General features: G+C 41.6%; 1 protein-coding gene and 1 pseudogene across 2 annotated transcripts; one reads left to right on the top strand and one right to left on the bottom strand.

Annotated features, from left to right (window-relative positions):
• Positions 1-65,716: 65,716 nt before the first annotated feature.
• On the bottom strand, positions 65,717-265,004 carry SHROOM3 (shroom family member 3). 2 transcript variants are annotated; one of them, XM_012446997.3, is made up of 10 exons: positions 264,799-265,004; positions 142,354-142,485; positions 122,024-122,155; positions 111,127-114,310; positions 104,720-104,793; positions 98,546-99,424; positions 96,858-97,346; positions 94,140-94,290; positions 73,705-73,977; positions 65,717-66,705 (listed from the first exon to the last, which is right to left on the bottom strand). In XM_012446997.3, the coding sequence occupies exons 3-10, from the start codon at positions 122,080-122,082 to the stop codon at positions 66,337-66,339; spliced, it is 5,478 nt and encodes a 1,825-aa protein (XP_012302420.2). In that variant the 5' UTR covers positions 122,083-122,155; positions 142,354-142,485; positions 264,799-265,004; the 3' UTR covers positions 65,717-66,336. The 2 variants fall into 2 exon arrangements, with proteins under 2 accessions (XP_012302420.2, XP_012302419.2); XM_012446996.2 differs by lacking the exons at positions 142,354-142,485; positions 264,799-265,004 and adding an exon at positions 135,928-136,045.
• Positions 208,663-212,210, top strand: LOC135269489 (small ribosomal subunit protein eS26-like; annotated as a pseudogene).
• Positions 265,005-288,358: the final 23,354 nt, after the last annotated feature.

Below are 288,358 nucleotides of genomic sequence, written 5' to 3'. Positions count from 1 at the left end.
AAAAAAAAAAACCAAGCTGATTCCCAGCCGACTTAACTGCCTGCAAGATGCCTGTAAGAATCAAAGATCAAGTACAAGGCCAGGCACAGTGGCTTACACTTGTAATCTCAGCACTTTGGGAGGCCAAGGAAGGCAGATCATTTGAGGTCAGGAGTTCAAGACCAGCCTGGCCAAGATGCTGAAGCCCCGTCTCTACTAAAATACAAAAATTAGCTGTCTGTGGTGGTGGGTGCCTGTAATCCCAGCTACTTGGGAGGATGAGGCAGGAAATTGCTTGAACCTGGGAGGCGGAGGTTGCAGTAAGCCAAAGATGGCGCCATTGCACTCCAGCCTGGGTGACAGAGACTCTGTCTCAAAAAAAAACATAAATAAATAGAGACATTTTTAAAGAAAAACAACAAAAAAGTCCAAGCATGGTGGCTGATGCCTGTAATCCCAGCACTTTAGGAGGCTGAGGTGGGTGGATCACTTGAGGTCAGGAGTTAAAGACCAGCCGGGGCAACATGGTGAAACCTTGTATCTACTAAAAATACAAAAATTAGCTGGGTGTGGTTGTTCATGCCTATAATCTTAGCTACTTGGGAGACTGAGGCAGGATAATCACCTGAACCCTAAAGGTGGAGGTAGCAGTGAGCCAAGAAGATCGTGCCACCGCACTTCAGCCTAGGCAACAGAGTGAGACTCCTACATCTCAAAAAAAAAAAAAAAAAAAATTCACAATGTCAAAATCCAATAAAAACATTACTAGACATGAAAGAAAACATGGAAATGTGATCCTTAACTAGAAGAAAACCCATCAATAGAAATGGACCCAGAAATGACATAAACAATGAAATTAGCAGCCAAGAACTTTAAGAGAATTACATTGTGAATATGTTCAGGAATTAACATATTGTGAGCATATAAGCATTAAAAAATAATACGGAGTTGAGTTCGATAACATATGTATAAGTAAAAGGTATGACAAGGCAGAGTGGGGAAATGAAAGCAGATTGTTATAAAGGTCTAACATGATATATGCAGCAGTACAATTTTTTTTGAAAGTAGACTTCGATAAGATAAAGATGCCTGTTGTAAACCCTAAACCAATCACCACAAAAATAAAATAAAGATGTATAAACTGGCCGGGCACAGTGGCTCATGCCTGTAATCACAGCAGTTTCGGAGGCTGAGGTGGGCAGATTTGCTTGAGTCCAGGAGTTTGAGAACAGCCTGGGCAACATGGCAAAACCTTATTTCTAGAAAAAATACAAAAACTAGCCAGGCATGGTGGTACATGCCTGTAGTTCCGACTACTCAGAAGGCTGAGGTGGGAGGATTGCTTCTGCAGCCTGAGAGGCAGAGATTGTAGTGAGCCTAGATCGTCACTGCACCCTAGCCTGGGTGACAGAGCAAGACCATTTAAAAAAAAAAAAAAAAAGTACAAACCAATAGGGGAGATTAAATAAAATACTTTTTAAAAAATCCAAAAGAAAATAGAAAACAAAAAAGTGAACAAAGAAGAGATGAGACAAAAAGCAAAATGGTTGCTATAGATTCAACAATTGAATTAAATATAAATGGATTAAATGCATCAATTAAAAGCAGAGATTGTCAGATGGAAAAAAAAAAGAAAAAACCCAAGACCCATACATGTCTTCTAAGAGAAACACACTCTAAATACAAAATCAGAGGCTGGGTGCAGTGGCTCATACCTGTAATCTTAGCACTTTGGGAAGACCAGGAGGAAGGGAACGCTTAAGCCCAGGAGTCTGAGACCACCCTGGGCAACATAGTGAGACCCTGCCTCTGCAAAAACAAACCCAAAACACTAGCCAGGCGTGGTGGCATGTGCCTGTAGTCCTACTGTGAGGCTGAGGTGGGAAGATCACTTGAACCCAGGAAGTTGAGGCTGAAGTGAGCTGTGATTGCACCACTGGAAAGAGAAAGAAACAAAGAAAGAGAGAGAGAGAAAGAGAAAAGAAAAGAAGAAAATAAATGTAAAGACAGAGTTTTGAAATAAATGAAACAAAATATACCACACAAATATTAATCAAGAGAAAGCTGGACGGGCATAGTGGCTCATGACTGTAATCTAAGCACTTTGGGAGGCTGAAGTGGGCGGATCACTTGAGGTTAAGAGTTAGAGACCAGCCTGGTCAATATGGTGAAACCTTGTCTCTATTAAAAATACAAAAATTAGCTGGGCATGGTGGTGTGTGCCTTTAGTTCCAGCTACTCGAGAACCTGAGGCATGAGAATTGCTTCAACCGGGAGGCGAAGGTTTCAGTGAGCCGAGATCACACCACTGCACTTCCAGTCTGGGTGACAGAGTGAGACTCCATCTCAAAAAAAAAAAAAAAAAAAAAAAGAGAGAGAAAGCTATATAGCTATACGAAAGTGAAATTTAGAACATAACTGTCATCAAAGATAGAGGGACATTTAAAATGAGAAAAAGGTCACTTCATAAAGATATACATGTGTGTATACACACACAATGAATATGTAGCTCTTCTAAACATGTGTGCATTTAATAACATATTCAAAATACATGAAAAACTGACAGAACTGAAATAGACAAATCTAAAATTATAGTTAGAGATTTTAATAATTTATAAAATAAGTAGATAACCAGTAAGGATATAGATTTGAAAAAAACACTATCTACCAACATAACCGAGTTGGCATAAAGCACTTCAACTAACAGTGGCAGAATACATATTCTTTCCAAGTACACATGGAATATTCATCAAGGGAGACTGTAGGGTAGGTTATGAAATAAGTCTAAATAAATTTAAAAGGAGTATATCTTCTGATGATAATGTAATAAAATTAAATGAGAAAAATGTATCTATAAAATCTCCAAAATATTTGGAAATTAAACAAGGCCCTTCTAGGCCAGGTGCAGTGGCTTGTGCCTGTAATTCCAGCACTTTGGGAGGCCAAAGTGGGCAGATCACCTGAGGTCAGGAGTTTGAGACCAGCCTGGCCAATGTGGCAAAACCTCGTCTCTACTAAAAATACAAAAAAATACAAAAAAAAAAAAAAAAAGCCAGGTGTGGTGGTGTGCACCTGTGATTCCAGTACTTAGGAGACTAAGGCAAGAGAACTGCTTGAACCCAGGAGGCGGAGGTTGTAGTAAGCCAAGATCGTACAAATGCATTCCAGCCTGGGCAACAGAGCAGGACTCTATCTCCAAAAAAAAAAAAAAATTAGAAATTAGAAGAGAAGGTAGAATATATTCCACTTGAACGATAATTAGATACAAAATATCAGAATTTGCAGGATTCAATTAAACACTGTTTAAAGGGAAATTTATAGCTTTAAATACTTATATAAACAAAGTTAGCTCCAAAATCAACATCTAAGCATTCCACCTCAAGAAGCTGAAAGAAAAGATTAAAAGAAGCTCAAAACAAGTAGAAGGTAGGAAATAAGAGCAGAAATCAATGAAATAAAAATGAGCAAAAATAGAAAACCCAATTAAAACAAAAGTTGGTTTTGTTTTTGAAGGTTCAATATAATCGATGTATCTTTAGCTGAGCTGAACAAAAAAGGGGCGGGGAAAGAGCACACGCATTACCAGTACTAGAAATGAAAGCGGTACTAGCAGTACAGACTATGAACATTTATGACAATACTTTTGACAGTTTAGATGAAATCAGGAACTTCTTTAAAGACAGAGATAAAATCAAGATATAGCAAGAAATGGAGTGGAATGTCTCAGATCCCAGGCTCCAGAGTCAGGCTGCTAGGGTTGGAATATGTGCTCTTTCACCCATTAGCTGTGTGAGATCGAGCAAATTCCTTAACTTTTCTGTGCCTCAGTTTCTTCTGTAATATAAGGATATTAGGGTTTTTGTGAAGATTAAATTAGTTATTTTGTAAAGATCTGTGCCTGGCACTAAATAAGTGTTAGCTTTTATCATTTCTGAATTCTTATATGATTTTTCCGGGTTGAGACAATTGATTCTGATGACTCAGATAAAAGAAAGTTGATGCTACTTGAGAGGCTGAGGCCAGAGGACCACTTGAGCCCAAGGAGTTCGAGGGTGCAGTGAGCTATGATTGCACCACTGCACTCCAGTCGGGGTGATGGAGTGAGACCAGAAAGAGAGTTGGAGATTTTGGGACAATGCTAGAGCTTTTCTTGGTCAATAAGACAGTCTTTTAGTGGATATAACTAGAAAGTTCATATGTACAGTTCAAAAGTCTATTGGTGGTTTGTTTAAATTCAACAGAGAAAAATCAGTCAACTTCAAAAAGAGAAAAGCCCTGATTACACACACTCTCCTTTACCATAACCTCCTAGCCCTGACATTATTCACTTCCCCACATGATCCTGAAAGAGAGTTAAAAGGTTGACCTCATGGTATGTTGACTTATGTGTTCAGTGGTCAAAGGGCAGCCAAAAGTGACTGTTGGAAGAAGGAGGCTCCTGGGTCAGTTGGCAGATGCAGGGAAATGCAGTTTATCTTCTATGGTGTCCAGTTGATGAGAAAGAGTTTCTCATCCTAGGTTCTGAAACACCCGAAGTTTCTTGACCAACCAGTTTCCTTCCTCCCATGGGCCCCCTGAGTCAGAGCCATGCCGTGCACTCTCTCCAGTCACCGCTGTGCAGGGGCCCCACCAGCCTGCTGCCATCCATCACGCTGAAAGCCCTGGTGCGAGGATTGGGCTCTCAGCCAGCCAAGACTGGCAGCCAATGATACCACCCACTGGTCAAAGCTGGCTTCTCCCGAGGGCTCCTGCCTGCTGCCTGGAAAGCCAACATTGTCTCCTCACAGTGCCCTGCTCCGAACGTCTCCTGTCCTCAGTTGTTTCGTTGGGACTCAGTCCCCACCAAGCATCAACCAGGTGGCAATGCCTCAGGCATAGAGGTGAGCCAAGAAATCATCTACCACAAAAGAACATGAACGCAAGCTGACTTTGGGCATCTGTTTCCTATATGATGCCCTTCAGAAAGCATGGTATTGTTTTCCAAATCACTTCCCAGGAATCCAGGGAACAACGTTTTTCAAAACCAAATAGCTATCAGTGTCTGAGGTAGGACTGGGTCAACAGTCCTTTTCTCTGTACCTTGGGCTCCCTAGGGATCCTCAAATAGTCAATATGTAAACGCCCCACTGGCAGGTGTCCTGGCAGAATCTATGAGTCCCACTTTTCATGAGAGACCTGGAGCTCTCCGAAAAGGGAAGAGAAGTAGGCATGCATTTTAAATCCCTTGGAAAATTTGGGAAAGGCTTGAGTAACTCCTTAAGAGAGAGCATAGTTATTAATTTTAGAATCTAGACCTGCTGTTCTGGTGAACATTCTGGAATCAAAGATTCCACAACCACATAGGCCAGAGCCTGGGCTTGGGGTTACACAGAACTGAGTTCAAATCCCTGCCCTGGAATTTATAAGCCATGTGACATTGGGCAAGTAATATAATTGCTTGTAATTACTTGAAAATAATAGTAATAGGTTGTTGTGTGGATTCAGTGGCCAAGCTACTTGCAAAGCATCTGGGTGGTGCGTGACATTGAGCAGATGCCTAACATGGCTAGTTATTATCAACATCATTATTAGGCTCATGTAATCATCAACCCATGCTCATGAAATACACCCTGCTTGGCACCTTGATTTTTTTTTTATAGTATATAGACAGATGGGGCAAGACCAGGTGTGGTGACTCAAGCCTGTAATCCTAGCACTTTGGGAGGCCGAAGAGGATAGATCACCCGAAGCCAGGGGTTCGAGACTAGCCTGGCCAAGATGGTGAAACCCCATCTCTACTAAAAATTCAAAAATTATCCAGGCATGGTGGTGTATACCTGTAATCCCAGCTACTTGGGAGGCCGAGGCAGGAGGATCACTTGAACCTTGGCAGCAGAGGTTACAGTGAGCCAAGACTGCACTCCAGCCTGGGCAACAGAGCAAGACTGCGTCCCCCACCCAAAATAAGAAGTACGAGGCCAGATGTGGTGGCTTACACTTGTAATCCCAACATTTTGGAAGGCCAAGACAGGAGGACTGTTGAGCCCAGGGGTTTGAGAGTTTAAGGCTGCTGTGATTGTACCACTGTACTCCAACCTAAGCAACAGAGTGAGATTTTGTCTCTAAAAATAAATAAATTAAAAATTTTTTAAAAATATGTATTTTCTGCCTTTGCAGAATTTATATCCCAGGAAATTTAATGTGGTCTAACCCAAAGAGTAATACTAACTGGTTCATAGTAATGAGAAACAGATGAAGAAGGAAAAATTTTGAAGGAAGTGAATAGTAGGGCCTTCGGTAACACTATGATGATCTCTCTACTATTTTTCAATTTCATTCAAATTATTTATACATTTATGTACTTACAACCTAATTTATTTACCAATAGTTGCTAAGGGCCCTTCCATGTAGTCCCTTCAACTTCAACGTCGAGATGGTATTAGACAATCAGAAATCCTCATAAATTAATGGCTTATCATGGAATTAACTCGTGAGCAAGCTAAAGATTCAGGCTCAGGCCTCACTGGATTTTTATACCCTGTTTATGTAAGGACAAGGAATACTTTTATGGTATTTTTCTAGCCACTCTATGTATGTTGAATACCACCAGCGAAAGCCCATTTCTAATATCAGTGGTGCTCATTAAAACACAACTAGTTTGCCAATAAAACCCCATCTCTGACATTGAGTCTATTTATTTGAAATTGCTGTTGAAATATGAGAATGTGCAGACCAGCTCCAGAGGAGGACACTTTCTGTTATAACACAAGCTGCTTGCCCTTTCACTGGGCATTCTTGATTAGTTCCAGGGTTTTTGCTTAACTTAAGAAACACACAGGTAATAACACATTGCAAATGCTAAAATACTTTAAAACAAATTATAGATACTATAACCTGTGTGTACAGCATGAACTCAACATCATCTGGGATCTGACCATCAGCTTTCTGGGCCAGACATCTGATTTTGTCCTCACACCACAAGGGAAAAGCTCAAATTAGCCAAGCTCATGGAATCTGAAAGTGTATGAATCCAGAAAGTCAAGTTGTTTGTTTATAATGATAACTCAAACTTCTGTGAAGCTTTGATATTGATGGAATAACCATATTTTCTCCCTGGACACCAATTTAAGGGGAAGTTATCATCTTAAAGCTCCTTGTTGAACTCTGAGATATGAATAAGAAAAAGCTGTGGTTGGCTGATCTGCAACAGATATAGACCTGCCAGAGGTATTTGAGTCCATAAGCGAGGACACTTTCTCTCCTTATCTGAGCTTAAACAGACATTGCCAATTTCTGACTTTCATGCTGCAGGAGGCTGTTCACACAAAAGGTCATTATTCAGGCCACTATATAATTCATTACATTTCTGTTTATTAAATCACTATGATATTCTAGTCCTAACACTCTAGAAATACTACTTTTCCTTTATTGAAGTTTGGCAGAGAGTCAAATTCTTCTGTTACACATTGATAGGAAGATGGCTTATCACATTCCTTTTGAGTATGTAGATTATACTGATTGAAATTTCTGGGAGGGGGTTATTAGTGTCCGATGACAATGTTCTTTTAATCACAAGAAACAGAAAACCCAACTCAGAATTTGTAAAGTTTCTGTCACAGCTGGACCCAAGGCTTCAAACAATACCATTGACCCAATCCTTTGATCTGCTCTATTCCACATTGGCTTTATTTTCAAGTTGGCTCCTGCCAGGTAGGTGGCTCTTCCCCTACAGCTCCAGGCACATTCCTCCCAGTTTCGAAACTAGTGGAAAGTCTCTTTTTCTCAATAGTTCAATAAAAACTTCTAAGGTTAAATCTCTTTGGCCTGGCTTGGGTTACGTGCCCATCCCTAAGCTAAAAATGGAGTCCAGGGAGTTGAAATACATGGTTTGTCTAGACCTTAGTTACATGGGCAGGTCTGAGATCTGGTTTTGTACATGGATTGAAAGCTAATGTAAAATAATGATGCTGTTACCAGAAGAAGGTGGTAGAATCCAGATAGGTAAAACCAGTGGAAATCTCCTGGAGAGACAACCTTATTTTTCTTATCTCCAAGTTCTGGGTAGGGGGATTGGGGAAGGGAGAGTACTTTTCTGTTGTGTCATGTACGTCCAAAACCAGGTAGTATGGATGATGTAAAGTATGGCCTATACCATCCAGGAACTCAGTCTAGCAGTGAGAATAAATATGTACACATATGACCACAACAAATGGAAAAACAAAGTAAGTATCATATGAAGAGAATAGGTGAAATTGGGACTTACCTAAGTTCAGTGGAAAGAGGAATATGTTGTTGTTCAAAAAGGAAGACTTCATGGAAGAGGTGGCACTTGAGGCTTAAAGGACAGGTAGGGTTTTGACAGGCACAGACAGAAGAGTTGACACAACACGGGGAGGGAACTGCATGAGCAAACCCACTGCAACTGGAAAGAGGATAGTGGGCAAGTCTTTTGGTGTCTCCCAGAATTGCTTCAGACTGTGTGTGGAGGGTGGTGTAAAGGTGATGTGATTCAGGTTGAATAGCAGGTAGTGGTAGATTTAGGCAACTTACCCAGGAGGAGGGCCTTCTGCAGATGATAAAAGTAGGTGAGTTCTAGGAGCTGTGATGGTGTCTCATACATAGCTTCTGTTTCAACATTTCTGTTTGTTTATTTGTTTTTGAGACAGAGTCTCACTCTATCACCCAGGCTGCAGTGCTGTGGCATGATCTCAGCTCACTGCAACCTCCGCCTCCTAGATTTAAGGGCTTCTCGTGCCTCAGGCTCCTGAGTAGTTGGGACTACAGGCGCATGCAAATATGCCCAGCTAAGTTTTTTGTATTTTTGTAGAGACAGAGTTTCGCCATGTTGGGCAAGCTGGTCTCAAACTCCTGACTTCAGGTGATCCACCCGCCTTGGCCTCCCAAAGTGCTGGAATTACAGGAATGAGCTACCATGCTGGGCCCTGTTTCAACTTTCCTAACTTAAAGCGTGATCCAGGATGCTTTTCAGTATGCAATTTCCTGCACTGATCCCAGACCTTACAGAATCAGCATCTCTGAGCAAGGAAGTCCTTATGCTTTTCATCTAGGGCTGAGCCCAAATGATTTCCCAGACATTCCCCAAGCCCACATTCAGCTCTGTCTTCCATTTTGACAGGAAATGCCTATTTTCAGTCACACTACTTAGAAAAAAAAAGCCCATAGCCCTTCCAGACTAAGACTCCTCTTCCCTATCCTACCCTACTGGACCCAGTGCCCAGGTGCCACAGCCCTTGGGCTGAGAAAAGCAGAGTTGAGCGTGGATCTAGAAAGAGGCACGCTTCAGTCCTCCTTTAACCCTAAGGAAGAAAACAAGAGTCTTATCAGATCTACAGGACTGGCCAAGCAGCTCTTCCTGTAACTACTTTTTATGGGTAGACCCAGAGAAGAAGTTTTCAGATTGTGTGGAAAAAGCCAGACTGTATGACGTCCCTCAGCATTTAATCTCCAAAGGCTGTGAGTATTAACAGGCACAAACTGCAATTCAGTGGCCTCTAGCCCTTTGTGGGAGTGGGTGGGCTTACACTCCAGGTAAATAAACACTTCAATTCAATGTAGCACACATTGTTAATAGCTCACTTTATTTATTTATTTATCCGGGGGCCTGCCACTGTGCTCTGTACTGAGTTGCCTGCACGGTATTATTCTAAATGAAAGGACATGTCCTCTGAAGCAAACTTTCACAGTTCACAGTACTTTGTACATCTCGCATCTTGGGAACTGTGTCGGCATTTTGGAAAGGATAACAGTGGACTACGATGTTTATATCATTTAAGTTGAGAGATCGTCTCACTTAAAACTTCTAAAGCTCTGCTGGAAACTGAAGAGATGAGTAAAGAACAGACAGACCCAGATGACAGCCTGGCCTTTTTCCTCTGTTTATTATGGGGGGGTCTCCTCTGTCATAGAGTCTGCAGTCCTCCCACTGCTCCACACATCCGCTGCCCACTTGGGAGCTGAGATGAATTAGCGGAGCTGCCTGGAATCCTCTTCCTAAGAACAGGAGACGAGCACACAGGGGCTGCCCTTGCCCCATGCCCAGCAGGCAAGCCCAGGGCCCCCAGCTCAACTCCCTCCCTGAAGGACTCAGGAGAGTTGTCCAGGGAGCCTGCCTTTCTAATCCCCGGCCCTACCTCCTTTGTACCCTGCTGTCCTCCTTGGCCTCAGGCTTAGTTCAGGGCGGGCAAATTCAGGCTTTAGCTCCCAATCCACAGCATTCTGAGCCCAAGAACTCCTTCGGGAATGAGGCCAGCCTCGCTCAGGCTGGCGAGGCAGTTGTTTTCCCTCCCTTGCTCTGCACCCCTCCCCATCCCCATTTCATTTGCTCTCACTTTACAGTTCCTGTGGAGTAGAAGGTGCAACTCCGATTCCTCCTATGTGACTCCTAGCATAGTGATGACTTCTTTCTCTCCGCTTCCTGGCTCTGCTGACGTGACCTTTGGAATTTCTTGGCTCACTATCAGAAACTCTAGTTTTTCCCAGCGTCTGTTTAAACACCCTGCTTCCGGTGGCAATGCCCTTTGCCTTTCTAACCTTTTTGTCATCTGGCTCTAAGTTCCAAAGGGGATTTTACTGCCTGCTAGGTCAGTAACAGTGCCCTGTGGCTAGAAGGCTTCATAGTACATTTCCTTTGTGTATGGAGTTGCCAAAGTTTTAAAGACTGGTACTTGGGGAAAATGTTAGGGTGTTTCTTGACCTGTTGAAAGCTGCCCTGTAGCCTAGGATCTGTGCGCTCCTCGGTGTGGGCGAGCCTGCCTCTCCAGCCTTCCCTTCCACCGCAGCTCCTTTCCTTCAGCTTCTGCTTAGACATCATCCAGCACTTTGCTTAAGCTGCTACACCTCTGCCAGTTCCCCTTTCCCTGTCCGCTTTCCTGTGCCTGTATGGCACATATTCTGTGTCCATGCCCATTCCAAAAAGCTTTCCAGATCCCTTCCTACCTGACTTAATCCCTCCCAGACCCTGCACTCCCATGATGCTATTCTTATATATTTTTTGATTTTGATTTATTTTTATGGGTACCTAGTAGGTGTATTCTCTTATTTTCTTGATTCTAAGGGGCATAGTTCTTTGATTACAGCTATACTGTAGTCCCCTTTTATCTGCAGGGGATATGTTTCCAAGACCCCAGTGGATGCCTGAAACCACAGATGGCACTAAACCTCATATGCATTATGTTTTTATCCTATGCATACCTATGTACATACCTATGATAGTTTCATTTATAAACTAGTAAGAGATTAATAACAAAATAGAATAATTATAACAATGTACTATAATAATAGTTATGTGAATATGGTCTCTCTCAAAATATGTTACTGTACTGTGCTCACCTATTTTCAGACCACATTGACCATGGGGTAACCGAAACCTTGGAAAGTGAAATCTTGGAAAGTGAACCATGGATAAGGGAGGACTATTGTATTGAGACATTATTCACATATCATAAAATTCACCTATTTAATGTGCACAATGTACTGGTTTTTAGAAGTCAGAGAGTTGGGCAACCATTCCCACAAACAGTTCCAGAATATGTTCATCACCCTAAAAAGAAATCTGGTACCTTTTAGCTGTCACCCGCTAGTTCCTGCATCTTCCCTAGCCCTGACAACCAGCCGCTCATCTACTTTCTGTCTCTATAGATTTGCCTATTCGGGATACTTCATACAAACAGAATCAGACTACATGTGACCTGTTTATCTGGCTTCTTTCATTCAGCATAATGTTTTCAAGATTCAACCATATTGTAGCATGTATTAGCAGTACTTCATTCAAGAAGCCTATTTTTAAAACATTTTAACATCTCAACAATAAAGATGCATCTTCTAGTCCATAGTGAGCATAGTATAATTAGCAGCAACTTTTATTTCTTAGTAATGCTTAGAATAATGATGTGTCTTCCAGTCAATGGCATCTAATTCAATGAAATGCTACATTTATGTCCCCGGGGTATTACCCCTTATCACAGTCAGCTTTGTGGCCATTTGTTTATGTGTCAGTCTTGTCTCCTAAACAGTAGGCTCCAGATAAACAGAGCTATGTCTTAATTATCTTTGTGTCCTTTAAAAGACCTAGTACAGGCCAGGCGCAGGTGGCTGACAACTGTAATTCCAGCACTTTGGCAGGCTGAGAGGGTGGATCACTTGAGGTGAGGAGTTCGAGAGCAGCCTGACCAATATGGTGAAAACTTATCTCTACTAAAAATACAAAAATTAGCTGGGTGTGGTGGTTGGCGCCTGTAATCCCAGTTACTCAGGAGGTAGAGACAGGAGAATTGCTTGAACCCAGGAGGCAGAGTTTGCAGTGAGCTGAGATAATACCACTGCACTCCAGGCTAGGCAACAGAGCAAGACTCCATCTCAAAAAAAAAAAAAAAAAAAAAAACCTAGTACAGTATTGCTCTTTTGAAATGCTCAGTAAATATGAAGCAGCAGCTACATTTGGGGAATGTTACATTTGGGGATATATTCTTCAATAACACGGCAGAGCAGAAGGATGAAAAATCTTCATGCTTCATTGCACACTGGATGACTGTGCAGTATGTTTATGACTGTGAAGTTTTTGGTGACTGATAAGGTTAATTACCTAAACATTTGGGCACCTACGGTGTGCCAGGTCCTATGTTCTAAGCAGAGAGTGTTATAAAGATGGTCAAAATATACTTCCTCTTCCAAGGAACTCATGTTTTGGAAAGACGTTTATGTAAATATTATAGAACAAGGAGAATGGGTAAGTGTGGCATGGGGCTAACGATGCTGTGAGAGAGAGAGGTGGAAGAAGGTTTTCAGAGGATAGCACATGAACTAAACACATAGGTGCCAAGAACACAGCTTTACACTCTGACAGACCTGGATTCTGCCTATTCTTGGGAAACTTTCCGTGTCTTGTTTCTTGATCTGTAAAATGGACATAATAAGAGTGTGTATCTCGATCAAATATCATGAGAGAGATGACAAGATGGCCGGTTAGGAGGAGCTTGGGATTACAGGTCCGAGTGAAAGCGCAGAGGGTGAGTGGATGCCGCATTTCCAGATGGATTTTTACTGCCCACAGACCAGGAGATTCACAGGCGCAGGAGCCCCATGGGTCACCAGTGCGGCTGTTTTGGCCAGCGCGGCTGTTTGGCATGCGCCCTGGTGCAGCGGTTCCCAGTGCAGAGTGAGCGAGACTGTGTCCCCTCTTAGCCAGCAAGGGGAGCTAAAACGGGGAACCAGGCCAGGAGATTCCCAGGCAAAAAAGCGCCACGAATCTCAGAGCCATGGTTTCAGCAGGCGCAGTGGCTCCCAGAGCAGAGCAAACGAGATGGAGTCCCCTCTTAGCCAGCAAGGGGAGCTGAAACAGGGAGCCAGGCCAGGAGATTCCCAGGCAAAAAAGTGCCATGAATCTCAGAGCCGTGGTTTCAGCAGGTGCAGCAGCTCCCAGTGCAGAGTAAACAAAACAGTGTCCCCTCTTAGCCAGCAAGGGGAGCTGAAGCAGGGAGCCAGGCCAGGAGATTCCCGGGCAAAAAAGTGCCACGAATCTCAGAGCCGCGATTTCAGCCACGCAGTGGGTCGCCGCACAGGAAATCACACAGATCCCGGTGCCTATTCAACAGGCGACCAGGTCACCTGGTAGAGAGCCGACCGTTCAACTGAAAAACAAAAGGCTCTGAGGCAGGGAGCCAGGTGACCCGGCCCGGCTGGTCCCACCCCCACAAAAACAAAAACTAAAAAACAGCAATTGGAAACGCTCTGGGTTGAGACTTTTACGGCAAGCACAACTGAACCCGGGACGGTCCAGCTCTGTGGAGGAGGGGCGTCCGCCATTACGGAGGCACCCTGCAGTTCCCGAGGAAACCTGCCATCGCCAAGGCAACGCGCCATTACAGAGAGAGTCCGTCACTACAGAGGCAGGCCAACATAGCGGAAGCAGTTCTAATTACACCCATATAAACAGGACTGCAGGGAAGTTCACACGGCAGCTGGGCGGAGCCCATAGCAGCTCAGCGAAGCCTCTGCAGGCTGAGTGTGACTAGGCTACCACATAAAGCCCTAACTCCCTGGGACAGAACACCTGGTGGAAAAAAAGGGGGGGGGTTATGAGTTCTGCTGCTGCAGACTTAAACTTACCAAAATCAGAAAGTCAGCAACTACAAAGTCGCCAGGTGGATAAATCCACAAAGATGGGAAGAAACCAGTGCAAAAAGGATGAAAACACCCAAAACCAGAACACCTGTCCTCCTACAAGGGATCACAACTCCTCACCAGCAAGGGAACAAGACTGGAAGGAGAATGAGTGTGATGAAATGACAGAATCAGCTTTCAGAAAGTGGATAATAAGAAACTTCCGTGAGCTAAAAGAACATGTTCTAACCCAATGCAAAGAAACTAAGAACCTTGAAAAAAGACTTGACGAAATGCTAATGAGAATGGACAACTTAGAGAGGAATATGAGTGAATTGATGGAGCTGAAAAACACAACACGAGAACTTCGCGAAGCATGCACAAGTTTCAACAGCCGAATTGACCAAGCAGAAGAAAGGATATCGGAGGTTGAAGATCAACTCAATGAAATAAAACGAGAAGGCAAGATTAGAGAAAACAGGGTAAAAAGGAATGAACAAAGTCAACAAGAAATATGGGACTATGTGAAAAGACCTAATCTATGTTTGATAGGTGTACCCGAATGTGACGAAGAGAATGCATCCAAGCTGGAAAATACTCTTCAGGATATTATCCAGGAAAACTTCTCCAACCTAGCAAGGCAGGCCAATATTCAAGTCCAGAAAATACAGAGAACACCACAAAGATATTCCTCTAGAAGAGCAACCCCAAGGCATATAATCGTCAGATTCACCAGGGTTGAAATGAAGGAGAAAATACTAAGGGCAGCCAGAGAGAAAGGTCAGGTTACCCACAAAGGGAAGCCCATCAGACTCACAGCAGATCTCTCAGCAGAAACCCTACAAGCCAGAAGAGAGTGGGGGCCGATATTCAACATCCTTAAAGAAAAGAACTTTCAACCCAGAATTTCATATCCAGCCAAACTAAGCTTCATAAGTGAAGGAAAAATAAAATCCTTTGTGAACAAGCAAGTACTCAGAGATTTCATCACCACCAGACTGGCTCTACAAGAGCTCCTGAAAGAGGCACTACACATAGAAAAGAAAACCAGTACCAGCCACTCCAAAAACACACAAAATGGTAAAGAGCATCAACACGATGAAGAGTCTGCATCAACCAATGGGCAAAACAGCCAGCTAGCATCAAAATGACAAGATCAAATTCACACATAACAATATTAACCCTAAACGTAAACAGACTAAATGCCCCAATCAAAAGACACAGACTGGCAAATTGGATAACAAGCCAAAATCCATCAGTGTGCTGTATCCAGGAAACCCACCTCACATGCAAGGATACACAAAGGCTCAAAATAAAGGGATGGAGGAAGGTTTACCAAGCAAATGGAGAGCAAAAAAAAGCAGGAGTTGCAATTCTCATATCTGATAAAATAGACTTTAAACCAACAAAGATCAAAAGAGACAAAGAAGGACATTACATAATGGTAAAAGGATCAATGCAACAAGAAGAGCTAACGATCCTAAATATATATGCACCTAATACAGGAGCACCCAGGTACATAAGGCAAGTTCTTAAAGACTTACAAAGAGACTTAGACTCCCACACAATAATAGTGGGAGACTTCAACACCCCATTGTCAATATTAGACAGATCAATGAGACAGAAAATTAACAAGGATATCCAGGACTTGAACTCAGACCTGGAACAAGCAAACCTAATAAACATTTACAGAACTCTCCACCCCAAATCCACAGAATATACATTCTTCTCAGCACCACATCACACCTACTCTAAAATTGACCACATAATTGGAAGTAAATCACTCCTCAGCAAATGCAAAAGAACGGAAACCATAACAAACAGTCTCTCAGACCACAGTGCAATCAAGTTAGAACTCAGAATTCAGAAACCAACCCAGAACCACAGAGCTTCATGGAAAATGAACAACTTTCTCCTGAATGTTGACTGGATAAACAATGAAATGAAGGCAGAAATAAAGATGTTCTTCGAAACCAACGAGAATGAAGACACCACATACCAGAATCTCTGGGACACATTTAAATCAGTCTCTAGAGGAAAATATATAGCAATAAGTGCCCACATGAGAAGAAAGGAGAGATCTAAAATTGACACCCTTTCATCAAAATTGAAAGAACTAGAGGAGCAAGAGCAAAAAAACTCAAAACCTAGCAGAAGACAAGAAATAACTAAGATCAAAGCAGAATTGAAGGAGATAGAGATACGAAAAACCCTACAAAAAATCAATAAATCCAGGAGCTGGTTTTTTGAAAAGATCAACAAAATAGACAGACCACTAGCCAGATTAATAAAAAAGGAAAGAGAGAATAACCAAATAGATGCAATAAAAAATGACAAAGGGGATATCACCACAGATTCCACAGAAATTCAAACCATCATCAGAGATTATTACAAACAACTCTATGCACATAAACTAGAAAACCTGGAAGAAATGGATAAATTCCTGGACAGTTGCCTCCTCCCAAGCCTAAACCAGGAAGAAGTCAAAACCCAGAATAGACCAATAACAAGGTCTGAAGTCGAGGCAGCAATTAAGAGCCTACCACCCAACGGAAGCCCAGGTCCAGATGGGTTCACAGCCGAATTCCACCAGACATACAAAGAGGAACTGGTACCATTCCTTCTGAAACTATTCCAAATAATTGAAAAAGAGGGAATCCTTCCCAAATCATTTTATGAGACCAACATCATCCTGATACCAAAACACGGCAGAGACTCAACAAGAAAAGAAAACTACAGGCCAATATCCATGATGAACATAGATGCAAAAATCTTCAATAAAATACTGGCAAGCCGATTACAACAGCACATCAAAAAGCTTATCCACCATGATCAAATAGGATTCATCCTGGGGAGGCAAGGCTGGTTCAATATACGCAAGTCTATAAATGTAATTCACCACATAAACAGAACCAAAAACAAAAACCACATGATTATCTCAATTGATGCAGAAAAGGCCTTTGACAAAATTCAACAGTCCTTTATGCTAAAAACTCTCAATAAACTAGGTATCAACGGAATGTATCTCAAAATAATAAAAGCTATTTACGACAAACCAACAGCCAATATCATACTGATGGGCAAAAACTGGAAGCATTCCCTTTGAAATCTGGCACTAGACAAGAATGCCCTCTCTCACCACTCCTATTCAATATAGTACTGGAAGTTCTAGCCAGAGCAATCAGGCAAGAAAAAGAAATAAAGGGTATTCAATTAGGAAAGGAGGAAGTCAAATTGTCTCTATTTGCAGACGACATGATTGTATATCTAGAAGACCCCATCATCTCAGCCCAAAATCTCCTGAAACTGATAAGCAACTTCAGCAAAGTCTCAGGATACAAAATCAATGTGCAAAAATCACAAACATTCCTATACACCAATAACAGACTTAAAGAGAGCCAAATCAAGAACTAACTGCCATTCACAATTGCTACAAAGAGAATAAAATACCTAGGAATACAACTAACAAGGAACATAAAGGACCTCTTCAAGGAGAACTACAAACCACTGCTCAACGAAATAAGAGAGGACACAAACAGATGGAGAAACATTCCATGTTCATGGTTAGGAAGAATCAATATCATGAAAATGGCCATACTGCCCAAAGAAAATTACAGATTCAACACTATCCCCATCAAGCTACCAATGACCTTCTTCACAGAACTGGAAAAAAACACATTAAACTTCATATGGAACCAAAAGAGAGCCCGCATAGCCAAGTCAATTCTAAGCAAAAAGAACAAAGCAGGAGGCATCACACTACCAGACATCAAACTATACTACAAGGCTACAGTAATCAAAACAGCATGGTACTGGTACCAAAACAGAGATATAGACCAATGGAACAGAACAGAGGCATAGGAGGAAACACAACGTATCTACAACCATCCGATCTTTGACAAACCTGACAAAAACAGGCAATGGGGAAAGGATTCCCTGTTTAATAAGTGGTGTTGGGAAAACTGGCTAGACATATGCAGAAAGCAGAAACTGGACCCCTCCCTGACACCTTACACTAAAATTAACTCCAGATGGATTAAAGACTTAAACATAAGACCTAACACCATAAAAACCCTAGAAGGAAACCTAGGCAAAACCATTCAGGACATAGGCGTAGGCAAGGACTTTATGACCAAAACACCAAAAGCATTGGCAACAAAAGCCAAAATAGACAAATGGGACCTAATCAAACTCCACAGCTTCTGCACGGCAAAAGAAACAGTCAATAGAGTGAATCGGCAACCAACAGAATGGGAAAAAATTTTTGCAGCCTACCCATCTGACAAAGGGCTGATATCCAGAATTTACAATGAACTAAAACAGATTTACAAGAAAAAAACAAACAAGCCCATTCAAAAATGGGTGAAGGATATGAACAGATACTTTACAAAAGAAGACATACATGAGGCCAACAAACATATGAAAAAATGCTGATCATCACTGGTCATTAGAGAAATGCAAATCAAAACTACATTGAGATACCATCTCACGCCAGTTAGAATGGCGATCATTAAAAAATCTGGAGACAACAGATGGTGGAGAGGATGTGGAGAAATAGGAACACTTTTACACTGTTGGTGGGAGTGTAAATTAGTTCAACCACTGTGGAAGACAGTGTGGCGATTCCTCAAGGACCTAGAAATAGAAATTCCATTTGACCCAGCAATCCCATTACTGGGCATATATCCAAAGGATTATAAATCGTTCTACTATAAGGATACATGCACACAAATATTCATTGCAGCACAGTTTACAATAGCAAAGACCTGGAACCAACCCAAATGCCCATGGATGATAGACTGGACAGGAAAGATGTGGCACATATACACCATGGAATATTATGCAGTCATCAAAAACGAGGAGTTCGCGTCCTTTGTAGGGACATGGATGAACCTGGAAGCCATCATTCTCAGCAAACTGACACAAGAACACAAAATCAAACATCACATATTCTCACTCATAGACGGGTGTTGAACTATGGGAACACATGGACACAGGGAGGGGAGCACTATACACTGGGGTCTGTTGGGGGGGAGTGGGGGGGATTGCGGGGGGGTGGGGAGTTGGGGAGAGATAGCATGGGGAGAAATGCCAAATATAGGTGAAGGGGAGGAAGGCAGCAAATCACACTGCCATGTATGCACCTATGCAACAATCTTGCATGTTATTCACATGTACCCCAAAACCTTAAAAAAAAAAGTGTGTGGGCCGGGCGCGGTGGCTCAAGCCTGTAATCCCAGCACTTTTGGAGGCCGAGGTGGGTGGATCACGAGGTCAAGAGATCGAGACCATCCTGGTCAACATGGTGAAACCCCATCTCTACTAAAAACACAAAAAATTAGCTGGGCATGGTGGCGCATGCCTGTAATCCCAGCTACTCAGGAGGCTGAGGCAGGAGAATTGCCTGAACCCAGGAGGCGGAGGTTGCAGTGAGCCGAGATCGCGCCATTGCACTCCAGCCTGGGTAACAAGAGCGAAACTCCGTCTCAAAAAAAAAAAAAAAAAGAAAAAGTGTGTGTCTCTTACAGCTGTTATAAGAATTAAATAAGACTATGAGTGCCAACTACCTGGCATATCAGTGTGTGCTGAAATAAATGTTAGTTTTTTGTGAATTTCAGATCATTTAAAAAATTATTTAGTCAGCCCTCTCCAGCACACACCTAATTTTATGCAGTAAGACCTTAGCCCTAAGTGGCTTATGTTTCAGCTAGGGCAGGGGAAAGCAGGATTCCTGCAGCAGAGATGTTTGAGGGATAAAACGTTGAAATGGTTGAGAATGTTCAGCAAGTGACATGAGCCATTAGAGGTGAGTCTGCAGAGATGTGTTCCTCAGGTTCAACCCACTGACTCTCCTTTTTGCCTCCCCATGGGCAGCTACTTTATTTTAATGGTGCCTTCATATTTATATATATCATATGCCCAGTGTTTGAACAGCCTTTAACAAGAAAAGTCCCAGTCCAGACATGATTATAAGCTCTAGTTCCTTCCTGGATATTATTTTTCTGTTCTCAGCAAATCTATGTATTTCCTGAACTGCCAGGGGCTGAGGTTTCAGCCTTTTTATTCCCTGGTTATCTAGCATGATGGACAGGCTTCTACTTAACAACTAGAACTTTTTAAAACAGGTGCTAATTAGAACTTTGTCCATCATGCTACATAACATTTAACGTGCCTGTGTGTGTGTGTGTTTCAAACATTTTACTTCAAAATACTGTCTTGTTGATTGAAAGGATAAATCACTGCTTTTTGGTTTTTGTTTGCTGGTTTTCTTTGAGACAGGATCTTGCTATGTCGCCCAGGCTGGAGTGCAGCGGTGTGATCTTGGCACACTGCAACCCATGCCTGTGCAGCTCAAGTGATCCTTCCACCTCAGCCTCCTGAGAAGCTGGAACTATAGTCATGTGCCACCACACTTGGCCAATTTAAAATTTTTTTTATAGATATGAGGTCTCACTATATTGCCCAAGCTGGTCCTGAACTCCTGGGCTCAAGTAATCCTCCTGCCTTGGGCTCCCAAACTGCTGGGATAACAGTCATGAGCCACTGCTGCTGGCCTGAATCACTATATTTTGAATGAATAAATGAACAAACAAACGGTTATCGGGTTGGTTATAACAATTAACTACTGAAACAAATTATATTTATTTTCCAAGGAAAAAAATCAGGTATAGATTAAAGCTAAAAAATTGTACTCATGTATTAACATTTTTTCAGTTTTAGGAATAATATCTTATTCATATCACCATTTAACCAACAGAGCTACAATGATTGGGTTTACATAGTTTTACATAGTTTGCTTTCTAAGTAGACAGACTTAGAAGCATTCCGTGGCTACCAGCCTTTTTCTAATAGAAGATGCTGAAAGATATGCAAAGCTTAGAAGCCCTACTGAGAACTGAGGCTGGACTCTTCTCTCCCTCTGGGTAGTAGAGCAAGGGATGGTGCTCTGTTTCAGGTCACTGGTCTCTACCCTGGGTCACAGCATGGGCAGACCCAAGTGTGCACGTATCAAAAGTGGGGTTGTATTAAATGGGGGCGTGAGTGTTAATTCAGTTAACAGAAAAGGCAAGATAATTTTTTTTTTTTGAGATGAAGTTTTGCTCTTGTCACCCAGGCTGGAGTACAATGGCATGATCTTGGCTCACTGCAATCTCTGCCTCCTGGTTGCAGGAATCACTGGTCCTGGGTTCAAGTGATTCTCCTGCCTTAGCCTCCCAAGTAGCTGGGATTACAGGCACCTGACACCATGCCCAGCTAATTTTTGTATTTTTAGTAGAGACAGGGTTTTACCATGTTGGCCAGGCTGGTCTTGAACTCCTGACCTCAGGTGATCCACCTGCCTCAGCCTCCCAAAGTGCTGGGATTACAGGTGTGAGCCACTGTGCCTGGCCTAAATCTAAATTAATAGTGGCTTAAGCAAGATGAAGTTCATTTCTCTCCCACATAAAGAACCCCAGATGTAGACGGCTTAGGGCAGGAAAAGCTCCACAGCATCAGCTCCTCTCAGCTCTCTGCTCCAACATCCCTAGGTTGTGGTCCTCCAGTTTCCAGGATGGCAGCTGGATCCCCAGCCACACATCTGGAGGAGACAAAGAAATGACAAAGAAGGAGGCCAAAATCTCACATCGTTTGCTTTTAAGATTTCTCAGAAGGTGCCACACAGCACTTTAATACCTCATTGACCAGAATATAGTCATGGAGACACCAGGCTCCAAAGGGGAATGTGGGAAAGGTGGTCTTTATCCTAGGTAGTCATATGCCCTGATAAAGACCAGTTTCATTACCGAGGAAAAAAGGGAAGAATGAAGATAGGGGTAGCAACTGTCTGTCTCTGCCGTGAAGGCGCACGGTCTCAATACCTGCCTCTGAGGTTACAGTACACATGGACGTGGGACATCCATGTCCTCGGGAAAGTTCTCTTATATAACCGGCCCATGGACAATGTCCCAGGATGAGCAGCTCTCCTTTCCCTCCTTAGGAATGGTTAACAAGGCTTTGCCCCTTCACCTTGAAAGTCCCCAAACCCACACATTAGGGTCTCCTTTGGATGCAACTGGGATATTATGTCCCTCTACCCCTTGCCCATTTTCCTTTGAAGCTAAATTTGAAACTAGGCTTAACCCCTTGGTAAATGTATGATCTTGGGCAAGTAATTAAACATTTCTGTCCTCATATTCCGTACCTCTGAAATGTGAATCATCTGTAATGATCCTCAAGTCTGACACCAAGTTGGTGCTTAAAAAATGTCAGCTTACTTTCCCAACTAAAAGGACTGTGTGAGAGTGTGGACAGCCCAGTGTCCAACACACTAGTACTTTCTTGAGATATTTCTAACTAATTCATACTCTAAATCTAATCTTTATCCAATTCTAATTTTGTTAATAGAGTTAGCATTTACTGAGTGCATACTATGTGTCACGCACTATTCTAAGTGTTTCACGTGTATTAACTCATTTAAACTTAAATGCTATGAGCTAGGTACTATTTTACAGAGAGAGGTTAAGTAACATGCTGGAAGTCTCACACCCAGGAAAAGAAGAGAACTAAGACACGAATCCTGTAGTCTGGCTCCAGAGCCTGTGAGTTTAACCACGAGTGATAAATCCTCCCTGTGGAGCCCTCTATCTGCCCTATCCTCTGTTTAAGATCTTCATCAGAGCTTTATACATTTAGCAGGATCTAAGCCTTTTGAGGGCCCCAAGTCCCTCCTATCTTTCCTATCCTTTATCTTCTTAACTTTCATTCTCTTACAGAATTCCTTTTACTGGGATAAATGATGAGTTATTCAACAAGTATTTGTGTTAAGACAGTCTTTGGGGGTAGAGAGGAGAATGAGCATTACCAGTGACTGGGAAGGGTTTGTGGGTGGGAGGGGAGAATGAAAAGAGGTTGGTTAATAGACACAAACAGGGCCAGGTGCAGTGGCTCATGCCTGTAATCCCAGCACTTTGGGAGGCTGAGGTGAGAGGATGGCTTGAGGTGAGAGGATGGCTTGAGTCCAGGAGTTTGAGACCAGCTTGTGCAACATAGTGAAACCCCTGTCTCTACCACCATCACTACCACCAACAACAAATTAGCTCTATGTGGTGGTTGTGCACTTAGAGTCTCAGCTACTTGGGAGGTTGAGGTGAGAGGATCACTTGTGCCCAGGAGTTTGAGGCTGCAGTGAGCTATGATTGTTCCAGCCTGGGCAACAGAGTGAGATTCTGCCTCAAGAAGAAGAAAAAGAAGAAAGAGGAAGGAGGAGGAGGGGGAGGAGGGGGAGGAGGGGAAATGCGTGTGGACATATACTACCACATAGATGAACCTTGAAGACTTATGCTATGTGAAATAACCCAGACTCAAAAGGACAAATACTTTATAATTCCACCTATGTGAGGTACCTAGAGAGTGGTCAAGATCATACAGATAGAAGGTAGAATGGTGGTAGCCAGTGGCTGCGGAGTGAGGAGACTGGGGAGTTATTATTTAATGGGTATGAACTTGCAGTTTAGGGAGATGAAAAAGTTCTGGAGATGGATAGTGGTGATGGTGGCACAACACTGTGAATGTACTTAATGCCACTGAACTATACACTTAAAAATAATTAAAATGGTAAATCTTATGTCATGTATATCTTATCACAATTTAAAGACACAATTACAATGCAGTGAGGTAGGTGCTAAGAGGCTGCAGAGTCAAGGCCCATAACCAGGGCAACCTGCCTGCTCACCTCTTGGGTCACTGATATGACCTTTGCTTGACTCCTCAGCTCCTTTTCCTCGGCTGGGCTCACAGCATTATGGAGGCCTGGGCTGGGGCCAAGTCTAGGCAATCTAGTAGCTGGGAGTTGAGGCCTTTATGGCTAATACATAGCAATTCAGATCAGCAAAGATGGAGTCGTGAACTAGATGGGAGCAGAAAGAGATGGAGAGAAGTGGAGGAATTTGAAAAAGGTTTTGAATACCGACTTGATAGAACTTAGTGACCTCTGGGAAAAGTAGCATGAGAAAAAGAGCACCCAAGGAGGACACCCAGGCTTCTGGTTTAGGGGATGGGTTGGCAGGGAGTGCTACCTCTGAGACGTGGAATAGAGGAGGATAAACATATTTGTCAGGGGGCGATGACTTCCATTTTTTATTTTCAGACATGCTGAGTATAAGGTGCTTGCAGTATATCCAAGCAAGCAAGCAGCTACCCTAAAGAAAATATCACTTTTAATTTTCTTCAAAAAAGACTCAGAAGGATCCACTGGGAGAACAGATTGAGATTTAAAGAAAAAAAAAAAGCGTTGCTCAGAAACCTTCCAAAGAGAATATAGGACCAGATGTGCAGCTTGCATAATCCTGGCATCTTCCTAAGTCTCATTTCTGATTTATGTTTATTTTCAGCAAGTAACCCACACTCAGTTTGCTTCTTTTGTTCTTATTAGCAAAGTCACTGATTGGGATCCAGAACTAGTTATGTGGTCTTCCTGGTTGGAATCCAAGCCATTATTTTCTGTGCTTGAAAGGAAGGAATAAAACTCTTTAGCTTTGGGGGATTATAAAACACAACCCCCTAATTTTATGTTATTAGGAATGGTCTCTGTTTCTAAGCTTGACTTGCCTTCAAAAGGACTGTCATTGGGGAGATATTTCTATCATTTTATTTGCTTTGTTTTTAGATTATATTTACCTCTCATTTGAAATCTACTAAACCCTACAGCTACAATCTTCAGACATTATTTTTGGAGGCACTGAATTGGCCTTACTCTTTCCAGCCTGTTCAGTTCTTCTCACAGCCCTCTGAGGCTTGAAGCTACATCCAGATAAACCATCAAGCTCAAACCTAAGGCTTTCTCCCATCTGCCTACAGTTTGGGAGGGTCTCTCTTCACAGATTAGGCAAGTTTTCCTTCCTCTTTCCCCAGTGGGGAGAACACTGCAGAGTTGAGATGCCTGGGGTTTTGGTACTGCCCCTTTGCTTATCAGCTTATGTGGCAACAAACAACCAGAAACACTCTTGTGCACGTTCACATTCATTTTCTTATTATAATGACCCTTAAATTCTTCATCTGTAAAATGGTGATAAATATCTACTCACCTTTTATACTTCACACCTAATATCAGAGCCCCTGGATAGCTATCATGTCTGATTTTCAACAACATATTTAAGTTCCTGACTCTAGGCTCTGGCTTCCAGATGGCATTTCTGGACCCACCTGCTAACTGAAGAGCCCTTGGGCCTTGAGTGAACCTTGGCAGTAGCCAGAAAGTAGTCACTGCAGGTGTTGGGTGAGACTGTGTTGTGCTGGCTTCAAGTCTGACCCAGCAGAGGCCCAGGGGTGGTGGCTAGTGTCATCCCTCCTCCAGCTCCAGGCAGCTGAGCATGGAGAAAAAGACTATTTTTGGAGGAAAGGGAAGAGAATAACAGTTCCTGTCTGGTACTCTAGAGAATTCTCTTGGATCCTACCAAAGACTACCAAGGCAGTGACTCTACGAGTCTGCGAGAGTCATAGTGTTACTGGGCTTGGATTGCCCTCAACCAAAGGTTGGCTGTCCACTGCAGATACTGCTACAGTGAACAAAGATGAAGATCACAACACCAAAGTATTCCCTTCGATTACTTTTTTAAAATTTTATTTTATTTTTTGAGACAAGGTCTCACCCTGTTGCCTAGGCTGGAAGGCAGTGGCACAAACATAGCTTACTGCAGCCTCAGACTCTGGGCTCAAGTGATCTTCCCACTTCAGCCTTCCAAGTAGCTGGAAACACAGCCATGTGCTACCATGCCTGGCTAATTAAAAAAAAAAATTTTTTTTGTACAGACAGGCTTTTGCCATGTTGCCCAGTTTGGTATCAAACTCCTGAACTCAAGTAATCTTCCCTCCTCAACCTTCCAAAGTGCTAGAATTACAGGCCTGAGCTACCATGCCTGGCCCCTTTGAATATTTGAAAAGCCTTTACAAGAAGGATGGATACAAACAAGCCCAGACTGTGAAGACTATAGTAAATACCTAACTCTTCAATGCCCAAACATCAACAAACATCCACAAGCATCAAGATTACCCAGGAAAACATGACCTCCCCAAATGAACTAAATAAGGCACCAGTGACCAATCTGGGAGAAACAGAAATATGTGAATTTTGAGACAGAAAATTCAAAATAGCTGTTCTGAGGAAGCTCAATGAAATTCAAGATAATACAAAGAAGAGTTCAGAATCCTATTAGATAAGTTTACAAAGAGGTTGAAATCATTTTAAAAAATTAAGTGGAAACAATGGAGCTGAAAAATTCAATTGACATACTAAAGAATGCATCAGCCTCTCAACAGTAGAATTGATCAAGTAGAAGAAAAAAATAGCTTGAAGATAAGCTATTTGAAAATGTAGTCAGAGAAGACAAAAAAGAATTTTAAAAAGGAAACATACCTTCAAGATCTAGAAAACAGCCTCAGAAGGACAAATCTAAGAGTCATTAGCCTTAAAGAGGAGGTAGAGACAGAGATTGGGGCAGAAAGTTTATTCAAAGGGATAACAACAGAGAACTGTTCATATGGAGAGAAAGATACCAATATACAAATAAGTACAAGAAGGTTATAGAACACCAAACATATTTAACCAAAATAAGACTACAACCAGACGTTCAATAATCAAATTTCCAAAGGTCAAGACAAAGTAAGGATCCTAAAAGTAGGAAGAGAAAAGAAACAAATAACATAAAAGAAGCTCTGACACATCTGGCAGTAGACTCTTCACTGGAAACCTTACAGGCTAGGAGAGAGAGTGACATGACATATTTAAAACACTGAAGGAAAAAACTTTCACCCTAGAATAATATATCCAGTGAAAAGATCCTTTAAATGTAGAGGAGAAATATAATTTTCCAGACAAACAAAAGCCAAGGGATTTCATCAATATCAGACTTGTCCTACAAGAAATGATAAATGGAGATCTTCAATCTAAAAGAAAAGGACATTAATGAGCAATATGAAATCATCTGAAGCTACAAAACTCACTGGTAATTGTAAGAATATAGAAAAGCAGAATATTATAACACTATAACTGTGGTATATAAAGTTCTCATACCTCATATGGAAAGACTTAAAGATGAACCTATAAAAAATAACTACAACAACTTTTCAAGACATACAAAGTATAGTAAGATATAAATAGAAACAAAATGTTTAAAAGCTGGAGGATGAAGTTAGAGTGTAGTGTTTTTATTGGTTTTCTCTTTGCTTGTCAGTTTTTGCAATCAGTGTTATCAGTTTAAAATAATGGGTTATAAGATGTTACTGGCAAGACTTATGGTAACCTGGAATCAAAAAATTCACAATAGATATACAAAAAATAAAAAGCAAAAAATTAAAACATACCACCAAAGAAAATCACCTTCACAAAAAGGAAAAGAAGGAAGGAAGATCACAAAACAACCAGAAAACAAATTTTAAAATAACAGTAGGTCCTTACTTAGCAATAATAATATTGAATATAAATGGACTAAATTCTCCAATCAAAAGGCACAGAGTGACCAAATTGGTAAAAACAAAAAGCAAGAAAACAGAAAACCAAGACTCAGCCGTCTCTTGCTTATAAGAAACACACTTGACCTATAAAGTCACATGTAGACTTAAAATCAAAGGATGGAAAAAGATACTTCATGCCAATGGAAACTAAAAAGGAGCAAGGGTAGCTATACATATATAAAACAAAATAGATTTCAAGACAAAAACTATAAAAAGAGACAAGGTCATTATATAATGATAAAGTGGTCAATTCAGCAAGATGATATAACAATTGTAAATCTATATGCACCAACACTGGAGTACCCAGATATATAAGGCAAATATTATTGGAGCTAAAATGAAAGATAGGCCTCAATATAATTATAGCTGAAGACTGCACCATCCCATTTTCAGCACTAGACAGATTATCCAGACAGAAAATGAACAAAGAAACATTGGACTTAATCTGCACTACAGGTCAAATAGACCTAATAGATGTTTACAGAATATTTCATTGAACAGCTGTGGAATACACATTTTTCTCCTCAGCACAGGGATCATTCTCAAGGATAGACCATATGTTAGGCCACAAAACAAGTCTTAAAAAATTTTTTTTAAACCTGAAATAATATTAAGCATCTTCTCTGACCACAATGGAATAAAACTAAAAATTAATAACGAGGAATTTTGGAAACAGTACAAACACATGGAAATTAAACAATATGCTCCTGAATGACCAGTGGGTCAATGAAGAGAATAAGAAGGAAATTGGAAAATTTCTTGAAACAAATGATAATGGAAATACAACATACCAAAACCTTTGGGATATGGGAAAGTAGTACTAAGAACTTTATAGCTATAAGTGCTTAAATTAAAAAAAAATGAAAAACTTCAAATAAATAACATAATGATACATTTTAATGTACTAGAAAAGCAAGACCAAACTAAACCCAGTTAGAAGAAATGAAAGGATAAAGATCACAGCAGAAATAAATGAAATTGAAACAAATAATACAAAAGATTAATGAAACAAATAGTTATTTTTTTGAAAAGATAAACAAAATTGACAAACCTTTAGCCAGACTACAAGAAAAAAAAGAGAACAGTCTGGGAAACATTGTGAGACCCTATCTGTACAAAAAGTAGAAAAAAACTAGCTGGGGTGTGATGGCATTTGTCTGTAGTCCTAGCTACTCAGGAGGCCAATGTGTGAGGATCACTTGAGCCTGAAAGATGGAGTCTGCAGTGAGCTGTGATCATGTCACTGCATTACAGCCTGGGAGACAGAGTGAGACCCTGTCTCAAAAAAGAAACAAAACAAAACAAAAAACAGAGAGATGATCCAAATAAATGAAATCAGAGATTTTAAAAGGAGAGATTACAACTAGTACTGCAGAAATTCAAAAGCTCATTAGAGGCTACTATGAGCAACTATATGCCAACAAATTGAAAAACACAGAAGAAATGAAAAAATTCCTAGATATTTACAACCTACCAAGATTGAACCATGAAGAAATCCAAAACCTGAACAGACCAATAAGAAGATCAAAGCTGTAGTAAAAAGTTTCCTAGCAAAGACCAGGACCCAGTGGCTTCACTGCTGAATTTTACCAAACATTTAGAGAAGAACTTATATCAACCCTACTGAAACTATTCCAAAAAATAGAAGAGGAGTACTTTCAAACTCATTCTATGAGGCCAGTAGTATCCTGATACCAAAACTAGACAAAGATGCATCAAAAAAAGAAAACTACAGGCCAATATCCCTGATGAACATTGATGTAAAAATCCTCAACAAAATACTAGCAAACTGAATTCAACAACACATTAAAAATATCTTCATCGTGACCAATGGGGATTTATCCTAGGGATGCAAGGATGGTTCAACATATGAAAATCAATCAATGTAATACATCATATCAACAGAATGAAGAATAAAAATCATATGATCATTTCAATTGATGCTGAAAAAGCATTTAATAAAATTCAATATCCCTTCATGAAAAAAAACCCTAAAAAAACTGGATCTAGAAGGAACATACCTCAATCCAATAGAAGCCATATATGACAGACCCACAGCTAGTATCACACTGAATAGGAAAAAAACTAAAAGACTTTCCTCTAAAATCTGGAACAAGACAAGGATGCCCACTTTCTTTTTTTCTTTTTTTTTAATTTTTATTTTACTTTAAGTTCCGGGATACACATGCAGAATGTGCAGGTTATATAGGTATACATGTGTCATGGTGGTTTGCTGCACCTATCAACCCATTATCTAGGTTTTAAGCCCTGCATGCATTAGCTATTTGTTCTGGTCCTCTCCCTCCCTACACCCCTCTCTGGACTGGCCCCAATGTGTGGCGTTCCCCTCCCTGTGTCCACGTGTCCTCATTGTTCAACTCCCACTTACGAGTGAGAATATGTGGTGTCTGGTTTTCTATTCCTGTGTTAGTCTGCAAAGGATATGATCTCATTCCTTTTTATGGCTGCATAGTATTCCATGGTGTACATGTACCACATTTTCTTTATCTAGTCTATCATTGCTGGAAAGATGTCCACTTTCACCACTATTATTCAGCATAGTACTGGAAGTCCTAGCTAGAGCAATCACACAAGAGAAAGAAATAAACAGCATCCAAATTGGAAAGGAAGAAGTCAAATTATCTTTGTTTGAAGATGATATTGTATTTGGAAAACCCTAAAGACTCTACCAAAAAACTATTAGACCTGATCATCAAATTCAGTCTAGTTTCAGGATACAAAATACAGAAGTCAGTAGCATTTTTCTGTGCCAATAGCGAACAATTTGAAAAAGAAATCAAGAAAGTAATCTATCTCATTTATAATAGCTACAAATAAAATACCTAGAAATAAACTTAACCAAAGAAGTGAAAGATCTCTACAATGAAAACTACAAAAGATTAATGAAAAAAAATTGAAGAGGACACAGAAAAATTGAAAGATATTCTATATTAATGGATTGGAAGAATCAATATTGTTAAAATGTTCATATCACCCAAAGCAATCTATAGATTCAATGCAATCCTTATCAAAATACCAATGACATTCTTCACAGAAATAGAAAAAATAATCTTAAATTTTATATGGAACCACAGAAGACCCAAAAGAGCCAAAACCATCCTGAGCAAAAAGAATGAAAGTGGAGGAATCGCATTACCTGATTTCAAGTTATATTACAGAGCTATTGTAACCAAAACAGCATGGTATTGGTGTAAAAACAGACACATATACCACTGGAACAGAACAGAGAACCCAGAAATAAATCCATACATCTACAGTGAACTCAATTTTGACAATGATACACTGGGAAGAAAACAGTCTCTTCGATAAGTGGTGCTGAGGAAAGTGGATATTCATATGCAGAAGAATGAAACTAGACCCTTATATCTCACCATATACGAAAATCAAATCAAAATGGAATAAAGACTTAAATCTAATAACTGAATCTACAAAACTACTAAAAGAAAACATTGGGAAAACTCTGCAGGAAATTCGTCTGAGTGAAGATTTCTTGAGTAATAAAAAGCACAGGCTACCAAGGCAAAAATGAACAAATGGGATTATATCAAGTTAAAAATCTTATGCACAGCAAAGGAAATAGTAAACAAAGTGAAGAGACAATCCACCCAATGGGAGAAAATATTTGCAAACTATTCCTCTGACAAGAAGCTCAAACAGCTGTATAGGAAAAAAATCTAATAATCTGATTTTTTAAGTGGACAAAAGATATAAATAGATATTTCTCAAAAGAGACATACAAATGGCAAACAGATATCTAAAAAGTTGCTTAACATCAACAGTCATTAGAGAAATGCAAATCGAAAGTACAATGAGATATCATCTCACCCCAGTTAGAATGGCTTATATCCAAAAGACAAGCAATAACAGATGCTGGCGAGGATGTGGAGAAAAGGGAACCCTCATACACTGTTGGTGGGAATGTAAATTAGTATAACTGCTGTGGAGAACAAATCAAGGGTTCCTCAAAAAACTAAAACAGAGCTACCCTATGATCTAGCAATCCCACCGCTAGGTATATATTCAAAATAAAGGAAATCAGGATATCAAAGGGACTCCCATGTTTACCACCAGCACCATTCACAGTGGCCAAGATGTGGAAGCCACCTAAGTGTCCATCAATGGGCAAATGGATAAAGAAATGTGGTACATATATACGATAGAGTACTATTCGGCCATTGAAAGAACAAGATTCATTCATTTGTAGCAACATGGATGGTCATTATATTAAGTGAAGTAAACCAGGCACAGGAAAGACAAACTTTGTGTGTTCTTGTTTGTAGGAGCTAAAAATTAAAACAAGTGACCTCAAGGAGATAGAGAGTAGAAGGATAGTTACCAGAGGCTGGGATGGGTGGTCAGATGAAAGAGGGAAAGAGGGGATGGTTAATGGGTACACAAATATAGTTCAAATGCATGAATAAAATCTAGTATTTGAGAGCACAGTAGGGTAATTACAGTCAACAATAATTTATTGCATATTTTTAACTATAAGAGTATAATTGGAATGTTTATAGCACAAAGAAATGATATATGCTTGAGGTGATGGTTACCCCACTTACCCTGATATGGTTATTACCCATTGTATGCCTGAATCAAAACATCTCATGTATCCCATAAATATATATGCCAATGTACTCATTAAAAAAATACCTAAAAGACGTAAATAGGGTGCCTCATGCTGTAATCCCATCACTTTGGAGAATTACTTGAGGCCAGGAGGAGTTCGAGAATAGCCTGGGCAACATAGTGAGACCCAGTCAGTAAAAAAAAAAAAAAAAAAAAAAAAAAACACATGCAGCATCCAACTGAAAGCTTGTGTTTCCAAAGCTCCTCACAGCTAATTTCCTGGTTTTGTTTCTTTGAAAGAATCTGCCAGCTATTCCAATGGTCCCTTTACATGAATAATATTCATTATAAAGAGCTACCATTTATCAAGCACTTACTCGAGTAGATAATTACTGCATTAAGAGTCTTGTTTACACTTTGGGAGGCCAAGGTGGGTGGATCACTTGAGGCCAGGAGTTTGAGGCCAGTTTGGCCAACATGGTGAAACCCCATCTCTATTAAAAATACAAAAATTAGCCAAGTGTAGTGGTGCACGCTTGTAGTTCCAGCTACTCAGGAGGCTGAGGCAGGAGAATCACTTGAACCGGAAGTAGAGGTTGCAGTGAGCCAAGATCACGCCACTGCACTCCAGCCTGGGCAACAGAGGAAGGCTGTCTCGAAAAAGAAAAGAGAAGAGAAGGGAAGGGGAGGGGAGGGGAAGGGAGGGGAGAGGAAGGGAGTCTCACTTAGTTTTTAACTTTGACAAGCAGATACAAATATGCCCATTTTACAGATAAGGAAACAGAGCCTCAGAGAGGTTAAAGCAGATAACTTTAATTCACACGGTCAATAAGCAGCACTTATAGGATTATAAACGAGGTTGTTGCCCAGGCTGGTCTCAAACTCCTGATCTCAAGGGATCCACCCACCTTGGCCTCCCAATGTGCAGGGATTACAGCTGTGAGCCACTGTGCCTGGCCTGCTCTACCTTTCAATACAACCTCTTTCTTTCCTCTTCTCCCTCAATATCCTTTTTCCTACCAGTATCTTTACCCCTAAGCTTCTATTAAATAGCGCCTATTTTGGAAACCACAAAGTAAATAAATCTGTTTGGAAGCTCTCCACAGACTTGGGGCAAGTCATTAGTGTGGGAAGGGGGAAGTGGAGAGAGAGGGGGCAGAGGGAAGTGAGGGACTAACAGGTCTCAGGAACACACATTTGACTGTGTTTGCTGCATCCCATCATCTTTCCCAGATGAGAGGCGACGACGGATCGGTGGAACCGGCTTCCAGACGGGGGGAACTCCCCCCTCAGCTTTTCAGCTTCTCGTTTCCTGGATTCTTCTTTTTTTGACAGTGATGTTTTCCACCCGAAATCTTGTCTGGACCGCGGGTTGGCCGAAGGAGGGAGAGAAAGGGGGCCCCACCGGAAAGGGGGGTGGGGAGAGGAAGAAGCAGCAAAAAAGAAAAGCAGCTGGAACTCATCTCCTGGGGGCCAGCCAAGGAGGCCCAGGCCCTGGGAAATCTGTTGTCTCCTGCAAAGCAGTCCCTCTCCCAGCTTCCTTTTCAGTCTATGTGACCACCGTCTCAGACCATGTGTGGCAGCTCCCAGCAGCAGGCACTGCAGATGTCCCAGCAGAGATGGAGACCCCCACTGGGAGAGGAGACCTGCTTCCAAGCTGTGAGCAGCCAGTTGCCCAAACTCACAGATGTCCTTCCAAGTGTCGATGTTGCAAACCAGAAAAAAAAAAAAAAATCCGATAAATCTAAGGGTATGCCTGACTCCAGCCAGGAGGGCACTGTGGCCAGCAGATACGTGGATTCTTAGTGATAGAAGGATAATACAAGTACTGGACTCGATAGAAAGAGGAATTTTAAAACTTCAGTACTCTTATTTCTGCAGGATTCTGGTTTCCAGAGAGCTCGGCAGAGGGTAGGAGCCCTTGTGGAGGGAAGGGAACCAGGAAATGAGTTTCATTGTATGAATGTGGGGGAGAGTGAAAGAATTCTCTACGGAGGGTCTTAAAAGTCATTCCAGGCTTGTTTTAAATTTACAGAAAATTAGGTCATTCTGCAATCATTTTAGGGCTGTGCATGAGGTCAGGAGAAACTATTTTGGAAAATAGATTATATCATGTCACTTCCCTGTTTAAAACCACTGAGAGCTTCCATTTAGAATAATGGAAACCAGGCATGGCAGCATGCTCCTGATCGGAGCTACTCCGGATGCTGAAGCAGGAGAATCCCTCCCTTGAGCCTAGGAGTTTAAGACCAGCCTGGGCAACATAGCAAGACCCTTTACAAAAAAAAAAAAAAAAAAAAAGAGTAAGTCCTGAATGCCCTGCCACAACCTGCAGACCTTCCTGGCAGACCCTTGCCTACATTTCCTGCCTCATCTCCCACTCAGTAGGCTCCCCACATGCTGTTCTTCTTTCAATCCTGCAAGCTCCAAACTCAGGCTCTTTACTGAACTCCTCAAAGGGAACCTGCTGTTCCCTTTGCCTAGAAAAGTGGTGTTCCTGGCCTCAGCTTATGAAAATGCTTTTCAGACTACACACTATAACCCATTAGTGGGTGGTAAATTAATTTAGTGGGTCATAACTTACTTTTTTTTTTTTTTGAGATGGAGTACCACTGTGTCGCCCAGGCTGGAGTACAGTGGCACGATCTCAGCTCACTGCAACTTCTGTCTCCTGAGTTCAAGCCATTCGCCTGCCTCAGCCTCCTGAGTAGCTGGGATTACAAGTGTGCACCACCACGCCCAGCTAATTTTTGAATTTTTACTAGAGATGGGGTTTCACCATGTCAGGCTGGTCTCAAACTCTTGACCTCAAATGATCCGCTGACTCAGCCTCCCAAAAGTGCTGGGATTACAGGTGTGAGCCACTGCGCCTGGCCCATAACTTTTCTAAAAAAAAAGTGTACATGTATATTCTGGATGCTGTAAAATAAATTTCTTGCTAATGGGTATTAGTTCATAAATTTTGACAACTCCTGGCTTAGGAGTTGGTGGTGGATAATCAGGCTTTTATTTATTTTTTTTTAAGACAAGGTCTCATTCTGTTGTGGAGTTCAGTAGTATGCTCTTGGTTCACTGTAAACTTCACCTCCTGAGCTCAAGCAATCCTCCCACCTCAGCCTCCCAAGTAGCTGGGACTATAGGTGCATGCCACCACAGCTAGCTAATTTTTGTATTTTTTTTGGAGAAATGGGGTTTTACCCCATTGCCCAGACTGGTCTTGAACTCCTGAGCTCAAGCAATCTGTCCACCTCAGCCTTCCAAAGTGCTGGGATTAAAGGCGTGAGCCACTACACCTGGCCTTTTATTATTTTTTTCCCTAATAGTGCAGAGGCACTATTACCAATGTTTGATAGAGGTGAATTGCACTTGGCCTCAAAGATCATTAACCAGCTTAACAAATGTTTGGTGTCCTATTGTAGTGGAAGAAAAGAAGTTTGGGAGTTAACAAAACGAGCACAAATTCTTCCCTTCCCTGCTCTCTTGCTCTTGCAGCGTGATTGCAGCTCCACCTATCATGAAATGGACTTTATTTCTCCATCTCTGGAATCTGGGCCAACCTTATAACTTACTTTGGTCAATGGAACAGGTAGCAAATGTGACACAAGCAGAAACTTGAAAAGTCCTAGAACATTAGGGCTTGCCCACTTTTCCTTCTCTTGAGAATCCTGTAACCATCACCTTGTTTATAAGCCTCAGCAAGCCTGCTTGATAATGAGTGACACATGGCCCTGTTACCCCACTGCCCTAACTGACGGCCAGCACCAACCACCAGGCATGTGAGTGAGGCCATCCTAGGCCAAGTGCCGTCAACTGACCTGCTGGTGAATTGCAAACACATGAGCAAGCCCAGCTGGGATCAGCCAGTCCTGGCCTGGATCAGAAGAACCAGCCACTTGATCTGCAGACTTGTGAGTAATAATACATGATTGTTGTTTCAAGCTACAAAGTTTCAGAATGGCTAATTATTGCAGCAAAAGCTAACTGATACAAGGAAAATGGGAATGGAAATGGAAGTAAAAAGAGGAAATAAATGAAGGCCAGGCACAGTGGCTCACGCCTGTAATCCCAGCACTTTGGGAGGCAGGTGGATCACTTGAGGTCAGGAGTTCAAGACCACCCTTGCCAACATGGCAAAACCCCGTCTCTACTAAAAATACAAAAATTAGCTGGGCGCGGTGCCACATGCCTATAATCCTGGCTACTCGGGAGGCTGAGGCATGAGAATCACTTGAACCCAGGGGTGGAGGTTGCAGTGAGCGGCGATCGTGCCACTGCACCCTAGCCTGGGCGACAGGGCAAGACTCTGTCTTAAAAAAAAAAAAAAGAAAGAAAGAAAGTAGAAAAGATGACAATGGAAGTTACAGTAAAATGAGAGGCTGTTGGCAATCTTTATCCCTCTTCTCCAGGCCTATAGGGAGGCTGAACTCTTGGTCCTGCAGAACAGTAGGTCCATTCCTGAGTCTCAGGATGGTTGGTATTTCAAAGCCTAGCTCAATGCCTAACTTGTAGAATTATCCTCAATAAATATTTGTTGAATAAATCAATGGCTTGGAGATAATTTCTTCCCTTTGAATTACAAGATAAAGCTTGAAAATTAGTTAGTTGCTTCCAGTCTCCATGTTGTATACATTTGTGGTTGATGCAGTTTGGATATTTGTCCCCGCAAATCTCGTGTTGAAATGTAACCCCCAGTGTTAGATGTGGGGCCTCACAGGAGGTGTTTGGGTCATGAAGGTAGATGCCGCATGGCTTGTCTTTGCAAGAGTGAGTCCTCAGGAGATCTGGTTATTTAAGTGTGTGTGGCACCTCCGCCCATCTCACGCAACTCTCCTGCTTCACCTTCTCCCATAAGTAAATGCTCCCTGAGGCCTCCCCTGAAGCTGAGCAGATGCTGGTACCATGATTGTACAGCTGCAGAAACTGAGCCAATTAAACCTCCTTTCTTTATACTTACCCAGCCTCAGGTATTTCTTTCTAGTAATGTAAGAATGGCCTAACACAGTGGCATTAATAGGAGAATGGCTATGTGTGGGACCCATGATTAAAAGTTCCACAGCAGGCACTGCTATTTAGTCAACCCAATATACTTTCCTAAATTCCTATTCCCTTGTCCTGTTTTACTACAGCGGCTTGGAAAAGCTAAATATTCCATTTTCCAGACTCCCTTGCAATTAACAATGGCCAAATGACAAAGATCAATGAGATATAAATGCAAGTCTGCTGGAATGTTGCTGGAAAAAATTTTGCTTTTTTAATAAAAGGAGCTCTGGGGCCAGGCATGGTAGCTCACACCTGTAATCCCAGTGCTTTGGGAGGCAGGAGGAGGAGGACCACTTGAGGCCAGGAGTTTGAGACCAGCTTGGGCAACACAGTGAGATCCCCATCTTTATATACATAAAAGAAAGGCAGGTGCAGTGGCACAGACCTATACTTTCTTGGGAGGCTGAGACAGGAGGATCACTTGAGCCCAGGAGTTTGAAATTGCAGCGAGCTATGATTGCTTTGCTGTACTTGGGCCTGGGTGACAGAGTAAAACTGTCTCTAAAAAAAGAAAAGAAAAAAAAAAGATGCTCTGATTGGCATTGCCTACTCTGCTCCTTTTCTTCCTACTTTGAATGAAGATGTGATGCCTATAGCTGTTTGGATCAGCAGCAGCCATCTTTTGATAAAAGAAAGACCATAAAAATTAGAGAATTTGGCTTTGATCATTGGGAATTTTGCAAAGTCTGCCTGTGTCACATTTGCCGATTTCCCAATGGCTCAGAGTTAATATGGCAGAGGACCAAAGAAGGGTGTGGATACCATGAAATGTGATTCATTGGAGCCATTAATACAACAATCTACCATTACCTTCCTGAAGACACTTTATTTCTATCTTTGAAAAATTGCTGTAGTATACTTTTTATTAGAATAAGACATTGGACTTATCTGCCAAAAATTGTAGCAAATACACAAATCTATGTCTAAAATGTGAACAGTACCTTCTTAGACATGGCATTGTGGTGCAGTGCACAGCCTACACAACCATACCTAGTGGTTGTGGTAAATCTTATCAGCCTGCTTTAATTATGTGTTGAGGACTGGGTTCAAGTTTTGTTTCTTTGGTGCTTCACACTTAATACCATGCCTACTATTTTATAAAAACGTGTCTTCTGTCACTTTCTATAAATTTAATTTACCTATCACAGAGCCCCTCTGAACGGTACAGTGAGATCTCCAGAATACCTGCATCAAGATCACCCAAAGAACTTGATAAATGCAGATTCCTGGGCCCCACCCCAGATTTACTGGCCTAAAAGGTAAAGCTTCTACTTCTTAGCATGGTGTCTTATACGGTTTGGCTGCGTTCCTGCCCAAATTTCATCTTGAATGAAAGTGCTGGGCTCACCCACCGCACCCAGCCCAGAAAATTCTATTCTTAATGCTAGTTATTTAGAGTAAATATAGATTCAAGAGTATCTTACTTATATTTTATTTTCGTTATGGAAATATCTAACATACATGAAAGTAGAGAGGCCACCACAATGATTCCTGAGTATGTATCACTCAGCTCCAACAATTGCATCTGCTGTTCTTTCAAATGATGCTAATTCTAAAACACTTTTATTCATTTAAAAACAGAGTTAAAAATCAATTAAGTTAATTTAAAAACACCCTTGTGTGTGGTGTTGGAAAAACAGCTATGGTTTTAAACGAGTAATGTTAACAATCGCCGTCTGGTCATCAGTGGACACCTGAAGGCAGAAAGCCACAGTTTTCAACTCTGAGTGCCCTACTGGGAGAGGGGGTCACAGACTGTCCAGGCAGGGGAGGGGACTGGCAATAGAGGAATCAATACTCTGCTCTGCTGCTCAAATTCCCCAGCAGCTAGTTGAGCCAAGATAAGAAGAGCAATATGTGGGCCCCAAGGTTCTTCAAGGGGAAATTGACATCAGAGGTTTTGACTGGAGTCCCAGATTCACAAGGTGCTTCATGTTTACACTTTACCTAACATCTTTTGTGAATGTATGTTAAGGAATAACTTGTTTAGTGTAAACACCTAAGATATTCTACAGTTTGTGTGACTTAAATGCCAAAGCATTTATCAAATTTTTTCTTAAAAAGAGTTTCTGGGAACCTCAGTAAAAGAAAGTGGCCTGGGGTGCTCTCGATCACTAGAAGATTCTGATAGAGGTGAAAAAACAAGCAGCACTTTTCAATGTTGTCCAAGATTTTCTTCACTACTAGCTCCTGGCTGAAGCTGACTGAAATCGTGTCAAGGATAGAATTGGGTTCAAGAGTGGCAAAAATGGGAAAAAAAAAAAAAAAAAAAAAGACCCAGAAGCCAATTGAATAAGATGGTTGTAGAGGCAGGAAAAGAAGCAAAAAGAAAAAAATAAGAAAGGTGGGGTGGGGCACATGAGAACAGACTTGGTGAAGAGGAGCAGTGTTCTCTTGGGGTCCACAAAAGGAGGTCTGGACTTAATTTTATTTAATCCAAGTGCTTTTGCCGTTCTTGGAAAGCAGGAAGCCAAGGCACAAAAAGCCAGGATCTTGATAAATTTTTTTTTAACTGGAAAGCAAATGCCAAGATTTTCCCTAGAGACACACTCACCACAGGACACATGGGTGAGGGAGAGCCTGAATTGCTGTTTCTTACATAAACATTAAAACCCAAGTCTTCCCATCTCTCACCCCAACCTCCAACTGGCAGCTCTGGGAGCCCTCAGTGACTCCTAGGAGGGCTTCCCACCGTCTGGGGCCACTCTGCTGCTCTATAGGGGGAAAACAGTAAGAGGAATGGGTTCCCTACTAGGCTGGCACTGACCCACGACGGGGAAGCAGCCTTTTGGCAAAGAAAGGAGGAAGAAAGAATTGCTGACTTGATTCCCCTCCCTTCTGAGGAACCCGGGAGGAGGGCATTGAGGAGTTTGTGGCCTCCTGGAAAAAGGGTGGCCTTTGTGAAAAGTGCAGGCTCGCTGGATGCTTGGAATGACTGCTCCTGCCACCCTTTCTAAGGTCTCCTCCAGGAGGGGGGAGGAGTGCAGTGAGAGCGGGGTAAGGACTCGCTTCACCACACAAGGCAGGCCGGTGAACCAATGACCACTGGGTGAAGAAAGAGAACTAGGGTCTGGAGAAGAGCCACTCGAGAAAGCCTGCGGGGGTGGCTCGTTAATGAGCTCATCCATCCAGGCGGGTTAAATGGCAGGCTGCTGGGTTGCCCAGGAAGCAGTTCGCACAGCTGAAGTGGAGAGACTAAACAATGCGCAATCACGGTGATTTCCTCTGCCTGTGACGCTTCTCGGAGGGTGTCCAGGTGATGGTGCAAAGACAGACTGAGAAAGAAGGCCTTTCTTTTCTAGTAGCAAGTGTGGAGAGCAGGAGCAATGATATTAAGGCAGGAATGCATTTCTCAGAAATCTAAAAGAAGTGTCACTTTATTATTATTTTTGTTTCTATTATCAAATCAGTGGTATTGCAAAAAAGTGTCACCTTATAACATTTCAAAACTATTTGTGACTTGCACTGCCTAATTACTTTGATTTTAGGTGGTGCAAAACTCTTTGTAATACATGAGCTACACATGCCTCCTCCTGCACTCCACTTACGGAGAAAACAGAATGAGGGCTTTTGCAGCCTGCCAAGTTTATGTAACAAGCTGCATCCTTTTCGCTGTTTATGCATGAAAGGAAGCCATGGGGAAAGTGGATGAAGTGTGGAATTCCAAAATTTTAATAAATATCAAACACAAGAAAAACTCTACTTGGTTGGGATGAATCATGTTCTTTGCCAACTGCCTGTTAAAGCATTTTGATTCCATCTCAGGGAGGAGAGGAGGGAGGCAAGGAGGAGGAAAGAAACATCTTCAGGGTGCTCTAAGCAATGCATTCCCACTTCCCGGCCCATGGCCTCCTTTCTCCTTGGAACTGTTTTTATCTTTATTGGAGAACAAAGCCTCTTTGAACATTCCTCAGCTTACAGACGGGTAATGAGGGAAGAAGAAGGTGAAGTATCCTAACTGGAACCCAGTATGAACGCAGTTCTCAAGTCCACTTACTTTTTAAAACCCCGCTATCTCTGCCGTAGGCTTAGTTCTCCTCCCGGCCCCTCTCTCAGGCCACTTCCCCTCCCCTCCCTGTGCATTTGCAGGCACAGAGCTCGTCTCAGCCTGGGGAGAGAGGAGCAGAAGATCCATTAGATCCCTGTCCATCAAGGGCCTCGCATTTGGCCTTTGGGCCTTATCTCCAGATGAGCTTATGCATGCAGGCGGTCATTATAGTTGCATACGTGTAAAGAAACTGGTAATCAAGGCAGACCTTTAAAATACAGCACAACTACAACTTTTTGTAGCTGTTCGGCATGTCTTCATTTAGTACATTTTCGGCTTCAAAAGGAAGTGGCCCAGGCCTCTTTCACCCGAGGACTTGCGGGCACTGTTAGCAAACTCACACAAGCGAAGAGGGACCTTTCTTTGCTACACAGCGTCCTCCGTGGTGAGCTGGAGGGAAGCGTTCTCAGCAGGGAGGGTCGCCGTCACCAAGAAGCCAAAGGGAAGAGGAGGAATCTATCTCGTAGGGACGCCCTTGATCTTCAGAAAGAACACTTTTTATTTTCTGTTTCACAGCGATCTGTGGAATGTGGGGGTTCTCTGAAGAGGTGAGCGGACCCCCAGGGTCGTGCGTTTTCTCAGCCCTAGGCCCCTAGCGGAGCTCGATCCTTCCAGCGCTCAGGGTCAGAAATGTTGCGATCCCGGACTCTTTCCCGCTCCTCAGGGTGGAGCCGCCCGGCAGACGCTGGTCATTAGGAGGCAACGTAATTAACAACGAATGTTTCCCCTTGGCGCCAATGCGAGCACCCTGGGGAACTGCCAAGTCTGCCGCGGGAATCGCAGCGGGAGGTGTCTCGGGGAAACCAGCGTGGGCGGGCGCGGGGGGCCTGGGATTGCTTGTGGGCGCAGCCAGCAAGGAGGGCGAGGTCGAGAGGGGCAGAGGTCAGAGACCGTGCTCAGCTGCTCGACCTTTTCACGTTTCGGACCCAGAGAGTAAGTGGAGAGAACGGATGGGGTCGAGACTGGGACAGGCGGTAGGCTACTGAGGGTGGGAGGGGCTCGGGGGGGCGGGGAAACTGAGGCTGGGCGGAAAGGAGCGAGGCCGACCGTTCCCTCCAGGCGCGGAGGTCGGACACCCGCTGGATCTGTCAGAGCCGCTAACAGCCCTCTTCCTGTTGTCAGCAAGGACAAGCGGGAGGGCCTGCTGAGGGCCAGGCACAGTGCAGGGGCGAGCGTCTCAAGGTAGGGAGCCGCGGCTGGTCTCTGTGCCCAGGGGTTCAAGGCCTGGGAGCAGACGGGCTTTGAAGAGACTTATAAAACAGTGGTGGGTGCCAATTTAGACATATTCCAGACATAGTCACAGGGCGGTCCCGACCAGAGGAGTTTGTCAGTGTTGTTACAATGCTTTATCTAATACTTGTTACTTCTGTAATTTTTGGAAGGCTGTGTGCACCTGGAGGAGGGCACGGGCCAACCGTGCCTGTTTGTTCACTGCTCTATCACTCCCACCTGGGATAACGCTTAAGCATCCATTGACTGTAGAGTGCTTTGGGTAGTATGGACATTTTAACAATATTGATCTAGTCCATGAACACGGAATATCTTTCAATTTTTTTGTGTCCTCTTCAGTTTCTTGCATCAGTGGTTTGTCGTTTTCGTCATAGAGGTCTTTTAGTTTTTTGGTTAATTCCTAAGTATTTTAGGTGTACGTATTGTGAGATTACTTTCTTGATCTCTTTTTCAGATTGATCAGTGTTGACATATTGAAATGCTACTGATTTTTGTAGATTTTGTATCCTGCAGCTTGACTGAATTTATCAGCTCTAATAGTTTTTCTGTGGAGTCTTTAGGTTTTTCCATATAAAATTATATCATCAGCAAATGAGGATAATTTGACTTCTTTCTTTCTCTTATCTCCCACTTGTGTTTTATATTCACTGAGGTTCAACAGGTTTTGGCCCAATTGCCTGTCTCAATTCAGAAGCAAGTATCTCAGGTACTATTGTTCATGATGCAGACAGGCAGTGAGTGAACAAAAAGGGGAAACTTGGTTCTAATATCCCTGTACAGAATTATATACAGTGTGAAAGCAAAGAGGTGGGCAAATGTAAACCAAGTAAAGTTTATTTTTGCTGCCCTGTGGAGCTGTATATTCTCTCATCTAGGTCTTTTTAATTTCTTTGATACCTAGCTGCTTTCTTTTTGTCTAGACCTGTACAGTACTTAGAAAAGGAACTGTAACTCAAGTACAGTAAGGTGCAAATTGCTGATATTTGTAACTGCAACAAGCATTTAATGAACTTACCCTTGTTAAGTCAAACTAAAATCTGGCCTGAAAAAGCCTCTGTACTCACATACTTGAGTCCTTATGGACAAACCATAACCTAACTTAGGTAGACAAACCATGAACCTAATTTAGGAGTATGCTTCTGTAACAAGAGCTGAGTCTTAGCCAATCCTGAGGCAGGAGAATAGGGTCCACTCACAGGTGGCCAACTGTTCAAACTGTGTTCGAATAAGGCAGAGGCTGAGCTGTAGCCAATCTGGCTGTTTCTGTACCTCACTTCCGTTTTCTGTATGTCACCTTCCCTTTTCTGTAAATTTGCTCTGGCCACGTCGCATTGCTCGAGTCTCTCCAAATCTGTAATTCTGAGGGCTGCCCAGTTTGTGAATTTTTTTTCTTGCTTGGTTTTTACAATGGGAAAGGGAAGAGAAGAGTATAGATTTTTAGAAAGGGAATAGAAAAATTTTTGTCTTTTAACACCTTTTAGTGATTAGAAGAGATAAAGCATATATATGAATACTAGGTTCTAAATCTTGGATATTTTGAGATCATAAGTCAGGTCTTTAAGTTCTTTTCCTTCCCCTATCTAAGACAGAGGATATGGCTGAGTGAGGAAACTAGGAGGCTGCAACCTTTATGGCTTTTATGTTTAAAAGTCCAAACTCTTAGGCAAAGGAAGTTCCCTAGGACCAACGATCCCTCTTAGAAGAACAGAGAAGGGCAGTGCTTCCTAACCCCCCAGAATCGATTAGTTTCTGGAAACACAGGGGCTCCACTGGCCTGCTGGCTTGCATGAAGAAGTAGTAAGTGCTCAGATTAGAAATGTTTGTGTGTGGTTTAGGAGTGGGTGGTCACAGAATTTAGTGACCAAACCAGGACATATTTGACAGTGAAAGGGAGCACTATTAATAATTATGCTGGGACAGTAAGTGTAAACCAGGACCATCCCAGGCAAACTGAGTATACAACAGGATGGAACACAGGCAGCCTCAGAAACAATTCAAATGCCCTAAGCAGGGTGCAGAGGTACCAAACCACTGGGCCTGAAGGGCCAGCACCTAAGAGTGATGGGCATATAGCCCAGTGTAACCTGGGCAATAATTAATTGATAACCCCTGGAGCCCTCTCCTTTCTCTCAGCCAATAACATGATTACTATTTATTCATTAAACACGGAAAGGAAAAAAGAGGGAAGGAGCAACTAGATTGTAATAAACCATAAGCCTCAAAAAAGCAGGGATTATATCCATTTTGTTCATCTACTTCTGGCAGAGAGATTTCAAAGTAAAACGCAGTAACTATTGAATGAATGAATGAAGTAAATCTGTATCCTGGGAATAATAGTGGTAGTAATAACAGATTAGAGAGTTTAGAAGGGAGGAGAGTTTTGGTTTTGAAAATATTGACTTTGACTGGAAGCCATTGATCACACCTGTAATCCCAGCACTTTGGGAGGCCAAGATGGGAGAATCATTTGAGGTCAGGAGTTGGAGACCAGCCTGGGCATCACAGCAAGACCCCATCTCTACAAAAAATAAAATAATTAGCCGGGTATAGTGGCACACACCTGTTGTCCTGGCTACTCAGGAGGCTGGAGCAGGAGGATTGCTTGAGCCCAGGGGTTTGAGGCTACAGTGAGCTACGATTGCACCACTGCACTCCAGCCTGGGCAACAGATCCAGCCCCTGTCTCAAAAAGGGAAAAAAAAAAAGGAATATTGGCTTTGAGGTGGCAGTGATATAGTTCCAAGGAACTATCTATGAATCATGTGGACATGTGCAACTGTAGCAAGGGAAATCAGTGCTTGGGAGTCACATGCATGTTAATAGTGACTACTGGTCACTTAGGGAAATAAAAGAATAAGACCAAGTTCTAGGGGATTGGAGGAAAATAATCCAAGGGAGGTAATAAGAAATTATCAAACTACTGTATTTGAATTTCAACGAGTCAAAGTTTAAGTTAAAGGAATGACTCTTTAAGGATAGAATTTAACTCACAGAGAAGGTGGGATGGGTGAGAATGGGCCAGTCAGTAAGTAAACATTATTCACTGGGGCAGGCTGTTAATTAGTCACAGTATCTTTTTTTCTTCCTTCATTTAGTAATAGAGGCCCTATACCCTCACTGAGTTTTTTTCCCTCAACAATTTATTTTGAAAATGTTCAACAAAAATACAAGAATTTTTCAATAAAAACAAATATACCCACCACGTAGATTCTACCATTAACATTTTATGGTTCTTGTTTGAGCACTAATCTATCCGTCTATCCATTTTAAATGTTGACATATTTCAAAAAAATTGCAGACACTTTAAAATCCTTCTGTGTGCCTGTCATTACCCAGAGTTCAATATTTGTTTAGTTTTTCTTCTGTCATAAAATTTAAATTCAATAAAATGTATAAATCTTGAGTGTGTACACTGAATTTCCCCAAATGATAATATAACATTTTATTATAAATATTTTAATACATTGGAATATAATATATAAGATATATCTATAATATATAATTAATATATATCTATTATATAATTTATTATAATTTTTTCAAATATACATCATAATTGAAAAAATTTTATAATGAGCTCCTGTATACTCACCACCTAATTTTACCATTAACAGTTTATTATACTTGCTTTATCAGTCTATTCACTTATCTGCTTCCTTCTCAATCAACCTGATTTTTGAGTCATTTCAAGTACTTTATTTCTCTCAAATGCCTCAACATGGGTATCATTGATCAGAGATAAATATATGCTTACAGTTTGCTTTCATTTGATGCAAAATTTACATGCAGGAAAATACACAAATTTTAAGTATACATTCACTGAATTTTAACACACATGCTCCCATGTAACTTCAGCGTCTATGAATTTCTAGAACATTAACATCACCCCAGAAAGTTCCCTTTTGCTCCTTCTCATTCAATCCCTGACCCACTTGCCCCAGAGTTTTAATGTTTTCTACCACTTCATTTGCTGATGGAATCATACGGTATATGTACACTCTTTTGTGAAAGGCTTTTTTCATGCAGCATAATAATTTTGAGATTCATTCATGTTGCTTTTATCAGTACTTCGTGTCTTTTTATTACTGAGTAGTATTTAATTGTGTGAATATACCAAGTTGTCTGTTCTATTGGTGGATATAGTTGGGCTGTTTCCAATTTATAATGAGTAAGGCCACCATGAATGTTCTTATACATGTCTTTTTGTGGATGTATGTTTTCATTTCTCATGAGTAAATACCTGGGAGTGGATTGCTGGGTTATAAGGGTAGGTATATAGGTTAAGGTTTATAAGGAACTGCCAGATATTTTCCCCAAAGTGTTTCTCTTTCACTCCCATCAACAGGATGTTAAGTTCTGGTTGCTCTACGTTTACTAACATTTGGAATTGTCAATTTTTTTTTTTTTTTTTTTTTGAGATGGAGTCTTGCTTTGTCACCAGCCTGCAGTGCAGTGGTGTGATCTCGGCTCACTGCAACCTCTACCTCCCGGGTTCAAGTGATTCTCCTGCCTCAGCCTCCCGAGTACCTGGGACTTCAGAAGCGTGCCACCATGCCCAGCTAATTTTTGTATTTTTAGTAGAGATGGGGATTCATCACATTGGCCAGGATGTTCTCAATCTCCTGACCTCGTGATACACCCACCTTGGCCTCCCAAGGTGCTGGCCATTACAGGTGTGAGCTACTGCACCCGGCCAGAGTTGTCAATCTTTTAAATTTTGGCCATTGTAGTGGGTATGCAGTCATAACCCATTATGTTTTAAATTTGCATTTCCCTTATGATTAATCATGGTGAGCACTTGCCTATTAATTGCCTATTCACGTGATGACTTGCCTATTATCTTAATAGCTTTTTGATGAATGATCTTAAATTTTGATGACATTTAGTAGTTTATGGCGTTCTGTGACCAGTGTCACAAAACTTTGCCTTGCCCTAAGTCACAGAGATACTTATATGTTTGCCTCTAAAAGCTTTATGATTATAGCTTTTATGTTTAGATCTATGATTTGATGGGGTTCAAGACATGTTACCCTAACAACTTGATATTTGAGGAAAGAACAGAAGCAAGAAGGTCACTCTTTGACTTCTCCTGCTCTTCTTCCCTGATCCAGGCCATAAAAGAGTTGATCTTCCCTTGAAGTAGACCATGTGACCCTTATGTGATCTTTATGCCCAGAAGAATCTGAACAAACAGGCCTTGCTAAATTCCTTCCAGTTTATTACCATTAAATCCTATCCCTTTTATCCAATTTTACTTCTCAACTATCCACTTCATCAAACTTAGCACAGAAACAGAGTTTTTCCTGTTTCTTTGGGTCTTCATTTCTGAAGGCTCCTGTGTCACATAAAACTTAAATACATTTGTATGCTTTTCTCTTTTTTTTTTTTTTTTTTTTTTTAGTCTAAGTTTGGGATAGATTAATATTATCAAATAGGAAATGAGTTGCAGCATCTCATAAACAAAACACTGCATCTTTATTAGACCATTAACCTAGAAAGTTCTCTCTGGAACCTAAGTGCTGGTGACAGAACATTCTGCCATCAGTCAGTCAGAGGATACCCAACTGTGGATGTCATATGGATACTGAACTCCCTGTAATGCAGCTAATTAACTCTACCCCTGAGTTAATGGTCTGAGAGACCTTCCTATACATGCTGTTTCTCAAATTCCTTCAGCTCAAAATATTTAACATGCCAAGGTGCCACATTCTGGGGTAGCATGTTCTGAACCCCATCACATGTAACCACCACCCTAAGCAAGACACAGAATATTTCTAACATCCAGTAAATTCCCTTTTGCCATTCACAACCACTTTCTCATTTTTGTCATTACTTGTGTCTGTTTATATAAGGTTCTATTCTAGACAAAGTATGTACTCTTGTGTGCGTGAATTCTTTGGCTTAACACAATGGTTTTGTAATTTATTCGTGTTGTTATATTATCAATAGTTAATTCTTTTTTATTAATAGTATTCTGTGGCATTCACTTAGAGCAATTTGGTTTACATGTTTACCTGTTGATGGACATTTGAGTTGTTTTGTGTTTTGACTACTGTAATTCAAGCTGCTATGAACATTTTTGTACAAGTCTTTGTATGGTGATACATTTTCTTTTCTCTGTAATAATTATCTAAAAGTGAAATTGCTAGCACTTTGGGAGGCTGAGGTGGGTGGATCATGAGGTCAAGAGATCAAAGACCATCCTGGCCAACATGGTGAAACCCCATCTCTACAAAAAATACAAAAATTAGCCGGGCGTGGTGGCATGCGCCTGTGGTCCCAGCTACTCGGGAGCCTGAGGCAGAAGAATCGCTTGAACCCAGGAAGCAGAGGTTGCAGTGAGCCGAGATTGCACCACTGCACTCCAGCCTGGCGCCAGAGCAAGACTCTGTCTCAAAAAAAAAAAAAAAAAAAAGAAATTGCTAGATGGTACTGTAAATATGTTTAATTTTGTGACTACCAAAGTTTGCTAAAGTGGCTTACATGCTCACCAGCAATGCATGAGGACTCAGTTTCCTGCATTTCTCACCAACACTTGATCTCAGTCATTCTAGCGAAGGTGTAATGGACTTTCACTCTGTTTTAACTTTCCATTTCCCTGATAATTTAAAGACATTGGCTATTTGTACATCTTCTTCTGTCAAATGGCTATCTAATTCTTTTTCCAGGCTTTATATTTATATTTTCTGATTTGTATTTATATGTAGCATGTAATACAGGGTTCAGAGCACACTACCCCAAAATATAGCACCTTGGCATTTGAGAAAACAGTAGAAGCAGAAAAGTATCTCGATATTCTCCTGCCATTCTCCCCTAAAGCAGGCCATAAAATAACTCTGACTTTCCTCTAAAGTCGGTCATAAGACCTTCATTCCAAAGGGGTCCTCCCTATATCCAGAGAAAGGAAATAAAGACACAGAGAAGAATCTGAACAAGCAGGTTTGCTAAGTTTCACTCCATTTATCACCATTAGATCAGATTCCTTTGTCTAATCACTCTTCTACATGACTATCCACTCTCCATCAAACCTAAGCATAAAAAGATACACTTTTCCCTGTTTCTCTGGGCCTTCATTCTTGAAGGTTCCCATGTCGTATAAAACTTAAATAAATTTGTGGGATTTTTTTTTCTTGTTAATCTATATTTTATCTCAGCCATGAACCTCGTGATGGGTTAAAAAAAATACTTTTGCTCCCCTACATATAAATAAATATTTTGTGTTTATACATTATAGGTATATTTCCTTTTTAAAAAGCTGTGTTTGCAAGATTTATTTAAATTTTATGTATATTTGGGATGGCTAAAGAGGGAATTGACATTGATCATGAAAGGGGCTAAATCCCCAGCTAAGCTACCCCCTGGTGCTTTGAGCCTAGCAGGGGATGGGGCACAGAGACTGGCTATTGGTAGAGCAAAATTGAACATCTTGAAGAAAAGCAGAGGTCAAGAATCAATGCCTCCATCACCTCTGGATTCAGTGATATCAAAGCAAGCATTGCTTCCCTTACACTACCCACCCCTCCCAAACCACTTTGGGGTGAAATTTTCTAGCTCCCCATCTACAGCACGTAGCCCCACCACAGGCATCTCTCCTTGCAACCTGCAGTTGAGATACTTCACTGTGTTCTTCTCTTTTGTCAAAATCTTCATAAGCATGAATTTTGGTGGTTGGATAAAGTCCATCGAATGGATATCCTGTTACTTATTCTACTAATTTCCATTTTCCATCAGCAATATATAAGGGTTTTGATTTCTGTAGATCCTTGCCAATACTTGTTATTATTCATTTTTTTATTTTATTATTATTTTTTACTATAGCCATCCTAGTGGGTATGGAGTTGTATGTCATGATTTTGATTTGCATTTCCCTAATGACTGATAATGATCAGCATCTTTTCATGTGCATTTTGCCCATTTGTATATTTTCATTGAAGAAATGTTTATTCAAATCTTTTACCCTTTTAAAAATTTATTTATCTTATTATTGAGTTGTAAGAGTTCTTTGCATGTTCTGGATACGAGTCCCTTATTAGGTATATGATTTGCAAAAGATTTTTCCCATCATGTGGTTTGTCTTTTTGCTGTTTGTTCCCCTAAATTATTCCTTTTTTGTAGCTTTTGTTTCTTTTCTTATTTTTAATTGACACATAATTGTACATATTTATGGGGTACAGTGTGATATTTTAATATCTGCCTATACAACGTGGAATGACAAATCAGGGTAATTAGCATATCTGCTACCTCAAACACATATTATTTCTTTGTATTTGGAATGTTCAAAATCTGCTTTTAGCTATTTGAAAATATATAATAAATTGTTGTCGCTTATACTCACCCTATAGTGGTGTAGAGCAGTAGAATTGATTCCTCCCATCTAGCTAGCTGTACTTTTGTGTCCTTTAACCAACCTTTGGCCATCCCACTGTCCCCTCTACCCTTCCCCACCTCTACTAATCACTGTTCTACTCTCCACTTCCATGAGATCAACTTTTTTAGCCTCCACTATGAGTGAGAGAATACTGTATTTGTCTTTGTATCTGGCTTATTTCACTTAACATAATGTCCTCCTAGCTCATCCAAGTTATCACGAATGAAAGAAATTTATTCTTTTTATGGCTAAATAGTATTCCATTGGGTACATATGCCACATTTTCTTTATCCATTCATCTGTTAACTAACACTTAGGTTGAGTCCGTATTAGCCTATTGTGAATAGTGCTGGAATAAACATGGGGGTGCAGATACCTCTTTGACATACTAACTTCCTTTCTTTTGAATATATATACCCAGTAGTGAGATTGCTGGATTATGGGCTAGTTCTGTTTTTAGTTTTTTGAAGAACCTCTGTACAGTTTTCCATAATGGCTGTACTAATTTACATTCCCACCAAGAGTGTATAAGAGTTCCCCCTTTTTCACATCCTTGCCAGCATTTATTTTTTGTCTTTTTGATAAGAGCTGTTCTAATTGGGGTGACATGATATCTCGCTGTGGTTTTGATTTTCATTTCTCTGACGTTGAAAATTTAGTGATGTTGAGCATTTTTTCATATACCTCTTGGCCATTGGTATGTCTTTTGAGAAATGTTTATTGAACTCATTAGCCCATTTTAAAATCAGATTATTAGTTTTTTTTGGCATTGAATGGTTTGAGGTTTTTATGCTGGATACTAGTCTTGTGTCAGATAAATAGTTGGCAAATATTTTCTCTTGTTTTGCAGATTGTCTTTTTATTCTGTTCATTTTTGCCTTTTGCTATGCAGAAACTTTCTAGTTTGACATTTGTCTATTTTTGCTTTTTAGTTTGTCTTTGTCTATTTTTGCTTTCGTTGACTGTACTTTTGAGGTCCTCTTCATAAAATCTTCTCCCAGACCAGTGTCCTAAAGTGCTTCCCCTATGATTTTTTTTTTTTTTTTTTTTTTTTTTTTGAGACAGGATCCAACTCTGTCACCCAGGCTGGAGTGCCATGATGCAGCCATGACTCATTGCAGCCTTGACCTTTCAGGCTCAAGCAGTCCTTCCACCTCGGCCTCCTGAGTAGCTGGGACCACAGGTGTGTACCGCCATACCTGGCTAATTTTTTGTGTTTATTTTTGTAGAGATGGGGTCTCTCTATGTTTCCCAGTCTAGTCTCAAACTCCTGGGAACAAGTGATCCTCTCACCTCAGCCTCCCAAAGTGCTGGGATTACAGGCACGAGCCACTGCACCTGGTTTTCCCTTATGTTTTCTTCAGTAGTTTTATAGTTTCAGGTCTTATATTCAAGCCTTTAATCTTTATTTAATTGATTTTTTTTTTAACAAGAGTGAGAGGAATCTACTTTTATTTTTCTACAACTGGATATCCAGTTTTCCAGTACCACTTATTGAAAAGACTGACCCTTCCTCAATGAATGTTCTTGATATATTTGTTGAAAATCTGTTGGGTATAAATATGTGGATTTATTTCTGGATTCTCTGTTCTGTTCCATTGGTCTATGGCTCTGGTTTTATGCCAGTATCATGCTGTTTTGCTTACTATAGCTTTGTAGTATAAATTTTGAAGCCTGGTAGTATAGTGCCTCCAGCTTTGATGTTTTTGGTTTTTAGTTTAGTTTAGTTTTGCTCTGCTCTGGATTGCTTTGGCTATTTGCAGTCTTCTGTGGTTCTGTGTGAATTTTAGAATTTTTTTTTCTATTTTTGTGAAAAATGTCATTGGTATTTTGATAGGGATTGTATTGAATCTATAGATAGCTTTTGGTAGTCTGGTCATCTTCACAATATTAATTCTTCCAAGCCATGAACACGGAATATCTTTCCTTTTTTTTTCTTTTAATCCTCTTACATTTCTTTCATTGGTGTCTTATCATTTTTCTTCTAGAAATCTTTCACCTCCTTGGTTCATTTTATGCCTAGGCTTTTTATTATTATTTTTTTTGGTAGCTATTGTAAGTGGGATTACTTTGACTTTTTTCTGCTACTTTGTTGATGGTATATAGATATGTTACTGATTTTTGTATGTTGATTTTACACACTGCAACTTTACTGAATTTATCAGTTCTAAGAGTTTTCCGGTAGAGCTTTTTAGGGTTTTTATATATAACATTATGTTACCGGCAAACACAGAAGATTTGACTTTTTCCTTTTCAGTTTGGATGCCTTTTATTTCTTTTTGTTGCCTTATTGTTCTGGCTAGGAATTCCTGTACTATGTTGAATAAAAGTGGGGAAAGTGGGCACTCTTGTGTTGTTGCAGATTTTAGAGGAAAAGATTTCAGCTTTTCCTCATTCGGTATGATGTTAATTGTGGGTCTGTCATATATGTCCTTTATTGTATTGAGCTATATTCTTTCTATACTTAGCTTGTTGAAAGTGAAGGTATGTTGAATTTTATCAAATGCTTTTTATGTGTCTATTGAGATGATCATATGGTTTTTGCCCTTCATTCTATTAATGTGATGTATCATGTTTATTGATTTGCATATGTTAAACTATCCTTGCATCCCTGGGATAAATCTCGCTTGATTATGTATAGTGGATGATCTTTAATGTGCTGATGGATTCAGTTTGCTATTATTTTGTTGAGCATTTTTGTATCTATGTTCATCAGAAATACTGGCCTATGGGGGGGGGGGGATGTGTGTGTGTATGTGTGTTTGTGTGTGTGTGTGTGTGTGTGTCTGTCTGTCTGTCTGTCCTTGTCTGGTTTTGATAACAATACTGGCCGCACAGAATGAGTTTGGAAGAATTTCTTCCTCTCCAATTGTCTGAAAGAGTTTGAGAAGAATTAGCATTAGTCCTTCTTTAAATGTTTGGTGGACTTCCACAAAAAAAGCCATTGGTTCCTGGGCTTTTCCTTTGATGGTAGACTTTTTTATTTCAGATTCAATCTTGTTACATGTTGGTCTGTTTAGACTTCCTATTTCTTCTTGGTTCAGTCTTGGTAGGTTATATGTGTCCAGGAATTTGTCCATTTTTGCCGGATTTTCTAACTTGGCGCATAGTTGTTCATAATAGTTTCTAGTGATCCTTCGTATTTCTGTGATGTGAGCTGTCATGTCTCCTTTTTTTCTGATTTTTGGGGGGTTTCCTCCTTTTGGTTAGTCTAGCTAGCAGTTTGTCAATTTTTATCTTTTCAAAAAACCAACTTTTTATTTCATTTTTTAAATTGTATTTGCTTTTAGTCCCAATTTTCTTTCTTTCTGCTTTGATCTTTCGTATTTCTTTCCTTCTGATTTTGAGTTTGGTTTGTTCTTGCTTTTCTAGTTCCTTGAGATACACTGTTACATTGTTTATTTGAAACATTTAAACTTTTTTGATGTAGGTGTTTATTGCCATAAGTGTTCTTCTTATACTGCTTTTGTTGTATTCCATAGGTTTTAGTATGATGTTTCTATTTTCATTTATTTCAAAAATTTTTAAAATTTTTTTCCTTTTTTACTTTATTTATTTTTTTTTTTAGAGACAGGATCTTGCTCTGTTCCTCAGGCTGGAATGCAGTGGTGCAGTCATAGCTCATTGCAGCCCTGAATGCCTCAGTTCAAGGAATCCTCATGTCTTAGCCTCCTGAGTAGCAAGGACTATAGGAGACTACCACTATGCCTAGCTAATTTTTAAAAAATATTTTGTAGATATGAAGTCTTGTTATGTTGCTCAGGCTTGCCTTGAACTCCTGGCCTCAAGCAATCATCCTGCCTCAGCCTTCCAAACGGATGGGATTATAAACATGAGCCACCGTGCCTAGCTAATTTCCTTCTTAACTTCTTCATTGACCCATTGGTCATTCAGGAACATGTTGTTTAATTTCCATATTTGTAAAATTCTTCTTATATGTAAAAGATTTCTATTTGTATTCCATTGTGGTCAGAAAAGATGGTTGACATCATTTTAATTATTTTAAATTTTTAAAGACTTGTTTTGTGACCTGACATGGGGTTTATCCTGGAGAGTATCCCATGTGCTGATAAAAAGATTATGTATTGTGCAGCTGTTGGATGAAATGTTCTCTAAATGTCTGTTAGGTTCATTTGGTCTGTTAGGTTCATCTATTAGGTTCAAATATTCTCTAAATGTCTGTTAGGTTCAGTTTAAATCCAATGTTTCTTTGTTAATTTTCTGTCTTGATAATTTGTCCAGTGCTGAGAGTGGGGCGTTGAAGTCTCCTTCAATTATTGTATTCAAGTCGATGGGGAGACTTAGTTAAAGGGATTCCTCTTGGTGTCAGGTGTGACATGGTCTACAAGCAGCTACATCAGCACTGGGTTGGAGGTGCAGGTGCGCAGAGTCTCATAAACCCATTGTGGCACTTGGGTGTTGGGGTGTAGATTTGCTCTCTGTGGCAGGGTTGGATGTAGGTTGCCCACACAGCCAGAATCTGTAACTCTGAGGCACTCCCTCATAGCTCAGGCAGGGTTGTGGTGGATTCTTCCACTGCGTGCAGGGCATGGCACTGGCCCGACTCAGGAAGAGCAAGGGTGCTCTGGAGATTTGGGCCTGGGGAGCAGGAGATGCCTGCAGTTTGGGAACTTGAGCCAGTAGGGCTCAGTGGCAGCTCAGGTCCCATAAGGTGACCATGTAGTAGTGACTCTCGACTAAGCTTGTCCAACCTATGGTGTGTGGGCCACACGCGTCCAGATGACTTTGAATGTGGCCCAACACAAATTTGTAAACTCTCTTAAAACATTTAATTTAGTTTTTTGTTTTGTTAAGCTTATCAGCTATCGTCATCTATCATTAGTGTTAGTGTATTTTATGTGTGGCCCAAGATAATTCTTCTTCCATTGTGGCCCAGGGAAGCCAAAAGATTGGACACTCCTCCTCTGGACCTTGGAAGTGGGACTCAGCAGTCTCCCAGAGTGAGAGGCCAGGTGCGGTGGCAGCAAGTGTCCCAGAATGGTGGAGCACATGTCGTTTGGGCCCTGGGGGAGCAGGGAACAGCAAGTGATAGCTTCACTTCCCAAGAAGGGGGGTATCTCAGCAGTTCAGACTTGAGGGAGCTATTCCAGCCCCAAGGAAGTGCAGGGTACTGGAGTTGTTTGGCCTGTAGGGCAGGGTGTCTCAGCTCAACCACTGCTCTATTTCCCTGGGACGTGGGGAACTACATCAGCTCAACCCTGGGATCGCAGCTGCTCAGCTTGGCCAAGGCACCAATTCCCCAGGGCCTGTGCTGCTTCAGGACTGGGAGGCATGACTGTTCTGGGTGGCCCAGGGACCATTTCCCTAAGCTGAAGGGCACTGCGTCAGCATAAGTCCTGGGGTACATGGCTACTCTGAGTGGCAGCTAAGGTATCATTTCTTGGGATGCAGGGTGCTGCTTCAACTTAGGCATAGGGGAAGAGTGACTGCTCTGAATGGCTTAGGTACTGTTGCCAGGAGGCAGGATGCTACTTCAGCTCCGGCCTGAGAGGGTAGGTGGAGTGACTCCACCTATGCTTCACCCCATGGTAAGGCTGTAACAGCTACTTGCAGTTCAGCTTGGGGATGTCAGACCACTGGGATGGGGTGGTTTAGTAGCAGCTTAGCCTCAGGGATGAAAGGGAGTCGTGGCTATGCACCCCTGGAGCAAGACACACTCCAGCTGTAGTTTCAGTTCCAAGATGGTATAGCACAGTAGCCACGTGGGCCGTGGGCACAGAATGGTGTTCGCTCCTTCTCTGGGGAAGCACAGCTATGTGGACTCCAGGAAGCCCTCCCAGCTGGCCTGAGTGCCTGTGAGGACTGCAGGGGACCCCAACGATGTTTGTAGGTATCCAAGGTGCTGATGGGGATTTCTGGAATCTTCTTACCTCTTCACCAGAGGAATAAGTTCTTCCTGGTTCCCAGCTAATCCCAGTTGGGGGACAGGGCAGTAGAGGTCCAGGATTTCCTTCCATTCTCTATTTGGCCATCCTGAGTTTTTCTGCTCACTGGGGTTTCTGTTACTTCTCGATGCACCGTGGCACTCTCCCTCACTTATTTTTATTAAACTGTAGTTGTTTATTCATTGTTCTGGTTGTCATTGTGAGTGGGAGGAGCATCAGGGGCTTCCAGCTGGCCATCTTGCTGAATGCCATAAATCTCCTATAGATAGAAGTCTTTATTTGGTACTTTCTACCGATTTCTGATGAATTTGATCTGAAGAGCTGTGGTTCTACTTCTGTTAGCAGACATATCATGTATCTTCTCAGTTAGCTATGTGAACGCACATATTTAATCATTCAGAGTAATGATGAACATGCAGATTTTCTGCCCTTCCTCCCTCCCTACACACACGGCTCTCTTATCTACCTGTAGAGGCACATTACTTAACCACACCGTAAACTGATTTTCTTCGTTTCTTCTTCCTAAGCACATTCAGTACATTAATCCTTAGTTAGCTGTTAACTGACATTTGCAAGAAGGACTTACAATTTGTTTTTCTTTTTTGAGACAGAGTCTCACTCTGTCACCCAGGCTGGAGTGCAGTGGCACATCTCATCTCACTGCAACCTCTGCCTGCTGGGTTCAAGTAATTCTCCTGCCTCAGCCTGTGGAGTAGCTGGGACCACAGGCGTGCACCACCACACCTGGCTAATTTTTGTAGTTTTTTTAGTAGAGACGGGGTTTCACCGTGCTGCCAGGCTGGTCTCGATCTCCTGACCTCAAATAATCCACTTGCCTCGGCCTCCCAAAGGGCTGAGATTACAGGCTCAGTCTGTTTCAAAATGAACAATACATTCAGCGATACGTTATCAAACTGAGGTTTACCTTCTGAGTCAACTTGGAAGATGTTGTTTGTTTTTCATATCCTAAGCATAAGTTCCTTTTCTGCCTTTCTACTTTCACTGGAAAGGACATAGGACTACCTTACTGCCTTTTAATAAATCTGCTCTAAACCATTGCATACAGGATTAGGTATTCTATTTCTTTTTTTTTCTTTTAATCTTTGAGGGAAGGTGGCCTTTTAAAATTCTCATTCCAGTGCCCAGGAGCTGTCTTTGAGTTGTTTCTTTTTATCAAGTCAATTGTCATTACTACAAAATAAAGTCAATTTCTATGTTCTGTTCTATTAGAGATGAGAACTAGCTCTCATTCACTGTTAAACATATTTGAACAACATTGTACCATCCTCTGTAGATTTTTTTTTTTAGGCTTAAAATAAGGTGAGATTCTTAATTTTTCTTTTGAATTAAAAGAAAAATACCTGGGCATGGTGTCTCACACCTGTAATCCCAGCACTTTGGGAGGCTGAGGCAGGAGGATTGCTTCAGCCCAGGAGTTTGAGACCAGCCTGGGCAACATAGGGAGGCCCCCATCTCTATAAAACAAAAAATAAAAATAAATTAGCCAGGTGTGGTGGCTCATGTCTGTGGTCCCATCTACTTGGGAGGCTGAAGCAGGAGGATCGCCTGAGCCTGGGAGTTCGAGGCTATGGTAGCTATGATTGTGCCGCTGCACTTCATGTATAAGTATGAATTATTTTAGGAATAAGAGAACAGGAAGGTATGACAGTTGCAGATGTTGAGACAGAGAAAAACGTATTTGAAGACACACCAAGATAGACATAGACATATACAGAGAGAGACCTTAACAGAAACAAACCTTACACATGCTCTTAAATCAGCCTTAATCCAAATCTGTTGATGTAGATACTTTGAGTAATATAGGTGCATGGAGCACATTTGAGGAAAACATAAATGAGAAACTGCTTTCCTTGTGACACCTTCTCCTTCAGGAGATATACTGTTCATTTTATAGGCACTATTTTCTTTATTATCTGAGAAATGGTTCTTACAGAATCAGCAACTATAAAATTATATATGATATCATACATAAAATTATATATGGTATCAGGGTATATATGTAGAACAATGTATCTGTGACAACTATCAACTTACTGCCTCTCAGCTCCAGATTAACCCTTCAATCAAGTGTCTGTGGTCATGGGCAGGGTCCCTTTAAGCATCTCTCCTTTACAGTCAGCACGATGTTAAGCTCTCTCCATAGGGGGCGTTGTTGGAGCCATTTGTGGCTGCTGCCTGGTGCGTCAGTGGTATGGGTGTGAGGACATCTGATGGAGTTCTGCTCCAACCACTGTCTACAAGGTGGTGCCTTGGGACCCTGCAGCCTTATTCTGGCCATAACCACCTTCTGGGCCTGTGGATTACAAACTTGAGCCCTGAAAGATTCTTGCTGCATCAATGCCAGGAAGGTCTACCGCCAACACCGGCTCCTCACTCTCTACAGATCCTGTGTGGATTACCTGCGACCCGGAGGGTTCCCACTGAGCAGCCATGCCTGCTGCAGGCCCCCACTCTCTACACAGCCAGGCCGTTGGTTGCTGGTGGACTGCCCCTGCCTGCATTCTAGAGGTTTGCTTGCTGTGTGCTCAGGGACTGCAGACCAGTTCCAGCCTGGGCAAACCAGCTAAGTTCCCGGCTATGTGGGTCGAGTTCAGTTCTCCAAGGAGGTCTGAACCTCAGGCTTGGGACTCTTTCCAAGTTTGTCTTTCCTTGAGTACTCTTCCTTAGCTCTAGGGTACCATAGAGAATTTCCTCATGTCCTATAGTCACTCATTAATTAGAATTTAATAACTATATATATATTAAATTTCCCCTGTTCAACCCACTGTAAAGCAATAGCAATACTGATGTTTTAGCAAGAAATACAGCTACCTTTCCACTTAAAGAAGAATTTATAGAATGAAGTAGGAATAAATGAGCCAGCCTAATTTTGATTTTAGAGTTTTGAAATTGGGTGACAGCTGCTTTCATTTCTCAAAGGAAATAAATACAGTCTTGTTTCATTAGCTAGATTGTCAAATCCGTGCCAGGAGAGGTTCTAACTCACGTAGCATAACATTTGTGTTGAGGCAACAGGAATCTGATTCCCACTGAATCAGTAAAGTTCCCACTGAAAGGGCCAGTTGATTAATTTCAGTCAGGGCAGAACTTAAAATTGCTGGCAATGTGTGATGAAACTGATTCCTTTTGAGGAAAAATAATTAGTGCAATTAAATCTGAATAAGTGCATAATTTGTTTAAAACAGATCTAAGGAAGAATGAACAGGGGAAAAAAAACATCTGTATCACAACCTTGGGGATTATATAAAAGTAGACAGTATAAACTTATAATAATACAGCTAATAGAATAAATATGACAGGACTTTCAACTTCTGTTATTTTTATTTTTAAATTTAACTTCAATTTCTCTATTTTTTGAATTTTAAAAATTATTCAATTATTAAATTCATGCTAGTCTTATTGTGATCATAACAGTAGGAACTATACAGATGATTGGCAGTGGCTCTCAAATGTTTAAATACATCAGAATAACATGGGAAACTTGCTGAAATGCAGATTCCAGCAGACTTGGTTATCTCATAGCAATTGGTATTTTTTTTTTTTTTTTTTTTTAGAGAAAGAGAGAGAGAGAATAGGAAGGAGAAAAAAGGAAGAGAAAGAGAGAATGGGGAGGAGGGAGAAGGAAAAGAAAGAGGGAGAGAGAATGGGAGTATTGCTTTCTTGCCCAGGCTAGAATGCAATTTAGTAATGGGTATTAAAAACCTCTTTTATACTGATAATTATACTTAATGATGTAATCAGGAAGGAGTAAGGGAAGAAGATAACAAACAAACAGCCAACCAATATTTAATTTAAACCTATGAAATGCTATGCGATTACTGAGGAGTGATTTACTTCCAATTATATAGTCACCTTTGGAATAGGTGTGAGGTGGTAATGTATGTTTTGTGTATTTGAAGTGGAGAGTACTATAAATATTTATTAAGTTTACTTGTTCCGGGTCTGAGTTCAAGTTCTGAATGTCCTTGTTAATTTTCTATCTCGTTGATCTATAGAATCGTTAGCTCTTCTAGTTGCATTGATCCTTTTGCCATTATGTAATGTCATTCCTCGCCTCTTTTGATCTTTGTTGCTTTAAAGTCTACTTTATCAGAGGTGAGAATTGCATCTGCTGCTTTTTGTTTATTAGTTTATTTTTACTCTCTGTTCAATTGGTAAATCTTCCTCCTTCTCTCTGAGTCTTTGTGTATTGTTTCATGTAAGATGGGCCCGGATGCAGCATACCGATGGGTTTTGGCTTTTTATCCAATTAAAATATATGTAAGTTTAATACCAGCATTTGATGCTAGCTGGCTGTTTTGCCCATTAGTTGATGTGAATTTTTTATTGTGTTAAAGTTCTTTGCTTTTTGATATATTTTTGGAAAGGCTGATATTGGTTGTTCCTTTATATGTATAGTGCTTCTTTCAGAAGCTCTTGTAAAGCAGGCCTGGTGGTGGTGAACTCTCTAAGTACTTGTTTGTTCGCAAAAGATTTAATTTTTCCTTCGCACATAAAGCTTAGTTTGGCTGGATAGGAAATTCTGGGTTGAAAGTTCTTTTCTTTAAGGATGTTAAATATTGGTCCCCACTCTTTTCTGGCTTGTAGGGTTTCTGCTGAGAAATCTGCTGTGAGTCTGATAGGTTTCCCTTTATGGGTAACCTGAACTTTCTCTCTAGCTGCCCTTAGTATTTTCTCCTTCATTTCAACCCTAATAAATCTGGCAATTATGTGCCTTGGGGTTGGTCTTCTTGAAGAATATCTTTGTGGTGTTCTCTGTATTACCTGGAGTTGAATATTACCCTGCCTTGCCAGGTTGGGAAAATTTTCCTGAATGATATCCTGAAGAGTATTTTCCAACTTGGATTCATTCTCTTCATCACATTCAGGTACACCTATCAAACGTAAATTAGGTCTTTTCACATAGTCCCATATTTCCTGGAGACTTTGCTCATTCCTTTTCATCCTTTTTTCTGCATTCTTGTCTTCTCGTTTCATTTCACTGAGCTGGTCCTCGACTTCTGATATCCTTCCTTCCGCTTGATCAATTCGACTGTTTAAACTTGTGCATGCTTCGCGAAGTTCTCGTGTTGTGTTTTTCAGCTCCATCTATTCACTTATATTCTTCTCTAAATTGTCCATTCTCATTAACATTTCGTTGAACCTTTTTTCAAGGTTCTTAGTTTCTTTGCATTGGGTTAGAATAAGTTCTTTTAATTCACAGAAGTTTCTTATCACCCACGTTTGGAAACCTGCTTCTGTTATTGGAATACCGGTGTAATCTATTAAGCCTTGTTCCGTTACTGATGAGGAATTGCAATCCCCTGTAGAGGGAGAGGCATTCTGATTTTGAGTATTCTCTACCTTTTTACGCTGGTTTCTTCCCTTCATTATATATTTGTCCGTCTGTCGTCTTTATAATTACTGACTTTCTAACTGGGTCTCTGACGTCCAACTTGTTGATTCCCTGCGCCGAAATCTGAGCAATCCACTGAGCCGGCCAAAAGAGCGGTGTTAAGATTGATGGTGCTTTTCTGCCCGGGAATATCCGGACTCTGCACCAAGAACTGGCGTGCTAAGGCACCAGCAAAACCGCCACGCCGGCCACAAGAGTCGCCCTGGCGACCCGTGGAGCTCCTCCACTGGGAATCTCGTGGTCCGTGAGCAACTAATATTCGTCTGAAAGTGTGGCGTCCTCTCGTTCTTTGCGCTTTCACTGGGAGGTACGTGCCCGAGCTGCTAATCATCAGCCATCTTGGATCTCTCCAGCAATTGGTATTTTTAACAAGCATTCCAAGGATTCTGATGCAGACTGTTATCTTGACCACACTTTGAGAAATCATGATTTAGTTTCCGAATGAGCTCCCATTAAGAAATGTGAAATTTTATGTAGAAATAAAACTGTTTCTATGTCTGTTTCTGATATTAAAATGGTCTTTATCATTTTATCCTCTGCATCCCAAAGAGTTAGGGAGCAAGAAATAGTTTGTCCCCAATAATGTATTCCTGTGTAGAAAAGCCCCTTCACGTTCACCTGACCACTTTACACCATGTAGGAAATGAAGGTATTTTTGGCTGTAGTTCTTCCTTTTTCTAATAGTAAGGTGAATAAAACTCATGTTGTTCTAAAAGGAAAATAACTCCATCCTAACAATGAAGCCAGCACTATCATGGACAATTAAACTGAAGAGAAGTAAATTTGGAACCATTTAAGAATAAAAAGCCATTTCCCTAGGTATCCAGAGACCCAGTATCTTAATAAGAGATGCCTGAGTAACATACAAGTTTAAAGGCAGAGCCTAAAGCATATCTTTGACATTTAAACTCGTGATTTTAGATGAGATATGAACAACAGGGGAATTGGAAAACTGGGTTGTCCCAGGCTGTTTCTCCTTTATAGCTCCCTCAAAGGACCTCAGTTAAGCCCACACTCCTCACCTCAAAAGACAGCCACTGATTCTTAGGCGTGGACCGAAACTTGCTAATCATCTAGTCTGGAAACCAGCTGTGCAAAACAAACCTTAAAATGTTCCCCTAGAGCAAAGGAAAATATGTTTGGTTTCGACAGCTTGGGCACTTTCACTGTGGATCCTCCCTTCATTGTTTGGGGTTAAGTGGCCACCACAAGAAACAAAACATGAGCATGAGAAATGGCTGAGTCAACCAACACTTAGCGACATGCCCAGGAACTTCTCAAATGGCCCAGGAAGTGAAGGCCTCCGGATTTTTTTTGCAGGATGTTGTCCTTTCCTGGAATTTTGCAGGTGGCTGGTGTATCTGCATTTGGAGTATTGCAAGATTATCTCACCTGACTTCTGACTGGAAGTTTATCTCCAAAATGATCACATCCACAGAGACAGTTATTAACTGTGAGCAAACATTCTCAGCGACCTCACACATGTCCCGAAATCCTGACCAACAACATGCTCCTGACTGTATTCGTGGTCTTGACAGAAGATATCATTGGGAGAAAGGGTGGTTACTACTGTAAATGCGTTTTTTTAAATAGAGAAGAATGCAAAATGGGAAAGGGGTAAATACATAGATTTCTAGCTAAAAGCATTTAAAAGGAAACTTTGCAAATTTGGTTAGTGATTTCTTTAAAGCACAGAGGTCAAGTCCTATTACAGTAAATATCACATCCACCTAAAAATCAGATTTCAGAGTCTCACTTGGTACCTTATTCATTTCACATAACAGAACAATGTTTCCATGCAGTGAAAGAATGGATACAATCCTAGGAGTGTCTCAAGCTTTCAGATGTTTGTGGCATGCCAAGCAGCATTGCTTGTTTCTCTGCTGTGGTAGTCACTTACTTTTACATCTATAACTTAGAAAAGTGGCTGGGTGCAGTGGCTTATGCCTGTAATCGCAGCACTTCTGGGGCTGAAGTGGGAGGATCTCTTGAGCCCAGGAGTTTGAAACCAGCCCGGGCAACTTAGCAAGACCCCTATCTCTATAAAAAATCAAAAATTTATCCAGGCATAGTGGTGCACACCTGTGGTCCCAGCTACTCAGGAGGCTGAGATGGGAGGATGGCTTCAGCCTCAGAGGTTGAGACCGCAATGAGCTGTGATTGCACCACGGCACTCCAGCCTGGGCAACACAGTAAGACCCTTTCTAAGGAAAATAAATAAAAGTTAAGAAAGACTGAATATATAAAATGTTTCCCAGTCAAATCCTGAAAAATGGTCATCTTGAAGAGTGTTGGGAACTGGGAGCCCCCTGGATTCCTCTGAGGAATTTCACTAAGAAGAGCTGTAGATGTTTGCTGGCTAGCTTCCACCTAGCTTGGTTTGTGAGGGCTCATTCAGTATCAGCAAGACACACAGGTAGTTACTGACAGAGTTAATTTTGGAATCTCATGTTGGCCTAAGTCTGATGATCATGCAGTGTGGCTAATGAATGCTGTCACTGGTTCTACTGCTCCCCTGGGAGATGCGACTTCTGAATGAAAATATGGGACCCTGGAAACCAAGGTCCTGTCTTATTTGTATCAATGAAGTCATGTAGTATATAAACTCCAAAGAATAAAGCAGTAGCTTTGGTTGACTGTGGACAGGAAATTTCTGGATGGCCATTTGGCTCTAAGTTAATCAAAAGACATCTCTATTGGGGACCCAAACTACAATTTTGATATTCTTACCTAGGAGATAAAACTTCATTAAGTAATTAACATGTTCTAAAGGGGAGAAGGGATATTTGGTTCTCTTACCTTTTTTTTAACTTCAAAATTTTACTCCCCCAATATTCTATGACCAGCTGCTATGAAACTCGTCAGCCAAAATCAACAAAGGTGGCCACCAGCCACAGATCAAACATATGAAATAACAAATCTACCCTAAAGCGCAGCTTGGGATGTACCACTTGCTTAAAGTATTAGGGTATTGCCATCTCCAGCAGCTGTAAACATAGCCTGGCTGCCAGACCATAACCTCCTCATCCTTCCAGTTTGTTTTTATAGGCTTACAACTGGGATTACAAAGTAACTTCTGAGATGTTATTATTGAAACACGATAAAGCAAAATCAGTCTTCAGAGGTTAAGGAGGGAGTTTTTAATCAAAGTGTGGTTGACAGGCTTGATATTTTAGGAAACATTTTTTTTAAAAAGCATCATTAAAAAACAGCCTCAATAAACAGGCCGTATTTAGCCCAAATCTTGTTCAACAGAACAGCATGGGTTCCGTTTTGAATTGGCTTGGATTCTGGACTTCCTCTTATTACATAGGTCTGAGAGTTGTTGTCTTTGTTAATAATATTTAGCTTTGTTTCCCCACCGGTGATAATGACATGAAGCACTAGGAAATGCTGCAATAACCACGGTGCACAAGGCCTTCTCCTGGGGAAGCTGTGACACAGGAGAAGAGCCGGGGAGGACTCCCCATACTAAGTCCAGTGAAGTGCAGAATGCCTGCTCATGTTTGTAAAAATAAGACAAGTCAGGAATGCAAGAAAAAAAGTCTTCACGCTCAATGTGACTATCTTTGGAATTCATTTCATTAAGGTTTTCACAAAATACAAAGCTCAAACGTAATTATCTACGTCCACCACAAAACAGAATCAAATAAGTGGTTAGCACAACAAACAATGATCGTTTCCATTTTAAAAAATATAAATAACAATGTTCAAGGTTTTACAATTTTTTCTTAGTGTGTGTCTTTTTAAGGCTTTATGTTGCAGACCCTTCATTAATGGTACTTGTACCCTGCCATCGGGATACACTGCCCACCAGCAAGGAAGGCCACTGTGGATACATTCCTGAGGGGCACACACACGGATCCATGTTGCCTCAGCCTGTTAAAAACTAAATGATAAAACACCCTCCAATCAGTTCTGTTTCATTAATTTACTTTCTACTACAAAGTAATAATAGAAAGGGGTATGTGTCCAGCAGCATTTGAGCTCTCAGAAGATCAATCAGGAAGGGCAAGAAGGAAAAAACAGGCTTCCTCCTGGAGAGAATTTTTTTCCTTTCATCCAGAACAAACACCAATAACCCAGATAGTTCAAACAGTGGTTTGTACTGAAACATTTTTCAGATTAAATAGTGTTGAAAGAAACAGTCATCTTTTGGTTGAGTATTTTAGAAGAGGTTAAAGTGGAGAGGTTAACGTTGGGAAAATACCACTGAAAGTACAGCCCCCGGTAGGAGTGGGCTCACTCGTGAGGTCTGGGGGCAGAGCCAGGGCCCCGGCCTTGGGAATGAAATCCGAGGGCAGGCTCTCCAGCAGACACTTGACCTGCTCCTGGCCCAGCTTGATCTTGTCGTCCAGCTTCCGCTGCTCGATGAGGAGTGTGGACTTCATTTTCACGAAGTGCTGGTAGTCCTGGAGCTGCTCCTCCGAAAGGTAATTGGCCAGGATGCCCAGCACCACTCGCTCCCTGCGATCCAGGTTCTCCTTCAGCTCCCGGGCGTCCTCGTGCTGCCCAGCCAGGATCTTCCTTTTCTCATAGAGAGAGCTCTGCCAGGGCAAATTGGACAGATCAACAAAGGCCAGGGGAAAGGAGAAAAGAGCCAGACTCCCTGCAAGGACACCTCTGACAGGACTGGGAATTACCTCGCTCTATTCCTATTGTCACTCTAAGGAGGCTAACTTTTTGAAAATCAGCTTATTATCTTTATATTGCATATTACAGCATTCTCTAATTTGTTATGTCATAGGGTAGCTTCAATTTGAGAGGTGTTACTTTAAATTGGCTGGGAATAAAATTGCTTTTGGATTCTAGACTTAAAAACCAATCATCAGCCAGGCACGGTGACTTTGGGAGGCCAAGACGGGTGGATCACTTGAGGACAGGAGTTCAAAACCATCCTGACCAACATGAGGAAACCCTGTCTCTACTAAAAATACAAAAATTAGCTGAGTGTGGTCATGCATGCCTGTAATACCAGCTCCTCAAGAGACTGAGGCATGAAAATCACTTGAACCCGGGAGGCGGACGTTGCAGTGAGCGGAGACTGTGCCACTGCACTCCAGCCTGGGTGACAGAGTGAGACTCTGTCTCAAAAATAATCATCAAGGTACTATGCTAATACGGTGGTTCTCAAGGTGCGGTTGCTGGACCAGCAGCAGTGGCATCACCCAAATGCAAGGGTTCAGGCCCTCTTCCACCTCCTGAATCAAAAACTCTGGAGGTGAGCCCCAGAAACCTGTTTTAACAAGCCTTCCAGATGATTCTTTTGTGGCTAAAGTTTGAGAACCTCTCCCTAATCCATAATAACAAGGGAATCATCATATTTCCCATCTCCAGAGAAGTCAGTTTCCATTTTTTTGGTTCTCTTTTGCAGGCCTCTGAATCTAAAATGAGAGAAATTCTGTTCAACAATGATGAATGTTATGTTCTAAGAGTTTCTTACACTTTTCTATGATATTGTAGCATATATTATCTTTAATGTGGTTTTCTATCCAACATGGCAACACATATCATTTTTAAATTCAAAAAAAATTTTATACTTAACCATTCACACTTTTTAGGCAAAATAAGGAGACAAACCCACAGCCAACATTATATTGAACAGGGAAAAGATGAAAGCATTCCCCCTGAGAACTGAAATAGGACAAGGATTCCCACTTCCACCACTGCTATTTAACACCATACTAGACGTTCTAGCCAGAGCAATCGGACAAGAGAAAGAAAGGGCATCCAGATCAGTAAAGAGGGAGTCAAACTGTTGCTGTTTGCTGATGATATGATCCTATACCTAGAAAACCCTGAAGACTCATCCAAAAAGCTCCTAGATCTGATAAATGAATTCAGTGAAGTCTCATGATACAAAATCAATGTACAAAAATCAGTAGCACTGCTATACACCAACAGTGATCAAGCTGAGAATCAAATCAAGAACTCAACCACTTTTACAATAGCTGCAAACAAAACAAAACTAAACTTAGGAATATACGTTGAGGAGGTTAAAGACCTTCACAAGGAAAACTACAAAACACTGCTGAAAGAAATCACAGATGACACACACAAATGGAAACATACCGTGCTCATGGATGGGTAGAATCAATATTGTGAAAATGACCACACTGCCAAAAGAAATCTACAAATTCAATGCAATTCGCATCAAAATACCACCATCATTCTTCACAAAACTAGAAAAAACAATCCTAAAATTCATATGGAACCAAAAAAGAGCCTGCATAGCCAAAGCAAGACTAAGCAAAAAGAACAAATCTGGAGGCATCACATTACCGAACTTCAAACTATACTACAAAGCCATAGTCACCAAAACAACATGATACTAGTATAAAAACAGGCACATAGACCAATGGAACACAATAGAGAACCCAGAAATAAAGCCAAAGACTTACTGCCAACTGATCTTCGACAAAGCAAACAAAAACCAAGTGGGGAAAGGGCACCCTATTCAACAAATGGTGCTGAGATAATTGGCAAGCCACGTGTAGAAGAATGAAACTGGAGCCTTATCTCTTACCTTATACAAAAATCAACTCAAGATGGATCAAGGTCTGAAATCTGAGACCTGAATCTATTAAAATTCTAGAAGATTAACATAAGAAAAACACTTCTAGACATTGGCTTAGGCAAAGAGTTCATAACTAAGAATCCAAAAGTGAATGTGACAAAAACCAAAGATAAATGGATGGGACTTAATTAAACTGAAGAACTTTTGCACAGCAAAATAAAAACAGCAGAGTAAACAGACAATCCACAGAGTGGGAGAAAATCTTTGTTAACTATGTATCCCACAAAGAACTAATATCCAGAATCTACAAATAAATCAGCAAGAAAAAAACAATCCCATCAAAAAGTAGGCAAAGGACATGAATAGACAATTCTCAAAAGAAGATGGACAAATGGCCAAGAAACATGGAAAAACTGCTTAACATCTCTATCAGGGAAATGCAAATCAAAACCACAATGCAATGCCACCTTACTCCTGCAAGAATGGCCATAATCAAAAAATCATTTGGCATGGATGTGATAGAAGGGGAACGCTCTTACACCACTGGTGGAAATGTAAATGACTACAACCGCTATGGAAAACAATATGGAGATTCCTTAAAGAACTAAACTATATCTACCATTTGATCCAGCAATCCCACTACTGGTTCTCTAATCATAGGAAAGAAGTCATTATATAGAAAAGACACTTGCATGCCCATGTTTATGGCAGCACAATTTGCAACTGCAAAAAAGGGAACCAGCCCTAAATGCCTATCAATTAACAAGTGGATAAAGAAAATGTGGTATTTTCCACACCATGGAATACTACTCAGCCATAAAAAGGAGTGAAATAATGGCATTCACAGCAACCTGGATGGAGGTGGAGACCATTATGCTAAGTGAAGCGATTCAGAAATGGAAAACCAAACATTGTATGTTCTTGCTTTTAAGTGGGCGCTAAGCTATTGAGAACGCAAAGGCATAAGAAGGACAAAGGACTTTGGGGACTTGGGGAAGGGTGGTAGGGTGTGAGGGATAAAAGACTACACATTGGGTACAGTGTACACTGCTTAGGTGATGGGTGCACCAAAATCACAGAAATCACCACTAAAGAACTTATCCATGTAATGAAATGCCACCCGTTCCCCAAAAACCTACTGAAATTGTTTAAAACAAAGTGATTCAGGAAAATTGAAATGAAAATCAAGAAATAAAATCACTTAAGTATATACCTCAATAAAATTGGTTATGTAGGGTTATCAAAGGCTCGTGTCTTTGCCCTAAATTCCCCTAAACTAGCCTGTCACATCTTACAGAATAATGCCTAGGGGGAAAGTGAAGAGTTACAGGCTTATTGGCATAAGTTTCCTTTCCCTATACAGAGAAACAGACCTAAAAACAAACCCTGAGTGACTGAATTTGAAGATGCCTTTCAAAGTACCATAGAGATAGAAATTAAAAAACTGAGAATTTTTTCAGCACCTACCTTAAAAAATACATAAAATATTTTAGACATCAGAAATGTATAGAGAATGCCCATCACTCTGTGTACCTATCATTAATGGTGCCAAATCTTAATATGAACACTTTTTCATATTTGCTTCAGATTAGAAATTGTTTTTAGAGATTCAGCTGAAGCCTCATAGATACTCCTCCCCAATCCTGGTCTTCACTACTCCTCACTGGGTAACTATTTCTCTTCTGTTTTTCATTTCTACTTAGTTTGTTTCTTAACAAAGACCAATCAGGATAAAAACCAATACTGCTGTAGTATTTTTCAGGTGAGCAAACTTACTTGTATTTAAGAGTGAAGTTTAATTCAGTTCTAGAACAATTCATCTTGCCCTAACTAGAAATTGCTTCAGTCTTTCTTAGGTATCTAGAGCATTCATCCAGGTGGCCCAGCAGGAAACCTGGAATTATTTCCTGCTCTGCTCTTCCCCTCATCTAACGTGCTCCTTGCTAATCCAAATTCATTCTCTAATTTCTTCCTCTTCTCTATCCCCAGGACAATTGCCTGCATCAGCAGCGTAAACCCTCCTTGACTAGAGTATTATAATGAGCCTCCCAACTGTTACTTTAACATCAATCTTGCCCCTCCCCAGGCTGAGTAAGTCACAAAGTTAGTTCATGGCCCTTCTCTACCTACAGACTGAAGTCTAAAGTCTTGAGTATGACTGTGGTAAGGTCTTTGTGATGATTTTCTGTGCTGAATATTGTGTCTGTCTCTCCAGGTCCACTCTCCTCTGCCCCGTGCTGAGGAAAGCTGAACTCTAGGGGTTGCATCCACTGGGCTTCCTTGCCCTCTGTGTTTGACCAAGGGGAGTGATGGGAAAGAGACTGGAGAGTGCGAAAAGAAATTGTGGCATGTATCCCTGGCTGCCTCTGTGCCAGGCTTCGGGTTGGTGGTGGTTGCATTCTTTTACCAGGGTCTCAGTGCTTATAGGGCAGCTACAGCTATGGTTCTGATAAGGGCTCCAGTCCCCTTGGCTACTGCAGGAGGCCCATAATGGCTTCCCTGTTGATGCTAGCTTTGGGTGAGGGGGAAGGGGAGAGTCCTCATTACCCCTTCCTGGTTTCCCATACCTTCCCATACCTTCTTTGACCTTTCTTCTTTATCCCTTTCGATGGGGCCATGGACTTTCTGTCCGTTTCTAATATTCCTGTACCTCACTGTTTTTAAAAACCAACCAAGCAATCAGTGTATGTTCTAGACATACTAAACATGCAAATTGATTCGTAAACATGGCGTCTCTTTCTTGACTTTGTCCATGGTATTTCTTCTAAATGGTGAGGCCCTTCCCCTCTCAGTTCTCTTATAATTAAGAGGTCCTTCTAAACTGTCTTCATGTGCCACTGTGTGAAGTCTTTCCTGCCTTCCACTCCCCCACCTGAGAAGTGTTTCATGGCTGAGCTTCTCACTATGCGTAGCACCAGCACACAACTGCTCCTGCCTACTGCTTTCCTGGAAGGCGGGGCCTGTGTTTTGGTCAGCATTTTTCCTTAGCACACAGTATTTGACAGGCTACTGTTAGCTGTTTGTCAAGTAGAAGAAAGGAGGAAAGGACACACTTCTGAGTAAGGCAGTATCGGGTAATTTCTAGATAAAGAAGCTGGCTCAGTACATTTACACAAGGTGCTGCGGAGTTCCTAAATGCTGGGTGACTTTCCTAAATGCTTAGCATCCAGACTTTTTCTAATCCTTTTAAAACCTATTTGAAAAAGGACATCTTTCCTTTTAATGCAATATATATAGCAGGAGGAATTAGTGGAGAGTCCATGAGAGCAATAAAAAAGAAAGATGGTAGGCCGCACGTGGTGACTCACGCCTGTCATCCCAGACACTTTGCGGGGGCAGAGGTAGGTGGATCACCTGAGGTCAGGAGTTCGAGACCAGCCTGATTAACATGACAAAACCCTGTCTCTACTAAAAATACAAAAATTAGCCCGGCATGGTGGCGTGTGCCTGTAATCTCAGCTACTCAGGAAGTTGAGGCACAAGAATCACACGAACCGGAGAGGCAGAGGTTGCGGTGAGCTTAGAGTGCACCACTGCACTCAAGCCTGGGTGACAAAGAGACTCTGTCTCAATAAAAAAAAAAAAAAAAAAAAAAAAAATAGAAGAAAAAGAAGGATGGTAGCATAGACGAGAAAAGGAGCCCCTCTTCATGGCTGGAGTTCCTTCCATCTTCTAGCATGTATACATACACATACTGTGTGCAGATATATATAAAATAATTGTGTCTACTGTTTGTTGTTGAGTATCAGGAGGGCAGGATCTGTCCGCTTTGCTCACAAATGTATCCCACGTGCCTAGACCACCAAGTGGCACATACTAGACCCCCAGTAACTATTTGCTGTACAGATGAGTAGATGAAGAATGCTCTGTAGCTCTGGAATTCTGTTCAATGCAGTGATACAACTTGGGGTCTGCAGCAGGACTCCTGTCCTAGCCTCCTCACTGGGCTGTTGTGAGGATTCCATGAGATGGCACATAAGCTCAAAGTACCTGACAGGTGGAAGTTCTTGGTGAATTGTCTCCAGCGGTGTCAGCACTGTTACCTGTCCCCCCGTACCCTCCCTTCGAGGAGGGGGTGCATCCTCACTAAGTGCCTGTGGCCCTTCACGTGAGATGCCCTGGAGCCTTGAGCCTATGCCCCTGCCCCCTCCCTGTTTTAATGTACTTATCATGCTTTTATCTTTTGGGGAGAAAGGAAGGAACACAGCTGGGAGGAAGGAAACTCTGGTGCTTGTGTTTTTTACTTTCCCAAGCATTCCCTGAGCCTTAAGTGTCAGCATTACATTTTTTTTTTTTTTTTGAGACGGAGTCTCACTCTGTCACCCAGGCTGGAGTGTAGCGGCACAGTCTCCGCTCACTGCAAACTCCACCTCCCGGATTCAAGCGATTCTTCTGCTTCAGCCTACCGAGTAGCTGGGACTACAGTTGCCTGCCATCACACCTGGCTGATTTTTGTATTTTTAGTAGAGACAGGGTTTCACCTTATTGGCCAGGCTGGTCTCAAACTCCTGACCTCATGATCTGCCCTCCTTGGCCTCCCAAAGTGCTGGGATTTTAGGCATGAGCCACTGCACCTGGCTTTTGTTTTTGAGGTGGAGTCTCGCTCTGTTGCCCAGGCTGGAGTACAGTGACACAATCTTGGCTCACTGCAACCTCCACCTCCTAGGTTCAAGTGATTCTCCTGCCTCAGCCTTCCAAGTAGTTGGGATCACAAGCATGCACCATGGTGCCTAGCTAATTTTCATATTTTTTAGTAGAGATGGGTTTCACCATGTTAGCCAGGCTAACTCCTGACCTCAGGAGTTCAAGAGGCCCGCCTAAGCCTCCCAAAGTGCTGGAATTACAGGTGTGAGCCACTGCACCCAGAAAGTGCCTTCTCTGTTTCTTGGTTATCTATACATGTATTCTCTCCCTGCTCCAAAGAGATTTGTCCCATATATTCCTGAGAGAAAGGATGGCATCTAATGGCGCCTCTCTGTATGTGGGCTCTAAGGGAGAACTTGTTGAACTGTGTTGCTAGGCCACCTACCCTTTCTTCATTACTGGCATCTTCACCAAGGCCACTAAGGACGTTCTCAACACGGGCCAGACGCCCCGAGAGGGAGAGTAGCAGGTTGACCACCTTGTCCAGGTCCCCTATGAACATCCTGTACTTGTCAAACTCATTGGGCTTGCAGAGCTCGCTGATCAGAGCCTCCACCTCTTCTCCCAGGGCGTTGTTGAGCTTGATGTCCATGAGCAGGCTCCCCTTCGCCTCCTGGAGGGTCTCCAGCTTGTGGGTGAGGCTTCCAATGAGCTCAGCCTGAAATGACAGATGAGACCACAAAGATCAGCCCACAGGAGCTGCCGGTGGAAGCAGGAGTCACCTCCCCCCAGCCACCTTCTGTCATCTTCAAGGCTCAGCTGAATACCCTTCCCCGTCTCTATATGGGACTATCCCCCAACATTACGCCATAATAGACTTCTTTCTCTAAGGGTTTACCATTGTCTTTCTCTGAACCTCACACGCCAACACTTGATTACAAGCAGCCTTGTAATGTTTTCCATTGTGTCATGCTATGTACAGCTTTGCCTTCCAACTGGTTTGTTAACTATTCTTTTTTTTTTTTGAGATGCAGTTTCACTCGTCTCCCAGGCTGGAGTGCAATGGTGCAATCTTGACTCACTGCAACCTCTGCCTCCTGGGTCCAAGAGATTCTCCTGCCTCAGCCTCCCAAGTAGCTGGGGATTACAGGCAACTGCCATCACCACACCTGGCTATTTTTTTTTTTTTTTTTTGAGACGGAGTTTCGCTCTTGTTGCCCAGGCTAGAGTGCAGTGGCACAATCTAGGCTCACTGCAACCTCCGCCTTCTGGTTTCAAGTGCTTCTCCTACTTCAGCCTCCCGAGTAGCTTACAGGTGCCTGCCACCGTGCCTGGCTAATTTTTTTATTTTTAGTAGAGAAGGGGTTTCACCATGTTAGCCAGGCTGGTCTCGAACTCCTGACCTCAAGTGATCCACCTGCCTTGGCTTCTCAAAGTGCTGAGATTACAGGCGTGAGCCACCGCGCCAGGCCAACTACTCATTTTTAAAAGTCCTTTTAAGATATGTTCTCATTTGGTCCTCATGACAATACCATGGGTAAGTAGGCAAGTAAACATTATTCTCATTTTACAAATAGAGAGGCCAAGAGTCAGAGGAATTAAGGGATTTGCCCAAGGTCTCAGAGCTGAGTTAAATATTAATTGTGGCTACCATTTGGAGAGCAACTGATATGTGTTGTACACTATGGAGAAACTCTACATTGATTATGTTACTTAGTCTTCCCAGCAACCTTACAGTAGATGCTGTTTTATCTACCTATAATAAGGGAGGAAATGAAGACACTGAGGTATAGTGATGGCCTAGACACATGAACCGTGAACTCAAGTCACCCTCACTTTAGGGGCCACCCTTGTACAATCAGTAGCAATAGTGACACCAGGCCGGATGCAGTGGCTCACACCTGTAATCCCAGCACCTTCGGAGGCCGAGGCGAGAGGATCATCTGAGGTCAGGAGTTCAAGACTAGCCTGGCCAACATGGTGAAACACCATCTCTACTAAAAATACAAAAATTAGTCAGGCGTGGTGGCAGATGCCTGTAATCTCAGCTACTGGGGAGGCTGAAGCAGGGGAATCACTTGAACCCGGGAGGTGGAGGTTGCAGTGAGTCAAGGTCGCACCATTATACTCCAGTCTGGGTGACAAAAGCAAAACTCTGTCTCAAAAAAAACAAAAAAGAAAGAAAGAAATACTTGACACCAAGGCCTTTATCAGAAAGTCAGCCCCTTGTTATTCTGCCTGACCTGTATCCAGATACCAGAGCTGTGTAATTTGACACCTTAATCACAAATTTCCATACTTATAAAATAGTTATGCAAATATCCAATATATTTAACTGAAGGAAGGAAGTAAATGTCTTAGTGGTCTTAGTGGCTTCTAGTTTGAATTCATTTATATTAAGTGTCTACTGCTGCTGTTGCACAACAGAAATTCAGCTCCACAGTTTTTGTAATTAGTCTTTCATTTTTCTCTTAGCCTAAAATAGCTAGATGGAAAGAAGGCAATCTTTTTTGGTTAAAACTTATTTTTTTTTTAACCACTAAAAAGGTCCCAGCTCAAAAATTCTTCATATGTACACATACACACACACACACATACACACATAAAATTGGTGTGTGTATATACACACACACATGCAAATATATACACATGCACACCCCAAACTGGCTTCAACTGGAAATGTGATTAAACATAAAGGTACAACTTCTACGTTGGAAGTATATGTCCATTTTAAAGGAAAAAAAGAAAACAGGAAAAACATTTTTGACTAACAGAATTGAAGGGTACTGACAACTTTTTGTACTATTTCTTCAACGTCAGCACTAGAAAAGGTCCATTAGGAATGTAATCACAATAGTTAGGGAAATATTTACTTCTCTACAATCTGCCCATCTTGGAGCTGGACCATCAGAGGTACTTCACAAGTGAATGAAGTTCATAATGTCCTTGAAATGTCTAGGTTCTGGCTTAATGGTGACATCTTGTTTTCTCAATTTGCCAAATCCTAGAGGTTGCAGGTGGCTAAAACATTCACATCTGCTGCACCATCTCATCAAAGGTTATAATCTTTGCTTTTTACTCAAGCTGTTAAAATTGCTTAATATTAATTATTAAGTTTTCTTATCTTCTCCTGGAAAAATTCCATTTTCCAAAAAAGCAATTCTGGTTGGAAGCTATGGAATTTACCTGCAAAATAACATGTTATGTACCTCTAGCAAAATGCATAACATGTCATGTAGCTCCAGCAAAATGGCTGGCAACCGATATCACTGTGATATTGGCTCATGTGGAGAAAACAGCAAGGATACTGGAATGCAAAGCAGCAGGAAAAATAAACTGTCTGCTGCTGTGTCTCCCAACATTCCTGCTGGACCGGGTTAAGTAAGTCAAATGTCATCATTCCTGTTTTTCGGATAGATAATGAGAGAGAATGTCATCTATTTGAGGTCAGCCTAGGAATTCTTAACCCATAGGGTACATTTCCTAGGCCTGTCACTCTAGATGTTACTGGCAGATACTTAAAGACAACCAGGTTATACCAAATCCAAAGAGACAGTTACCAGGGCAAAACATTCTTATCACTCCACCCTCAGGAAAAGGCCTTTTGGTTCATTCAGATTTCAGGCGTCCATTTCAACCTCATGTCCCGAGAAGCAGAATTTCTAGCATGTCTAGAAAATGCTTTTTAAAAACTAAATAGTGGAAAGAAACAAGGTAGTTTTTTTTTTTCAGCCTGTTTTTCATTATTTCTATTAATGACTTTTTTTGAAACTAGTATTGTGTGTTGTCATTTCTGGAAGGAACTAAAACACTTACTAAACTATTAAGTAAGTATTTTATGTGGACTCATTGTATTTAAACATCCTCCTATGGCTCTCAGATGGTTTTTAAATTTTATTTTGAGATGAAGTTTCTCTCTTGTTGCCCAGGCTGGAGTGCAATGGCGTGATCTCGGCTCACTGCAACCTCAGCCTCTCAGGTTCAAGTGATTCTCCTGCCTCAGCCTCCCAAGTAGCTGGGATTACAGGCATGCACCACCACACCCAGCTAATTTTGTATTTTTAGTAGAGACAGGGTTTTACCATGTTAGTCAGGCTGGTCTTGAACTCCTAACCTCAGGTTATCTGCCTGCCTTGGCTCCCAAAGTGCTGGGATTACAGGTGTGAGCCACCGTGCCTGGCCAGAGGCTGGTATTTTAAAGGACATGTGTGAGGCTTATGAATTTGCAAATGAGCAGAAACCAAGGATAAGTAGTTTGCTCTCACATGTGTGGGTGAGTGATGAGAGGAGAGAACTCATCCTTTCAAATTTTCTGCTAAACTCAGCTCAACAGCTCTTCCCAGCACCTAAGCAGATCAGCAACACTGCAGGGGTGGCCCTGAGGTGAGCAATGTTCAGTGGGCTGGAGGGGTCAAAAGAACTTAATCCACCTGAACTGCAATCAGGGTTCAGACACAACCATCCAATCTACCCTATCTTTCCTTCCCAGACCCTGGTTTTGGTTTTCAGAGACATCGGTGCTGGGCAGAACCATAAATAAATCTGTCATAGGCAGTGTGGTGATTCCTCAAGGATCTAGAACTAGGAATACCATTTGACCCAGCAATCCCATTACTGGGTATATACCCAAAGGATTATAAATCATTCTATTATAAAGACACGTGCACATATATGTTTATTGTGGCACTGTTCACAATAGCAAAGACTTGGAACCAACCCAAATGCCCATCACTGATAGACTGGATAAAGAAAATGTGGCACATATACACCACGGAATACTATGCAGCCATAAAGAAGGATGAGTTCATTGTCCTTTGCAGGGACATGGATGAAATTGGAAACCATCATTCTCAGCAAACTGACACAAGAACAGAAAACCAAACACCGCATATTCTCACTCATAAGTGGCTGTTGAACAATGAGAACACATGGACACAGGGAGGGGAACATCACGCACAAGGGCCTGCGGGGTGGGGGGACTGGGGAGGGATAGCATTAGGAGAAATACCTAATGTAGATGGCAGGGCAATGGATGCAGCAAACCACCACTATGGCACATGTATGCCTATGTAACAAACCTACACATGTACCCCAGAACTTAAAAGTATAATAAATTTTTAAAAAGAATCTGTCATAGGAGCATGTGTGTACCCCAGGCTTCATGGTACAAGAAAGAACAAAATGAGATGAAAATATATAAAAGTGATGCAGGGAGGCTTTGTGAAAAGAAGGAATATACATTTCATGGCATTCTGATCTCAGAAAGCTATTAATATTTGCTGGGCTGTAATGTGCTATCTCACAGCTCAGCCATAGATGCTAAGGCCAGAATTACTGAGTGGTCACATCAGTCACTCCTGGCTGAATGTTCCTCAGTTAGGTGGCATTTGAATTTTTTGAAAACCCTACCCAAATTGAAAATTTGAATTTAAAAATGCAGTTAAGAGAGATTTGAGAAACTGACAGCAACAAGGGAAAGCTGGCTGTACTAAACAGCCATTTCTTTGCCAGGCAGATCTCTTCCAAAAAACCTACCAATTTATACCAGAATAACTCACCGGGGGAGGGAGAAGAGGTGTATTTTGTTTTAAATCACATGTTAGTCTCTCAGGAGCTACTTAATTTGTAAAATCATGTATCTACTTGTCATCTGGCATAAACTGCTGGCTCACCCTGTGTGAGATGCTATTTATAAGGGTTCTTCCTCCTAACATAGCTTTGCAGACCCTCCCTCCCACCTCATCCTCTTCTGTAGAAATGTCCTGCTGGACCCTTCCCCACTTCTGCCTGCTGCAGGACGAACACTGGAAAAGGAGGCAGGAGGTTCTGACATAAAATTCGGCATCAGGTAAGTCACTTGCCCTTCTGTGTCTCAATTATCCACAGCGAGAAGACAATAATGCCTGCCAAAAACTAATAATAATGTCTAATTATTCAGCTCTTTCTCTGTGCCAGACACCATTTAAGTGTTTTACAATTGAATTACTACTTGCAACAACCTGATGAGAAAGGTATTATTAACCCCATTTACTGATGAGTAAAGTGAGGAGGACAGAGGTTATTTAACTTGCCCAAGGCCATACGGCTGGGAAGTGACAGAGCCAGGCTTAAACACAGATCATCTGGCTTCAGACTTTCATCACTATATTAAAATAGCTCATAAGAATGCTATGAGGTTCAAACGAGGCTGGCGGAAATCACAACACACAATATTAGTTTCAAAAGAAGTCATAACAGAAATAATGAAAACCATGAGGATGAAAAGGAAAACCTTGTTTCTTTCCACTACTGAGTTTTTCAAAAGCCTTTTCTAGAAATTTGATTTCTTGAGACATGAATGTTAAGATGGATGCCAGAAGTTTGAAGAGCTGAAGGTTGGTGCAAGCACTCTGGAAAATATGAAAAGATTACACACATTCTAATTATTTTCTTGTGCAGTCGTAAGATTAGACAACAATTTGAAGATGACGCACCACTCATTTTTAGGCAGATGTCTCCAGGAGGAATACTCAACTCCTTCCCCTGATGACAAAACCATGCTGCCAGTAACATCACTCCACACACAGTTGGCCTCTGTGTGTCTCCATATTAAGAGTAATTCAGGACTACTAGCCAAGCGGCATGGTTTAGGAATGGAGCGGAATTCAGCTTAGCTTGTAAAAACAAGGACTAGATATAGAACCCTTATAAAAAGCCATTTCTACCATATAGGCTTTCCTGGTATCTTTCTTTGGTCTTAAAAGGGAGGATGCAGGCTGCAGCAGCTGTGTCTGCTTTCTTTAGCTGAATGTCACCCCATCAGCGAGGCAGTGGCACTTTCTGTCCTAGAGACGGCAACTGGATCAAAGCTCCATTCCATGTTATGTAACCTCATCAAAGCAGAAGGATCACGGGGACCTGGCTGCCATTTCAGATGTTCTCCAGAACATGCTCTGTCAATGGTTCTCTACCATTTCCTCTCTGGAAGGCTTATGGTCAGAAAGCCACCCTATCTGCTTAGTATGGTCTCTCAGTTTCAGTTAGCAAGGATCTTTGATAACCTGCTAGAAACAATATTACATCCTTCAAATTTAATTAAATTCATCTCCCCTCCCCCAAATGACCTTCCCCTTTTCCCTGTTTGAGTTCTGACAGTCAGCTAAGGCCGGGGGCTTGGGAGTCATCCTTGACTCTTCTCCCTTCCATCTCATCTAATCTGTCACTAGGCTCTGCTCATCTTACTACTACTTTTTTTAATGGCCCTGTTTCTCACTGCTCCTACTGTACTGGCCCTGAGACCCTTACACTGCTTTCCCAGAAGGCTGTGAGACCCCACATCCACCCCCATCCTGTCCTGCTCCACACTCAGCAGCCAGAGTGACTTCTCTAAAATGTCTTTCTGCCTATTGACAAACTCTGGGGCTGTGGGGCCAAGACAGCACCAGCCTGCTGCAGCCTCTCCTACTTATTACAATTACAATCTCTAGATTTTGAAGAGGACTCTGAAAAGGTCACCATAACAGTGATGGGGGAAGCTGTCAAGCCTGAAGTGCAACCCATAACTGGGAGTGAGTTTCCTGTTTTCTCTCCTTTATGTTGTAGCTCTGATCTGAGGACAGGGCCAGTGTGGAGCTGCTCAGAGGCTACAGTAGCAAAACCCCTGAGAAAACTCTGCCTTTAAAGCCAGAGGTCTAGGAAAAGTGTCTCTGTGAGCTAAAGAGTGTGGAGGAAATCCTCTCCTTTTCCAACCCGCTCTCTTTTCTCTTCTCTCCCAACTCTGTCCCCAAGGTGACTGCACTCAGAGCTGCACTGTACAGCAGGGGCACAGGTTCTCAAAATCCCAAGAGAAAACTCCTTCTGGCAGAGGAACTGGGAAAATGAGACCCTGTCATCCAAAGAAGTGTGAGAATCCCCATTATCTTTCCCTCTTTTCCAGGAAGGATGGTCCTGATCATGCAGAACTGCACAGCAGCACAGAACACTAGCACAGCCTCTTTCTCCAGCCAGAGTGTGTGGGGACAACACTGGATGGGAGAGAGCTGAGAAAGAAGATGCCCTCATTCTGTGCAGGAGCAGACACAAGTCCTCGGCACACCTTTAGTCTGCACATTTGTGGTAAGAGCCACAGCAGCACAGCAAAGACTTTGAGAAATGACACTTGAGTCTCAGACTAACCCCTGCAAGGGGCACATGTCGGACAGACCTGTACAATATAGCAATGGCCCTGAAAATGAAATTGACATTGGAACTACCACCCAAGGGTAACATAGAACCTGTGGGTTAAACGTAACTAGGTTGACTGCCTGCTAAAACTAAAACACAACAAAAAGAAATTCTCTAAAGGATTCTAACAGAACTCAGAGCCTCACAGCATAACATTCAAAATGTTCAGAATGCAATGGAAAATTACTCAATATACAAAGAACCAGTGAAATGGTGACGAACTCTCAGGGGAAAAGGCAATGAACAGATGCTAATGATGAGATAACCCAGATGCTGGGATTGCCAGATGTTGCCCAGGCTGGAGCTCAGTGGCGCAATCACAGCTCACTGCAGCCTCGACCTTTCAGGATCAGCAATCCTCCCACCTCAGCATCCCAGGTAGCTGGGATTGCAGGCACCCACACCTAGCTATTTTTTTTTTTTTTTTTGTAGAGACAGTTTCACCGTTGCCCAGACTGGTCTCGAACTCTTAGACTCAAGAGATCTGTCTGCCTTGGCCTCCCTAAGTGCTGGATTACAGGCATGACCATGTGCCCAGTCTCTCTCTACAAGAGTCTTTAAAACAACTTTGAAAAGAGAAAAGTTCTCAGCAAAGAAATATAAACTATTTTTTTAAATGTAAATTTTAGAACTGAAAGCTATAATACTTAAAATTTACAACAAGAAATCACTGGCAGAATGGATTTAGTAAAGTCAGTGAACTTGAAAACAGACCAACAGAAATTATCCAATCTGAAGGATTGAAGAAAACAGATCTTTTAAAAAAAATGGAGCTTGTGGGACCTTTGGTCAATATGAACCATCATTGTAATACTGTGTCACTAGTCACTAAAGTCCTGAAGGGAGAAGGGAAAGAGATTAACACATTAAAAATATTTGAAGACAGAATGGCTGAAAACTTCCAGAATTTGGTGAAAGACATAAATTTGCAGAATCAAGAGGCTGAGCAAACCCCAAATACGATCAACTCAAAGAAAACTAGATCCATCCACATCATAATTAAAATGCTGAAGACTAAAGACAGTAGCCAGAGAAAAACAACACACTACATAAAGGAGGAGCCAAGATTTAAAGGACGGTGCACTTCTCATTAGAAACCATGGAAGTAAGAGGAAAGTGAACATTTAAGTAATCAAAAGAGTCAACCCAGAACTCCATAGCCAGCGAAAATGCCCTTCAAGAATGACAGTGGAATAAAGACATTCTTGGATAAAGAACACTTAAAGAATGTATCATCAGCAGACCTATACTAAAATAAATACTGAAACGAAGCAAGAGCAGAGGGAGAGCTGGAACTTCAGGAATGAAGAAAGAGCAGCAGGAATGGGCAGCTGAGAACCAGTGATCTCCTGAGAAAAGCTGACTCAGAGGAACAATAGATTTCTTTTGCCTTTTGAAATATTCCTCTAAGTTTCTGAAGCCAAAGCCTATTGGCCTTCAGAATAGGGAATCATGTGATCAGTTTAAGTAGAATTTTGCTTCATAATATGGCAGAGTGATCCAAGATAGCCGAATAGAAACAGCTCTGGAGTGCAGTTCCCAGCGAGAACACTGAAGAGGGTGAGTGATCACCACATTTCCAAACGTGTTATTACTGCCCACAGACCGGGAGATTCCTGGGCTGAAAACTGCCACGAGTTTCCACCATGCTGTATCAGCTGGCGCTGTGGGTCCCCAATCAAAAGCTCACACCAATACTGGTGCCTTGAATGCCTGTAAGACAGAGCCACCCATTCAACTGAAAAAAGGAAGCTGAAACAGGGAGTCAGGTGATCTGGCTTGGCGGGTCCCACCCCCACAAAGACCAGCAATCTGAAACACTCTGGATTGAGAGTTTCACAACAAGCACAGCTGGACCTGGAATGGTCCAGCTCTGTGGGGGGAAGGGCATCTGCAATTACCGAGGCAGTCCACCACTACCGAGGCAGTCCACCATTACCGAGGCAGTTCTAACTATACCTCTAAACAAAACCACAAGGAAGTTCACACAGCAGCTGGGCAGAGCCCACAGCAGCTCAGCAACGCCTCTGCTGGCACACTGTGACTAGCCTACCTCCTTGCTGCGCAGGGCACCTCTGAAAAAATGCAGCAGCACGTCAGGAACTTATAAATAAAGCCCAACCTTCCCAGGACAGAGCACCTAGGAAAAAAAGGCAGTTATGAGTTCCGCTGCAGCAGATTTAAATGTACCTGCCCAGCAGCTCTGAACAAAACAACGGAGCTCACAGCTCAGCACTGGAGCTCCTATAAGGGACAGACTGTCTCCTCAAGCAGATCTCCAACCCCTGTATACCAAAGAGGCACCTCATAAAGGAGAGCTCAGGCTGACATCTGGAGGGTATCCTTCTGGGACGAAGATAACAGAAGAAGAAACTGGCAACAACCCTTACTGTTCTGCAGCCGCCACAGGTGATCCCCAGGCAAGCACGGTCTAGAGTGGACCTCCAGCAGTCCTACAGCAGAGGGGCCTGACTGTTAGAAGGAAAATTAAAAAACAGAAATAAATAACTTCAACATCAACAAAAAGGATGTCCACTCAGAGACCCCATCTGAAAGTCACCAACTACAAAGACCACAGGTAGATAAATCCACAAAGATGGGGAGAAACCAGCGCAAAAAGGATGAAAACACCCAAAACCAGAATGCCTCTCCTCCTCCAAGGGATCACAACTCCTCACCAGAAAGGGAACAAGGCTGGATGGAGAATGAGTCTGATGAATTGACAGAAACAGGCTTCAGAAGGTAGGTAATAACAAACTTTTCTGAGCTAAAAGAATATGTTCTAACCCAATGCAAAGAAACTAAGAACCTTGAAAAAAGGTTTGACAAATGCTAATGAGAATAAACAGCTTAGAGAAGAATATAAATGACTTAATGGAGCTGAAAAACACAACATGAGAACTTCAAGAAGCATACACAAGTTTCAACAGCCAAATCAACCAAGGAGAAGAAAGGATATCAGAGATTGAAGATCAACTCAATGAAATAAAAAGAGAAGGCAAGATTAGAGAAAAAAGAGTGAAAAGAAATGAACAAAGCCTCTGAGAAATAGGGGATTATGTGAAAAGACCTAATCTACGTTTGACATGAATGTGATGGAGAGAATGAATCCAAGCTGGAAAACACTCTTCAGGATATTATCCAGGAGAAGTTCTCCAACCTAGCAAGGCAGGCCAACATTCAAGTCCAGGAAACACAGAGAACACCACAAAGATATTCCTCAAGAAGAGCAACCCCAAGACACATAATCATCAGATTCACCAGAGTTGAAATGAAGGAAGAAATGCTAAGGGCAGCCAGAGAGAAAGGTTGGGTTACCCACAAAGGGAAGCACATGACTCAGAGAAGATCTCTCTGCAGAAACCCTACAAGCCAGAAGAGAGTGGGGGCCAATATTCAACATCCTTAAAGAAAAGAACTTTCAACCTAGAATTTCATATCCAGCCAAACTAGGCTTCATAAGCTAAGGAGAAATAAAATCCTTTACAAACAAGCAATTGCTCAGAGATTTTGTCACCACCAGGCCTGCCTTAAGAGCTCCTGAAAGAAGCACTAAACATAGAAAGGAACAACCATTACCAGCCACTCCAAAAACATACCAAATAGTAAAGAGCATCGACACAATGAAGAAACTGCATCAACTAATGGGCAAAACGACCAGCTAGCATCAAAATGACAGGATCAAATTCACACATAAAACTATTAACCTTAAATGTAAATGGGCTAAATGCCCCACTCAAAAGACACAGACTGGCAAATTGGATAAAAAGTCAAAACCCATTGGTGTGCTGTATCCGGAAACCCATCTTACGTGCAAGGAACACATAGGCTCAAAATAAAGGGATGGAGGAAGATTTACCAAGCAAATGGAGAGCAAAAACAAACAGGAGTGGCAATCTTAGTCTCTGATAAAATAGACTTTAAACCAACAAAGATCAAAAGAGACAAAGAAGGGCATTACATAATGGTAAAAGGATCAATGCAACAAGAAGAGCTAACGATCCTAAATATATATATGCACCCAATGCAGGAGCACCCAGATACATAAAGCAAGTTTTTAACGACCTACAAAGAGACTTAGACTCCCACACATTAATAGTGGGAGACTTTAGCACTCCACTGTCAATATTAGACAGATCAACGAGACAGAAAATTAGTAAGAACATCCAGGACTTTCTGGACCAAGCAAACCTAATAGCCATCTACAGAACTCTCCACCCCAAATCCACAGAATATACATTTTTTGCAGCACCACATCACACCTCCTCTCAAATTGACCACATAATTGGAAGTAAATCACTGCTCAGCAAATGCAAAAGAACAGAAATCATAACAAACAGTCTCTCAGACCACAGTGCAATCAACTTAGAACTCAGGATTAAGAAACTACCTCAGAACTGCACAACTTCATGAAAACTGAACAACTGGCTCTTGAATGTTGACTGGATAAACAATGAAATGAAGGCAGAAATAAGGATGTTCTTCAAAAACGAGAACGAAGACACAACTTACCAGAATCTCTGGGACACATTTAAAGCAGTATCTAGAGGGAAATTTATAGCAATAAATGCCCATATGAGAAGCAAGGAAAGATCTAAAATCAACACCCTATCATCAATCTTAAAAGAGCTAGAGGAGCAAGATCAAAAAAACTCAAAACCTAGCAGAAGACAAGAAATAAGTAAGATCAGAGCAGAACTGACAGAGATAGAGACACAAAAAACCCTTCAAATAATCAATAAATCCAGGAGTTTTTTTGAAAAGAGCAGAACTGATGGAGATAGAGACACAAAAAGCCCTTCAAATAATCAATAAATCCAGGTTTTTTTGAAAAGATCAACAAAATAGACCGCTGGCCAGATTAATAAAAAAGAAAAGAGAAGAATCAAATAGATGCAATAAAAAATGATAAAGGGGATATCACCACTGATTCCACAGAAATACAAACTACTATCAGAGATTACTACAAACAACTGTGTGCACATAAACCAGTAAACCTGGAAGAAATGGATAAATTCCTGGACACTTGCACCCTTCCAAGCCTAAACCGGGAAGAAGCTGAAACCCTGAATAGACCAGTAACAAGGGCTGAAGTTGAGGGAGCAATTAATAGCCTACCAACCAAAAAAAGCCCAGGTCCAGATGGGTTCACAGCTGAATTCTACCAGACATACAAAGAGGAGCTGGTACCACTCCTTCTGAAACTATTCCAAACAATCGAAAAAGAGGGAATCCTTTCCAAATCATTTTATGAGACCAACATCATCCTGATACCAAAACCCGGCAGAGACTCGACAGAAAAAGAAAACTTCAGGTCAATATTCATGATGAACATAGATGCAAAAATCTTCAATAAAATACCAGCAAACCGATTGCAACAGCACATCAAAAAGCTTATCCATCATGATCAAGTAGGATTCATCCTGGGGATGCAAGGCTAGTTCAACATACGCAAGTCTAAAAACGTAATCCACCACATAAACAGAGCCAAAGACAAAAACTATCTCAATAGATGTAGAGAAGGCCTTCGACAAAATTCAACAGCCCTTTATGCTAAAAACCCTCAATAAACTAGGTATCGATGGAACGTATCTCAAAATAATAAAACCTATTTACGACAAACCCACAGCCAATATCATACTGAATGGACAAAAACTGGAAGCATTCCCTTTTAAATCTGGCACTAGACAAGGATGCCCTCTCTCACCACTCCTATTCAATATAGTACTGGAAGTTCTAGCCAGAGCAATCAGGCAAGAAAAAGAAATAAAGGATATTCAATTAGGAAAGGAGGAAGTCAAATTGTCTCTATTTGCAGACGACATGATTGTATATTTAGAAGACCCCATTGTCTCAGCCCAAAATCTCCTGAAACTGATAAGCAACTTCAGCAAAGTCTCAGAATACAAAATCAATGTGCAAAAATCACAAGCATTCCTATACACCAATAACAGACATAAAGAGAGCCAAATCAAGAACAAACTGCCATTCACAATTGCTACAAAGAGAATAAAATAACCTAGGAATACAACTAACAAAGGATATAAAGGACCTCTTCAGGGAGAACTATGAACCACTGCTCAAGGAAATAAGAGAGAACACAAACAGATGGAAAAACATTCCATGCTCTTGGTTAGGAAGAATCAGTATCATGAAAATGGCCATACTGCCCAAAGTAATTTACAGATTCAACGCTATCCCCATCAAGCTACCAATGACCTTCTTCACAGAACTGGAAAAAACCACCTTAAACTTCCTATGGAACCAAAAGAGAGCCCGCATAGCCAAGACAATCCTAAGCAAAAAGAACAAAGCTGGAGGCATCATGCTACCTGACTTCAAACTATACTACAAGGAGGCTACAGTAATCAAAACAGCATGGTACTGGTACCAAAACAGAGATATAGACCAATGGAACAGAACAGAGGCCTCGGAGGCAATGCCACACATCTACAACCATCTGATCTTTGACAAACCTGACAAAAACAAGCAAGGGAGAAAGGATTCCCTGTTTAATAAATGGTGTTGGGAAAACTGGCTAGCCATGTGCAGAAAGCAGAAACTGGACCCCTTCCTGACACCTTACACTAAAATTAACTCCAGATGGATTAAAGACTTAAACATAAGACCTAACACCATAAAAACCCTAGGAGAAAATCTAGGCAAAACCAAGCAGGACGTAGGCATAGGCAAGAACTTCATGACTAAAACACCAAAAGCATTGGCAACAAAAGCCAAAATAGACAAATGGGATCTAATTAAACTCCAGAGCTTCTACACAGCAAAAGAAACAAGCATTAGAGTGAACTGGCACCCAAAATAATGGCAAAAAAATTTCTGCAATCCTCCCATCTGACAAAGGGCTAATATCCAGAATCTACAAAGAACTAAAACAGATTTACAAGAAAAAAAACAAACAAACCCATTTAAAAGTGGGCAAAGGACATGAATAGACACTTTTCAAAAGAAGACGTATATGAGGCCAACAAACATAAAAAAAATGCTCATCATCACTGGTCATTAGAGAAATGCAAATCAAAACCACATTGAGATACCATCTCACGCCAGTTAGAATGGCGATCATTAAAAAATCTGGAGACAACAGATGCTGGAGAGGATGTGGAGAATAAGGAACACTTTTACACTGTTGGTGGGAGTGTAAATTAGTTCAACCATTGTGGAAGACAGTGTGGCGATTCCTCAAGGATCTAGAAATAGAAATATAATTTGACCCAGCAATCCCATTACTGGGTATATATCCAAAGGATTATAAATCATTCTATTATAGAGACACATGCACACATATATTCATTGCAGCACTGTTTACAATAGCAAAGACCTGGAACCAACCCAAATGCCCATGGATGATAGACTAGACAAGGAAAATGTGGCACATATACACCATGGAGTACTATGCAGCCATAAAAAATGATGAGTTCATGTCCATTGCAGGGACATGGATCAATCTGGAAACCATCATTCTCAGCCAACTGACACAAGAACAGAAAATCAAACACTGCATGTTCTCACTCATAAGCGGGTGTTGAACAATGAGAACACATGGACACAGGGAGGGGAGCATCACACACTGGGGTCTGTTGGGGGGAAATAGAGGAGGGACAGTGCGGGGTAGGGAGGTTGGGGAGGGATAATTTGGGGAGAAATGCCAGATATAGGTGACAGGGGGATGGAGGCAGTAAACCACATTGCCATGTATGTACCTATGCAACAATCCTGCATGTTCTGCACATGTATTCCAGAACCTATAAAATGCAATAAAATATATATATAAATAATAATAATATGGCAGGGTTTAGCCAGAAAATTGACAGCTCTGATTATTTACACTGTCTTGTCTTATGTATATCAGAGGTTCAGACAATGAAAGTTTCATATTTTAAGTGATACTTAAACATTTACTTGGAATATTATTATTCATCATCTAGGATATGTAAATAGAAATACCAAAGTAAAACTAAAGTGTTATTTTAATTTATAATAGTTATTAGTAAGCCAAGCCTCTAGTTTCTAGCCTAGATACATATCTTAGTTTATTAGTAACTTTAAATATTAGTAGCAAATTATTACTTTACAAAAGTGGGTCACAGGCTACATTCTAACTCAAAAGAATATTGGAAAATGGATACTGACCAAGTATCATTTTTTAAAACCATCATTAGAAAAGCCTGTTGTATTTCAGGAAGAAAAGTGCATTTTGCTGAATATATTTACAGATGCTTTCAACAACATCATTTACTTAAAACTTTGTGTTTCCAAATCAGATGTGTAAATGTGATACTAATGAAAATTCTATTACACATTTATAAACTTGTAGTTCATTAAAACAAACTAAAATCTCAAAGAGTTCTCCACTGTCATATGATAAAATCCGAACTTCAGCATTACAAAGCCCTATGTGTTCTTTTGACCTACTGGCTCTTGTGAACCCTTCTAGCCTCATCTCCCACCATTTGTGGCCTTCCTTTGTTATTTTCTAAATTTGGTAATTTTTTGTTTGTTTGTTTCTTTTGAGACAGAGTCTCACTCTGTCACCCAGGCTGGATTGGAGTGGTACGATCTTGGTTCACTGCAGCCTCTGCCTCTTGGGCTCAAGCAATCCTCCCACCTCAGCCTCCAAAGTAGCTGAGACCACAGGTGTATGCCACCATGCTCAGCTAATTTTTTAAATTTTTTTTGAGATGGAGAGTCAGTCTGTCACCCAGGCTAGAGTGCAGTGGTAAGATGTTGGCTCGCTGCAACCTCTGCCTCTTAGGTTCAAGCAATTCTCCTGCCTCAGCCTCCCGAGTAGCTGGGATTATAGGCATGTGCCACCACACTGGGCTAATTTTTTATGTTTTTGGTAGAGACAGGGTTTCACTATATTGCTCAGGCTGGTCTTGAACTCCTAAGCTCAAGAGATCCTCCCAGAGTGCTGGGATTACAGGTATGAATCACTGTGCCTGGCCTAAATTTGGTGATTTTTTATTTAATCATCAGCCTTCGTTACATTCCAAAATATCCAACTACTTAAAGCACCCTTAACCACACGCATACTCTATGCTTTTTCGTATCTCTAGGTTTTTACCTATGCTTTCCCTTTTGTCTCAAATGCCCTTTTTCTCCTGATTCCTGCCTCCTGCCGATACATTCTTCAATACCCATCTCAGGTTTTAACCTCCTGGAGGAGGTATAATCTGACTCTACTCTCTTGGGTTAGAAATTGCTTCTCTGGGCTCCCCCAGCACAGTCCATGTGTCTGTCAGAAGATCAGTAATGTAGTAGTAAAATAATCCACCTCCCTTGCCAGTCCAAAGTTCCAGGAGAGCAGACACAGTGTCTTACTCATGTTTGTATGACAGCGTCTGAAACAGAGAAGGCGTCTTCTCACTAAGTGTTTATGAGCCTAACATGTTGTACTTACAAAGTGATGCAACCCCCAGGCCACTTGCAGTCCTAGAAGAAAGGAATTAAAGAAGAAGGAACCAAAGGAAATTCTAACTGGACTTGGAGGGCCTCATTAACTAATAGCCTTTTCTCATCTTTTTCTCCCTGAAGAGCCAGATAAACCCACCGGGCAAATGGGTATCCCCCGGTGATGTAGGCAACATTTTCCATAGTGAAGAGAGAAAACAAATGTGAGTTGCTTCTCCTTCTAAGAGTCTGATTTAGGAAAACAGAGTTGCCTAACATTGTTGATAATAAGGCACTTTCTTACTGAACGTCTTAACATGGAAGATACCGTTTGCCACCAACATTTGCGTACTTAACACAACATTGCCTTAAACACTTCTCTATTAAGATATGATATGCTCTTACACCCTGAAGCTTAAAAAGCACATTAATATACATCAGTTAATTTGACCCCACAGCTATTATGTGAGAAATCATTACCACTTTCACTTTATAAAGGAAAAAGGGTCAAGAATGGTCAAGCTAGTTGTTTAACTTCATTCAAACCCCAATTTTTAAATTCTGAATTCTAATCCCATGTTCTCCCATCCAAGTACTAACCAGGCCTGACCCTGCTCAACTTCTGAGATCAGATGTGTTCAGGATAGCAAGGCCATAGACTCTAATCCCCACAGCAGCTTTCTTGATATTTTTCTTCAGTTAAAAGGTAAAATCCAACTTGGGAGTTTTGTACTTTATAACTTCATGAAACAAATGTTTATTGAGCATGTGCTCAGTGCCAAGCCCTGGTTATATGGCTGTGACATTTCCTTTCCCTAGGTCCCTTTCACCCTGAGTGGCATTTTGTCTTCTGAAGCCTATGACTCCCCATAAAGGCACTCCAAATGACTCGCGACTCCTCAGTCCTCAAATCACAGACACTGCTGTTCTCATATTTTTGGTTTAAAATAGGTTCTTGGCTGGGTGCGGTGGCTCAGGCCTGTAATCCTAGCACTTTTGGAGGCTAAGGCAGGCGGATCACGAGGTCAGGAGATCGCGACCATCCTGGCTAACACCGCGCAACCCCGTCTCTCCTAAAAATACAAAAAATTAGTCGGGCGTGGTGGCACTTATAGTCCCAACTACTAGGGAGGCTGAGGCAGAAGAATCGCTTGAAACTGGGAGTTGGAGGTTGCAGTGAGCCGAGATTGTGCCACTGCATTCCAGCCTGGCGACAGAGCGAGACTCCGTCTCTAAATAAATAAATAAAATGAGTTTTAACTGTCTTAATCTCAAACTCTATCTCTGGTCAGTTAACACTGGTTAGTTATACCCAGTTTAGCTCAGTTCCCAGAGCAGCAAGGTTTAAAGGCAGCTGACTTGACAGCAATTTTTAGCAAGCTTTGGGGTCAGAAAAACATAAGGTTAAAATTCTGACTTCAGCATCTATTAACTGTGTGATCCCAGCCCTTAAGTTCTCTAATTCTGATTACTTTAGCATAAAATGTGGCAGTACAAGTGTCAGAGGAGTTCTGTGCAAATAAAGATGATAGTATAGCATTGTGTTGAGAAGAAAACAAAATACATAGCCCACACTTGGAATGAAATACGTGGTACCTAATGTTATTTCCCATGAGGATGAATTAATTCTCTATTCGTATTCTCAGTCTACAAATACTTTTTGCCACATAATGCTTAGCGTGAGAGGGTGATAATTGAAAGTGATGGGAAAACAGTTAATTGGGTACACATGGACATAAATATGGAGACAACAGACACTGCGGAATAAAAGATGAGGGAGGAAGGGAAGGGGAGAAGGGTTAAAAAGTACCTATTGAGTACTATGCTTACTACCTGGGTGATACATACAATCAGACACCAAGCCGGAGGATCATGCACTATACCTTTCACTAATCTGCCTATGTACCTTCTGATTCTAAAATAAAAGGAAAAAAAAAACACTTAAAAATTAAGATAGGGAGGAAAAGCAATGAGTATTTGCCACAGTGTAACTGTAAAGCAGGTATGCCCACAGGCAGAAAACAAAATAACAAAAAAACTGTGTAAAAGGTTCAGTTAAAGATGCCATGGTAACCTGGTACATGTAAGGGTGTATATATAGCTCTCTCTTTGGGATAAATATAGGCAAACCAAAAGCAAAGTAGTCTTATTTGTGATCAAAGGACACATTAAATGAAATGTTCAGCAGTGCTGGGTAGGGATATACCGGGGTATACAATGACAGGTATGTAAATAGGAAAACCTCGGGCTAGCAGGGAGCTTGCTACTACAATGGTTGCATCAGCATGTCAGCCATGAGTCAGAGGTGCTGCAGAGATCCCCCCTGTCCCATTACCCTCTGCTCCTAGGGTCTACATCCTGTGGTTTCATTCCAACAGACATGACAGCTTGGGACACACTGTAGAACAAATGAAATAAAATCACCTTAGAAAGTTTCTCCTGGAATCAGGACCACTGAAAACCACTTACATTCCAGGCTCAGCAAGAAGCAAGTAAGCTTTCCTTTGTGGCATGCATGCCTGAGCTGCACAGAGAGCTGGAAGCACAGCAGAAGGCAGCCCCGCTGGTGCTACAGAGAAAGTGGAATGGCGAGAACTTTCTCTCCTGCAGACACAGCCCAGTTTAGATCTCCATGGCATGTGGGAAGACAGCAGCAGCATCACGGTCATTTTTCAAGTGTCTAACATTTGAAATCTCTGTAGGAGTATCAAATGCTAACAACTAGATTCCTGCACTGCACTTTCAAACTATTCACCGACGTCCCGCAAAGAGTGCTGGGGAAGATATAAAGGTTAATATTACCTTTTCTAAGAAGTGTCATTTGACAATTGGCCTCCTTCCTAAAAAAAGTGTCTAGATTTTTAAATTCCCCTTTGGACAATGAAACATGAAAATTACACACACCGCTGGCACTGGCCAACCAGCAGCTGAGAACAGTGTCACGGTCCTGGTGCTGGATTAGGAGTCTAGGGACTTGGGTTCAAGTCCTGGCTATGAGACGTCTAAGAAATAATCCCCTTAAGCTTCACTTTCGTTATTTGTAAAAATGAAAAGGACAGCAGCTTACCTGCCCTGCCTACTCACAGAAGAGCTGAGAGGATATTGGTTAAAGTGCCATGTAAATCCAAAGTCTAATGGTTTTGGTGCAGTGTGGTCATGCCACAGGTCCTTCCCCTGCCTGCCTCAAGAGGACCAGTCCCCACACTGATCACATGGACCTTGTCGATTTTTCTGGGGAAAGCAGAACAAGGGCATCTCATTCTTTACCTTCTTTTCATTGACATCCACCTGTTCCTCTTCCTCATTTACTTCTGTTGGCATCTCTTTGATTTTGTTCAGCAGCTCAGCCTTGGGAGCAGACACACTGTAGTAGGCAGGGCAGTTGACCAACATGCCCACTGCTTCCTTGTCTTCATTCCTGGACCATAAAGAACACAAAGTACAGTCACACAGAGCACGCCAGAGGCTTTGCTTCACCGCAGACATCAGTCCATTCAGAAATGCCTAACAATTCTACTTAATTTCTTTCCCAGAAATTAGGATGAACTAGTAACTGTTAACTAATGAGTGATTACTATGTACAGGGCTGTTGAAGCCAGGCAAACTTGGGATGGAAAACCACCAAAGGCAGTATTAGGGATGACAGTGGAGGCCAAGACTGTGGCCTCGCCAGCTGACTATGGAGAAGACATTTAATCTCTCTGCTTTTGTGATTCATATAAGAATGATACTGACTCCTTATTTCAGAGAAAGGCAATGTGGAACCATAACTCAGTCAATGTGAAAGTATTTTTAAGGTACTGGACACACCTCAGGTTTTAGGTCAATTATTTCCTATATGCCCTTGGTTACGTGTAATCTTTCCAGTGCCTACTATGTATTGTTGCTTGAATACACAAAAATTTTCCTTCTCAAGTACACCTGCTACCCCACATAAGCCTGGGAAATCTGCAGCTTGCTGATCCACAGTGAACTAATACAAGCTATAAAATCTACTCATTGATAATATAATAGGGGTGTTTCAAGGTTGAAGAAAAAACTCAGAATTGAGAAACCTGATGTCTACTGTTCTGTTTTACCACATTTGAGTTGCCTTTCAGCCAACAGTTCATATCCTACCCACTGAATAAATGACTATGGAAGTAAGATTTGGAACTTTATTCAATCTTGTGATATTATTTAACATCTAGCCCATCATTTTACTATGGAATAACGAACACACACACAAAAAAACCATCTTTACTGGTTTCCTGCCTGATAACTGTCCCAAAAAGCAACAATGATCACATTGAATCCAGTTAATCGAAAGACAGGGAAAAGATTTTCTGATACATTTTTGTTTTTGTTTTCAGATATGTCTGCCGCATTACAAATGAGCTTCTCCAGCATCTGACCAACACTTACAATGGCCACTGGCCGTCTCATGCCCAACAGGACAATACTTATTTCCACCAGGAGATGGCGCATGACTTTTTTTTTTTTTTTTTTTTTAATCCCCAGGAAGGTCTCAGTGCTGCCAGAAACTACATGACCATTCCGCTTCTAAACTGATGGATCAAACAGGTATTTTCAGTGGTCATGCTAGGAAATACTTTTCTAAGGATTTTACTTGAGTCCTTCTACAGCCAGTGGTCAGAGAACAGAATGAGCATACTGCAACCACCTACGGTGGACTGGCACACCCATAAAAATCTCATCTTTGGGGTCCCCCTAGTACCTAGTGGATTGTCTTGCACGCTGCAGGTGCTCAGTAAGTGTTTGCTAAAGACCTGACCCTGGATAAGTCACTTGACCTCAATTAGTCTGTTTCCCAAATCTGAAAAAAAGTGGAGGGAGATGGACAAGGTGACGGAAGAGCCTCTGACAACAAGACAAATAGCTTGTAAGTATCACATAGCTCTTTCCTTTCTCTCTCCACCCGCAAAATGAAATGTGGTGGTCCTGTTAGTAATTTAGTTAGGATCAGTGGGAAATTTTTAAAATGCAAGCCCAAATTTGGATAAAATGTTCTGTTTTTGTTTAGTCTGGGGAGGCCACTAACTGCTGAGTCCCAGATTGTGAATCCACAAATATTTCATCGAAAATTAAAGAGAAAATGAAAACCACTCAAACTGTCTCATTGTAGTCCTTTAAGGAAATAAAACATGCAAGAAAATATTGCAGTAACCCAGGAAAAATGAAAAGCATCAAAAACACAGACTGCTCACTGGGACATGAGTTACATGCCTGGCCTCAAGAAGCTTCAGAAGCAGAGGCTCATGGACTGGGCAAAACCAGAGAGTGGGCCCCTATTCAGACCTTTCCTGATTTTCAGGATTTGCACCAACACCCACCTTAATGCCTCAAAGGTAAGGGTCAATGTAGTAAATGAATCTATTTCTCTAGGCTCTCCTCCTTACTAAGCCCCTCAGTCTCGGCGAGGCGTTGGCCATGCTCACCACTCCTACTTGTTCCTTTCACAGCACCGAGCTCTGGGGGCCTCTCTGCCAGAGCAACTCTGTTACAGAATGGGCAAGTGCATCTTTGCTGAGCTGGGGGCACTGTGTAATTGCTGGAAACAGGCACAGTCATGGGGTTGTGATCAAATCCAGGTACCATCACTCACATGTTCAATGACCTTGGTCTTTCTTAATTCCTCTCTACTTCAGTTTCCTCATTTATAAATGGAGATAAAATTGGTAGCTACCTCAGAAAGTTCTTGTGAAAATTAAATAATATTGATATAAAAAATTTAATACAGTGCTTGACACATAGAACGTACACAATGGGTATTAATGGCAATTATCATCATTGTTACTATTACTTTGTTGTTGTATATCTGTCCCACATCCTTACTCCCCAGAACCGTTCCCCAAGACTGAGATGCAATGTCGCTCTCGGGTCAGGAGCTGTGGAAGTAGGAAAACAAAAGGCAACTAGGCCTAGACTTATCATCATCATGGAAGGAATTTGACTGTAAGTCTGAGGATATCACTGGGGACTTACCTTTTGCCTTCACATCCTGAGCAGCTGACAGTTCTCTGTATGGCCTTCCTCTTTACACTGTTGTCATTCAGCAAGTTCACATCTCGGGGAAACAAACCTTCCATTAGGTCCATCGTTGTCTTCAGTCTGGAGTCTGGATCCAGAATGTCTGCCAGAGATTTGTCTTGGTGGACAATTTCCTTGGCCAGAGCCTCTGTTCTAATGTCTTCTGAGCTCTTCTGAGGATCAGAACTGACTTTCTTTTCTAAACCCTGAGTTCCATTGACTGGATCATGGGTGAGGCTTTGAGTCCGGGTGGGTGCTGGCTGCCCACCAAGAGACCCAGCAAGTTGGGGTTGCACACTCATGATGGAAGGTGGTTTGGATTCAGCCTCTGAACCCTTGATAGAAGTTTGGAGTCTGGAAGCCAGTGTCTGACTACCTACCACATGGGTTGCACCAGGCACATGCCTTTCCCTTGCAATTGTCACCTTAGAAAGTTTGTTGGAGCTGCCAGGGATATTAAAAAAAGAGAGAGAGAGAGATAAGAGAAGGGTGATGATAAGAGGGTGGAAGAAGACTGAGGGAGAAGCTTTCTATGTCAGGGCTGTAGCTTTCCACATCTTACTGACAGAGCTAACGTTAAAGAATATGGCTCCTGATTGTAAGTGGGTCTCCTGATACTGAACCCCCACATTAAAAATGTTTACCTGCCTAGGCGGAGGTCATGCTAGACACACAAACACACATAGATATATACATAGGAGTGGGATGAGATAGTCGCATTTCTGAGTTCAACCCCTTCTCTGGAAAGCCACAGCACTCTAAAATAAAGGGCCTTCTCCTGAGCCCAGCAGCTCGCCAGGAGGTTGTCATCTCCTGAGGAAGATGGATTCAATAGGAATTCAGTTCTGGTGAATGTTGCTGTTAGATTCCAGAGATTTCGGAAAGGTCAAGGTGAACAGGGGGTGATAGTAGCAAGTCACTCTTGTGGTGTTTAAAGAAGGCCACTCCAAAGGTGCTATCAGGCAGTGTGTTTTTTGGTGTTTTGAGAGATCACTTATTCTAAGGACTATGTGTTGGGGAATGCTTCTTTCTCATTCTCCTAGCTTCCAAGAAGAGGTTTCCCCAAACATTACTGACTTTGAGCCCTACTCTTTATTCCTCCCTATGGACATTCACATCCCAGTCTCTTTCAAGAGTGAGGCTGCCTCAAGGCTGTATCTATTAATATCTATGTGTGTTTGTGTGTCTAGCATGACCTTTGATGAGGCAGGTAAACCTGTTTAACTTGGGGGTTCAGTATTAGGAGACCTACTTACAATCTGAAGCCATACTTTTTAATGCTACCTCTGCCACTAATAAAAGTGATGTTTTTGTCTTCTATATGCCCTCCTCTTTTGTCTGATTTCCTAACTGATTCAGAACTCAGCCAGGGAGGAGGGATTTACTTGAACCCCTTGAGACTATCCTGTCCCCAGAAGTGAAATGTACCCCTTGGGTTCCAACTTTCATTTCTGCCACCCTGGCTCCTCCATACCCAATGACACTGGTCAAACTACCTCCCGAGGCAAAAAGATGAACAGTGTCCTGAGCTGAGCTGAATAGAAACATCTCCATGCCAGGGCTCTTCTGTGGCCAGCAGGACCTGGGCCACCTGGGGCATGACACTCTCCTATGAGGGAAACCAACCCAGACTGCTCACTCACCTGGGGCGTGGCCCCTCGGGGTCCTCACTGTCCAGCTGTGCCTCATACACAGCGTGGGGAGGAGGTGGAGGGAAGTCATCCATGCTATATACCGGGGTTTCCTGACTCAGTGGAGGAGGTAGGGGTGGGGGAAGAGTTTCAAATGTGGGGCTGGATGTGGCCTTGGGGTGCAGATCCCTCATAAACACTTCGTCATCACAATCTTCACGAGGTGATGGGGAGTCCCACAGGATGGACTCAGATATTCGGAGGGAGATCCTCCCTGGAGTGCTTGGGGTCCCAACAGGCGTGTCTGGGTCGGAAGTGCTGCATGAACTTGGAAGACTCTGCTGTTTTTGATAGTGCTTGAGGTCTGCAAACTCAGGAGCTGAGGATTCCTCAGGAAGGCTGTCCTCTCTGGCTGCATGGGTCCACTTCACTCGAGAAGGAGCCGGCCGCTGAGGCAACGAGACCCTCTTCCTCATTCCCTCTTCTACCCCATGCTCTGGGCCGTCGCCCTCACGGCCTCTTGGACCAGGAGGCTGGGTCAGGGTGTGACCATTGCTTCTGTGGGTAATGGCAGGGGTGTAGAGTGGGAGAGGCTGTTGCCCTGTCTGACCATCCTGTGAGCAGTAGCCAGAGGGAACGGCTGAAGGCAGAGAGGTGCCAAGTGGGGTCAGGGGTGTAGCCCTGGTGTCTGTGAGCTGCCCTTGCGTTCCTGCCAGTGGTGGCCTGGGGCAGGGTGTCCTGCTGGCTTGCCTCTGATGGTCCGGGGTTCCAGGACATTCACTAGGGACGGAGGAATCACCAATGGATTTGCAGCCTGAACCACCCCAACGAGGGGCGGGATGGTGGGAGAGCAATGGCGTCTCTTCTTGGCCTCTTTCTGAACACAGTGACCTGGAACAGCACACAGACAAGAGGGTTACAGCTCTGAAGAAAGGGGCAAACACGCAGCCCAAGGCACCTTACATAGATGAGAAGAGCATTTAAGAGGAAGGAGGACCTCCTTCCTTCTCCCCGGAAGCTGCACACTGTCTTCCCTGGCTGCTCATAGGAAGACCCAAATTAAACAAGTACTAGACAGGCATAAATTCCTTCAGGAAAATGTCACATGGAATGCCTCGGGTTCACAAGGGCTTTTCTTTTATTAACCTTCTCACCTCCCCCACATCCTGTGCACACCATGCTACATAAGGCAGCTTTTGAGGATATGAAAACAAACAAGTGGTACATTTCTTCCGCCCCATTTAGGACTACTTCAGGAAATAATTCCCAGCTCTGGGGAGAAATAACGCTGCCTTCGTCTCTCCCAGTGTGATCCCCACGGGGGAGGTGTGTTTTAAGCATTTACATGGGCTGCTGAATTTGAAGGTTTTATTTACAACTTTTGCTTACTCTCCTGGTGTTTTCATTTCATGTGATGAAAAATAAAAAGGAGGGGACAGTCTCACCTAAGGAGCTAATAAGCAGTTACCTCTGGAGAGAGAGGCTAGCGATAATAAGCAAATATGGTACATGGTGATTTAAACAACTGTACTCTAGGCTCTGAGGAAAAACCCAACAATTTGCAAAACTTTATTATACTGTGTTCTAAGGGAGAAAAACCCTCAAAATAAAAGAAAAAAGAGTCTGTGGCATTGCCTGCTGTGCAAGAGTTAATGTGAGGATAAAAAGATCTCCAGCAAACCCACCATGATTTGTAAATTCCCTGTCTGCAGTTCCCTGACTGGCTATGTGAGTGAATCTGGAGCACAGATGGCACGTTTCATCTCACAGATCTGACTCCTCTGAGGGAGCGGTGACTCAGTCCCACATCAGAGCAATAATACAGGGCTTGCCACAAGATCATCCAAGTGCCAGGCAAGCAGAATGCAGCATGTGGAGGGAAAAGATGGCAAAGTACCAAATTAGCTCTTCTCATGCCTTTATTCTTTCTTTATTATACACAGATGCAGATGATAGAATAAAGGGCCCACCTCTCTCTCAGATGCAACCCCTCCCTTCCCATGACTGGTCTTTTTCATTCAGACATGGTTTCTTTTTTTTTTTCTTCTTCTTATTATTATTTTTTTTTCTCTTTCTGGGACATGGTTTCTTTAGCAGAAACCTCTCCATAGCGAAGTGTGGCCACTCTGCAGTTCCTAGTGGCTTCCCCAGTGGGCATATCAGAAACCCTGAGGAAGAAGACTCACTGGGAATACTCTTCACTTGTGTCTCATCCATCCTGGTATCCCCAGTACCTGGCACCAAGTACCCCCTCAGCAAGTATCTGTTGAATAGTGACGTCTCCTCTGCCTGGCTGCTCTCCAGACTGTAGCATACAAACCGTTTTTAAACTCAGCATCCTCTAAGAGGACGTGGAGTTTGCTGAAATCTGATGTTTTAGTGACTAATTCAGATGCCTTTATTACATCTTGAGGCTTTTTAAAGGGGGAGACATTACTAAAACATACAATAATATACACTTATCCTTTAAAGATCCAGCCCAATAAACTTTCATATGTTTTCAGTTTGTGTGACCTTAGTTTACACAAGCTAAAGTGACTTTTTTTTTTTTTTTTTTAAAGACAGTCTCACTCTATCGCCCAGGCTGGAATGCAATGGTGTGGTCTCGGCTCAGCTCATTGCAACTTCCGCCTCCCGGGTTCAAGCAATTCTCCTGCCTCAGCCTCCCAAGTACAGCTGGGATTACAGGAGCCCACTACCAAGCCCAGTTGATTTTTGTATTTTTAGTAGAGATGGGGTTTTACCATGTTGGCCAGGCTGGTCTTGAACTCCTGACCTTGTGATCCACCCGCCTCGGCCTCCCAAAGTGCTGGGATTATAGTAGGGTGTAAGAGGCTCACCCAGAGTCTGCTGATATGTATTCAGGCATCCTACTATTCAAGTATGGATTTTGAGAGCAATTAGTCTCACCCTTTTTTGTTTTGTTTTAAAAAAACAGCACTTTTTAAAAATTGTGGTTAAAAAAAACCATAAAATTTCATCTTAACCATTTTTAACTCAGTAGTCTTAATATGTTCACACTGTTGTGAAACAGATCTCCAGAACTTTCACAAGTTGCAAACCTAAATCTATGTACCCACTAAATAATAACTCCCCATTTCCCCTCCTATTAACCCCTGGAAATCACCATTTTACTTTGTGTTTCTATGAATTTGACTACTTTAAGTACTTCATATAAGTGAAATTATACAGTATGTCTTTTTGTGACTGGCTTATTTCACTTCACATAATATGAGGTAGCATGTGGCAGAATTTCCTTTTTAAGGCTGAGTATTAGTCCATTGTAATACACCACATTTTGTTTATCCATTCATCTGTCATGAATAGACATTTGGGTTATTTTCACCTCTTGGCTACTGTGAACAGTAAATACTGCTGCTATGAACATGGATGTACAATTATCTCTTGGAGACCCTGCTTTCAATTCTTTTGGACATATACTCAGAAGTGGCACTGCCAGATCATACGGTAGTTCTATTTTTAATGTTCTGAGACCTCCATGCTGTTTTTCATATGGCTGCACCATTTTACATTCCCACTAACAGTGTGCAAAATTTCCAATTTCCCCATATCCTCACCGACATTTTTTTTTTTAATAGTAGCCATCCTAATGTGTGTGAGGTGACATCTCATTGTGATTTTGAGTTCTCTAATGATTACTGGTGTTGAGCATCTTTTCACATGCTTGTTGGTCATGTGTCTACCATCTTTGGAGAAATGTCTATTCAAGTCCTTTGCCCTTTTTTACATAGACAAGTACATTTTTATTTTTGAAATTAACAAGTGAATGTCTCAATTCAGTTGGGTTGGTGTTCTCTAGTGTTTGTTTCTTTCACACTGAAGATAAAAAGAATGAAAAATAGTTTGAAAACAGAAAAAAAGATATAATAATGATAACTATTGCCTTTTTGTGACCCATGAAGGCATCAAACTCTTATAAAACTTGAACGGTGCAAAATCTCTATTTTTCTATAAATCAGAACATTTAATGTTTTTTAAAAAGCATTAATATAAAGTCTGAATTTCATATATTTAGGGAGAATTATGTCAGAGTGGAGGAAAACTGACTGATCCTAATAAGCAACCATGGAGAAGAGAGGGCACATTCCTCCAAATTCTACCTTCCAAATTGTTCTGACACATTTCACTATTGTCCACAGTTGATGTGACTCTTATCTTCTTACTATGATTAACAGAGTGACTATGGTAAAAGACCATGCAAACCTTTAGGAAAAAAAAAAGAGTGTTATACTTTTTTGTGTCTTCTTGGTTGTAATGGTTAGAAAAACAAACTGCAAGCAGAATTTTTAGTATTCAAAATTCATAGCACGATCTGTGATCAAGCCCCGCCCACATTTTCCTGTTGGCTGCTTCTGTAGTGATACTTTCCATGCCTGTGCTTTTCCCCAGGACAGCTAAGAATTACATGTCCTGAAATTATCAATATCCTTTTTAGCAAGCACTATGCATGTAGCTGCACCTATGCTAATGTCAACTGCCAAAGAACAGGACAAGCACTTCAGTTATTCAGTGGTATGTGATACTTGTCATATTTATTCTTTTGGCATTTTTACAGCTCATAAAGCTTTTTTTTTTTCTTTTAACACAGAACTAATTTTGTTGAGGAAGGTGTTTTCCCTGCTAAAATTGCTACCTGTGTTTCTCAGATTGTCAATACTGCCACTGAGCCAGCCAGCCTCCTCCCCCTTCACCTGTCACCTTCAATTACTTTTTTACTTTCCAACTTTTATTTTAGGTTCAAGGAGTACATGTGCAGGTTTGTTACACGAGTAAATTGCATGTTGCCAGGGTTTAGTGTACAGATAATTTTGTCACCCAAATAGGCATAGTACCTGATAGGTAGTTTTTCAATCCTCACCATCCTCCTACCCTCTGCCCTCAAAGAGGCGCCAGTGTCTATTGTTCCCTTCTTTGTGTCCATGTGTACTCAGTGCTTAGCTCCCACTTGTAAATGAGAGCATGCAGTATTTGGTTTTTTGATCCTGTGTTCATTTGCTTAGGATACTGGCCTTCAGCTCCATCCATGTTGCTGCAAAGGACAGATCTTGTTCTTTTTTTACCTTTGCCCATTTTTAAATAGGGTTATTTGATTTTCTGTTGTTTAGTCCCACATTTGATTTCAGACCAATTTTCTTTAGCAGTGCTCTAGTTTATTGAGTTTTCCCTTGTTTCTAGCTTTTAATTAATACACCCAAACTAACCAAAGTCCTCAGCCTCACCTTGAATATTTTCCTCCTTGTCAACACAGCTACAGGAGCAAGAGCATATAAACGTGGAAGGCTGATGTTGGCCGGAAAGCAGGTCATTAATACCTACTTTCTGAACATGTTGGCTGCTTCTACTTGACAGTATTAGGTTGAGTTATTAAGAAGATGAATGTAGAAACGATGATTGAATAAAATATAAGAAAAATTAAGGAAATGGCTTAAAAACATGGAAAGGAGTAGGTAGGGTGTAGGTTTATCATTAGTAATAATAGATTATAGTAGATAACTCTGTAATGCTGCATTAAAACTACATACAGGGTACATGGTTCAGAGAAAACCCTTTTTGGAAATTTCTACTTATTAAGTCCCATGTGAACAGTTCAAAATTTTTAAATTAAAAAAAAAAGTTTCCATTATATTTTCTACCTAGGATATATGATTTTGATGGCATTTAAAAAAAAAAAAAGACTTTCCTCTGCTTTCTATCCCCACATGTATAAAATTATGATTTTGAGCTTTATTTTTCACCTCCAATGCTTCCAGTTTGTCTTCCTCTGTGAAGCTGTTCATGAAATGCCCATTCTTCCCTAGCACTATAGTCACCAGATGTGATGCTTTGCACACAGAGCTGGAAGAGATCAGCCCACACAGGAGGCCCTGTTTGTGAGCACCATGGGACATGCCTGAGAAAAGTGTCTCCATTAATTATTCTGTTGTCAAACTGGCTAGAAGTCAACCTTGTCCTCAACAGCACATGTTCAAAACCTATTTTGAACAAGTGTCATTCCTAAAAAAAATCATTTATAAATGGAAAGTAAAAAGTTCTCCATGGCCTAGACAAACCAAAAAAGCAGGCGACACTGTAAGATATCACATTTCAATTTCCTGTAGAAAGGAACAAGAGTAGTTTTACACCAGCAGCATTCATACGCAGAGGGCATCAAGTACACATACATACCTAGATCCAGGGCCAGCCAAATAACATGGATCCTTGACAAGACCAAAGCCATTTTCTTCCCTCAAAAGCACATCCTTGAAACACAAGAAAGGCACAGCATTACTACCAATAAACAGGTGTTTAAATTTACCAAGGGGGTGGAGGTAAAAAGGAGAAGGAACATTTATTTCCTGGCAACCTACTACTGTCAGGCCACATGGTGGTACTCTTACATAAGCCCACAGCATTGATGCAGGAGATAAACCAAGGATTTAAAAAAAAAAAAAAAAAGTGGCAGAGTCAGAATTTGAGCTTCAGTCTGTCTCACCAGGTTCCTCCTCTAGCAAGGATGTTTCCTAAGTAAGAGAAGTCTACCAATTATCTACAGAGTTAAAAACAACTGCTAAACTTGAAAGATGATAAGGAAGACAATGAATTCAATGGGCCAAACTTTTCAAATGGCAATAGGGAAATATGAGAGATGACAGGAAAAGGATAAGCCATTACATTGTGCAAAAATTTCAAATGTTCTTAGTTACAATTAGTGAAGATATGAATTTGGATTGTAATCAGGTTGCAATACATTCTGGGAAAAATTTGACTCACATGCGAGATCAATAACCCTGGGGACTTTTCAGGGGTAGTTTTTGTTTCTGTTTTAATGAGGGTATATACTAGTGTCCTGAAAGGGTTGTCAGTTTTTGATAGTATACAATTTGGTCCCTGTAATCAGGTCCATGATGAAGATAATGATGTTGCCATTTATGATAATACATTCAACTCCAAATTATTTATGATGACAGCAGACAGGCAAAAAACAGAAAATCCATATATAATCTCCAACTTAATTTTAGTAATTTATTTTGCCATTTAACCCTGCTCAAAGGGTTAACCACTCTTCACCCCGTGCCTCATTGTTTTTGTCCAGTGGCTGAGAAACTAGTAAGCAATGAAAAGGGTTAAAGGTGGTAGCAGGCAGAAGAAACAAACCCCTGAACATTATTCATAATTGCAGCTACCTCTACTGGGTATTTACTGCGTGCCAGACACTCTGCTAAGTATTCTGTAGGCCTGGAATATTAGGCACTTTACTTTTTTTTTTTTTTTTTTTTTTTGGTAACTTAAATCTTTACAACAATTGGAAGCAGGGTCTGTAATTGCAGCTCGGCAAGGTGACATATCATGCCCACAGTTAATTAAGTGGAGAAACTAGGATTCAAGCCATAATATCTTCAAAGCCCAAGGTCTTGCCATGGAATCTTTATCGGTTGAATGGCAGCTGGGCTGGATGCACGCAATCAGACTTAAACGGTTTGAGAAAAATGAATTCCATGTGTTCTGATTCACTCAAATATCACTGTAGGGAATGAGAATTCCTGTTCTCCATGAAACTTTATGTTCCTTTAAAAGTCTTTTCCCACCACTTTTCCCTCTGTTGACATGAATGTGCCACATAGTCAACAATTAATTGGAAAAGCCTAGGTCCCATGTGAACTCCCAACCCAGTAAAGTATAAATATATATTCATAACCTATTACAGCCTTTGCATTTCAGTTTGACAATGAATCTAACTTCTGTATTCATATGATTTGGCCCCTAGAATATCAAGCTTAAAATGATATTTATGTGGATGTGGATAAAATAAAGGAATTAGACCCAGCAATAAACTATTGAGTGAATTCTCTGAATCTGCTGTCAATCAAAATACCACTTGGACAAAGGAATATATCTTCCCAAGCTCATACAAGCCCAAGGAGGATAAATTCCTGTTGCATTTTCTTGCTTTAATTTGAGCATATATTCACTGTCAAAGAAGACTATTTACTGTAAACTGGTAGGAAGTACAAAGTACATATTAATGGCAATTATAGGAAAAAAAACAGTGGCTATGGGAAAAACACTAGGCATAGAATTATACCAACTTGTTAAGTGTCTAATTTGTTTTTGTTAATTATCTCAAAATTGACTTAAAAATACACCAGTTCTTAGCATACTTAATAATGTAAATCTGAAGTCTACTGAATCTCAATTCTCGTTTTGGGTTCCAAATTAGTTATATCTCAATATGTCTGTTGCTGACGAAACATGAAGACAACAATATTCACCTACTTTAGAATATTAGTTTCAAGTAACTACTAAAAATAATTAGAAATCCTTATGAAAAATCTTATGTGAAAGTACAGTTATGTGTCACTTAACAACAGGGATATGTTCTGAGAAATGCATCATTGTGCAAACATCATACAGTGTGCTTACAGAAACAGATGACACAGACTATTACATCCCTAGGCTATATGGTATAGGCCTATTGCTCACAGGCTACAAACCTGTACAGCATGTTACTGTACTGAATACTGTAGACAGTTGCAACACAATAATATGTATTTTTGTATCTAAACATGGAGAAGGTACAATAAAAGTACGGTATTATAATCTGGGACCACTGTCGCATATGTGGTCCATCCTTGACCATTTAAGACACGTGACTGAAACAGTTATCAATAAATGTTAAAATGAAATAAATTCATTGGCTGATATTTTCAGATATAGGACATTTAATTCTTGCCTCTCTTTCCCCATTCTCAGCCTCTTATTATTCAAGGAGAGGTCATGGTATAGTCTGAAAGTCAGCCAAGACTTAAAAGACTCTGCAGTCAGACAGTATGAGGTCAAAACCCCACTCCCTTCTACCTTGGGCAAATTTTGTACCCTCTCTGTGACTTGGTTCATTCTTCTGTAACTTAGAGATAATAATAGTATTTACCTCACTGCACAAATGTGAAGACTAATTTTATTTTATTTTTTGAGACAGAGTCTTGCTCTGTTGCCCAGGCTGGAGGGCAGTGGCGTGATCTCAGTTCACGGCAACCTCTACCTCCTGAGTTCAAGCAATTCTCACACCTCAGCCTCCCAAGTAGCTGGGACTACCAGTGCACACCACTATGCCTGGCCAATTTTTGTGTTTTTAGTAGAGACAGGGTTTTGCCATGTTGGCCACGCAGGTCTCGAACTCCTGTCCTCAAGCAATCTACCCAAGGTGGCTGAGCCACTGCACCCAGCCAAGACTAATTTTATACTTAAAAAAACACAGTACAAGGACTGGCAAACAGCAAAAATTTGATTACTGTTAGCTATTTGTATCTTTACATTTTGTGGAAAGTTGATTCTATTTTGTATAATCTTGAATGCATGCTTGTGAAAGGGTGCTAAAAAAGTTGCATCCCACAGAATCAAGCCTATATCTAACATTGTGGTTCTATGCATTGAGCAATTTCCTCAGCAATTAAATAATGTTTGTCATACATCTCACAGTGTGTATGTTACACATCACACATGAAGGTCCCTGAAAATACTGTGAGAACCAGAGAAATCTCTCACTTAGCATCTGGGGAAAAAATCCCCACCAGTAATCTGATTTCTCCAAGGGTTTCTCTTTATAGGCTCCACTATGTTTTATATCTATGCATGAACAAGTATACATTTCTGTCTCTAAGGCAGAAATGTTGGATATCTTTCTGTAGCTTTGCAGGTCCTACCCACTTTTAACCTTGGTTAAGTTTTCCAAGGTCTCACAGAAAGAAGGTGGAAACAGGCAAGAGTCTGATGTGCACTTAAGCTCCATCGCTAATATTTATTTGTCCTGCAATGAAGAGGAATTAAAGGAGAGGAAAATGGAAGGCTGCATGTTTCAGGGAGGATCTGAAGCTGGCTGAGGAGAGGCCAGACCTGTCAAATACATGAGAAGATCTCAGGCTACTAGTAGTTCAAAATGGAAGCCTCCTGCAGTCACTATTTCAGGCCAGAGATGGATCAACTGTCATACACAGAGGAACTGATTTCCATGATGACTGTTTTTGGAGGCAGAAAATGGCCTCACTAATGAGTATTTTGAAAAAAAGCTAAATCCTTTTCAAAAACTTGTAAAATCCTGCCCTGTCAACATCTGACTGGTAAGAACAAGCAGCATTTGTTGGGGACAGCATCAACTAAGCCAGCAGCAGAAACATACTCCACATTTTGGTTTTAACTCAGGCAGACAGTCTCTACAAGGTCACTTAACTTGTCAGAATTCTCTAAAGCAAGGATAAAAAAAATAATTGATTAAAAAAACCTTCCCAAAAGCTTACTGATAATGTTCTTAGAATTTATTCAAATAGGAAAAAATATATACAATAACCACAATAGTTATGTGATGAGAGTAACTTTGTTTTATTTTTAACTCATCATAACTACAAATAAGGCAGATGATGAGAAGGATGCAAGGAGCGGACCACCTTGCTATGTGATGCTTCTCCAGTCAGCTAAGGTCTGGCTGCTGTGCAGGAGACCGGGAGAGGGAGGAAGCTCAAGAACGGGGTTCTGGCACAGTGACAATATAGGAGATGATGCATTGTTCAGAATTTTCAGAATTTGTTGAAGCAAAGTAGTATGAAAGAAGTATTTCATTTGGAAATATTTCCCCCTCTGCCTTTACATTCCCCAAATTAATTAATATCTAAATATGGCATTCCCTTTATGAAAAGGGTGCCCCAAGTACTGTTCTGTATTCACTTGTCTTTCTAAAAAGTTTTCCAAATAATACAAAGTATTTAATTGGGATTTAGAGAAATCTCTTCACTTCTCTCAACACCCATTGTTTTACTTTTATTTCTTTATCGACCAGGGTTAAGAAATATTTTTGGGAAAAGACAAAATAACATTAATAGCCATTCAACCAATTCTCTAAGACAGAATAACAATATCTAATGCGGAATAAACAATAACGATTTGGTTTTCACCTAAGAGTTTCTATTTTCCTTAAAACACAGGGAGAGAAGTGAAGAAGGGAGACAAGTGAAGAAGACTGCTATATAGTTAAGTTGCTAAAGTCCATCAAGCTAGATGAAATTGAGTGTTACATATGTAGATTTTAAATGTGTGTTAGTGGTAGAATACGGAGTGGGAATTAGCTCTGTTCATTCTGAAGGCAGGAAAAGGCTACTGAAGGCTTATGGGAAGTTGCCTCTACATTTCTGGAGGGCTTATACCGGGAGAAAATATTTCTGTATAATTCTAAACAGAAAACACCTGGGAGGGGACTTTCTCTCAGAAGGGTGTGGGTCTGTGTGTGTGTGCATTAGAAAGAGTGCAGCAAACTTCTCAGCCAGTAACTGCTGAATCTTTCTTTGTCTGAACTGGTTTTCAATCAATGCATGCCCTCTCCCCTAATCTCTTGTCATCATGTCCATCTTTTACATCCTGGCCCAAAATCCCATTTCCCTTCAGGAGAAGCAGTTGCTACTCAGATCACCTCAGAATTAATTACTTTCCTCTCCATAGCATATTATTGATCACCATTCCCAAAGCATTCACTAGTCCTATTAGAGTTATTTATATATAAGGTCATATTCCTTAATTGTGAACTCCAGAAAGGCAAGAGCCTTATTTTTTTTCCTTTGTGTATCCTCCGCTGCTATAACACAGTATTTTTCATATGACACATGCTCTACAGATGCTTCCTGAATGGCTGACTTCTCTGAAAGGGAAAACAGCATTATCTGAGAGGGGCAGTAGAGCAGAGTTCTTCCTCCCCTGTACTAACAGGTATGGGATTCCTATCATTTTCTTTGGTGGGAAGGGAAGCATGAGGCAGGCCACTGATCTCCAGTGGAAGTGAAGCCTGAGGATAGGCTAAGAATTAGGGAAATTAATAGGATCCTAGGAGTCAGAATGCTCAGCTTCTATTCCTAGCACTGCTTGAAATTTTCAGCAGAAAGTATTTTATAATCCTTGCAGCATTTAGTGCCTTTACTACAAAATCCTTTCCCTCCTCACCAGGACAATGCCCAGAAAGAGCTCAGATAGGAGTCCGAGAGACAGGGGTCTGACATGTATAATACACTGTACTGCACAGGATTATCACGAGGATTAAATGAAATAATAAATGTAGATTACACATAGCTCAGGACCTGCCACACACACAGCTGAGGGCCAGGAATTCAATAACCAATGATTATCAATGTCAATAATTCTAGCTACTTTGCAGATGCAAAGTCCAATAGAAACAGAAAGAGCGTAAAGTTAAAACCTTTAAAATACTCAGACCCAGGCTCTAATCCATATAAAAAAAAAGCAAAAAGCGAAAAAGATAATCCCTAATTTTTCCTAACCTTGCATTTTTGCATTGAGAGGTGGTGACTTCCTAAAATGGAGATATATATAAATCTATATAACAATATAGGTAATCTATATATCTATTTCTTTGTAAGGAAGCCAGGTATGGACACTGAAAAACTCAACTCATGAAAACAAATGCTACTTTTCTGTATTCACAAGAAAAACTGAACTGGGAGAGGGGCTGAGAGGGTGAGGGATTTGGGAGGCCCACTAAAGCTTCCAGGGAGGGAGGGAGGGACAGTCCGAGGTCAAGACTTGCTGGTTGCACTTACCTGGCGCTTGTCTGCGGTGGCGGGAGATGACCTGGACCTCACATGGACAGGGACAGCGAGGACATCCGAGCGTTCCAGCAGGTCCTCTGCCGACATGGACTTCCCGGCCCTGGCCCCCCAGGAGGGTAGCTCCCTGGGGGTCTCATCTACCTTCTGGGTGTCGCTTGTTCCACCGTTTGCTCCACTGAGCAGCTCCCTTGGGACCTGGAGGTCCCCGCGTCGCCTTTCCCCGAGGCGGCGGCCACCGGCGAAGGAGCTGCTGCGATCTCGTGGAGCCTGCGGGGTTTCTGCAACAGTGGCCGGCAGGAGCGTGGCCTCCCTGCGGGGCTGCAGGCTGGGCTCCCGCAGCGAGCTCAGGCTGGAGGCCGAGGCGAGGCCGGGGCCTTCTGGCGCCGCGGGGCCGGGCTGGAGGTATGTGCTCTGGGCGCGCTCGCGCAGTGGCCCAGGCTCCTGGAGGCCACAGCCGATGGCGGATGCGGGCCACTTGCCAGTCTTGCGCTGGATGTAGTCGGCCAGGGCGCTCTGCTGGAACTGCTTCAGCTCGGGCCCCGACAGGCTGAGCGTGGAGCAGGTCTTGCCATCACGCTCAAAGAGGCGGCGCCGGTCGGCTACGCTGCTCTCCGGGAAGCACATCCCCTTCCTCTGGGTGCCCAGGGGTGCCGGGTCGGCTTCCTCCGCGACCCCCACCTCGTTCATCTTCTCGGGCTCCGAGTAGGAGCGCTTCTTCTGCTCGGGGGTCAGGCGCCGGCGAGCCCCTCTCCGGGCGGCAGGGGGCGCGGGCCTGGCCAGGTCGCCCTCTGCGGGGGTCACGCTGTGCCGCTCCCGGGGCGTGTGCGGGGAGGCGGAGGCCGGCGCCTCGGGGCTTCGCAGCCCCACGTGGGCCGAAGAGGGCCGTGGCCGCCAGGGCCTCGACGCCGTAGGCGCCCCCAGCTCCAGGTCCCGGCGTCGAAAGGAAGTGGCCCCCAAAACGCGGGACTGTGCGTCCTTGATGCTGTTCCGGTAGGCGCGGCTGAAGGGGGCATCCAGCAGGGGCGACTCGGGTGAGCCGGGCCTGTCTCGCCACACGGCCTCCCTCTCTGGCTCGCTGGAGAGCTGGAAGGTGCTCTGGCTGCGGAGGAGGCGAGTGTCCGGCCTCTGGGAGCCGCGGCCGCTGTTCACTGCTCCTCCGCTCGGCTGCTGACCACAGGGCTGCCAGCAGGCCTCCTCCAGCTTTGGCTCCCTGTTTTTGAAGTGCTGCTCCCCATTGCCTAGGGCTTCCGCTGACTCAGAGAAATGCATATGGGCTTTTGTCTCCTCAAAGTCATTCCCAGAAGTACTGGAAGTTGAGACGGTCCTGCGGGGCCTATAGTTGTGACCAAAACCAGGGCCGCCCACACTCGGTCTCTGGCTCCCTTGCTCTCGCTGCTCGAACTTGGAGACCTTCTCCAGCACCGAGCAGTGGGGCTTCCCGTACTGAAAGCCTTGAAGAGCCGAGGTGCTGCCTGGGCCGGGCCCCCTCCGGCCGAGACTGGATGTGTGCGGGTGCGAGGGGGAGGGCGGCTCTTCAGGCCTTGGGTCTGCGCTGTGGAAAGAGGCCGAGACACCGGTCCTCCCCTCGGGCCGTGGGTAGGAAACATGTCCGTCCAGATGGCTCCCAAAGTCAGGAGCAGCTTTCCTCCCAGGGTCTTCCGCCTTGGTGTTGACTGCATAGGTGGGCCTGCCCCCACCATAACTCTCCTGGGCTCCCCGCCCTAGCTCCAGGCTGCTGTGTCTTTTGAGACTCTCAGGAATGTTCTGGAGAGATGAGAAGGCTGACTTGGTCTTGCCAAAGTTGCCTGATAGACTCTGGCCTAGGCCTTCTCTCTCCAGCCTCCTCCAGAGGTTGGCATTGTGGTCTTCCTGGAAATCGCCTTCCCAGGGCTCTGAGAGCCTAGAAGATCTCTTGTCTTCACCAGCTTGCCAGGCCTGGGCCTGAGGGCATTTGAGGCTGTGGGGATGAGAAGATGGTTTGTTGCTGTGGGTGCTCTTTCTCTCATTGGGATGTGGGCTGTTGCCTTGGGGAGGTGTGAGATGTCTCTTCAGGGAGGCATCCTCCTCATTTTCAGGCACTGAAGAAAAATGGACTTTGGAGGGGACATACTTGGCTGTAGCTTCCGGTTTCTTCTCTACTGGAGACAGCAAGTCATGTTCTAAGGGCTGGCAGAAGGCAAACGCAGGCCTGCTAGATCCATTCTGGTTCCCATTCTCATCAATGGTAGCCATCTTGTTGCACGCTCCCTGAGCGGCTATGTATCCACTCTCCTTGGCCAGTGCAGGGTAGAGAGTCCCGTTGCTACTCACAGAAGGCTGGGGCACCTGGGCAAAGTGTGGTTCCAGGGAAGGTACCGGGTAGATGCTGGTCGGCAGCAGAGGTTGGCCAGGTTGGGCCTTCTGGGTATAATTATGCTTGGGCTTCACTGGGGGGCTGTTCTCTGGACTCTTCTCCAGCACAGTATGCAGCTGCTCCTCTATGAATGGAGACTTCAGGGAGCCTAAAGAGTTTGCCTGAAGCCGGCAGAGCCGTTTCTGATCAAGGCTAGACCAGGAGCTGGGCCGCTCACGGTGCCGAAATGCTGCATAACTATCACTCCGAGCTGGAGGCAGGGGTGCACCCACTTTAGGAGGAAGGTTGTCAGTGGCAGTCTCCAAGGAACTGGGGCACTCCTGGCTCCAGGATGGGGGTGGCACTCCCTTGCCTCGAGGAATATTAGACCATTTATCATAGCCCTGACCATCTGCTGAGGCTCGGGCCTCCCTACCTTGAAGCAGCAGGGCTGAAGAGTTCACCTCATACTCCGCTGAGACTCCCCTCCGGGTGTCATAGACTGTCTTCACATAGCGAATATCTGCCTGCCTCATCCCTTCGAGGAGGCCACCTCGAGCAGAAGTTGTGTCCATGGAGCCTGAACGCTCCCGGCCAGAGATGCCAGGGGGTGGATACTCTAGGATGCTAGAACTCGTGGAGAAAGAGCTGTAGGCCGAGTCTCTCTTGTTATGGAAGTGGCTGAGCTGGTCAATGCTGCCAGTGGACTTGGCAGGGGAAAGATGGCAGGGTAGGTATGCCCCACTGGGCTCCAGGCTCTCCATGCTCCCCTGGGAGCTGCACTGGTCAGGGCTCCGCCTTAGATAGGCATGGTCATAGTTGGAGAGATCACTGGTAGAGGAGCTGGAAGAAAGGGAGACAAAGCAGTTAGCATCGCCAAGCTGTTATCATTTAGTAGGTTTACAGGCACAGGACCCAGCTTATAAATGTTCTCTAGTGCAAGAGGCTTGGTCTTTGGAAGGGTGGGTAAAAAGGGCCATATTTGGGCCTTGCTCAGCCTCCTGGTGTGTCGTCGCTAGGAGTAACTGCCCAACACTCTAACCTATGTGCCTCCAATTAATCACCCAAGCTAGCAAGGAGAGGAACAAGGAGCTCAGAGGAAGCCACGTGGCCTTTGGGCGCAGGCAGTATTTTTTATGTGATTTGCTGCATGCTGGAAATGACATTTTGCATGCGCCAAGAAATGACAGAGGTGGAAGAGTGATTGAGACTGAAATTGTGTGTCCACTGTGGTTGTTTGTGGAAAGATGAGAAAAGCTTAGTAAGAGAACAGGCACGTGAAGGAGACTTTGTGTACACATGTATATTTTTTAGTTAATATCTTTCCTTTTTATGGAATTGAAGGATACACCCTGGCAATCTTCCTGGAATCTCAACTGTACTAGAAACAATTTGTTTGTGGTGAGAAAGCTAAACACAAAGCTGAATGACAGAAATTAGAGTCAGAAAAAGCTCATGAGAGGCAAAGAGAAGGGAAAGAGGGAAGGAGAGAAAAGCTTTACAGGAAGGCGTAATCACAGGGGCTCTTGGGTGCTGGGATTCTACCACCTGTGGATGACTTCCAAAAGCCTAAGCAAAGCCTCCTCATACATTTAGGAGGGCAAGAGCTTCTCATTTACAAGCTCCTCTAGATGGTTTTCAGACCCTGTCTGGAGAAGAGGGAAAAGACTATCAATCATGGCATTGTACAGCCCAGAAAGTTGTCTCAAAATAAAATTACTTATAAACTCAAAATATATATATTTTTAAAAACCACTTAAAACTCAACAATAAGAAAGCAACCTGATTTTAAAACTGGCCAAAGACATCCTAAAAAAATATACAGATGGCAAATAAGCAAATGAAAAGTCTGTCATCATAAGTCACTAGGAAATTACAAAGTAAAACAATAAGATACTGGGGAACGTGTTCTCAGGACCTCCTGAGGGCTGTTCCATAGGCAAAACCCAGAAGCAAACGAAAAAAACAAAAACACACACACACAAAAACAGGATATTTGGTATTTGACAACACCAAATGCTGGTGAGGATGTGGGGCAAGAGAAACTCTCATTCATTGCAGGTGGTAATGCAAAACGGCACAGCCACTTTTAAAAGACAGTTTGGCAATTTCTTACTAAATTAAACATACTCTTACCATATGAACCAGTGGTCACATTCCTTGGCATTTATCCAAAGGAGCTGAAAACTCATGTCCACATAAAAACCCACACGTGGATATTTACAGCAGTTTTATTCATAATTGCCAAAACACGGAAGCAAGAAGGCTGTTCTGCAGTAGGTGAGTAAACTGTGGTATATCTACACAATGGAATATTATTCATTACTAAAAAAAAAAAAAAGAGTTGTCAAGCCATGTAAAAATATGAAGGAAACTAAAATGCATTTTATTAGGTGAAAGAAACCAGTCTGAAAAGGCTACAAACCATATGATTCCAATTACATGGCTGACATTCTGGAAAAAGGAAAACAATGGAGACAATAGAACGATCAATGGTGGCCGGGTGTGGTGGCTCATGCCACCCAGCACTTTGGGAGGCCGAGACAGGCAGATCACGTGAAGTCAGGAGTTTGAGACCAGCCTGGCTAACATGGTGAAATTCTGTCTCTACTAAAAATGCAAAAATTAGCCAGGCATGGTGGTGGGCACCTGTAATCCCAGTTACTCTGGAGGCTGAGATAGGAGAATTGCTTGAACCCAGGAGGTGGAGGTTGCAGTCAGCGAAGATCACACCACTGCACTCCAGCCTGGACAACAAAGCGTGAAACTCCATCTCAAAAAAAAAAAAAAAAATAGGGGTTGATGCAAGGAGGAATAGGTGGAGCACAGAGGATTTTTAGGGCAGTGAAACTATTCTGTACGATACTATAATGGTGAGTACATGTCATTAGACATTTTTCCAAACCTACAAAATGCACAATACCAACAGTGAACCCTAATATAAACTATGGACTTTGGGTGATTATGATGTGTCAACATAGGTTTATCGGTTGTAACAAATGTACTACTCTGAGGGGGTTGCTGATAATGGAGGAGGTTATACATGTATGGGGGTGGGGACTATATGAGAAATCTCTGGACTTTCTGTTCAATTTCACTGTGAAACTAAAACTCTAAAAAATAAGTCAGTCTCTGTCTCTCTCTACACACACACACACGCACACACACACGCAGAGGATGTATAGGAAGGCATAAGTGGTTCAAATGTTTGTGACTCACTCTTCTCTAAAGGGTAAATCACTAGGAGTTCTTGCTCAAGATTTTCCATTTTTAAATGCCTAGGCATTTCAGCACTATTAAAATTCATGATGTATTCTTATATTTCTAGATCACATGTAAATAAATGTAGTGTCTTATTGGCCAAGTATGTGATAATACTTTATGGCTGGAATGTTTCCAGAGAATATGCTGAGACTAGAAGAACCATATTTGGAGTTAAAACTTGTGCTGGAATTTAAGGAAAAGAAGACTACACCTTCAGCAACTCTCCTCAAGAATGTAATTTTTCTCTAGCAGAGAAAGTCAGCTTACTGAGTGGCGTATCCTACTCTACGAAGGATAGGTATAAATTCAAGGGAGAAAGGAAGGAAATAGCTCCCATGCCAGCCAGATCAGGGAAACCAGACCCAGCACTCAATGGCATGCCATATGTCAAAGATTTACCCCCTACCCCGAATTTCTTCACTACCCTCTAAATAAAGAGTTCATACTAAAAAAAGCACTAGACAGCCTCATTGTAGATAATCCTGTATGACCCACTCTGCTTCCTTTTTAGAGCTAATACTTCCAGGGAAAATGGAACTCCATAAGGGCCATTTCGTTCACGATTTCTATGAAGGTAGTAAACATTAGGTAATCCTCCTTCCAACTGCTGAGAATTTTAGCAGTCTTTCATTGAAAGGATAATTCAAATCTAACTTAGGAACACACACATAAATCAAAGTAAATAAACTGATGGTTAACTGAAACACTATTGAGTGGAAAAAATGCCATCACTAACATATCTTAAAATATAGATGGTGTCTATAAATATGAAAGCTCTGTCACACATATCTCTAACCAGACCAGTGCAAGGGTATAGTAGGTTCCTTCCTGTAGCAAACCTAAGGTAGAAAGATCATGGGAGGCCTCTGTCAGGTGCTCTCCCAGAGAGGGTTCTGTCCCTTCGGAATTACCATTCCCAAGCTGCCTGGGGAATATAGGCAGTGGTATCACTCTCTAGGACAAGTTCTTCCACTGCTTTCTGGAAATATTCATTTTTATTACCTTTGCCATTGATGCTTCTAAAATAGCACTTTTAACGATGGGCAAGAAAACTTGGAATGAAGGTTTTTCAATCCTGCAACAATTCCAACTCACATAAAGACAGCCTTACTGTCAAGAGGGGTGCATCTTGAGTGGATCAAAGTTCTTACCATAGTCTGGCTACTTCTCCAGCCTCATTTTCTATCGCTCTCCTTCCTGCTCCCTGTACTTCTGCATAATAGTCTCCCTGCTGAAACTCAAACCCAGGAAATTTATTCCTATTTCAGGGTCTCAGAGTCTTTTTACTCACTGCTCGCTCCCATCACCCAGAATGCTCTTCACCTGGCTTACTCCCTCCTTTCATTCAGAGGACCTCCTAGACTAACTAAAGAGCATCTCTTCCCTCCTTTGTGCCTGTTACCCTGCTTTATTTTATTCACAGCACTTACCACTATTTGACATAATAATCATATCCCTTTGGTTATGTGAAAGAGACTTCAACTGCATCTATAATATTTAAAGAACTGAAATGCACATACATGTTTTTTAATTCTGTGGTAGATACGTGTATTCTTATAATATCATTCTATTTTGTGTTGTTTAAAAGTATTTTAAACACAGGCATCTACCAGGTATGGTGGCTCACACCTGTAATCCCAGCACTTTGGGAGGCTGAGGTGGGAGAATCACCTAAGCCCAGAAGGTAAAAGCTATAGTGAGCCTTGACTCCATCACTGCACCCCAGTCTGGGCAACACAGTGAGACCCCTCTCGAAAAAGTAAAAAGTGTTTTTAAAATATTTAAAACATAGAACACAAAATAAGTGTATGAAAATATTTTCTGAAGCGTGCTCACAGAACACCAATTCCTTAAACGATTAAATATGTTTGGAATATATTGAACTAAATAAGCTATACGGTTTTATTTACTACAAGATTTCTAGGTCTTTTAAAAACTATTGTTCTCCCAAGTCATTTTTCGTGTGTTGTTCTAAAAGAGAAATATATAATACTAATAGATGTTTTCTAAACTTACTTGATCCCAGAAACATTTTTTCTAAGGAGTATCTAGTGGATTGTTATTCCACAGAACAACTTTGGGAAACAAATATTGTGGGGTAGGGGGGTTTTTACATCTTGCTCACCATGTACTCCCAGTATGTAGAAAGCATCTGAGACATAGTAGGTGCTCATAGATTTGTTGAATGAATGAATCACTGATTTGATACTGCTATTCCAGCCCCTTGTCAGGGGGTAGACTACATAACTATTCAAGATCTCTTCTAAAGTACTTTAGTACTTCAGAACCACTGGGTGAGATTTCCATAGGGCAGCAAAAATAGAGTGTCAAGGGTCTGATGGAAAGTAGTTGATATACAATTTCAGTGAAATTCCAAACCCAACCTAGCTCACAGTTAAATTACACATCTTCAGTCTCTCCATACTTCTCTTTCTCTCTCTGTCTCATCTCACTCCCGTCCTTCCCTCATCCGCTCACCCCGTCATACACCTGCTTCTTAACAAGAAACAGATCCATAAATTTGGCCTGAGACTGGTTTCTGGAACTTAGATACTAAGGCTGTTAGAGATACCAGCCAACTGACGTGGCACACTGGACCACTAGATGCCACTGTGCTCCTCAGAAACACACCTGGAGTGCCTCTCCACCTGCAGCTGCCAAGATCAAACCCCACAGGCGGAACTCAGCATGGGGGTCAAGCCCTCTGCCAGAGCTGCAAGCCTCAGGCATGGAATGAACAGAGCACAGGGTAGTTTGTGCTGCGGCAGAAGAGAACGTACATGTCTGTAACGTTTTGGGTTGTTTGAACTTTCCTTTCTCCTTTTGTCCCCATGCAGTGCTTTTGTGCATACCTTGTGTCAAGAGGAACTATTTTGAGGTTTGAATCAGAGAGACAGAGTGGTAGATACAGCACAAAGGCAGATCCACCTGCCTAAGCCCCTCTGGAGACTGGGATGCAGAGGAGGAAGGAGGAGGTACGGAAGCACAGTCTTGAAAATATTGTACTTCTGGTGCTGACGGTTCCATTCCCCTGAGGCCTGTTGGAGCTCACCATAGTTACTGTAAGCAGTCATTCTAGGCACTGATTGCAGTACTTACTTCTGCTGAAGGGCCAGCCCTGTTTTTAACTCACAGTATGGTTATGGATTTAGGGCTTCGTAAGAAGGTTAGGAGTAAGGACACTCAAAGGACCCCACTGTTGGAGGATACTCTGATAATACATATACACCTACATTTATAAGTGTGTGCTGGCCATTCACCCTCCAGTTCAGTACCAGGTTTCACGGTGTCCTGAAGTCTTCAGCTTAATTATTATAATCAGTCATCATTCATTGAGTGCTTACTATATACTAAGAATTGCACATATGCTATTTTACATAATCCTCACAACAATCCAATGACATAGGTACTAGTTATTTTACAGAAAAGAAAGCCAAGATCAAAAGTTAAATGATTTGTTCAAGCTTACTCTGCAGGGGCAAGGGGAGATTTAAACATAGGTCTGACTTAAAGGCCCAGTCCCTTACCACTGTGCTATTCTTCCTTCATTGTTAGGCTCCGCATACCTTACCTTCTAAAGGCCCTCAACACCTCCACGCCTGTAAAGCAAAAGCAGTCTGCCTTTGTCAAGGGTCAGCGGACACTGCTAGGAAACCAGCTCTCTGAGAACAGATGGCTCAGATGGTGAGAATAATTTCTCTTAGGGTGATTGGGAGGGACACAGGCAAGGGAGAGTAGCATCTGCAACCAGGAGGGAACCAGGACATTATCTCTTCCTGTGGCCCGAAGCCTACCCTAATATGATGAGAGAGGTTTGTACTGTTCAATTCCATGAGCTACTGTTCATCAGTGAGAGGTCTAGGATTTGGCCCTTGACTTGACCAGACATGAGCATTAAGGGCTATGATTTAGTTCTGGCCTTGCCAAATGCATAGCCACCATCTGTTCACTAAATAAGTCCTTCCAGAAGCTTCCAGCCTCCCCTCTTCCCCCAACACACAGGGCACACACACTAACACTTGCATCTCCTTGGTACGTAAGGACTAAGTGACCCTCATTTTCCTGACCTTGCTACTATTAGCTCTATCTAAGCATTTCCCAAAAGTGATAAGCTACGGAGTCTGATTCCCTGGGACCAGAAGATAGATTCCAGTTTGTATGGGTTCCAAGTCTGAAGTGGAAGGGAGTCCTGGCTTAGTTCTCTCTCTAATGTGTGGTGGTAGTCAGGCTGCACCCCCTCCTTCTCTAATCTTGCTCCTAAACCACTTATAGGGGATCTCCTTCTTCTTGACCAAACCTTGACCCATACAACAGTGGCTAGAAAAGCAGAGGAAGTATAACCTACTGATCACATGCAGCAGCTTTGAAACCTAGCTTGGATTTGTCTTGACTTGGGTACTGATCAGTTGTTTGAGCTTGGACAAACTAATCTTTCCAAATTTAAATTTCCTTTTTTTTTTTTTTGAGATGGAGTCTTACTCTGTCACCCAGGCTGAAGTGCAGTGGCGCGATCTGAGTTCACTGCAATCTCCGCCTCCTGGGTTCAAGCAATTCTCCTGCCTCAGTCTCCCATATAGCTGGGATTATAGGCACATGCCACCATGCCAGCTAATTTTTGTATTTTTAGTAGAGATGGGGTTTCACTATGTTGGCCAGGCTTGTCTTGAACTCCTGACCTCAGGTGATCCACCCTCCTTGCTGGGGTTACAGGCATGAGCCACTGTGCCCAGCCTCAGGCTTCAATTTCCTATTCTGCAAAATGGAGTTAATACTCCATTCTGTTTTAAAGAATTCTATGAGCCACTACATGAGACAATGTATACACTGAGCAGTCCTCAGTACATTTGTTGTGTTGTTGGAGCTAAGATGGACAAGTTACCTTACTTGGAAGAGCAAAACGAAGTGGGGAGTTCAAACACATGAATAAAAATAGATACAGTTTTGACCAAAGCAGAAAGCACACTTTAGCACTGAAGGAAGAAAAATCTCCATTTTTCTAATATAGTGCTATCAGTGGAGAAGTGTCTGAGAATTGATGGACCCCATAAACATCTCAAATGGCCATCCAGTGCTTCAAATAATTCTGGTCTTCAAGTTGCTCTAGCCCAGCATATGAAGATAACTCATATACACGTTAGGCACTGTAAAGGGGATGAGGAAAGCAGTAAACAGAGATTTAATATTTAGTGTGAGTATAAGAAAAAATGTTCTCAAAACAGAAGAAAACATTCTTTTCTGGGAACATGACATTAGAAAGAAAGAAACCATTCAGTCTCAGCTATGGCCACTTACCTGGAATGGTAGCTTTGGTGCCAAGGAGGGCCAATCATGCCCTGAGATATCTGCATCATGCTGGCATCAGGTTGGTTCTCCCCAAATTTAGTTGTGTGCCACGAGTGAGGTCGGCCTGCAGGCTCACTGCGCCTGGGGAGACACAGGAGGGACCCCCACAACATTAGCCAAATTCTCAGCTGAGTCTCCTCACTGATGTGACTTGTGGATTTGCAAGCAGAGACTGCTGTATCTTCAGAGATTGAAAAGCAACCAAGTCAATACTGAGAAGAAGATTTTACTGCTTATTTTTCTGACTAATCATTGTCATTCTCTGCTTAACCTTTTTAAAATTTTACTTATTTTGACATAATTTCAGACTTGCATTAAAATGTTGCGAAATTAGTAAAAAGAATTCTCACATAACCTTCACCTAGACTTCCTACATGTTAACATTTTGTTGTAAAGCATATGGTCTTTTTATGCTTTATTAATGTAAAGCCTTGGTCTTTCTTGGTCCCTAGCCGTATATAAAAATGGGAGTCCTCAATTCCTTTCCATTTCCCAAGGGGTTTTGGATATATGGTAAAGCATTTTCTGGAGATTTTGAGGTCCTCTGTCATATCCGGTTGCTGGATAAATGATACTATTAATTTCTTGCTAAGAATTGCATAAGCATTAGCAGCAACCTCAGTGTGAACACTTCTCTAAGCTACATGGTCTAGAGAACAAAATGCTTTCTAAAATTTCCCATTTTGCAAGTCAATGACTTCAACTTTCAAGCATCCTGCCCTTACCACACAAGAATTGACAAAGACACAGGGAAAATGTGGGTGTCCTTCAGACTGTAACACTGAGGAATGAATGTCATAAGGAGGCTTACACTACTGTAGAAGGTCAGAGTCAGGAGAGAGTTGCTGTGCTTTATTTTTGGCAAAAAAAAAATCAGGTACTCTATCAGGCATTTCATGCTGAAAATTCTTGAACTGTAAGACTGTAGAGGGATTTTTTTGCAGTTTAGAAACCCTTTTATGGGATCCAGGAATCCATTTGGATATGGTGAACATAATAGCTGTAAGTTATTCCAACTCATTGTACTTGGCCTTGTAGCTAAAAATGTACCTATACTTTTTCTGTGAAAAAATAGTTTTTGTAATATAAATGCAAAATAATTCCCCTGAAACCAGTAAAATTTAATGTATTAGAACATCAGAATACTACTAGACCAGGTGTCAGGAGACCTGGGCTCTTGCCCTGACTTTGTTATTAACTTGCTGTCTGACCTTATGTAAGTTACTTCCCTTTCCTAAGCCTTTGCTCATCTAGAAAGTGAGAAGATTAATCAGAGGCTGGATTAACCTCATCTTAATCTAAAATAACTTTCAAAATATAGCAGGCACTGAAGAGCTTCCCAAAACAGATGATTAAACACACACACACACACACACACACACACACACACACACACACACACATTTTAACTCCCTAAAGAGAGATTAGGGTGATAGGAAAATGTTCTTCTGTGAAGCAAGGGAAACAGATACACAATTTTTTTTTCCCACATTCAGTCAAAGATGTATTGAATTGAAGGAGCCTACAGTCAGGTGCACTAATGATTGAGTTGCCAAATAGGCCAGGAAAAGTGAGAAAAATTCAACTCTCTCTCAAGAGGGGGAGAGAGGCTGGAATGTAGCTACAGGTATCAGCTCTGAGATAGACAAACCTGGGTTCTAATCCAGTTTTAAACTGAATATCACTAGTTTTAGCTTTTAGATCATAGGTAAATTTCTTAGTCACCCTGAGTTTCCTCATCTGTAAAAGGCAGATTACAATAGAACTTATTCACAGGGGTTTTGTGAGATTAAAAATGAGATAACACACCTGGCCCACAGTAAGAGCTCAATAAATGTTGTCTTATTATCATCATTCATTATTAATAAATTGACAAAGAGTAGAGAGAGTAAGGAGACAAGCCTTCAGAGATCTCTAAAAGGAAGGATGATAAATGATGCAGGAGACGGGAATGGGCAGGAACTACTGGTGCTGATGAGGCACCCAGCCCTGAGCTCCCCAGTGAGGTTGTGAGTCAATAATTATGGCAGAGCCTGGCCTGAGATTTACCATGGTCACAGCCTGTTCAACCCTGGCCAGGGTAGTGAGGAAGGGAGCCATCAGGGCAGTGGCTGTGACCTGAAATCACAGGGGTAAATACAGGCCAAAAAGAAACGGACCTTGCCCACGTGGAAACTATAAAGGAACGAAAGGGAGCAGTCACACAGCTTCGACTAAGGAGATGAAGTAGATGCAAAATCAAGACATCAACAGCAGAAGCCAGTATATGACAATTTGTTTGGGTCCTTGTCCCTATATGCATTCGTTTGTTCTCACACTGCTAATAAAGACATACCTGAGAGTGGGCAATTTATAAAAGAAAAAGGTTTAATGAACTTACAGTTCCACATGACTGGGGAGGCCTCACAATCATGGCAGAAGGCAAGGAGCAGCAAGTCATGTCTTACATGGATGGCAACAGGTAAAGAGAGAGTGAGCTTGTGCAGGGGAACTCCTCTTTTTAAAACCTAGATCTCATGAGACTTATTCACTATCATGAGAACAGCATGGGAAAGACTTGCCCCCATGATTCAATTACCTTCCACCAGGTCCTTCCTACAGCATGTGGGAATTCAAGATGAAATTTGGGTGGGGACACAGCCAAACTGTATCACCATACCTCTCTAATCCTTATTAATAGGTCCCATGTAACCACTAAACCTTCAAGTTCAGCTCTACTCTAAAGTGTTTTTATTTTATTTATTATTTATTTATTTTGAGACGGAGTCTTGCTCTGTTGCCCAGGCTGAAGTGCAGTGGCAAGATCTTGGCTCACTGCAACCTCTGCCTCCCGGGTTCCAGTGATTCTCCTACCTCAACCTCTTGAGTAGGAGGCTGGGACTACAGGCACACGCCACCATGACCGGCTAATTTTTTTTTTATTTCTTTGGTAGAGACAGGGTTTCACTATGTCAGCCAGGCTGGTCTTGAACTCCTACCCTCAAGTGATCCACCTGCCTTGGCCTTCTAAAGTTGAATCAACCTTTTTCTCAGTGCAGGCAAGCAGGGATCCTGAGAGTTAATGGCTCAGCATCTTAGTAGTTGAGCATTCTTGCTGCTAGTCTTTCTCTGATTTTGGACACCAAAGTCCCCAGAAACTAGGCTGCTGCATCTTCAACAAGTTCCTTGAAGGTAGGTTGCCTCACTGATTTGGATTCCTCATTTATCATCTTGTTCCATCCAGTCATTAGAAATCCTAGTGCTCTAAACCCTTCAGGGGCTGGCCCAAATCACACAGTCACTAAGTCTGGGAGTAAGGGTTTAAACCCAGTTACATATGACTTCAGGTACTCAACAAATGCCACTGCTTAATCATATAGCAAAAGCCCAGTCTCGATAAAAAAATAAAGTCTTTTTTGTATGAGATACCAAGAGGTATTTCATGTATGTATCATTTTAGACCCCAATGGGCCCAAAATACATTAGGAGAAAGAAGAGAAGAACAAACTGTCATCTTCCTACTGCTCATTCCCATTACCTAGTGAAGGGAGTTGGCAGAGTCCCTCACAGTAGTAGAAATTAGCCCTGGGACTAGGTGTTGGCCTTGAGAAGCCAATGGACACCAATGAACTGTGACCTCAGACCAGCACCATGTGACGTTAAGAGTGGCTCTTCAGTGGCTTCATCACCCAATAGTATCTGTCCATGCCTCACTAAAAACATTGATGCCGAGCTTTTCCCACTTAAGAGAAATAGAAAATGATAAATTCCACAGGCTCCACAGAAAAAAGGATGCTTTTTCCTGTCAAGGAGATGAGGTGTGAGACAATGTTCACTGATAACTTCAAGGGTTCCAGAGAAGCCTTCTAGTTTGCTTGTGCCTATAAGCCAAACTACTTGGGAGGCTGAGGCAGGAGGCTCAATTTTTTTTTTATTTATTAGCTGGGTGTGGTGGCATCCACTTGTAGTCCCTGTTACTCAGAGGCTGAAGCAGGAGAATCACTTGAACCCAGGGATTTGAGGCTGTAGTGAGCAATGACTGTGCACCACTGCACTCCAGCCTCCAGAGAGATGGTCTCTTTATTATTATTATTATTATTTTAAATGGAGGGGATGGAAGAGGAGAGAGGGAAGAGGAAATGAGAAGGATGCTGATGGCTCACTCTGGGGCATGCATGAGTGCCTGTGAGGCTTCCCGTGGAGAGGTATAGCAGGGAGAGGGACTAGAGGACTGAGGGCTGGGCTGCATATAGAAATTTACAAGTCACAAAACACAGGGCCTTTGAGTTATTTGAGGAGAATGAATAGAGAGACAAAGGAAATAAATTAAAGATGAGTTTCTGAGAACGATCAAAATTTAAGGGAGAGGGAGCCTGGGAAAAAAGCCCAAGAGGAGCTTCCAGAGAAGAAGGAGGAAAACTAGTTAAGTATGGGCGTCTCACAGATTTCTAGCAGGGAGAGTAAGGAGGAGGAGGAAACTGTAAACCACTGCGATGCTATCAACAGGTTAGTGTGATGAGGCAGATGCATGGCCACTGGACTTGGCAACCAGCAAGTCCTTGCAATGGCATGACTTGGGGTGGGGTTAAAGGGGAACGAGGGGTAAGGTAGAGGCAGTACGGGCAGATGATTCCTTCAAAAACTTGTTTCTAAAGAAAAGAAGAAGGTGGTGGCTAGAAGACTGGAGGGAGTCAGGGAGTTAAAAGGTTTTGTTCCTGCTGTTTTTGTTTTAAATAATGAGAAGTTTAAGCAAGTGTCTATAAGGTAGAGAGTGTGCACATGCCCATCTGAAGACACAGAACACAGGAGGATGACTCCTTAAAGACTCAGGAGGAGGTAGAAAGGGATGGGATTCAAGCGCTCAGGCGAAGGGTGAGCTTATGGAAGAGGAAAGCCAGTGACATTGAGATAGAAGAAAGGCGGATGCTGGCAAATGTGAAAGCAAGTAGGTAGCATGAAAGTTGAGGGGATCTCGCCCCCAGTGTCCTCTGTTTTCATGATGAAGCCTCACCTGGAAGAGGGAGAAGTGAGGGAGGTGATACGAGGGGTCGGGCTCCCAGGATATTGTACACGAGGACTAGAAGAGTTGAAACTCATAAAAATATTTAATTACCCTTATCTCATCACTATACATTATTTATATTGAAACATCGTTATGTACCCCATAAATATGCACAATTAAGTGTCCATTTAAGAAAATTAAAAATTAAACGAATTTTAAAGAGATATTTGAAAGAAATAATGACTAAGATATTGTCTCTGCCTTTAAGGAGCTTACATTCTGCAGGAAAGACCAAATGAAATAATTCCTACAGTATAGATAAAATAAGTGCCTTAGAAAGTAGGCCCAATACTTGCAATACTAAGACAGCAAACTCAACTTGGGGAGCTTTTTCTTTGGAGGAGGTTGGAGAGGTAACTATTTATTTTCCCTGGGTAGAATATCAGCTTTCATCACAGTTATAATAGCTTAAGAACAAGATGATTTTGGGAAAAAAAAAAAAAAAAAAAAGCAAATCAAAAGGCCCTGAGAGAAACAAAAATATGAAACAAACAAACAAAAATACACTTCCTCTTAGATGCAGAACATATGTTGGGAGAGGGCTTCAGAGATAAATCTTTGTTTTGTAAGATTCTTCCATACCATGCAGATAGGAGTTAAGTCATGAAATAAGGGAAGAAGTGAAAAGGATGACCAAAAATAGCCCACCAGTGTGTATCAGTACAACCTGAATGAAGGCCAGTTTGGCAACATCTAGCACATGATTTTTAAAATAACGTATCCATCAAAAGATTGGAAGACAACCTAAATGCCCATTAGCAGCAGACAAGGTAACTCAGTGTGGTGCATCCATATGATGGCTGTTAAAAAGGATGAAGTAACTCTATACATACTGATATGGAATATCTCCAAATACATTAAGTTACGCTAGTAAGGTGCAGAATTACATGTACCGTCTGCTACAGTATGTAGGGAAAAACATAATCATATATATGTATATTAATGTAAAGAGTATTTTGGAAGGACACTTAAGAAACCAGACACAATGACTGCCTCTGGGGAGGAAAATTTATTTTCACTGTGTTTCATTTTGTAACTTTCCAAATTTTATACCATGTGCATGTATTACCTATTGAAAAGCAAAGTATTTTTTAAATAATCTCTCACTTTGAAAATATAATTCACTGTAGCTTGAGATAACCAAAAAAAAGTTTTTTTAAAACAAGTTAAACAGCTATTTACTGACTTTTTCAGTGATGCAAAACATTTAATAAGCATTCCTAAAGAGCACAGCATGCTAATTTTACATTTTGGATCACTTTGATCTTTAAGCTCATAAAGAAATATTTTCCTAAAGTTACATCATATCACGAGCATATCAGTAAGTTGGAAGATGGTTTAATTTTAAAATTTAGCTAACTAAGTTTTGTGTGTGGGTGTAATTCAAACAAAGCCCTTTTGTTGCGTTCCTAACCACAAACAAGGAAGTTTAACTGCGTGGGATGGGTAGGCTGATGAAACTGGAATTCGAAAGTGACTTGATGACCTTAGATGATTTTGCCCTAACACAGACAGATTCTGGAATGCAAAACAAGTTTCTGAGAAATCTGCAGTTAAGTTCAGTATTTTAAAGCAGTATTCACTGATCACCTACTATGTGCCTTTGACCTTGCTAAATTATAGTTGGAGCTCTGCAAAATCATGGGAGGCCTTGAAGAGTTTATAATCTTATTGGGGAGGCTCAGATGCAAGAAAAACTATTAAACAAAGTCACAGCGTCAATCATTCACTCAAAAAATATTTGAGTGCCTACTGAGTGCCAACCACCATTCTAGGCACTTGACAAGTATTTTCTCACTTAGCCTTTATATTATCTTTATGATACAGGGCTATTAATGAGGAAAGTGAGGTAAATACAGAATAAACAATGTGTTTACTATCACAAAGGTAGTGAGCAGCACAGCTGATACTAAACTACCAAACCCAGACATCTGTCTTCAGAGCCCATGCTCTTAATTTGCAAGTAACGAGCACTATGCAATGAAGTGGAACAGGCAGAGTAGGGAGAAAGGCAGTAAGCAAGTAAGCAAATAAAACAAGATATTCTCATATACTTATAGGGGTTCTGAAGGAAATAAAACTGGGTAATGTGAGAGTGTGATGGAAAGTCCCTGTTTAAGTCTGAGACAGCCTCTATGAGTGAGTGGCATTCAAACCAAGACCTAAATAAGAAATAGTTAACCATGCAAAGAGCTGGGGGAAAAATATTTAGCTCCAAAGGAAAAATGAATGCAAAATCCTTAAGGGGAGGAATGAGTTTGGGGTTTTCAAAGAATACAACAGAGCATAGCTAGAGCCTTGTGAATGAAGAGCAGATGGTTTAAAATTCAGATCATATTGGGGCACCAAGGCTGTAGAGGCATTTTGGATACAAGCACCAAAAGCTCACATGAATGGGGTCTGAAGTCAGCCAGAAAGCTTAGTAGTACAGTGGGACTTCAGATGACCTTGAAGGATTGGTATGCTTTGGATAGACGAAGAAAGTGACAACTATAGATTGGAAAATAAATAATCTAAGAACCAGAGTTAATTTTTTTGTTGATGCTGTTCTCTGACAAACTGTTATGACAGAAGCTGCATGGGCCCTTCTGGGTGCACTGTTATGAAACTCTGCCAGTTACCAACTGGACATGAGTCAAGTGTAAGAATACAAAATGTACTCAGACTACCAGTACCACAAAATAAAAGTTACCATATTTCTTAAATCCCTTACTAACTCATCAACCTGTCCACCCATTATTGTTTAGTGCACAATACTGTAAGACAAAGTCCGTCATAACAAGGTTCTAATCGAACACCCCCATGCTCCCCCCAAAAGAAACAAACACCAATATATTCTGCTAATTAGGTCTATTAAATTAACATTTCAAAGATTTGAATGGTAGCTCTTCATCATATTGAACACTATGCTTAGCTGGGATAAAGCATTTTTTTTTTTTTAACTTTTAGGTTCGTGGGTACATATGCAGGTTTGTTATATAGGTGAACTTGTGACATGGGGTGGGAGGTGTTATATAGATTATTTCATCACCCAGGTACTAAGCCTAGTACCCAATAGTTATTTTTTTCTGGTCCTCTCCCTCCTCCCACCCTTCACCCTCAAGGAGGCCCCAGTGTGCATTGTTCCCTTCTATATGTCCATGTATTCTCATCATTTAGCTCCCACTTATAAGAACAAGCAGTATTTGGTTTTCTGTTCCTGTGTTAGTTTGCTAAAAAATAATGTCCTCCAGCTCCATCCATGTTCCTGCAAAAGACATGATCTCATTCTTTTTCATGGCTGCATAGTATTCTGTGGTGTATAGCTGCCACATTTTCTTTATCCAATCTGTCATTGATGGCTTTTAGAATGATTCCATGTCTTTGCTATTGTGAATAGTAAAGCATTGTTTTTAAAGCTTCTTTTTACACGCCACTGCTATTTTTCCCCGTTTTTCCTCATCTATTTTTAAATTTATGAAATCTTTTTTTGAGACAGGGTCTCACTTTGTCACCCAAGCTGGAGTGCAGTGGCATGATCATCGCTTACTGTAGCCTTGAACTCCTGGGTTCAAACACCTCAGCCTCCTGAGTAGCCAGGACTATAGCAGGTACCCCCATGCCTAGCTTATGAAACATTTTAAACATATATAAATGTATCTGGATTAATATAAATAATCATATATGCATCATCAAAATGTATAAGATTTATAAAGTCTTCCTATTTTCCCCATATTTACGTCTGATATTCCTCCTCCACTACCCCCATTTCTCTTGCCCCTACAAGCTAACCACTGTAGTTAATTTCTTAAGTATCCTTTCCAGTGTTCTGTTATGCAAATACAGGCAAACATGAACATATACTCTTATTTCATTCCTCACCCCAAAGGAACTTCATGTCACGTTCCAGCCCTTGCTTTTTGTATTCAACAATACATACATACTCAGCTGGGCATGGTGGCTCACGCCTGTAGTCCCAGCTACTTGAATGTCTGAGGTAGTAGGACTGCTTAATCCCAGGAGTTTGAGATCAGCCTGGGCAAAACTGAGAACCCCTTCTCAAAAAAAAAACAACAAACATATTGAAGATCATTCTATATTAGTATTTACAGAGCTTCCTCATACCTTTATTTCCTTTTAGCAACCTAGTACTCCACTGTATGCATATATCATATTTGTTTAACCAGATCCCTTTTGTAAACACTTTTGATGTTTAGTCTTTTGCTATTAAAAATAATGCTACAACGAATAACCATGTCCATATGATGTTTTCTATGTATGTTGAAATGTCTGCAGAAATTCTTAGAAATGGAATTGCTGGCTCAAAGGGCAAATGCACTTGCAATTTTGATTATTACTGCTAAATTACTCCCTTTCACATTTTAAAGAGGAAACAAACTCAGTATGAACAATTAAATGTCACTGTAGAAATAATTTGGGGAGAAATCATATTTTCTTTAGTATAGAATGATAGATGATGCATATTTGAAAAATATGCCTTTTTAGGCATTTCCTGTTTATAGAAAAATGATAGGCCCCAAATACTAAAGACAAAAAACATATAGCAATGGAAAACTGGGACCAAGTCAAACAACACTGAGCTGTATTCATAACATTGTTTCATTCACAGATCCAGATGGTGTTGAGATGTTTATAATATGTTCACAGGACACAGAAAAGCTCTCAAGAAGTTTTAAAAGAGTTGAAACAAACAAAAGTTTTTCAAAACATGAAAAAAGGTGGCCATTGTCCTTCAACGCTTCATTGGCAAAGACATTAGTTTTGAGAAATCCCTTAACCCTCGACAGCATCCCTAACGCCTTGTTTCTCTAATTACTTCCAGGTTCCTCAAGGCTATATCCCTCAGACCTTTTGGATTAAAAAAAAAAAAAAACTAAAAAACACTTTCCCAAGCCTTTTCATAATTGCCTCATTAATATCTGTGTCTTTAAAAAGTGGTTCAGTAGGTAGAAAGGTATGCATTAGGTAATAGCATTTCATAGCAACACACAGTCCCTTCTGGAAAGAAAAGTTCTTTTTAAATGTCACATCCTGATCTTACGTCCTGGGGACTTTTGGCTTTGACAACTGAATAACAAGTAAATATGAAGTCTGCTGACATGCAGACATAAGACTGTAACACCAAAACTGGCATAAAAGATACAGCCCCTTTTCTTGTCTCATACTTTACCCCATTCCACTGTGCTTGTCCCAACATCTCCTTCACTACTAGTTATCTCCTCCCCATCCTCCATTCCAAAACAATTTTTGAAGATTAAATTTTATTGATTACTGCATAAAAACACTACCATGAAAGAAAGGTACTAGCAACAGGGGTGGATGCTTTTCATTCAATCGCCAGGGGTAATAAGTTGAAATGTTCTTTTCCCCAGTATTCCCCTACATGTCAACATTTGCATAAAAATCAAGCAGAATTTGATGCAAACAATGTAATATCTATGATGTGTAGTAGCATTAGTCTTTGCCTTTTAATAACTTACAAACCCAATTACAAAAGAATAGCACAGCATAAATAATTTCTGTTTCTCAAGTCTCATTTGGAATTAGGCATTTTATTTGTTAGAGGAAGGAAGGATAGTTTCTACCCATTTCTTCAGATATCAGACATTATGATTTTAGAATTTTCTTCCATACTGTTTCTCTTTGCCATAGCATATGTTGCTAAAACTTAGGAGAAATCACTTCCATGGTGGTATGTTATTTTTTACGGACGGGCACATGCAAACACCCTCAAGACCGTCATGGATCTCAGAAAGGCTCAGATAGCTGCAGAGAGCTAGAAATATTGTGTGTGCCCCTGAATTACTATTGCTTTTTACTTTACAGAGAAGATGTCTGGGGGCTTTCTCAGAGGACTCCTGCTGGCAGACAATGAGGAGCAGGTCAGCAGGGTGCAGTAAAAGGTATAGAGCTTCCCCCCTCTATCCAGCAGATGGTGAGGCTGAGCACCGGGAGAAGGCTATCGCTACAGCAGGAAATCTTCTTCCTCAATAAGAACTCAAACAAGATTGCCCTTTGAGAGTTTAAAGGAGTCCAGATACCAACCAATATATTTCAAAATTAAGCTAATTTGGGTTGGTTCCAGGTCAAATTAGCTTAATTTTGAAATATATTGTTCTCACTCATAGGCGGGTGTTGAACAATGAGAACACATGGACACAGGGAGGGGAGCACTACACAATGGGGTCTGTTGGGGGGAAATAGGGGAGGGACAGCGGAGGGTGGGGAGTTGGGGAGAGCTAGCATGGGGAGAAATGCCACATATAGGTGATGGGGAGGAAGGCAGCAAATCACACTGTCACGTATGCACCTATGCAACAATCTTACATGTTCTTCACATGTACCCCAAAACCTAAAATGCAATAAAAAAATCTAAAAAAAAATTAAGCTAATTAATTTTCATACAATGCCAAAGAATAAATTAAATTGCACTTGTCATAACAAATGAAGAAAGGGTTGTGTTTTTTGCATTTGTGTGTGAAGAAGAAGTCTTGACTTTTGGCGGGGATTTCTTCGAAACACCACTCCATCAAACAAAAACAAATCCCTCCCAAACCTCTAAGACCAAACAAACTGAATTCTCTTTTGAAGTAAGTCTGGTGCCTTGTGTTATGTTTTTCATCTCTCTATTTCACTATTTTCCTCTTCCTTTAAAGGAAAAGGCAACAAGTAATAAAGTCAATAAGAAGAAAAAGGAAAGGGCAGAAGGCATTAATTTTGGTTAAAAATGTTAAATAATGATCAAAAGAATCTATATTTTCCAATCATACTGGAAAAGAAACTTCATTAAAATAAAGTTTCCAAATGTTACTGGAACCTAAATAAAATAAATAGTGAAGGTTTTACAGCAGAGCAGCTGAAAATGTAAAAAGACTTTAACACTTGCTCCAGCTCAATTCCTACCTACCAATATTTCCACAATAAATTTTACAACAGAGAAGAGTTTAACTACCACCACTCACACACTGACACTTGGGGAGAATAAAAGTCAGAAGAATGCTCTCTCACTTTCAGATGAAAGAATGCCAAATAAAACTGGAAAAACCAGTCCTGTAATCTCTCTATATATATATGAGCAAATTTTATAATATAAGCAGCTCATATTGTCTTTTTTATCTTTTACATGGTGTAATAATAAAATGAATGCCTACAATAATAAAATTAATACTCAAGTCAGCTAGGGATCTAGAACATTACCATGACTGTTGAATCCATCTGTTTTTTTCCATGTCCTATTTTAAGTAAAGGCCTAGAAGCAAGCGCTGGCATTTAGCATAATTCTGGAGGAAAATTTCACATCAAGATTATATATGGATAAAAGCTGAATTTAAATTATAAGAGAAAATATAATGAAGTATTTAAATCTTCAGTTGTGATGGAGTTAAATAATGTACAACTGACAATCCCAATCAATACTCTTTTCATATATGACTATAATCTCAAAGTTGAATGAGAAGACTATACCTTTTCTTTGAAATTTAGAATATACACATAGGTTCCTTTTGTCTTTTTTAAAAAAATAGACTTTTTTTTGAGCAATTTTAGGTTCACATCAAAGCTGAATGGAAGGTACAGATATTTCCCATACCCCCCACCCCACACATGCATGCTGGACATGGCCGAGGAAAGACTCTCTGTGCTTGAGGAGATCTCAATAAAAACCTCCAAAACTGAAAGGCAATGAGAAAAAAAAGACCAAGAAAGTTCCCAAATAGAATATCCAGGAACTGAGAGACAACTACGAAAGGTGAAACATACATGTAATAGGAATACCAGAATGAAAAGAGGGAAAGGAAGAAAAGAAATTCTTGAAACAATAATGACTGAGAATCTCCCCAAATTAATGTCAGACACCAAATCACAGATCCAGGAAGCTCCAAGAACACCAAGCAAGATGAATAACAGAAAAACTATACCTAGATATCTCAGTTTCAAACTACAGAAAACCAAAGATAAAGCCAAAAAGCCTGAAAGAAGCCAGATGGGAAAAACACCTCACCTATAAGGGAGCAAAGATGAGAATTAATCTGACTTCTCCTCAGAAAGCATACAAGCAAGAAGAGAGTGGAGTAAAAGATTCAAAGTGTTGAAAGGAAAAAAGAAAAACACCAACATAGATTCTGGATCCTGTGAAATTATTCTTCAAAAGTAAAAGAAATAAAGACTTTCTCAGGTAAACAAAAATTGAGGGAATTTGCTGCCAATAGACTTGCCTTGCAAGAAATATTAAAAGTTCTTTAGAGAAAAGGAAAATGATATAGATCAGAAACGCAGATCTACGTAAAAAAAGGAAGAGCATCAGAGAAGGAATAAGTGAAGGTCAAATAAAATAAAAACTTCCCTTTCTTTATACAAATGTTGGCAATGAGAACAGAGAACTTGGCTGCTAGTACATAGGCACATAACCATTCCCATAAGAAACAGCAGTGGTTACTCCAAAATTCCCCAGGGAAATGAGGAAGCAAAGGCATGAAGTACACAGCACAAAGCATTTGTTAACTTGAATGGGATAAAAAGCCAGTCCAGATATACACATCATAAAACATAGGGCGACTGTATTTATATATAGGAGAGAGAATGAGACTTGCCGATCAGAAATATTAATAGTACACCAAATCATGTGAGACACTCAAATAATAAGAATGTTCATAACAATTTAGAGAAACAGGCTTAAACTTAACAGGTGGTTGATTATTTTTCTTTATAAACAGATATAGCACAACATCAAAAAGACAGACTGTTAAAGGCTCATCAGTGGAGAATCCTGCAACAAACGATTCTGAATCGCATTCTAACATACTACTGAACATACCTTGCAGCAAATAGAAACATCCCAGATAACAACCCTCTGGCCCATTGGATGTCATATTCAGGCATGGAATAAAAAGCCATTCTGCCCTGCTACTGCTCTTTCTGCTCCTCCCAGCATGGTAAAAGCCTCCCAACAACTACATGTGCCTCCAGCTGGATGGCCTGAACCGCCTTGAACTTGCCCAGCTCAGTGCAAGTGGGAGGGACTCTCCATGCCAGTCCCCTCTGTAAATTGGCCAATTGAAATGTAATTCCTGCTCTGTAAGAGGGAAGAAGAGAAAGTGACCCTTAATGACTCCCTAAGAAGAGCTGGCATCTTGGACAATAGCCTATAGCTTAAAAATGCCGGAATTCTCTTTTGAGGGCAAGAGGAGGTGGGAAGCAAGGAAAATTATCTGATGATAGACTGTATCAAACTGAAATCAGGAAGTCTCCTTAAATGATCTTCTCTGCTAAACACATGCCCTCCTCCACAAGTAAAAATGCCACTATCTTATAAAAGTGCTAATTGCTTTAAGCCTCCCATAGTTAGGGAGTCGACTGAAGCAGTGGTTCTATAACAACATCTTACTGCATCTTCCTAAGGTGTACTGTCTGGAGAACACTAAGTCAGCAGCACAAGGACAGAACTCACTGCCAAGGGACGGCGCCAGCAGAACTAACCTTGCTGTTCAATTGAGAATGAATTAGAGAAGTCAGATTCTGAGCTTCTATTGTCCATTCATCTTGATTTACTTTATGAAGCACACAGTACGGTGATCTGAGATCCCCATATAAGGGTAAATGCTTAATAATTAGATCAGACTACTTTTATAATGACTTGTGGGAGAAGGTAAGGAAGGAATGAGAAGTTCATGGAGAAAAGCATTGGCCTGGAAAATCTTCAGTTTCAAGCTAGAACATTTAGTCTTGTTTACCGACTTATTGAGCTACCGTAGCCCAAGGCTTGATCGATTTTAGAGAGAAGTTTCTGCCAAAATAAGTTAGATCATAAGAATTCCTATCAACAGGTAAGAGAGAATCCAGGGATCTAAGCAGGAAAGGAAGGGTGTGATGGGATCTGTGAGAATATTAAGCCCTGGGCCACTAAAAGTGTCTCTCTCTGTTTAACTTGGTTATTTGGCTGGCTTCTGTATGTACCTTGGGAAAATGAGCTTCTGCCTTTTCTTCTTTCTTTTGTCTTATAGGTAAGTGAGAAAATCCTTCCTGGCTATTTTCTCCACAATGAAGGCGCTATTAATATATATACCTGTTACTCACTGGACTTGGAACTAGCTCATGAGATGACCCCAGGTCTTTCCAATTCCAAAGTCGGTATAGGTCTCTGTGACATGTCACAAATTAGAACTGCTCAATGCCCACCACCAACCTCCCATTTCAACATTCCTAAGACTCCTAAGAAGATGGTAGCACATCACAGTCTGCTGTCTTAGGTGTAAGGACAACACATTCACTACCTCATCCTTTCCCACATTTCCAAACAGGACTTAGATCAGAGCCAGCTCAAAAGAGCTCTCAATGTCCAAAACTAGCTCCATCTGAGCAACAAAATAAATAACAGTAGTACTCAATTATAACCCACAGGATAAAATAAATATAAAATAGTCCTTACTGACATGAATGAATAATTGAATAAGTAGAGGAGAAGAACAGCGTTTATTTTTTTTTAAGAATTCTAATTAATAAGTGTAGAAAAAATGAAAGAAATAGAATCAAATTTAGAACATTACAATAGTTGTCACAGGCAACATTGATAGATTCCGAGATCAGTGGAGAAAGTTTAGGAGAAACAGGACATTTACATAGCCTGAAAATTATCTTTCCAAGGTTACTTATTAATTACTAAGGGACAAATAGTAACTTTAAAGTGGAAAAACCTGGCCAACTTCACCATAACCAAGTAACCAAGGTTAACATCCCGAGTAATGAAACATATTGACATCATGTAACCCTGATATAAGACAGTAAGAAGAAAAAAAGTCACTTCTGTGGTATTGTCAAAAGCCATAACCTCAATGTAACCGTGAGAAAACATCAGATACACACAAATAGTAAGCATTCTACAAAATAACTGGCCAGTGCCCTTCAAAAAGTGTCAAGGTCATAGAAAACAAGGAAAGACTGAGGAGCTATCACAGATCAGAGGAGTCTAAGGGAACACAATGTGGGATCCCAGAACAGAAACACAACATTAGTGGGAAAAAATGGTGAGATTTGAGTAAAGTTTAGGTTTATATAAGGTTAAGTCTGTAGCTAATAGTACTACACCAGTGCTGATTTCTTAGTTTTGTTATTTGTACTATGGTTATAAAGGGTGTTAACACTGAAGAACGCTGGTTCTTTCTTTTGTCTTATAGGTAAGTGAGATACAGGTACAGGATCTCTGTACATAGGTACAGGGAATCTCTGTACTATTTTTACAACTTTTCTGTGAGTCTATAATGATTTCAAAACAAAAAGTAAAAAGCAAAACAAACAGGATGTAGGATCTAAGTGTAACTGAATGAGAATGACTCCGATTTCCTAGGTTAGTTCCATATCAGTAACACTTGGGCTGCAGAGAGACTTCTGGGGAACAGGAAAATTAGGAGGTACACTAACATAGGCCTTACAATTTACAGTCATGTGCCACATAATGACATTTCAGCCAACAATGGAGTGCACATTATAAAGGTAGTTCCATAAGATTATAATGGAGCTGAAAAATTCCTCTGGCCTACCGAAGCCGTAGCCATCACTTACGTGGTTGTGATGCTGGTATAAACAAACCTACTGCATGCCAGTCATCTAAAAGTACAGAATATACAATCATGTACATAAAACTTTATCATAAAATGTGTTACTGGCTTATGTATTTACTATATTATACTTTTAATCATTATTTTAGTCTGTATTCCCACTTATTAAAAAAAGAAGTTAGTGGCCGGGCGCAGTGGCTCACGCCTATAATCCCAGCACTTTGGGAGGCCGAGGCGGGCAGATCATGAGGTCAGGAGTTCAAGACCAGCCAGGCCATTATGGTGTAACCCCATCTCTACTAAAAATACAAAAATTGACCGGGTGTGATGGTGTGCACCTATAGTTGCAGCTACTTGGGAGGCTGGGGCAGGAGAATCCCTTGAACCTGGGAGGCAGAGGTTGCAGTGAGCTGAGATTGCGCCACTGCACTTTAGCCTGGGCGACAAAGCAAGACCGTCACAAAAAAATAAAAAGGTTAACTGTGAAATAGCCTCAGGCAGGTTCTGCAGGAAGTGTTCCTGAAAAAGGCAGTGATATCCCAGGAGAGTTCAGCTCCATGCACTGCCCCTGTAGACTTTTCAGAGGGACAAGACACTGAGGCAAAAGACAGTGGTATTGGTGATCCTGCTCTGTTAGGCATAGGCTAGTGTGTGTTTTTGTGTCTCAGTTTTTAACAAAAATGTTTAAAAGTTAAAAAAAAAAATTCAATGGAAAAAAAGCTTTTAGAACAAGGATATAAAAAAAGAAAATATTTGTATAGCCATTTAATGTGTTTGTGTTTTAAGCTAAGTGTTAATACAAAAGGGTCAAATATTTTTTAAAATTTAAAAGTTTATAAAGTAAAAATGTTACAGTAAGCTAATGTTAATTATCGAAGAAAAACATTTTAAATAAATTGAGCGTAGCCTCAGCGTACAGTAAAGCAGCGCACTAGTAATGGCCTTCACGTTCACTCACCACTCGCTCGCTGACTTGCCCAGAAAAACTGCCAGTCCTGCAGGCTCTCTTCATGGTGAGTGCCCTATGTAGGTGTATGTTATCTTTTATACGGTATTTTTGTCTATGTTTAGACACGCAAATCCTTACCATTGTGTTATAATTGCCTACAGAATTCCGTATAGCAACATGTTGTTCAGGTTCACAGTCTAGGAGCTCCACAATAGTCTAGACTATACCAAATGGGCCAGGTGTGTAGTTCACACCATCTAGGTTTGTGTAGGTACACTCTAGTATGTTCAGCAACAATAAAAAAGCCGAATGACACATTTCTCAGAATATATCCCTGTCATTAGCAATACCTGACTGTATTTGTGGTGACATGATACATACATGTAAAATTCTTAGTGTATGAAGAGTAAAAATTCCAGCCAAGAGCCAGAGTGATGTCTGCACCATCTAGTTCACGACTTTTTATAAAGGAAATTGCTTCTCACTTATGTTCTCCATACAGACCTAGCGCCATCGGTATGAGAACAACCCCAGCTTGTTATAAAGATGATTTCTTTATGATTACGATACCAAGTAGATGTGTATTTGTTTGTTTCATTCAACTTTCAGGGATTGCTTTATAAAATATTTTAATTGTTTCTAGCTCAAACCCAGGTCTATGTGATTCTAGTGCTGATGTTCTTAACCCCCAGTCAGTTTCTGTGATTCCTGCCTTCCCTGTCCTGATTAATGGTCCTACAGATATCCTCGAGTGCCTCGTACCAGAAACTCAGCAGTCACTCTTTAGTTTTTCCCTCCCTTATCCTCCCCTCATCTGCTACTTATTCTGCCTCCCTAAATTTATCCCAAATCTGTGTCATCTCTTGTCACCATTGATTTAGTTCTGGTCTTGCTCATTTTCCTTCCAGACTGGAGCAGAAACTCCCTAACTACTACTTTCTGGCCTTGAGGACTTTGGTTTTGATATTAGATTAGCCTACTGGCCTCCGTGGACACCTCCTTGTTAAAGAGAAAATTTTGATTCTCTACATTTTAAAGATTCTAAGAGGCTAAAGGAAACAGTGATAGCCTTGGAACTTCTGCTTTTTAGGTTTGTCCCTGGGAGCAACCTTGCTGGCTGGATCTCTTGAGCCAAAGGTATTGGCAAATCTCACCCTATTCCTGGCCTGACTTTCAGACACCAGCCAGTTGGCCTCCCTAGACCTTTAGTATTTCAAACTTCTTTTGAATCTTTTTTTTTTCCAAATGAAATCTAACAAAGAACCTTAATGTAAACACCCTAATATAAGTGCTGTTTTATTATATAAAATTAAGAAATTACTTTATGTATATTTGTATATATCCATGAACATGGATAATCCAAATATGCAAATCTGGATTTGCATAAATCCAAATTATAATGTTTGTTTGTTTGAAGCTCTGTCGCCCAGGCTACAGCGCAGTGACTCAATCATGGCTCACTGTAGCCTCGACCTCCTGGGTTCAAGCAATCCTTCCACCTCAGCCTCCAGAGTAGCTGTGACCACATTTGTGTGCCACTATGCCCAGCTAATTTTTATTCTTGTAGAGACAGGATTTTGCCATGTTGTCCAGGCTAGTCTTGAATTTCTGAGCTTAGAGGCATGAGCCACTGAGCCCAGCCTACTTATTTATAATGCAAGTTGACATGTCTATATGAAAGAACTTCCCAAACTAAAATCAGGACAATTGGTTACTATGACATTTGTTGCACTCATGACATAGTAGGCACAGCATCCCTAGAAGGCAGATCAGAGAACTTATTTTACAGTTGGAAGTAGAGAGAGCTTCTATAATATGCCTGAGGGTCTACAGTAAGTGATAGAATGTAGGCTTGAATTTTAGGTAGTCTGACTGCACAAACCCCATCTTACTCCCTGTATCATACTGTCTTTCATGAGATCACACAGACTTCTGTGATAATGATGAGAGTAATCAAGATAATGATATCCACAACAGCATTATACCACCACCTAACAACTATTTTTTGTTCTGAGTGGGCTCTGTGCTGAGTGCTTTAAACACCGTATCTTGTTGAATCCTATAGTTGTCCTATGAAGTAGGCACTGTTGTGCTGATGCTGAGGTAATAAAGTGTAGTGGCTGAATTTGAATCCACTGCCTCCTAGCTGAATGCTATTCTACAAGTGCAAATGTCACAGGGCTGGTGTGAGAATTTAATGAGATAGCCCATGCAAAGCCAGGACACCTAGCACGTGGGAAGTACTCAGGTTTATTCACTCTTAAAATCTGACCCACATGGGTAATCTTTGTTAGGCTTATATTGTACTCTTGGGACATTCCTCGGAGAAGCTTTAAATGCAGATCAGTTCATTTAAATTCATCTTGCTGTACAAGTTGGCACACAGATTGTTTCCAAAGTGTAAAACATCAGCATATCACTTTTAATGTTTTAAATTGTACTTTTAAAAATAATTATAAACATGTTTTTGAAATGATATCAAACTATTTGTGGGATCCTGGGGTGACCTCCCAGGAACTTTACAGTTCTTTAGAACCTTGTGTGGGAACGGCCATTAATAAGATCAACATCCTTCTAAACTCTGAGCTTCTATCTCACCTCCTTGTTCTATCTCTTATCTTGTTCTCAACAACCTGTATGCTGACCACCCTTGCCCCTGACTCCTCTCCCAGCAGCTCAGTGGCTTTTCTGATCAAGTTCTTTATCTGAACTGCTCAGCACCGACCTCCATGCCTCTTACCTGTGCTTCAGCCGAAGTTTAATTCCTCCTGACCACGCTGCTTTCCTGTGCTGGGGGCCAGAGGTGAGGTGTTCTGAGCTGAGGAAGTTAGAGTCACCAGTATCTGCATGGCCTGGGTCTGCACACACATCTCTGTCAAAAATAGAAAAATAAGAAGCTGAGCATGATGGTGTCCATGGACAGAAGCACAAATGAATCCTAACAAACAAACAAACGAAAACACATGAAAATGAACCCTGGAGCTGGAGCAAAGCAGCACAGCCAAGTGCAGAGTTCTAAGCCTGCACCTGACAAGTTCTCTGCCCTACGAAGGCGAATCCACTACCGAGCGTCGTCTTCCTTTTTTATCTATGTTCCTGTGAGGCTACAAAGCATATTTCCCAATCTCAGAAAACCCAGATTTTCTAAGCAAAAAGGAAGAAAGTTATATTAACTGTTATGAAGACAAACTCCCCTATAATTTGGTTTTGGTAACAAGGGAAAAACTGGATTGACTGAAGCAAACTGTCAAACGAGATGGTTTGAAATCAAGCCTCTGCCACCTTGCTTCTCAAGTTCACTTTAAGGAGCGTGATCTCCAAGTGTAACAGCCCTTGCTCTGTTCAGTGGGTGGCAGCTCAGAAGCACATGCCAAGTCTTGAGCTTGAGCTATTTCAGATTGTTTAGATTCCACTGCGCTGGGAGGCAAGCCTTTTGTGTGTCCATTTAAATCCACCCTCCCACTGCCAGTCCCTAACACCATTCCCATTAACTCTCTTCCTCCATACTCCCAGGGAGTCAGAGAAATATTTTAAGCTCTACATGGCCAATGTGTTCTGCATGGGAACAGGCACATTTCTTCTCCTTAGGACAGTGCCAGGTCATGAATTTCTAAGCACTCTGACAGTACTCTCCATGTCTCATTGGTCTGTCCCCTGCATCAAGCTTTGAAGTTCTGTCATCATCTCAGTTTGTGGGGTACTGGTGGTTTATTTTCAATTTCTGTCTTCAAGGATTTTTCTAAGCCTCTGAGATCCAACTGGTGGGCCCACAAACAGGAATCTGGAGAAGGTACATACAAGGCCGTGCCTCCTCTGCACAGGCCCTGGCTGAGAGGGGACGGGATTACTGAACAGCTGTTAAGAATAAGCCCTGTCCATCTGGCCTTCTATTTCCTGGAACACAGAATGGAAGCGAAAAAGCTTTCTTTCCTAAATCCTAAGGCAAATGAAAGGATTTCTTTTTATTCTACAGCATGGGCGAGATGGCCAGGAGGCCAACAGGGAGTTTCTATGTCTAAGCTCAAGTTTTCATGTTAACCTTAGTTATATCTAAGCACCACCACCTCCTTCTGTACATTACTCTTCTCACCAAATTTTGGACTCTAGGCTTTGGATATATTCAATACAATGCTAGACTTGCAGTTTGAAAATTGGTTGAGGTTATGTCAAAAGTGAATTGAATACACTGGGCAGGTAAATTCTGAGTCTCAGGCTCCTCATCCGTTGTAAAGTGAAACCAAGAGGCAGTGTACCACGGTTAGGAGCATGGCTCTGGAGTCTGAGTCCTGGCTCTACCCACTGAGCAGCTCTATGACTTTGTCTTCTCTATGCCTCAGTTATGTCATCTATAAAATGGGAGCATAGGAATAATCAGTGACTAGAAAGTAGAATAAAAAATATCTCACCATCCAATACCTGACTGTGAAGATTATATGAGTGTAAATAGCACACTCCAAGACGAGCCGTTAGTACAACCTAGGGAGAGACTTTTCCTTTCCAGGTACCCTCTAAATCCTAACTTTGTTTGTTGGGGGAAAACAATCAAGACCAGGCCTGAACTTTCATAAAACCTTTGTAATATTTAATAACTTCCTCATTTTTTGGGTAAACCAAAATTTTTGCCTCCTTTTTTTTTTTTTTTTTTTTTCACAATGGCTTGGGCACCAGAGACTGAACTCTTTTCTCTTTTCTTTCCACGTCTCCTTTCCGGGAGATCCCTAGAGACAGAGGTATAGGAGTGGTGGTTGTCACAGTGAAGGGCTGGCAGGAAGAGCAGGCAGACCAGAAAGAGATGGAAGCATGAGGAACAGAAAATCATTCCATCAATTTAAGCATTTTCAATGCATGTTTCCTTTCTACCCTAGAAAAGCAGAGACCGGCACCCCAGGACTGCCCCCAAAACCACGTTGTCCTCCTACTTGTCACCCTCTAGAGGACCAGCTGAAGTTAGCAATTGGGTGTGAGAATCTTAAAACCCATTTTGATTGTTGTTCACTGCAAGGGGCAAAGATTAGTTCCTCCTAATCTTTGCCCTCCTGCTCTGGATGGCTTAGCTCTGGACACCAGAAAGAGCCTGGGCACCTGAATGGGCTGTCTGGATGCACCACACAAACTAGAAATTAGGCTGAAGAGAGTGCTAGAATCACCAGCACAGCAAACACACCTTTCCTCCCTTCAACTCTTTCTGAAATAACTTGGACAACAAATACACAATTTAAAAACTCACATATTCAAAACAAAAACAAAAACCCATAGTGAACCTAGGAGGAAAATAGTACTGGCATGAGTGTTGGGAAGCCCGTCATCCCAGAGGCCAGGGCCCTGGAATTGTTTTTTTTTTTGCCCTTCCCTCCTCCCTTACCTGTACATGGAACACCTTACATTGAATTAATGCTGTCTCCAGAATGCACATTTTCTTACCCACCTCAGGTTACCACATTAACTGCCTCAAAACAGACTGCAGGGGACAAAGTCTGCAATGTGCTTTGACCTCATCAGGAAATGGTGCCCCACTGGTGCTCCAATGGTATTCCAAGTCTTTCTTACAGAAAAAAAAAAAAAAATGTGCTTTCCTATGTGCCAGATATTATTCCCATAACTTAAGGAGCAAATGATGAGGGTTAAGTCCCATTTTACACATTTGACAACCTAAAATAAAGAGAAGTTATGTAAATTTGCTCAAACCACATATGGAATCATATTCCCTTGGGACTGTCAACCACTCATTCTCCTTCCTTTCAGTGTAGCAGGTTTCAAAAATGTTTGATTTATGCCACAGATGTTGTAGGCTTTAGAATTATTAACCCAGATTTGGTAGGGAATGGTGATGGTAGACCCATTAACTAAACATACTACCAAATGAGCTCACTTTTACTCAAAAGACACTAAAAGGTAAAATGTTTCACTTAAAGATAACCAATGATACATTGTTAAAGCCTGGGAATCAATGAATCCAGTTCAAGTGAAAAATACTGGGATAAACTATACACTCTCCAGGCCTACTGGGCTACTTCCAGATCCCTAAAAGTACTATCCTCTCCTGCTTTATCAGACCTCATCCTTCAGGTTTCAATTTTGACATCATTTCTTCAGAGGAACTGTGGGAGTCGGAGTAAGGGAGCCCCTTGTGTGCTCGCAGTGCACGTCAAAGTGCACTTCACACCGGCTGCTAGCTGCCTGCTTGCTGGTCCCTCTCTTCCACAACTCAACAAAGATAAACCGGCTCAGCTTAGTACCTGACACAGAGAGTTGCTCAATAAATATTTATTGAATGAATAAAGTACAGATGACCCTTGAACAACACGAGTTTGAACTACGCAGGTCCTCTTACATGTGGATTTTTTTTTCAAACAAGTGTATCCACCTCACCTGTCTTCCCTTCCACTAAGACAGCAAGACCAACCCATCCTCTTACTCCTCCTCTGCCTACTTAACATGAAGATAAAGAGAATGAAGACCTTTGTGATGATTCACTTTTGATTAAGTAGTAAATGTATTTTCTCTTATTATTTTCTTAGTATAATAACATTCTTTTCTTTAGACACTTTGTTGAAAGAATAGAGTACCTAATGCATATAACATACAAAATAGGTTAATCAATTATTTATGTTCCTAGTAAGGCTTCCAGTCAACAAATAGACTATTGGTAGGTTTTAGGGGAGTCAAGAATTGTAAATGATTTTTAACTTTAGGGGTCCGCATCCCCAACCCTGCTGTGTTGTTCAAGGGTGGACTGCACTGCTAAATGTTCAACAGACCTGCAGCCTTTCTTCCCTCCTATCTCCTTTTAACTCACAACTTGTTGGCAAAACTAACAAGGCATTTCTTGGCGCTGTTTTATGTTTATGTTTCTTGCTGTTCTCCGGTATCCGTATCTCATTATTACCACCATGAGTGATGAGCTAGGAATCACAGCTGACCTGAGAAAGTTTAGCAGAGGCTAAAAAAAATATACTGCAGTATACTGACTTTCTTCTTCCAGACAGTTAACCAAGAAAGCCAGGCCAGCCACTCACGTATTTCTACTTCCCATGATAAGGACATTCATATCTGCTCTGTCTGCCACCCAATATTCATAACTCCAGAATATATACTGACTGCTTTATTATTTGCTTTTTGTTTGTTTCCTTTTGTTTTTGAGACAAGGTCTTGCTCTGTCACCCAGGCTAGAGTGCAGTGGCACAATCTTGGCTCACTGCAGCCTTGACCTCCAGGCTCAAGTGATCATCCCACCTCAGCCTCCCAAGTATCTGGGATCGCAGGCATGCACCACCATGTCAGGCTAATTTTTAACTTTTTTTTTTTTTTTTTTTTTTTTTGGTAGAGATGGAGTCTTTCCACATGAACTGGTCTTGAACTCCTGAGTTCAAGCGATCCACGCACCTTGGCTTCCTAAAGTGTTGAGATTACAGGCAGGAGTCACCATGCCCGACCTATTTGGTATTTTAATAGTGTCCATTAACTGCTTGCTGAACTGAGTCTCAGCCAATGAAAGAAGAAAGGGTTCCAGATCATTCCATTCCTTGGGGCTCTCTTGAACAATGTGCAAACTAGGGAAGGCTGGGGAAACTGGAGTAAGAGTCATGAGGAGCTGAGCCAGCAGGCATGGTCTCTCCAGGTCCCTTTGCTTCCTGGTTTCTATTGAGTTTGCATTTTCCTATTTTATCCTTAAATGGGAGGGTTGGAGGAATCACGTCCCCTTGGCATGGACTGTTACAACCTTCGGGAAGTGCTTGGTTTTGTCTGTTAGAATCAGTCATTTCCTCCTTTTTTGTTATGTTTCATCCAGGAGGGAAAGCTTCCTCGCTGGCCTCTCCCTTCCACTTCTGTCCCCTTTAATCTAGTGTCTACCCAGCAGCCAGTACCACCTTTCAAAAAATGCAAATGGATGTCATTCCCTGGTGAAACCCTGTAGCTTCTCTATGCATTTTGGATAAAATCCAGGTTCGCCTACTTGGCCTGCGAGGCCTCAGGTGACATAGCTCCTGCCCCTCCTTCAACCTTTCCCCTCACTGCATCCTGTCCTCACTGGCCTTCCTTAGGTTCCCCCAACTTGCCAAGCTCTTTGCTTTTTGCACATGCTGTTCTCTAAGCCTGGAATATTCTTCCCAATCCATTACTTGGCTGACCACACTTTAGTTTCTGCTCCCAACTGGAACATCACCTCCTCAGAGACTGCCTTATCTAATGCAAATACTCTTTCCTGGCACCAGATCTTTCCCTTTACTGCACTTATCACCACATGAAATTGTTCACTTGCTCCCTGTCTGCCTCATCGTTAAGGCGTAAGCTCAGCCAGGTCAGAGTCCACATCTGGCTTTTCCGCAGCCTTGTGTTTTAAAACTACTATACACCGAAGGCCTAGCACAGTGAGTGGCTCATGGTAGGCACACAATGCATATTTGCTGAATAAATCATAGGAAACTATAAAGGAAATAATTGTAATGCACCCAAAACAAAGTTCTATGTCCTTAAACCCTTAAGGATATTAAACTGTTCATAATATCCATTTTGGGAAATGTGGGATCTTTTCTTCTACTTACTTTCTAGATCAGGCTTTGAGTTGATTTCTTCCTGAAAATATAATCTTGCCCTAACTTTTGATCCATCTCGTTAGTGGCAGGCTTTCTCAGTGCAGGACCAGTGTTGAGAGATTGTGGCCGAGCCCCTTCGACAAGCAGCTGGCATGGCTCAGCACAATTTTGTTGCCTTACGTTCAGAGGCAATCAGAATGCTTCTTGTGATTAAGTAGACAGGATGCATTTATACAAGGCTAAGTTTGTCCTCAGGATCTTTTGGAGAAATTCCTTTTGATTTATGCTGGGTGTGCACATTTATTTGCGTGGTAATTTGTCTTATTAAAAGCCATGTTCCTGGTTTTCATGTTTCTTTTTCTTCTACTCTGTGTCCTCCATGCATGAAGTTAGCCTTACTATAGCATCTCCATCCTGTCATCCTCCTTCGCTTGGGTTCTCAGGTGTCTAATGTCACAGTTGTAGGTTTCTCAGCACTTTTTCTCTTGAGTCTTCAGGAGGTTGAAAAGGCCTTAGAATAGAGGGTTTTTCAGTGTCTAAAGATTTTAAGAAGTGATGCTATCAGGTAAAAATTTCTGTTCTTAGCCAAACAGATGTGCTCTTCATTTTCTGAAGACTGACCACTGATCAGCCGTTTCATAGACATTCTCAATGAATTGTCCTTTCTTTTAAAGGTCCCCTTGTTCCTGTTACTGACCTTTGGTAACTTACACATTTAAGTCTTAACCTTTTGGGTCCTGTCCTTTCATTACTCACCTTTTTTGCATTTTAAGTTATTATTTACCATCTAGGAAGCTCCCTCTGCATGCCCTCAGGCCTGTATCCTACCTTGTGTTTTCTTCATCATAGGCAGGCCACTTATTTGTACTTAAAGCCTCCTCCTGTCTTTCTGCTCACCCACCATGGTCGGCAGCTTGGTTTATTACAGGAGGGTCATTCATAAGCCTTCAGCCCTGAAGAGATGCACTTTGTATGTCTCAAATCTCTGTCCACTTGCACCTCCTGCTCTGGCTGCTGCTTTTTTCCACTTGATTTCCCCCTGAAACTTGCCAAACAAATCCAGGTGTACAATATATCCCAGTAACATTCAGCATATCTGACTCTGAAACTGTAAGCTTAATTATCTCTAGATCTTAGCCAATGACCTCCATGTCAACCCTGCAGAAAGATGAGGAAAAGGGTGATGGGGGAAAAGCCAAATGACCTGCCAAATCTTTTAACCTATCTAATAAATATTAATCTGCTTCAGTTTACTGCTGACATCAGTCCCTCTACCCACTAAGCCCTCTGACACAGCTAGTAGCCCAGGGCAAGTGCATAAGAAAACGGAGGGCTCTCACAAGGGCTTTAGGGTTGAACAGATGGTATCTTCATGGAACTAGTATGCCCCTAGCTACAAGCACTCAGAGCCTAGATCTCAAGACAACCGTGACAAGCAGCAGGCTGCATAATGTATATCGACGATGTGGATTCTGGAGCCAGCTGCTTGGGGTCCTGTTCTGGCTCTGTCACCTAGGAAGGTGTTTGACTTTGAGCAGGTCACCCAACCTCTTGTGCCTGTTTCCTCCTTTATAAAATAAGAATACTAATAGCACCTTCATCAAAGGGTAGATGTGAGGCTTGAATCAATGAGTATGTATAAAGCAATCAGAACAGTGCCTGGCAGTAAATATTAAATTTTTACCCATAGAACTAAAACTTACATTTACTGGGCACATGGTATGTACCAGATATTGTGCTTTAAAAACAGTATTTCAGTTAATCTTATCATTTGAGGCAATAATCATCTTTATTTTACTGAAAAAAAGAAAAATTAAAAAGTAGAAAGAGCTATGGCTAAAGGCCTTGCCCTCTCCACTACCTATGCCATTAGATTCCATTTAGAATCACTGGCCTTTGTATACTTTGATAGGCATCAACCACATATCAAACCATGTATGCCTGTCATTTTTTCATATCACTCTTTGTTATTCATACGAGATAAAATATATGCATAAAAACAAAACACCAGCAACTATTCCAAAATCTTACTACTGGGTGACAGAATTATGGGTACTTTTTCTTCTCTTTTTTCCTATGTCTTGCAAATTGTTTACAATTAACGTTTATTATTTTAATTATCAGAAAAAAACTAAAATTAGCCTCTTTTTTTAATAGAATGAGTCTGAGAGTCAAAATTTTCTGCACTTTTAAAGGAAAATCTTCTCTAGGAAATGGAAGTGCCTATCCTGAGAGCATAACTGGGCAGCAGAAAGACTTCACACGAGTGAGTGAAAGGGATTACTTTGTGAGCTCCAATAACTGCTGAAAATACTCAATGGAGAAAGAAGCAGGATTTCTGTGAAACTAGTATCAGTAGAGAGAGATAAATACCTCCTGAAAAAATTCAGTCTAGGCCTTTCTTTCTCTATCATCGGCCTATAGTAACAGACTAGTGTTACCAGAGAACCATGCAAATCTCTGCGGTGAACCATTATTCCTTACTTTAATACCAGATTATAGCTTATAAGGCACTTTCCCAAAAGTAATTTCATTTGGCTCTCAATAATACTAAAAGGTAAGTAAAGCAAGTATTATCTATCCCCATTTAACAGATGCAGAGGCAGCCTCATAGAGGGGCAGTTATTTGCTCAAGGTCAGGACTTATAAGTTATACAACTAGCACAGGAGAATCCTATACTCTAATTTTTTTTTTTTTGAGTCTTGCTCTGTCACGAGACACCAGGCTGGAGTGCAGTGGCGTGATCTCGGCTCACTGCAACCTCTGCCTCCCGGATTCAAGCAATTCTCCTGCCTCAGCCTCCCAAGTAGCTAGGACTACAGGCACATGCCACCAATGTCCAGCTAATTTTTGTATTTTTAGTAGAGACGTGGTTTTACTATGTTGGCCAGGATGGTCTCGATCTCTTAACGTGATCTGCCCGCCTCGGCCTCCCAAAGTGCTGGGATTACAGGCGTGAGCCACCATGCCCGGCCCCCATACTTTAATTCTTATGCTCTCTTGTTCCATACTGCCTTTGGATTCTGTGATGCTAAAAGTCCACTGACACAGCAGCAAACATTTAATATCAAAAGCTTCTTTAAAGGAAAGCTTCAGAAGAAGAAAGTAGAGTTACTGAAATTCAGATGGGACCCCCTCTCTCTGAAGTCCAACTGCCCCTAGATCTAGAGAAATGATTAAGTCCCCACCCCTAACACCCAGACAGCATTCCTGCCCCTACAAGAACTTTCTAGCACTGGTAACACTGCTGAAGTGAGTCAGGACATATTAAGATTGATATTTGAAGGCCAGGCACGGTGGCTCACAACTATAATCCCAGCACTTTGGGAGGCCAAGGCAGGCAGATCACCTGAGATCAGGAGATCGAGACCAGCCTGGCCAACGTGGTGAAACACCATCTCTATTAAAAAATACAAAAACTAGCTGGGTGTGGTGGCTCACATCTGTAATCCCAGCTACTCAGGAGGCTAAGGCATGAGAATTGCTTGAACCCAGGAGGCAGAGGGTGGTTGCAGTGAGTTGAGATCATCGTGCCACTGCACTCCAGCCTGGGTGACAGTGAGACTCTTTCTCCACACTCCCCCCCTCAAAAAAAAGATATTTCATGCTGAGACCCAGACCCTGGCCACATCTATACCTAGCCCAATCATCCATTCATTCAATCAGCTATTACTAAGGGCTAACCACAGGCCACACATTGAATTAGGCACTGGACTTGTGGCAAAACAGACACAATCCCTCCCTCTGTGGAATTATAAATTAATGGGAATAAAGGCAAAATGAACTGAGTAAATATATACATACAAACCATAAGTGCTGGGGAAAGAGACCATGAGAGAGCCCACACTCGGCATGCCTCCCTTTTCTTGTCATTCACTCTTACACAGTCTGTGGAGACTCTTGCTTTCCCCAGCCGCACGCCCCAGGGAGGGCAGGTATCCAAGCAGCAGTTCTCAAAGTTGCAGTTACCTTATGGAGTGCTCTGAGCCAGGCTGGGGGCCAAACTGTTACCTGAACAGCTTCTTACAATCCTTACAGCCAGTCTTGAGGGCAGGTGACTTTCTGCTATTAATCCCTACTTTATACATAAGGAAACAGAATCAAAGAAGTGCAGGAAGTTTGTCCAAATGGTGGTGAAAAAAGAATTTGAATCCAGATCTGGCTGACGACACAGTCTATGCTCTTAACTATGATGTAACAGTCTAAATGTTATTTGGGATTCTCTTTTCTTCCTTGGCCCCATATGGTTCCTTCCTTGGATGATGCCCAGTAAGTATTTGTTTAATAAAAATATGCTGAGTAGACATTAGGCCAGCTTCCTGGTGGGTTCCCTGCAGTTGTCTATCCTGTCTCATTCGATTGAGAATCACTGTCCTCCCAGAGTACAGTTCTGTTGCTGATATTCTGCTTGGACCACATCAGTGTGCTGATGGTCTGCATGGACAGGTGGGGAAGGGTGCAGAGAATATAACTCAGTCAATACTCAGACCCTCAGCTGAGGCCGCAAAGGGCAGCATCCTGCATCAGGGGAGTCTCATGAAAGGGTAAAGTTGGGGTTGCATAGAACACATCCCAGTTCAAACTCCTCTGACATGCCTCTCCTAGACTATGATGCATGCTGTGGTACCATTAATCATCTCCAGAAAAGCACTCTGGAAAGGAGCTACCTGGGGAGAGGAGCAATTAAGAGAATATGCAACAAGCATGGTGGAAGTAAAGCAGGAAGTCGATTTGGTAATCCTTCTTCCCTATTCCCACAAAACATCAGATAAAGGAGCAGGGTCAAGTAGACACTCTAAAAGGTCATATATACATGCACTATTACAGCAGGAAACAGTACTGGACCTGCAGCCAGGACACCTGGCACCAGGCCCTCTCTCTATCACTATGAGCAAGTCATTTCCATGTTCTGGGCTCCTGTTTCCTCACATGTAAATTGAGGAGGTTCGTACAGATGAGCTTGAGGGTCCCTTTACCTTTAACAGTTGATGACCCAGAGGTCAAAACCAGGAGGAGGGCATACACAGCAAATCCTGAGCGAGAAGACATGATCTGCATACCTACATCAACGAGGGATGAGGACGTGCTACAGCAGGCTCCGAGGTGGAATCTGTGTAGAATAAAAGACGGCTTCTGACCTCCCGTCTTGTTGGGGAGGCACACACAGGATTTACAGCTGGATCAACCTGGGTTCTAATCTAACCTCTGCCAGTTTCTGGCCACTATTCTCTCTGAACTTCAAGACCTCATCTGTAAAAAGGGGGACAAAATATTATCTACCTTATGGTGTAATAACCACTACGAGACAGATCCTATCATCCTTCAGTCCAAGTGGTCTACATGGAGGGAGATGGATGTGGAGAGGCACCATGGGAAGGGTGACAGGATGGTGGTATCATGATGGGTTTTTTAATTCCTTAAAAAAGGCAACTACAAATTGTCCAAAGCATTTGGGGAAGAATATAAATATTTAAATCCATGGCGGGGGGGGTTCAAATAAGAACAGGAGACATAGGACATTATCTGAGCTCCTTGGGAACAGACTAGCATAGAGGACCCAGGGATTGGTGTAAAAGAAAGGGTTCCTCAAGGTCAAGGATGACAGATTAACCTAGCGGAGCAGTCTAGAGGCCGCCTCTCACCGGCAGGAGTCGCAGGCACTAGGCAGGGATGGCTGTCGGCAAATGCATCTTCATGGCTGTTTTTAAAACAGAATGAGTTTGAGCCTAATTTTTTTCAGCCCCTGAGTCCTTCCTACCACAGGCTCTACAGCAAGAGACCCCTCCCCTTCTGTAAGTGGGTGAGGGGAATGGACTCTGGCTCAGGAAGGTCCCTGGGGGTCCCAATGTAGTCTGTAGGAGCCAGGGTCCTGTTTCCCATCTATATGCAAATAACTTGCTCCAGTCCTAGACCTGCCTAAAGGAGTGGACATTAAAAATGTAAATGGAGATTGTCATTCATTGGGGAAAAATGGGTCCCTTGCTAAATTTGGCATCCCCTGAGGAATCTTAGCAAAAATGAACTCACCGCCTTGTTTGTGAGGGAGGCCTAATCCTTACTTTGCCCAAGAGGATTATTGGGTCTTAGAAAGAAGCACATGCACTTTTTTTAAGCTCGTGCCAACTGCATTTGTGTCCGTAATATCCACGATTCGTTCTGCTTTTTAGGGCATATAATAGACATTCCATGCTGTTTAAATGCCTCCGAATATCAAACCTAAATGTTTCCAACCTTTGCTATCACCCAAAGGGGGACTCTGCGCCTAAGCTTTTCCCAGCTGTTGCTTTATATTCTCTGGGTGCACAATTTACATGGACATCAAGGTACCAAACTATAGCCCATTTGTGGAAAAGTAATGGTTTACAGCTTACAGTAGACCTTTTCAAGGTGTTTGCGACCATAGTTCCATAGGCTGATTTTCTACATATCCCTTTCATTTTTCCTTTCTCTTCGTTACCACAGGGTAGCGTCACAAAGGCTCGAATTCTTTTTTCCCTCTTCCCGTATATTCCTACTCACCCCCAGCACTTTCCTGTGCTCGCCAGGGGAATTCTGGACCCGCTGACATATACTGCAAAGCAGGACTGATAAAATTTATGTCCTCAGTTGAGCACGACCTTCTCGAAACATTTTAAAACATTACAATTGGCACCTGTGCTGGCTGTACAACATGCAAAGTATTTTTACATAACAAATTTAATCTTTACAGCAACCCTATGAAGTGCTGTCCTCATGTCACAGAAAAAGAAACCGAGGCAAAAGTCTCTTAAAGATCACAAAGGAAGTGGTAAAGCTTGGACCCAACCTATTACAAGGCTCCAGAGTGTGCCCTTAACTGCCTTCTCCCACAATCGCATCAGTTGAGGGTTTAGTTAGATACCTATAGGGCTGCAAGATCTCTGAAAACAGATTTGCCTTGTTCCAGGAAGAGCACAGCATTTCTTCCAGTATCATATTCCTCGGGAGTGATGATTTTTGGTGCTTTCTACTAGGAACTACCTTCCCTCACCCTCACCACCAGGGCTCCTTAATTTCCACCCGTAATTCCAAGTCATGTCTCAACTCTGGGGCCCACCAGACTCTAAATGAGAAGAAATTTAAGAAGCCTCCAAACAGTATATCAGGAAATAGCTTCAAGACAAACTCTCAGGGCAGGGTATGAAGCCTGTAATCCCAGTGATTTGGGAGGCCAAGGTGGGAGGATCACTTGAGGCCAGGAATTTGAGACCAGCCTGGGTAACACAATGAGATCTCATCTCTTTAAAAAAAAAAATCTTTTTTGGGGGAGACAGAATCTGACTCTGTTGCCCAGGCTGGGGTGCAGTGGTGTGATCTTGCCTCATTGCAACCTCCATCTCCCGGGTCAAATGATTCTCCTGCCTCAGCCTCCTGAGTAGCTGGGATTACAGGCACCCACCACCACGCCTGGCTAATTTTTGTATTTTTGGTAGAGACGGGGTTTCACCAGGTTGGTCAGGCTGGTCTCAAACTCCTGAACTTGTTATCCACCTGTCTCAGCCTCCCAAAGTGCTGGAATTACAGGCATGAGCCACCGTGCCTGGCCCAAAAAACATTTTTTAAATAGCTGGGTGCGGTGGCATGTGCCTATAGTCCTAGCTACTCAGGAAGCTGAGGCGGGAGGATAGTTTGAGCCCAGCAGTTTGAGGCTGCAGTGAGATATGATTGCACCACTACACCCGACTTGGGCAACAGAACAAGACCCTGTCTCTTACAAAAACAACAATAACAAAAACAACGAAAACCTCTCAGCTAGTTTTGTTCTCATCTTGAGCCTCAAATCCCTATGCTATCCCCCAGTTCCCAGAGCCTGCCTGGTCTTCCAGGCTGAATGTGAAAACACGCCTTTGATGCCAATTCTTTCCAGACTGGAGCCCGCCCTTGTAATGGTGACTGACGCAAGAACAGATGGTACTGGGAACAGAATCCGAGCGGAAAGCAGGTAGGAAAGTGAGTGATCATTTTTATCTGCCCAGGTAGAGCAGCCCCTTCCCCCTCACTGGGCATTCACACATGGGAAGGTGACCTCAGGGAGGAGTTTGGCAGACCAGGGACAGCCAGGCCAGGCCAGCCTATGGCAGGACATGTCCTGTGAGCGGTCCACCACCCTTTATGCCCCCTCCCATGTCCCCTCCCACTGCAACCCTGATATGTCAAGCCTGGGAAAGGTACAGAATCCATGACAAAGAGAAGGTACTGGACTGTGACCCCATTTCATGAATCCAGCTGCAGATCAATGGCCTCCGCCCCGGCCAGACCTGGCTCAGTAGGGGAGGCAGCCTCCTCTCACTATCACATTCCAGCTGCCAGTAGTGAGGAGGTAACCATGGGAACCGACACAAAGGGCTTAATGTTAGAGGGAAAGAGGCTGGAGGCGATGGTGAAGAGGCTGAGAGGGACTTCAAGTGACAGTCCTGCAATTCTCCTAACTTCAACCATGTGCATCTATTGTGAGTCAAACTAAAAGAATGAAGTGGAGCTTTTGTACAGCAAAGCAGCCTGGCACAAGGCCTTGAGAGTGTCAGGGACAACCAGAAAGCTAAGATCCTTGTAGGTTCTTCTTCTAGATTTCTTTTCTCCCCATCAGAGAACAGAGTCCTAATAATTTCATTCACCAGTCATTTTGGCCCGAGATAATGTGGCTCATTTGGATGGACAGAATTGATACACGGTGGCACTCCTTCATATACAGGGCTGCAAGCAACACTTTGCATAGGGGCTTCTTTCTGCACTATCTAGTTTCAGTCCAGTGTCTCCAAAGGTCTCTGCATGCTGAGTGGCTTCTTCGATGGGTCTGGAAATAGACCAACCTGGCACCACTTGAGTGGCTGAGGAATGGTCCTGAGATTCTGCCTGCCTAGCTAACCCCACACTGCAGTGGAGAGGCTTTGATGCCAGGACCAATAATCCAGAGTATTTTGCACAACATTCAGGACTTTGCGGGAGAAATTAAGCAAAAAGTGTCATATAGGAATAGGTCATAGGATCCATATTTATTTAACTACATTTCCCCTGGGCATCCACACATTATTTTAATAAACTGGCCAAGGTGACTTCATCTTCATTAAATCAGCAGGGTTTTCAACCTGCCACTTGGAACTTATTTTTATTTAAAGTTTTAGCTCAAGGTTCTCCAGAATCTGGGAGTTGAGAAAATACCAATGGAAACATGAAATATCCAGGATCGATGGCAGACTTTTCTTCTTACTGTAACAGTGCTCTGAGAGCACATTTCTTACCTTGCTATATTTTTGAACACCAAAAAAATACTGCATCTATGTCAATCCCTACATAGACCACACAAAGCATAGGTCAAATTCTACTAGGCAGCCATGATTCTCCACGTGTTTGTTCACTTCCTAATTGGAGTCACTGGGGGTAATGAGTAAGGACAATGTCAGGAGTGGGCCACCTGATAGGTGGACTTTTGAGGGGCTGGGAAAAGACAATGACATGTTCATTAGGGCCTCTCCAACAAGCATCCCACAAACCCCCAAAGGTGGTAGACCCATTAACCGTTTAAGAACAAATTCAAAGAGTCAACCATCCCCCCATCACCAGTATTAATCTGCATGCAGCCATAAGCGGGGCACTAGTTCTACTTATTGGTATAAAACAATTTTCTCTAAAAGGGAAAGACGGTTGACATCTATTATGGACCTCATCCATTAACTGACAGGATGGTACTGGGTACTAACCATGGCACCTCCATGCCCTCAAGAAGTTATTTAATCTGTGTTTTTGGTTTCCTCACCTTTAAAAAGGGATAGTAATAGTGCTTGTCTCATAGGAGTGTGAGGAAGATAAAATCAGCCAACACAAAAAGTATTAGACAGTGCTTGACTCCTAGTAAGTACTCAACAAATGTTAGGAATTAACACCTACCGGATGCCAGCCTAGTTATATTTACATGTAATCTGTCACTTAATCCTTATGACAGCCTTAGCCTAATAAATATTAATAACTCTCTTAGGTATCATTATCCCCATTTTGCAGATGAGGAAACAGCGGCTTAAAGGACTCTCCAAATTACTAGTATAGCAGAGCTCAGATTCAAATGTAGGTCATCCTGCTTGCGCAGTCTCTGACCTTTCCACTGTACTCAACTGCCTTTATATAGACCATTTTGGTTTTGCTGCTTTTAGTAAAGAATAACAAGGGAAGCTTTAGCAAGAAACGCCAATGTTTAAGAAAATAACATCAATTTACAGGATTTTAAACCTCCACTGTAAGCAGGAGGCTTTTAAAACAAACAAAACACACACACACACACACACACACACACACCACACACACACACAAAACGAACAGACTAGCCTGAGACAGACCTCTCTGCTCTGAGAAAAATTCCAAGAGAAATGTGTACACATTCACAACTTGTGGTTGGAGTGTCTATGAACCCTTGAGTGTACAATGTCTTATTATCCATCATTGAATTCCCAGAGGCTAATGCGTTCTCAGTAAATGTTTGACAAATGTTTACTGAATGAATTAAACCAACCCAACAAACAAAATGCCTCACTTGAAGTTGGCAATACATATAACATCTTTCCCAAATGTTGAACTTAAATCAAATCATTGAATCTTAATAAACTATTATCAATTTACCACTCTGTCCAAAGCATTTTGCTGAAAATTTAAGTTATATAATTTGTCCCTTTTTTAAAAAAGCATGAATTAATTTTGCTAGAGTGATCGAGTCTCTTTTCAACCCACTTTTTTTTTTTTTGAGACAGAGTTTTGCTCTTGTCCCCCAGGCTGAAGTGCAGTGGCGCGATCTTGGCTCACTGCAACCTCCACCTCCCAAGTTCAAGCGATTCTCCAGCCTCAGCCTCCTGAGTAGCTGGAATTACAGGCATGCACCACCATGCCCAGCTAATTTTTTGCACTTTTAGTAGAGATGGGGTTTCATCATTGTTAGTCAGACTGGTCTTGAACTCTGGACCTCAGGTGATCCACCCATCTTGGCCTCCCAAAGTGCAGGAATTACAGACGTGAGCCACCGCACCTGGCCTCAACCTACATCTTTGGGAAGAGAATATACTATGTTAACCTTTCACCTGGATTACCAAGAGACGTTGTGAGCTTCATCTGGGAGCTCAGCTTTAGCAATTATCATTAAATCAGTCCTCAGGAAAAAAAAAAAAAAAAGTTTGCCTAGTGGGTATTTCCTCTTTGGAGTTTAATTCTGCTGGCAAAACCAAACCCCAGTAGTATTCTGATCATGTACGTAAGAACTTCACATTTAAAATACCCACAACCTTAAAAAAAAGATTCATCAAAATGAAGATATGCATAGGAATAATGGTAAGGATACCAGTTAATATAAGATCCTTGATAATCTTAAATGATATGGCTTTTACAAAAGCGTAAATACTTTTTCATCAACTCCAAAATTACATATTATATTTATCACAGTGCATGGGAATAGTAGTTGACATTTACTCTGTTCTTACTAAGTACCTTTAGTCATTAACTCAATTTTTGCAACAACCCTATGAAGATGTTCTATTATTGTCCAATGTCCTGCAGCTCAGAGGCATATATTTAATAACTTGTCCAAGGTAATATATGCCTAGAGGCATATGTGGGATGTGTACTCTTGCCTAACTCTAGAACCTAAATTTTTCTTCTAATTCAGGGAATGCTTTGCATACAATAAAATGAACAGGTCTTAGGTGTTCAGTTCGATGGGGGTGGATAATTGTGTATACCTATGCAACCACCAAGAGAAACAAATTACAAAACATTTCCATCATTCCAGAAAATCCCTTATCTCTTTCTAGTCAATCCCCACCCTCCGGTAACCACTGACTTCTGTCATAGATTAGTTCTGCCTGTTCTAGCACTTCATTAATAAAATTGCTTATTACTATTTTGTATCTGGCTTCTTTCAGTTAACATGATGCTGCTGAGACTCATCCAGGTTTTTGTATCAAGAGCCCATTCCCGTTGATTGCTGAGTGGTATTCCATTGTATGGATGTGCCACTGTTTCTTTACCCATTTTCCTGTTGATAGATGTAAGGTTGTTTCCAGGTATTGGTAATAAGGTTGCTATGAACATTCTGTACAAGTCATCTGTGGACATTTGTTTTCACCTATCTTGGGAAATACCTAGGCGTGGAAATGCTGGGTCATAGGTTGGTGTATGTTTAACTTTACAACAAACTTAATTTCTTAATCCCTGCACCCTACACCTTCCGAAAGGCACTAGCTTATTAACATGTTTTATTTTGCCTCTTACGAGTTCCCTGAGGGCAGGGAACTCATCACCAGTTCCTGGGATGCCTCCCACATAGTAAATATTGCCGAGTAAATGAATGACCATTGTTCATGCCCCTATTCCTCATTTAGATGTTACAACAGCACAAGAAAACTAGTTTTTGACATGCATGAAGAAATCCGGCAAGCTGAAAGCTGTGAAATGGAGGCACTGCTCATTCAGGCAAGGTGAAGACTGCCCGGCCACCAGGCTCTATCTCCCAATCTTCTTTCTGACATGACCTTCCCTAGAAAGTGAACCCCTCTCAGTGATCCTGCAGGAGAAACAGCTCCTGTTCAAGTGATACTACGGAAGGGGAGGAAGGTGTCAAGGCAATTGAGGTCACATAGTGGTTAGAATTACAGGATACTTCTGTCAAACAGGAGGGCAGAGGAAGCAGCAACCCATGAAATCCTGACCTTCTTGAAGTCACCAGCAAAACCTCAGCACTGCTGGAGTCCAGAGAAACATCCTTGAACAGAACTTACAAGAATACTTGGTTTTGGCCAAAGGACTATATGGGTTCTACATGAAAAGAGAAAGCAAGAATAAACATTGAAGAGACAGTAGAATGTTGATGTTTTAAAAATGTAACCAGATTTAACACATAAGACAGGATTCTAAAAATAACACTAGGTTAAAAGTGGAGAAAGCTCAGACATACTCCTCACACACACCCTGCTCACCTTTGAGGCAAAACTTTTAATTACCATCAATCAGTTCACTTACTTTAAAATCATAGAATTTATACTGTGATTCACCTATACTTTTCTAGAAAACAACTAAATCATTGTTGATTTTCTATCTATAATAGAAAAGGATTGGTAAGTCCTAAGAATAATTTAACATATCTGTTACCAAAGGATGACTTTTGTTTTACATAAATCAAAACAGGGCTTCACCTCCTACTGGGCTCAGGTACTTCTGGCAATCTTAATTTGCTTTGGTCCCAGGTCAAAATTGAGGAATTCTAAAATTTGTTTAGAATTCCTCAATTTTGAGGTTCAGACTGGTGACCTCGTCTTCCTTTATCCAGACAGTACTGCACTGAAGCCATCCTAGACAGATGGATGTTTATCCTATTCTTAAAATCTCCAGGGAAGTGAATTCTCTACAACATCCCTTGGTAACCTTCTCCAGGGTTTTATCAAATGTATGGTGAAGAAGTTCTGACGTAGAAGTCAATAAACATATTAACTATATGAGCCAAGCTCATGTGGGGAATGTGTTTGGGCACTTCGTCTTAATGGCAGAGAGATGTATTTACAAAATAGGTTGTACAAACAGAAACCATTTGCCGGGAGCAGATGTGGGAAGTTGATTCAAGAGAAACTGCCACAATAAATTCTGTTCCAACTCATCAGCAATGTGAATAAGTTATTGTTGGTTATAACATTTTTTTAAAGTAAGTTTATTTCCTTGTCAATTCCTAGCTTTAGTTATTAAATCAGAATTGTGAGCAATGGAGAAAAAAAAAAGTCCATAGCTGCGAAGTTTTCAAATAACTAGGATTCTGTGAAAAGCTAGGTCTTAGCAAACAAAACATATATGTTGTTATAACAGTTTATTTCTTTCTCTGTATATTACACGTTTTCTGCAACGATTGTGTAATATTTTTAGAACCAAAAAAAAAAAAGATAACCATCACAATAAATTTAAAATGTAAACCAACTTCTGGTGGAAAGATCTAGCCATATATCTAACCAAGGTGCTTTTAACTGGAAATGGACATTTAACTAGGCTTTAAAACCACTAATTAAAAACAGAAAATGCACAGAACTCTCTCTAGAAGACTCTGCTAGGACTTCCTGTTGCACACCCCCCCCCCCCCCCGCCACCCCATATCACAGCAATCTCTCCATGGAGACGATCCGCTAGCAGGCACCCATTTGCTCCCAGTACAGAAGCTCCCGTGCACACAGTGCGCCACAACAAGGTTACGATTTTAAGGGAGAGGAGAGAAAGGTAATACAAAATACACCCGAGAGGAAAAGAAATATATCCCAGCCCCACAACGTGCTCCAGGTGTTGAAATTTTGTAACCACTCCTCTGCCCCACCAGCGAAAGTTTTATCCGTCTGGCAATTCGGTATAATTTCATTTTCATGATTTAAGTGTTGCTGCAGAACAGGGAACACTATTTAAATCACTGTCTTAAGAGCTGGAGCAAGTGGGGGTTGGGGATAGGCGTGCCCCTCAACGCACTTTAGGAGCCTTTCCTACAGAAACAAATCCAGTAAAATTAAGAAAGGCAAGGCGTTCTCAACTCAGCAGGGGCCCTGGTGTGAAGCAATTTATCAAAATTAAAATATTTCACAGATCATTTCTTCCGAAAAGTTTTCATGCTGTCAATAATCAACAATTCTTTTCCTCTTGGAGTGGCAGCTACTTACTCTCTAATAAAAAGCCGAGGCCTAGGAGCGTCAGGAGACCCTTGGAGCACGCCTCCTGCCCCCATCAGCCGGGGAGCCGGCCGCGAAAGCCAGCCCTGGGAGCTACCCTCGAGACAGGGCTTTCCAGAGTCGCCGCAAAGCCCGAAATAGACGCGCTCCAGAAAACAGCCGGCCGGCCCCCGCCCCCCTCTCCGTGCCCCGCCGCCCCTCGCGCTCACCATCGCCGCTTGCCTCGCGGCCGCCGCCCCCGCACCGCGCGGGGCTCCAGGCCGACGCCAAGTTCAAACTTCACCGCCGCTCGGAGGAGGCGGCGCGGGGCATCGCCGGCGGGGCCCAACACGCTCAACAATGGGCAGCCCGGCCGCGCCCCGCGCCACCGCGCCCCGGCTTCGGCGGCACGGCGGGCCGGGGGCGCGCGGCTGGAGAACGCCGGTCCCGCGCCGGGCGCGTAAGGTGCGGGGCTTTCGCCCGCCTCGCCTCCCGCCCGGGCCCACGCAGTCCACCCAGCGCCCGCCGCACCCGAGGGGCCGCGCTGGCTCGGCGCTCGCTCGCTCGCTCGCCCGCCACCAGGTAATCCCACAGGAAGCCTCCGGGATTGGCCCGGGCGCTCAGGACCGGATTTGCATTTCAATGGCAAAGAAGGCTCCCTAAGGTTTGAAAACGAATTCTGGGTGGAAGCGTCGCGCTCCACTCGCCCCTCCGCGGTCCTCGGGTCCTCGCGGTACTGAGGGGACCGAAGCACACACTCTCAGTCCCTCTGCTCATTCAATCAGAAAGGTGTCTTAATTACCCTCCCCCATTGTGAAATGCAGAGGAATCCAAAAGCAAAATATCAACTTTAAGAAGCCCGCGCTCGCTTTTCAGAGGCCATACAGTTAGTAATTGATCAAATGAAGCATGAATGAAGCAAGGTAAAAAGTTCACAGCTTAAAAAAAAAAAAAAAAGCTCGCATTACAAGGAAAATAACCATCCTTTTTCTCAGCTTCCCCTCTTCTCAGTGTAAGTCACAGCAGAGATGCAGGTGGTGGCGAGTGCCGCTGAAGCCTCCCTTCCTGGCCTGTTTTTGTTTCCATGAGCATCGTCTCTGATTAGACAAGAGACGTGATTATTTCGGTCGTCATGACTGTAATTTCGGGAGATTTTTGATTCAGCTTTGCAAACTTTGGGATTTTAGAAAATATATCCATTTGCATTTCTTTTGCATTTATGGTATGGGCATCCAGTTAATATTCTAAAGGAAGGGATGGTGCTAGTTTAAGTTTCATGTTTCTTCAAAGGTTCTTCCAGCCTCTTTCAAGGTAGGATTTTTTTCCCCCTCAGTCATCTCTTAATTGCTCTCATGGCTCATCTCCAGAGATGAAAGTAACAGTAAGGCTTGAAATTGGCTTTATTCTAATTCAAGCAGAAACCTTGTTGTTAAATGTCCAGATTCCATATTTAAGGTAATAAATATGCATATAGACACAGAGAAGACCTCGGTAGATAGGAAATAGAAACCTCCCTTAGCGAACAGCTGATACAACGTTTGCCTTTACTTGGCTGTGCTCTTATATGCTGGCAGAATGCAGGAGCATTAGCAGCCACGGCAACCACTGAATAAACCTCTTTACTGAAATCTTCATGGACAGGCTCCTCCTCCCCCCATAAAGTATTATCCTCCTTAAAATTGTATTTTGTTTTACCTATGGTATCACAAGCAGTTACCAACACATACACACCTGTCACTCAGTCATGGGGAAACCACAAACATTGTTACTAGGCATTGGAAGTAAAGAGGTTAATACGGTTTGTTCTGTGTCCTGATGTCCTGTGGGAATCCTGTTTGGGGGAAAGGGAGGTGATGCTCAGAACTTAAGCTTTGAAGACGTGGTCAGCCCTTGCAGTTTGTAACACACATTGCTTCTGCTACTGTGTGGGGTAGAATAAGAAGTATTAGCTGGGGAACACAGCCGGGAGCTCTGTGGGCGGAATAGATAAGGCCTCCTCTCCTGCTGCTGCTTTATCTTGTTTTCTAAGTGCTCTGGGTCAGGTGAAATCTCTTAAGGGTGGACCAGATCCCTCTACTTCTGTGTGAAACATCACTTTAAATTGGCGATTAAAAACACACTTTGGGCCCAAATCTCACCTCCCACATAGCATGAATGTTATACTAGTGAAATTCATCCCTATGACCAGAGGTCCCTGGGCTTCCTTTGTAACATAGATTCTGGAAAAACACGTTTAACTTGTATCTGCAATGTAAAGGCATCATCAGATATTTTTAGATGGAAGCAAACAACTTGTCTCATGGGATCAAAAGTAAGACACGAAGAAATTTCAGCAACAATACAAAATTATGCTAATGTCTCTCTGCGTGAGCTGGGGGTTAGTTTCCTCACCTGCTGCCTCAGTTCTCCTTCGGCAAAGTGGTCTGTCCCTTCCTTCACAAGACAAAGGAATGACCTAAAATAGTTACACATATCGTGTGTGTGTGTGTGTGTGTGTGTGTGTGTGTAAACTCCCAGCCACTGTTAAAGATGTTCTCTGTAAAATCACACTGCCCTTTAGTTCCTGTATTAAGACTGCTTTCAGAAATGATGCATCACATTAGACACCAAAGCATTTTACTTTTATTTACATCAAATATATTAATGAAGAAATAAAGCTTTAACAATACTAAAATATTTTGTAAGAAAGTTACACATAGGAAAAAAGTGCACAGCCTGTCTTAGGGTGTGCATGGCCAGTCGAACTTATAATTTGTACATTTTTTTCTTTTGTTTAAAAGTTATAGGGCCAGGCGCAGTGGCTCACGCCTATAATCCCAGCACTTTGGGAGGCCGAGGCGGGTGGATCACAAGGTCAAGAAATCGAGACCATCCTGGTCAACACGGTGAAACCCCGTCTCTACTAAAAAATACAAAAAAAAATTAGCTGGGTGTGGTGGCGCACGCCTGTAGTCCCAGCTACTCGGGAGGCTGAGGCAGGAGAATTGCTTGAACCCAGGAGGCGGAGGTTGCGGTGAGCCGAGATCGCGCCATTGCACTCCAGCCTGGGTAACAAGAGCAAAACTCGGTCTCAAAAAAAAAAAAAAAAAGTTATTTTAAACATTTTAATGGACAAATGATTCATATACCATTAACATTTACCCTTTTGACAAGGCATGTTTAAATAGGCTACCATTTTTTGCTCCCTTTCCTTCCCCAAAGCCACCTGTGGTGCTGGAGTGGGTTGTGGGAAGGAAAGACCAGAGAGATTGGAATAAATCCCCAACATGGTAGAGCAGCACAGCACCCACCTGTACAGAGATATACCAGGACGAGGCGTGCAAGCTCCCCCAGGTGATCCTGAGTCAAAAACGGAGTTGGTGACAGAACCCACAACACTGGCAGCCAGAACAGCACTGTATGCATTTATGCCAAGTCAGTTTCCTCCCTTCTCTCTTAAACATTTCAACCTACAAATCCAAATTTCAGTGTGAGGTAAATATAATAACCTGTAAAATATATTTAAAACCACATCAAATTAGAGTATGCTAATTGAGGACCTATCATAATTCAGAAGGGTCTGATTCATATTATATACGTGTAGATACTTAGAAGTTTGTTTTTTCACCACAGTTGATTAGTTAGGTGAGAATGAGTATCTTTCAGATAAAAAGCTCTAGAAATTTAGGATTACTGTCATACAGCTCTAAATTCTAGATTCAGTACTTATTCTTTGAATATTTCATCTTAAATCTAATACATTTTCAATTTAAGTCTAATACATTTAATTAATTGTATATTTTAAAAGACTACATCTAGAAATCATTATTTGGGTTCTAAATTTATTCACAAGTTTAGCTTCTTTTATATATTATGACAATTTGGTTTTGTAACATATGTTATACTTTAAAATATTAAACTAAATTGCACTTAGAAATAGTTTATGAGGCTGGGCTCATGCCTATAATTCCAGCACTTTGGGAGGCTGAGTTGGGAGGATTGCTAGAGACCAGCCTGGGCAACATAGGGAGATGCCATCTCTACAAAAAATAAAAATAAAAAAATTAGCCAGGCATGATGGCGTGCACCTGTGGTCCTAGCTATTAATAATAGGGAAGCTGAGGCAGGAGGATCATTTGCACCTAGTAGGAGTTTGAAGCTACAGTGAGCTAGGACCGTGTCACTGCACTCCAGTATGAGCAAGACCCTGCCTCTAAAAAAGAAAAGTCTATGATTACTTTCTTCTATACTTTTATTTTGAGATGAAGTCTCGCTCTGTCTCCCAGGCTGGAGTGCGGGAATGTGTAACTATTTTAGGTGCAATCTTACCTCACTGCAACCTCTGCCTCCCTGGTTCAAGTGATTCTCCTGCCTTAGCCTCCTGGGTAGCTAGGATTACAGGCATGCACCACCACACCCAGCTAATTTTGTATTTTTAGTAGAGACGGGGTTTCTCCATGTTGGTCAGGCTGGTCTCGAACTTCTAAACTCAGGTGATCCGCCCGCCTCAGCCTCCCAAAGTGTTGGGATTACAAGCATGAGCCACTGGACCCAGCCTATATTTTAAAATAATACTAAATTTTACTTAGAAATAGGCCAACATTATTTCTTACCAATTCAGTTTGTCATTCCTTCTATTATTCCAACTAAATAAAGCTTTGATGTGAAAAACAATTATTTGAAACATAAGAATCTTTGCTAAATATTAACTCTTTCTTGCCATAATCATACAATAAATTCCCTGGTTCATCTATACCAAGCTTGTCCAACCCCAGCTTGCAGGCCGCATGCAGCCCAGAATGGCTTTGAATGTCGTCCAACACAAATTCAAAAACTTTCTTAAAATATTATAAGATTTTTTGTGATTTTTTTTGTTTGCTTTTTAGCTCATCACCTATCATTAGTGTTAGTATAGTTTATGCGTGGCCCAAGACAAATCTTCTTCCAGTGTGGCCCAGAGAAGCCAAAAGATTGGACACCCCTGCTCTATACTGCTCTTTTTAATGTTGACACCTTAGCGAAACAATGTCTATATATATGTTGAAAGTCAGTTTTAGGAAAGGTTTAACGACCAATATAAACCACACACTACCAAGAAAGAATACACTTGAAATATAGGTGGTTTGCTTAAGAGAGAAAATATAAGGAAGAACAAATGATGTGCTGCTTTCTCAATTGGGTGTTGGGGTTTAGTGTGAACAATATATAACTTCTAGCATAATATTCCCTTTACTAAATATTTTGAGTTTTTGGAACCCCTCACAACAAAATGAAAAACTAGTGAACAACCATCCTAGATGTCCTAGAACAAATAAGATGCTAAAATCAAAATGTTAAGGAAATGCATTCAAGACCACGCCAACCCCTTAGAAATGATTTATTTCATGTAGTGAACATGAAGGAGGAATACTCTATAATTTCTCTCAGCATCTCAGAGTTACTTTGTCTTTTCAAATACCTTTTAACCTCTCTATCACAGTCTTTTCCTTTAAACAGGCCAGTGAGCCCCCAGATCCTGTGAGCTGACACCTGTCTCACCCTCTCTCTGGACTTAAGGCCTCTTCTGTTGGCAGCTGATTCACAGTGACCAAAGCACCTCCAGGTTTCCTGTTGTTCTTTATAGCCCCAGGACTAGGGGCCCAAGTAAAGGCCTTAATGTGTCCTGGCTATTATCCTGAAAGCTATGTAGAATAGTGCACAGGTGAGAACCCAAAGAAAAGTGAGAGGAGGACTAGGTAGGTGAGAATTCATTTACTATCTGTACCACTATCAAAGTATGTTAGCACAGCAGTCAACTATAATGCATGTGGTTTGGTAGATCAGATTCTGGAGCCTGTATCAAACCTGTATAGGTTTAAACAGAGGCAGAAAGGTTAGGAAAGAACAGAGCAACAATACTAGCAGAATGAGACTTGCAGGGATAGCCTCCGAAGGTGAAGGTAGCCAGCAAATTCTTGTCCTCATGGAGATACGGGACACAAAGGACCCTGTCAATGCTATGGGGGTCACTGGTTAAATAACAGTCACTCAGGTCAGCAGCCCCAAGTCATTAAGGAGACAAGAATTGACAACATTCTCTTTGGGAAGTCTTGGTTGAAAGACTAGAAATGCATCCGGTAAATTGGAAGCAACCAAAATGTTCACGTAGAAAATGGTTAAATTAATTGCAAAGTATATTATGCAGCATTTATAGTGAAAGAGGGGGGTCCTATATGTGTTGACATGGAGAGATGTCCACATTATCTAGTGAAAAAGCTTCCCATTTGCTGTCTACATCCACCAGTACATACAATATTTATATGTTTTATAAATATCCATAAAAACTTCATGGAGGAAATGCTAAATTATTCTTGCAGAGTGGTATTGCAGGGAAAAAATTCTGGGGGATAAATAAAAATGTATCATTTGTTTAAGTACTTCTGTAGAGTTTGAGGATTTTTTTTTAAAACAAGAACTATGATTTAGTCTTTGAATTACGTTTGTATATAAACATTTTAATAACTTCAAAAACCATCCTGGGTTCTGAAGTCGTTCCATCAAATAAGTTAATTTTGATTAACTGAATATTTTACTTTCTGCCCACCCTTTTCTGTTTCTTATGCTGAGGCATAAGACAACCCAATAAAAAAGTTGAGAGTCAAAACTCAAACTGAACTGTCGCACCTTGAGGATAAATGCAATTTCTCAAGAGCCTGGGTCTTCCAAGGCTAACAGAAAGTAAGAAGAAAAGGTCCAAAATGAAAAATAGAGAAGGGGAAGAGAGAGAGAAAAGAGATGGAGGAGGAATGGGAAAGAGAGAGAGGGAAAGAATGAGGGAAATACGCTGGAGGGTAAAAGCAGGGAGGAGGTCAGGAAACACACTGTAAGGAGAAAAAGCAAACTTGTATGACAATTTGTGTGAGAAGACAAATGTTACATAACCAAGGAAGAACACACACCAGGCTGTTAATGTAAGTTATCTGGGAAAAGTGGGGCAGGGAAATGATTCACTTTACGGTCTCACTTATGCTGTGTTCTAGTTATCTGTTATAACATCAAATAAAAAAATTTAAAAGGCCGGGTGTGGTGGCTCATGCCTGTAATCCCAGCACTTTGGGAGGCCAAGGCGGGCGAATCATGAGGTCAGGAGTTCGAGACCAGTCTGACCAACATGGTGACCCAATTGCTACTAAAAATACAAAAATTAGCCAGGCGTGGTGGTGCATGCCTGTAATCCCAGCTACTCAGGAGGCTGAGGCAGGAGAATTGCTTGAACCCAGGAATTGTGCCACTGTACTCCAGCCTGGTAGACAGAGCAAGACTCTGTCAAAAAATAAAACACATGCATATAGATGATTATGAATAAGAAAAAAAAAAACTATTCAGCAAAACTACCTTGATTGTAACTTGGGCATGCAGCCTAAAATGTCTACCCTTCACCTACATTCATGGGCTAATATGATATTTGTTATCAGAAGCTTTTACGTAATACAGTAAAGCAAAGGCTTTCAGACAAAATTTTAAAAGCTGTGAAGTTCCACAAGTTATCAGATTTATATGCTACTAGCATCTTGGATGGTACTGTCTAGAAAAATAAATAAAAACTAACTATGACTGCATTAACTGATAAAAACTGTCCACACTGGTCACTGCTCACATATGCACATTTTCCTCACTTGTCATTGCTATGTCACCAACCACATTACACCCTTGTCTTTTCTGGAGACAAGGAATTAATTTCTATGCCTAGAATAATTTGACAGCATAGTATAAGGAGAGCTCAGTGCTTGACATAAGATTTAGATAATACCGTCAAACTTTTCATTCCATGTATATTTTAGCTGACAGAGTATCTATCATTCAGGAAGTTTCAAAATAGCTTAAGATAAGGGAATTTTTTCATTCTCCTTTTTTTTTTTCCTTCTTATCTTCCTTTCTCTTTCCTTGACCCATTTCAATTCAACTGCCACCTACTGAGAACCTGTTAGTGTTCTAACAGGTTAGAGGGATGCCATGGAGAGGGATATCAAGATGGATGAGGTCCAAACCTAACTTCAAGGATGTAGTAAAAACCCCAGGTATCTAAAGAAATTATTTCAGTCCCATATGCTAAGGATGGTAGAGTGTGGTGGTCAAAAATGTGGACTGAATTCAAGATCTTGCCAGCTGGGGGTGAGGTCAGTTGATCTCATTAAGCCTCAGTTTTTCCCTTGTGAAAATGGTAATTACGTCTTCTACAGAAAGTTTTAATAAAAATTAATATGAGATAATCATTGCGTATGTATGTTAGGGGGCAAGGTAACTGAGATATTAACTGCTTACTCATAACACTGAATTTCCCAGCAGGCTTCATCTTTCCTCCCAGTAAGTGTCATTCATTGACCAAAGAAAAACAAGGGAACACAACAGAACTCAGAGAACCAAAGAATCCAGGCGCCGGATTTAAGATGTGGAAGAATACTCAGTCAGAGCCAGTTTTTCTTCCCAGCAGACGTTACAGCTTTCTAGGACTGACGAAGAAAGGCAAGGAGAGTCAGAGGGAAAGTGGAGGGGAGTTAGGAGTCTTATGTGGGGCAAGATGGAAGCAGACAGAGTCGAGAGCACAAAGGATGTGGGCCCTGGTCCCAGGCAAGACTCTGGAGAGTTGGCTCTGTCCCAGAGTCCCTGCGAGCCCAGGAGGGAGGGGGAATCAAAGAAATATGTGTGTGGTGCACCTGGGCTGAAGAGAGCGTGCTGCCGTCCACCAACCTTTCCAGTCCGGAATGGTTCAGGAGAGGCAAACTGTTTCTGGTAAGCCAACAGGGCATAGATTCCTAACCCATCTGAGAAGGCTGCAGATACCAACATCCTGACACCAGACACCAACCATACATTAGCATGAGGAAATGGTGACAGGGATACCAAAGTTTTAATCTCAAATCTCACCCTGCCCCCCCCAACACACACACCGCATAAGCCTCTTATAACTTAGGTGCAACCCCAGGAGCTAGAAGGGATCCTGAATTGGCTGACACTAAGTTTCTGTCTCCCAGCTGAATGAGGTCTCAAAATAGAAATTATGGTCCTTTTTATTTAAAGAAACAGTTACATTTCTCCCATAATTATGTCTGTGGCTCAGTATTTATACCTAGAAAACATGCTAAGTGTTTAATACTATGCCTGGCACATGAGATCTGAAAATAGTGGTCTGATTATTTTGATAAATAGTTCTATGTGCTGGTAGCAAACAGAGGAGAGGATATTTATGTCAGGGAAGGATGCACAGGACTTGTTTGGGAGGGGTCCTGAAGGATGTGCATTAACTTGCTGACTAAGAGGAGGGGAGGAATAGTTCAGGGCAGAAAATTTGAAGATCTCAAAGCATCAAACAGCACAGGCCAATTGTGGAACTGCAAGTAACATTAAGACCTGGGCAGGTAGCACTTGATATAGATGGAGAGGCAGATGATGGAAGATAATGGCCCTTTAGGCCATCTTCAGGATCTAGACTTTATATTGTAGGCAAAGAGAAATCAGTACAAGTTTTACATCAGTGTCATGATCAGATCTGCACTGTTCAAGAAGTCATGCTTAGAGCATGTAGAGGATATTGAATGGGAGGTGCTGGGGTCACTGATTTTGATCATAATGACTTTGTCACCAAGGTGGAATCCCATTTCATTGGGGACAGCTTTGCATCATGGTTAAGTGTGTAGTCTCTGAAGCAGAATAGGTAAAATTGAGTCCTGGGTGCAGCACTTACCATGTGAGTTGTGCTACCACTTACCTACCCCATGAAGCAGCTTTCTCATCTGTAAAATGAGAGCTAAACATTGAATCTGAATCATAGAATTGCTGAACTTCTAGATGTAATACTTTATATGAAGCACTTAGGACAGTCGCTGCCACAAAGGAAGTGCTTACTGAATCGTAGCTCTTATTAATCAGGCAGCACTTAACATGTATGGGGGTGAGTAATGATTATGTGGGAGAAATAGGGTAATGTCTTTCACTTATGGTATTTATTTAAATTTTGGTCTCCAAGCAAAATTTCAGAGAAGAAAATCCACTTTGTAAATTCACTTGTAAAAGATATAGGTCAAGCTGCAATCCAAACAACAAAACCTCACCAGCTTAAAACGGATGCTGGTTGTTTGTGCTGGAGAAAGTGTTTTTCCTTCTCAACCCTGAAGCTCTCAACAGGGTTGACGTGAATTACTAACAGCTGCCACCTCCTATTAGAGGCAACAACCTTCTGGAAAAAGGTGAAGTGTGCTTGGTATGTGAAGGGCATTTGACTCTTTGAAAAAGACATGTGATCTAGACAATGAATACTGATGGCCCAGAATCCTGAAAGGTAAAACTCCACGAGTGACAGGTCCTTAACAGCATGGGTTCAACTGGAGTGCATTCAAATACTGGTATATCCTTGTCACCAAGGAGAATGTGCCTGAGGAGCATGGGGAGGTGGTGTGTGCAAGGGTGGACAGGCTGAGCTGGACGGCATTCAGAACCTAACTGTGCCTTAGCAGAAGCGAGAATGTTATTTTCTGTTGAGACAAGTGAGTATTTTAATTGATGATGTCCAAAAAGCCCAAGGCTTGAGGACTGAAATCTTTTCTGAGGTATAATCCCATATGTTCTAATGGAAGTTTTTTTTTTTTTTTTTTTCTAGAAAAATAGTCATGTTTTTAAGACATAGATGAAGGTAAGTAAAGGCTTGGGGGAGGTATGAGGAAGGGGAAGCATAGAAGATTTAGGCATAGAATTTGATGCAGTTCCTATCCTTGGCTTGCAATTTATAATTGAACAACTACTGCTTCCCTGTCTGAGAAGCTGCCTGATGACCAGGTGGGGAAAAAGAGCCAGGGAAACAGTGTAGGAGATAAAGAGATGAAAACAGAAGGACTAGGCCAAGAGTAGACCTGGGACGAAGACACTAGTGTTCCTGGAGGGCAGCGGGTGGGGGATTTTAAGCCTAGATTGAGGTATCTGAATCTAATCTTATGTGATAAGGAGGCAGCAGAACTAGAAATACAGAAAGGTGACACTGTCATAAATTGGCATGCAGGTTGAACAAATGATTTACAGAAATGTGTTTTAATGACTGATAGCCTCATGTTTTTCCATTGCTATAAACTTACCACTTATTTATTGTTAAGAGCTGCTTTGAAGACCAAGAGAATCATCTAAGACACCAACAATGATTTCTTCATAACAATACAAAACATCAGCAATAAAACTAAAATTACTTTTTAAAAAAATTGAGGTCAAGCATGGTGGCTCATGCCTGTAATCCAAGTACATTGGGAGGTCAAGGCAGGCGGATCACGTGAGGTCAGGAGTTTGAGACCAACATGACCAACATGGAGAAACCCCATCTCTACTAAAAATACAAAATTAGCCAGGTATGCTGGCGCATGCCGGTAATCCCAGCTACTCGGGAGGCTTAGGCAGAAGAATCCCTTGAACTGGGGAGGCAGAGGTTGTGGTGAGCAGATATCGCACCGTTGCAGTCCAGCCTGGGCAACAGAGTAAAACTCTGTCTCAAAAAAAAAAAAAAAATTGCTCATTGATTTGGCACTTCATGTCTTTGCACTGTATCAGAATTTTGGGCCTTTCAAAAAGGACCTGTGACTACTTTTATTCATAGCATCAAAACACTCATCCCATTGACTTAGTTGTCTTCCTAAGACTTAGGTATATGAAGTCTTGACTACATATAAATATTCAAATATCATCAACATTGCCATACACTGCTTTAAGAAAATCCAAAGTGCTATGAAAATGTAACTTCAAGAGATAAAAGCAAGCAAAGTTGCTAGGGTAAGACTAATTGGTGTTCCTTAAATGCAAATGACTTCCTTTGATGATTTACTCCTACTGAGGTCCAGAAAATAAGATATTGAATGTCTATGAATTTTCTAAAAGGGGCCAAGTCTTATTTGGTGCCCTAAATTAAAAATTAAAAAAAAAAAAAACCACCTTGTCTTGTAAACCTTAATATGTATGTTTGAAAAGCAAAATTTTCCATCAGCTAGTTGGCAGTTTCATTGGACTTGAAGTGCTAGCCTCCTTGGCTCTCAAAAGAAAAACAGAAATTAAATGTAGCTCCTGTTTACTTTTTTTGGCAGTCTCACTTTAATTATTGACTTAAAAAAGCTAATTCACCTCACTTACCCTTTAAAAACCTACAAACAATGTGCTTCTAAAAAGGATTCTAGCCAGTAACCACCATGATAACTCTTCAGACTACTTAATTGTCTAGAATCTCTTTCATTTGCCTCAAATCACACGTTTTATTTTAGACTTTCACAAGCAGATTCGAGCAAGAGGAAAACTTTTCCTGACTTTCCAGTTTATTTGCTTTTAAGCACAACTTTCTCCCAGTAGGCGTTCAGGAAACTGTTCTACTCCAAGCCGGATGTGAGTGTTATTCCACATACTTTAGCGCTCTTGCCTAGAAACCAGAAGATAAGATGGGGGAAATAGATATTTTTAAAGTTCTCCCAAGTCAGCACACTTGGGCGGTATCCAAAGTGTGCTTGTATTGGCCAAAGGCAAGAAGATAACAGAGTCCTGAGCAGGTTCTAGCAGGCTCTTGGCTGCCATTTCTTGATGGTAGACCAAAAATCATGGCAATACAGACACACTTGTCCACAAACAGCTGTGCCATAGTCTATTGGTAAGAGAAGCAGCCATCATGTATTTTGTGTCTGGTCATTCACCATGCCTGGGCATTTATATACTTTTTTTCTAATTTTTACAGTAATACCTCAAGGTAGCCATTATCAGTCCTGTTTTATAGAAGAGAAAATGAAGCTCAGCTTTTAAGTAACTTGCCAAGGTCTAACAGTAAAGAAGGGAGAGAATGAAGAATCAGAGAAGTCTGCCCAATCCAAAAGCCCATGCTTTTCTCTCACACCACCCTGGACAACCAAGATGTGCTGTAGGTGAAACTATTTTAATAAGAGGACAAAGTTTGCTATCTCCTAGAGGGCAAAGAAAAGTGGACACACTCATTCTCTGTAGGTAAAGACTTTATTCCTATTCAGGGCACTAAGAAAAACTAAATTACTTATAAACGCTTTTTATCTCATAAGTCTAATGGGGGATGAACAAAGCCCCAGATGTCTCTAGAATGATCTTTTTCCTCAGTAAATGGGAACTTACTCAATTTTTCCCTTAAAAATTGTACCTTTTCACATAACTTGCCTGATTTCATCCTAATTGGCTAAGCTATCAGGGTCAGAGTTTTTCTAGCAACCTTTAATGAGACGAATAATTACCATTTTTACAAGCATGCCCTGGTTTCCCTCCTCCGCACTTGGCTCACATTTTCTTTTGTCTGGATTTCAGTCTTTTCCTTAACCCCAATCTCTGCTATGGAAATTCTAGCCAACCTCCCAGGACCTGCAAAATATATTCCTTTCTCAATGAAATGCCTCTGATCTTCATCCAAGAGCAATTTCTCCCTCTTCTGAGTATTCCAAACTGCATCATTCAATCATCTACTATAGCCTTTATTACATTTTACCTTTAATAAAGCTATTGATACCACTAAAATGAAAATCTTCCCTCCTAGACGAAAAGTGTTTTAGGAGCAGAGATTCTGCCTCATTCATCTCTGATGCCACATGGTGAATAGTCCACACAGGTATGGTTCAATTAATGTTCCTAGAACACTAGACACATGCCCATCTCATTTTTATGAGGCCAGGCTGTCCTCCTTGTCCCCCTTTGTTTATGTAAGTCCCATTCTTCCAAGATCTTTTTTCAATTGCTCCAGCCATTTTTTTCCCTGTTTATGAACCAAATTTTTGGTACTTACCATAAAGCTTCTGAGAAGCATATGTGTTTGCCCCGTATTCCCAATGAGATCTACTTCTGGGGCTAATTTATCTGAATATTATGCTTGCTACTGACAACAACTTTCATTTACTGACCAGTGTCTCAGGCAGTCTGCTGAGTGCTTTATTTACCTTATCCTGTTTAATTCCTTGAATAACTTTAGGGTCCCCTGACTTTGTTCCTCAGCCTGTATCAGCTCTCAGCCTTCTCTACTATCATCTATTTATCTATTTACTCACCTATCTATCCATCTATCTTCTAACTGCCAATCTAATGATTGATCGATGATGAGGTCTCACTCTGTCACCCAGGCTGGAGTACAGTGGCATGATCCAGCTCACTGCAGCCTCAATGGGATCTCTGGGCTTAAGGGTTTCTCCTGCCTCAGACTCCTGAGTAAGTGATACTATAGGAACGTACCATCATGACCAGCTAATTTTTAAATTTTTTATAAAAATGGGGCCTCGGCCAGGCGCGGTGGCTCACGCCTGTAATCCCAGCACGTTGGGAGGCCGAGGCAGGCGGATCACAAGGTCAAGAGATCAAGACCATCCTGGCCAACATGGTGAAACCCTGTCTCTACTAAAAAATACAAAAATTAGCTGGGCATGGTGGTGTGCGCCTGTAGTCCCAGCTACTCGGGAGGCTGAGGCAGGAGAATTGCTTGAACCCAAGAGGCGGAGATTGCAGTGAGCTGAGATTGCACCACTGCACTCCAGCCTGGCGTCTGGTGACAGAGCAAAACTCTGTGTCAAAAAAATAAATAAATAAAATAAATAAAAATGGGGCCTCTATGTTGCCTAGGCTGGTCTTGAACTCCTGGCCTCAAGTGTTCCTCCCATCTTGATCTTCCAAAGTGCTGGGATTACAGGAATCAGCCATCACACCCGGACTCCACTTATAATATACTCCAGGATTTTGACAACTAGACAGTAAGATTCTTGAGGGAAGGGACCACCTTTCTTACTTATTTGGATACCTACAGTGTCTAGTACAATGCATGGTAGATAATAGATCTCCAATAAATGTTCCATTGGAGTTTTGAAACTACTGAGATCACAAAACAAATAATGCTTTGAAAACTGTTTTTAGAAATACCAGGGGTACTTCCATATCACTAATTAACAAGTGAGAACCCTGCTCCTGTCGGTATGGGAGCTGCCAGATTAAGAATTCTGCTTTTTGTCCTCTTATCCAGCATGAGATCCCTGCTCTTCATAAATGGATGCGTCTTCACCAGTGCTAATAAGCTTCTGGACTTTGAGCTTCCCTCCCACTCCCTACCCACACCCCATCTTGTCTATCTCTGGTCTACGTTCATATCTGTGTCTGAAGGGAACATTGGTCTCTTCCTCATGTATAGGAATAAAACCCTGACAGAACCTAAAAGCATACCCAGAAGCAACTATCTAGGCCCATGATTTACATCCCTGGCTTCCTTATTAACTAACTGCCAGACTTCAGAAAACTGGTGCCAACCCAAGAAGGACCCCTGGCAGCCGGTATGAACCCTAAGACCAGAGACTAGTATGCCACAGTTGCTGAAGAGTGGGGGGAAAGTCAGAGAGGCAGCTAAAGGTTCGAGGATGTGAATGATTTCCTCTCTCACCTACCTGAAAATGTGTAGGAGAGAAGAAAAGAATCAATAACCTATAGAAATATAAGATCACTGTTCATAGGAAACAGGTATCTCTTATATTAAAAATACTTAAATATTTTGACTTCTTGACATATGAATTGATGAAAACATTATATAGCATCAGAAGAGTCCAACTTTTTACTTCTAATTTAAAAACAACAGTAAGGCTGGGCATGGTGGCTCATGCCTGTAATCCTAGCACTTTGGGAAGCGGAGGTGGGTGGATCTTGAAGCCAGGAGCTCCAGACCAGCCTGGTCAACAAAGCAAGACCCCTGTCTCTACAAAAGAAAAAAAAATCGCTGGGTGTGGTGGCACATGCCTGTAGACCCAGCTACTTCGGAGTCTGAGGCAGGAAAATCACATGACCGCAGGAGTTCAACGTTACAGTGAGCTATAATTGTGCCACCGCACTCTAGCTTAGGCAACAAAGGGAGACCTTGTCTCAAAGTAAACAAATAAATAAATATTTAAAAAAACGATAGTAAAGTGGGGACACAGGAGTTGTTTAATGGATATAGAGTTTCAGTTTTGCAAGAAGAAAAGGTTCTGAAGAGCTATTGTACCACGATGTGAATATACTTAACACTACTGAGTTTCATGCTTAGAAGTAATGAAGGTGATAAATTTTATGTATTTTTCATCACAATTAAAAAAATTTTAAACAAAAAACACAGTAAAGAACAAGTATGAAAAAGAAGAAAATAGCCAAATTCATTCTGAAGAGGAAAATACACTATTGCTCAACTTGGCTGCTATTTAAAGCTCACTCCACTCCTCCACCCTGCCTTTTTTCTCTCAGCAAGCTGCCTAGCAGTTAACCTTAAATATAATTTCTCTGTGTGTGGACAAAAAGACCAAAAAATAGAAAAATATAAGACTTTACAGAAGCAGAGAGGAGAACTGTGGATCTTCTTCAGAAAAAAATATCTTTCTTTCTAAACCATTGGCCAATAAGATTATTTTAAAAATTACCTTGGTATAATATATAATGACAAATATTATTTTGAATACCCAAATAAGACTATATTAAGTCCCTACTGTGTGATTCCAACTCAAGTCTGCTAGGATTCATAGAGCTGACAGTTGAGGACAGTCATAGCAACAGGCAAAATGAGAAGCTTAAGGAACCCAACTCAATTTCTTTTCCCATTACCTGGGCTACATACCCACCATCACCCCATCCCACTTTTTCTTTCTTATCCAGTGGGGAGTCTAAGCTGTTTATATTGACTGATTTAATTTGGGAAAGGTCTCTAAAAAAATCTGGCCTAGTTTTGAGTTTGTTTTTCAAATGGGGTGTTTCTTGATCAAAGTGACAAACAGCAAATATTTTGATTTATGCTTCCTTTAGTTTGCAAATCTGGGGGGAAGAGAACTTTTTTAAGGGCAATGAGGCAGAATCTTCTTAATGCAAGAAGAACTTTTTTTAATCAAATTAAGACGCATGTATGCTTTATAAAACAGTGAAATAAAAGTAGCTTTTCTTTGGGGAGTAAATAAGTTTCAGGTCAACATGCCACACAGTTTGAGCTTACTGTCCCTTTCAAAAGAAGCTGGTGAGCAGAGTGAAACAGGGTATTCTTTTTTCTGTCCCTAATTTGAAGTAACAGAATAATTTCCAGTAAAAAGAATTTAATTAAAACATTTAAGATACATGCCTGCTGAAGCAATATACTCAATGCCAACAATAGGGATAGAATTATTTTCTAGTTTTCTTTTTTCTCTGAAAATATGTATTACCTTAGTTTCTTTTAGCCAAGTGACTTTAGCACTTTGTATGCATATCACTTCATTGTTAATCTCATTTATAGAATTAGACCAGAAAATCTTAATTTTTTTTTTTTAGAGGGATAAATCATCTTGACTTTCTTTCTCACTGTGTCCTTCATGGAAATTGTATATAAAGCTTCTGTTTCCTAACTCTGAGAAACACCCTTTCCCTTAAATATGGGGGCCATAAGTAACAAAAGTCAATGCAGGTTGAGCTTTTGTTACTTATCCCTAATCCAAAAATCTGAAATCCAAACTGCTCCAAAATCTGAAACTTTGAGCACTGATATGATGCTCAAAGGAAGTTTCACTGGAGCACTTCGGATTTTGGATTTTTGGCTCCTGCCTGTAATCCTAGTACTTTGGGAGGCTGAGGAGGAAGGATCACTTGAGTCCATGAGTTGAAGATGAGCAGCAGAATGAGACCTTGTTTCTACAAAAAATAATTTAAAAATTAGCTGGGCATGATGGTGCATGCCTGCAGTCCCAGCTACTCAGGGGGCTGAGGTGGGAGGATCGCTGGAGCCCTGGAGGTTGAGGCTGCAGTGAGCCATGATCGCACTACTGCAATCCAGCATGCGTGACAGAGCGAGATCCTGTCTCAAAAACAAACAAACAAAAAAACCAGCCTACATAGCATAAAATGAAGCAGCTTAATCACATGTAAGTGTACCGTCCAGGAGCATTAAGTACATTCATGTTGTTGTACAACCATCACCAGCATTCATCCACAGAACTCTTTTTCTCTTGTAAAACTGGAACTTCTTTGGGCCGGGCGCGGTGGCTCACGCCTATAATCCCAGCACTTTGGGAGGCCGAGGCGGGTGGATCACGAGGTCAAGAGATTGAGACCATCCTGGTCAACATGGTGAAACCCCGTCTCTACTAAAAATACAAAAATTAGCTGGGCATGGTGGCGTGCGCCTGTAGTCCCAGCTACTCGGGAGGCTGAGGCAGGAGAATTGCTTGAACGCAGGAGGCGGAGTTGCGGTGACCCGAGATCGCGCCATTGCACTCCAGCCTGGGTAACAAGAGCGAAACTCCGTCCCCAAAAAAAAAAAAAAAAAAAAAAAAAAAGAACTCACTGAACAGTAACTGTCCAATCCTCCCACTCCCCAGCCCCTGCCAATTACCATTCTACATTCCGTTTCTATGAATTTGACTATTCTAGGTACCTTGTATAAGTAGAATTACACTGTAATTGTCCTTTTGTGACTGGCTTATTTCACTTGGCATAATATCCCCAAAGTTCATCTATGCCATATTCTATAACATGATTTCATTCCTTTTTAAGGCAGAATAATAGGCCACTGAATATTTTACCACAGTTTGTTTATTTATTCATCCCTCCGGGGACACTTGGGTTGCTCCCCCTTTTGGCTATCGTGAATGATGCTGTTATCAACATGGGTATGCAAATATCTCTTTGAGTCCCTGCTTGCTCTGCATTTCCTTTTAAGAAATTGAGATGTAAGAATTGAAAGATCTTTCTCATACTTCATATAATATCATCTCACATTCTCGTTTTGGTTTGCATGACAATTTTAATAACATCTTCTGTTTGCTTAGCATTTCCTCTTTTTAAAAAAATGCTGTAAAGAATACATAACAGGCTGGGCATGATGGCTTATGCCTGTAATCCCAGCACTTTGGGAGGCTGAGGAGGGAAAATTGCTTGAGCCCACGAGTTCAAAAGCAGCTGAGGCAACAGAGTGAGATCTTGTTTCTATAAAAAATAATTTAAAATTTAGTTGGTCATGATGGTGTATGCTTGTAGTCTCACCTACTCCGGGGTCTGGGGTAGGAGGATCATTTGAGCCCTGGAGGTTGAGGCTACAGTGAGCTGTGATTACACGGGGCAAGCCATAATCCATTGATACATCTGAATAACAGGTAATCACATGAACCAGTCCAAGATTAAAATTGCAAAGCTCCAGCTGCAATGAGTGAGGCCAGAACTTTCTGCAGCTTTGACACTGGGGTATGACTGGGCTTTTACACTAGACCTACAACACAGAAAATTACTCTTTTATTTTTTTAAAGGACTTTAGAGGTACCACCATAAGTCTACAAATACTTCAGCCCCAAATTTTCCTCATAAAAATTTCTTTTTTCCCAGTAATCCATAGGGGTCCCGAAGGTGACCCAGTCTTGTTTGGTTTTGTGATAAAACTGTTTAGCACTTAAAGATTTCTGTAGTATGCCAGGTCAGGTAGGTCAGTACGGATGCAGTGGAACTTACCAGGGCAGCGCTTATCAGGGAATGAAGGTATGGCATGGGGTCAGGATGTCACACCTGATGGTAGAGAGAAAGATTAGATGCACTCCAGCAAGAGTAGAGAGAGATTTTGAATTTCAAGCTACAAAAAAAGGATGCAAGCCAGGTCCTAGCTCCATCAACTTGGATCTGTTTCTCAAAACAACTGTTTTCCACAGATGAACAAATCAGGCAGTTCATGGAAAATACCAGAACAGGGCAATGTTTCTATTCTATCGGGATCATGAGAGACAGATGAAAGTGCCAGGAATCAAGTTAATAAAATCAGTAAGCTTAAACGCCACAAACATCACAAAACACCATTTTAATTGTTGTAGATGTAGCAAAAAGCAGCCAAATCCACAGAACAGTCCAGCACTCCTGGCGAAGCCTTGAATTTCACCACCTGGGGCAGGAAATCCATATGGCTCTGGGCTCTCCTCCAGATGACTGGTTCTTCTGACAGTCCAAGTCCAAGTCCAAAGAACTCCTGGAATGCCACAGCTTCCTGGTACACCTTCCCAGGTGCCCCACCCTCAACTGGTATTGAGGGTGGGTCAAGAAATTAAACACAGCTATCAGTGGCAGAGAGACAGGAGATCAAAAACCCATGGATCTCAGCCAGGCCACATGGCATGAGTGAGTAGTTCATAGGCAAAGCTGCAGCCAAGTTGTGAGTTGAGGTGGTACCACAATTGGAGGCCTGAGGCAGAGGCTAACTTTACTCAAGGTCATCAGAAGTCCTGGTACTATTGTGTACATTAAAAACCCATCCCACCTATTTGTGGATGGTATTGGCAGCTGTGGAAACCCCAGTAAGAACTGTAAAAGCCCTTTGAGGTGGAAATCCTTCCCTCCAAGTCAGTGGTTCTCAAGGTTGAAGGCACATCTGAATCACCTGGAAGCCTTTATTTTATACACACACACACACACACACACACACACACACACACACATTTTTTGAGATGGGTGTCTCACTGTGTTGCCCAGGCTGGTTTCAAACTCCTGGGCTCAAGTGATCCGCCCACCTCGGCCTCCCAAAGTGCTAGGATTACAGGCAAAAGCCACTGTGCTGGGCCGCCTGGAAGCTTTTAAAACCAAGGCCCAGCCAGAGGTTATGGAAAAGGGAAACGGGGAGTTTTTAGTGTGTAGAGAGTTTCAGTTTTGCAGGATAAAAAGATCTCAAGCTCCATTGCACAATAACTTTGAAATACTTAACATTATTGAACTATACACTTAAAACTGGTTAAGATGACAAATTTAGTGTGTGTGTGTGTGTGTGTGTGTGTGTGTGTGTATTTATGCATGTTTACCACAATAAAACAATGCAACAGTAACAAAAGCCAAAAGACTTAGAGGCCCAGGACCAACCTCAAATCAACTGAATCAAAAATTCTGAGGATGAATCGCAGGCATCATCATCATCATGATTTCTATTTTAATTGTAGCACAGGCATCATAATTTTTAAAAGCTCCCAAGATCATCATCATGTGCAGCTAAGATTGAGAATCACAACTATTAATCAATGAAAGATTCTGGCTGCATAAACTCAAGAAGAATTATCAATTAACAACTGCCTGCATTCATTTCTTATGGCTACACAGATGTTTCTCCAAAGAAGTTAGGTTTAGTAAGTCCTTTAGATGAGAAAGTGGCTTTTCTAAGCAAACTCTTTGACTTCACAATATTAGATGTTTTCTTCACTGAAAGTCAGAACTTTCTGAGGAGTAAGCCAGCACATAAGGAATGGGATACTTTTTGAAATTACATGAATGCTGACAGCCAGGAGGATTCCATGTGCTAACTGACTATGGGCCTACAGAGAAAGTATTCTTTCAATGAAGCCAGACTTACAGCCAGCAAGTAGTTCACCCACTTTGAAAATCTAGTTTATTATTTTCAACTGCCAGGAAGTGAGAGCCAAACATACTTGGTATGTATAGGCCAGATAAGAAATTGTTTGAACAGTCAGACAAGGTGTCTCAAAACTGCAGCTTGGGGTGAGGCAGGTGTCATGACTCAAGTTCCTACAGAGACCAAGAGGGTAAGTGGGGAAAGTGAACCAGCTGGAAGTGTGGCCACCGAAGGCCTCGTGTCCTGTTTAAAGGACCACTCTAACCCAACTGTTATACTGCAGAAAGTGCGTCCACTGTAACCTGAGCTCCCAACTTTTCAGAAAAATGCTGGACATCTGGATGTTTATGTAAAGTTTTCCAATTTTTAAATATTGGAAATTAATCCAATTAAAAACCAAAGCTTCGCACAGTAGTGCACACTTATAATCCCAGCTACTCGGGAGGCTGAGAGAGGAGGAGGATCACTTTAGCCCAGGAGTTCAGCCTGAGCAACATAGTGAGACCCCATCTCTAAATCAACAAGAACAACAACAATCTATGGGCCAAACAAAGCACTGTTTCAGGAGAGACTGGGCTGCTTTACTGCTGGCTATTACCTCTGGTGTACAGCAACAAGGGGACCTGGATTCTAGTCTTGACTTAGCAAGTTGTGTGACTTCACAACCAACTTCTCTGGAATCCATCTTGAAAAATAAGAGGCTTATGAGAGTATCTTGAATGTCAGACCTAGGATTACTTATTCTCTATTAGGGAGAAATGCAGGGTGCCCAGGTTGAATGAGATTTCAAGCACACAACCAAGAACTCCTAAGATCTTATAATATAAGCACGAACGTGCCAGACCCACTAGCTCCTTCCCTACCCAGATGGTTTCAAGCTGACAAAACGTAACTTTTCGTGGGAAGATTTAGCCAGTTTAAACTTTTTAATTTGGAAATACCTATGCATGATTTTCAATAAATTTTTCTAGATTTTCAGAGACTTATATGGTGATTTAAATTACCAAACATCAAAGTCCCTTATAGGATCAGACACTCTCTAGAAACAAGAACAGATTAGAGTGTAGTAGACAGTTCTAGGCTGGGAATCTAGAGACATGGCTCTCAGCTCATCGCTGACTTTAACCAACACTGTGAACTTCTTTCTTTTGTCTTCCTTCCTTCCTTCCTTCCTCCCTCCCTTCCTTTCTCTCTATCTCTCTCTTTCTCTCTTTTTTTGAGATAGGATCTTGCTCTGTTGCCCAGGATGGAGCAAAGTGTCGCAATCACAGCTTACTGCAGTCTCCAACTCCTAGGCTCAAGCAATCATCCTGCCTCAGCCTCTCAAGTAGCTAGAACCACAGGAGTGTAATTATTGAAACTACAGTTGGTATAGTTCTTCAGAAGAAAAATATACATGGATTCTTAAGCAAGTGGATAATGAAAAGTGATGCTGATTTTAGGGCTTCATCATGGACTGCTATGGTAGGCAGAATTCTAAAGATGGCCCAAGATTCCTGTCCCCTAGTTATTCAAACATTGATTGTGAAGGGAAATTGCAGATGCAATTAAAATCCCAAATCAATGAATCTTAAGATACAGAGATTATCCAATTAGGTTTGGCCCAGCCAGGTGAGCCTTTTAAAAACCAGAAGTTGCCATGCACGGTGGCTCATGACTGTAATCCCAGCACTTTGGGATGCCAAGGCAGGTGGATCACAAGGTCAGGAGATTGAGACAATCCTGGCTAACATGGTGAAACCCCATCTCTACTAAAAATACATAAAATTAGCCAGGTGCGGTGGCACACACTGGTAGTCCCAGCTACTCAGGAGGCTGAGGCAGAAGAATTGCTTGAATCCAGGAGGTGGAGGTTGCAGTGAGTTGAGATTGCGCCACTGCACTCCAGCCTATACAACAGAGTGAGACTCTGTCTCAAAAAAAGAAAAAAAAAAAAAAAAGCAGAGGTCTTACTCTTCGCCTGGCAGTAGAAGAGGAAGGCAGAGAGATTCAAAGCACAAGGGGGATTCAGTGTGTCGCAGGCTTTAAGATGGGTGTGTGGGGTTCCGTGTGAGAATAAATGCAGGCTGCTTCTAGGAGCAGAGAGCAGCTCTGGGTGAGAGTCAGTAAGGAAACAGGGAATTCATCCTACAACCACAAGAAACTGAATTCAACCAACAACCAGAATGAGCTTCAAAGTAGACTCTTCCCTAGAGTCTCCAGATAAGAGCCTAGCTCAGTCTATACCTTGATTTCAGCTTTGTGAGGCCTTAGGTAGAAAACTCAGTGGTGCCATGCACAACTGTGACCTACAGTATTGTGAGCTAATAAATCGATGCTGCTTCAAGACACTACATTTGTGATAATTTGTTATGCAGCAATAGAAAATCAATACAATTGCCAGCACCAAATGTTGGGAAGATTATGGAACAAAATGGTACCACCCTTTGGAAAATGGTATGGAAAATCAAACACACAGCCACCCTATGATCTAGCATTTTACTCTTAGGTATTTACGAAAGAAAAATGAAAACGTGTCTACAAAAATACTTGTACACTAATATCTATAGCAGCTTTATTCATAGTAGCCCCAAACCAGACACAGTCCAAATGTCCATCAGCAGGAGAATGGATAAACAATGAACTATTAATACAAGCAACAACACAGATAAAGTTCAGAAACCTTACATTGAGTGAAAAATACCAACAAAAAAGAGTATATACTGTGTTATTTCATTTAACAAATTTCTAGGATAGAAAAAACTAATCTATGGTGAAACAAATCAGAACAGTAGGTGCCTGGGGGTGCAGAGGGGACTGGAAAGGGGAACAAGGAAACTTTATGTAGTGATGAAAATGGATTATAGTTTGATAGGAATGTGGATTACAGAGGTGAATACATTTGTCAGGATTCATGGAACTGGAATACTAAAGATTCACACATTTTATATAAATTATCTCTCAAGAAAAATATCTTTAAAAACGAATTAAGCCAGTTGCTGTGGCTCACATTTATAATCCCAGCACTTTGGGAGGCTGAGGCAGGAGGATCACTTGAGGCCAGGAGTTCAAGACCAGTTTTGGTAGCAGTGAGACCCTATCTTTACAAAAAATAAAAAATTAAGCAGACTATGGTGGTACATGCCAGTAGTCCCAGTTACTCAAGAAGCTGAGATGGGGGGGTCACTTGAGACCGGGAGTTCAGGGCTGCAGTGAGCTATGATCATGCTACTGCACTTCAGCCTGGGTGACAGAGTGAGACTCCGTCTCAAAAAAACAAAACAACCACCCACAAATAAAAAAATAATAATAGGCCGGGCGCGGTGGCTCACGCCTGTAATCCCAGCACTTTGGGAGGCCGAGGTGGGTGGATCATGAGGTCAAGAGATCGAGACCATCCTGGTCAACATGGTGAAACCCGTCTCAACTAATACAAAAAAAATTAGCTGGGCATAGTGGCGCGTGCCTGTAGTCCCAGCTACTCAGGAGACTGAGGCAGGAGAATTGCCTGAACTCAGGAGGTGGAGGTTACAGTGAGCCAAGATCGCGCCATTGCACTCCAGCCTGGGTAACAAGAGTGAAACTCCGTCTCAAAAAAAAAATAATAATAATAATAATAATTCATCAGGCCAGGTGCAGTGGCTCATACCTATAATCCCAGCATTTTAGGAGGGCCAAGGTGGGTCACCTGAGGTCAGGAGTTTGAGACCAGCCTGGTTAACATGGTGAAACCCTGTCTCTACTAAAAATACAAAAAGTAGCTGGGCATGGTGGTAGGCATCTGTAATCCCAGCTACTTGGGAGGCTGAGGCAGAAGAATCACTTGAACCTGGGAGGCTGAGGTTGCAGTGAGTTGAGATCATGCCATTGCACTCCAGCCTGGGCAAGAGAGCAAGACTCCATCTCAAATAAATAATTAATTAAAATAAATTAAAAAATAATAATTCAATCAGTATGTGACAGACTAGTTATCACTGAGGTGTTGATGATTCTCTCCAAGGGGTAGCTATTTAAAAACAGACAAGGTAAGAGTTAACTCAAATGGATGAGCCCCTCATAGACTGATATGGGACCCTAAGCAGTTGGGTGAAAGATTTTTGGGCAATGAGACCTCTACAAAGGACCTCAAATCACTCTATGCACTTAACCAGATAGTCCTGCAAAGGGCTCCTTGTGGGTTTATTCTGCACCCAAGTACAAATTGCTAAAAGATGAATGGTAAAGATGCTGATGGTGCTGGAGCTTTTCAAGCAAGATGGGCTCTGGAGGGGACTGGGTTGCACAGAGGCAGGTGGCAGTGCCCTGACATATGTGAGAAGTACGTGTGAGATGGGGAGGGGCAGTGAGCTTCACACTCTTGAGTCTGGTGGCCTCTGTGTGATACCCAGCATCTGAGCACAGTCTCTGAAATACCCTTGCCCAACTCCATTCTTGGTTTCCTTAGCATATGCATATTTTAGATGGGTTGCTTCAGTCAAAATGAACTCATCTTTTCTTATTTTGCAAAAAAGGCTTCTCAGGTGGGGCGCAGTGGCTCATGCCTGTAATCTCAGCACTTTGGGAGGCTGGGGAGGGTGGATCACCTAAGGTCAGGAGTTCCAGACCAGCCTGGCCAACATGGCAAAACCGCATTTCTACTAAAAATACAAAAATTAGCCAGGCATGGTGGCACACACCTGTAGTCCCAGCTACTTTGGAGACTGAAGCAGGAGAATCGTTTGAACCTGGGAGGCGGAGGTTGCAGTGAGCCAATATCATGCCATAGCACTTCAGCTTGGGTAACAGAGTGAGACTCCATCTCATAAATAAATAAATAAATAAGGCTTCTCAAAGCCCACGGCAACATCACTAGATTCCTGATTTATACTTTGGTGTTGTTACATGTATGTAAGAATTTCAAAGAAAACCAACAATTATAGGCTAAAATCTCAGTTTTTCTAACATGTGACTCTAAACCCGAATGACCAATATGAGAAGTGATGTTTTAAACTGTGGGCTCCACTTTTTCCAAAGGGGTCCAAATGGAGATGGTGGGGGAGTGGGGGAGTAAAGAACTCAGTCACGGGGCCTGCCCTCTTGGCAAGGTGCCTGGGGTCTGCTGTTGGCTTCTGTCCTCAGAAAGTTCTGCCTGTAAGTGGGGAGTGATCGATCCACTTGAGCCTCTGCAGTGAGGAAGGGTTAGTTTACATTGGGAAGCTGCTTCGAGGGAAGAGGAGAGGTGGCTGAAGGATGGGCCTTGAGTATTCACAATGAGGGTTCCAATGAGACCATTTAATCAGAGAGGACACCAGAACCAAGCTTTCCTGGTAGAGGGCCAACCAAGAAGGAAGAATGGGATCTGAATGAGATCCATTTTTAGATTAGCCATTTTTTTTTGGCTTGTTTAATCCTAACAGTGATTTGAAAGGGCTTTACCAGTGAGTCAGTTGTGGATTTCGGTACATCCACCACAAATTAGTTACAAATTCCCTAATTGTTTCCAAAAAAAGATTTACTATGAAATGATACAAAGTGCAATTGAATCGTTGGGTTTTCTTTTTGTATGTGTTACCTATCTGATGTGTCAGTTTTGCAATCTACTTGGTTTTGATATTGAAAAATGTTCGCTATTTTGGCTTCCAGTTGAACTGACACTATTCACCTGTTTATCCATCCAAAGGTACCTATGGTAGTCACTACTTGGATCCTACCAAGCACACAAGTGGGCAAGTGCATGTGCACGTGCGCATGCACACACAAACACACACACACACACAAGGGGCTTTGGAAGGGTAGCATCCTGCAGGAATGCTTGATGTAACACTTACCACACTATGACATATGAGTCACTGTTCCTGCTCGTATCCCTCACTTGACAGTGGGGCTCTGGATGGTATGAAACAGTTTGTCTAGTTTATCCTCCATTCTTAATGCTTAACAGAGTATCTGACACATAGTAGGCGAAAATAATTATTTTTAGTCTTGCTATTTCCTGTTATGTTCCTTATGGAGATGGCAGCCAGCAATGCAAATCTTTTTCTACTTAAAGAAGCTGACTCATTGCTCAATCTCTCATATCCAGCCACATAGACTTTCCTTTGATTTTCTATTTTTAGAACCTCTCCCGGGGGGTTTTCCAGATAGGAAGCAGGAATTTCTGTAATTATTTAGTTAATTCCAACTGGAGCAGCAAACATAAGTCACCAAGGCTTGAGGTTTGAAACCCTGGGATTTGGTGTTCAGCTTCACATCCTCATAGTCAGTTGGATGCTGAGCAGGTCTGATCTGTACTTTCCTAATTTTCACAATTGTTGTGGGAAGTTATTATAAAATGTCTGGAAAAGCCCTTTGGTAACTACAAAGCTAGTATTGCTATCAACTTGACTTTGTCAGTCTGGAAAAGTCCAGAGGCAAAGTGATTTGCCCTGGCTTATGCATTCAATAGCACATCTAGAGCTCAATCCAATGGTTTCCCAACAGCCTGATGAATGTACTGAACTCCACGGAGAGGACCAGTTCCAGGATTGTCTCCAAATAACCAGAAGGGAACACCCAGCTGGTGCTGATCTTAGAACATGTATCCTCCGGAAGGGTCCTGAAACCAGCCCAGTCTGCAGGGGACCAGCTGTTGATCACTGGCTTGTCTTACAGGGGCCCAGAGACAGTTTGTTCTCTTTGTATCTTTATATCAGAAAATCCAACAGTCACAGAGCAGAGAAGCAGGCTTCTTCTATAAATAGCATTAACAGGCAGGCCAATGGATGTCACTGTTGTACCACAGAAACCAAACCTCAACTCCTACCGCCACCTCCCCGCCCCCGCGCCCCCCAACAGCAGCACCCTCACTAGTTGGGAACTTTAGGAGAATAAAGCACACTTTGAATCAAAAGAAAACAATGATAAATGAGTAATTGATACTCCACTTAAAATTTTTAGAGCTAGTAATGAGCAGGCATATTCAGGGACAAGTTAAGGCAAATAGCTTTGAATATCACTGATGGCTATAAATGAGTGTATATGTCACTTACCAGGAGGAAAGGTCATAAAATGAATCAAACCAGGTCTTTTAACTTCAAATACTGTGTTTCTTTCACCCTGCCTCTCACAATGTTCAAAATTATTTTAGAAAATATGTTGATACTTAGATTAAGACTTCTCACCATCTATCAATGGCCGTGCATAACTGTTTTGGAAAAAACTTTAAATCCTCAAACTAGTATAATGATCAAATGAATATGTATATGTATTGAGCACCGACTTCGTGCCAGGAACTGGGTTTGACTTTTCACAACTCTTGAAGGTAAGATGATTATTCCCATTTTTCATATGGGTTCAGCAAGAGTAAGTGATGGTAAGAGAGAGAACATTGGTGCAGATCCAGGTATACTGGCCTGCAAAACCCTGTTAGGATATGCTCCCATTCAGTTCAAGCCTTCTTTGACATCCCACTGCATGTGCCTCATTGGAGATACTACAATGAATGCAAACCATCTCTAGTCTCAAAGAAATTTTAAGGTCTTTAACAGACAGTTATATTACAATTGAGTGAGAAGGGCTTTTGCCAGGTGCCGTGCAACTCAGTGAGAGTTAAAAAGGGCCTAAAGCAAGTAACCTTGACACTGAGATATGAAGGGCGAATAAAATATGGCAGGCAAAGAAAAATATAGTTCAAGGGCATTTAACCTGGAGGAATATCCAGTGTCTAGGTAAGAAGTGGAGAAACATTATAAATACTTGTAATTTAACTTCGGAGAAGACTTTTTTTTTTTTTTTTTTGAGACGGAGTTTCGCTCTTGTTACCCAGGCTGGAGTGCAATGGCGCGATCTCGGCTCACCGCAACCTCCGCCTCCTGGGTTCAGGCAATTCTCCTGCCTCAGCCTCCTGAGTAGCTGGGACTACAGGCACACGCCACCATGCCCAGCTAATTTTTTGTATTTTTAGTAGAGACGGGGTTTCACCATGTTGACCGGGATGGTCTCGATCTCTTAACCTCGTGATCCACCCGCCTCGGCCTCCCAAAGTGCTGGGATTACAGGCGTGAGCCACCGCGCCCGGCCCAAGACTTTTTTTAAGGAGCAATCTGATTTTTTAAATTGGGCTGGGTGTGAACTATTATTATTGATAACCTTCTGCCAAGCAGTAATTCCTATGAAGTACCATAGTACAAGACTCTGCTTACACTATGGGATGGAAAGTTAAGCCTTGTCTTGGGAATGGTGAGGGGGCCCTGGAAACCACAAATGCACTAAAAATACTTCCATGAGCTTCCCTGTAGCCGGAACTGAAGCAGGAGCAAAAGGAACAAGAAATGAGGAACTCCCTGCTGGCTCTCCTGGTGCACTCACCAGGCCTGAGTCCCTGACTCTAGACCAAGCAATCTCCCATACAGCAGGGTGAGAGCAGGCCACAGCAGAATGGTCCACATGAGTCTCTAATTTCATGAAAACAAAATTGTGACTGGCTGTCTACTTTCTTGTCTAATATAAAGCCTCACATGCACAGATAACAGATGTAAGCAGCTATATAACTGGGGTACTGGGAATCCTTTTCTATCCAAGACCGGAACTCACTCTCCCAGCAGTGAGAAGGAAGGTGATCCTGAGAGATATAGATCAGTGACATTCCCTGGCAATTCCTACAGTCTTTGGAGCCGTGGCAGGTCACAGGCTATAATCATTCTTGAAATTTCTGACGATGAGAACTGTCACTGCTGTCAGACAGGCTTAACTGGCCTTTTTGGACACTTACTTAAAATATTAGTAAATTGGGCAGCTAATCCTACACTGTTATATCTTGTTTTTTTCTTGGAGCTTTGAAGTCTGGGCTTGGAGACAGAAAGGTTAAGGGAGCAACCCTAGAGAGAAGTAACACAGGAATTTCTTTGTGTTTATTTTAACAATATCCACAAGTTTCCACCTTTAGCCCAGTAACATTTCTCCCTTTTTTCCTGCCCAACAGTCTTTCTTGGTCTTGGTCACATTTAATATTTCTTGATAGAAATGACAATAGGACTGAAGGTCCTCTTATTGACTCAGAACGTAACGGTGAGGCTAAAAATATATAAATGACTGAATCATTTAACAAGCATTTGTTATATCTGTGTCCTTAGCTCTATGTCTGAAGAGAACATGGTGAGTGATTAAACAAAGAGGCAGAACAATGGACTGTGGGACCTCAAGACTTCACTTGTAGCTACAGGAACCTGAGAAGAGACTAAAGCTGCGCTCAGGTAGGGGATATTTGCATGTAATATTGGATAAGCTGTTTATTTTTCCCCTTATGCATTCTAATTTGAAATACATGAAAATGATATGTAAATATATTAGTATAATTTTCATTAAAATCATTCCTTTCTTCACAAATACTGAGCACCTGCCAAGCATAAAGGCCAACAGTAACCAAGTCGACTACTTTCTGAATGATTCGTTTTCACCTCTTTAATCCACACTTAGCCAAAGCCACATGGCTTCACAGACTGGAAGTCAGATAGTCAAACGGATCTCAAATCCTGGCTTCTCTACTCAATAGCTGTGTGACTTTGGGCTAAGCACTTTCTCCTTTGAGCCTCAATTTTATCATTTGCACAATGGGAATAATAAGTTAACATGATAGCATAATACAATCATTACCCTCACTCTATATTTCCTATAGGATAGACAATGACAGTGGCACCCAGTGACAACTGTGAGAGGCAATCATCCCTGAACCTTCCACCTGTTCCTCATCTCCTATATCAAAAGAGTCACTAAATCATGCTGTTTTATCTCTGAAATATTTCTCAAATCCTCTCCCCTAATTCCCATTGGCCTAGTTCAAGCCCTCATTACCTCTTGGCCTTCTAAATTGTCTCCCTGCTTTCACTCTTGTGCTCCTTGAATACATTCTCCACATAGAAGCCTGGGCAACATGGTGAAACCCCATCTCTACAAAAAATACAAAACTTAGCCAGGTGTAGTGGTATGCACCTGCAGTCCCAGCTACTTGGGAGGCTGAGGTGGGAGGATCCCTTGAGTCCAGCAGGTGGAGGTTGCCAAAACAACCGGTTTAAATAAAAACATGTCACTTCCTTACCTGAAGCCCCTCAGTGGCTCCCCACCTCTTAGAATAAAGTACAAACTCTCAGAACGCCAGACAAGGTCATCTGTCTACCTCTGCAGACTTTTAATGTTCTCTTCCCAACATCTGACACACACCAAGCTTTTTCACCTGTGTTTCAATAATAACTCTGCAACACTGAATTATGCCTCTGCTTCAGTGTCCTCACCTCCTCCACCCATATAAAGACTTAACTCAGGCCAGGCAACTTGGAAAAGCCTCTCTTGATGCCTCCAGCTTCTATTGCCCGGCTGGGTCAGGAGCTCTCTACTCAAGTCTGTTATCATGACTGTTTTGTTACATTTACGACTTGATTGGTAATTTATCTATGTATGAGTTTTCTCCATTACTAGAGTCTTCTACTTAAGGCAAAAACCATGCCTTACTCATATTTGTATCCCCATCACCCAGCACAGTTCGTGGCATGTTGCAAAGGCTCAGTAAATCAAATGAATGAGCTGGGCATGGTGACTCAGCTGAGCCGTAGACCCAGCACTTTGGGAGGCTGAGGTGGGCAGATCGCCTGAGTCTGGAAGTCTGAGACCAGCCTGGGCAACATGGAGAAACCCTGTCTCTATTGAAAATACAAAAATTAGCCAGGTGTGGTAGCATGCCCCTGTAGTCCCAGGTAATCGGGAGGCTGAGGTGGGAGGACGCCGTGAGCCTAGGAGGCGGAGGTTGCAGTAAGCCAAGATCATGCCACTGCACTGAAGCCTGGGTGACAATGTGAGACTCTGTTTCAAAAAAAACTAAGTAGTTAAATAAAATGAATGAAGAAGTGAAGACAAGAATGTGACATTGCAGTTCATGGTTTTTGCATATGCCACATGTCATGCAACATGTCATATATCTAGAATGCTGGCTGTCAACCAGAGGGAATTTTGCTCCCAGAGGACATCCTGTAGTGTCTGGAGACACCTGAGTTGCCACAATTGGGGGAGGGGGGCTATGCTTCTACCTTTAGTAGGTAAAGGCCAGGGATGCTACTAGGCATCCTTCAATACCCAGGACAGCCCCAACAACAAAGAACTATCCAACCTCGAACAGTGCCAAGGCTGAAAAATCCTGATCTAGAACAAGATCTGGCACATGGAAGAGCTCAATACAGGATTCCTAACCCTGACAGCTTAGTGGTACTAGTGGCAGAAATGATTATCATACTCAATATAAACCATATAATTGTATGGCATGCTTCTTTAAGTTTATTGAGCAATTCTGCATAAGATGACCTCATTTCATAGCATCAGACATGAGAGAGTAGTTATAGTTTTGAAGTCAAAACTGTAAACATAGCAAAAGTCCTACTCAGAATCAATGGAATATGATGCATGGCCCTCTCCTCCCATCTCCTCTCTCAACATACCATGATATTTCTGCTCCAGGTCAACATCCCTCAACAACCAGCTAGAATGCCTAGATCATAAGGGAAAACTTATATTAGCTCACCAGCTAGTGTTTTTTGAGTCTTTATATATATATATATATATATATATGTTTTATATCTGTGTGTACACACACACACACACACACACACACACACACACACACACACACACACACAAAGAGAGAGAGAGAGACTCAAGAATATCTCTCACATCTCTTGCTTGCATGAACTCATAGCCTGGAATACCCTCTCCAGGAAGGCCTGGCCTCCCTGGGATCATAAGGAAATATAAAAATTAAACTTCTATGCTGTTGCATGAGTTTTATTGGCCATTTGACATAGCACAGTTAAGGCAGGAGCCTGTGATATGCGACACAGGCTGAGCTACTTCTCAAGGACTTCATAGTCCTATCAACTATGTGTAACCTATAATACATGTTTATACTGGGAATTCTTTTCATACATGCATATTCAACCTCCCAATGTTTGGAGATGGAAGCATGATGAAGGAGGAGGCTGCCTAGAGGCATCAAAATCAGGACACAAGTTCTAAAGCTGCCACCATGACCTCTACCTATAATTCAACTGCATGACCCGCTGTCTGAACCTTGAGGCAAATTTATGATCAGTTTCTCTTGGTTATCTTTAGCTCCTCACTCAGTTGCCCTCTTATCAGTCCAGATGTCTTTTACTTTTGAGAAGAGCCATCTTTCTTGTCTCAGCGACTCCTGTTTTCTTTATCTAGCTCAAATTATTAAACCCCCAAAACCAACTGCCAACATTGGGTAAGTTTGCCTCGGCCTAATACATATAAGCCCAGAAATGGTTGTGTCCTTTTTTGGAATTGAATTTAACACTTAAATCATCCTAGAACACATAATTCATTCTAGAATTTCCAAGCTGAGATGAGGCATCCTGGGTCCCTTAAGGTAGCCTTGAGTCCCAGTATAAATAGGAATGACCAGCTTTCTAGAAAAGATTTTCAATCCTAAAATAATGATTTTTAGCCACCATTAAAACCACAGCAGGTTGAAGTGCAGGGGCAATAAAGCTGGATGCCATGAAGCTTCCTTTGCCAATACTCCGATTTGCTGGATAGATGACTCATGTTCAAAACTGATGGTTTATGACAGAGAATTTCCCATTGGTTACATTGCCATTAAACATATCTTGAGGGAGTTCAAGCAAATTTGTAAGGAGGAGGCTTCTACTGGTTGTGCTCTTTGGTTTGGACAATTAATTCATTTATAATTCAAACAAACAGAAAATACAGGACTAGCTGGCTTTTGGGTTTCCTGACTGCTTGCCAGCCACCCTCCCAACTATCCTCTAAGTGGCAAAGACATTAGCCATTGATATGCAAGTGTGGCAGGAAACCCAGCCCCTTGACAAGCCCAGGAATTCCCTGACTTCTTTCTTGCTTATTGTTAGATGGTGGTATGGACTAGATGGCGTCGTTTTTTTGGTTTTGTTTTGCTTGTTTGTTTTGAGACAGAGTCTTGCTCTGTCACCCAGGCTGGAGTGCAGTGGCATGATCTTGACCCACTGCAACCTCCACCTCTCAGGTTGAAGCGATTCTCCTGACTTAGCCTCCCAAGTAGCTGGAATTACAGGCGTGTGCCACCACACCCGGCTAAATTTTTTTTTTTTTTAATTTTTAGTAGAGATGGGGTTTCACTCTCTTAGCCAGGATGGTCTCAATCTAGGATGATACCATACCCAGCCTGGTATGGACTAAATGGTTTTTTAAAAAATATATTTTTATTTTTTGTGAGTATATAGTAGGTATATATGTTTATGGGGTACATGAGATGTGTTGATAGGCATGCAATGTGAAACAACCACATCATGGAGAATTGGGTATCCATCCTCTCAAGCATCTTTCCTTTGAGTTACTAATAATCCAATTACACTCTAGGTTATTTTAAAATATACAATTAAGTTATTATTGACTATAGTCACCCTGTTGTACTTTCAAATAGTAGGTCTTATTCATTCTTTCCATTTTGTTTTTGCCCTTTAACCATTTGTTTTACCCATTGACCATCCTCACCTCCCCACCAAGCCCAGCACTACCCTTCCCAGCCTGTGGCAGCTTCCTTCTACTCTCTATGTCCATGAGCGCAATTGTTTTGATTTTTAGATCCCACAAATAAATGAGAACATACAATGTTTGTCTTTCTGTGCCTCGCTTATTTCATTCAACATAATGATCTCCAGTTCCATTCATGTTGTGAATGACTGGTTCTAATCTTTTTTATGGCTAAATAGTACTCCATTGTGTATAAGTACATTTTCTTTATCCATTCATCTGTTGATGGACACTTAAGTTGCTTCAAAATCTTAGCTATTGTAAAGAATGTTGCAACAAACACAGGAGTGCAAATACCTCTTTGATATATTGATTTCCTTTCTTTGGGGTATATACCCTGCAGTGGGATTGCTGGATCATATGGTAGATCTTTTTATTTTGTTGAGAAGGCTCCAAACTGTTCTCCATAGTGGTTGTACTAATTTATATTCCCACCAACAGTGTATGAGGATTCCCTTTTCTCTACATCCTTGCCAGCATTTGTCATTGCCTGTCTTTTGAATATAAGCCATTTTAACTGAGGTGAGCTATCTCATTATAGTTTTGATTTGCTGGACTAAATGTTTATGTACCGTTCAAATTATCATGTTGAAGCCCTAACTCTCACTGTGGCTGTATTTGAAGATGAGGTCTTAAAGATAGGGCCCTGATCAGACAGGATTAGTATCCTTATAAGTAGAGACATTGGAGAGTTCATTTTCTAACTCTCTCCAAGCATATCCACCTAGGAAATGCTATGTGAGAACATAATGAGAAGGAAGCCACCTGTGAGCCAGGAAGAGTGCCCTCACCAGAAACTGAATCATGCAAGAACCTTGATCTTGGACTTTACAGCTGCCAAAACTGTCAAAAATACATTTCTGTTCTTTAAGCCACGTGGTCTGTGGTATTTTGTTATGGCTGCCCGAGTGGACTAATAATGTGTATTAGGGAATGTACAACCTACCAAGGTTGTGCTAATTACAATCACAGCAATCACCTAACAATTGTCCACCACAGGACAACTTTGACAGTGATTTCCTACACGTCTATCATCAAAAGCTCGATTTTAACCCAGGAATTATTTTGTGTCAGACAGGGAATCAATTATAATGCACTCTTATATGTATGATTTTTCATAGTTACCCTTCTGATACTCTTCTTGACTATCTAATTTGGGAGGAAAGCTAGTTTACCTTTTACAACACCGTGTCAAATTTATGTAGCATAATTCTCCCAAAAGTTCAAAGAATTTTGCTCAAAACTTCTCAGTGGTTTTGATTGAAGCCTAGGATCCAGAAAAGGCTGAGTCCATTGCCCCACTTTTCATTAAAAATCATTTTGCTGTCTTCTGGTATTTGATGAGAGAAGCAGTTCTTTGATTTGGGCGATCTTTTTAAGACTGACTTTGTTCTTTTTTAATCCCAACCACTCTAGGCATCATTAGCTCCTTTTAATAGAAGTTTCAATTTCCTTTTATCCCTTTGAGTATGGGTTCCAATATCCTCAAAGCAGCATCTTTTAATTGGCCAAGAAAAGGTCAGCCTTCTAAGAAGAAACCATATCACACATTCTAACAAAGTCAATGTGGGTCTCTGAGATCAGAAGGAGGTGGTTGCTGGGGGTAGATTCATCCCCCAGCAAAATGGTTAACTAGCTAGCTGGTGGCATGTGATTACATTTTCAACATAATTACTATATAATTACATATACCTACTGTTATCCAACACATTCCCTGCTATAATTAGTGGCCTTTATTTAAAGTTTGTCTTTTTTTTTTTTTTTTGAGACGGTGTCTCGCTCTGTCACCCAGGCTGGAGTGCAATGGCGTGATCCTGTCTCACTGCAACCTCCGCCTCCTGGGTTCAAGTGATTCTCCTGCCTTAGCCTCCTGAGTAGCTGGGACTACAGTCATGTACCACCATGCCTAGCTAATTTTGTATTTTTAGTAGAGACAGGGTTTCTTCATGTTGGTCAGGCTGGTCTCGAACTCCTGACTTCAGATCATCTGCCCACCTTGACCTCCCAAAGTGCTGGGATTACAGGTGTGAGCCACCACGCCCGGCCTTAAAGTTTATTTGTCTTAAAGAATTTTGTCCTCCTTTTTATATTTAGTCAATGGCTTAGGGGCACTGTTAATTTTGACAATAGTTTCCTATATGTGATAATTTTCTGCGATACTCTCCTATACCACACCCCCAATCATATGCTTTTTAGAAAATGATGTAAGGACATCTCATGTATTTTTCCACCTTCATATATCCACTGCCACATGTTGCCTTGTATATTCTAGCAGTAATTTCTCCATATAAGTCTAAAGTTATAATCAAGTCTTACATGTACATGGTCACAGTTTCTAATCAAAGAAAGCCTTTCGAGATAGATCTACTCTATTACTTTTTTTTTCTAGTGATACAACAACTAATTTGGATCTGGAGTAGGTACCTAAATCCTCAGTGGAGGAGGGAAGGAGTGAGCTCTTTCAAGGCAATCTGAACAGATTCATATAAACATGACGCTATCAAGGTGGCAGTAAAGAGTGAGGTGAGGAGGTGGCTGCTAAAAAAAAAATTCAGGTCTTTAACAGCCTAACCATCCATTTCAAAGAATCACTGGCATAAATAAATACTCTACAATATTTCATCTCTTACTTTTAAGAGGCCACAATATTTGGTACCACAGGGATTATTACTCAGACACTTATGAAAAGTTAAGCATTGGTTTGTTTTTTTTTTTCTTTTTTTAAAGATAGGGTCTCACTCTGTCAGCAAGGCTAGAGTGCAGTGGTACACTCATAGCTCACTGCAGCCTCAACTTCCTGGGCTCAAGCAATCCTCCCATCTCAGCCTCCTTAGTGGCTGGGACGACAGGCACACACTACCATGCATGGCTAATATTTCAATGTTTTGTAGAGACAGGGTCTCACTATGTTGCACAGGGTGGTCTTGAACTCCTGGTCTCAAGTGAGCCTCCTGTCTCGGCCTCCCAAAGTGCTGGGACCACAGGTATGAGCCACTGTGCATGGCCTGCATTTTTTTACACAATTCCTATCTTACAGATGAGACCATGGATAAATATTATTACAAAAAATGGTACGTAAGAAAGATACTACAATACACAAAATGAAATATTCAAGTCCATAGTTTTTTCTGCATTATTATTATTATTATTATTTGAGACAGAGTCTAGATGTGTCACCCAGGTTGGAGTGCAGCTGTGCATGATCATGGCTCACCACAGCCTCAACCTCCAGGGCTCAAGCAATCCTTCCACCTCAGCCTCCCAAGTAGCTGGGACTGTAGGTATACATCACCATACCCAGATAATTTTTGTATTTTTCTGTAGAGATGGGGTTTCACCATATTGCCTAGGCTTGTCTTGAACTCCTAGGCTCAAGTGATCTGCCTGCCTTGGCCTCTCAAAGCGCTGGGATTACAGGTATGATCCACTGCACCTGGCTTCCTGTATTATTATTTGAAGAAAAGTAAATTGACAAGTTGATTTCTATTTATTCATTTTTATTAATACATAATATTTGTACATAGTTATGGGGTACACGTGATATTTTGTTACATGCATAGAATGTGTAATAATTAAGTTGGAGTATTTACGGTATCTATCACCTGGAGTATTCATCATTTCTATGTGTTTTGGGAACTTTTCAAGTCTTCTTTTCTAACTACTTTGAAATATACAATACATTGTTTTGAACTATAGTCACCCTACTCTGCTGTCAAACGTTAGAACTTATTCCTTTAACTGTATGTTTGTACCCATTAACCAACCTCTCTTCATCACCACCGTCCACCCAGTTACACTTCCCAGCCTTTAATATCTAACACTCTACTCTCTACCTCCATGGGATCAACTTTTTTAGCACCCACATATGAGTGAAAACATGTGATGATATTTGTCCTTTTATACCTGGCTTATTTTGCTTAATGTTAAGAACCTCCAGTTCCACCCATGTTGCTGCAAATGAAATGATTTCATTCTTTTTTATTGCCAAATAGTATTCCACTATGTATAGATACCACATTTTCTTTATCCATCTGTCTGCTGATGAACACTTAGGTTGATTCCATATCTTGTTATTGTGAATAGTGTTCAAAATGCAAGTGCAGGTATCCTTTTGATACACTGATTTCTTTTCCTTTGGATAGATACCCAGTAGTGGGATGGCTAGGGCCAAAGGTAGTTCTGTTTTCAGTTTTTAGAGAAATTGCCACACTATTTTCTATATAAGAGTTGCCTTTTCTCTGCATGCTGGCCAATATGTGTTATTTTTTTGTGTTTTTCACAATAGCCATTCCATGATGGGTTGATTTCTTTACAAACTTTCCAGAATAGAGTTCCTCAATTTCCCCTGCTTTTGAAGAATTGGATGAAATCTTAAGCTTAGCACACCTAATAGAAGAAGACCATGAAGAGCAAGGCAAGTGGTTGTCCTTATCTAGTCTTCCCTGAACTACTGTGTTATGTGTTAAATGCCACAGTCTGAAGCAACATGGACAATTTAGGACATATGAAAGAAGAGGGACCGTAACCATCCAAAATGCTAGATCATGACATGGGAATAATAGTTGAAGATTGAATCAAAGACCTTAACCTGGAAAAGAGACAATTTGGCAAGGAAATTTTGACTATTCTTAAACATTGGAAGGTGGTAAAGTGTAAAAACTATTTGATATTTTCCATTTGGTCCCAGAAGGATGAAAGAATTGAAGTTTTGGGACAGCAGATATGGAGTTACCAGAAAGAAGAACACTGCTGCAATTTAACAAGTTCTGAAAATGAAATAGTCTCTTTCCAACTTAGTGAGTTCACCTTCCTTGACTGTGTTCAGACGGAAGCTAGTTGCCCACTTTGAGGGACTGCTGGAAAACGGTTCAGAGAAGAAATGGAACTTCTTAAATCTTTGGTCCCTTCTCACCCCAAAGTTCTATGAAGATGCCTATCCCGGGGAGTGTGAGGCAGGCTAAGTAACTCTTATCTGAAATACTTGGAAGCAAAGTGTTTTGAGTTTGTGATTTTTCCAGATTTTGGAATACTGGCATATTTATAATGAGATATCTTAAGAATGGGATCAAATGTGAATGGTTTTAGGAATCTAGGACTGTGGGATTTTTCTTATGTCTTTGTGTTGGCTTTCCTAGCACACAGCTAAGGAGATAATTACTTTAGTTCATTAAAAGAGCCAGTATGTTAAAGCAGTCTAGTTTATTTAGACAAAAATTAAAACAAAGCAAAACAAACAAACAAACAAAACACTCCTTTTAAGGATGCTCCCCGAGGATTATTTTTCTACGCTCATCTACTTATATAGGCTCTTTGGAAATTTCTGCGCTTGTTGTGCTGGGTGGATAGACATGGCCTTTCTGTGGCCATCGTGTTGCCCAGCTGGGACGTGGGGACCACCATGTCACCCAAAGAACCTTCAACAACTCCAATCATGGCGTCCATCAGCAGGACAGACACTAAATGAGGTTTGAGTCCTAGGAGGCATCCTCTGGGGATGTTAAGGGTCACACTCGAGGTTAATAGTGACCGGTGGAGAGAGGCTGGAGAAAGAGGCCACAGAAAGGAAGATGCTCCTTCAGACAACTCAACTCCCTGCTTTCTGCTGCTAGATGCACCACAGAGAGAAGTGGTAGGGCTTATCTTTATTGACTAACTTTTACACTATGGTTGACCACATAATGCTATGGAAGCCACTTTGTATTAATTAATTTAGGTAAAAGACTTGTAAAATAGATAAAAAGACAGTGTGGTGCTAAATATACAGACTTTGGCATCAAACAGCCAGGGTTCAAGTTCTGACTTTCTAACTGTATGACCCTGAGCAAGTAAATTACTTAATCTCTCTAGGCCTCAGTCTCCTCATCTGTACAATGGAGCTAGGAATAGTTGCTGGCTCATAATAAGTACTAGGTAAGTGCTAGCTTCTATTGTTTTCACAGAAACAGAAAACTGAGCGCCATTTGAACTTGCTTTTCCTTGAGTCTTGTCCAAGACACAAAAGGAACAAAAGTGGCATTGAGGTAAGAATCTAGGTCACATCAAACCTGTTGCTCTGGTGATTGGAAAAGAATGTGAATACAGACGGAGTGATGCTGAAAGTGAAAGTGAGTTCTATACAACTTTTAAAGGAAATAATACAAAACTGTATGTCCTTGCTAATTACCCTGATTTCATTATTACACAGTGTATACATATATCAAATCATCACATTGTACACCTTAAATATATATAATTACTATGTTTCAATTAAAAATAAAACTTAAAAAAGAAAACCTATATGTCCTGACATGGAAATGTATCCTATTTATTAAATGAAAAAGCATTGTTATAAAACAGTATAATCACCTTTGGAGAAAAAGGATTACTATTGACATAAATGATGGTAATACAGAAGCCGATATAAAAGAAAAAGGTAAGTCAGGCGCAGTGGCTCACGCCTGTAATCCCACCACTTTGGGAGGCCAAGGCGGGCAGATCACCTGAGGTCAGGAGTTTGAGACCAGCCTGACCAACATGGTGAAACCTGTCTCAACTGAAAATAATAAATTAGCCAGGTGTGGTAGTGCTTGCCTGTAATCCCAGCTACTTTGGAGGCTAAGGCAGGAGAATAGCTTGAACCCAAGAGGCGGAGGATGGACTGAGCTGAGATCGTGCCATTGCACTCCAGTCTAGGCAACAAGAGCAAAACTCCATCTCAGAAAAAGAAAAAAAAAAAAAAAAGAAAACAGCTGGAGGAATTTCTACCCAATAGTAAATAGTGATTTGGGGGTAGGGGGATAATTAGGATTACATGGGATATTCACTCTCTGTATCTGTTATTTCTGTAAGATTTGAATTCTTATGATAAACATTAATTTTTTAATGAGAAAAATCAATGTTTAAAAGGCAAAATAAAAAACATATTATCCTATTACAGATTTTTTAATTTACTGTATACTGATCACCTTAAACTAAAGTAGGCAATTAATCATAATGATAGAAAAATGGATGCAGGAAATGCTTCTCTGGTCTCTTTCCAAAATGATAACACATCACTGTTTAGAACCTCTTTCATCATGTTTTAAATCTTCCCTTGAACCTGCCGAAGCAGGTATTTGTGGTTAAGATTTGGGCCTGGGCAGCCTTACATCCTGGTCTGAATCCTGGCTCTCTGTTTTTTTTTTTTTTTTTTTTTTTGAGACGGAGTTTCGCTCTTGTTATCCAGGCTGGAGTGCAATGGCGCGATCTCGGCTCACCGCAACCTCCGCCTCCTGGGTTCAGGCAATTCTCCTGCCTCAGCCTCCTGAGTAGCTGGGATTACAGGCATGCACCACCATGCCCAGCTAACTTTTTGTATTTTTAGTAGAGACGGGGTTTCACCATGTTGACCAGGATGGTCTCGATCTCTTGACCTCGTGATCCACCCGCCTTGGCCTCCCAAAGTGCTGGGATTACAGGCGTGAGCCACCGCGCCCGGCAGCTCTCTGTTTTATAACTGTATGACGTTGGGCAAGTGCCTTAATCTCTCTATGCCTCAGTTTATCTGTCAAGTGGACCAATACTACTACTACAAAGGGGTGTTCTGTGGATGAATTGAGCTACTGTTTGTGAAATGCCCAGAACAGTGACTGGCATACAGCAAACACCCAATAAGGAGTTTAGTTATCTTCTTTTAACCTCACAGAGAAAACTCTGGATACAAATGATACATTAATCTCAGATCTCCCCTCCCCCATACATACTCCAGAATCCTCACAGGTATTCCCCCAGCCCTTCTGCCCCACCCAGATCAGCATTTTATTACACACTCATGGGCTATTGCCTTCCATTCCTTCATAGAGCCCTTGTTCCTGGCACCTCATGCTCTAACCTATTACCTGGACTCAGTTCTTTTGAGTTTTCCTTTTATCTCTGTATAGCTTGGCTTAAATGGCTTCAGTGGTTTCTCATTGCCAAAAGTTTAAATTTCAAATAACTTTGTCCTTTCACACAATGGCCTCATCCTGCCACACTGGTCCACTCACTGTTCCCCAAGAACCATGAGAGCATTCCTAATCCTGACCCTTTGCCTCCAGCAACCAGCCTCCTCCCAACCCGCTTAATCCCATCATCTCAAAATCCCAGTGGCATCAAACTCGCATATTTAAGAAAGCCGTCAACCATTCAAATCCAGTCACCTCTATGTTAAATTTCTTGAACACCTCAAATCCTGGCCCCTGTTCTAATTTGAGACCCAATTGCACTCATCCTTACCCTGTTACATGGCTTTAGGGGTTGGGGTGTCATATGTGTATTCAAGCATTGATTGATCAGGCTTTAGACATTCAGAGATGAGGAAGACAAAGTCCTTGCCCTCACTGAGCTCATGATCCATTAGAAGAGATAGAAAGTAGACAAATAATCGCTTTGTCACTTTGTAACAAAGTACATTGGCCATGTCCTACTCAGAAGCACTCATAAGACACAATAGTGGCCCAAAGATAGAAACAATCAGGAAAGAATGAACCAACATTGAGGACATAAGTGTTGGGCTCATCTTTTCTCCTGCTCTCAACCAAATTTGCCCTCCTTCTGGATGATCAAAAACATGGAGCTGGATCTGAAATATTTTGAGATCCTGTCCTACTTAAGCTCTGAAAATGACAGGCTCTGACCGGTTTCTCCTCCCCAGCACCAGCCTCTCCCTGGAGTATATTTCCACCTTCCTTTCTATTTAGTTCACCTCTACCTGCCTATTTATTTGTTTAAAATGTGAACCAACTGGTCAGGGACAGTAATCTAATTCTGTATTTGGTTTGAGGCCAATGCACTGAGGGCATTCAATAAATAATGGTGTTTGGTGTGCCTTTCCCAGATCTTGGCCGCTTATGTCTAACATGCTTATGTCTTTGGAAGCAAGCTCAAGAGATGATGAAGGAAGGAAGGTGGAGCTCTGAAGATTATGGAGGCAAATTTGCTCTGGTTGCCTGGCCCAGAGATTATGCACCTGTGTGTTGGCTTGCTGGGGTGAAGCCTGTGACATGCAAATGTTACTTCTGTGAGTCGGCTAGGGTGTGCCTTTCTTCCTGACATGGTTTTCTCTGACTCAATCTGGGTAAAAGTGCAGAAAGGCTTCCTCCCTATGGGCATACAGGCCTGTGTTTACTTGCCTTCATTAAGGAAATTCTCCTTCCTGTGGGTGGGTGGTTGTGGGAGGGGTGAAACAGGTGTCTCTGTGGGATTGAATGGGCTGTTCCAAGGGAAGAAGAGCAGGGAGAAGATGGAGAAGATGGAGAGTCCTTAAAATCTCATGAACAATGTGTTCATCCATTCATCAAGGCATCCTTCCTGTCCATCCACTGAATGATAGGCACTCAAGTTACAAAGCTGAATATGATAGGACTTGGCTCATGGGGGAGCCTCAAGAAATATTTCCTGCATTAATGATTTAAAATAATGCATGGTCTTTAAATCTTTCCTACCAGTGGGACATTGTACTTTCTGTGCAACAGATACTATCCAGTATATTTCAGCCCACAGTTAAAAGAGGGATGGCCTGCATAAAACGCATATTCCAGCATATTCCCTACATTCCTGGACTTCGATCCCCTATCTCCTCACTTTTAGCCTTCTTCCCATTTATGGACCCGTGCAGCCCTTTTGGTTTGACCCACTACTTGGTTTCACCTGGCCTCTGAGAGGCAATTCAAATACAGATTGCTTGCAGGCAACTCTAGGTGGTTCCGAATTAGCCTCCAGCTCTCCTCTTTTAAGCTGCAGGTTCACAGGCAGCAAGGAGCTAGAGAGACACCAGGGGTGCTGGCTCCCAGTTTCAGCGAGATCATCTGGCTTTCAGGCATTTTGGCTTGCACAGCTGTGTCTCCCATTCTCCATCTGTAGAACGGCAATGATGCCAACCAGCTCAGAGATAGAACAAGGGCTGATGAGCTCAGAGCTGGAAAGGACATAGCCCAAGAACAAAACAGTATTATGAGGCAAAATTCTGATTTTTATGGTTCCTCAATACCAAGCCTCATACTGTTTCTGGCTTTTCTGCTTCTGTGATTTTGGCACATTACTTCCAAGGAGGAGGTCTGAATAATTAGTATGACTAGTCTTCTCAAGCACAGACTCCCATATTTAGAATGGATTTGGCACCCAGTTGTGGCTGGCTGCTCATCAAACATGCCAGCAGGTGAGCGTGAAGAGCACCTGGTTTAAATAAGCACTTTTGACGCAGGAGAGTATTTTTTAAAGTGTCACTCAAAGCTGGATTCAATTACATGACACGTTTGAAAAGAAATCATGTTACAAAGTGAGAAACCGATCTTTATGCTTAAAAATGCAGAAATCTTTGCAGGTTACAGCTAACAACACACATAGACACGCACACAAAGACACCAACGAATTATTCCCCCCCCCACCACAGGGTATACAAAACAAAATTCTTTGAGCATGAACCATGGAGGTCTCTCTAGAAGAAAACTCCCCGTTTATCTGCTTGTAATAATCTGGCAGCTGACAAAAATGTTAGCAACGTAACACAAGAGAGGAGCTACAATCTAAAACAAACACCATTCAGAAAGGAAAATAGCAAAACCAATGTATAAGCAAAATTATGGTTACAACAGTAACCATAATTACTCTTGTATCATAACTTTCTAACATAAGAGTGAACAAGCAGAAATTATTTCTAGTTTTAAAAGGGATGTTTGCAGAAACAATGTTCCTTTAGAGAAAAGGTCGTCTAATCTAAAATCAGCCCAGAGGTGACTGGAAGAGGCAGTTAACATCCATTTCACTCTTGTGTGCCAAGTGAGAACTTCCCATTTACTTAATGGGGCAAGTAAGAATAACGCTGTAGTGCTGTCTTCACATTTGTCCCTTCTCCCCAGAAAACTTCACGCAGGAATACCGCCTACTAGGAAACACAGGCCCACGAAGCCCTCACTTACACATTTTGTTGTCTTCTTGACTTTGCGGTCCCAAGTCTGGGAAGCATCAGAGCCAGGCAGCCACCCTTGCTTACCACCATATCTGCAACAGGCCAGCAATGAGATTGGCATGGGAGAGGAGGGCAGCCCAGAGGGAAGAGGAAGAGGCTCTTACTCACCACACACTCAGAGCTGGCACTGGTTATAAAAACAACAGAACTCCCCCAGGTAGGCGCACCTCCCAGCCACCTTGCCTCATCGCCAGTTTGCAGTGATAGGCCTTGCTGTGGGCATGAAAGGGAAGGGAAGTGCAATGTGGAGATGTGGAAGAGACCCCAAGCACTCTTTGGAGAAATATTCATTTCAGGGTGGGTTTTGTGAATCCAGAGGCTCTTCAGAGGCTATCTACCCAAGAGTAGGTAGGAGGGAGTTATACGTGGGTTTATTGGGTACTTAGTAAGTGACTGTGGATTGTTCCATTGGGGTTATTTAGAACATCCCCTTATAACTAGAGCTAGTCTGCTGAGGGGCACCAGCCAAAGATGTGAGCGGTTGACTTGTGGCTGCCTCAAGGGGACTGCCTTACAATGTCTGGGGGGATGGCAATTCTCTCTCCCCAAAGCTCACTTCGGTAGCTACATGGGTAAGGGCTTACAGGTCCATAGGAGTTCTTGGTTGGTCTATATTATTCAAGACTAAATGGCCCTCTGTCCCCAAGAGGTTAGGTCACTTTTAGGGTTAGCAAAAGCTTCAGAGTCTTCAGAAGTAGTAAACAAATCATCTCTCTTGATCTGATCCACATAGCACTCATTCCCTAGGGTCAGACTGCAGAGGTATCAGGGGAAGATGCAGATAAGAAGGGATCATTTCATTTCTGTCTTGCTCTTGAATTTGCTTTAAAAATATTAGCTACCTTGCTTTATTCCTAAGGCCATTTTAGAGCTTTGCAGATAAAGGCGCAGGAAAAAATAAAAAGGAATGGTCTTGCCAGATGAATCATGCTATTTAAAGTTTTAAACCCGGCCAGGCACGGTGGCTCACGCCTGTAATCCCAGCACTTTGGGAGGCCGAGGCGGGTAGATCACGAGGTCAAGAGATCAAGACCATCCTGGTCAACATGGTGAAACCCCGTCTCTACTAAAAATACAAAAAATTAGCTGGGCACGGTGGCGTGTGCCTGTAATCCCAGCTACTCGGGAGGCTGAGGCAGGAGAATTGCCTGAACCCAGGAGGCGGAGGTTGCGGTGAGCCGAGATCGCGCCATTGCACTCCAGCCTGGATAACAAGAGCGAAACTCCGTCTCAAAAAATAAAAGTTTTAAACCCATTTGGTCTGCTCACTTTGTATGTCAGAAAATTAACCTTTAACTAGGTCCTTTTGAAATAATATTTTAACTAAAAAAAATTGTTTTTAAAGAGATGAGGTCTCACTCTGTCACTCAGGCTTAGTGCAGTGGTGCAATCATAGCTCACTGCAGCCTTGAACTTCTAGGCTTAAGCGATCCACCTGCCTCAGCCTCCTGAGTAGCTAGAACTACGGATGTGCACCACCACACCTAGATAATTTTTTATTTTTTTGTAGAAACAGGGTCTTGCTATGCTGCTTACTAAAAATATTTTATTTTTTATTTTTACTTTTATTTTTAAATTTTTTGGGTACATTATATGTATACATAAAAATATTTTTGATTTGTTTCATTCAACACTTATGCCAGAGGCAACCCATGCATTGGAAATAACTAACACTAATCAACCAACCATCTAACATCTGTTATAAATATACAACATCAGATAATTCATTTCTGGACTTTCTATATATTTGGTGCTATTAAAAAATTAGGATGGATGAAAACAGAGATGGAAGTCTCTATCTGTTGACTCATCTAACAGGCTTGGCAAAAGCTTTCTTTGACCTCTCCGAGAAGACAACCTCTTAGGTGTCCAGCTCATAGCCACTCCACCCAACAACCTCCAATCCCAGTTTGTGTTGAGTGGTGTTGCCTACTTCCCTTGAGCTACCAAGATGCCACTCACTGCATGAATTGAGTCATTAAACCCTGCCAGACCTGACCTCCAGGAGGGGAATGGTATTTTAGGAGCGGCACTGAGCCCAGTTCCCTGCATCCTCCCTTTCAAGGCACTCGTCCTGACTCAGAGGCTGGAATCCCTGGTTTTGGTTCATAATCCCCAAGCCTAGTGATGCGGGTGGTTCCCCAGTGCAAGCAATTGAAAAATTTCGACTGAACACATTCCCACAACTTTCAAAACTTGGATTCATTCTTAAAGCACGCAGAGTGGCCATTCTGGGTAGAATATTTTACCTTCATAGTCTGTTTCTCCTTTACCAAGTCTCTTATTGCCTAATGGAGCCAGTGATTGTGAAGTTACCACCAGCTTCTAAAGATCCTGAGCATAGCCTTCTTCTCAAAAAAATGATAAAGGAAACACTGAATTTCACACGGGAAAAAGGAGAAAAGAAGCATGAATTATTCAGAGTAATCTCCCCTTTTCGAGACCTTTCCTTCCCCTGAATGTAATGATTCTTCTGATGCTCTCAGTTTTACTACCACGGTTCCATTTTTGATCATGTCACCAGGGTGAGGCCAAGCCCTCAATCTTTATGTCTTCATTAGACCTAGAAAAACAATGAGGAAGCAGCGAGGTGGCAGCTATTACATCTGCAAGAGTTTTGCTTCAGCCTCTGTGGGTCCATCTTTTCTTGATACAGTGTGATCATACAGAGAAGCACTGTGATATTTTCATTCTTTGGAAAACCCCTGGTTTCTTAAATAAGAGTATATATTATAGAAATATCTTTTCTCTCGGGCCGGACGCGGTGGCTCATGCCTGTAATCCCAGCACTTTGGGAGACCGAGGCGGGTGGATCACGAGGTCAAGAGATCGAGACCATCCTGGTCAACATGGTGAAACCCTGTCTCTACTAAAAATACAAAAAATTAGCTGGGCATGGTGGCGCGTGCCTGTAATCCCAGCTACTCAGGAGGCTGAGGCAGGAGAATTGCCTGAATCCAGGAGGCGGAGGTTGCGGTGAGCTGAGATCGCACCATTGCACTCCAGCCTAGGTAACAAGAGCGAAACTCCGTCTCAAAAGAAAAGAAAAGAAAAGAAATATCTTCTCTCTCATCCAGGAATGAATTCAAAGACTACAATTCTTGAGCAATTACAGTATGTCCTCGGTTAATGTCGTTGATAGGTTCTTAAAAATTATGACTTTAAGCAAAATGATTTCTAGTTAAGCCAATTCTACCATAGGCTAATTGATAGAAACAAGAGTTAGTTTCTCCGCTGCGAGCTTCCAAGATGACAAAGAAAGAAGGAACAATGGTCGTGCCAAAAAGGGCCGCGGCCATGTTCAGCCTATTCGCTGCACGAACTGTGCCCGATGCGTGCCCAAGGACAAGGCCATTAAGAAGTCCGTTATTTGAAACATAGTGGAGGCCGCAGCTGTCAGGGATATTTCTGAAGCGAGCGTCTTTGATGCTTATGTACTTCCCAAGCTCTATGTGAAGCTACATTACTGTGTGAGTTGTGCAATTCACAGCAAAGTAGTCAGGAATCGATCTCGTGAAGCCCGGAAGGACCGAACACCCCTACCCCGATTTAGACCTGCGGGTGCTGCCCCACGACCCCCACCAAAACCCATGTAAGGAGCTGAGTAGAGGCAGGAGAATTGCCTGAACCCAGGAGGTGGAGGTTGCGGTGAGCCGAGATCGCGCCATTGCACTCCAGCCTGAGTAACAAGAGCGAAACTCCGTCTCAAAAAAAAAAAAACAAAAAAAAACGAGCTGAGTAAAAGATTGAAGACAACTATTCTCTGGAGAAAAATAAAATGGAAATTGTACTTGAAAAAAAAAAAAAGAAACAAGAGTTAAATTCCTATGGTGTATTCCTGGACACAAAAACATTACCAAACTTCTAAATAAAGACCAAAGCACTTCTAATATTAATCATTGAAATAAATGTGAACTATGTATGCATTTAAGAAAGATTAATAAAAGTAAGATAATTATTTACCCACGTCTTCAAGTTCAGGGCTGTGGGTGGCCACAGCCTATCCCAGCAGCTTCAGGGTGAAAGGTGGTTACCAACCCTAGCCAGGGTGCCATCCCATCACAGGGTGCACTCACACACAAACCCATGCTCACTCAGACTGGGACTATGTAGACACTCCAATTCAGCTGTCATGCATGTCCCTGGGATGTGGGAGGAAAACAGAGTCCTGGGGAAAACCCACACAGACATGGGAGGAAAGTGCAAATCCTACACAGAGAGTGGCCCCAGCAGGAAATCAATTTTCCCTCATCAGTTTATAGTGAAACAACGTTGAACAAGACAATGTTATTTGAGGACCTGTGGTATAGGCAAATGAGACTGCTAGGCACATTAGGAAAAGTAATTTTACATTACTAATGGTAGTAATTTCAGGGCTGCAGTAAAAGGCTACTTCTGAGTCCCTAGCTATACTTTATGTGAAAGTGACTACACAGAAAGTTCATTAAATAATTACCAACTTCTCTTCCCTAGAGTTCCTAATGATTAGAGTATTTATTAAACAAGTAGGATGTGTATATGTCTTTCCTTCATGAAGTCTGTCTAAAGATTTTTATTTATTTTTATTTTTTAATTTTTATTTATTATTTATTATTTTTTTTTTTTTGAGACGGAGTTTCGCTCTTGTTACCCAGGCTGGAGTGCAATGGCGCGATCTCGGCTCACCGCAACCTCTGCCTCCTGGGTTCAGGCAATTCTCCTGCCTCAGCCTCCTGAGTAGCTGGGATTACAGGCACACGCCACCATGCCCAGCTAATTTTTTGTATTAGTAGAGACGGGGTTTCACCATGTTGACCAGGATGGTCTCGATCTCTTGACCTCGTGATCCACCCACCTCGGCCTCCCAAAGTGCTGGGATTACAGGCATGAGCCACCGTGCCCGGCCCTGTCTAAAGATTTTTAAATAGCTGGGTGTTTCTTGAAATATTTGTCACATGGCAATTAAAGTAATGAAGAACATCTTGAAATTTCAGAATTTCTACAGAAAAAAACAAGCTTTCAATAAAATAAAAGGGCCATCAATCACACATTCTACCCATTTATGAAACATGCTGAGGGCAAGGTGCTCAGACATGAAGAAGCATTCCCAGGACCCATCTTGGAGAACTGGATTTGGTAGCATGAGAACTGGGAAGTCTCAATTCTTGGTTGTGAAGAGTCTACCATGAAGAGAATTGGTTTGGATACCAGAAGGCTAACTTTACATGAGGCACCAGGGTAATGCCCAGATTTCACACAGGACAATAGTGGGTATTTCTGATGTTGAAATCCTAGGATTGCTCTGACAGCACAAACCAAATGCCAGCAGTTTTCCTGGAATTCTGCTGTGTGCTTTTGCCAACCCTGATGATCCAGAGGACCTCACATCTCAAGTTGCTCCTGTGGTGAAGGAGCCACGGAGTTTCTCTGAGCACCTAAGATTACTCTGCTTCAAGGAACTCATGAGTGTGTGGTCAGAAAATATCTTTGAGGGATTCCCAGGAGCAACTTCGATGGAAGACCAAGGGTGAGTACAAACAGACTGTTGTTTCATTTCTTCAGAGGCCTTTCAGACCTGATTTAGGCAGGACAGAAGTCTTTTGGAAGAATCCCTGAGTTCCACATTTCTAGAACCCCACAACCCGAATGGTAGGTCTGGATGTCTCTGCATCAAGTCGTACTTATTTAATAAATACCCCAACCATTAGAAACTCGAGGGGAAACAAGTTGGAATTAGAAGCCACTGTTTTTAGTTCTGGGTTTTTCTCTTATGACCAGCTCATGTCAGGTCCCAAAATGAAGAAAGCAGGTCTCAAACTAGGAGAAGAGACTTGTACTTTCTCTCACAGAAAGGAGGATTGTAATCCCCCAAATATGGTTGATCACTGAGTGATCCTTGAGTTAGCAGAAGCTGGAGCTACTGTGTAATGGCCATGTGGATGGGAAGACAGTGGCAAGGTAGCCACATGGTTCAGTGAGGGTCCTCTTCTACCTTTAGCTTGGCCTCTTTGAACACACCTAATTGCAGTCTTCCAGGGTAATTTTGAAGACAGAATCTTTAAGATGATAATATCAGCTTAATAAAGACAGGGGCTTTTGCTCTTGCCTCCCCGCAACCCTCCTCTGGCCCCTGCAGTATCCTCAGCATTTAGGATAATGCCTAAACACATAGTAGGTGCTCAATAAATATTTGTGGAGTAAATACAATAATGCTATTGCTAGAATTAATGGATAGTCAAGCCTGCCTCAGCAAAGGGTGTGGAATTGTCACAGAAAGATTCTTATAGGAAACACGGTCTATCAATTCTGCTTTTAGAGTGTGTGTGTATGTGCTAACATAGTTCAATGTATCTGTTTCCTTCTCCAAGTCACACATTTTTTTCCTGCTTATATAATAAAACATAGTTATTTTTAAAAGTTTAAAAAATAAAGTCAGCCTTCAAAGAACAAGTGAATACATATATGAAATATGGTTAGAGATTGTTTTGAATCATTTTGGAATTTGAAGATGCTTTTTCTTTTTGCAACACTTCTGATGAAAAGCTTACAGTTTGATAAATTATAAACCTAATGAAGCTTCTAACTCTTCTAGCTAGTCATTAGCTGCCAGGAAGTGATGATTATTATTTAATTATAAGATGAAACTAAACATTGAGAAATGTTGAAAGTGATCTGATTGGCCAATACACTAAGGACTAATTTCACAGGCATGCCCTCTACATACCAATTAAAGCTGCATCACCATAATAAAATGCTGCATGCTGCTGGCTGTGTTCTATGTTGTCATTTTCAGATTTGAACAACAAAAATAATTCCAGTCTAGGGCACTTCCTGGCCACCAATGTCTGCTAGGCCTTTCTATACCTTAGAGGATAAGGTCTCCTCCTGGGGTCTTATCACTCCTCAGGAAATGCCCCTAATTCTGCACACAAAATAAGAGGCAGTCTTAAAAATAATAAAGGCGACCAATCAATCGACCATCTGTTTTCCTAGCTGTCAGGTAGAAAAATACCAAAATGCTTTCCAAAAGGAAAGTGTATATGTGTGACACTCTCATTTTGATTTTGAGGGACAGTTTATTAGCAGAGAGAGAATGGGTGTTGGGGAGAATACTGAGGACTAGCATTCCATTAGTGTGGGCTTTACTGGCATGCAGATTTAAAAACACAATTAAGAAGGCGTCTCCAGAATAAAATTTTCCATTCTAGCTCAATAACATTATAACATTTATGTTATAATGTTTTTGCATTATAACATCTATGCCATTCTGTACCAACCGATTTGATAAAATATCACCTGTCTTTCCCTTCTACAGTCTCCCTTCCATTTGTCTGGTATTAGAGGATAGCATATTGGTTAAGACTAGGAGCCTGGAACTCCCAGACTGCCTGGGTTCCAATCCCAATGCTATTATTTAAACATACTATTCGGTATTTAGGTGAGAAGGAGAGAGAGAAAATGAAGATTTTTACTGAAACAAAGGCACTACCCAACTCAAGTACAAGGTGTGTTGCAAGATTTCTTTTTTCTTTTTTTTTTTTTTGAGACTGAATGCAGTGGTGCTCCACTGCAACCTCCACCTCTTAGATTCAAGTGATTCTCATGCCTCAGCATCCTGAGTAACTGGTACTACAGATATGTGCTACCACATAAAGACTCACCAGGTTGAGTGTTTATGTGGTAGCACATATCTGTATGCTGAGGCATGAGAATCACCAACTTGACCAGGTTGGCCAAGCTGGTCTCAAACTCCTGGCCTCAAGTGATCCTCCTGCCTCAGCCTCCCAAAGTGCTGAGATTAGACATGAGCCATCACACCTGGCTGCAAGATTATGAACAGTTGATCACCTGGAGTTTAGAAGAGTCACGTGACCTTATCAAAAAAGGGATTATATCAGCCCCTACCTCCTGAGAAATTATGAAGAAAAAATGAACAAAAACACCTTTAAACTGCATACTATGTGCCCTATAAATGCTGGGTTTTTCTTATTATTGCTTTTTGTTCTATTTGAGGGGTAGACCTACAGGAAACAGATCCAAGAAATTAGTATTCAAGACTTGTAAGGGCCTCATGGATTCTCATCAAGGTGTCTCCAAGAAAACTTCACCCCCCCACCCCCCACCGAGCAAACACAGCCGATCAAATTTCCTAGGAATATGTATTAGCTTTAATTCACCTCTTTAAAGCCTAAGACTTGGGAGTTTTTCTAGCAATACTGCTTATAGTCCTACCTCATTACCATATCACTAGCTAAAATGGTGATAGAAACCCCAAACATAAATTGTTTCTACCTGTTTCCATTTTGTCATTTCCCATTCTCCCTTCAACCCACTGCAGTTCAACCTTCTTCCCCCTCCATCCTCAGTAACTGCTCTATCAAAGTCACCCCTTGCCAAGTCAGTGATTTGTGTTTCTGTCATGGACCCCTCAGCAGCATGCATCACAGCTCACTATTGCCTCCTAAACACTTTTCTTTTCTTGACTTCCACACCACCACACCCTACTGAGTTTTTTCTCTTTGTCCCCAGCTCACAGTTTCTTTTAAGTAGCCTTTGCTAGGTCCATCTCCTTGTGAGGTTGATGTGTCGCAGAGCTTGGTCTTCATATCTCGATCTACATTCTTTCCTAGGATGAGAGATTTCAGTCCTATGACCTTAAATATTATTTATATAAAATTGGTAGCATTCAACTTTATCTCTCTAGCTCTCTTTCCCTCAGATTCCAAACTCTTGTGTACAATTACTTGCCTAGATGTCAGACTGGTCTATCCAACATAATAAATCTAAAACAGAACCTCAATTCTGCTGTTCCCCACCCCGCAACCTCTACTCTACAAATTTACTGTTCTCCAGTTCTCCCCATCTTGACTCATGACCCCATTATCATTCCAATTATTCAGATAAAAACCAGTGTCTCCTCCATTGTTTCTTCCCTTAATCCTTTTATTCAACCATCTGCAAGTCAGTTGATCCTATCCATCCCAAATTTCATCACTTCAGCTATCTTCACTGCTACCACCCTGAGGCAAGCTACCACCGTCTCCTTAGATTGGTGTAATAGCTTCCTAATTGGTCTTTCTCTCTGTTTCCCCCTTTCCCTCATTGACTCTATTCCTTGAAAAAGGAATCTCAGTGCGATTTCAAGAAATAAAGTTGATAATATTGTTCTTTTGCTTAAAATGCTCCAATAGCCTCGTGCTATACTTAGAATACAATTCTTACTATGGCCTATGAGGCCATACATGATGTGGCCCCAACCCTGTTCACTGCGCTTCTGTCATACTGGCTTCCTTTCATCTCCTTCAACATGCTAAGATTGTTAGGGCCGGGCGCGGTGGCTCATGCCTGTAATCCCAGCACTTTGGGAGGCCGAGGCAGGTGGATCACGAGGTCAAGAGGTCGAGACCATCCTGGTCAACAAGGTGAAACCCCGTCTCTACTAAAAATACAAAAAATTAGCTGGGCATGGTGGCGCGTGCCTGTAATCCCAGCTACTTAGGAGGCTGAGGCAGGAGAATTGCCTGAACCCAGGAGGCGGAGGTTGCGGTGAGCCGAGATTGCGCCATTGCACTCCAGCCTGGGTAACAAACAGCGAAACTCCGTCTCAAAAAAAAAAAAAAAAAAAAGAAGATTGTTACCATGTCAAGGCCCTTGCTCTTGGGATTTTTCTCCTTGCCTGGAATGGCTCATGTCTCCATGTGACTGGTTCTTTCCCACTATTTAGGTTTCAGTTCAAAAGTCACCAGTCATTGTGGCCAGGTGTGGTGGCTCATGCCTGTAATCCCAGCACTTCGGGAGGCTGAGGTGGGTGGATCAACTGAGGCCAGGAGTTTGAGACCAGCCTGGCCAATATGGTGAAACTCTGTCTCTCCTAAAAAAATACAAAAATTAGCCAGGCGTGGGCGGGCACCCGTAATCCCAGCTACTTGGGAGACGGTGGTGGGATAATCACTTGGACTAGGAGGCAGAGGTTGCAGTGAACGAGATTGCACCACTGCACTTCAGCCTGGGCGCAACAGAGCAAGACTCCGTCAAAAAAATAAAAAGCCACTATATAAAAAAAAGTTACCTGTCCTCCTTTGAGCCTCCTATTAGCGCAGCTCATCTCTCTATCCAAAGACCCTGTTCCATTTTCTTCATAGCACTTATTACTGTCAGAACTTAACTTCTTTGCTTATGTATTTATTGTCTGTATGCCCCCATGAGAATGTAAATTCTATGAAAACAAATACCTCACCTATCTTATTTACCCTATAATTCCCATGCCTGCACTCCACGAATATCTCTTGAATGAGTTAATCCTCTCCATGTGTAATAGCAGTTTACAAATTATACATAATAGCCCATTGGAACTCAACAGCCCATTCAAATAATTCACAATAGCTAAGGAAGTGCTGGAATTAGAGACAAATTCAAGTGGAATATTTGTCTGACTGTAATCACAGTCAAATAAAAAGTATGTTCAATTCTATGTTCCTTTAGCTTTTTCCAGCTTCTCCAATTCATCATCAAGAATCATCAAAAGTTGGTGGCAGAGTCACCCACATTCTCTTTCTTCTCCTTCTTCCTTTAGTTTCTTAGTCTAATAAGAAAAGAATCACTTTATTGCCGGGCACAGTGGCGCGTGCCTGCAGTCCCAGCTACTCGGGAGGCTGAAGTGGGAGGATCGCTTGAGCCCAGTTCTGGGCTGTAGTGCACTATGCCGATCGGGTGTCTGCACTAAGTTCAGCATCAATATGGTGACCTCCTGGGAGCGGGGGACCACCAGGTTGCCTAAGGAGAGGTGAACCGGCCCCGGTTCAAAATGGAGCAGGGCAAAACTCCAGTGCTGATCAGTAGTGGGATCGCACCTGTGCATAGCCACTGCACTCCAGCCTGGGCAACATAGAGAGACCCCCTCTCTTAAAAAAGAAAAAAAAAAGAATCATTTTATTGTGACTGATTGAATGAAAATAAAAATGATTTCCCCATGTCCCAGTTTCCTATAATCCAATGGTCACTCCCTGATTTATCCAGAACCTGGCCTGAGCAACTCAGAAGGCTCTCCAACTCTCCCTTCAAGAGCAGGTCTGCTAAACTTTGCCTATGGCTTTTTTACTATGCAGGATGCAAGTGCCACCAAAGTTAATGCATAAGAGAGCTCCATTACCTAGAGTCTTGCTTTGAAGGAAACAACTGGTGACAGAAATGACGTCTGATTTGACCTCTCTGTTATCACCTTTCCTGCTCCATCTAATGAACCTTCAAGTGCTCTACCTAGTGTAAGGAAGAAGACTAGGCTGGAAGGACGGCACTCCTGCTGTTATAACTATTTCATGTGATTTTGGGCAAGTCATTTAACTCTTCTTTATCTGTAAAATGAGAGGCTTTTAGTAGATGACCCCTAGTTCTGGCTGTACACGGTGTGAAAATATGGTGAACCAGTAAATATAAAACAATGAAACTAGCGAGTGTAGCTGGTTATGATTGGTGCCGTGCTTTTGTAGTTAAAAGACAATAGAAGGCACGGTCAACTTGACCAGAGGACGACTAAGTCCTGTGTCATTGGCTGCAACTTCTAGAGATGGGACTTCCAGAGATTAGCAACTTTCCATGGAAATTTCATGGTTCATATATATGCTGAGGACTCCAAAATTCACACATCAAGCCTAGTTTCCACTCCTAAACACCAGATTCATACACCAACCTGCCTCATTAACATCTTCACCCAATTTTAGTAGTTATATGCAATTTATAATGTTAAAAACCTTTCTCACCTGTTTCACTTGCCATCTTTTTCATCCCAGTTGATGGCAGTTCCATCCACCTGGTACTCAAGTCTAAAAAGCTTGACTCCTCTCTTTCTCACATCCCACATTTAACGTTCCAATAGATACTGTTATTTTGACCTTCAAAATAAATCCAGAATCCAACAGCATCTCCCATCTTCCCTGCTATGATCCAGGTCCAAGTCACCAGCATCTCTGTCCTGGATCTGTCCCACAGCCTCCTCCCTGGAATCCCTGCCTTGCTCTCACCTCCTCACTTCCAGTATTCAGAGCCAGAGTGATTATTCTAAAATATAAGCCAAATTATGTTGATTGTCTGTCTGCTCAAAATCCTGCAACCTTTTATCACTTCACCCAGAATAAAAGCGAGTCCTTACAACGAGCTGCAAGTCGCCATATGACCCACTCCTCCCCACACAACACCCGTGACCTCTTGGACCTGATCTGGTACTAGCCTCCCCCCCTCACTCTGCCGCAGCCACAGTGGCCTTCTTGCTCTTTTTCAGACAGACTAGGCAGGGTCCTGGCCTTAGGGCCTTTGCATAGACAATTCCCTTTATTTGGTGTCCCTATAGCTACCATCCTCATCTCCTTCAAATGTTGCTTTTGCATTGAGGCTTACCCTTACCTCCTTATTTAAAATTACAACCTGGCTGGGCATGGTGGCTCATTCCTGTAATCCCAGCACTTTGGGAGGCCAAGGTGGGTAGATCCCTTGAGCTCAGGAGTTAGAGACCAGGCTGGGCAACATGACAAAACCCCATCTTTACCAAAAATACAAATATATATATATATATATAAACCATGGTGGCACACACCTGTAGTCCCAGCTACTTGGGAGGCTGAGATGGGAGAATCACTTGAGCTCACCACTGGAGTGCAGTGGTGCAATTTTGGCTCACTTGAGCTGGAGGTCCAGCTGCAATGAGCCAAATCATACCACTGCACTCCAGCCTGGGTGACGACAAAGCGAGACCCTGTATCCAAAAAAAAAAAAAAAAATTCAATCTGTCCTCCTTTTTCCTATCCTAGAACTCCTGATCCCCTTCTCCATTTTTTCCCATGCACTAATCTTTGAATATTTTTCTTTATATTAATATTTATAATTTTTAAATGCCCTTCAAATATTCTTCATAAAGTAGTTATATATTCATGTAAATTAATTCTTACAAAGTAGTTATGTTTAACACTTATTATCTATATCCAACCCTGAATATAATCTCAACAAAGGCAGAGATTTTGGCATGTTTTATCCCTGGCACAGATACGGTAAGTATTTGTTGAGTAGAGGACGACTATCACTGCAGGTTAGGAGTAATCCCAGCGTCTGTGCCCCTACTGCATTCACTTCCTGGAGAAGCGTTCATTTGTTTAAGGTTCACCAAACATTGTTCACATTTCCTCTTGGTTGATATCAAGAATCACATGAGAGAGCCAACCTGCTCACTGAACCACAGTGACACATATGATGAACCAAGCTTGCTCTCTTTGATTTTAAGGCTATTTCCTCAGTGAACCAAGGATTTCAGAAACAGGGAAAAATCTAGTGATCTACATAAATTAATTTGCTAATAGTGAAAGAAGTAGCCGAATATCGTGCTAACATAAGATCTAAGATCCCTTCCTGGGCTACTTTCCTAATATCAATGTTAACTCTATAATTTTTTTTAATCTCACTTTCTAAAAATTTTTAAAGCCATTTCTAGGTTTCTTTTGGGGAAATCATGCCTATATTTTCAATGCCTTTTCATACAGACCTGTTAGTCTGTCCAAACTGTCATAAAGTAGGATTTCTATTTTCAAAAAGCCTACATGGTAATCCAGGATAGAGAAAAGAAGAGGAATCATCTGAAATGACATCCGCATCAAAGAGGAGGTTGCCAGTGTTGAATTATAGTAACTCACTTGGGGCTAATATTTATAACTTCTCTAAGTTGGAGTTAATGCCTCAGCTTTTTAATTATCTTTGTGAACAAAAGTCAAGGCCAGGCATGGTGGCTCATGCCTCTAATCCCAGCACTTTGGGAGGCTAAGGCAGGCAGATCACGAGGTCAGGAGATCAAGAGCATCCTGGCCAACATGGTGAAACCCCATCTCAACTAAAAATACAAAACTTAGCTGGGCGTGGTGGCAGGCGCCTGTAGTCCCAGCTACTCAGGAGGCTGAGGCAGGAGAATCGTTTGAACCCAGAAGGCAGAAGATGCAGTGAGCTAAAGTTGTGCCACTGCACTCCAGCCTGATGACAGAGCAAGACTCCGTCTCGAAAAAAAAAAAAAAGTCAATAGTAAGACTTTTGTGATGGACATGGCGGCACACACCTGCAGTCCCAGCTACCTGGAGGCTGAGGCAGGAGGATCATTTGAGACCAGGAATTCAAGGCTGCAGTGCATGATGATCATGCCTATGAATAGCCACTACTTTCCAGCCTGGGCAACATAGCAAGACCCCATTTCTTAAAAAAAACCTTTTGGAAAACAGAGGAATATGTATGCCTTTAAATCTATGATAATCATAGGCTTTGTGGATAATTTTGGGAAGGTAAGTTGCTGACTTTCTTGGTAGTTGACTTCCAGAGAGCTTAAAATAGGCATTCTCCCTAAATCCTTGTCACCTCCATCATATACAGAATATAAACAATAGAGAACACAATATTGGGTAGAATCTCCACCCAGTGGACATCTCACTGGCATGTCTACAAGACCTGAAACTTAGTTTTCTTAAAACATTAGAACTAATTCAGTCACAAGTCTCTAAAGACATGGCTGTTGGGTTGTAACTTATTCTAGAAATAAAACCACAGTTCTGAAGGGTCTGACTCGGGACCCAAGATTTAGAGTATTTTGTAAGCTTTACATAAACCCTAGGATCTCCCTCTGCAGGCTGCTCTCCAGAAGTTCATAGGTTTACCTCCTAAGTCTGGAAATTGGGAGAAAATCTGAGAATGATGTTCAGGGAAAAAGCCTACTAGCATCCCCCAAAGTGAGGTGATCCCAACAGAAGCAATTAATATGACGTGGCCACATGCAATCTATATACTGTAATATGGCTGTAGAATCTGGAAAACACAATTGTAGACTCATCTGTTTGGCAATTCCTAATCAAGTGGGCTTTGTAGGAAGACTCCCAACAGCTTGGATTGAAATCCTAAAATTCTGTCAAGGCTGTCTGAGGGCATGAATTCAAGAAGGCAATGCTGCTGTTGATGGCCCATTAGCCATGATGTCATCATTGTATATACAAAGAAAAGTATTCTAAAATGATGTGTACAAACATTCAATGCCTGAGAAAACAATGGTGCTTTAGTTGAGGAAGAGAAATATACTATAAAGAAAGGGGCTTTTGGACCAAGAGACCAAGTTTCATATCCTAGATTCACCACTTACTAGGTGACCATGGCCAAGGTGTTTCACCTCTCTGAGCCTCAATTCATTCCTCTATCAAGAGGGACAATACCACCCACCTGTCAGGGTTGATGAGATGATCAGAGATAATGCAAATAAAATGCCTGGCATTGACTCAGTAATTGACAGCTACTTTAGGTAATTCTACCCATGCATGTTAAACTAAGATTACATTTCATAATCCCAGCAATTTCAGAACTGCAATCACGGTTATCTGAAATTTTTCTTATTAGTACAACTTGGGGATGAATGATAAGCAGTGTTTGAGATAGATGGTGGGTATATATATTTAAGAAGGAATAGTTTAAGAAAGAACAGTTTTAAGCCACCTTTTTGGTGGAAATGTAGCAGCAAGCAGCATTTGTGAAACTCCGTTTGTCTGATTTAAATACTCACAATTAATATTCAGACAAATAGAATTAATGTAGCACACTGGAGGCAGATTTTAAAACAATCTTCACCTAGAGATGAAAAAAAAAAAATCCCACTATCATTTCTACCACTTGGAGAGAGTGATTTTCCTTTCTTTTGATTTCCCAGCATGGAATTTGACATGAATTAGGGTTAGCCTGATGACTCAGCCCTACGTATGTGCTTCTTCACCACACCTCTTTTATACTTCCATTTGAAATCTGTATAATGCTATAAAGAGCTGCCTCCTGCAGAGTCGTAAAACACCACAGGGCTCATTCTGCCCTCTGCTCTATTCCCTCCAACAATAAACTAAAAGGTAAAAAGATTTCTCTATGTATAAAGCAAACTGAGTGACAACCAGACTCAACTGAACCTTCAACAAATATGTGCTGAATAGCTACTATATGCCAGGCACTGTGGTAGGCTCTAAGTACAACGCTGAGTGAGATGGGAACAGTCCTTGCTCACAAGTTGCTTAGAGTCTCAGGAGGAAGAGAGAAGTTTAAATACAATATGGATAGTTATAGGGGTAAACAAAGATATGATGTTATGAGAATACTTGCCAGCCTTTAGGGAGGGGAGGATGAGCCTTCTAGTTAGAGAAGTAACACATAGGAAGAGGGAGAAAGTGTGGCATGCTCAGAAACTGAACGTGGTTCTGAGTGACTGGAGTGTGAAGTAGGAAAGGAAGGAGGCTGTGGTCAGGTATGAGGCTGGAGAGAAATGCCTCCTATATTATGCGTAAATCTTGACTTGGCCAGGCACAGTGGCTCACACCTGTAATCCCAGCACTTTGGGAGGCCAAGGCAGGTGGATCATGAAGTCAGGAGTTCAAGATCATCCTGACCAACATGGTGAAACCGCGTCTCTACTAAAAATACAAAAATTAGCTGGGCATGGTAGCACACACCTATAATCCCAGCTACTCAAGAGGCTGAGGCAGGAGAATCACTTGAACCTGGGAGGCAGAGGTTGCAGTGAGCCGAGATTGCACCATTGCACTACAGCCTGGGCAACAAAATAGACTCCATCTCAAAAAAAAAAAAAAAATCTTGACTCTATCTTGATGAGATGTGGAGCAATGAGGGCTTTAGGTAATGCAAGAAAGGACAGGGAGAGGGTGGACAGGAGGAGTAACTAAAGAGGGGGAAGGAGATGGAGGGAAGCGAGGGGGTGAGGGAGCGGGAGGCAGACAGAGAGACTGGTTATCATTGTTGAAAATGAGAAGATTCGTTTTATATGCCCAAAAGAAGAATGTTCTCTTGTATTTTATTTTGGCATAGCTGTATAAAACCAAGTAGCAAGCTATTTGGGGTTAGGTAAAAAAATTTGAAAACAAAAAATTTAAAGCCTATAGTTTCTCACCAGGAAATTTTAAACTATGTTTGATATCACCTATTAGAATTTACTTTGGGACTGATTAAGCTGAAACCGTAACCATACTGCCATTGTAGTTTGGAAATTATTTTGGTTCCTGGCAAAGCAAAGATTTGGCTGACCATCTCATTTAACACAGGAACTACAGCTCAAAAGTACTGCATAAACTATGAGTCTGGCATTAAAATATCTGTGCTCTCCTTATACAATTCAAGGGTACTTGAATTACCAAGCAAGGCTCACATATGAACCTTTTCAATTCCAATAATAATATAATATCACTGTACTGAGGTTAATGAAGAAACAATAGTTCATAAAAGCAAACATTATAAATCATATGCTATTATTCTTTTTAACTCAGAAAAATATTAAAATCCATTGTAGATCACATCACAAAATTATGTAAATATGACAAGTCTCATCTGGCTTTAATTCAATCTTTCCAATGTTCAATATCATTAAATCCTACAAGAATTTGAGGCCGCTCGGGAATATGCAGCATACACACTCCATATTAGTTCAGATGTTAACACATTGATTCATTTCAGACACCTCTTTATAATTTCTGTTTGGCTTCTGAGGCACAACCCCCACTTTAAAAACACCACGATAACTACTCTTTATAAAAAAGTGAGAGAGTCGCAGGATACCAGTTTTGACGCGTAGTGGTGACTGCCCCTGCTGGGAATTCTCATGCCCCTCACCCACCCTTGGAAACCCGAATAACAAAATAGGATTCAAGGCCTTCTGAAATTAATCAGGCTGGAGCAAATGTTGCTCATGCTTCATCTCCCAGGAAACCTAAAAACTTCCCAAGAATGAAGTCACCACAGGAGCAAAGCAGGCAGCTGAGTGAACTCTGGAGCTCTAATGTACTGTCTTTTGTAGACAACAGCGCTTCGGTGTCAAAGCCACAAGACCAAGAGCAGACAAAGCATCCAGAAGAAAACCTCTATCAGCAAGCACAAGACAGCGATCACAGACAGGTGGCCCCAGATGACGGAAGGACAGGAGTGCAGCACGCTGAAATGTCAGAATACTGCATGCTCACCATTGCCTCTCCCCGTGGTATTTAATGAAATAAAGAGCACATGTGAAGGTTTTATGATCATTTTATTGATGTGTTAAAAATACTATAGGTAACTCTTTTGGAACGTTCTTTTCTCTCCAGCATAAGTGGATATTTGAAAAATATTTGGTTAGAAAAACTAAAATAACCTAAATTTAAAATCCATGTACAAGAATGACAAGTACTAACATGCTAGCGATTAAAAGCAAAACAGAAGTAAGTAAAAATTTCTCTCCGAAATAAACCATCTCCACTGCATGCTTTAGAAAGAAAATGTAGAATCCTCAGTTATGGCACATCTGAGTATGCAAGGAATATATTTGTCCCCTTCCCCCCCCAACCCCAGATCTCTCATTTCAAATCCCAGGAGTGTTCTTTCAATTCCACACTCTCAGCTCACATTGCTGAAAAATACTTGGGTGTTTTGTGCAAATCCAAAGCTAAATAGGGAAGAGACAGAAAAAGATTTTGAGGCATAATAATCTTGAAAGAAACTAGTTCTGTGACATATTTGTCAGTTAATGGGGAAAAAAGTGCTTTATTTAGGAAGTTTTAATTGAATAAGAACCTTTAAAATGTTATGTTTCTTCAAAGAAATACTTGTGTATATTGGATAAGGAAAATAGAGAACGTTCTTGCTGATTCCGTGAAAAGAGCCAGATCACGATTTGGGCTGCGTAGTAAATGAAGGATTCTAAGTGGTAGCCCAGTGCTTTCCTTGGAACCTCTGGCAATTAACTTTCTAGTTGGAAGTCAAGTTTTATGAACTGCGAAGTGGCCAGGTAGACAGACTGGCTCTACGAGGTCATGTTTCTGATCTGACTCATGCTTACGGTCTTTCACCTTAAAAGTCATTTGTACTCCAAGTGACACCAGACATTCTTAAAGCTGGTGTACTCAGCTTAGACTTTTGGGATTTGGGTTGATTTTCTGCATTGCTGTCCACAAACTTGGGGCAGCAGGAGATACCTGTTATAGGGAAGAAGGGAGAAAGGAAGAAGAAAGAAAAGGAAAAGACAAGACCAAAATACATCTCCTGGAAGCAAAATATCCCAAACTTGAAAGAGGAGTCACAACTTAAGTCAAAAGCATAAAATATGTTATAAGGAAGTCTTTTCCCTAAAATAAATATATTACTGAAAGAGTAAACAGTGGTGAGCTGTAAATCATAATCTTTTGCCTAATGCATTCCTAGAGTTTCATCCTGAGAGCAAACACCAGTGAGAAATGGACACTCAGGAACCCAGATAACTCAGAAGTTGGAAGGAAGCTGTCTGCAGTCATTTTCATTAAAGAGATAAGATCACCTGGGCCCTCTTCAGTAGCTTTTACAGTTAATGTCCCTCCCTCCTGACTCTCAAAACTATAAACTGAGAAGAAAAAAACCCAGCTTTGCCTTTAGCCACCACCGTAGCAATTTAAGCAGAGACAGGGTAGGGTACAATAAAACTATTCATGGTCATCGTGAAGATTTCCCGTGACATCCATTATGCTTTCTTGGTGGAATTAGTTCCCCGTGGCCTCCTTTCTTCAACCAAGGAAAAAATATACCTCCAAATTCCATCTATTCTTCCTTCTTTAGCCAAAAATACAATCTATATTTGCTTAGAGGGTTCTGGAAAGGGAAAGAGTCTTTATCAGTCTGTGAGAAATGGAATTAACTGAAAACCGAATGGAAACTTTGGTAGGAATACTATGGCGAATGGTTAAATATTTACAACATAAGAACCAGTTCGTTTGAAAACAGATTTACAAGTGCCTGGCTTCCTTCCCTGCCACAGGAGTCAAGAATGTTCCCTTGCTGAGAGGGACCATTTTATTGACATTCAGGTAAAAGATCTGGTTCCAGGAAAAGAAGGTAAGAGTGAATACAAGAGCTACCATTCTGCAAACTAGTATTGTACCAGATGAGTCCATTCTGATGAGGCTGTCCTTTAAAGACAAATTCACACACACACAAAAGTGCCTAGGGGAAAATGCATAATTCTGACATCAAGCACAGGAGTGGCCCTAGGATGACTAGGTTTAGTTGTCGAATTTCCCAAAACTAAATGGTATATAAAGAATGGAAGAACATTCAAACTGTCTCAGACTTAAGGAAAACACTGGAACTATGTCCTTTAGGCAATTGGGACCGGTATCACATGCCGAATATGCAGTTCTGAAACATGCATACACACTCCGTATTAGTTCAGATACTAACACACTGATTCATTTCACACACTTCTTTGTAATTTCTGTTTTGTTTCTGAGACACAGCCCAATTTTGAAAACACAAGGACAGCTACTCTTTATAAAAATGTGACAGAGGGTCTGTCTGGTCCCTAGGGTGGAAGGAAGAATGATGGTGAGAAATCAAGCTTCACCCAAACCACTGCACATATAAATAAATAACTTCTGAGGCTCAATAGCCCAAGTTCACTTTGGTGCAAAGGTGGTGGTCTGGGAATTAGAAAAGTGTGTAAAATAATTCCTATTCGCAATCCTTCTTTGTACTGTTTGTGTTTTCTCTTAATCAGCATTAGTCCAACCTTTCTGAGGGACATGCTCAGCCTGCTGGTCTAACGTACCAGTTGACTCTTGCGCTCCCAACAGGGTTTCTGGAACAGTCTGATGATCACCTGAGCTTGTCATTCAGTAACTTCCTGGGACAGGTGTTGGCCCAGTAAGAGGCTCTCAGCAGTGCTGAGAATCTACCCTTGACTGCCAGGAGGATTTTTTTTAAATACTCTGCAATAAAAGGCTCTTGGAGATGGAAATGAAAAATCAATTGAGAAAACCACAAAATCCCACTGAAACCAGTTTCACTTTTCTGGATTCTTTCTGTTCAAGGGGCTGCCTCAGGTTTCCAAATTTCCCTGGAGGGCCAGATGCTCTAGGGTTTTAACCCTAGTCCCCTCAGAACACATCATGGTGGTGATAAGGTGCTGTTCTCCTGCTGACCCAGAGAAAACTGCCCTTCACCCTTTCATCTGCTCTGGGCAGAAGTGACTGTTGAATGATTTAAAAGAGTCATTAAAGAGTGGAGAGGGCCGGGCGCGGTGGCTCAAGCCTGTAATCCCAGCACTTTGGGAGGCCGAGGCGGGTGGATCACGAGGTCAAGAGATCGAGACCATCCTGGTCAACATGGTGAAACCCCGTCTCTACTAATACAAAAAATTAGCTGGGCACGGTGGCGCGTGCCTGTAATCCCAGCTACTCAGGAGGCTGAGGCAGGAGAATTGCCTGAACCCAGGAGGCGGAGATTGCGGTGAGCCGAGATAGCGCCATTGCGCTCCAGCCTGGGTATCAAGAGCGAAACTCCGTCTCAAAAAAAAAAAAAAAAAAAAAAAAAAAAAAAAAAAAAAAAGAGTGGAGAAATGCCTCCACACTACAGTGAAAGACTGACAGGTACACAGGAAAGCAGTCATGGGGTCCCTCAGCCTGGTGACCATATGTCCCCATCTTCTCACTGCCTCTAGAGCTGGACATTGCCACAGAGACCCCTGCCCTTTCTGCCTCTGCCTCCCTGTTCTCCACTTTATGAATCCCCTGAAGTTGAGTTTGTCCAAACAGCTCTGCCTCAATTACCAAATTTGCCTGCCTCTTCTCAGTGTCTACACACTCCCTTGCTGTTGGCATTGCCAACCATTCCCTCTAAAACTTTCTTCCCTTGGCTTCTGAAACAGTGTGTTCTTATTAGTTCTCCACCTGTCACCTGTGCTAGGTTGACTTCCTGAGCACTTCTGTTCTCACCCCTGTGGATCCCATTCATTCTCATCTTTAATGGTCACCCTCTATGTAGATAAGGCCTGTATCTCTAACATTACTTTGGATGCTCTCCCTGGCTTTGTTCTACATTTCCAACTGCCTGTTGGACACTTCATCAGCAGAGCCCAAGACCTTTCCAAGACCAAAATCATCACCTTTTCCCAGAACAAACAAAAAAGTCCCAGACCGTCTTCCCAAATTGCCCATTTCTACTAATAACCTCACAATTCCACAGGTCAATGAGCTTCAAACACCCCTCACAAACAATTAGTGATCAAATTCTGTTGTTTCTTTTTCTTTTCTTTCTTCTGAGGCGGAGTCCCACTCTGTCGCCCAGGCTGAAAAGCAGTGATCTTGGCTCACTGCAACTCCCCCCCACATCCCCAGGTTCAAGTGATTCTCCTGCCTCAGCCTCCCGAGTAGGTGGGATTACAGGTGTGTGCCACCACTCCCTAATTTTTGTATTTTTAGTAGAGATGGGTTTTCACCATGTTGGCCAGGCTGGTCTCGAACTCCTGACCTCAGGTGATCTGCTTACCTCAGCCTCCCAAAGTGCTGGGATTACAGACACGAGCCACCGCATCAAGCCACATTTATGTTTATAATGTTCAACTTTTCATGCTTTCTAGCATCTTGTTTCTAAGCTCAGCTGAAATTACACTAATGTGGAGATATATGTACACATAATTTTCAAACCTAACATACAGTAAACAAACACTTAAGAGTTTAAAATCTGTCATTCTAACGGTTAATATTTTAGTGTTAAAAATTTTAGTTTTTACAGGAATACCCAAGTACCTTAAATTTAGTTTTCATATTTTAATTAATATTCTATGTGTTAATTCTTGGTTAAAAAGTACAATAAATGTGGGCCAATTCCCAGAACTCAGAACACACTATTAGCCTCACACTATACCTTAGAGAATTAAGAGTTTAATAACAAACCAAAAACCCTTAAATGATTAAATTACATTTCTGTAATGCAATGAAGTAGTCATACATCTTAGCATAAGTCTACAAAGTTGAAGCCTGAACAGTATCTGACTGTGGTCAAAAGTAAATTTCTTTAGGTTACACAAACTTCTTTGTATTAATGTATCATCATTCTTATAATTTTCATAATGTCATCCACTGGGACAGAAAAATATTCAGTTAAAGTATTATATATCATTCAAACACCAACATGGTTATTATTTGAATTAAATATATTGTTTAGGGGAAAAATGGGTACAATTTAGTACATCAGGTCAATTCTGTAAACACAGTCTTTCATTCTGCCTTATAACAACAGCAGCTAGCATTATTAATCTACTACGATCTGCCGTGCTCGATTTAGATGTTTTATACATCCTCTTACTTGTTCCACAAATAACTCTATTTTTGGAGATAATGAAACTGAGGCACAGAGAGATTGAGTAATTTTCCCAACATCTCGTCTAAGACAGAGCCAGGACTTGAACCCAGGATTCTGGGTCTGGAGCCTGTGCCCTTAACCACTGTGGGTAACACTCATTCAGTTAAAATACAGTGCTACTTTACCTTTCAAATCCAAAGTAGGTTGATTTTAAATACACATTCATTTAATTTTGACTTCTCAGATTTGCTCACATTTTGTATCTCTTTTATTACCTGTTTATCTTCACTATCTGTTCCATGTTAATTTCTGCAGGAGGGAGGGGCCCAGCTGGTAGACCAATTATTTTTATTTCTTTAGGTATTTTTAAATTGTGGTAGAATACACATACAATGTACCATCTGAACCATTTTTTGGTGTACAGTTCATAGTAATTGCTGCACCCCCTCACCACTATCCATCCACAGAATGCTTCTCATCTTGCAAAACTGGAACTGTCACCATCAAGCAACAGCTCTCTCTTTCCCCTTCCCCAGTCCCTGACAGCCACCATTCTACTTTTTGTCTCAATGAGTTTGACTACTCTAGGTACCTCATATAATTGGAATCATACACTATTTGTCTTTTTGTGACTGGCTTATTTCACTTAGCATAACATCCTCAAGTTTCACCCAAGGGATAGCATGAGTCGGAATTTCATTTAAGGCTGAATGATATTCCATTGTGTGTGTGTGTGAGTGTGTTTGTGTGTGTGTGTACACATATGAATGGATCCACTATATTTTGTTTTTCCATTCATCTATCAATGGACACTTGGTTGCTTCCATCTTTTGGCTATTGTGAATAATGCTGCTATAAACGTGTGTGTACAAATCAGACTATTATTTGTTTACTTTTTTTTCCAGATGATTGTTTTAAAACATTATTTATGATCCAGGAAGCAGAAATGCATGAGGGTGGGTCCATTCAAGATTCCAAACCAGATTAAAATCATAGACTCTCAAGCTTAAATAAGAACAGGAACTTCGTCCTACCTAACCCCCATAGGATGCTACACTCTTTTTTAGAACATCTGCCACCAAGGTGTTGTTCAACCCCAGGCCTTTTTTTATTTTCAAAGACTCTAATATCAAACCTAATGTCAAACTGACTTCTGTTTCCCTTTAGCTTTCACCCATTTGTCCTAACTCTGCCCTCTGGAGTCTAATCCTGCTTTCCCATAATGGTCTTTTCAAGTATCAGAAGGCAGACAAAACTCCTCTGAGCCTTCTCTCCTCTAAGATAAATATTCTCAGATGTGATGACCAAGAAGCCTGGGAGATTAGCACGGAGTTCCATGAAGCGAAGACGTTGTCTTCCTCACTTGATGCACCACTCACATTTGTACACATATCTGAGACTGAGGGACCAGACCATTCTTTAATCCTTTGGTCTCCTGATCAAAACTCCAAATCCCAGTGAATGTGAATGTAAAACACCCCACATTTTATAAGCTGTTCAACAGGGACAGGAATGTTCTGAAGAAGAGGTGCTTCCCACTTTCCAGACCTGGCCATGAGCACCTTTCCTAGATCAAGTATTCTGCATGCCCTGGGCGCCTCCCCCACACTGCTTTCCCTCCGATTCTTCACACGAGTACAGTGATGGGTCCATGCTCAATCACCTCTAAAAGTCTTTGCTATAAAACAGCAGTTAAGCAGCAGGATGATAATTTACTTTCAACTTCTAACAGGATTTGTAAACAGCATGATAAATGGGGAGAGGCACAACGCCGCATTCCTCCAGCAGGAACTCTGAACACACCACGTTTCGGCATCAGTTGGCTTAATCGTTCATTTCAAATCAGGACTGAAGTTCTCCAGGGTTCCCGTCAGGCACCTTTCCCATCTGATCCCCTGGAGAGGATATGTCAGTCAAAATCGCAGGTAACACGGTGTATTAAGACTTGAGAGCACTGATTTCAAATCCATTAACTACGCTTTTGGTTGAAGGCGGTACTGACAATATGAAGTAAGCAAAGGGACGATTTTAGGAGGGAGGGAAATGTTAAAGGTTCTAATGGCAAGAGTTTAAGCGTGTCTTCAAATGTGCTAGCACTCTGTAATCTCCTGTGTTCATGCTCTGTCCTTGCTGCTTGTGTATCCACGCCCCACATTCCCATTCTCAGCTAGCTTCCTCCTCTGCACCCCGATAAGCTCCTTGATCTCAGAGGGCAACAGGCATTTCTTCAGGGATGGCACAGAGCTTAGCTCAATTTTTTTTCTGGAGAAGGGGGAAGGGAATGCCGAAGGCCCATTGCAGAAAACCATCTGGACTCCTTCATAGTCCCATCTTAAATGCCCTTACTTGGGACACAACTCCTCCACAAGCCTCTCTGACCCTAGGCCAGCATCTGCAAATGGCATTTGACTCCCAGGCTTGTTTTGGTTGGCCTATACCATATTATTCCACATAATGCTTTCAAATTCCAAATTGAGTCATTTGGGATGGTTCACTTAAAAATCCAGATTTCTGGCAACACTGGATCTGCATTCCTTCATTATAAGAACCTATTGGGAAACATCACACACTGGGGCCTGTCAGGGGTGGGAAGCAAAGGGAGGGAGCACATTAGGACAAATACCTAATGCATGCGGGACTTAAAACCTAGATGACGGGTTGTTAGGTGCAGCAAACCACCATGGTACATGAATACCTATGTAACAAACCTGCACGTTCAGCACATGTATCCCAGAATTCGAAGTAAAATAAAAAATAAATAGAAATAGAAATCAAACAAAAAGAACCTATTAGAGTTGAGAAGCAGTGTCCTCCTTTAGATGGGGCACGAGTCCTCCATTTGCCCCAGTCCTCACCGCTCCCCATTGCGTTCTTGAACAAAAGGCCACTTAGATTTTGTACGTGGAACATTTCATTCATTTGTGTTTCTTTCTTGGTCCTGTAGCCATTTAGGTTTACAAACCTTCTGTTAAAGGCTATTAAATCTGTTTTACAATGTGTAAAATACTGGGGTTGGCCTTCTAGCGGCTTGCTGTGCAAAAGTGACACTGTGTTGTTCTTGATCCCATTTCCTCAGGAGTGAAGTTGAGGATACAGCACGGCCGATAAAAGCTGTAGCTGAGTGACAGCTATCCCCCAGTCTTCTTCTCAGATATGCCCTTTAATTGAACCTAGGCATGGCCCTCTCTTCCTCGCTATCAACATTATAACAAGAGGAGCCGAGTGGAAGATTCAGGTTTGAATGGTTGACTTCCATCAAAGTCCTATCTGAGTTTTCCAATTTCCACATTGACCTGTGCATCTGTACTATGCTCCCAAGACCACCTGAGGGCTTTTTATCAAAGGAAAGGAGGTGTTAATGCGATGGATAAGACATTTCTCATGTACTGTTGGTACTTGACTCCTTGCAACTCTGCTAAAATACAAACAATCCATGGGAAATGCTTTATGTGAGCTCTGCACATGTGTTCTAAAACTTGACAGTATACAATAACAGCTTGTCTTGGCTGTGAGCATGGCCAGTGATTACTGAAGGCAGAGAACTGAGGACTCACAGTTTTAACTCTCTAACAATTAAAGCCATGTAGATAAGAAATGAGCTGACTTGTCCAATCGTGGGAAACCATGCAAGGAGAGGCTGGGTGAGCAGAAATACTGTAGAAGAGTTCTCTGCACCAGACACAGTGGTGAGGTGGGAGTTAGGGACGTCTGAGGAGGAACGCTGGACTACCTACCTATCCTACAATGCCCCCACCAGCTTCTCCCTCTGTTTTGTTTTTGTTTTTGTAACATAGAAGCTGGCTGACTTGGTGTTTACCCACCTCACAAGATGCTAGGATGACTGATATTACATGGATTTGACTCTAGCTTAGTTGGCTATTCAATAGTGTCTACTTTTTTTTTTTTTTTAGAGACAGGGTCTTGCTCTGTCACCTAGGCTACATATAGCTCACTGTAAACTCAAACTCCTGGCTTCAAGTGATCCTTCTGCCTCTGCCTCCCAAGTAGCAGAACTACAGGAGCATGCCTCCACGTCCGGCTTATTGACTGACTGATCGATTGAGATGGGGTCTTGCTATGTTGCCCAGGCTGTTCTCAAACTCCTGGGCTAAATGGATCCTCCTACTTCAGTGTTCCAAAGTGCTGGGGTTACAGGCATGAGCCACCCCACCCAGCTTACTTTATAAAGTATTTGTAACATGTAACTAAATCTTGCCTGAAATAATATAATTATTATACTAAATTATTTTTCAGTGTAGAAAGTTTAATAATAGCAACTGATACTTTACATGAAGACCACTAAAGCTCTGGTGGAAAGAAAACACTTTTCAGTCTGAAAGTAATCCTTTTAGAAGCTACTTAGCATCTCATAATGTTGGGTGCTGGGATTCATTAGCAATTTAAAGGGTATTAAAACTTACTGACTAACACACCAGTTAGGTCTTCAGATTGTCTCTACAAAGTTTTAAATAGTTCTGCATCATGAGTGCTGCTTCCACTTATATCTTGTTTTGGTTAAACAAAGTAGTTCTATACCTAATATCATCTTTCAACTAGCCAGAGATTTGACTAGAAAATCCTGCCTTAGGAGAGAAGCAGTATACATGCAGCTGCACCCAGATTAAAATTTGGCTCCTTCCTTCAGATTTATGATACTGCCATATCCATATGTGGAAGGAAAAAATACCTCCAAATCAAAAGGCAGAATTCCCTCTGAGCGGGTTTAGGGTACAGGAATAGAAACACTTGGGTTTTCCAACAATGAGAGGAGGCAGAGGAGAGCAGGGTATCTAGATCAGAAAGAACTGTGTCTGAGCAAGTTTTTCTTTGGGGAAAATGCAAACATTGTTCTAAGAATATTTCAAGAAGGAAAATGTGTCTTATTCAACATGGTACTGATTCAGACTGTGTTGAACAAACAAACTTCTGTGGCCGATGATCCGGATACTGGGTGAAGATGATAATCCCTTCAGGTATGATTCCCCAGAAACTCCAGAAGCTGGAGCCAGCACAGGGTGTGCCTGACGGGAAGTCTCCCCAAGTCAGGCTGAGCTAGAGGCTGGGCATGTTCCGTGTGTATCTTTTGTAGAGTTCCTGGTGTGCCATGCACACTAGGTAAATATTAAAGAACATTCCTATGCCTGGCTTCATTACCCAAGGACACTGTGACCTTAAGAAGTTCTTATCAATGGAGAGCAAATATAAAAACAGTAAGAAGTTTTCCCTGAAGTACAGCCAAAAGGCTCACTAGGTAAAAACTGGGGGTCTCCGTTTCTTCAGGGTGTCAGATGCCCCTTTAGCACGGAGAATATATGTCCAGGAATGATTTCCCATCACCCAACCATTTCCTCACTTTTGCTTAATTGACTCAAAAGGAGGTGGCTCCCTTTTGCCCCTTCACCTCTGTCGTGGCTCTTAGAAAAAAATCCAGCACTCCTGATAAGAAATAACCAAAACAACGAGATCGTTTGAATTCCACTGAGACCAATTCATCATGTGGCATTAAAAAAAAAAATCCTTCTCACTCTCCAAGTTAAATAATCAGAATGAGAACATAGACTTTAAGAGAGAGAGAGAGAGAGAGAGAGAGAGAGAGAGAGAGAGAGAGAGAGAGAGCACAGTCAACTGGAATTTGGGAACTGAGTCAAGAAGTGACTTTAAACAAATCGTCTTCAAGTTACTTAAAGATGGGTAGTGGTGACAGTTGGACAAAAATGTGAATGCTCTTAATGCCACCAAATTATACACTTAAACATGGTTAAAATGGTCAATTTAATGTTATGCATCCTTTACTGCAATTTTTTTAATGAGAAAAAAATGACTTTAGAACTCTTTAAGCAACTCCCTCCCACTTCCCTATCCACAGTGTAGGACAAACAGGTTGAGATTGTTGTGAAATAGTTTCTCATGTGAGGGAGGGCTACTGAACTTGGATGGAAGCAGCCCCTCTCTTCACCAATTGCTCCAGTCTTAGCCCCCCAGCTGGGTCTGGAGAAAACATGTTTATCAGTGAGAACCTGCACACCAAGGAATCCCTGACTCACCTTTGACTTCGGCTCTCTCATTCAACAGAATAGGGAGGTGACCTTGAGATCTAGAGAGGGGTAACAGCAGGATCCCCCCAGGGACTCCAATAGCATTTTAAAATAAAACCCAAATTACAGAAGAAACCATGGAAAAGCTGTGGGTGGATTCCCAAAAAAGTACATTACTGGAAAAAACACACATACAAACAAAATAAGAATCACTACAAGAGTGTATCAAGATTTGTGAATATTTAGGAAACACATAAAAGTGGGCAGCAGAAAACAAGGGGATGCAGTTATTTCAGCAACAAAGAGGCTTCAGCTCTAAATTTCACATTAATACATAAGGTGAAACACAAACCACTCTACTTTTTTTTTTTTTTTTGGTGTTTCAATATAATCTTCAAATCAGAAAAATTCTCAGTCTGCTAAAGATTACTAAAAATCAAATTCGGAAGCTATGGCCACTTTTTAGAAAATCCAAAATTACCAGAAATGAACAGCTATGGTTTTGCTTAACAAAGACAACCTTTCCACAAAATGCCAAGGTCTAACTCATACCTTGATGGCATATCACTCAATGAGAGTGAAAAAGTAAACACTTTCTGAAATGAGGGTGGTTTTCTTTGGCTAGACAACGGTGGTTATCTTCTGGTCTAGTTTTACAATAAGGGAAGACAGGCATTGGCTTATTTGCTTTAGTTTGACAGATGATGGTCAAGCGTAGCTTTGAGATTATATCCTCATTACCCTTTATGAAGGAAAACAAAGTACGATCCATTTTCCTTGCAGAAAAGCCTTCTTGTTTCTTGCCTAGGAGATTTTTCGAAGCTATTCCCTCCTTGCCCTCCAAAAGATAAATAAAAATAAAACAAAATGGGTACAAGGTAGCAACAGCTGCCTGAGACAAGTTTGAACATCTAAACTCAAGGCTAATAACATGTTAACAGTTTGGCAGCATCTACTGAAAAAAAGTAAATTAATGCTATCTTTTATATTATTACATCCAGACAGAATACATAAGGGTGTAAGCATATGATATTCTAGACTGTCTATTTAGGTAAATGTTAGGAAGTGGTGGATAGGCACAAAGAGTTAATTGCCTGCTAACACTGCCTTTTTTTTTTTTTTTTTTTTAGATGGAGTCACACACTGTCACCTGGGTGGTGTGCAGTGGCGCGATCTTGGCTCACTGCAACCTCTGCCTCCCAGGTTCAAGCAATTCGCCTACCTCAGCCTCCCAAGTAGCTAGGATTACAGGTGCCGGCCACAATGCCTGGCTAATTTTTTTTTTCCTCGTATTTTTAGAGATGGGGTTTCACCATGTTGGCCAGGCTGGTCTCAAACCCCTGACCTCGTGCTAACATTGCTCTTAATGTCTAATCTATTTTGATAGAATGGGGTCATTTGAAAGGAAACCAAGAGTCTACAACATAATTTGGTTGGTCACATTTTTTAAAAAAACGACTTATGATCCTGAAGAGAAACATGGTCAGATACTGATTCTGAGGGTCAGTTGCAGTGGCTCATGCCTGTGATCCCAACAGTTTGGGAGGTGAGGCAGGAGAATCTTTTGAGCCCAGCCTAGGCAACATAGCAAGACCCCATCTCTGCAAAATAAAAATAAAAATTAGCTGGGCATGGTGTCACAAAACTATAGTCTTAGCCACTCAGAAGGCTGAAGCAAGAGGATTGCTTGAGCCCAGGAGTTCGTGGTTACAGTGAGCTGTGATCACACCACTGTGTTCCAGCCTGGCTGACAGAGCAAGATCCTGTCTCTAAAAAAATGAACAAACAAAAAAGCCAAAACAGATTGTCTGTATGGACTATGATGTACTAAGAGGCCTGGACAAAGGATTATTTGACTTTGTAAGGCTCAATGTATATTCCAGAAATGAAGTAACTGCCCCTCTCCATTCAGTTCCTAGGAAATTAAAAACATATACAAGCTTTCCTAAATGTTGAATGGTTAGAGAAGTGTTGTTAATTGTATATCCCAATTCACTTAGTAAAATTTTCCAAATATGACTAATTTTCAAAATTAGAATATCAAGAAATGTACTAGAAATCAAACTATATTGAGCACTATTTATATGTTACTGATGATACATAATAACTACTATTATAATGATATCAGCCACCATTTATATAATTTTTTTTTTTATTTTTTTTGAGATGGAGTTTCACTCTTGTCTCCCAGGCCGGTGTGCAATGGTGCAATCTCGGCTCACCGCAACCTCTGCCTCCCATGTTTAAGTGATTCTCCTGACTCAGCCTCCCAAGTAGCTGGGATTACAGGTGCCTGACACCACACCCAGCTAATTTTTGTATTTTTAGTAGAGACAGGTTTTCACCATGTTGGCCCAGCTGGTCTTGAACTCCTGACCTCAGGTGATCTGCCCACCTCGGCCTCCCAAAGTGTTGGGATTACAGGTGTGAGCCACCACACCTGGCTGATATCAGCCACCATTTATTAAATGCTTATGCTACATTAGTATTTCTCAAATTTGAGCAAGCATTAGAACTACCTAGAGGGACCCGGTGCAGTGGCTCTCTTTTGTAATCCCAGCTGTTTGGGAGGCCGAGGTGGGTGGATCACCTTGAGGTCAGGAGTTCAAGACCAGCCGGCCAACATGGTAAAACCCCATCTCTACTAAAAAAATACAAAAAAAGTTAGCCAGGCATGGTGGCACACCCCTGTAATCCCAGCCACTCGGGAGGCTGAGGCAAGAGAATTGCTTGAACCTGGGAGCCAGAGGTTGCAATGAGCCTAGATGATGCCACTGCACTCCAGCCTGGGCAACAGCATGAGACTTCATCTTAAAAAAAAAAAAAAAAAAAGAACTACCTAGAGGAACTATTACAACTCAGATTGTCAGATTGCTAGGCCCCACCACTGAGTGTCCATTTAAAACTGTGGTCAAATACACATAAGAATGATCATCCGAAATATTTTTAAGTGTACAGTTCAATATTGTACAGCACATTCACATTGTTATATAATCATTGCAACTATTCATCCACAGAACTCTTTCCATCTTACAAGATTGAAATGCTGTACCCACTAAACAATAACTCCCCATTTCTCTAAATCCCTTGACCCTGGCAATCAACATTCTACTTTCTGTCTCTATGAGTTTGATTACTCTAGGTACCTCATGTAAATGGAATCACATAGTTGTATGTGTGTGAGACTGGCTTATTTTGCCTAGTGTAATGTCCTCCAGGTTCGTTTATGAAACTTGTGTCATGTAGCATGTGTCAGAATTTCACCCTCACTAAGGCTGAGAAATATTCCATTGCATATCTGTGCCACATTTGTTTATCCATTCATCCACTGATGGACACTGAGGCTACTTTCGTCATTTGGCTATTGTGAATATCGTTATGAACATGGGTGGACACATGTCTCTCTGAGACTCTGCTTTCAGTTTTTTTGGGTGTATACCTAGAAGTAGAGTCCTGGATCATATGGTAATCCTACCTTTAATTTTTTGAGTAATACCCATACTGTTTTTCATACCATTGCACCATTTTATATTCCTACCAACAGTGTACAAGGGTTCCAATTGCTCCATAACCTTGCCAACACTTGTTATTTTCTGTGTGTTTGACAGTGGTTTTGATTTATACTTCCCTGATGATCAGTGATGAGCATCTTTTCACGTGCTTATTGGCCATTTGCATACCTCCTTTGGAAAAAATGTCTATTCAAGCCTTTTGCCCATTTTTTAATCGGGTTGCTTGTTTTGTTGTTGTTGAGCTTTGGAGTTCTTTATATATTCTGGATATTAACACCTTGCCAGACATAATATTTGCAAGTGTTTTCTCCTATACCCCTAAGTTTTATTTAGGACCTAAGATCTGCATTTCTAACAAGTTCCCAGGTAATGCTGCTGGTCCAGGTTTGAGAACCACTGCTTTCCACAGCGAGAGTGTTCAGCACTTTACATGTACTAACTCACCCAAGCATCATTTATCATTCTTGTTTTACCGAGGAGGAAATGGATTGTCAAAGAGATGAATTAACTTGCTCAAGGTTATTCCACTAAGCGGTAAAGCAGGGGTTTTCCCCCAGGCCTTCTGACCTGACACTGTGCTATGCTATGCTCTATGCTATGCTATGCTATACCATCTCTGTCCAGTCAATCAAATCAGTTTTCCAGAGAGTATAATCTAATGACCAGGCCAATGGACTGAGAGAACAACAGGGGATGCTTTGCAAGCTCTGCCTCCTTTTCATTAAATCAGAACTCAAATACCAGGCCCATTTCCTTGAATGTTACATTCTGGCTTCATTAAGATGAGTTGATTGACTAAAAGGAATCTGCTCTAAGGTAATGGGGAAAATGGTAGTGAGAGGAGAGAGAGCGGATGGGGGGCACTTGCCACAGTGAAGCTGGACCAGGCTCCCTGATGAACAAACTCGCTCCCTTGAGAGTTAAAAACTGAGCTTTGGTAGATTAGGCAAGTGTTGTGCCTTCTTGCCAAGGTAGTGTATGTTTGGATATTTCCTCAACAGCAGCTCTATTCAGTCTGGTCCACAACCAGCCCATATGGGGCTTTTCTTTGTGTGCAGGAGAAGGATCCCTCAGCCTATGCAGTCAGCCTTACAGATGCCTGACCAGGTCAGTGAAGTGGGGGTGGGTTGCAAGCCAAGCCCATGGTGCTACCCAATTGGGCACTGTTTTGGAGTGAACAGCCTGCACAGCTAGAGGTTAAAGCATGATAAAGTGAAGGTTATCATTAGCACTCTTGCTATATTTTAACAACCTTCATAAAGGTAACTGTTATTATTGGTTAAAAGGGCTTGGGAGGGCTGGGCACGGTGGCTCACACCTGTAATCCCAGCAGTTTGGGAAGCCGAGGTGGGCGGATCACGAGGTCAGGAGTTTGAGACCAGCCTGGCCAACATGGTGAAACCCCATCTCTACTAAAAAACTACAAAAATTAGCCAGACGTGATGGCGCATGCCTGTAATCCCAGCTACTTGGGAGGCTGAGGCAGGAGAATTGCTTGAACCTGGGAGGCAGAGGTTGCAGTGAGCTGAGATCACGCCATTGCATTCCAGCCTGGGCAACAAAAGCGAAGCTCTGTCTCCCAAAAAAAAAAAAAAGGGAGAGAGAGATCCAAGATGGCTGATCATTAGCAGCTTGCGCTCATAGCTCTCAGTGAAAGCGCAGAGAACGAGAGGATGCCACACTTTCAGACGAATTTTTGTTGCTCATGGACCAAGAGATTCCCAGTGGAGGAGCCCCACGGGTTGCCAGGGCGTCTCTTGTGGCCGGCGCGGCGGTTTTGCTGGCTCCTTAGCGCGGCAGTTCTTGGTGCAGAGTCCGGAGATTCCCAGGCAGAAAAGCACCATCAATCTTAACACCACTGTTTTGGCCGGTGCACTGTATTGCTCAGATTTCAGCGCTGGGAATCAACAAGTTGGACGTCCGCTCAGAGACCTAGTTAGAAAGTCGGTAATTACAAAGACGACAGAGGGATAAATATATAATGAAGGGAAGAAACCAGCCTAAAAAGGCAGAGAATACTCAAAATCAGAATGCCTCTCCCTCTACAGGGGATCGCAATTCCTCATCAGTAACGGAACAAGGCTTAATAGATTACGAGTGTGTTCCAATAACAGAAGCAGGTTTCAAAAGGTGGGTGATAAGAAACTTCTGTGAATTAAAAGAACTTGTTCTAACCCAATGCAAAGAGACTAAGAACCTTGAAAAAAGGTTTGACGAAATGTTAACGAGAATGGACAATTTAGGGAGGAATATAAGTGAATTGATGGAGCTGAAAAACAACACGAGAACTTCGCGAAGTATGCGCAAGTTTAAACAGTTGAATTGATCAAGCAGAAGAAAGGATATCAGATGTCGAGGACCAGCTTAGTGAAATGAAACGAGAAGACAAGATTGGAGAAAAAAGGATGAAAAGGAATGAGCAAAGTCTCCAGGAAATATGGGACTATGTGAAAAGACCTAATTTATGTTTGATAGGTGTACCTGAATGTGACGAAGAGAATGAATCCAAGTTGGAAAATACTCTTCAGGATATCATTCAGGAAAACTTTCCTAACCTAGCAAGGCAGGGTAATATTCAACTCCAGGTAATACAGAGAACACCACAAAGATATTCTTCAAGAAGACCAACCCCAAGACACATAATCGCCAGATTTATTAGGGTTGAAATGAAGGAGAAAATACTAAGGGCAGCCAGAGAGAAAGGTCAGGTTACCCATAAAGGGAAACCTATCAGACTTACAGCAGATCTCTCAGCAGAAACCCTACAAGCCAGAAAAGAGTGGGGACCAATATTTAACATCCTTAAAGAAAAGAACTTTCAACCCAGAATTTCATATCCAGCCAAACTAAGTTTTACAAGCGAAGGAAAAATTAAATCTTTTGCAAACAAACAAGTACTTAGAGACTTCACCACCACCAGGCCTGCTTTACAAGAGCTTCTGAAAGAAGCACTATACATATAAAGGAACAACCAATATTAGCCTTTCCAAAAATATATCAAAAAGCAAAGAGCATTAACACAAGGAAAAATTTACACCAACTAATGGGCAAAACAGCCAGCTAGCACCAAATGGCAGTATTAAACTTATATATATTCTAATTGGATAAAAAGCCAAAACCCATCGGTATGCTGCATCCAGACTCATCTCACATGCAACGATACACAAAGACTCAAAACAAAGAGAAGGAGGAAGATTTACCAACCAAACAGAGAGTAAAAGTAAACAAATAAATAAAAAGCAGGAGATGCAATTCTCGCCTCTGATAAAGTAGACTTTAAAGCAACAAAGATCAAAAGAGGCAAAGAAGGACATTACATAATGGCAAAAGGATCGATGTAACAAGAAGAGCTAACGATTCTATAGATCAACGAGACAGAAAATTAATAAGGACATCCAGGACTTGAACTCAGACCTGGAACAAGTAAACTTAATAAACATTTATAGAACCCTCCACTTCAAATCCACAAAACATACATTACCATCTCACACCTATTCCAAAAGTGACTACATAATTGGAAGTAAATCACTCCTCAGTAATCGCATAGCATTTCATAGGTTTAAACGAAATATTGGTTGGCTACTTATTTGTTATTTTCTTCCCTTATTCCTTCCTGTCTACATCATTAAGTATAATTATTGGTATAAAAGAGGTTTTCAATACCCATTACTAAACTGCATTCTAGCCTGGGCAAGAAAGCAATACTCCCATTCTCTCTCTCTTTCTCTTCCTTTTTCTTCCTCTTCTTCATTCTTTTTTTTCTTTCTTTCTTTCTTCCAAAAAAAAAAAAAAGGGCAGGGGCGGGGCTTGGGAGTATATAAGGTCTCCCAATTACTCATTTCCATGGATTACCAAGGGCTGGTGGTAACTATGCCCTATGGGTAAAAACAATTCATAGTTTCATGATGCCCACGCAGTGACTTATTCTGATGTAAAGATGGCTATTTAAAGCTAGCCTTGAAACTCTGTCCTTTATTAACCAAGAGAAAAAAAAATCCACCCCTCATAGAAACCAGGCCCAACAGCATTATTGCAGAACCTGTTGCTTTTGTGTTAGACTTTACAGCTGCAAACTGAAACCTGGTGGCTTGTGGCCAGTAATAAATAGAAAATGCGGAGGTCCCAGGATGAAGACATGAGTTTTTATTTGTCTTCAGATATTGACATTCCCCAGAGCCACCACAGTAAAAACAGAATTAAGATGCAAAAGGAATTGAAGACTTTCCTTTGCTATCCCAAGTCTGGGAATCTTTTCAAATTTAAATGAATATCTGTCAAACTAATTAAGAGAAGATGCAATGCTCTTGTTCTGTGCTCATTAGAGAGCAACTTACTGGTCCTAAATTCCTCAGGGTGTGGGAGTGAATAGGTCTCAACACTCTAGTTTAAGATTCTTGGCTTTGTTTATTTCCACTTTGGTCTGTTCATCTCCTAGACCCAGAAGGATCACAAAACATGCGTTAAATCAAGCTTTAATTCCATAAAACAGAAATAGATTAGATTTTGAGATGTTGCAACTGATGCTTTTAGTCAATAAAACTGGAGGAAATGACCAGTATTCGTTTGCATTTGAATGACATCTTTTTCCCAGAATGCTTTATATTCCTGAGCACACTGCAAATCTCAAATGTTTCTCATACACACATACGTATAAATAAATATTGCACACACACACACACACACACACAGTTGTCCTGCCATTTTTGAAGATTTTGAATTGAGGCTCAGTAAGATGATTTGGTAAAAAATAGGCAAACTGTCAGAGTCAAGAGTTTAGCATACCAAGACCACTACCTGCAAGCCGCAACAGCATTTTTTGGACTCCTGCCAGCTACTCACTAAATAGTATGTATGCAATTTAATTTATAATACATGTAATTTATACTCCCGGGAACTCTGGAGGTAAAGGTTTTTACTTCCATTTTATTTATTGTTTAATTTTTGAGAGGGAGTTTCACTCTGTTGCCCAGGCTGGAGTGCAGTGGCATGATCTTGGCTCACTGCAACCTCCGCCTCCTGGGTTCAAGTGATTGTCCTGCCTCAGCCTCCTAAGTAGCTGAGATTACAGGCGCCTGCCACCAGGCCTGGCTAATTTTTGCATTTTAGTAGAGATGGGGGTTTCACCATGTTGGTCAGGCTGGTCTCAAACTCCTGACCTCAAATGATCCGCCCGCCTCCCAAAGTGTGATTACAGGTGTTAGCCACCGCATCCAGCCTTTACTCCCATTTTACAGATACGAAAGCTGACATTCAGAGTAGCTAATGTGCATCACACTGGTAAGCAACAGTCAGTAGTAAGTATGACACTTAAAAATATTTGTTTGTTTAAAATATATAATATTGTGCCTTTAATACATTTTTGGAATTATGAAATGATAAAGAGTGATTCTGTATCAAAAGTGTTATATAGAAAGAAATTGAACTGTAGCTATTAGAATTTCTACCAAGTGTCTTTAAAGTCACATTTTAGAAAACAAGGATTTTTTTCCATCTATTTAAAAGCATACATATTGTCATTTTATTGTTGTTGTTTGGTTTTGAGATTTATGCCACTAAAAAAGTATTTCCCCCTCTTCAGCAACTTCATTAGGTTTTTTCCTTTGTTGTCACTTAGCTGAGTTGCACAGTTCTCTCCACAACTAAGCAATTCTCTTTGACCATTTCTTTATAGTTTCCTCTTTTTGCTCTTTATTTCTTAAATAGAATTATTTTAATTTCTGCTTACCCAAGTTACAAGGATGAGTTATACCTGCCTGCTCTCCGACAGTTTAAGGGGACACAGTATGCGATGTGCTGCAGCTACAAGGCATGCCAAATTCAAATCTAATTTATGGTGCTCATTATTTTTCCAACTTTTCTTAGAATTTTTATAAGGAGAACTATTCTCTCCCACTAGAATGCAATAAAATCATGCCTCGAAATCTCTCTTCTGAGCTGTACGTCATTTAGTTATTTCCTGGGTAAATCCTGGCTGTTGATTTCTCCACTTGTTTTTAATTAAAGTTCACTCTGATGATGCTGTCAAGGCTGTGGCTCCACTGCTGCGCCCACACCATTGAAGTCATCATGAAATAGGACTGACTGATCTTCCTACAACAAATCTTTCCACACATACACTCATACTGACGCTTTTACCGCCATGGAGACGTTACTTTTCAAGCCTGCATTTGAGCTGTATAAGAGGCATTTAAATCCAAATCAGTTTAATGGTTACTAGCAATGCTTCATTCAGCACTCTATCAAAGGTGCATGCACCTTGACCCTTGAGGAATTCAATCCAGGGAAACATATTAGATGGATTTTTGAAATTTTAGAGACAAAATGTACCCTAGAGATAAACGAGTTCACATTTTTGGTTTTATAGATGAGTAAATTCTTAGCCTTATATAGAGGTAATTGTTTATTTACTACAAATTCAATCTGAAATCAATAGAATATAATTCCTAGACCTCTTATTTTGAACGCAAGGTTACTTTTGTCTTATAAAACTTACTGTTTTAGTGTTTCAACATCCTTACTCTTTCTCTTTCCTATAGTGCCTTAGATGGTTATGATTTCAAAAGTCTCAGACACTAACAATTATCAGCATCAATGCTTAAAAAACAATGATTTCCGGCTGGGTGTGGTGACTCACACCTGTAATCCCAGCACTTTGGGAGGCTGAGGTGGGTGGATGATGACATCAGGAGATCGAGACCATCCTGGCTAACAGGTGAAATCCCGTCTCTACTAAAAATACAAAAAATTTTAGCTGGGTGTGGTGGCATGCACCTGTAGTCTCAGCTACTCAGGAGTCTGAGCCAGGAGAATCGCTTGAACCCAGGAGGTGGAGGTTGCAGTGAGCCAAGATCATACCACTGCACTCCAGCCTGGGTGACAGAGCGGGACTCCATCTCAAAACAAACAAACAAACAAAAAACAAAACAATAACAACAAAAAACAATGTTTTCTAATATTTTTATGGTATTCTTTAGGTGAATAGTTCCCATCTGAACATTTAACGAGGAAATTCAAACTTTCAAGAGATCATTTTGATCAAACACCTTTGCTCACCAGAACAACACAGGCAACTTAGATACCACACGAAATGTAGTTAAGCTCAAAAGCAATCATGTGTCTGTATGTAGGAGAGCAAGTGAGACATGTTCTAGAAACCTGTTTGTGTATAGCATTTTCATCCTATCCTGCTTTAAGAACAATAAATATTACATAATATCTCAACAACTCGGCATAAATATAGCCAGACCATATTTGATATCAACAGCTTTAAAGCACAATCAACCAGTACCCCCCAAGTATTACAACAGGCTAAACGAGTTGAAAGCATCCTCTTCCAAGGCAGCCAGAGGCTCCAATTCTAACATATGTCCTCCTCTGCTGCCTGAAGACTGAGATGCTCTAGAGGCTTAAGAATACAAGATGCTGGGGCCGGGTGCGGTGGCTCACGCCTATAATCCCAGCACTTTCGGAGGCCGAGGCGGGTGGATCACGAGGTCAAGAGATCGAGACCATCCTGCTCAACATGGTAAAACCCCGTCTCTACTAAAAATACAAAAAATTAGCTGGGCACAGTGGCATGTGCCTGTAATCCCAGCTACTCAGGAGGCTGAGGCAGGAGAATTGCCTGAACCCAGGAGGCGGAGATTGCGGTGAGCCAAGATCGTGCCATTGCACTGCAGCCTGGGTAACAAGAGCGAAACTCCGTCTCAAAAAAAAAAAAAAAAAAGGAATACAAGATGCTGGTGTTATTCTATTACTTCATATGGTCATACTGCACAGAAAGTCAGAGGCTTTGGTCATAAATCAGTCAATAAATGTCCTGTTCCAAAGTATGGATTTTTTGTTTTGTTTTGTCTGGGGTTTTTTTGGGTCTTGCTCTGTCACCCAGGCTGGAGTGCAGTGGCATGATCTAAAAGAAGTAGAGGCGTAAGGCCAGGCACGGTGGCTCAGACCTATAATCCCAGCACTTTGGGAGGCCAAGGCGGGTGGATCACCTGAGGAGACCAGCGTGGCCAACACAGTGAAATCCCGTCTCTACTAAAATACAAAAAATTAGCTGGGCATGGTGGTGCACCTGTAGTCCCAACTACTCTAGAGGCTGAGGCAGGAGAACCCCTTGAAGCTGGGAGGCGGAGGTTGCAGTGAGCAGAGATTGCACCATTGCATTCCAGCCTGGGTGACAGAGCAAGACTCTGTCTCAAAAATAAATAAATAAATAAATAGTAGAGGAGCACGAGACTCCATCTTGAAAATAAATAAATAGAAAGAAAGAAAGTAGAGGAGTATATTTTCCCTACATAACCTGAGGAAAATAATTTCAATTAACAGGATGGCTAATTCCTTGCTGAAAGAGACAGTCCCGTGCTGGAAGCTCCCAACAGCTGTTACTTAACTCAGTGTTTCTCAGCCTTGGCACTACTGACAATTGGGACCAGACCAGGTAATTCTCTATTGGTGGGGCCTTTCCTGTGCATTGCAGGATGTGGGCAGCATCCCTGACCTCTACCTACTAGATGCCAATAGCACAACCCCCTTCCCACACCACACACAGTTGTGACTACTGAAAATCTCTCCAGGTTTTGCTAAATGTCCCCTGGTGGGAAATCGCCTCTACCTGAGAACCACTGATTTAAATTTTTAACTGTCACCAAATTTTCTTTCCCTTTTACAACAAACTACGGATGGCTAATTTTAAACACGCTGAAAACTTATTTTCCTTCTCAAAGGCGTGGGTTGGTGCAAAGGTAATTGTGGTTTTTGCCATTAAAGTAATTGCAAAAATCATGATTACTTTTGCACCAACCTAACAGATTTTAGGGTAGTATAAAAATACAGACTTTCCACTTTCCTAGTCCCTGGTTCTGTTTGATTCTCATGGATGCTTCATGAGGATTCAGTGCCAATCAAAACCAGTAATACTTAAACACGTATTTCTTATCTCAGGTATTTTTACAATATTAACTCCCAAATTCTCACCACTCCCTTTTCTACAGGTGAGATAAGAAGAATATTTGTTCGTTTTCAGTTACAATATCGTATAAAAATGTTGTTAATTTGTAAAAGCATTAAATGGGAGCATTTATAAAAATTTCCATATTGCACCTATGGGCAATGAAAACTGGCAGCACCAACAGAGACATTCCAGAGCAATGACCAAAGTTAGTCACCTGGTGTCTTATCAAGACCGTTTCTTGATAAGAAAGTTGAAGTACATTTTCTTTAGGTGCTATTAGCTGCTGAAGTCACAGGCTGGTAGTTAATCAATGTGCTTTGTTAAATTATTATTATTTTTTTTTGAGACAGAGTTTCGCTCGTTACCCAGGCTGGAGTGCAATGGCGCGATCTCGGCTCACCGCAACCTCCGCCTCCCAGGTTCAGGCAATTCTCCTGCCTCAGCCTCCTGAGTAGCTGGGATTACAGGCACGCGCCACCGTGCCCAGCTAATTTTTTGTATTTTTAGTAGAGACGGGGTTTCACCATGTGGACCAGGATGGTCTCGATTTCTTGACCTCGTGATCCACCCGCCTCGGCCTCCCAAAGTGCTGGGATTACAGGCATGAGCCACCACGCCCAGCCTGTTGAATTATTAATGTAATATCATGTAGCTTCAGTGGCCTACTCTATCCTAGGAAAACACCTTGATCATGTGAAAGCCGAAAGTACCAGTTTTTTGCTTTCTTTCCAGTGATTTCTATAGTCTAACGGTATGCTTCTCTGTCCCAAGCATAATCAGCACAGTACCTCAAGACACATCTGGAAGGAGCAAGCCATGTATATAACCTGCTCTTTGACTCACGCGGCATGGAACTCTTTGTTCTCAGGTTAACCCATAAAGAAGGCAACATAATATATGCAGGCCCACAAAATAATCAAAGGCTGCAAAAGCAAGTCTTTTTTTTTTTTTTTTTTTAGACCGAATACAGTGGCACATTCATGGCTCACTGCAGCCTTGACCTCCTGGGCTCAAGTCAGCTTCCCGTTTCAGCCTCCTGAGTAGCTGGGACTACAGGCGTGTACCACCACACCTGGCTAATTTTTAAAACAATGTTTTTGCAGAGACAGGGTCCACTATGTTGTCCTGGGCTCAAGTGATCCTCCTGCCTCAGCCTCCCAAAGTGCTAGATTCCAGGTGTTACACCCTTTCTTGATATCTAAACACTGGCATTAACAAATACAACAGCACCACCACTTGTGACCAGCATGTGCCTACAGGTCCTGTGCCAAGCACCCCCCTTCCTTGTCCCTTAACCCGTATAACAGCTCCATGAGGAAACCATATTTCCCTACATTTTACAGATGAAGTTCACAGATAAGTATTCTGCCCAAAGTGACAGACGGTGATGAACTAGGAATTCAAACCCAGGACCATTCAACTTCAAAGCCTGTGCTAGGACACCATCACGACAAGCTCAGGGAGACGGAAAGAATGCTGCTGACATGTCCACCACCAGAAACAAAATAAAACCTGCTTTCTCCGAAGGCAATGGGAAAGGGTTTGAGATACCCTAGATTTATATTATTTTCATCTTGAAACAAAGAATAAAGGAGATGAACTCGTTTTCTGCAGCTGGTCATTACTCTCTGACCTATCTTGAATGGCCAGTTTATCCACTAAGGGGGATTTTGCTGTACTTGAATGGAATGGCAATGCAAGAGACCCTACAGTTTCTTTTCGTATCAATTGCTCATTCTCTGAAGGGACACAACTCAGGATCAAGGTGTTTTTCCCTCTGTCTCAAAAGGTACTACTAAAGCCTTCCTTTTAATCTTTAACCACCATGCTAATATAAGGAACTCTTTTATTGTTATTATTAAACAGGTAACACCTCAGTACACACTGTGGCAAAGTTCTTGGGTTTATTGATCTTTGCTGGAATGTGATAATCTTCCACTGAGCCTGCTGAAGCTGAAACCCTGGGAGTCATCCTCCTCACCTTGCTCCCCTGCACCCAAGCAGTCAGCCGATCACCAAGTCTACCTGCTATACCTTCTGGATATTCAATGCACCACTTCCTTTCCTTCCCCTCCCACAGCTGACATTCAGGCTCCCATTATTTTTCACCTGGACCAGCCTTTCCTCACTGGTTTCTTTTGCTTCAGACTTAGCATCTTTAAAACCAGCTCGCAAAATGCAGCAAGAATGGTCTTTTGCAAGCACAAGTCTGATTTTGTCACTACTCTGCCTTTTAATTATTTATTAATGCCTCATCACCTTTCTGGGTTCTGTTCAAACTCATGAGCATCCTCACACACACTCTTTAGTCAAAGAATACCAAATAAGCTAAGACAGGGCTACCCCCATCGTGGCCCTTTGTCAAACCAGAAAACGCCACCTCTTTCTCCAGGTGGATACAGCTGCACCAGGGAGCAAAGCCCAGGCTGAATTTTAGCCCCTGCTTCCCACTTCCTGGCCACCCCTACCCCATCCCCACCTTGTCTTTTAGCAGATCACGAGTGTGCCATCAGCCCTGCAGCCCTGGCTAAGGTTCTCTTTGAGTATTTCTCTCCCTTTGCGTAAGCTACTTTGTCTAGCTAGAACACCTTCACTCACTAAATCCATTTACCTAACACCTCTTCATCCTTCCAAAGATCAAGACAATCATCCTCCTACAAGAAGCTTTCATCTTTTCTATGCTACCAGAAAAACTTCATTACAGCATGCCTGCTATAAGCATAGATTTTTCTTGTCTATTTTCACCGGTAGGTGCTGCATTCTCTGAAAGCAAGAACCCAGTCCTTCAGATTTGCATGTCCACAAAGCCTAGAGCAGTGCCTGGGAGACTGTAGATAAGACGTTGCTAAATGCCAAACAAACAAATGCTGCCTCTTGCTGTCTGAGCCTTGTCACCTTGTTAGATGGGGGCCTTTTGGTCCCCCCGCAACCAGCAATTTGGAGATTACACAACGAGGGGATCTGCTTCCTCAAAGTACATAATCCCTACTCAAATAACTAGAAGCCAGATCTCATTTATCAATTATTTCATTAACCTATGATTTAGAAGAATAAACATCTTGGATTTCAGCTTCCTGTTCCTTCTTGACAAGTTCACTCATAGATCTGTCATGGAACATTTTGTCCTTCACTGGGTCCTGCTCCTTTCTTTCATCTTCTCCTCCTTGTCTTGTTCTACTTAACAAGAGCCATCCAGCTGGATGGTGCGTGCATGGGAATTTGTGTGACTCTCTAGTTTCACAAATGTTTGTACCATTTGCATAACAAAATATAAAAAATAAACATGAAAAAATCTATCCATACTTCCTGAATGATGGTCTCCATGTCTTATATTTCCACCTTCCATGGGATTTTTCTCATTAGTCCAGTTGGCCTTCGCCTCATGGCCACACCGATTTTGTTTATGACTTCACTCTGCTCTCCCAGTCACTTCCTCCTCGAATCCTTTACTAATTTCCCACTGATGGGAATCCACAACTCTCTTTGCCTATTTAAGTCAGGCCAAAAGGAATACAGCCACCAGATTTAAACTCCCTGTCAGACAAAGGCACTTGTATATCTGATATCAAGTCATTTTATTTATGAAAAATGTACTTGTCGATCAGGTCATCTCTTTCGCTGAGTCGCTTTAGGAAAGACGGCAGATATTACACCTTTTATCAGAGACAGAGGTTACTGTCTCCCCGTTCCCATCTATTCTAGGAGGACATGGTCCCTAACAAGGCCCTGTTGAAGTGGTGAGGCTGAACCTGCTCTTCCTCAGCTATAGGCAGAGCTGTTCGCATTGCTGCTGATGCAACCTGGTGCTGGGCAAGGCTGAGTTTATCAGGTGGTAAGGCTCTAGAGCTGTGGGGCACCTGGGGTAGAGCCCAGTGATGGCTCTGGGGTGAGCCAGGTCCACACACTAGCAGATGTGAGGGACGGAATCCCAGAAGCTCAGAATGATTCTGATGGGATTTTGTTCCTGCTGTTGCAAATGATGAAGTGACACCAACAGAGAAATTCAAGCAAAAATGGGAATTTCTTGAGAAGGCCAGGGATGGAGATGGCCTCAGAGACTGGAAATTATTGTCAGGTTATCCCTTGAGAGAGACAGCATCCACTGGAGTGTGTGTGTGTGTGTGTGTGTGTGCTTCTCTGTGCCTATCTACCTACCTATACATCTAGACACAGTCATGCATTGCTGAACGATGGGAATACGTGACAAGATTAGGCAATTTCATTGTACAAACATCATAGACAGTATGTACACAAACCTAGATGTTATATACAACATCTTTTGCTTTTCTTCTTAGAGACAGGGTCTTGCTCTGTTGCTCAGGCTGGAGTATAGTGGTGTGATCACAGCTCACTACAGCCTCTACCTCCCAGGCTCAAGCAATCCTTTTGCCTCTAACTCCCAAGTAGCTGGGATCATAGGCACAAGCCACCACACCTGGCTATTTTTTATATGACAAAACAAATGTCCCAGCACATTACTGAAGATCAAGCATTTCCCCTACTTGATCTGCAGGGCCAATAGCAAGTGCTGTGTATCACGTTTCTGTATATGCTCTATTATCAGTTTACGGAACCACTGTCATGCATGGGGTGTGTTGTTGACCCAAATGTTATTATGTGGTGCATGACAGGATAAACATAGAGAGAGCAAGGTGAGAAAAAGACCTCACTTTCATCTACACCAACCAGATGCAGTGTGTGTGCATGTGGGGGCAAAGTGCACAGAAGACAACCACAGAGCAGAGAACTTCAGGTTTACCTTATCCCAGATGAACAACTGCCAAAGAGACTTCTGCCTCCTTAGACTCCATGTATGAAAACATAAAATTCCAAAGAAATCCTCTGATTTGCCTGGCTTAGACACTTGCTCATCTAAGACAGGCCCTCATAATTGTTTATTCAATGGTCACCAACCCCTGTTTTACTCCACAAGTATAATTTTGATTCTATTACACCATCAGATAATGATGTGCTCAGAAAGCAGCTCCTTCATCACCCTAAGGGATTAACCCTGCCTGATCTATACCATTCATGGTAATCTGACTCCCTGGCAGTTACTAGTGTAGGCAAGGATATAGGACATAAGCCTAGCTAATGAGATCTGACCCCCCCAAAAAAAGAGAGTTTGCAGGATGATTTTTGAAAAAGTATTTCTCATTCTTGATGAAATACACAAAACTAGAACTCTTTTCCTTCTTTGGACAAAGATCTGTGAGGACATGATGCCTGGAGCCACAGCAACCATCTTGCAACCATGAGGAACAAACCTAAGGAAGAAAATCATCATGCTAAAGGTGGTAGAATGAAAATACAGACAAACCTGGAGCTTTGATGACATCACTATGACATTAAAGTAACCCTGGCACCATGTCTTTCAGGAAGCCAGACTGCAGACAGAGCAATGGAACTGATGTTCAAAGTCAGCTGAAATGAGCAACTATACAACCCAAAAAGAAAGTGAATAGCTACCTACTTTCTAAATAATAATAAGACTTAATGGTTTTTGAGTTCCTATTGCATGTCAGGCAGTGTTCCAAGTGCTTTATATATATTATCTCACTTAATCTACACAACAACCCAACAAGGTAGAAACTGATTATTCCCTACTTTTTAGATGAGTAAATGAGGTCCAGAAACATTAAGTAACTTATCCAAGGTCACAAATTCAGCAGTGCCAAGGTTGGAACTCCCACGAAGGCCTTCTGCCTCCAAGAGCTTTTAACCACTAGGTTAACGTTGAGGTATTCCTGGCTTCCTATAGTTGGATTTCACAAGCTTCCTTCATATCTTTCAAAGAAGCCTCTTTTTATTTGAGTTGGTCTGGGTGGGTTTATGTTCACTGCACCCAAATGTTCTCTCAGACACTGGCATTGGCAAGATTCGGGCTTGCTTTCTCTACTCTGTAACAAATCTGTGAATCTCAATGTCTATTTGTTAAATGCAACAAATCCAAATCACACAGTAGAGCCCTGATTTAGTGGAATTCATGGCGTTCCAATGGTTCCCTGTTCCTTTCCCAATTGTCACATAGCAGGTGTTAGTCTGACATCAGGGTCCTGTGGAGCTACACTTCCAATACGATGTGCTTTATTAATTAAACTATGAATGAGTACCTAATAAGGGATGAAATTGTTGGCACTGTAATTCAAACACTGTGATTGTCCCATGATGTCCTCAGCTCTGATTTTATGTTTTTTAACTTTTCAAAGTTAAAGTTTTTATGTAAGCAGCATCCTGCGATTGCATGTATCATGTGACTCTTGAGACTAGGAAGATACTTCTATGGCCTTAGTATTGTTTATTCATGTCACACCCTCACTCCCTCATTTAGTCAACAAATATTTGAGTATCTGCATGCACCAGATACTACACTAGGCACTGGTATCAATAGGTTATGTTCTCTGCCCTCACATAGGGCAATAAAGTGTAATAATATGCCATATCAGTTTTCCCTCTAAATCAACAGAAGAGCTACAACAAATAAAAAGAGCACGTAGGATTAGATACTTGTGGATGAGAAATCCAATGTAGCAGCTAGGTGCACAGACTCTGTTGTCAGATGACCTGGGTTCAAGTCCCTGTCACTGTGTGACTTTGGATCAGTTCTCCTGTATCTCAGTTGTTTAACCTGTTAAATGGGGACAAGAACTGTAGCTCTGTCATTGGGTTAAGAGAGATAAGATTTTTGCAAATCACTGAAAATGTAATAAGTACTATAGAAATGTTTTTCCCAAAGGAAAAAGAGCTTCAGTCCACTCCACCCACTGACCTTAACTGAGCAACCTGGCAGCCAGCAGTAGAGATGTGACAGCACCAGAAACTGCACGCAGGCACAAAGCATCATCAGTGTTGGGGACCAGGGTGACACTGCAGGAAGATGACTGCCCTAGCTACCGCCTCCAAGTGAAATAGGGCTTCCACAATCAGTTGCTTCTGGCTCTCAGAATTCCCAAACTAAGGTGTCAGTTAAAAAGAACTGAAGGTGATGTTTCCTAAAGATTTGGTTTTTAATAAGCAGATCTTAGAAGGAAGCAGAAACACAAATCTGGAAGGGATTTTAGAAGTCAAGTTCTCCCCCCAATTTTTTTTTAAAGTTTACATTGTTTAATAATTAGAGGAATGCTGTAAAGATTACTGATTTGACAACTAAAAATACACAACATATGTCATAAAAAATAGTGGAAGTCGTGAAGCCAAAAGATTAGAACTTGACCAACTGAATAAATAATAGGGCCAGTCATTGTGGGTGGTTTTATCATTCCTTCAGATTTATATTAAATTATATCATCCATTGTGGAGAAATAGGAACACTTTTACACTGTTGGTGGGAGTGTAAATTAGTTCAACCATTGTGGAAGACAGTATGGCGCTTCCTCAAGGATGTAGAACTAGAAATACCATTTGACCCAGCAATCCCATTACTGGGTATATACCCAAAGAATTATAAACCATTCTATTATAAAGACACATGCACACCCATGTTTATTGTGGCACTGTTCACAATAGCAAAGACTTGGAACCAACCCAAATGTCCATAAATGATAGACTGGATAAAGACAATGCGGCACACATGCACCATGGAATACTATGCAGACATAAAAAAGGATGAGTTCATGTCCTTTGCAGGGACATGGATGAAGTTGGAAACCATCATTCTCAGCAAATAGACACAAGAACAGAAAACCAAACACCGCATGTTCTCACTCATAAGTGGGAGTTGAACAATGAGAATACATGGACACAGGGAGGGGAACATCACATACCGGGGCCTGTCGGCAGGGGTGGGGGGGGGTGGGGGCGCTAAGGGAGGGATAGCATTAGGAGAAATACTTAATGTAGTTGATGGAGTGATGGATTCAGCAAACCACCGTGACACTTGTATACCTAAGTAACAAATCTGCATGTTCTGCCCATGTACCCCAGAACTTAACGTATAATAATAAAAAAAATTATATCATCCATGTTCTTTACTGTATTTGGGTTGAAGAGGTAAAAACATGGTACCTTTCTGAGTCATTAATTACATGATCTCTGCTAGGATCCCAAATCCACTAGGGGTTATTCTTGTTATTAAGAAATAACCCCTAATAGATTTGGGATCCTAGCAGAGATCATGAAGATAAACTTTATGTCATGTGGATAAACTCAAACCCCTCTGACTACTGATTGATTAATCAGCCTCTCCTGAAACATTTCTAATAATGAAAGTGTACATTTTTAGACAGATATTTTCATTCATTGAGCATCTCTAGTTATCATCAAGTAATTCCTTTTGTTGCTCCCAAATCACTTATTGTGGTTCTGGAGCAAGGATATCCCTGACTCTTAATGATGGTCTTCGTATGCTTGGAGAAAAGGATTCCCTGTCTTCGAATCTCCTGAGCTAGTCACCACTTGACATGAGTAAAGACGTAAGTCCCTCAGGTTCAAAGAAGGAGATCAACAGAATCTAGACATTCAAAGAGGTGTCTGGGAAGATCATTTTGAGAAAGGGTCCCTGAAGTGCCCTGAAAGGTAATCTTGCTTCAGGACTCTGGGGAGAAGAAAAGCACATTGATTTCTTATTTTTATTATATCTGCAATATGCTCCTCCCCACCTCGAATCCTGCTGCCTAGCAAAGGAAATCGATATCAAAACTCAAACATGAGTACATTGTGATATCATGCGAATTCAGTGGAATTCAACAAGACTTTTGTAGCTGAAATTGGAACCAAATGTCTCAAAATACACCTGTCCCTAGAGAGCATGGACTTGGAACTTTCAAAATGGAAACACTGATTTAGCTTAATCAAGGTCAGTTTTTTAAAAGCAAGTTTTTTTCTGTGTATATGTGACAGTATAGACTTGGAACTTTCTTAGCTGATAGAACTGAATATTTAAGAGGCCAAGTTTGGGAGTTTAATTCTCATAAGGAACAATTAGCTTTGATCAGAACAAAGCTCTGTGCTGTGTGTTCACAAAATCCTAAGTAGTGGTAATAATAAGTGAATGAATGACAGCTAACAAGCACAGAAGATTTTCTGCATGCTAGGTGCTCTATGGAAGGCTTCACACAAATTATTTCATTTAATGCTCATAACTGCTCTGTGAAGCAAGTTCTCCTAGGATTTATTCAGAGTAAAAGCTAACTGTTTTCACTCCCAGTGACCCACTCTGTCTCTCTGCCCCTGCCACATTCTGCTCCACCCACACTGGCCTCCCAGCTCTTTCCCAAACTTGTCTGCCCCAGGGCCTTTGCACATGCTCTTCTCTGTCTACAGTGCTCCCCAGGTAACCTTCAAGGCTCATTTTCTCCCTTTTTTCAAGTTTTCTTTTAAATATCATCTTCTTAGCAGGTCCTTCCACCACGCCCTAGAAAACTGCAATACTGTCTCTGCCATTATATGATGTACTTCTCTGCTTTATGTGTTTTTCATAGCAGTTATAATTTTCTAGCCCATAATACAATTGATTTATCTTTGTGTTATCTGACTTATTACCTGTGTCACTTGACTAGAATGTGTGCCAGAATTTTTGTCTACTTTTGTTCACAGCTCCAAACTTGGTACCTAGAAACCCAACTGACACATGGTAGGCACTTCATAAATATTTGGTGGTTATATTTTATATAGGAGGCAATATGCACAAAAGGGGTAAGAGTCATGCCTTTTACAGAAAGAAAAACTTCATTAGGAACCTGTGTTTCAGAAACCAGACTTGAAGTACAGATCCCTTTCCGGGTGGGTTGGCGCCATTACTAGGGGCAATGTATTAGATCTGAATAATACGTAAGTAGCAATACATACCACCAATCAAGAATATAAGGAAGTATTCCAAGTGTGTTCCATATTCAGGAATTATGTAATGATAGTCAAAAATCACTTGGAATATTTTGCGACTCTACTGGGAAATTTTATTTCACGAAACTTGAGGGAAATGTGCCAAACTAAAAACTGAAGGAGATCTGAAAGTTCTCATGAAAATGTTTTCCCAGCGTTGTGCCGCAGCAAGAATAACAGCATGTAATACTTCTTTATAGGTGCCAGTCAGATTCAAGCATCTTTTCCCAAGTTCCTTTTAGGTGAATATATTTAACCTCCTTAACAATGCAAGAACCCAATTTGCAGATGAAGCGCTGTGCTCTGAGAGGTGGTGTGTGTTTCTGAAACAGCCCGGTAAGGGGTGCAATTCGGAACAGAATAGAATTCTTTTGTCTCTGTCTGGCACGCCTGCCCAGGCTTCATGTATTTATCATTTTACAGTGTCTTCTATCCTGAGAAAAAGCCTCAGTTTTTGTAAATGACTAGCTTACTGTCTCATCGATGAAAAAATATAGAACTACAAATATTACTTTCCCTACTTCTTTTTCTGAGGTCTGCTGTTGCACAGATTCAAGAGATTCATACTGTAGGGCGTACATCATCATAGTAAAATTAGTGTCTTTGTCTGAAGTTCATTTCACTAACCAAATAGCCAGGCATAGAAAGCTCACATTATTACAGAGGAGGAAAAGGGCAGCTGCTGACAGGATCGCTAAGAGCAAGGGATACCAGGAAAATCTCAAAACTCTGACCACTTTTTTCTTAACCATGTTTTTGCTGATTATTTTCTCCACAGCTGTGGAAACTTGTTTCACCTCCATTCTTTTCCAAAAAAAAAAAAAAGAAGAAGAAGAATTCTACCCCGGGGGAGAAAAAAAAAATTAAGACCTCAACACCAAGTACAAATTGCTCATTTAAAGAACAGGAATGAAGGATGAGGGGGCTTTTCTTCCTTAAAAGCTCATCACTCTGTAGAAAGAATCTGAATGCTGTCCTGATTCTTCTTGAGCAGTGGAGCAGTTTTTTTGGTTTTGTGTGAGTTAATTTTAATTAAAAAAAAAAAGCACCATTCTTGAGAAGCTGTTGCTATGAGACTTCCTGGGCCACAACAGATGGCCGCAAGAACAGTTCTCAGGCCAGAGCTCGGAGCTCTGAGGCCTCCACTCAGGCATACCATTAACATTCCTGAAATACCTTCGGAGGCAATGCAGGCCAGCCACCTTCAGACGGCTCACCCGCAGCTGGCCTCCCTGGTCAAGGGGCCAGGGTTGAAATTTGTTATAAATGAAATGATCAGGTCTTTCCAGGAAAAAGCCAGAGGAGAGAAGGTGCTGTCCTTAGTTTAGGCTTCAGGAAAACTTTACTAACAACCCACTGGGGTTTGAGTTGTTCAGGTGAGCACATGCCCAATTAATTTCATTGTTTTACCGCTCTCTCTCCCAGTCACAGAGTGATCCAGTTAAGAGAATCAGCATATTTTTGGCCTGAAGCATTTTAGCGCCGAGAGAGAACTGCTCGGGGAAAGATTTAAGGATCCCTGATTTCCCTTTTGACAGAAAGACAAAAAGGGAAGGAGAACTGCTTGGTATTTGAGGTTGTAACTTCTCACCCACTTCCTGGTAGTGTCGGACAAATTCTTCCATTTAATCCTTTTTCTCTCTCTCTTCCAAACTAGGATAATGATATATGACCTACCTCAGATGGAAGAACTAGTGATCCATGATTAATAAACAACTGAGAAACGACTGGATAAATATCAGATCACTAAGACTGGGCCTCCACTCCTGCGGGGGTGAAGATAAGGGAAGAACTTGCAGACTCACTTCAGAGGCTGATTGCTGGGACCCCCACCCCGGGAGGGCTGATGGGCAATGCTGACCACAGGTTTTAGTGGGTGGAGGCTACTGGTAGTGTTACTGCTTACTAGGGAGCTTTGGCAAGTGAAAAAAACAAGTGTTTCTGAGCAGACAGAAACACTTCTGGCTTCTCAGGGTGGGGCTCATTTACATTCCATCTCCAGAGTTTTCGCTTTAAAGCCAGGTGTCCAGGGCAGAAGCAAAGTCCTCCTTAAGTGTCTGATGCTGGGGTCTCTTGACCACTTGTGGAACCTCAGTCATTCTATCAGTGTCGGTTCACACAAGTTTGTTGAGAGCTTTTATCTCAATGGAATTGGATGCTATGCCACCCATACCGCTCTGCAGCTACCATTTGGGTTTCATTTTTTAAACCAGTCAGTCCAACTAAGAAGCAAAATGATATGTGAGCCGGCTTAGGTTCATGCATTCCAAAATCATCTATTTGTCCGAAGGTATACCTTCCTACCTGTCTTAATGTGATCATTAAGACTGCTGGGGATTTTTAAATTTTGTTTTCTTAAAAACATGCCTTTTAGGGGTTTGGCCTAACAAGAAGTGCTACCTTTTCCCTATGAACCAGTGACATTTTAATGAAGTCATCTATGGAGGGGTGGAGGTGAGGAAGCTGTTTCTTTTTCCTGTGTCTAGGGCTACCCAAACTCAGCTTGCTTGTCTGTTACCTATGGCCAGAGCACATTGAGCTAAGGGAGGTCTTCCCCAAGCTGTTCAGCCTCTGAACTCACAGGCCTCCCCAACCCCAGGAAAAGTCAGAGGCCAAGGCTGAACTCTGTGGGAAGAAGGGGACAGAGAGACAAACAGAGAGAGAAAGGTGTCTGATGTTTGCAGCCTTCCTTTTGCAGAGCTGAACCTTCCAAGCAGAGCCAACGGGGTGCACCGTGTGTATCTCGGGGGAGGGGGGATGCGAGGCTTTCTTGTGCCCCGTTGTGTGTTGTGCTGTCCACAGCACCAGAAGGGACCCTCACCAAACAGCAGTCAGGGAGCCTGGCAGGCATTCCACAGTTCCCGGATGGAGGCTTTTAAAAATGATCACTCAGGAAACAATAAACTGAAGATACTTAATCCCCTTGCCCTCCAATCTAACTCTCTAGTGTTCTTGGAATAAAATATTTATCTTAGTTATTAATGATTGTGTTAAATTACATATTTAGGGTGCAGACTAGGGCTTTCTACACTCTTCATATGACATGTGGGGTTTGTGACTTTATTTACTTTTGAAGTATTGTTAAGAAGTTTTCCAGCAACCTCTCTTCCTTTTGGTGCCTTTTTAGGATACTGGGGTTTTTATGAATAGTAATTATGCTTAAAGACAGTGATTAGGGCTAAGATTAGGGTATATGATTAGGGTATTTATCTCTCTCCATACAAAAAATGACTTATCTTTAACCCAGGAAATTATCTTTGATTTATATATTCTCTAGGTTGTAAAGGTAGATTTTTGAAATGTAAATCAATGCTAAATATTCAATATCTACTTAGCTTTCCAATGTTCATTTCTCTTTAACTCTTTCAACATTTATAAATTCACTTAGTATCTACCTACCTATGGATCTATATTTTAAAATCATTTACATATACATTATATTTTTAAGTGATTGCTTTATACACTTTAAGATTGTGTGATGATCATATTTCACCTGATGGGTAATGCCATTTCTGGTGCTTTTATTCATGAAAGCAGTAATATTAATATTTATATTAAATATTAATGTGTTATATTATTATAGGAAAATGTTTTTATAAAGACACGTTAGCTAACAGCTGAAAAGAATGGAAAACTCCAACTGGCTATAATCATTGGAATAAAAAAACACATTTGAGGATGATTAACACAAATTCTGAATGACCTGTTTGCCCTATTGCTGTTTATTGAACAGAATCATTGAGAACTGGTAAACACCTTCTTTCATCTAAGTGTTTACATCCTTGAAATTAATGAGGTGGGAAAAGTAGTCTCAGAACCTCTTTGGATTTATAAAGAAAACTTTACCCATTTTCAGAATGTTTTCCATGAAAAAAATTTAAATCCAAGGGAAAATTACTTTCCTTCCTATCATAACAAAACAGGCAGGGTGAAAACACTAGTTCCAAACCACCAGTCTTTTTTTAATCAATCATCAATTATAAAATCCTCGAGTTAACAAATATGCTGACAGCAACCCCAGAGAAAAGACAGGATAGTACCTGAAGCATGTGTCAACTGATTTACAGGTAAAATGAAAGCAGGGCAGAGTTTGAGCTTAATCAGAATCTCAGCTTAACATTCCTAAGCATCTCAACTGTTGCTTAAATCTAGGTGCTTGCATTTATAATTCAACCTTCTCTCTGAAACATAAGGATGAGAAGAGTGAGCCAACCAATCAATATAATCCAGTTTTGCTGTTGAAGTGAAATTCATTGATTCACCCATGTTGAACAAACATAAAAAAAAGCTGCCTTCATATCCCAAATGAGAAGGTTAAATATAGCTTTAAAAATAAGTTATAATTAAAATTAGGCTATAAATCCTGAGGTCGCATGATTGGAGGGAGCCAAGATATTCAGACTGACTTGGTATTATTCTACAAGTTAGCATAGATATTTGTTGGTCTTAGCTAAGTTACTTTACTCTGTTTCACTTGAGCTTCTCATCAAATAGGAAAATGTGCCGGTTGCCTGAGAGGACTACAGTCATTTGTCAAGCTCTCTCCTCCAACTGCACATCTTTATTTATTCCTTTATATTATTTTGTCAGCGTATCTGACAGTCCAAAACCTTGGTGATTTCATCAGAAAGGCCTAACTAACTTGAACAACTTCCCTACCTCTCTTCAGTTCACCTTCCCAATACCGGCATTTCTGCCAAGATTAACGGAGAAATAATGTCAGCGAGAAATAACTGGGTTAAAATGGACTTACCTTAAGGAAGTCTATGCCCCGGCACGTCCATTGTCCTCAGTTATCTGTTGGACATTTCTGTCCTGCGTGACACGGGGCCAAGGCTGGTCCACCGCGGGGGCTTGGTGGCTTGGGGGAGGTGGCCCAGGGACGCGGTTCCGGCCCAGGAAGGATCCGCAGGAGCCAGCCCCAGGAAGGCAGAGCTGAGACACAGGTGTCTGACACCACAGACGCACCTCCGCTGGGAACCTGGGCTGCCCTGATTATCCAAGCACAAAAGGCAGTTTGAATGACTGCCTCCTCCCGGCCAATCGCCGGCCGCCTGCCTGACAGGAGCAGGCCCGCTGATGTAAGGGCAAGTCCTCTCGGCCAGAACCTGAGAACCGGTTTCCACGGCGCTGGCACTTGGCTCCGGCCGCCACTCGCAGGAGCTGCCAGTCGGGCTGTGGTGCCCTGCCCGTCCCCAACAAGTGTCGCTCTAGGGTCCTCTGACTCATAAACACGACCAGCTGCGAAGACCATTAAAGCGAAGGTAAAGAAGAACACAGAGTCGGCAGCTTTATCAGCCCTTCCTCCCAGCCCTGGCCAGTCTGGCTTCTTTGTAGCTAATTAAGTTCAATGTTTAATTAGCTATGGTTTTTGCAAGCAACAGTTTCTTCCAGACACTGGGAGAAGAGGCAGGAACAATAAAGAAAGATCTTTCTACAGTCATTGTTCTCAACAATGAAATTCGGTATTATAAAAATCAACACAGACATAAAAATGGACCATTTATAATAAAGATGTTTCTCATAAAAAAAGACAAAACAACAATAACACCACATTGCATCTTAAAATTCAGCACAGTGGGGTGCGATGCAGCCTGCCTTTGTAGATGAAATCATAACAGGTTTCCTAAACTCCAGTTAGAAACTTTACTTGAATCTATCATCTGAGCCCCTGAAACCGCAATCCTTCACAGCTGTATGGATAAGTAGTGCTTGATTCAAGTTTGGTATTTGCCCCAGACTGTAGGGGTCAGCTTAACAGTAACCATAGACACAAAGAGAGAGAGAGAAAAGGAACAGCACACACAGAAAGAAAATGGGACTCCAAGAGTGTCTGAGTTTGTGGGCATGTAAATGTATTTTCCTTAGTTTAGAGCCATCATGATGGGGAAAAACCTGTAGGATGCACAGATAATTTATACATTTCCTTGCAAAAGAATTTGAACAAGATTTGCAGGTTATTTTTTAGGCGTAGAAAGAAAAAAGAGAGAAAGGGAGCATGACCCACCCCCACCGCCCCCAGAATTCTGAAATCAGTGAGATTATTTTCTACAAGCAGTAGTAATCATTCCAGATGCCCAGAAAGTCTAAAGCATCCTGGACAATATCATTGCATTTCAAATGTGATACTAGTTTTATTGAAAGATTGTTCCTGTATTAACTAGAAACTCTGTCTCTCCAGAATGTTCCACTTGAATTCGAGTTATTTATATCTTTATAATGTGAAATCTAAGGAAAAAATGAAATTGAGGCAAATGTGGGATAGGAACAGGGTGGGGCACAGAATCATCTTTCAAAAGAAGAGAAGCCTCCCACTAGATCTTGCATCATAGATGCATTCATTCAAAAGTAGCCTCCCAGCCGGGTGCAATGGCTCACACCTATAATCTCAGTACTTTGGGAGGCCAAGGCGAGCAGATCATGAGGTCAGGAGTTCGAGACCAGCCTGGCCAACATAGTGAAACCCCCATCTCTACTAAAAATACAAAAATTAGCTGGGCTTGGTGGCATGCATCTGTAGTCCTAGCTACTTGGGAGGCTGAGGCAGGAAAATTATTTGAACCCAGGAGACAGGTTGTAGTGAGCCAAGACCACACCATTGCACCCCAACTTAGGTGACAAAGCAAGACTCCATCTCAAAAATAGCCTCCTTTTTTCTTCGGAGAGCACAGTTCTTATCCCAGCTTTATGTTTTCCTCTCCTCACCAGGCGACTTCCCCAAAACACCACAACAGAGTGGAATTTCCTTCCATCATAGGCTACTCCCAGCAAGGCTACTCAATAGCAGCCAGGCCATGCAATTCATTTTGAGTATGTCAAATTTAACAGCCTCCTGCTGCGGATCAAACCTCATCTCCACTGTGTGGAATGACGAATGGTCATGTTTGACGTTTGTTTATCACAACCACCCGGCTAGTATAAGAACGCCATTCCCCAAAACAGCAGAAGATTCACAGTAGTTTAAAGGAGCCAGGAGTGGACTGCTTTGTTTACCACTTTCTCATAGTCCAGCTCTGTCCAATTTTAAGCTCACTTCACATCCACTCTGCTCCAGATTCTCTGTGACAACATCCTCAGTAGGTTGTTGACTCTGGGAACCATGTATATTGCATACACAGTCTTCATGGATGCTGTGTTACAGTAAAAGAAATCTACGTGACTGTTTAGGAAAACTAAAACAAGTAAAAGTTAAAAAAAATTATATTGGGACTGGGTGCAGTGGCTCATGCCTGTAATCTCAGCACTTTGGGAGGCTGAGGTGGGTGGATCACCTGAGGTCAGGAGTTCGAGAGCAACCTGACCAACATGGAGAAACCCTATCTCCATTAAAAATACAAAAAAATTGGCTGGGCATGGTGGCACATGCCTGTAATCCCAGCTACTCGGGAGCCTGAGGCAGAAGAATTGCTTGAACCTGGGTGGTGGAGGTGTCAGTGAACTGAGATTTCACCATTGCACTCCAGCCTGGGCAACAAGAGCCAAACTTTGTCTCAAAAAGAAAAAAAAGTTATATTGGAGCAATTAAATCACCTGTCCTTTCACAAACTAGGAGATGAATAAGGAAAGCATTATGATATTTACAAAGAATGGATGCCTATTAGTAGTATTAGATTAAACCATATGAAATTGCCAATATTTGATAATTTTTGGTTCACTGCAATAGAAATTTTAAGTGGTTCCAACCTACAGTTGACCTATAGTTAGTAGTTGCCATGTGACATTCTCTAATCATCACCACAATTCTATAAGGTAAATATTATAATTATTACTACAGCTTTACAGATGTGGAAACTGAGGCTTGGAGAAGTTAAGTAACTTGTTGAACATTTTACAGTCAGCAAGCAGCAGAGCTGGAATGCACACCCAAGCAATCTGATTGCAGTGACCACGCTTTGAACCACCACCCTCTGAGATAAAGGCTTTGCATCCACTAGCTTTGTGATTGCAGGCAAATTATCCAACTTTTCCCAGCTTCAGTTTTCTCTCCTCTGAAATGGGTACCTATCTCATGTGAGGGCTGAGGTGATGCTATGAAAAAGCACTTAGCATAGTGCTTGGTCTACAGGAAGACTCCAATGTTACCCAGTCGTGGTAGGGGCTGGATGGTAGCTCTTCCTACCTTCATCATGACCTGAGGTGAGAGCACAGAGCATGACCTTCAACCCTTGGGTGTTTGGGTGGCCACTCACAGACAGAAGGATGGTGAGGCCCAGGGTCCTCAAGTCTGGAGATGATGAGGTCCTGAGTCAGTGCAGACTACTCTGGTGCACTGGAACGTGCACCAGCTCCCCTCATGTAGAAGGAAGACCATCCACACCACACTGCTCCCCCAGCCCAGGTAAGACCTGCCCACAGCCCCATCTTCTATTTCCTTCTTTCTCTACATCTGAGTTCTAGAGAGCATTCAGACTCAGCTGTAATCAAAAACAAACACTTCTGTTGCTCATGTGAATGGTTTCACAAACATCTTGACTTCTCACTTTCTATGTGCCCAGATTCTCTGGCAATCAGTTAGGCCATCCTTCTTGGAAGAAATAATGATGATCTAATCTGGAAGTAGTGCTGTGGACCCCGCTGTACACTGGACCAGAAGGGAGTGGGCTTGGCTTTCCCTTCTGGTTCTGCCACTGATTAGCACGTGACCTTGAACATGTTAGTTATTGTCTAAGGCTCTGTTCCTCATCCTTGGGGGAGGCCCTGGTCCAGAACATCACTCAGTGTCTTCCTAGTCCTAATATTTGTGGTGAAGAGAGGATAAAAAGGAATATACTAGATGAGTATATTCTAATATGGGCTAGAAGAGTGCTTTTATTTTTACTTTTCTCTCAAAGCTAGTAGGTCGTCTACCCAAGCACATACTGTTTTCTCCTAATTGCCATTTTATAAATCCAAGGTAGGAGAGTTTTATGTTAGTCTTTGATGAACTGCAGACCAAGATGAATAGCCTTGATTTCAGAACACTAGATTTATGCTGTTATTTTTCCTTAATGATTCACACATGTCCTTGTAAGGTGCTTGTTTGGGATTAGAGATGAAGCTCTACGGTGGGAAAGCTGCACAAAATAATGAAGACTGTAGCTTCTTTGCTCATTTTGATTTTTTTTCATTTCTGGGTCTGTCCATAACAGTTAAACTATTCTCTAGGTGTTGTAAGGTAGATCGATTTTCTGTGTAAGGTAGGTTTAAGTGCCTGTAGAACACAGGAATTTAAACTCCCAGGAGGAACTCAGAAATTGTATGAATGGAGGAGATAGAAAGAGCCTCTTGAACTCTTGGTCTGGTTTTCTTTTCCAAGGGCACTCACCAACTTCTAACATACTATTTCATTTACATATGTATTTTGTTATTTATTGCTTCTGTTCACAAGAATGTCAGCTCCATGAGACAGAGGTCTTTGATTTTTATCATGGCTCAGTCTCAGACACGTAGAGCAATGGCTGACATTTCTTAGATGCTTAATAAATTAACTTCACAAAATATGCAAAAGATTCAGGTAGAACAGGTGTCCTATACATCTCACTTTTGGAAGTCACACTGCATCTTTAGAAGGAAGAGGGGTTGTAGAATAGATCTCAATGGCAAGGGTAGGGACCAGGTCCAAGATGACGAGGACGTGTTAGACAGTAAATAAACTTATTTCATGGGGTTCTGGTTCTAAACTAGCCCAACTCTGCAAATTCCCACGTACAGGTTTCAGGCCCAAAGAAAACAGGGCAGTGAGCCTACATAGAAACTCAGTAAGCTCAGTTTCTCTCTTCCAGCCCATTTTCATTTAATTTCCTGGGAAATTGTGTTTGTTGAATTCCAAGTATGTCTGAAAGAGTCAGATCCTTGAAAACGCTCTAAGGGAAGCAAACGCACAGCAGCGGAGCCCAATGCTCATTGTGCACCCAGGTGATCTTTTTTTATCCCAGTCTGACGACACCATAACTTTAACAAGTTTGAGATAATGGCTCTAAGCTTCTTAGTATCATAAAAGATGTCAGTTAAGTCCAAAGTATTATTATACAATACCTGCCCAGTATAATAACTGTAGGACATAAACCACTTATGATGCAGAAATCGAAAGGCACACAAATGAAAACTGACTGGCATGACTGATGAGAATCAACACATTTTTTCAATTTATTTCTGATTCTATTCTGCTGGCCTAACATAATCATATCCCCCTGTTCTTTTTCTCTCTTTCCACATTCTTTAATTCTTTGGGGGAAACCAAGGTATTTCTTCACAAGAATGTTAGTGGCCAGAAGGTAGCAATTAAAGGCATTGAACTCAATCATCCCTTCAAAGTCCCACCATCCCAGACAGGGAAAACCAAGTTACCATTTAGTGCTAAGAATAGCAGGTAAAGGAGTTACATTTGGGTTCACAATTTATTCTTAGGGATGAAAAAAAAACCTTTGGAGAAAAAGAATTGTGTAGCATAAACTATAGCATTGTTCATGACTCATTTCGATCTCTGGGAAAATTACATAGCTAATATAAAGAATAAATAAGGAGGAAAGCTAGAAGTACCTATCAATTACATTTATATACTTACATATGTACTTAGTAGAGTGTTTGCTATGCACCAGGCAGGATACATATTTACTTTACAAATACATATGTACTTTACAAATTTTGTTTTAACTCTTTCAACCACCCTACTAGGGAGGTACTGTTATTACTGCCATTTCCCAGCTGGAGAACCTCCAGCACAGGGAGATTAAAAACTTGCTCAAGGTCAGCCGGGCGCAGTGGCTCATGCCTGTAAGCCCAGCACTTTGGGAGGCCGAGGCAGGTGGATCACCTGAGGTCGAGAGTTCAAGACCAGCTGACCAACATGGAGAAGCCCTATCTCTACTAAAAATATAAAATTAGCCAGAGGTGGTGGCGCATGCCTGTAATCCCAGGTACTTGGGAGGCTGAGGAAGGAGACTCACTTGAACCCAGGAGGTGGAGGTGGTGGTAAGCTGAGATCACGCCATTGCACTCCAGCCTGGGCGACAGAGTGAGACTTTGAGAAAAAAAAAAAAAAGAAAAGAAAACAAAAATACTTGCCCAAGGTCACAAAACTAACAAGTAATAGTAGCAGGATTTGAAGCCAGGTAACCTGATTTCAAATCAGTGTGCTCTTAAACACCACTGCACATATTAGATTTACTGCAACTTCAGAATGGGCCATAGATGGCATGTATGATGCTTAGCAGCCTGGGTATTTTTCGGGGTAGCAGAATTCTCCTTAGTGAGGATATGCCATGCCTCCCCCAGCCAGATATCAGCTGAAGGAATCAGTTGAATGGCGCCAGCCAGCAGTAACGAGAGAGGTTGTCAAGCAATTAGCCTGATGATAATTTGGTATAATAAAACCTGCTTCAAATCCTGATTTAAACTGATAGTGAGAAGAACATTTTTCCTTTCGCTTCTCCTAACCCTGCATCCTGTGCTATAGTAGAAAAGAGCAGTTTGAATCACAGTGGGGCTCACAAACCCATGTCCCATGAAAAGAAATATGACAGGAGAAACGTAACAAGCAGGCAGTCAGCACATGATGTGGGTTTTTCATTCACTCAACGAGCATTTCATGAGTGCTTGCCATGGACTGGAGAGATCAAAGAGAATAAGACACAATGATTCCCTTCCCCGGCTTAGGCTTAAAAGTCGTCAACCAGTGCTCTACTGGAAAAGATAGCTTTGTCAGTTGGCTGGTCAACAAGTGTTTGCTCCACCAGGCTGGCAAACTCAAATGCTGACTAGACTAGGCAGGTAGAGTCAATGAGCAAAGCAACAGGTGTAGGATCACAGGAATCAGTGGGGCCCCAAGGCAAACTGGAGAGGGAGTGCCTCATTAGACATGGGTGCATGCAGCTCCAGCCCACTGCTGCCAGGCCATCTGACTTCTCTGCAAGCCAGAAATTCAGATTATGCAAAACTTCCAGATTTTTAATGTGGATTAAACAAACATATGTAGACCAAGTACTTGTGTAAGTTTGTTTATTTACTTATTTTTTGAGACAGGGTCTCCCTCTGTCGCCTGGGCTGGAGTACAGTGGCACGACTACGACTCATGCAGCCTTGACCTCCTGGGCTCAAGCGAACCTCCCACCTCAACTTCCTGAGTAGCTGGGACGACAGGCAAGCACCACCACACCCAGCTAATATATATATTTTTAATTTTTTGTAGAGACAGGGTCTCATGTTGTCAGACTGGTCTCAAACTCGCAAATTGTTGAGATTACAGGCGTGAGCCACCATGCCCAGCCAGATGTCATTTTTTAATTCTCACAAAAAACTTTACTAAATTTACCGAGTTGGCTTATTAAAAATAAAATCAACTTCCTTTCATAGTGGATTTGGTATGGGTAGGTCTTGTGATCCTTAATCATTTACAAATTTTTATTAAGTGTAACATACACAGAATGTAGTATACTAATCTATGTAAAGAGTAAAAATGATCTAGAACATTTCCCTAGCACCCACAAAAGGTTCTATCAAGACCTTTCCAGCTTATTCCAGACTTTCCAGACTACCTTGGACCTACATTATAAATGAGCTTTGCCTGTTGCTGTCTTGTTCAAATCTTAATCATGAGAAACTGATAACAGATACAATTGCATCAGGTCTGAAAGAAAGAAAACTGTATTCAAATAAATCAAGGTACAACCAAAAAGTGATGGTAAAACTAAACTCAGCAACCCGATGAAGTTCGCAAAGTTAGCTGAGAGCGTCCTCAGGCTCCGCTGATTACTGCTTTCACACACCTGTTCTTTCTGATAACTACCATCTCCTGTGCAATTACCATATGCCAAGTACTTGCTTGTCACTCTGCATAGAGGATCTCATTTAAGCATCACGAAAACCCTCTAAGATACAAATTTAGATAAAGTTTCTTCCAAGTGTATAGCTAAAGGAAACTGAGTCTGTAATAGGTTATGCAGCTAGATTCACACAGCCAGTAAGTGAAAAGTCCAGATTCGAAGGCAGGGCTATTCCAAAGTTCAAGTACTTTTTCATTGCGCTACATAGCCTCCCCATAAAATTAGGGGCGTGTTTTCTTAGCTCTTCCGCAATGCTATGATAAACATCTTTTCTTAACCAGGAGCATAATAAACCTTATTTAATTTAGAATCTAAATTGTGAATGATTTACATTATAAAGATTGGTGGAGGTGTGGGGGTATTAAAAGATGACATTACTTAGGTACTTAAAAAACTTAATGAACACAGTTAAAAAAAGAGAGAGAAAATATATCACTATCATTTATTAACATAGGTATTTTCTACCTTTATTTGCCTACACTGATTTCCTGGGGCTTATAGAAACATTGTCTTATATGAATACAGTTTTGAGACAGACGGCAGAATTTGATGTTTAAAGATTCTTCTCCCTCTCAGAAAATTTATGCAGCATGGAAATGGAATTAGAATAGTGGTGACTGCAGGATTTCTTATAAGAGGGGCTAACTGTTGGCAACCGAATTGTGAAGGAGTTATAGGGAACTTGTCTTGAAGCTGTGTTATGCATAATAAGTTCAGATTTTACCTAGACTGGAGCATTTTTCTAAAGATTATTTAATTTATCCTTTAACAAGATTGAGAAACATGAATTGTTATATTAAACAATATTATTTTATGGGGTAGGCAAATAATACAGGAGGTGGAGGTATTGGTCTGAAGCCCCACCATCTGCCAATACCAGTCCCTGGCCTTTGTTGCTGCCTCTCAGGAGGCTGAAACCATTCACCTGATGCCAAATGATTGGAAGAACAGAGCAATGAAGGGACTTAGAAGAATTCCTAGTTAACCAACGTACTGTTGGTTTACAACAGTAAACAGTCAGGCTCTCTCCAGCGCCTGGTGGATGGGGAGAATCTGATTTGTCAGTATTTTTAATGTAGAAAGGTATAGACCACTAGGAATTAATTTACACAGAGGGCTTTTTAGCTTGTGATATGCAAAAAATTCAAGCATAGATTATCTTTTATCTCAACAGACACACTGACATCAATTACCCTACTGGAATGCTAGAGTCAGATCTATTTGACCAGCTCCTTCTTATGCTTTAGGTAGATTAGAAATTCAATTAAGGTTTGGTGGACTACTCATGTTTATCAAGAGCATCTGTTTCAATATTCAGTTCTAAACCCTAACCTCCAGGATTTCAGTCAGTGAATAATCAGCTGAGTTGGCCATGTCACCATTCAGCAAATCAATACCTATTGCTTAAGTTGTTTTTAACTCAGTTTTAATTTTTGCTTTAATCATCAGATTCCTTTCTTTTTATTTTTAAAAATTTAATTGTGATAAAATATAACAAAATTTACCATCTTACCCATTTTTTTATTTTAATGCTTTTATTTTTAATTTTTGTGGTTATAAAGTAGGTGTATACATTTATGGGGTGCATGAGATGTTTTGATATAAGCATGCAATGTGTAATAATCACATCATGAAGAATGGGGTATCCATCTCCTCAAGTATTTATCCTTTGTGTTGCAAACTATCTAATTATACAATTTTGGTTATTTTTAAATGTATAATTACATTATGGACTACAGTCACCTTCTTGTTCTATCAAATAGTAAGTCTTAGTCATTCTATCTTTTTCTACACATTAACCATCCCTACCTTCCCCCAACCTCCCGATACCCTTCCCAGCCTCTGTAACCATCCTTCTGCTCTCTATGTCCACGAGCCCAGTTGTTTTGATTTTTAGATCCCACAAAGAAGTGAGAACATGCAATGTTTGTCTTTCTGTCCCTGGCTCATTTCACTCAGCATAATGATCTCCAGTTTGATCCATGTTGTTGCAAATAACAGGATTGCATTTTTTAAAATGGCTGAATAATATTCCATTGTGTGTAAGTAACCCATTTTCTTTATCCATTCATCCATTCATCTGTTGACAGACACTTAAGTTGCTTCTAAATCTTCGCTATTGTAAAGAATGTTGCAACAAACACAGGAGTGCAGATCCCTCTTTGATGTACTGATTTCTTTTCTTTGGGGTATATACCCTACAGTGGGATTGCTGGATCCAATGGCAGCTCTCTTTTTAGTTTTCTGAGAAAACTTGAAACTGTTCTCCACAGTGGTTGTACTAATTTGCATTCCCACCAACATTGTATGAGGGCTCCCTTTTTTCCACAACCTCACCAGTATTTGTTACTGTCTTTTGTATATAAGCTATTTTAATGGGGGTGAAATGATATATCATCTCATTGTAGTTTATATTTGCATTTCTCTAACGATCAGTGATGTTGGGCACCTTTTCACATATCTGTTTGGACATTAGCCATTTTAATGGGGATGAGATGATATAATATCTCATTGTAGTTTCGATTTGCATTTCTCTAATGATCAATGATGTTAAGTACCTTTGTATATATCTGTTTGCCATTTATATGTCTTCTTTTGAGAAATGTCTATTCAGATCTTTTACCCATTTTCAAATCAGCTTATTATATTTTTTCCTATAGAGTTGTTGGAGCTCCTTATATATTCTGGTTATTAATCTCTTGTCAGATGGGTCATTTGCAAATATTTTCCCCCATTCTGTGGGTTGTCCCTTGATTTTGTTGAGTATTTCCTTTGCTATGCAGAAGATTTTTAACTTGATGAGATACTATTTGTCCATTTTTGCTTTGGTTGTCTATGCTTGCGGGGTATTACTCAAGAAATCTTTTTCCACTCCCGTGTCCTGGAGAGTTTCCCCAGTATTTTCCTTTAGTAGTTTCATAGTCTGAGGTCTTAGATTTTGGTCTTTTATCCTTTTTTTTTTTTAAGATGGAGTCTCAGTCTGTTCACCCAGGCTGGAGTGCAGTGGCACAATCTCGACTCACTGCAACTTCCACCTTGTGGGTTCAATCAATTCTCTTGCCTCAGCCTCCTGAGTAGCTGGGAATACAGGCGCCTACTACCACACCTGGCTAATTTTCATATTTTTAGTAGAGATGCAGTTTCATCATGTTGGCCAGGCTGGTCTTGAACTCCTGACCTCAAGTGATCCACCTGCATTGGCCTCCCAAAGTGCTGGCATTACAGGCTTGAGCCACTGTGTCCGGCCTCTTTAATTAACTTTGATTTGATTTTTGTATATGGTAAGAGATAGGAATCTAGTTTCACTTTTCTGCCTATGGATATCTAGTTTTCCCAGCACCATTTATTGAGAGACTATCTTTTTCCCAGTGTATGTTCTTGGCACCTTGTCAAAAATGCGATCGCTGTAGGTATGTGGATTCGTTTTGGGTTCTCTATTCTGTTCCATTGGTCTATGTGTTTGTTTTTATGCCAGTACCATGCTGTTTGGTAACTATAGCTCTGTAGTATAATTTGAAGTTAGGTAATGTGATTCCCCCTGTTTTGTTCTTTTTGCTGAGGATAGCTTTGGCTATTCTGGATCTTTTGTGATTACACATGAATTTTAGGATTGTTTTTTCTATTTCTGTGAAGAATATCATTGGTATTTTGATAGGGATTGCTTTGAATCTGTAGATTGCTTTGGGTAGTATGGACAGTTTAACAATATTGATTCTTGCAATCTGTGAACATGGAATATCTTTCTATTTTTTGTGCCTTCTTCAATTTCTTTCGTCAGTGTATTATGTTAATAGTTTTTATTATAGAGATCTTTCACTTACTTGGTTAATTCCTGGATATTTAATATTATTTGTGGCTATTGTAAATGGGATTACTTTTTAAATTTCTTGTTCAGATTGTTCACTGTTGGCACGTATTGGGTTGGTGCAAAAGTAATTGTGGTTTTCCCCATTACTTTTATTGGCAAACACTGCCATCACTTTTGCACCAACCTAATAGAAATGCTACTGATTTTGGTATGTTGATTTTGTATCCTGTTACATGACTGAATTTGTTTATCATTTCTAATAGTTTTTTAGTGGAGTCTTTAGGTTTTTCCAAATATAAGATCATATTATCTGCAAATAAAAATAATTGGCCTTCTTCCTTTTCAATTTGGATGCTCCTTATTTCTTTTTCTTGTCTGACTGCTCTAGCTAGGACTTCCAGTACTATGTTGAATACCAGCAGTGAAAGTGGGTAGCCTTGTTATGTTCCAGATCTTAGAGGAAAGGCTTTCAGTATTTTTTTTCCCATTCAATATGATGCTAGTTGTGGATCTGTCATCTATGGCTTTCATTATGTTGAAATATGTTCCTTCTATACTCAGTTTTTTGAAGGACTTTTATCATGAAGGGATGTTTATCATGAAGGGATCAAATGATTTTTCAGCTTCACCTGAAATGATCATATGGATTTTGTTCTTCATTCTATCGAGATGATGTATAGTATTGATTGATTTGCATCCCAGGGATAAATTTTACTTGGTTGTGATGAATGATCTTGTTAGTGTATCGTTGACTTTGGTTTGCCAGTATACCGGTTTTTTAAGGGTACACTTCAGTGGCATTAAGTACATTCCCACTGTTGTATATCCAATGTCCAGAACTCTTTTCATCTTGCGAAACTGAAACTCTGTACCTACTAAACAAAACTCCCTAACCCCCACTCCCCTGACCTGTGGCAACTGCCATTCTACATTTTGTGCGTATGAATTTGACTACTCTGGGTACCTTACACAAGTGGAATCATATAGAGTATTTGTCTTTTTGTGACTGGCTTATTTCGTTTAGCATAATATCCTCAGGGTTCATCCATGTTGCAGCATATATCAGAATTTCCTTTGCTTTTAAGGCTATATATATATTTTTTTGAGATGGAGTCTTGGTCTTGTCACCCAGGCTGGCACGATCTTGGCTCTTTGTAACCTCTGCCTCCCAGGTTCAAGTGATTCTCTTGCCTCAGCCTCCCGAGTAGCTGGGACTACAGGCGCCTGCCACCACGCCTGGCTAATTTTTGTATTTTTAGTAGAAATGGGGTTTCACCATGTTGCCAGGCTGGTCTCAAACTCTTAATCCCCAGTGATCTGCCCATGTTGGCCTCCCAAAGTGCTGGGATAACAAGCATGAGCCACCATGCTGGGCCAAATTTCTTTCTTTTTTTCTTTTTGAGACAAAGTCTCGCTCTTGTCCCCCACGCTGGAGTGCAATGGCATGATCTTGAAACACTACAACCTCCACCTCCTGGGTTCAAGCAATTCTCCTGTCTCAGCCTCCCAAGTAGCTGGGATTACAGGCGCCTGCCACCACACCCAGCTAATTTTTATATTTTTAGTAGAGATGGGGTTTCACTATGTTGGCCAGGCTGGTCTCGAACTTCCAACCTCGTGATCTGCCTGCCTCGGCCTCCCAAAGTTCTGGGATTACAGGCCTGAGCCACTGTGCCCAGCCCAAATTTCATTTTTTAATCATAAATTGATTTGGGTTTATCTAGCTTTTTAATCAATCAATTAGATTAAGAGGGAGTAACTGGTCTGCCTAACAAGACTGTAGGCATGAAAAATGGTAAGAGAGGAGTTGGTAGAGAGGGAGAGAAAGAAATTGCAGAAATATTTAATGCTGTGGTTCTTTAGGGTGCATCAGAATCATGAGGAAGACTTGGTAAATCAGATTGTGAGGCTCAAACTCCAGAGTTCCTGATTCATTAGATTTAGAGTAGGGTCTGGAATTTGTATCTTCCAGAAGATCCTGGGCATGATCACACTTTTGACAACCACTGTAACCTATCCAGGGTTAGGCCGAGAGGATTCTAATTGCTGAAATTTTCCCATAGTGCAAAGAAGATACCCTTCCCAACTAAGACAGGAAGCTTGCAGTTATAGAAGCAGGGAAGCACAAGAAGAATGAGAAACAGTGAGAAAGCTCGGCCCTCAAGATCCCAGCAACTTGTGGAAATGAGGGAAAAGATGGCAGCGAGTCAAGCTGTGAGGACCAAGTTCTGATTTCTCCTCCAGACTCAGGGAGGAGAGGACAAGTGTGCAAGGTAAGTGAGGGGAATGCCAAAGGGCTCAGGGAACCTTGGCTCCACTGCACCACTGGAGACCCTAGGAGAAGGTCACTGGAGCAGGTCTGGCCTGGCTTAATTTCGAGGTCTCTAGAGGTCCAGACAGAAGGAAGAATCTCAGACATCAGATGGCAACCTGCAGACTTGCAAGGAGGCAACTATGGTGGGGTGAGATGACCTAGGATGGGCCCTGGGTCAGGAGTTGCTGGGATGAGAGTTTGGCAGATGCTAAGTTGTCTGAGGCTAAGGGGAGCTGAGCAGAGGCTGAATCTATAAGTGGGGGGTTGCCAGCAAATCAGGGGCATTGCCCAGGCCATGGCCGACCATGGATTTACCAGCTGCAGGATTCAGTGTTGGAGGCCAGCAGTGACTGGGAAGGCTGTGGACAAAGCCAAGGGACCAGGAGAGATGGTGCCGAAGACCTGCACTCACCACTTCTCCAAACCCCCAGACACTGTTTAGCAAGACAGCTGGGCAGTGGGGACAAAAGATGACATCTGAGCAAGGGAGGATTTTATTTTCAGAGACTGAGTCCCTTAAGGGACTATTCAAATGATTAGAACAGGCTAGCTTTTAACTTGGCTAGGAATAAAAATTATTATTATTATTATTGCCAACTAGCAGAAGTGGGTTTGTAAGGAAGACAAAATAATGAACCTACATTTTTTTTAATACATCTAAACTGTCATGTGACTGAGTTTGGTAGATAAAATTGGGTACCTACTTTGACTGAAATAAATTCATTGATTATCAGAAATTCAAATTTAACTGGACATCTGTATTTTTAATTGTTAAATATGGCCACCTTAACTTGTTGTGCCTGTTGAGGGCAATTAACAAATCTAAATCCCCATCTAATTGGATTTGAAGCTTGGGTTCATATATTTTTTAATTTTTAAATTTTTATTTTTGAGACAGAGTCTCACTCTGTCACCCAGGCTGGAGTGCAGTGCTGTGATCTTGGCTCACTCAACCTCTCCTCTTGGGTTCAAGCAATTCTCCTGTCTCAGCCTCCCAAGTAGCTGGGACTACAGGCATGTGCCACCATGCCTGGCTAATGTTTTTTATTTTATAACGCCGTAGAGACGGCGTTTCACTGTGTTGACCAGGCTGGTCTTAAACTCCTGACCTCAAATGATCTACCCACCTCAGCCTCCCAAAATGCTGGGATTACAGGTGTGAGCCACTGAGCCAAGCCTGTGTTCATATTTCATAAACAGTTGGGTAGCAGAGAAAACTAGTTCAGGATAAAACTCTTCCTACCCACAATCCACAAAGGGGCAAACCCATACACTGTTATACTGCTAGAGCTGTCCCTAAAACATGCCAATTACTTTTTTCCAGTATATTCAAGATGAAGATATTTACATTTGAATGATCACCATATCCCTAGAAAACAATTTTCAGAATTATGAAATGAGCCTTTAAACTATATATACTGTTAGGATATCTGACATATCCTCTGCCCCTCACCTTCCTGGCCCACTATCATCGGCCACAAAGGTTTCCTACCAACTGCACTGGGAAGAGTCCTCAGAGGAAGTGTCAGTCACACAGGGAAATCTCAGGATGCCCCAGAACACACAGGCTGCAGTGTGTTAGCCTTTAAGTCACCTTCTGCCCGAGACATGAAGATCCTGTCACCTATGACTGTATACAGATCCACCTATCTATACATACATAGCTCCAACCAATTTGTCACTGAGATTACACCATTGAGAACTCACTCCTTTATGGTAAGATGTTGAAAACCTGCAAAATTGCCTTTTAAAACATGAATAGTAGCTTTATTATTCCCATCGTATGTGAGTATAAGATTGTATTGTTCTCAAAGGATATTTACTATTCTTAGCTGTATCAAAGATTAGCAAATCATCTCCTAGCAAGGCTCTGAGAGAGTAAGAAATGCAAAGGCAAGTTTGGATGAGGAACTGGGAAAGAGGCAGATGTGGAGGAACAATTCCCAGGGAGGAAAGATTTTAGGGAGATTGGGCTTGAGGGGCAGTATGGAGGAAGCAGAGAGAAGATGGGAGTAGCTTCAGTGCTTCATTAGGGTGCTGTTAATCACGGAGCACAAAGACAAATCTCAACTTCTTCAGAAGCTACATTTGACCCACATAGAACCCATCCTGCAATGGACACAGAGACTTGTAGATCTGTGAATAAGTACTAGTAAGACTAGTACAGAAACTCAACATCATTTATCAAGCTTCCACTATTTGGGAGAGAAATGATAAAATCTTACTGGAAGTCTCAAGTATTCTCTTACAAAATAATAAATGTTTCAACATTTCAATATTAATCAGGCATTTCAACCACCTATAAAATCACAGAACAAACTGATTAGAATCAAGCTGTGGGGGTTTGCTTTGTTTTGCTTTGAAAGGGGTATAGAAAATGATGAGCTTGTGTTCATATTTTGGTGCACTCTAAAGCCCTCTGTCACTTCTCTCTTCTTGCAGTATTGTTTCTCCCATTTCTATTTTTATTGGCAGGTAAACTTGCTCCTGTCAAATGAGTGAGACAAGACAGGAAGGTTAATTTATTTAGGGAATGTGAATCAACACTGCTGGGGAAACAAAAGGCCCCAGTGTGTGCTTTCTTTAAAGCTAAACAAATAAAAGCATTGGCCAAGCCCAACCTCTGTTCTCCAAGAGACTGAAGAACCCATATTGGTTCAGGGATTTTGGCAATCACTGCAAACCAGCTCATCTGAACTAGTTTTTACTGACGTAAAAGCTTGGGCTTTTGAATCAGATAGACTGGAGTTTAAATCCACACTTAATACCTGTATCCCCTTGATAAGACTGCCGTCTTGCAAATCTATCTCCTCATCTGTAAAATAGAGTAGTAATAATCCCTATTATCAGGGTTGTGAGAATTAAAGAATGAAAATGCTTCAACACCTAAAGCTAACATTTTGAGAGCTTACTAGAATTATTTATTTAAAGACAGCAGGCTAAGTTTGCAAATCAAAATTGATTCCTGTAAACAGGATCCTAAATTGATAACAATTGGTCCACTTCTTCAGAACTTACTAGGAATCCTATGAGCGTGAATGCCCAGTGATCCAGTCCAATCACCTCATGTATATTTAATGTCAAGTGCCCTCTTTCTTTTACATCATTTTCTTAATTTTAGAATGTTAATCCCAAGAAATTGTAATTCTAATACCACCCACGTAGTCTGCCCATTTAGGGTTTGGGATGAGAATGTGCACAAATTATTATACAAAAGGAAAAGACCAGATGTCTTAGGGCTGTCCTGAAAATAGCAAAGATAAGTTAGCCTTTTCTGACCATTTTCTTTGAAAGGTCCTAAAATTAGATTTGCAGCTAGATGATGTTTTGTAAACTCACAAGTTTTCGAAGAAGAGAAATGCAAGATAGATTAAACAAAATGAAAGAAAACACGGTGAGTCTTAAATTCCTGAACATGAGCTCATGTTTCTATTCATTACTATCTTGTGGAGTGACGTGGAGTTTTTGACCTCTGCCCCTGACTTTGAGACAATGATGGAAAGGTGACGAGGAATCGCGCAGCAAAGGTCAAAAGGGCCTTGAATCCAAACACGGCTGGATTTGGTGGGGATGCCACCAAATGCACACCAGCAGCAGCCCCAGTTTGCATTTTCCCAGGAATTCCCACAGACTGATGTTGGTCCTCATGCCTCATCAAGTCAGCACTGTTGTTATGAAGGTGTCAGATGTGAAACTGTAAACAGAGCAACACAGAGGCCATTCCTGCTTAGTGACCTGTAGCAGAAAGGTCTATTTTTAGAAACTGCTGCAGGTTGCTCTGACCTTGGAAAGATGGCAGGCTTCAAAGTACTAGTGGGTTTTTATTTTGTTTTTTTTTTTTTTTAACATTTCCGAGCATTTGGGTTGTGTTCTAAATGTTTCTGAAGGAGTTCACAGAAATAAAAACCATCCCCAGCTGTTCGCAGTGGCTCACACCTGTAATCCCAGTATTTTAGGAGGCTGAGGCAGGTGGATCACAAAGTCAGGAGATTAAGACCATGCTGGCAAACATGGTGAAACCTGTCTCTACTAAAAATACAAAAATTAGCTGGGCATGGTGGCACACGCCTGTAATCCCAGCTACTCGGGAGGCTGAGGCAGGAGAATTGCTTGAACCTGGGAGGCAGAGGTTGCAGTAAGCCGAGATCATGTCACTGCACTTCCAGCCTGGTGACAGAGTGAGATTCCATCAAAAACAAAACAAAACAAAAACCCATCCCTAAACTCTAATGAAATGGAAAATTTGAATTTCGAACTTAACCTATATATCAAGGCTAAGAAAAGGCATGATGTTAGAGACTTTCAAACATAACCATGGAGTTGCTCAAATGGACACTGATCTCATCCTTCTTTGTCTTACATGGGCCAATGAGACAGGAAAGATTCATGGGGTTGACCTCATTCAGTCAGAGAAGAGCCTGTCCACTCCCTTAGGGCTAGAGGCTGCAAGTTGCAGTGGGTATTAGAATCACTTGGCATGTATGTTAAAAGGCAAGCCTCCCCCCGGAGAGTCTTATGTAGGAAGAGGTACAAAGGATTTCAAGTTAAATAGACACCACAGCCGTTTTGATGCAAGTTGCCTGAAGTTCACACTTTGAGGGAAAAAAAAAACTGTTATAGGAAGAAGCTAGGAAAACTGGAAAGACGTATCAGAGAGAGAAGGAGAATCATCCAATAAAACCAGAACATCCCAAATTATCCGTTTCCTGCCATCAGTAAGAAAGAAAATGTCATAAGATTAAAGCAAAAAGGAGCTCTGGTTTTTATGTATACCCTGAGAGGGCAGGCTTGGCTGGTGCTAGAAAACCTGACTTCTCTTCCTCATTCTGTGGTTTACTAGGCCTGTGACCTTTCATTTCTGGGTGCTTCGACCTTCATAAAGCAGGCAGCAGTTCTCCAAAATGACCCCTCTGGAGGTCAGGAAAGAAGGCTTGCCAGTGACCTCTCACCCATCCACCCCATGCTAAAGTTTTATATCCATTGTTATTAGCAAGTCACCTTTTCTCATTGCTTTTTTTTTCTCCCCTTGACAAATCTGATTTCAATCTAATTTTAGTTTAACTTTCAGTGATGAGAAATGTAAGCCCCAAACCCTCCTTGGTTGGATCTGCTCTTTTATTCATGTTTTGGGCTTTGATGCAGTAAAATAGCTAACAGTATGGAAAAGCCAGTTAGTAGAAAAATAGAAATGCCTCCATTCAGCACGTATTTGCTGAGAACTGGTGCCAGCACCTGCTCAATAACTATGGTTGAAACTATGGATGAAATGATTGATAACAGTGTGCCAAGCCCAGAGCTGAGTTTTTTTCTACACACGTTATCTTTATAGCTACAACTTCCCTATGAAATATGCATGGTTGTCTTTACTGCCCAGATTTTTAAAAAATAGCAGGGGAGAGGTGAAGTCATTGGCCAAGATATCATAGAAAAGGCAGGGTTGTGAACCAAGTTCTGTTGAATTCAAAGTCAGTGCTCCTAACTACTACACAGCACTGCCTCCTGAGGGGTAAGAGGTGGGAGTATTGAAAACAAATCCAAACCTCCAAATAACAAGGTGACTGCAAAGAGTACCTATTCCAGTGAGACTTGAGGAAGTTGAGGACACCGAGAAAGGTGGGACCTGCTACCAGAAGCATCCCTGAAGCCAGGCTCCTGGGGACCTCACTCCTGAACAAGGGCTGGGGACAGGCTGCCTTACTAAGACGAGTCACAGGGGATTAAGGCAGGAGGAAATTAGGTCGATCTCATTTCACAGAGGGGAAAATGAACTTCCAACATGATCCGTCTTTGGTGGGGGATACAGGAGAAAAGTGAGTGATGAGCCTATTGACCAAATTCCATAGGGAACAGGACAGTGAAGATAAGTGCAGACTGCCTGTCCAGCAGCTCTTCACGCAGGAAAAATAACTAACCCTGTTTGATGATGTAATTAAAAACAGCCAAGATTGATACAGCAATTTATTACACCTGTGAAGGGGACACTGTTACTATCCCCACTTCGAAAGTGATGAAACACTGGCAGAGGGCAAGTAACTTGTCCAAGGGCCCTCAATAGTAAATGTTGTGGCCGGGTGCGGTGGCTCAAGCCTGTAATCCCAGCACTTTGGGAGGCCGAGGCGGGTGGATCACGAGGTCAAGAGATCGAGACCATCCTGGTCAACATGGTGAAACCCCGTCTCTACTAATACAAAAAAAATTAGCTGGGCATGGTGGTGCGTGCCTGTAATCCCAGCTACTCAGGAGGCTGAGGCAGGAGAATTGCCTGAACCCAGGAGGCGGAGGTTGCGGTGAGCCGAGATCGCGCCATTGCGCTCCAGCCTGGGTAACAAGAGCGAAACCCCGTCTCAAAAAAAAAAAAAAAAATAGTAAATGTTGTAAAGCTGAGAGGCCAAGTCAGGCAGACTGGTTCAGAGCTGACTCACAAATATTCAGTGAGCACATATTGTGTGCCAGGAACCATTCCAAGCACTGGGGATACCACACCGAACAAAATCCCTGCCATCGAAGAACTTATATTCTAGTGTGTGTGTAAGAGAGACAGGTGAAAAATGAAGATTAGGAGGGTGTGAGGATGCAGGAGGAAGGGGACTGAGATTGAACATGGGCTGTGCAGGGGAGGCTGACATTTGAGCAAATGCCTGAAGGAAGTGAGGGAGCAAGTCAAAGGGGATAATTGAGAAAATTTTTAATTTAGTTAAAAAAAACCCTTCAGTACCATGTAACCATTAGTGAAAAACAATGGGTCTCTTTTACTGTTTGCTTCTTTAAGTTATGAGGGTGAAGAACATATAAAATGTCTCCTGAGAAAATTCCATGAAAGATTGTTTAAGGTATCCAGGGCTTGTGGGCCCCTACTTATTTACAATCAACAAGTAACAGTAGCTGATCCCTAAGAGACATCTTTAAAGAAACATTCCAAATTATTTATTTATTTGTTTATTTATCTGTTTATTTAGAGATGGTGTCTCCCCCTGTTGCCCAGCTGGAGTGCAATGGTATCATCTTGGCTCACTGTAGCCTCTGGGGTTCAAGCAATTCTTCTGTCTCAGCCTCCAAAGTAGCTGAGGCTACAGGTGCCCACCATCATGCCTGGCTAATTTTTGTATTTTTAGTAGAGACGGGGTTTCACCATGTTGGCTGGTCTGGTCTTGAACTCCTGACCTCGAATGATCCACACACCTCGGCCTCCCAAAGTGCTGGAATTACAGGCATGAGGTACCACATCTAGCTCCCAAAGAATCTTTTTAAAATGCTTTTTAGAATCACAGTCTTCACGAAAACAACACAGAAACCTTCCTACATAAACAATAAACACTCTAACCAGGCCACCATCTCCCCACGTATAATTTTACACATCCCACCCACTAAGTGAACACAGCATCAGACCAGATTTTGGCAGCAGAATAAGCGGGAAATAGAAAAACTGCATTTTTCAGGCTGGGCGTGGTGGCTCACGCCTGTAATCCCAACACTTTAGGAGGCCAAGGCGGGTGGATCACCGGAGGTCAGGAGTTTGAAACCAGCCTGGCCAACATAGAGAAACCTTCTCTCTACGAAAAACACAAAAAAATTAGCCGGGTGTTATGGCGGTTGCCTATAATCCCAGCTACTCAGGAGGCTGAGGCAAGAGAATTGCTTAAACCTGGAAGTCAGAGGTTGCAGTGAGCCAAGATTGTGCCATTGCACTCCAGCCTGGGCAACAGAGTGGGACTCTGTCTCAAAAAAGAAGAAAAGAAAAATTGCATTTTTAAAAATGCACTGACAAACTGTACTAAGCAATCTGGCAGCTTAGTCTACAGACAGTGGCACAAGCCTCTAAACTAGGTGATATAATTAAACAAACATTTTAGCTACTGGCAAAGGCACAAAGACACTAGTCTTAGGGATATAATTTTGCTAGAGACTAACTAGGCTCTTCAGAGCTGCCACATGTTAAGAGGCCTGAAGTAAGAGAACCATGGGGAGACAGGTGGTAACAAATACATATTTGAGGTAGCCATCTTAATAAGCAATGATTAAAGGAAAAAGAACCCACAGTTCATCTCAAGTCATATGGAACCAGGGGTTTCTCTTTGCCTGATGAAGGCTAAGAGCCTGCTTTCAGCTCTCAGTAACCCACAAACATATATTTTCAGATTCTTCTCCAAGACCTTCCTGGAGGTGGGACATTTGTGATCTTGCAGCAGTTAAATTAAATAAGACAGAAAAACAGAACAGGACAAAGCTTGCCATGACCTTTGAAGATTTGATTTACCATTGAGGATATAGGGCGGTGGTGGTATTTAACAATACTTTGTTTAACGATCCTCATTGTTTAATTGGAAACCATTTCTCTACCCTTCATTCTCAAGAAATGAGGGATTTATGCTAAGGCTATACAAACTGTGATTTTTGAAGCATAAGGGACTGATGAAATAAATGAATACAGTTATAGCTCTGTATTCATGGGGGATTAGTTCCAGGACCACCCTCTCCATAGGTATCAAAATCCATGGATGCTTAAGTTCCTTGCATAAAATGATGTAGTATTTGCATATAACTTATACACATCCTCCTGTATACTTTAAATCATCTCTGGATTACTTATCATACCTAAAACAATGTAAATGCTATGTAAATCACTGTTGTATTGTTTAGAGAATAATGACAAGAAAAAAAGTCTATACATTTTCAGTACAGATGCAACCATCGTTGTTTTTTCTTGATTTTATTTTATTTTTTTTTTTTAGACAGGGTTTTGCTCTGTTGCCCAGGCTGGTGTGCCATGGCCCGATCATGGCTCACTGCAGCTTCAATCTCCTGGGCTCATGCAATCCCCCGCCTTAGCTTCTCAAGTATCTGGGGTTACAGGCACTCACCACCATGCCCGGCTAATTTTTGTAGAGACAGGGTCTTGCCATGTTGCCCAGGCTGGTCTCAAACTCCTGGTCTCAAACTCCTCAAGCTCGAGGTCTCCTGCCTCGGCTTCCCAATGTGCTGGGATTACAGGGATGAACCATTGCACCCAGCCTTTTTCTTGAGGAGCTATTAAAGCTTCCAATACAAGGCTACACCCCACATCAATTAAATTAGATTATCTGAGGCTGGGCTTGGTAGCTCATGCCTATAATCCCAACACTTTGCAAGGTCCAAGGCGGGAGAATCATTTGAGCCCAGGAATTTGAGACCAGTCTGGGCAACAAAGTAAGACTCTGTCTACAAAAAAATTAAAAAATTAGCTGGACATGGTGGTGTGTACCTGTAGTCCCAGCTACTCCAGAGGCTGAGGTGGGAGGATCACTTGATCACAGAAGTTCAAGGCCGTGTTTATGCCACTGCACTCCAGCCTGGGAAACAGAGCAAGATCTTGTCTCAAAAAATAAAGTAAAATAAAATAAATTAGAATTTCTGG

Source organism: Aotus nancymaae, unplaced genomic scaffold (assembly GCF_030222135.1).
Source record: "Aotus nancymaae isolate 86718 unplaced genomic scaffold, 86718_ANA_hifiasm-v0.15.2.pri h1tg000006l, whole genome shotgun sequence".
NCBI lineage: Eukaryota > Metazoa > Chordata > Mammalia > Primates > Aotidae > Aotus > Aotus nancymaae.
The sequence above is the reverse complement of the archived record's forward strand: the minus strand, read 5'-3'. Positions and strand labels throughout refer to the sequence as shown.

What these genes read in the sequence shown, in the direction of transcription:
- SHROOM3 (XM_012446996.2), bottom strand. Translation starts at nt 136,007, where the DNA reads ATGGCTTTTTATTCCATGCCTGAATATGACATCCAATGGGCCAGAGGG. An exon ending in CACCAAAGCTACCATTCCAG is followed by an intron (nt 114,311 to 122,023) that starts GTAAGTGGCCAT and finishes CCTTTCTTCCAG; the next exon opens with CTCCTCTACCAGTGATCTCT. An exon ending in TTGGCTGGCCCTGGATCTAG is followed by an intron (nt 99,425 to 104,719) that starts GTATGTATGTGT and finishes GTGCTGTTCCAG; the next exon opens with GTCACTGTGTTCAGAAAGAG.